Here is a 228,774-nt window from a genome sequence, read left to right as displayed (position 1 = left end):
GAAGATATTTATCTTTGTTTTTAAAAGCTTCCTTATTTGCAGCTAGTTGGCGGTCATAGTCCTAGACAAAATTCATGGAATAACCGAGTTTTGCCCTAGTAAAACATATCTAACACTTTAACATGGTTATTGCCATAATGAAAGAGAAGCTATTGTAGGTCCTGGTATCGGAGACTTCCAGAGAAGAATTTTACACATATATCTCTTTTAAAAGTAACTGAAAAATATATATTTGTGCCCATTTGGGGGGTTTGGATCCTTATAATCTATAAAGAAGATTGACAATTATTTATTTATTATTATTTTTTTAATATGGGGTTTACCTTTGGAATATTATTTTAGTCTCCCGTTATTGAAGGACTCCTAAAAGGACTAGAGAACTGGAGTGGGAGCCATCTCATCCCTCATTTCAAGAGATGGGGATATCATAGAATATCAGGGTTCAAAGGGACCTCAGGAGGTCATCTAGTCCAACCCCCTGCTCAAAGCAGGACCAATTCCCAACTAAATCATCCCAGCCAGGGCTTTGTCAAGCCGGGCCTTAAAAACCTCTAAGGAAGGAGATTCCACCACCTCCCTAGGTAACCCATTCCAGTGCTTCACCACCCTCGTAGTGAAAAAGTGTTTCCTAATATCCAGCCTAAACCTCCACCACTGCAACTTGAGACCATTGCTCCTTGTTCTGTCATCTGCTACCACTGAGAACAGCCTAGATCCATCCTCTTTGGAACCCCCTTTCAGGTAGTTGAAAGCAGCTATCAAATCCCCCCCTCATTCTTCTCATCTGCATACTAAATAATCCCAGTTCCCTCAGCCTCTCCTCATAAGTCATGTGCTCCAGCCCCCTAATCATTTTGGTTGCCCTCCGCTGGACTCTTTCCAATTTTTCCACATCCTTCTTGTAGTGTGGGGCCCAAAACTGGACACAGTACTTCAGATGAGGCCTCACCAATGCCGAATAAAGGGGAATGATCACGTCCCTTGATCTGCTGGCAATGCCCCTACTTATACAGCCCAAAATGCTGTTAGCCTTCTTGGCATCAAGGACACACTGTTGACTCATATCCAGCTTCTCGTCCACTGTAATCCTAGGTCCTTTTCTGCAGAACTGCTGCCTAGTCATTCGGTCCCTAGTCTGTAGCAGTGCGTGGGATTCTTCCATCCGAACCTTTAACAGAGAGATTATTCCCACGAGTGTCTGCTGGAAGTTTGAATGAAATAGGTGTTAACTAAAACAAAAACCAGAATTATAACAGTTTGAATAATGATGTCTTTTCCTGTCAGCTGCTCAGCTTTCTGTCTTTTACCATAATCCCCAGACGACCAGAGTGCTTTAGCCAAAACAGGGTAGACAACACGTAATATTTATAATGCAGAAACAAGCAGGAAGAAATTCAGACCTTCTTTATACATGATGATGAAAAAGAAACAGGGACAAACACACTCTTTTCTGTCAGCAGATCACACTTCAAAAAGGAAAGGAAAAATAATATACTTAAAAAAACAAAACAAAAAACACACTTTCAAAGGGCCTCAAACCAGCCTCTATATTTGGGGGGTGGGGGGTTCTGCCCATATTTTTAGACAAAGAAAAATTAACATAAAAGGTTTGATTCAATGGAAGTAGGATGAATAGAAAAGCTCCCGTTGACTTCTGTAGGACAGGATTCCCAAAAATGCATTTTTCTGTGAAAACCAGTTAGACACTCAGCATTGGTCTAGCTCTTCATCCACTGAAATCAATGGTAACACTCTCGCTCACTTCAAAGGGAGGAGAGTTAGCCTGGGACCGAGTGCTTTTTAAAATCCCACTCTTAGGCTCCATTCTTTTGTGCTTGCAAATTTTGCAGGAAAAATTGCGGCTGCCATTTTACTGGCGGCTACTAAAAATGTGTCCCTAAAAGATGAAGTAAACGGACACATCCCTGAAGTTTAATGGCTGTTCAGTGAACATTGTATGCTGAGAGCATACATTTTTGTTGCTTTGGCTGTGGCACATAGACCCTAACAACACTAGACATATCTGTCTCTTCAGTCTTCTGAGAGACCAGGTGGGTGAGGTAATATCTTTCATTGGACCAACTTCTGTTGGTGAGAGAGACATGTTTTCAAGCTACACTGAGCTCTTCTTCAGGTTACCTTGTAGCTCAAAAGCTTGTCTCTCTCACCAACAGAAGTTGTTCTAATAAAATATATCATCTCCACCACCTTGTCTCTCTAATATCCTGGGGCCGACATGGCTAAAATAACACTGCCTACTTCACTCTTCTCCAGGGCACTTTGAATTCTATGGACAAAAAAGGACAAGTTGAGTTGCTAATTATTCATTTTCCATGCAACACAGCAGTCGTGAACCATAAGGCAGATCCATATTGCACTTTACAGTTGATGGGAGTCAGCTTAAAGCCTTGACAATTTGGCTTGGCTCAGCCAGCCAGTCGTGGCTAACAAAGAATTGACATGGTTGGGTGCCCTAAAAGAGCACCTGGACTAGATGGTGGCTGTGACACAGGGAATCAAGGATGGGAGATGGACTTATGCGGGTCAAAATGATGGGAATTTTTGAAGTGGGGAGGGGAAAAGATATAGTGAAACTTTGATGGGTTCCACAGGTGGGGTTCTCTAATGCATTGTCTATAGCATGTGTGAGAGATTTATCTGAGGGTAATGGGTGTGGATTAGAGAAGCAAAAATAGCAAAAACAACGTTACTGACTCCTGCAGAAAGGTCAGCAACAAGGATTTTTCCACAGGGCCGTCGGCATTAAAGGAAACTGCATCAGTATCAGATGCTGATATCTCAGTCATCTTCATGCTACATTAAACTATCTTCATGGTGCAGGATTAACTGCTTAGAACCGACTCGAGAACAGGAAGATCCTTCCTGCGCGGATCAGCTGGGCTGTCGCAGGCACTTCAAACTGGTCCTTTAGCTCTTGTTACCCCCTTGTTTGTTTTCAGGCATGGCTGATTTGCTACTATAATCTTCCCAGAGGCTTGTGTCCCTGATTTGTATGTTGTCAGGCTGAGGTGTATGCTGTGTAACTGACTCGGTTTCCTCTCTATTCCCCTGCCCCTCAGTGGACGTGTTACAGAGATGTCAGCAGCATTCGAAAGTGAAAGGCATGGGCTGATAAGGACAATTGAACTCAGGGCCTGCAGTCTCCTACAATCAGTGAATGACAGCGAAATCGGGGGAGTTACTGGGAGCCATTAAACAATACGGCAGCAACTGTCAGAGATACTAGAGACAGTTTGATTCAGAGTCTTCCCGCTGACCCCAAGCTTGTATGCAGGGGTAACAAATCTTCCCTTCAGCTTCAACCAGCATTTAGGTTCTAACATGCTAGACATCTTGGGATGCACAGTGTTATGTCTTGTGCTTTGCTTGTCAGCCGTGCGGCATTTGCCCATCATTTACAATCAGTCAGGAAGCAAAACAGTTCTTCAGGTATTTGTTAGGGGCTCTAATGAATGTGCAGTAGGGATGTGAGTTTGCATCCCAAGTTCCTGGTTCCAGCAGGAAATGGGTATGCTGCACAGCCCCTGTCAAGCCCCATATACCCTCTACAGAGGGAGTTACATGGAAGTGTGTTGACAGGATGCAAAGCAAGCAGACTGCAGAAAGGGACCTGGGAGCCAGCTTTTGGGATCCATAAAATCCATGATTTAGGAGAGGCCTCCAGTTTATACCACAATCCTAAATCGAATGTCTGTTGTTGGCTGAATGTAGTGATCTAAGTGGGAAGGGGCAATAAGGGGGGAAAGGGCCTCCTGTCACCCTGAAGATCCTGAACTGAGCCTTGAATTTGAAGTAAGTGACCTCTCTCCTGCCATCCATCTCCACCCTCTGACAAACAGCGGCTAGGGACACCATTCCTTACCCATCCTGGCTACTAGCCATGAATGGATTTAGCCTCCATGAATTTGTCCAGCTCTCTTTTAAACGCTGTTATAGTCCCAGCCTTCACAACCTCCTCAGGCAAGGAGTTCCACAGGTTGACTGTGCGCTGTGCGAAGAAGAACTTCCTTTTATTTGTTTTAAACCTGATGCCCATTAATTTCATTTGGTGGCCCCTACAACAACATTCCTATTTGGTTTTGAGTTTTAATATCTTGTTTTCTCCAGAGCCCAGTCCCTGACTAGATCACAGCTCCAGTGCCGTCTACTCCTGCCCACGCTCCCAAAAGCAAACTCTCATCCCATTGTTACTGTAGCCACTCTCCCCTTCCTAGTCCATCCCATCAGGGCCTTTGTCATTACTCTGTGTGATCTTTCAAATTTAGGGCCCTATCCTGCATCCCTTAGTTACATGGTCCCTTAGAGGTCAGCAGAACTACACACAGGAGTGAGGGATGCAGGATTAAGAGCCCAGGATTTAAGTTCCTCAAGGCAGGGGTTAGTGTGATGCTGGCCACCTTAGCTGACGCTGGGGGCTGAATTGGGAACCTCCAGAGCTAATAGCAGGAACTAAAAAGCAAGGCTCCCATGCTGTAACGGGCCCTTCTGTGGATCAGGCACAGAGGGGGAAGCACCATTGTTCACCTGCTTTGTGCACAGAGCTATTGTGCCCAGCAATGCAATTGTAGCCATTTTGTATGGGGTTAGGCACGCAAGTCTGAAAACGGAGGCCATAAACTCGGGGATCCTTTGTGTGGAAACCGCTCTGTCAACATAAAACAAACGCATCACTATTCCTCAAACACTGCACCATTCCTGGTTTGGATTTTTAAATGGCCTTATCCCTCTGATGAACCCTCCCATGCCTATGAAGAACCTTCTTGAATGATAGTGTCTCCTGAGAGAAGGCCCCTCTCTAGATCACTGCAGTGGGAGGTTTGGATGATACAAGAACTAGGCTTATGGGGTCTTACGCACTTCAGTAAAGGGGCAGCACATTTTTAAAGAAGGGTGTGTAATGGTCCCGCTAAACTGATTTTTTTTTTGAAGGGCGTATAATTGTTTTAGGCTTGTTTTACATAGATGTTGCATTGCCAAGCAGTTTATTGTGCCAATATTTGATTATGGTGATAGCGCTAATAGACATGCTAACTTGTCCTTTCTTAACGAATTGGCTTGTGCTGCATAATAGAACGGGTAGATTTATGTTAAATTGCAGCTTTGGGAGCCATCACTGTGAGATGTTATCTTCTCTGAACTGGCTTCCTTTATCACAGGGAAGGGAATTGAATGGGTTTGCGATGGCACACTGTACGTTTATAGGTGTGCTTAGGAGATGCTCAGGATCTGAAAGCTGAAAGGCAGTGATGAGTGGCTCTCTTGCTTCAAGGATGCAAGGGAAAAGAGGCTTGTCAGTGTACGTGTGCTCCTAAACACATCAATAACCCATTAACCTACTGCATCATTAGTTGGCATGGCAAGTGGAGACAGTTAATTGTTCAAAGCTGATCGCTAAATACTCCCTCCACCCTTCTGCCAGAATGGTATGCTCCACTTGTCAACATTTACTCAGCCTCCCCCAGCAGGAGCATTTTTCACAGGTTTAGATGGTGTCTTTCATGTGCTATCAAACAAGGTTTTCTTTAGCCTCAGTTTTCCGGTTCCTTGGCCGAGATTATCAGAACATCCATGAGGAAGCTGCCAGCAGCAAATGTTGCAGACTTTAAATAACATTCCCAGGTGTGCTCTGCCCAGTCCCCATCAGACTCGTTTCCACCTGACTGAGTTCACCACCCCAAATGACACCAATTTGCCCTTTTGTCATCAGTCTTAATAGGGAAGCCGTAGGAGCCACAGAGAATGGACTCCATGTTCTGTGGTGAAAGAAGAGAACTTCATTCTCCAGGGCTAGGCCCCTGCGCATTAAACTCACACACAGAAATTAAAAGAATGTAGACATTCATAGACATGTAGGGCTAGATGGGACTTTGAGAAGTCATCATAGTCCAGCCCCTGCACTGAGGCAGGACCAAGTCAACCTAGACCTTCCCTGACAGGTGTTTGTCTAACCTGTTTTTAAAAATCTCCAGTAATGGGGCTCCCACAACTTCTCTTAGAAGTCTATTCCAGAGCTTAGCTACCCTTGTAGTTAGAAAGATTTTCCTAATATCTAACCTAAATCTTCCTTGTTGCAAATTAAGCCCATTGCTTCTTGTCCTACTTTCAGTGGACATAGAGAACAATTGATCCCCGTTCTCTTTATAACAGCCCTTAACTTATTAGAAGACTGTTATCAGCCCCCTCTCCCCCAGTCTTGTTTCCTCAAGACTAAACATACCCAGGTTTTTTAACTTTCCCTCGTAGATCAGGTTTTCTGAAACTTTTATCATTTTTGTTGCTCTCTTCTGGACTCTCTCCAATTTGCCCACATATGTCCTAAAGTGCAGCACCCAGAACTGGACACTACTCTTAGTGAGGCCTCACCCATGCTGAATAGAGTGTCTTACTGTGACAGAGAGTAGGGGGTTAACAGAACCTGCACTCTGATCACTCTGACAATCCATTAGTACCTCCAGAGAAAACTGAATGGGGTAATTAAAGGTAGTTAGCTAATCAGGTCAGGAGGCTGGGGGAGCTGACAAGCCAATTACCTATCAGTTCAAGACTGATAAAGAGGAACAGGAAGGAAGGGGTGGGGAGATGGGGAAAGGGCTAACTGAGCCCAGTCTCACAGAGGTCTTAGGGAAGGGAGATCAGCTTGTCCTAGATTTCATCCAGCAGCAGCATCCCTTCTCCCCATTCTGGTCAGCATCTCCTCTTCAGGGGAGCCTGAATGGCCCATCTATGGGGCCAGTCATATGGCGCCCCCTGAGAACATTGAAACAGGGATTGTGCTCTCCAGATTATCAGTAAAACTATACCCGCCTTAAATGTTCCTTCTGATATGGGGTTGGTGTGATGGGATCACTGAGGTCTGGAACTGTGGGATTGCTCTGCCCCGTAACTCTCCAGCCTCTGGTGTTCCTCACAATGTTCAGCCAGTGACAAACAGCAGATCCCTCCAGGTACTGTGATCACTCAACCATTAGCATCTGGAGCCCCACACCTAGCGAAATTGCATGAAGGCTCCCTGAGCCACTCATGAATCAGAGATAGGGACCCGCTCGTCACCTGAGCCTTGCACTCCAGAAAGAGACCATCTTACACTGCCCAAGCCTCCCTTTGACAGTGCTTGTTCATTAATTAGTTTGCTCCTTCTTCAAAGGAAAGTGGACATGCACCAGCCTTCGTAATCCGAGCACTTCAACCAAAAATATACTGGGCTATTAATACCTGTCTGGCCAGTGATAGCTGCTCTTCCATACCTACTGAAAGACCAGCTGTGGGCGTTTCCCAACCTCACAGCATATTTCAGCAACGCATCTAGCAATACTTCATAACTTCACATACAATGATAATATCTTGTTGAATTGTGTGTACTAACGTTCAAAAGATTGAGACTTTTAAAATGATATCTCAAAAGGCATGCATTGTGCAAAACATATCATAATTATAGAACAGTGGTGAATCTGGGGCTCCAGGATGCTACTTTGAGGTACAGAGTGTCACAATTGGATATTACCGTGTTCGCTGCAGCTACATCTGCAAATCCTAAGGGCTGACTCCAATCAACACCTCCTTTGTTAGGGAAGAAGATAGATGGTGCCACTCTACCAGCTGATCTGGTAGCATGGCCCAGTGTTCATTCTCCTCTTGACTTTACTGTTGCTTCCTGGAAAATTACACACCACTTGGGGTTCCCATTTTTGTTTTGCCTCAGCATGTGCTGTGTGACTAGGGATCCCCGGATTCATTCTGATTTCATGCTCTCTGCAGGTTCTGAGCTACAAAATACGCTCTGAGGAAGGATTAAAGAAAGAAACTTGAAAGTACCATGAAAACTGCCCCTGCAGAGAAGCTGCCAAATTATCTGCTTCCCACCACCCTCATTTTGTCGCCTTTAGCACAATGCCTTTAAGTAGGAGAGTGAACCTCTTATCATTTTCTGCACTCCTCGTGCTGTTTCTCCTACATTCACTCAGACACAGAGAAACATGTAAGTGTCCCTGAATTTTGTCCAGGCTGCAAAGCAGAATCAATAGCAGAAGATTCCAAATAAGTCAACAACTCCCAAATGACCAGAGGAAGCAGAAGATACAGTGGAACAGCCTCCTGGATGTGGAAAACATTCTGCATGCTTTCTTGGACCTCCTCAGAGGTTTGATTCTTGTGCTTGTAATGTGCAATATATATATATGTGTGTGTGTGTGTGTGTGTGTGTGTGTGTGTATAATGTTTTTTTAACAGGACAGGCTAGAGATTTGCTTAAATTACATACATGTGTTTGCACCTTCATCAGATGAAACCTTTGTGTTGCCCCATGATGCGAAATGTGCACAGTCTCATACATCGTAGCATAGCGGCAAGTTGTAGTGGCCAGCAGGGAGGAATGCTAATCAGAGGACTCCCTCCATAATCAGCCTCCAGAAGATGCATGGTTTTAAGTCCTGATTGGGACCTTGGAAGCTTCCCAATGACCAATCGCAGCAGGGACTGAAATAATATCCATGTTCCTATTCTGCAAATGTAACACCCCACTGAGAAATCACTGAAAAGGAAGATTCTGACAAATCTCAAAACTTTGCAGAACTGCAGCTAGCCAAAGAGAAGGATGCTTGAGCTTCTATTGATCTCCTGGTTCTGTGTTTATTGTGGAATGGATGTTCAGAGAACTCGGATAGCATTAACAAAGAGTTTTGCATTCATCTCTACAGCTGTTTGAAATGGTATTACACACAAAGGACTGTGCCCTCATTAAATTTCTCAGAATGTCACCATTTGGACAGCAGAAATTTTGTTTTGTTTTGATAAGCAGCATGTTAATATATTCAGTATCTATGAAGAGGATAATGGGGTGACAGATGGGAGCTGGACTCCAGCTTTCCTGGGAAAGACTCTTCCCAGCAGGAAAGCAGTAAGTTTCCCACCCAATCTTCTGCAACCTTCTGACTGCTAACAACTGTAAGTTCCCAAGTAATGGTAGTTATTAAATGAATGACTTCATCCCCAGCCAATAATAAATATTTTACAAACAGTTTTATCTCTTCACCCCATAGACTTCTCCAGGCTAAGTAGACTCTGTTTGTTAATCTAGCTACTGATTTTATGCTATTTAATTACTAAATGTGACGCTGTGGACTGTCCATCTTATTAGATGTCTAGCTGTGGGGATTCCACTAGCAAATGACAAAATATGGGGGGGGGCTGGTTCTCCACTCCCAGGAACTTAAATGGGTTTTGGATCAGGCACATCGGGAATGACTCCACTGAGACCTGTGGAATTACGCTGGTATAAACCAGTATGAATGAGTGGAGAAGGAGGCCAAGATATCTCTGACAGTTCAACAAAATGATATCACCAGGGCTTAATTTGTGCCAGCGCTAAGCCCTGGCACCTCTAGGCTTGGCAGTTGATAGGCCCGGCACTTGTGGGCTTGCTGCGTCAGTTATGAAAGTAAAAAAAAAATGGTGGGAGCCCCGGCACCTAATAGCTTGAGCCCTGGCACCTCGTTCATTACAAATTAAGCATGGGCTATCACCGTTACATAAACAGAAGGAAGCTCTAATGGCTGTTCCTATGTTTTATAATAACCCACTTCCCACTGATGGCTCTGAAAATCTGCCTCTGCACATGACATGATGGCTTGCTCAATGTCGTTTGTGAGTAGCAGACCACAAAGAAAGGAGCAAGGGCCTTTGGAATGATAAGGAATCCTGGACTGCAGAGCAGCGTTCTCTTTGTCCGTAGAGCGTCAGTCCCACAAGTCCTTCTGCATAGCACAACAGATGGTGCCTGGTTGTCGTGCTCCTGCACAACTGTGAGAGAAGGATGCAAGCAAAGTGAACTACTAGAGGAGAGAACCTTGAATCCAGCCAAGCTGTGCTTGGCACTGGACCTGGGAGAATAGGTGTCTTAATGCCACTTTTACTCTGGAGCTGTTTTATGCTACACTGGTTGGAAAAGCCCTTAGTGGCTGATATGCTGGCCCAGGAGCACGAGAGTACAGTGCACTAGAATTATAGAATCAGAGAAATGTAGGGCTGGAAGGACCTCAAGAAGTCATTAAGTCCAGACCTCTGCACTGGCAGAACCAAGTAAGCCTAGACCTTCCCTGACAGGTGTTTGTCCAACCTGCTTTGAAAAACCTCCAATGATGGGGATTCCAAAACCTCCCCTAGAAACCTATTCCAGAACTTACTTGCCATTATAGTTAGAGAGTGTTTCCTAGTATCGCCTTTGCTGCAAATTAAACCCATTACTTCTTGTCCTACCTTCAATGGACATGGAGAACAACTGATCACCATCCTCTTTATAACAGCCCTTAATATATCTGAAGACTGTGATCAGGTCTCTCCTCAGTCTTCTTTTCTCAAGACTAAACATGCCTAGTTTTTTCTACCTTTCCTCACAGGTCAGGTTTTCTAAAACGTTTATTCTTTTTAGTTGCTCTCCTCTGGACTCTCTCCAATTTGTCCACTCCATTCTTAGTGTGGCATCCAGAACTGGACACAGTACTCCAGCTGAGGCCTCACCAGTGCCAAGGAGAGCAGGACAAATGTGTCTTACTTACGATACTCCTTTTAATACACCCCAGAATTATATCACCCTTTTTTGCAACTGCGTCATATTGTTGACTTATTTTCAATTTGTGATCCACTGTAACCCCCAGATCCCTTTCGGCAGTTCTACCACCATTTTGTAGTTACACATTTGATTTTGCCTTCCTAGGTGAAGTACTTGGCACTTGTCTTTATTGAATTTTATCTTGTCAATTCAAGTCTAGATCATTTTGAATCCTAATCTTGTCCTCCAAAGTTCTTGCAACCCCTTCCATCTTGGTGTCATCAGCAGATTTTATAAGCATATTCTTCACTCCATTATCCAAGTCAGTAATGAAAATATTGACTAGTACGGGACCAGGACTGACCCTTGCAGGACCTCACTAGATATGCCCTCCCAGTTTGACTGAAAACCATTGATAACTACTCTTTGCATATTGTCTTTCAACCACTTGTACACCCACCTTAAATGAATTTAATCTGGACCATGTTTTCCTAGTTTGCTTATGAGAATTTCACGTGGGACTGTGTCAAAAGCCTTACTAAAAACAAGATCAGTCACGTCTACTGCTTTTCCCCATCAACTAGGCCAGTAACTCTGTCAATTAGGTTGGTTTGGCATAATTTATTCTTGACAAATCCATGCTGGCTATTCCATATAACCCTATTATCCTCCAGGTGCTTACAAATTGATTGCTTAATAATTTGTTCCAGTATCTTTTCAGGTATTGAAATTAGGCGGACTGGTATATAATTCCCTAGGTCTACTATATTTCCCTTTTTAAAGATAGACACTATTTTCACCTTTCTCCAGTCTTTTGGGACCTCACCCGTCCTCCAGGAGTTCTCAGAGATAATTGCTAATAGTTCTAAGATTGCTTCAGGATGAATTTCATGAGGCCCTGACAACTTGAATACATCTAATTTATCTAAATATTCTTTAAACTGTTCTTTCCCTGTTTTGGCTTGCGCCCCTTCCCCCTTGTTGTTAATATTAATTGTGTTGTGTATCTGGTCACCATTAACCTTTTTAGTGAAGACTGAAGCAAAAGTCATTGCACGTCAGCTTTCTTGATGTCATCAGTTAATAGCTCTCCTTCCCATCTAAGTAGAGGGCCTATACTTGCCTTCATGTTTTGCTTGCTCCTACTGTATTTAAAGAAACTCTTCTTATAGCTTTGCCAGGTGTAACTCATTTTGTGCCTTAGTCTTTCTGATTTTGTTCCTACATGCTTGTTCTATTCTTTTATACTCCTCCTTAGCAATTTGTCTATGTTTCTACTTAATGGATTCCTTTTTGATCTTCAGGTCAACAAAATGCTCCTGATGGAGCCACATTGGCCTCTTACTATTCTTCCTATCTTTCCTGTGCATCAGAATAGTTTGCACTTATGGCTTTAATATTATCTCCTTGAGAAACTGCCAACTCTCCTAAATTTCTTTTTCCCTTAAATTTTCTTCCTATGGGACCTTACCTACCAGTTCTCTTAGTTTGTCAAGATCTGTTTTTTTTAAGTCTGCTGCTCTCACTCCTTCCTTTTCTTAGAATCATGAAATTTATCAATTCACAATCACTTTCCCCTAAACTGCCTTCCACCTTCAGATTTGCTACCAATTCCTCCCTGTTGGTCAGAATCAAGTTTAAAATGGCTGTCACCCTGGTTACTTCCTCCAATTCCAGGCACAAAAAGGTGTCCCTAATACATTCCAAGAACTTATTGGAAAATTTGTGTTTTGCCATATTACTTTTCCAACAGATGTCTGGATAGTTAGTCACCCATTGCTACCAGGTCTTGTGTTTTTGATATTGCTGTTATTGGTACTAGAAATGCCTCACCCACCTCCTCTTCCTGATTTGGTGCTTGTAGTGAGTCGGTGTGGCTCCCCTCCTGCCCGCTGGAGGGTCGAGCCCCGACCAAACGGATTACAGTGCTCTATAGCAGACCTTTACCATGATGTCACCCCTATTTTTTTAGCTCTTGTATATTTACCCAGAGATGCTCAACTGGTTTGCCTCCCTCCTCCTTCTGGACCTCAGAACAAGGGTATATATTCTTGATGAATAATGCAACATCTCCTCCCTTTTTACCCTACCTGTCCTTCTTGAACACTCTATCCCAGTATTCCAATCAGGAGAGTTATCCCGCCGAGTCTTTGTGATGCCAATTAAGTAATCATTTAGCTTATGTAATATACTTCCAGTTCTTCCTGTTTATTCTCCATACTCCTTACATTTCTGCACAGACATCTAAGCTGTTGATCAGATTCCCCCACTGATTTCCATCTGGTTGCTGTTATGACCCTTCTGTCATTTTTCACATCCTGTCTAACATCTAACTCTCTGTTGAGGTCACCTTTTCAAAAACATTTACCTGTGGGCTTCTGTCACCTGCCCCCTTTGAACCCAGTTTAAAGCCCTCTTCACTAAGTTGACGAGTCAATGCGTGAAGATGCTCTTCCCCTTCTTGGTCAGTTGGACCTCATCTCTTCCCTGCAGACCTTCTTCCCAGAACAGCACCCCAGGGTCGAGGAAGCCAGAATCCTACAATCGACATCATCTGAGCAGTCACACATTCACCTCCAAGATGTGTGTGTCCCTGCCTGTGCCCTCACCCTGAGCTGGAAGGATGGATGAAAACACAACCTGTACCCCTGACCTCTTCACCCTTCCTCCCACATCCCTGTAGTCACAGCTGATCTGCTGAGGGTCAGGCCTGGCTGTATCATTAATGCCCACATGAATGAGCAGCATGGGATAGTGATCAGAGGGACAGATGAGCTTTGGCAACTTTTCTGTAACGTCTTGGACCCAGGCTCCAGGAAGGCAGCACACCTCCCGGGACATCAGGTCAAGGCAGCCCACCTCCCGGAACATCAGGTCAGCAGACCTGGGCCTACAGAAAGGAAATATATATATTATATTAAACTGAGCTTGCAAAGGGGCTTGGGTTCTTTAGTAATGGATGGCACTGCATACCTGATATTTTTATTGTCACAAAGAAAGAGGGGAGAAACGTTTCTGTAGGGTCTTACACCCAGCTTTCTCCCTGAGACCATCCTTCCAGTGTAGACTGTCTCTGGATATGTCTATACTACAGTCATGGGGTATGAATGCAGTGTGAGTAAACATAGCTTACTGAACTAGCTCACCCCACACAGCAGAGAAGCCACAGCAACACAGGCTTAAGTGCAAGCTAGCCCAGCAAGGAGTTACCCAGGGTTCTGGGTGGGTTTGTACTGCCTGTGCTGAAGTGCTTCCTGCTGCAGCTTCACTGCTCTGATACACAAACTAACTACATTATAGCTAGCTCTGGTATGTCTACTCAAGCTCGTCATACCACTTAATTGCAGTATAGACATACCCTCAGATTCCTCCTCTTGAACGTCAGATGCTTATTTGTCTTAATAAACTAGTACTCCTGTGTACATCTAACGAGAGTGGGGTAAGTTACAGAGGAGCTACACCAATATCATGCCATCAGATCATCTTTAATTTTACTTAATACCATCATTCAGCTCTGCTCTTATTTCTAGATGTTATCACACTCAGCCAAGAATAAGTAGAAGTTTCAGCCAGAAAAAGAACACATTGAATTCTGATTTTGTCAGCTATAATAGCATCCAGAAGATTCTTGCTAAGAAGCTGAATACCACTGAGTTGGCTGCCAAGTTCTATATTTTTTCCCCTCTCAGCTTTTAATTCAAAGTAGAATCCCGACAATGAGGAGTGCTAATAGAATTAGTCTTCTGATACAAACTGTTCATCTGGGCTTGTTAGCTCCGTAGCTGATGATACGTTCTTATCAGAACCACCTAAAAGACTATTAATCAAGAATGGCTGACTTCCCTGTATGGATTTCAGAAATGTAATTAAATTCAAGTAAAAATGGGAATTCATGTTGAAAAGAGGAAAGAATAATGCGAGATGATTCTGAACTAACAGATATTGAGCTGAATCATCAAATCCTTGCCCACTGATTCCAGAAAGAGTTTTGCCTGAGCAAGGCCTGAGTAAAAACTGAGACAGTCCTTCAAGACTTTCCCCAGTGTCTCCTTTAACACTACCGCTAATATTAAGGGCCAGATGCTCGGCTAGTGTAAACCGAGGTAGTTCTGTTGACTATAGGTTTTTTGCTGCCCTAAGCCCAACAATTTTTGGCTGCCCCCCACCCCAGCCCTGGGCTCTCTCCCCCCATCAGTGCTGACTCCGCCCACTCCCCCCTCGCCTCTGGCGCTGGCAGGGTCGGGGTAAGCAGTGGGGCTCCGAGGCCACGCCTCTGCCCAGGGTCCCTCCAGCCAGGGCTCCTGCCTCCAGGACCAGCCAGGACCTGGGAAGGCAGAGCCAGGGGACCGCCCCAGCAGGGGGCTGAGGTGCTGGTGCAGGGTAGCCCCAGGGCGAGCGGAGCCCGGGAGAGCGGGATGTGGGCCCCGCCCGGCAGCACTCTGCCCTCGATGGCCCCGTTGCTGCTGCTGTTTCTGGCCGCCCTGCCGCAGTCCCTGGGCAGCTCGGGCCGCTTTGCTCAGCCCCGGCTGCGGCGCTGGGGGGCAGCCGCCCTGCAGCACCTGCCGGCTGCTCCATGTGCCCCACGGGGTGGCTCCCAGCCCAAGTGTCCCCCGCTCGGAGCCTGCCCAGCCCAGCCACAAGGTGCGGGCATTGCTTCCCCGCGGTGCGAACCGCCGCGGCCCCAGGGCACCCCCCGCGCACGAAGCAAAAAAAAAAAGATGGCCAGAATGCCGCCCCTGAAAATGTGCCGCCCCAAGCACGTGCTTGGTTTGCTGGTGCCTACAGCCGGCCCTGTCTGTTGACTTCAATGAGCTATGCCGATTTATACAAGCTAAAGATCTGGCCCTAAATATTTAAAGGAACAGTACCATTCACCAGATAAAATAATATTGCAGTTGAAAAGACATTGTGACGCGCAATTTATGGATTTATATTTGTTTGTTCAGCACAATGCTACTCTGTTGCCATGGCTTAGATCTGTGTTTAAGCATGATTTCGTTCTTTTGGGCTCTACTTTCAAACACTTGCTGTGCTGTGATTGCTGCTTATCATGTTGTCTCATTGTTTCTTTGTGCTTCCCCCATTAGTTTGTAGCACTTGCCTGTTGCCTCTCAGCTTATACTTAGACTGTAAACTCTTTGGGACAAGGATTATCTCTCTGTTTGAATATTGCCTAGCGCAGTGGGGTTCTGGTCAATATCTAGGGCTTCAAGGCACTGTTGCAATACAAACAATAAATAATTTTTATTGCTCACAAATGAAAATGAGTTGGGAGACCGCAGAGAAGTGTAGTCCTGGAGCTGGGGCCATGGCTTGTATGTTCATACCATAGGGTCTGAATATCCTTTGCAATGTACCCTGTATAGCCATTTACCCTTCTACGAAGTGGGCATAATATGCTACCAAACAAGAATGGTTGCATTTTATGCTCCCTTTCCCAAGTGCAAATGGCTATGCCAGGTCCGAGGCAGTGAAGAATCAGATATTTCCAGTGTTCTTCCTGACCCAGTAATTATCACTGCATACACCTTGCAGATTATTGCTACTCACTGAGCCCTTTCTCCCCCCCGCCCCCACCTAAAGGAACTCCTCACCTGATTAAGAGCTGCACGATCGAATCCTTAGTAGAAACAAACTCCGGGGGAGAGGGGTATGGCAGGTGTGTCTGAGGCAATTTGCAGTCATAACATTGATGAGTACAAAGCTGTATTTCAATGTATACGTGTGCCCATCTGGGGGGTGATTAAACTACGGCACTGACTAGAATGTGGATGTTTGCACAGGATGCATGTTGCAAAATAACAAAGGAAACAGGAAAAAAACCCATCACGTGGCTTGATGATTCTGCAACCCTTATGTACTTGAATAGTCCTTACTCATAGGTACTGGAACTAGGGTGCTGGAGGTACTACCACACCCCTTGGCTTGAAGTGGTTTCCATCATATCCAGGGTTTACAGTTTGGATCAATAGTTCTCAGCACCCTTGCAATACAAATTGTTCCAACACCCCTGTGTTTACTCCCAGGAGTCGTCGTAGTGACTTCAGCAGGACTCTTTGTAGCAGTAAGGACAGGATGCAGACCACCTTGGCTGATTACAATGGAACCGCTTGTGTAAGGATTACTCACACAAGTAAAGTAAAGGGATTGGGCCCTGGTTTGTGCTTGTTCACTCCCTTAATATCAATGTCTGCACTGATGGTGACACCTTGTGGTAAATCTCCAACAAAATAAATACTCTGATTTAACAGTATCACTCGGCCATCTTCATTTAGCTCTGCACTAGCGCTTTGGAAAGACCTGTTCTTTCCAGTGTCAGAACCTGACAGGACTGTTTAAAAGCTGGGAAGAGAGGGAAGGCTTCCTGGATGCACATGCAAACAACACAGACTAAGGATTTCATGAACACTATATTGCTGACCATAACTCATGAATAACAAAGCCCCAAGTGAGCTATAAGGCTGCAGGCAAGGAGTGCATGGAAGGATGTAGCCAAAAGAATCATCAGTTTTAGACGCATGAAGTCAAAAACGTATATAAAATTCAACATTCTGGCCTCTTATGTGGCGTTTTTAAAGTGATAGTAGCAGTCTTTGCTTGCGATTATCTTTTTTCACTAACTGCATGATAAACATACTAAAGTACATATGCTGTAACCTGAGAGGAATATTTGAGAACAGGTCAAAAAGAGCCACAATTTCAAAGGGTGTAACGAGGGGACCCCAAAAATGCAGCTTTTTCACTGGGGAAAAGAACAACACATGAATGTGCAAAGCAAGTAATTGTCATAGATGATGCTTAAATTTTGATGCCGCAAAGGCTTATAACACTGCACAGACATGCAGGGCTCTTTCGTTAGCCCTGTCTGTTAGCCCCTGAGTGTGTTCTCTGAGCCAGGTTCACAGCATGGACATTGGGAGTTAATATTGCTTCATGCCTGAAGTGCAGAAACTAACGTGTTCCTTTTGGAAAGAAACTTGCTGTTCCGCCTGGCTCCTCCCCATGGCCATGCTGCCCACTCTTGCCTGCACAATCTAATGACCTTACAGCTCATCTGTAGCGGGGAAATTAGGTGATGGCCAGAAGGCAGTGAGCATCCTACTTAGTTGCCTTCACACTGCATGTTGCCCTGGATGAATTTCAGTGGTCTTGCTCATCTCCACATTGCGCAGCAACTTACCTGGCATGCTGATGAAAGGCTGAGAGAAATTGGTAAATAAACCCAGGAGTGTTCAGAATTGGGAGTTCCCAGATGGGGCCTCCAAACTCTTTCTGATTCTCCCTGTGCTGCCATCAGAAGAAGCAAACCAACCTATCAGGATGAACCCCTTTCTCTAACTCATTGAGTCATGGACCCCATTGAGGGCACAGTGGTAGGTAAATATCAATCTTTGCATGTCCACAGTGTGATGTGTCATTCCATATTCTTTATGAATATATACTTATGATATGAATATGACATAACTGAGAGATACGCTATGCAAGATGGCTCATGTGAGATATCATTGAAAAGGCTATGTTTTACTGAATGAGATTATCTTATTTGTATGCCTGTATCATTTCTGTACCTGAAATTAGGAATATTGTGTATATATATATATATATATATATATATATATATATATATATATATATATATATATATATGTATCTGTATTTCAACTATGCTTCTTTGGGTGACGCCCACTGCCAACACTTCAGGTACGACAATGGAAAAGCCAGACAGGGCGGATGGCCCATCAACAAGGACAATGGACTGCAAAAGAGTTTAGTCTTCCTGTGAACCCTGTGGGCCAACCTGTGAAGAATGGCTACAAGGGCCCTATAGGGTCAGGTGGTCGTGTCACCTGATACTAAAACATTACCTGGGACTTCTTGTAACTTTCCACTGTAAGAGAAAGGGGGTCAAACTAGGTAACGAAGGACTCCGGCCTTATGCAAATCCTATTTAAGGGTGGGGAGTGAGATAATCCAGGTCGTCAGTTCTCCCGTGTTACCCCACGCAAGATGACTGCTAGAAACAACTAAGACTGAAAGAACTGGGCCCAGGCTGGAAGGGTGTCTGGCCTGTGAAGAAGATTATTAGAATCACAATTAGGGTGAGAACTTACATGTAACCAGTTTCTTTAGTGTATTAAGCTTAGTTTGCGTGATCTGTTTTATTTTCTTAGTAATCAGACCTGTTCTGTCTGCTACCTCCTTAACTACTTAAAATACATCTGTTATAGTTAATACATTTATTTCTGGTTTATAATACAACCCCGTTGATGTGATTTCTAACTGGGAGGGCGAAAAATTGTGCATACCTTCTTTCACATTGAGGGAAGAGGCAAATATAATATATCTTTGGGTCTGTACTCCAAGGGAGGGGGACATCTGAGTGCTGGAGCAAGTCCCTTAAACTGAGTTGTCCCAGAGCTGATCTGCAGTTGGGTGTGGCCCTGCCTGTGTGTGTGTTAGAGGAGATTTTAAGAGCCTGGCTCAGCAAGAGAGGTTAAAGGGGGCCCATGCTAGCAGAACAGGTAGTGGTATCTCAGCACATCAGGTGGCTTCCCAAGGGGTCCAACCCGTCACACACATGAGTTCCATTCTGTCTACATCACAAGTTCTCAAAACCCCCAAAAGTTTTTATGAGACATTTCTACCCAAATGAAAAAAAACATTTGAAATTTCCCGCAAAAAATAATTGGCATTTTTCACCCAGCTCTAGTGGGGAGGGAAACCAAGGCTCAGAAAGGTGAAATCATTAGATCATTCATTAGCTGGTCACTAATCGCAAGTGAAAGAAGTTTAGTATCTGTTTAATGTTTGCAGGTTTCAACTGCATTGCCCCCCCTTCTTGAGAGCAGCCACTAGTAAACACAAAGAGGCAGAGCACAACCCCTGTGTCCTATTTTGGTTGAATCAGCAGCCAGGAGTTTCACTGTTCACAGTACACAAATAGCCCCATTCTCTCAGGCAGCTGTCTTCTGTGAAATGAAAGTGCAGACATCCACAGTATTACCCTGTGCATATTCACACAGGATCTGCTGTTATAATGATAATGAAGGCAGCTAGGATAATCATCTTAAAGCATAAATACATCCCAGATGCTGACTCACTTTCTCTTGTTCAAATCTCACTTTTGGGAGCTATTTCTTTTTGTATGCCCCTTCCAGTGTGGGTTTGTTGTGTCTGAAAGTAGTAATATTATTCTTTTTTGGTACAGGTCTCCAAGCTGCTTAAATCAACGTGTCTTTTCCAGACACAGTATTCCCTCTAAGTACAGATTGTAATTACTTGAAGCAGCAAATATGATCAAGGCCAGTTCAGCCAATGCTGCCACAGCTGCAGTCTCAGAGGCCGCTCAGGTCAGTTTATGCTAGTGTGATGTCAACTACTCGTGTTCCAGTATGGGTCACTTTGGGTTGACTGAGAATTGAAGGGGGATAGAGTCCCCTGGGGAATCAGGATATTTCCTAAGCAGATCACCATCCCTCACTTTTAACAGGAAACCTCTATAGTCTATTTCCTATCTAGCTCCACAAACCTGGTCTACTTATTCACTCCTCCCTTGGCTCCAAAAACCAAACGTACCCAGCCCAACCAATCTTCATTACATTGTTCATGGCAAGTGGAAAGGAAAAGGCACACATGCATTGTGAAGGCAAACAGACAACTGACAAAGGCCTATTTTCTGGAGGTTCCAGAGTAGTTTCAATTGGTCCTAAATAAGGCCATTAGCTCCAGCAGGGACGAATTTGCCCATAACATCCAGCAATGTTATGGCTTAGTCCCACTCCTATTCAGTAAGCCTCAAAAAGTCTCTTTAGGAATTCTAGATCTTCCACTATCTTTATTCTTCTTCTTTATAAAGCTGGGTTCATGGCCAAGAAACTTGAGGAGCTGAAATTGAAACTACCTGCCATTGGCTCTCACTGCAAAAGTATTCAGAGAGGGTATGCAGAAAACACACAAAACCAAGGGTGTGAAAGGTCACACACTGAAAGCCCCTATTCAGCGGCAGTACAGTGTGGGCAGAGATTAACTCCACGAAAAATGAATCACAATCAAACCATAGGGCTCCCATTAGCACCGGGTCCGCAAGCTGTCCCAGAAACACCTGGGGATAAACTTTCAGCATAGCAGGCTTGGCTCAGTTTAGCCACACAACTGTTTTTATTACCACGTTTGCTAATTGCTATAGATGGGCCCCAGTCAATGTGCACATGGGGCAGCCCCTCAGACTCAGTTGCAGCCTAGACCTGAGCAACTACCCCTCATCACGCTGGCTGGATGGCTGCCTCCAGCTTCAAGGGGGCAATGCAGTCCAGCAGCCAACACCCAGCAAGCATCACGCTAAACAGAGCCTAACTCAGGGAGCTGGGCAGGGCAGTGTGGCCAACTCTGGTGATTTTATCACGAGTCTGGTGATCTTTGATGTTTTCCTTGAAGCCTCAGCTCCTGCAATCACATGCATAGGTCGGGATCTCAAGGCTTCATTTTTTTTAACAGTAAGATTCTTTCCAGCCCTGGTCATGGCAGAGAAAAAGCTTGAACCCGTGATGTCGGTGCAGCCTAAAATCTCTAAAACCAGAGTGCAAACAAAATGAACCCCAAATGTTCTGTTTAAAAAAACCCAAAGCAACTCTTGATTTTTAAGCCACGCTTGTGCCTTTTGAGGTGTGTTGTGGTGGCAGAGTTCTGTGCCGGGGCAGCGGTTAAGAGGACCTAGCAGAGCTGGGATCTGGGTTCAGTGTTCCCTGTATTTTGGGTGGTGCAGGGAAAGGTGATGGATGAGTCGGTGTGGGGGTGTGTGGGGGGGGGGTGAGCTCTCACTAAGGCCCTGCTAGGGCCCTTTTCTACTAGTGCAGTAACCAGAGCTATTGGTCCCTCTGTCACAGGCACCTGCCCTCCCCTCTCCCCCCCGAGTGAGACACTCCCACACCGGGCTCCCCCTTTCTGGAGTGGTACATTCCCACACCTGTCACCCCACGCTGGGACCTCAGCGCTCCGTTCCCTATCGCGCTGCTACAATGGTATATCCCATTTCCCAATCCGCCGTCCCCGCGGTAGCCACGCCGTTGGTCCGCTCCGCGACTGCGCACTGGCGCTGCCCGGGGGCTCTCAGCTGGGTGAGTGTTTACAGTTGCCCGCCGGAGCCGGAGGGCTGAGGAGAGGCGGCCCGGCGGGGGGGGAACCGCTGCCCCAGCGCCCAGGTAGAGCCCCCCCGCCTGCCCCCCTGCCCTGAAACGGCCGCTCTCTCTGGGCCGAGCGCTGCAGGCCCCCAACCGCCCTGGCCTCACGGGGCCCCTCCCCCTCAGGCCCCGGGTGGGGGAGGGGAGCCCGGAGCCCCCCTCCCCCCCTCCCTTGCAGCCCCTTGCTGGGGGACCCCCAGTACTTCGCGGTTCCCTCTCAGTGGGGCAGCCCCCCCCCAGCGCCTTCTAATAACATGGCCCTGCTCACCTCGCTACCTGCTGCAGCAGCGACCCTATAATAATACGGGGGCGGCGGCTGGGGTTCCCTGCACAATGTGGGAGGCCCCCCAGGATAACCTGGCAACATCCCCCCCCCCAAAAAAAAATGGTTACCGAGGCCCCCTGTCTCTTCAGTGCTGAGTTGATCGCTGATTATTTAAATTGCCAGGAGCGATCCTGAGCTGTGGAGTAATGGCGCTGTGGGTACGAGGGAGGGCGATGCACAGCAGTATTTATGACACACACACATCAGTGACCTGCATTGGGGTCTTGTAGTGGAAGTAACAATGGGGTGCAGAGTGAGTGTTTTGGGGAGAGTTATTGGACGATCAGTGAGCGGGGAGTAACTCAGTCTCATGTGTCTGACGAAGTGGGGATTCACCCACGAAAGCTCATGCTCAAATACGTCTGTTAGTCTATAAGGTGCCACAGGACTCTTTGTCGCTTTTTACAGATCCAGACTAACACGGCTACCCCTCTGATACTCAGTACCAGTTTAGCTGCCTTTTATTATTCATTGCAAAGTGTGCTGTGGAGTCTGTGGCAGTTGTCAGAAAGCTGAGTTTACCTGTCTTGTGTTTCTTTGTGAGCTTACAAACAGTGCATTTAACTCTATTTGCTTTGTAATAAATCATGAAAATATCATTGTTTGTTCCTGGAATATGAACATAGCTTCTCACATTGTAAACTCTCCTTTTTCTCAGAAGAGGTGAGCATGGCACCATATAAATAGCGGGTGGCGTAACCATTCCTGGAGTGTACACAACTCAGTAACTACACTGTGTTCTGATAGTGATCATAATTGTGGCATGCACACTTCAGAGTAATGCCCAGACCTGTAACACTGTGATCTGTAGAGAAGTCTGTTCTCTGCACAAGAACTGCAGATGGGTGCAACTAGAGTATTAAAAGGTGTGTGTGTGTAGGGGGGGTACCTTTGATTTTAGCTAGCAGTTTAGGAAAACAGATGTGTAATTATTGGAAAAGAGAAGTTTAAATGGGGTATGTTTAAAATTCTGCATATGAAGCAGATGTTTTCCACAAAATGAAGACCAGTCTGTGCTACAGAAATAACCATTTCAAAGTCTCCTCTACCCTACCAATATAACTTAGAGGACACTGTTACAACTTGGTTGTCGCCTGACCGGGTTACAAAATTACTGTTGCTTGTAGTGTGGATGAGAACTGTTGATGTCCCCTAACTGGGCTAAAGCTTGGTCAGATTTCATGATGGTTTTTAGTGTATAATGGACCATAAAGCCACAGCTCTGAAACATGGTTGTGGTGCTCGTGTTGCACAAGAAGCAAAAAAGTTTGTTTAACTTTGTCAGGGAGCCACAGCAGAGCCCTGGTAGGGCCACAACCATACTTCACAATTGTATTCAAACATGGAGATTTTAATAGTGTAAAGAGGGCCTGAATGGAGAGAAGGAGATAAACATACTCAAGAAAATAGTGTGCACAAACAAACCTCAAGAAAAACAAGGTCTTAAGAGATGGAAGGAATTTTCTACACACAGTAATTAATCTGTGTAAAATACTACCTAAAGGCACCAGCCAAACTATAATCAAGCAGTCACAAGAAATTGATAGGTATTTAAGAAGAAAACAAAATTGCAGGATAAGACTGGCTGATGTACATATTCTAGATTCTGGGCACTCTCACTAGCAATATAGTGTAATGATTATTGTTTTTTTTGAACTGTGGTGAAAAAGGGACGGTAGACAATTCCTGTTACCTGCCAAAGGGGTGGGGGGAAATATCCAAGAAACTATTAATGGATTAGTATACTTGGAGGCATACATTTATTAAACAGGCTAAAGGTCCTTCCTAAGAACTTGAGTGAAGTTCATCATGCCTCATGTCTGTTTGCAAACAGACAGGACAGTACTCTCTGAGAGTACATGTGTTGAGATTTTCTTGCTGCAATTTCTTCTTTGTTTCTTTTGAAACTGGTAAAGTATGTAATTTTTCTCTTGCTGAATGTATAGAACAATTTAGCTGTGGGCAGATCTACTGAATCTAGAAAGCAACACTAAAGCTGCTGCTTCTGCAGTTATTGTTAGTACAGCACAGCAAAGCACTGCAAATAAAAATTTGCATTGTACTTTCTGCAATGGAACTTTTTAGTGGGTGGGAAACAACTAGATTAATTTGGAATTATAAATTAAGTGCTTTCCCTCTGTAACTCATTCTTTAAAAGATGAAGATGTACTTTATAAACTCTCTCTCCTAAATAGAGTAAGTGGTTTGCTTTCTTTTCCCAGAATGAATTGTGAGTCTGTAAAAGTGATATCAGCAGTGTCATTATTTTGTAAGGGCTGGATGGAGTTGAAATAGTTTCTAAGGGGGATGATCTCACTTAACTCTTAGAATAGACAATGAGAAATTGCACTCACTTCTGAGGAACTTTCTTTCCAACAGTTGCTCTCTATTCTATTGCATTGTCCACTGAAGGTGATGCTTGGAGCTGCAGAAGCTTGCGCCACAAGAAAGTATGTATTCTATTGAGGAGGTGGTGGATATATATTTTTTTCCCTCCACTTCTGCCTGTGCCTCTTGATTATCATCTTTTTGGTAATGTATGTCTATGGACTTAGCATCCTGTTATATTTTCTTTCACCCTTCACTGCAGGCAATTTCAGAGGGTCCCTGATTCTTTTTTCTGCCTGTTTCTTTTGAAGTCTATTAACCCCCTTCTGGTGTTATTGCAGACAGGGAATCTGGATGTTCCTTGAATTTTGGCAAACACAGGACATATTTTTATTACTTATTTTTTATTATTATTGCTTGGACTCTGTAGTGGAAAAGGGACAATGAATAAGAATGGGAACCAGAACAAGAATGGGAACCAGAACCCATAATCTTATTTAGCAATTCAAGTGGAAACGGTAACTGACATGGTGGTAAAAAGTTGGTGTCACTGGAGGAGAGTATTATATAACCAAAAATGTGAATATTATATTATGACCTTCCTACCCCTCTCCCCCAAAACATGTATGTAATTCTGAAACTCCAGGTACATGATTTTGTTTTTAATATTTGATAATTTTTATAATAAAGTCCGCTTTTGAGTATACATTCTGTTCTAGTGTTTTTACATTGATATCTTTGCAAAGGCGTTGTCTTATTTTTAGGACTTTAAGTTGTTCTATGTTCAACAGCCTTAGCGCTTATAATGATGTTAAATGTCTTCTGTTGCTCATCTTCCCCCACCCCAATTTAGTTTTAGAACTTGCTAAAAATTGTTGAAGATGGGAGGTGCAGTGAGTGCAGGAGAAGATAATGATGAATTAATCGATAATCTGAAAGAAGCACAGTATATCCGAACAGAGCTGGTGGAGCAGGCATTCCGTGCCATTGATCGAGCAGACTACTATCTTGATGATTTTAAGGACAATGCTTACAAAGACTTGGCGTGGAAACATGGAAATTTTCATCTCTCTGCACCGTGCATTTACTCTGAGGTGATGGAAGCTTTGGATCTACAGCCGGGACTGTCGTTCTTGAATCTGGGCAGTGGCACCGGTTATCTGAGTTCTATGGTTGGACTCATCTTGGGTAAATAACTTTTGTCAAGTTAATTATTGATTACATTATCTTCTATTTTCATGGTAGTAAGAAACATTCCTCTCTTTAATTTCAAGATTTTAAATTCGGTCTAAGTGCAGATAAAGAATATGTTAATCAGACTTGGCCAATTAAGCAGGATTCAGGGGAACCGAGTGATGACTCAGAACAGACAGTGATGCAGGGCACAGCTGATTGTCATGGCCTCCTACTGACGTGCGTAGGCTTGTTGGGCTCTCACTTAAGGGGAAGATCAGTGTCAGGAGTGGAGACAGAGAAGTTTGTGTGGGATGGTGACTGAGTTTGACCAGGGAGGGCCCTGAATCTTTAGATCTGTGCCCATTTATTCTTAATCCCCCACAACCAGCCTGAAATACGTTTAAAAGGTCTGATTGTGATCTCACACTGGTGTTACTGCTGATTTATACCAGTGTAAGATCAGAACCTGGTATCTAGTTCTAGTTACTTCCAGAGTGCAAGCAAGGTGATGCTTCAAAATACAATTTAATATAAGAGCAGTGGCGGTGGTTGCCCACAGTTAGCAACCTTCTTTTCCCCTTGCCTCCTCCAGACAAACACACAGGAGTAAATGTGTAAGTAGAATAGCTCTTCCAGGATGTAAACGTGTGGCTGATCATACAGAACATAAAAATGCAGCAAATCCCTCTCATTCTCATGGTGGTAATAATCACTCTGCATGGAGAACTGTCAAAATAAATTTCAGACTGCATTGATCCTAGTGAAATCCAAAGTCAGTGCTTACACACTGCTTCTGACTTCCAGTACAGCTACTAATAGCAGGAGGGGCCCCGTTACTCTCCTGCCTGTGGGTCAGAAATTTTAATTGTTTAAATGTTTGTGTCATCGGAGCTGAGTCTTAGTCCCACTTCCAGTGAGTGGGCATGAAGCTGGAACTTATTTATTGGTTTGCAGCAAGCTTTGACAAAGCTAATTAGAATATGAACACTTATAACTTTAGGTGCCTTTGAACTATTTCTTCCTTAAAATTAGCAAGCCTGTCTCAAATCAAAATAATAGAGGGGTTTGTGTAGTGTTAGTTATAATGTAAATATGGCAATTGTCTTCAGTGCCTAATAGCAGGACTCATAAACTGTGCAAAACTGCATAACTGTAATTCTGCAACAATTTCCTTTCAGATATTTGAAGGCAAATTGCCATATTATGTATTTTTCTTTGTTACGTTTAATCATGTTATGTAAAGTCACATGACATAACTGGATTGAACTTGTTATGACATTAAGCAAGGATTCAGTTTGTCAAAATATGTAGGTCACAGGGACTGTTCTGTTTCTAATTCAGAGGAGTCAAACTCTTCCAAACAAAACAAAAAATAATCAATCAAAGATTAATTCCCTAAACTATTAGAATCTTCTGAAGGCTATGGTACTTCCTCCTTTGTCCTCTGGTAGAATTTAGACTCCCAGCACTTCAGAAGAACCAGAATATTGCTAACCATTATTGCCTCTGTAGTAACTTCTGGAATGCAAAGGTGTTATAAGCCCTGTTCAGATTCCTGTAATGTTCAAGTTCTTTCAGGTGTAACACAGAATAATAAATCTTACTCATGGCATATACTAAGTAAGTGTCTTTCCCTAGTTTTCATGGAATTGAGCTGCACTCATAGTATTACTCTAATATATTAAAGTTACAGTTCAAAGAGATGTTTCCAACTTATTAAACATATTTAGTCTGAAATATTTTACCTATTGTTACTTACTAGTAACATCTAAGATTATAATAACTGAAAAATAAAACATAAACATCTTTAATTTTGTGGGAACTGTTGCATTTGGCAACACATCTCATGGTGTTTTTAAGCCAACCTGCTTTCCCTTGTTGAAAAGACCCTTATAAATATGCTAATTTGAGCAGAAAAATCATTCTAAAACATTTTAAAATTTTTTTTTTTAGGTTCAGGATATATCTTTAAAGGGTTGCTCTGTCAGAAGCTTAAACTTTTATATATTACTCAATTAAATATAATTCAAGCACTGTTCCTGTAATAGTAATGAGTCTGATTTCTAGAGCCAGCTAAAATTACCATGTGAATTGTAACTCTTGCCGATTTTTGGTCATTTCCCATAGCAATAATCTTTAGTGATTTATAGTGGATTCTTTGTGTTCTATAGCAGTGGTACATCTGAGACATCAGCATTCCCACCTTACCATTTCCTGTGTAAGTAGGAGCACACTAGTCACAAAAGGTTGCTGCACATCAAGGCCCTAGCCATCGCTAGTAGTAAATGGTCCTGCACTTCTAAGTGTAGACCTCAAAACAAAAATTTTAAATTGTAGAAACATTAAGGAGTAGTTTATCTGAAACACGTTGAGAAAGTAACAGGGACCGGTTGTGCTTGGCTTTATCCAGTTGCCCTTAAAACCATTTTGTTTGCACTCTTTAAACTTGCAGGTCCTTTTGGTGTTAACCATGGTGTGGAGCTTCACTCTGATGTTATAGAGTATGCAAAGCAGAAATTGGACTTCTTCATCAGAACAAGTGACAGCTTTGACAAGTAAGAGTAGAGAACACCTGTGGCATCCTACTTCATGATTTTGAATTTAATAATTATCGCTACAGAACTACTAGCTCTTTGGGTAGCTCCCCCTATTCCCACACACAAACTGCAGATTTAACGGTGATTTTAGGATACTGTCTCCTTAGGCTTGCTGAGCTGCAGTGTGTGACGGGTAAGTGGGAGGAGAGAGGGTAAGACATTTTTGCTATGTTGTTGTGCTCTTAGATGTTCTAATGCTCTTAGATGTTAAAAGAAGCCAAAATCGGTTATTGGCAATAAGATTTAATTACAGCCAATATATTTGAGGCTGCAAATGGTGATAGCCATCTATCTAAAAAAATATATTTGTGACCTCTCAGCCTGAATCCCACCGAAGAGTATAAAGTAATTTCCATGCTGTTCTAATATGGTTTTATTGGAAGAAAAACTTTATTGGTTAAAATGCGAAGCTATTTTTATGATGACTAAGTCAGTACTAAAGCTGCTTGGAATCTGATTTATGTTCTTCCTTGCAACTTTCACTCCGCTGCTGTCACAGCTAATAATTTTCTGCAATTTTCTATAACCAAAAGTTACCTTAGCAATACAAGTTGTAGCTCTCACATTTTTGGATTTATTTTGCAATTTGTTTGTGGGAAGAAATGCTTCTGACCACCTGGAATGGTCACAATGCTAGAATGAATAAAATGGGTACTGCAGTCTTTAAACAAGAAGAGCTGAATCATAGAATATCAGGGTTGGAAGGGACCTCAGGATGTCATCTAGTCCAACCCCCTGCTCAAAGCAAGACCAACCACCAGACAGATTTTTGCCCCAGATCCCTAAATGGTCCCCTCAGGGATTGAACTCACAACCATGGATTTAGGAGGCCAATGCTCAAACCCTGAGCTATCCCATCTCGCCCCTTGCAGCCACTTCACTAATCTTACACCGTTGTCACTACACTGAGAAGCTGATGGTTGAGTAGGGAAGAGGTAACCCCCCTTAGCATGCAATCTTTTGTTGTAAGCAGAGAGGCAAGAGTTCCTGTGAATAGGCAACCAGTCCCCTTCATTGCTAAAATAAATAAGCCTATTGTTATTGTTCTCGTGCCATCTCACTTTACAGAAATACAATTACTGTAGCTTAATGGCAAAGAGCAGCGTAATAGAAAGTTTCATATCTGGAGACCTGTTTGAAAAAAACCAATGACACTGCAGTGCAAGTACAAAAGGAGTGGGGGAACTACACTATTAAAGATGGTGTCATTTAGATGAGATCCTTGCCCATCTGTGGTATATAGAAACTGGTATATCTCACTGAAACCATATAAAAAAGAATAGGTGGTCTGTGTCTAGTGTCTGATCAAAATCTTTTTAATAAAACTGTCCTAATAGCCAAGTCTTATGTACAAACTACTGATGAGTTAACAGTGCGGTAATTATGTTGGTAAACAAATTGCCCAATAATTCATTGTTTGTAAAATGCTTTGGGGTACCTGGAGTAAGAAAAATAGTATATAAAACCACACTGCTCTACAGCTGACCAATTTGTACTTCAGAGATTAATACTGTCATAGATAAGAAGAAAGTCTTCGTCTTTTAAATGTTTTTGAGGATAAATACAGGTATGTAAGAAGAGGAAAATAGCTGATAGGATATCTGGCATAACACAGGTAAGGACTGTTAGCCAGTTGCTACAAATGTATCATGTTACTGCAGTTCTTGAAGTCTTTTGCTTTTGTAATACTAATACCATATTTTAGTAGGCTGCCTTTCTCCAAGGGCCTGAGGTGTTCTGTGGATATCTTGATACAACTGTATATTTTAATTGCAGTTAACTCACATGATTAACTTAAAAAAAAATTAATTGCGATTTAAAAAAATTACTGTGATTAATTGCAGTTTTAATTGCATTGTTAAACAATATAGAAGACCCATTGAAATGTATTAAATATTTTTGGATGTTTTTCTACAATTTAAAATATATTGATTTCAGTTACAACACAGTATACAAAGTAGACAATGCTCACTTTATATTGTTTATTACAAATATTTGCACTGTAAAAATGGCAAACAAAATAAATATTTTTCAGTTCACCTCATACAAGTACTCTAGTGCAATCTCTTTATCGTGAAAGTACAACTTACAAATGTCGATTTTTATTTTTGTTGTTACATAACTGCACTCCATAACAAAACTGTGTAAAACTTTAAAGCCTACAAGTCCACTCAATCCTACTTCTTGTTTGTCTTAGTGATGGGCTGAACAAGTTTGTTTACATTTATGGGAGATAAAGCTGCCTGCTTCTTGTTTACGATGTCACCTGAAAGTGAGAACAGGCATTCGCATGGCACTTCTGTAGCCAGCATTGCAAGGTCTTTACGTGCCAGATATGCTAAACATTCATGTGCCCCTTCATGCTTCGGTCACCATACCAGAGGACATGCTTCCATGCATTATTTTTTTTAACAAGCATAATCAGCATTAATTACATATGTGAGTTCTCTTCTTGGGGGAGAATTGTATGTCCTCTACTCTGTTTTACCCTCATTCTGCCATATATTTCATGTTATAGCAGTCTCGGATGATGACCCAGTACATGGTGTTCCTTTTTAAGAACACTTTCACTGCAGATTTGACAAAATGCAAAGAAGGTACCAATGTGAGATTCTAAAGAGAGCTATGTCACATGACCCAAGGTTTAAGAATCTGAAGTGCCTTCCAAAATCTGAGAAGGACGAGGTATAGAGCATGCTTTCAGAAGTCTTAAAAGAGCAACACTCCGATGTGGAAACTACAGAACCCGAACCACGAAAAAAGAAACTCAACCTTCTGCTGGTGGCATTGACTGACTCAGATGATAAAAATAAACATGCATCAGTCCACACTGCTTTGGATGGTTATCGAGCAGAACCCGTGATCAGCATGGACGCATGTCCTCTGGAATGGTGCTTGACGCATGAAGGGACATATGAATCTTCAGTGCATCTGGCACATAAATATCTTGTGATGCCAACTACAAAAGTGCCATGCAAACGTCTGTTCTCACTTTGAGGTGATATTGTGAATAAGAAGCGGGCAGATTATCTCCTGCAAATGTAAACAAACTTGTTTGTCTGAGCAATTGGCTGAACAAGAAATAGGACTGAGTGGACTTGTAGGCTCTAAAGTTTTACCTTTTTATTTTTGAATGCAGTTTTTTTTGGACATAATTCTACATTTGTAGGTTAAATTTTCACGATAAAGAGATTGCACTACTGTACTGGTATTAGGTGAATTGAAAAATACTATTTCATTTCTTATAGTGCAAATATTTAATCAAAAGTAAATATAAAGAACTTTGTGTTCTGTGTTGTAAGTGAAATCAATATATTTTAAAATGTAAACTATTTAAATGGCATCCTATTGTTTAACAGTGCGATTAATTTTTTTAATTGCTTGCTAGCCCTAATATTGCTGCATCAAATTTAGGGATTATTATAGTCTTTGAGAATTCTGGCCATTCTGCAAAAACAGAAATTAGCATAAAATTGTTTCTTTTCTCTTAAACTATATCAGAAGTAATGTATTGCAAGAATATTTGTCTAAACTATGAATTTGTGGTGAAATCCTGGCTCAATTGAAATTGATAGTGAAACTCCCATTGACTTCAGTGGAGGCAGCATCTCACTCTTAATGTTGAAACCCATTTAGCAGTTTATGGGAAAGGTTATGGAAAACTAAGCCAAAGATATTCTGGTTCAGACTTAAAAGACTTAAAAGAGTTCAAATTTCACTTGTAATATTTATGCACAGATATTGTAACTGGGCCCACAAATCGGGTAATTGTATGACAAATCCCAATCCTGATAATTTGCGTAAACAGTTATTTAGTGTATATATTCAGATTATGCACCTAAAATCTTTGGAAAATCTCATGTATGAGTAATTTCAGAATCACTCTAGGCCTTTCTGGTAGTCTGTAGAATGAAACTTTTTGAGATCCAGGAAATTGGGCTTGGGAAGGGAAATTGGCAATGAAATTTCTTTTCTTGTCAAGTTTGGAGTGTTATAATTGGACCTTTACTTTTTTAGATTTGAATTCTGTGAGCCATCCTTTGTTACTGGCAATTGTTTAGAGATCTCTCCAGATTCTACTCAGTATGACCGTGTTTACTGTGGTGCTGGGGTACAGAAAGAACATGAGGACTACATGAAGAGTCTGCTGAAAGTTGGGGGAATTCTCGTCATGCCACTCGAGGAAAAGGTTGAGTGCCTCTTTACCTGTGATTTTGATTTCTTTATTCTTATTTAGCCTATAGGTGCAGTTCACTACCTTCCTTATAGGCAACTATTTGGCATATCAGCTCTTACACTAAGCTTTTACTAGGAATAAAGAGAGCAGTTTCCAGAAACTGAACTATGTTACAAAGTATGCATATTTCTACCGGACAGTCCTTCTTCAGGTCTATAATACTGTATTTAATTTTGTAGTGAATTGTGAGAGGTATTCCAAGTTAGTTTCACACTTCATTGTTGTACTTCTTCAACAAACTTTGACTGAAACATTCTTGAAGTGAGGTACCATACCACACTTTGTGCTTTCCAGTGGTAAATTAGACAGTCCATAAAAAGTGTTTCATAGTAAGTACAGTATGTGGAAAAGGAAGGTAGTAGTGCAGGGTTGGGTTGAGTTGTAACTACACCTCTACCCCGTTATAACGCCACCTGATGTAACACAAATTCGGGTATAACATGGTAAAGCAGCGCTCCGGGGGGCTGCGTGGTCCGGCGGATCAAATCAAGTTTGATATAACGCAGTTTCACCTATAACGCGGTAAGATATTTTTTGGCTCCCGAGGACAGTGTTATATCGAGGTAGAGGTGTATGTGAATCTTACATCTCTTGATATCTTTCGTTTGAGGCTTGGAGAGGGAGAAAATTGATTTCAGATTAGCTTGAATTTCTGATTGTTTGTAAATTACTTCATAAATTTTTGCAAGTGTATAGTGCAGTGTCTTGTTATATTTATTGTAACTGGAAAAGAATTTTTAAATTATAAGTCAAGAATACTTAATGCTTGATCATTTCTTTAAGTGTTTAAGAGTCAACTTTGCAAACTATCCTCTAAGGGGGCATCCAAAATACCGACATTCATGAGTGCCAGTGAGCAGTTTGTGCACACAAATTGGGTAATTTCTGTGTATATGAAAATACAAATACACCTAACTTATGCATATAAATATTACAGGTATTAGGAAAGTCAGTTGAAAATTTGAACCAAGGAGTTAAAGATTAGCTAAAACTTTCTTTCACTATTAAAAAAAATATATATTTTCTGCAAGAATAAATCTGGGTTTAGTTTTGTTTTTTTTGTTTTTTTTTTTTAATTTCTTTTTCTACTTATCCCATACACTGTTGAAGTGTTCTCCAGCAGGAAATCTGTTCAGAGTTCCAGATACAGCCAGTGAAAATTGGGCAAGAAAAAGTGGCAACTTACTTTGCCAAACAGGAAGCATTCAAAATAGTTGCAAGTCATAGGTTAAATAAACAGAGTCCAACAGCCTGTAGCAAAAACTGCTACTGATATAAAAAGAGCTTTCTAGGCCTACCCTCTTTATACTGTGGAAAACTAACAAGACAGTTATTAGACTACTGTTACCTTTTCTGTGTGCTTCTGCCTTCTTTGTGGCAGCAACACCCTATGGACTCTACTTTTCCTAGGATTGTGGTGGTGTTATTTACTGGCCCAGCAGGTCAGATACCAATTTTTCTAATGATGCCATTTTTAATGGTATGCCACAGGTCACTGTTTATTTGAAACTCTGAATAACCATGCCCAAACTTTCTAAACAAATATATAATTCTGGTATCTCTTGCAAGTAAAGATGTATTGTTTCAAGGGACTGCTTGGTTTAGGATTGAAAGTGACATATGGAACCTTTCATCTCCAAAAGCAGCAAAGAATCCTGTGGCACCTTATAGACTAACAGATGTTTTGCAAGCATCCGAAGAAGTGGGTATTCACCCACGAAAGCTCATGCTGCAAAACGTCTGTTAGTCTATAAGGTGCCACAGGATTCTTTGTTGCTTTTACAGATCCAGACTAACACGGCTACCCCTCTGATACTGTACATGTTCTGTGGTTAGACAACTTGGTCCATTAGAGCTGTAAATCTGGCTCTCTTCATGAGTTCTAAATTCACTCTTTAAAGAAGGAATTATGATGAACCTGTGTGTTACTTGGCTTTTCATCTTGTCACCACTAATTCTGTGTATTTCGAACACTTTGCCTGAAATCCAAAAGGCAAACAGTAGATTGTTCATTCTCTGCATAAAAAATTAACTATAGATAACTGATTTCTACTGTTTACATAGTAGACAGCACTTTCTCTTTTTGATGCAGCTGACGAAGATAACGCGCACTGGTCCTGCTGCCTGGGAAACCAAGAAGATCCTTGCTGTTTCTTTTGCTCCTCTGATTCAACCCATTCATGCAGATTCAGGGAAATCGAGACTTGTTCACTTGCGTAAGTATAAATGTTTATAGGTACGTTTGCTCCTCTTTCTGCTTTTCCTTTGGCTGTTAGTTTCACCTTGATCCAAGCATGGTACTGATACACAGAGGAAGTGCAGCTTCCTTCTTCTGGTGAAAACTATGCAAGCTGTTTCATTCTTTTGATAGTTGTCCAATTTTGTCCATCATATGCTGGTTACCAGTTTTTCTGTATTTGAAGAGGTGTGGTATTAGGAAAGCAATTTGCAAAATAAATCCAGAAATGTTAGTGTCTGCTCTGTGAAATTGAAAGTGCATATCTTTGAATTTTAAAATAATCTGCCTGCATTTTCAGTTTCCCATTTGTCAGACTGTACTGCCTTGCCCATGTAGATTCTTACATGGCATTTTATAGTATTAAGAGAATATATTGCAAAGTGAAAAATGCACATAGCATTTGTTTTAGATGTGACATTTATCAATTTATATCAATAGCATGGCTGTGCAGAGTTTCTTTCAAACATGATACCCTTCAGGAGGGAGTTGCATTATTTTTAGTTGTATTGCAGGTAGTACCCAGTGATCCCAATCTAGATTGAGGCTCCATTATGCAAGGTCCTGTACAAACACATAAGAACACATGGTCCCTGCCCTCAAGAAATTACTACTTAATCTGTTTTTATTCGTATATGATATCTCACTGTACAGAGCATATTAACTGTCCATCTGAGCATACTTGCATATCATGTCCACTATGAGGAAGCCTGCAAGTATTTCGTACTTTATTTTTCCCCCTTCTTTGCTCAGAAGAACTTCTGTAAGTGTTTTTAATCCACAATGGAACAGAGTTTTCAATTTAATGTGATGCTTCTCAGTGCAGGGATAGATATATGCAAATACAAGTTTTATTTATATTACGTGAGAGACATGGAATTGTGCAGTAGTGTTGACTCTTGCACACCTTGGATTGGCTGAATAGTGCTGCACAAAAGAATGTAGAGTCCTCTAAACCAGTGGTCCTCAACCTTTCCAGACTACTATACCCCGTTCAGAAGTCTGATTTGTCTTGTGTGCCCCCAAGTTTCACCTCACTTAAAAACTACTTGCTTACAAAAGCAAACATAAAAATACATTTTTAACCATATCATTATAAAATCAATTGGAATATAAATATTGTACTTACATTTCAGTGTATAGGATATAGAGTAGTATAAACAAGTCATTGTCTGTATGAAACGGTGCTTTTTATGTAGCCTGTTGTAAAACTATGCAAATATCTAGATGAGTTGATGTAGCCATGGAAGTCCTCCGTGTACCCCCAGGGGTACACATACCCCTGGTTGAGAACTGCTTCTCTAAACCACTGAAGAGGGTGGGTATGTACCATATATAATACACAGTCGCATGCTTCTAACTCCTTCTATCCACAGATCTTGAAACATATTTCATATGGTAATGATGTTAGCCTACACCTTTTGAAGTAGAAAAGTATTGATGAGGAAACTGACAAAAGTTAAGTGATTTGCCCAAAGTCACGAAATTAATCCACAGCAGAGCTGGGAGTAGAATCTAGATTTACTCACTCTGTCTTGTGCATTGAGGACTGTTTCCACACTACTGAGAAGTCCGGAAACAAACTTCTCCTTGTTATTGTACAGTCTGAATTGCAAAGTCTTAAGATTTAAAACTTAAAACACGGTAGCATAAAATAGTTCCTTGATCATTTGCGTATAACATACCAAAATTCTATTTTAAATATTTCATTCAGTGTCTACTGATTTGTGTTTTGTGCAGTGTGGGTTTGTGCATTTGAACTTTTTCTCTCAACTCCTTCTCTCAGTGATCAGATTATGGGAGAAGTGCGTAACACAACATGTTTTTTGGGGAAAAACATTGTTTATCTGAGTTGACAATGACTGAAATAAAGCTGGTGGGTTTTTTTATAAACATAACAGGGAATTAAAATAGTTATCCTCACTCCGTTTCAGACAACGCTTCAGCCTGTGCTGCCAGATTTTTTGCTTCCATACCTGTTCATGTTTTCGTTCTGTGTTATAGCACCAATAACTGTCCGCAGCCTACAAGATCTGGCTCGCATTGCCATCCGAGGAACAATTAAGAGGATAATACATCAAGAAACAATGAGCAAAAATGGAAATGGTCTGAAAAACCCTCCAAGGTTTAAACGAAGACGTGTTCGCCGCCGTCGCATGGAAACCATTGTCTTCTTGGATAAAGAAGTCTTTGCCAGTCGTATCTCAAACCCCTCAGATGATAACAACAACTGTGAGGAGATTGAGGAGGAGAGGAGAGAAGAGGAGGAAAAGGGTATCTCTGAACTGAAGCCAGACCCCCCTGTAAACTTTCTGAGAGAGAAGGTCTTGAGTCTGCCTTTGCCTGATCCTCTGAAATATTACCTGCTTTATTACAGAGAAAAATAAGTTTCTTGTTCATAGAAAGCAGAAAGGTAGACATAAAAATAAAATACTTCTTAGGGCTTGACAAATGTGTACCACTTGCTTGCCTGTTAACATGACCACACATGGCAGTAGGCTGGCTAGCTGGGGAATGTGGCTGCTGTATTCTTAAACATCATAGCTTTTTTTAAGTTTCCTCTCCTTCTTGGTTGTATGCTAGAGTTTTATCCTGCAGCAGTGTTCCCTTTTAAAAAGCAAGCTGATGAAGTGCTCAGTTGCTTAGAGAGAGAAGGATATCATTCCCTGAAAACTAACTACACAGAGATGTCTATTGAAATCTCTTGGCTCCATTTTCACCAAATTGCAGTTTTAAATATTCTTAGGCAGTGCTCGAAAGACTTCATTGTGCATGCTCTCTTACTAACTTTGACACAAATAGAGTACACATTTGGTTTCATTTTTAAACAGAGATATTGGTAAAATCTGACCTGGTAAACCTTATTTGTTCCAGTAATCTGCAAAAAACACAAACATATAAAATCAGACTTTGGTAGTACTTTGAGGTATCCAGGTTTTTAACACTGAAGCAAAGCACTGGCCACCTTTTGATTGGTGGGTCTCAGGTTAGCTATAAACCTTACATTTTTTTAGATTTTGAGGGAAGAGGAATGTTTGGCAGGGAGTTGGTGTTTCCTTCAAAGAAAACAGCTTGTTCTGAAAATCCAGTCTGAGGTGAGATGCAAGCTATGTAAGGTTTAAAAAGAAATAAGGAGAGCGAATTTAATTTAGAGTTGCTAAACTGATCCGCTGAATTTCAAAGATTGCTAGAGTGATCAGGTTTGTGGCTGTTTCCTCTGGCACCACTTATAAAGTAATTCAGAAAAAAAATGGGTGAAAAAAGGACAAACCTAGCAAGGAGCTAAACTAAGACTGGTTCTGATAGCGCAATCAATAGACCTTATATGAGGTAATGTGTGACTGCTGTGCTGAACGTAGCGTAAGGCAGGTAGTCTCAGGCGTTCCTAGCCTGAACTAAAGGAAGTAGCCAGTGTCCTGGGAAATGAACCAAACTTTGTTTCTCAGAGGTTGCACGGAAAGTGGAAACAGTCTAGGAAGCCAAAGTGAGTGGTTATGCTACTGACACATAATGCTTAAGTGCCCTGTTTGGGGCTCTGCTGTAGCAAGGAGACTGCAATGCTGTTCACATATACCTTATCCTTGTAGATTAGCAGGAACTAAATTTACAGCCTTACTAGTTCATTTAATTTTTGTTTGTTTCTTTAAGTAGCTTGTGTAGAAAGACTATAACCTGCAGTTTCATGGAGTATAAATTCTAATCTTTATTCTCAAGTCTTCCTGTAATGATGGTAGGAAGAGATTTATATTCATGTTTTGAGGGGAAGATTGCTTGATTATTTTAGCCTGTTTTGAAAAAATCTGTGTACAGTATTGGGGGCTAGAAGGAAACAATTGAGGCTGCATTGGTTTGGATCACTCAAAGGCTAACTAAATAATAATCCTATCAGTAGATAATCCAGCTATGTTAGAAGGGTATTTCCTCATCAGTTGGTGGGTTTGATCTTGATCTCATTTGTATGGTCTCCTCAACTTGCTAAGAGGAGTGAATGAAGATTGTTTTGCCAAAACACATTAACCCAGACTTTGTTACATGGTACTGAATCGCACAATTTGCATTGACTGAGTTGTGTGTTTTAAATCTTGTGCAACACTTTGAAAATGTAGGAATTAGTCTAATGTGTCTAAGCAATGTTTTTATGCTCGCTCCCTTTTTAAGTCTCCAAATACCCACTCTGTAATTGTGACAATTAACATGTCTTTTTTCTATAAAATACAATGTATGGATGTCCAATAAAAATCCCTGTGAACTGCATTTGTTGTGACCTCAGAGGATATTATTTTTAACTGTTAAACATTCGTGTTCCATGTTTGTCATAGATATATGCCTTTCTCTCCAGTGGCAAGACAATTTTTCACCTTTTGAGCAGCCTCTCGATTTGGGCTGCCAATTCCCCCTCCTATTTATTAATTGCAGGCCTTTCTACAGATATCGTGTAGAAGTCTCCTATTTTTAAAATAGTCAATAACAACTTGAAGTGGATATTTATATGAATAATCCTATTTGTTGCTTCTGTTACTTTATCTTTGCATTTGGCACTGTTTGATGTTTTTTCCTATAACTATAAAAGATATTTTGTCAGATTTTCACCAGATTTGCCTTTTTTATTACATTTGCTAGATTTTGTAGGGCTCTTTAAAATGCATAGAAAAATATTTTTCCTGTGTATGCCTGAATACAGTAAATATACACACAAGCAGTTTGGGTTCTAGGTTGTCAGTGTCCCATTGTCAAAATAAAAAAACATGGTAGAAAGTCTATATGTGTAGTATAACTGTGAAATGGTGTAGTTTATAGCCTGTAAATAAAGGGGAATTGTAAATATGATTTTCCCTATGCATAAGCACTTGCACTGTAGTTTAGTGCAGTAGATTTGTGTGTTTACTAGATTAACTGTAGCAAACTGTTTTTTTTCTATAGTCTATAAATTTTATGGAAATATTACCTGCTTTTCTGATGACTGTTTGTGTTTGTTTTCCAGATAGTCTGCATTTTAAATGCAGACTGACTTCTTTGTAGATTTTGATAGAATAGTAAGTACGTAAGGAAACAAGCTTCAAACTGTTGAAATCTTAAGTATGCAAATTGAAAAATAAGTCTGTAAAGCAATTTTTGTCATTTCTAATCTCATGAGGCATGCAAAAATGTCAAGCAATTGAAAACAATTTTATTAAAATGAGTTTCTATATCAATAAATGCAGTAATGACTTTTTAGCATTGCTTCTGCATCATGTGTTAAGAATACTTTGCAAAAATAAGTATTATCAAAACTACAAGAAGAAATTTCTGTTCTTAGAAAAGACAATTCTTAATGCCAAGCAATTGTGTGGTTTACATTGATTTCATCTTAACTTGGAACATCATCTTCCAAAGGCAGCCCAATTGGTGATCGCAAATCAGTAGCTAATGGAATAGTGGAAGATATGGTTGGCAGTTAGGAGTGCACATGGAATTGGTATGGATTTAATAGTACAGCAATATACTGGCAAGCCAGTTTCCTTAGCTAGATCTTTAAAATGTGAACTTAATAGTGAGACAGAGCCCTGAATGGTAACTAGTACTGTGAAAACTCCATTTCAGCTTCAGATGAAATGGAAAACTAATCTTAATGCAGCAGGAAGAGTCAACTGCAGGTATTCTTCATTAGCAATAGATGTATCTGTTGACCCTTATGCTACAATATGATGATGTATAGATTTTCATCTTTATATCCTCTGGGTTAATCCAGACAATGTGTGTGTGGGTAACATACCCTTCTCCGAATCAAAACAGTAGGATAGTATGTAAATATACAACTAATCCCTTCCGTTTCCATCCACTGCTTCCTAGAAATACTTTTACTACTTTTGAGAAGGGATGAATGTGCCATGTTCTACCTAAGGAGACCAATGTAATTATTATTTGTGTCACTGAATTAATTAAAAAAGAAAGGGTCCTGTTTTAAGACTGTCTGTCATTAACAGGTAGGAAGAGTTTCTGAGAAGCACCTATTGGTTACAAGTAACTGATATTTGCCATTTAGCCTACTGTATGTGTATTAACTTTAAAACTAGCTATCAATAAGAGTGTTTTTATGGCAGTTGCATTTACAATACATCCCATATCTACATTTGACTAGAGCCCATGAGAAATATTTCAAAAGGCGTTGGAGGGAAGCTTTCAACAATATGCATATGCTTAACTCCACCAGGTAAAAAATGCATGCTATCACAGCTCGCCGAAAAGTGTCAGACACCACCAAGATGTTCTTAGTAAGGTGGAATTTTTGTTCCCTTCTGTTGAGTGAAATAGTCTCTAGCTTAAAAATGCTCTTTTTTTTTTTTCTTTTTCTTTTCAAAACTCTAGTGCTGTGTCATGGGATGACAATTGGATATCTATTTATTTGTGGATATTTATCTATACAAAATGTCTCAAAGCTGTTCCTTTTGGTGGTGTCTCATGTTACAAAACAAGTACAGTATTTCATAATGTCTTGTGGAGTAAGTGTATATTGTCTGAATTCAGAGTAGAGCTTCATGAACAATGTTATGTTAGAGTTTGTTGTTCTGCCATTGTATCTGTCTGGTTGCTGCGAGGCATTTGAGCGTGTGTAACAGTATACTGATTACACTGAAGTTGTGTAAGTAACTTCCATAATTAAACCAGGAAAAGCTATGTTCAAATATCTACAGAAACTACTTAACTTGCCAAGCTTTGAAGTTCATTGATAATACCTGAAAGTCCACTCAACCCAGGAAGATGCTCAGAAATGGAACATATAGAGCTCTACCATTCTCTTGTTATGTACCTGCAACTCCTCTTGATATTCATTTGAGTTGTGTTTGCTGCTCGAGGTAACCAATAGTATGTAAAATCAACCACTGTCTTGGGAATCTGATAATGCTCAGCTGGGCTAAGGTCAGAATGTTTCAGGCCCACCCTTTGATTTTTGATTTCCTTTGAGACCTTGAGGCAGACCCTTAATATCATTTGAACATACTTCTTGTGGTTTAATTTCTTCTCTTATGGTACAGTACTAATAAACACCTATAGGAAAAATATGGGCCTTTTCCCAAGGACTTGCTATGACTTGGTGGTTTGTGTGTAATATGAATTACAGTGTACCCTTTAAATGCATGTTAATAATAGTATGTGTCTGCATGCCATGGATTTATAAGAGCCAATGTTGCAGTAATTATAGTTATGAAAACTAAATGCACATGCACAGTAGCTACTCCCTTACCAGGCTTTTATAACTCTATGTAGAGGGTTGTATGTAGTGGGCCTAGTTCACACTTTCAGACTGACAGGACTGTACAATTTGTAATTAACAAAAATAAGTGTTAACTGAGGGGCGGGGGTTGTGTGTGAAATCTCTCAAAACAAGACCTCTGTGAAAACCTGATCTTAGTGATATTAATGGGTGCTAATATAATAAATAATAGTTGACAAACAAAAAGTAATGTTGTTGTTCTTATACTGTTGATAAACTTGTTTTCCTCTTCGATTTTGATTTTAATTTGTTAATATATGACAGTAGCTCACTTATATTTTAATAAGAGAGCTGGGCTCATCTCACTTGTTTAAAGATGCTGCCTATTTATTGATATCAAAACCTATTGATGGGTTGCTTTAGAATTCTCAAAGCTCTTCTTATTTCATTCCTTATTGTTTTTTGAGATGGCATAAGATTATATAGTGACTTCTAGTCACAATAACTGATTTCTTCTCTTGATACCCCCAAAATAATTTTCATTGTTTACAAGAAATAATGGAAAATATTAATTTGGAATCAGATCTTTACTGCAGAATGAACTTAACACAGGCTAGTAGGTGCCAAAAAATATTTTTTCCCTTATAACCTCTCCTGCTTTGGTCTTTATTTATAAATTGATTTCATCTACAAAGTGCCTATAAGTTTTTGGTATTTACATAATTCTTCCTTTGTTTCTTTTCCCCTCCCTGTAATTTTATTTTAAAAAAAAGAACAAGCTATTACAGGACTGATTTGTAGGTATAGTAATTATTTTTGCAATAAATATTGTTTATGAAACTAACTAATTTCACAGTTGGTTACATACAATAACAACCATGTATTGTGTCAAGACAATATGAATGGGAGCTCAGAGACATGAAAGGCCACATTTTTTTGTGCTTGTAAATTATTTTGTTGCCTAAATTGGTTGTACATTTAGGACCTGATCCTACAAACACAGCCAATGAGACAACTTGGGCATGAGTGGAATAATGCCAGTACTTTAGGCATGTGCAGAATCGAGCCCTCGTTTTACATGTACAAAAACTCCCCAGCTCTGGTAGCTGGGTGTCCAACTGCTGATTAACATGTGCAACCTATTTTGCTAGCAAAAGTGGTGATTCAAAATCTGTGCTCTTGAGACTGAATTTTCAAAGGGTGACTGAAAATGTGCCTGCACTATTTCTGGATATTCTTCTTTGTGGAGTATGCAGAAGCCAGTATTTGTGTGCCTTTTTTGGCAGACCCTTGCAATTGTAGTCCATTCAGATTGTTCAAATGCAAAGTTTAATGTCTTGTGGAAGGAGAAGAGATAGAAGTCCTCAATCTAAGCACAGTAAATTATATATACCACTGATCTCAAAATCTTTTTGTATGAAAGAGTGATGGGTTTTGGCCATTATTGGGCATAGAGTACAAGTATGTGCATTAACTCTCTTCTGTCACTCCCAACAGCTGTTAAGTTTCAAACCTTGTTTCCAGGACTGCACATTTATTTTAAATATCATTTGATGCTGATGGACAAAAAGGTAAATTAAATACATATAAACAAAAGGGAGCTATGATGGCTAGTGTTCCATAAGAAAGACCTCAACAGCAACTTCTTTTCCAAACAGAAAAGACAAAATGAGGAGAAGACACTAATTTTAAACATCAGCTTCATTTTCAAATGAAGGTTGATTTTTTTTAAAGTAACTATGAATAGACTCTTCCTATTCAGAACTGTTCTCTGTGTGTATAGTTATTAATGGTCTAGTTCTGCAGATGAAAGCAACTGGGTGGACTAGTATGTTTGCATATTATCTATTGCAGCATTAAGGCCCAAAATATGTTGTTACCCAAGCCAAGGCAACTATAGGGAAAGTGCAGTGAATTCTAGTCTGGCTTTAGCAATGGAATTCATTAAACTTTGATTGCAGTGTCTTTGGAAGATGTGTGAGCCAGGAAAATTATTCATAAATGATCTGGAAAAGGGGATAAACAGGTGGCAAAGTTTGCAGATGATCCAAAATTGACTGTGAAGAATTACAAAGAGATCTCATAAAACTGGGTGACTGGGCAACAAAATGACAGATGAACTTCAATGTTGATAAATGAGGGTTGCCAATTTTGGTTGGATGTATTCCTGGAGGTTTCATCGCATGACATAATCTTTAATTTTAGGAGACCAGGGCAAGCCTAGAGGGTTGGCAACCCTATGATAAATGCAGAGTAATACATGTTGGAATACATAATCCCAACTATACATATAAAATAACTGGGTCTAAATTAGCTGTTACCACTCAAGAAAGAGATCTTGGAGCCATCGTGGATAATTGTCTGAAAACATCTTCTCAATGTGCAGTGGTAGTCAAAAAAGCTAACAATGTTAGGAACCATGAAGAAAGATAATAAAATAGAAAATAGCATAATGCCACTCTATAAATCCGCAGTATGCCCACACCTTGAATTCTGCATGCAGTTCTGGTCACCCTATCTAAAAAAAGAGATATTAGAATTGGAAAACACAGAGAAGGGTAAGAGATGATTAAGGGTATGGAGCAGCTTCTGTGTGAGCAGAGATTTAAAAGACTAGGACTATTCATTTTAGAAAAGAGATGACTAATGGGGGGGAGGGATTATGATAGAGATCTATAAAATTATTAATGGCCTGGAGAAAGCAGAGGAAGAACTGTCATTTACCCCTTCATGTAACACAAGAACCTGATGTCACCCAGTGAAATTAATAATCAGTTGATTTAAAACAAACATAAGGAAGTACTTCACACAATGTACAATCAACCTGTGGAACTCACTGCTAGGGGATGCTGTGAAGGTCAAAAGTACAATTGAGTTAAAAAAGAATTAGATAAATTCATGGAGGATATGTCCGTCAATGGCTATTAGCCATGATTGTCAGGGATGCAACCCCATGCTCTGGTTGTCCCTAAACTCTGACTGCCAGAAGCTGGGACTGAACAACAAGGAATGGCTCATTCAATAATTACCCTGTTCTGTTCATTCCCTTTGAAGCATCTGGCACCGGCCACTGTCAGAAGACAGGATGACTAGATGGATCATTAGTTCGACCCAGTATGGCCATTCTTATTTTCTTTAAAAAAACAATCCAGTTTGACTTTAAGGTTCCAAGCTCATAGCTGATAGTTAGAAAAACCATATTGCTTTAGCACACTGAAGAAACTTGATCTGGAAGACACTGACAAATGTGGGACATTTCATGGCCTTTTTACAGTAATTTTTCAGAGCAGAACTGCACCTAAGTACTTGGTATAATGCTATACTGCTCCAACAGATTTCAGTCTGACTGGAAAGAGAGGAGGTGTGGAGCCACCACAGAAAGAGTCAGAAGAATTCATGCCATTCAGGGCCTCAGGACTTCAATCAAAATCTTGTTGCCTTATTTTATAAATTCCAGACAGGAAGGAACTGAATTTAACTTGTTTCAATTAGAAGTTCAAGCTGCCATTAATCTGAGGCTATCTGCTCTTTGGATGCCAGCAGTTTGAATTACATGAAGAAGACTGTAGTTCAGTGGTTCCCAAACTTGTTCTGCCACTTGTGCAGGGAAAGCCCCTGGCGGGCCGGGACGGTTTGTTTACCTATCGCATCTGCATGTTCGGCCGATCGCGGCTCCAGGCCAATGAGAGCTGCTGGAAGTGGCGCAGGCCGAGGGACGTACTAGCCACTGCTTCCAGCAGCTCCCATTGGCCTGGAGCACCAAAACGCAGCCAGCAGGAGCCGCGGATCTGGCAGGTAAACAAACCGGCTCGGCCCACCAGGGGCTTTCCCTGCACAAGCAGCGTCCCAAGTTTGGGAACCACTGCTGTAGTGGGTATTTTTTAGCCTTTCACAGTATGTAATCACGAGGGATTTTTGCTGGCCACTAGAGGTCACTCTGCTCATAAACAAGAATAAAGTCTACAGAGTAAAGGTGGAAGCTTTCCAGCAAATTTGCCTAGTTTTCAAACCGGTGCCAATGTAAACAGACAGAAAATTGCTTGAGGGTTAGACCAGAAACCTGGTGTACAATGTCTCCTTTTTCTGGCTGGGAAGTGAATGACTTTTAACATCAACTATAAGATTACCATCTAAAAGGTTTGGTCAGATATAATGCAGCAGCCACAGACTATTATAGTACGGTTGGTTCATTGTGCCTCCCCGAAGAGAATTACAAATAGTGTGCATGTGTCTGGGGGGAATTATTTTGGTAACATTCTGGAATATATTATCTAAACCATGATTTGGAAGGTCATTAAGTATGGGAAAATGGCTTTAAAAGGGGCGGGGGGGGGGGCAAGCCGGCAAAAAAAACCCAAACTTAAAATGTTCAAATAATATAAAAGGCTTGGGGATAGAGGGAACCACAAAATGCGAGGAAATACAGGATGAAGGCTAAAACTCCATTTACTCAGTCTGGCATGCTTGCACTCTGTAACACCTATGTCTGTAGCCTAATGGTGAGAGAATCTGTTATGGCTAGAACACAATCCTCAGTTCCTAGTTTCCTGGGTTTTGAAGGTTTAAATCAGACTCTTGTTAATTATGTTGTTGTCATTTTAATTGTATTTTACAGTTTACAAGGTGGAAACAATTACTGACTTAAAAAGAACTTTCAGTTGATCCCGCAGACAGAGAAGCCTGGAAATTTGCCATGTTCAGTGTTCCTGAAATAGCCCAATCCACTAATGAACTTTCACGCTTAATACACAAATTTAAAACTGCACATCACTTTTAAAAATCATTATGAAACTTCCAGACTCAAAGTTTAAGCTTTTTATAAAAGGCAGGATGTCCAGTATGAAGAACCATTAGGTCTTCCCTTCACTTCTGAATTTTCTCATACAATGCAAAACAGGGGTGCAGGGGGTTGAATTTCCATAATTTGGAGAGTTAGTATCACTATTTCCAACTCTGGGTTCATTGTGTTACTTTATACAATAAATAAAAGGCAATTTTAAAAAATGCCTTTATCCATAATCCATATTTTTCTACATGTAGGGCATGGCATCCCCATCAACAAAGCATTTTATTAGTTGATCAAATTAGTCTATATTGCAACAATCCTAGAATCCTAGAAATGAGAGATGGGAATTACTAGTTAGGTCATTTAGTCCATTTTACTCTTGCGTTTCTAGTCTGCTGGATTGCTCCTTACAGTACTGTTTTATCTTCAGGTTATTTATTTTAGCCACTAACCATATAGAACAAACCCACCACTATATTTAGCTGAATATTGCTGACTTATTTTGTTGTTTGTAGCACCACATGAAATTGGGGACCCATTGCACTCTACTCGTGGTGCTGTGGCTACACTTTATTTTTAGTGTGCCAGTTCAGAGGTCAGAACTAGCGTAGTCTCCTCGAGCTGGAATTTACATCTCCAGCTCAAAGTGTAGACCTACCCGAAGAGACAGAGTGACTTTCCCAAGGTCAGGTAGAATAAGTTAAACCCAGCTCCCTGGGTCAGTGCTTTAACCACAAAGCCATCCTTTCTTTCGCCTCTGCAAAGCTGACTTTTCCAATGTCAGAGAGCTGTTATGTGTGCTTTTCAACAAATGTAGAAATGTGCCAAAGAGGAATTTGAGGAGTTAATTTACTATTCCAGCTGGGAGCCAAGGCGGGAATAAGTCAAAATCAATTGTGGGTGACTGTGTACAAACTCTTAAATGAGGGTGGGGGAGCAGTGTGATCTCAAATGATGTACATTATGGCAGAGGGGGTGGAAGGTTACACTGTCAAACTGCCTTAATTTAATTGAAAACACATGCTGATGAGTCCCCTCCTCCTGGACCTCAAGGCTGGGAAACTTTTGTCAGCTCCCTGCAGTTCAGAATCAGGGAAAGTACACTCCAGCAAACATAATGCTGGTCAAGTCTGCAGTTGTTCCCGGCTTCTTGCTTTTTCTTCTCTTGCCTGATTTCTCCTGCTCCTGTCCTAGCCGCTGCTTGTGCTTTAGGACTACAGTAAGATGCATGCATCTGATGCTGGAAAACATCCCTGAAGTCCCACCTCAGACAAACATATTGTAAGTAGCCGATTTCATTTTACTGCTTATTTTGTATGATCAGCCTTTTGAGGAGAGGAAAGAAAAGCCATGCTTTCTACACCTTGCTTTTCCTGCAGGAATGCCTGTATTGCAAAAGCCTCACCTCTTCAGAGACTGTCTCACTTAGCATCAGTTAATGATATTTAACTGAACACCTACGGGAAACTAAAAAACAACTAAGATCACACGAAAACAATGACTTTTAAGTCTCCAAAGCTAATCCCTAAGCAGGGTTTGTTTAAAGAAAGATGATAGATCACCTTTTGCTATTGGAGAGAAAGCCTTGGGGTAAGGGGGGGATACTGGGTGTTCTAGTCTTGTGTATGCAAAGAGACGGTGGTTTTGTTTCTTGCTTATAAATGCAACTCCATTCCCTTATCTGCTCTTTCCTGTAGGTTCTTACTTTCCAGACCCAACTGGGGGAAGAGAGAGGGGAAGAACTGAAGGTTTATTTGGGATACCAAACAATAGTGATAAACCTTTATACATTCTTAAAAATCCACTGGGTTGGTAGTCTTCCAAAAAAAAGGGGGGGGGGTTGGAGGGGTTTACAGTGCGGCAGACTATGAATTGTTGGCTGTGCCTATTTCAATGGAAGATCTGAGTAACAAAAAGAGAGGGAATTCATTTAGCCTTTTGAGGCCAATCTGGGACTTCTGTAGAACTTCTGGTAATAGATGTGGAAGAACAAACTTCCTTTGCTTTTAAGGAATGGTAAATTATAAAACTCCAGAATGGTTTTAAGACGTATCTGGCCCATACCAAAGTATCTTTACACATGTTATCCAGATATGATTTCTTGGTCAGTGTCAAAAGCAGGCAGGAAATTGTTAAAGATGTATAAATAGTTTTGTTCTCAGTTAAGTTGCTGTTGATTATGGAATTTGTTCACAATTAACTAGCTGAGGATCACGTTCATGTGACTCAAATTGACCAAATTCTGATCTCAGCTGGGGTGTCTATCTTAGCTTTTTCTCCCTAAAATGTTTCCACTGTTGTTACTAGTGCAGCTTTACTACTGGCAACACTGGGAACACTGCAGGAGACAGTATGCCATCAGCCCCTCGCATTTTAACCACTATGGCATATTCCTGCTCTGAGTGTGATTAGACAACACAGTGGTTCAAATGCTATCAGTTCACACTGGTGCTACTGCTCGTACTTTTTGCATGTCTAAAAGTTTAGAAAATCTAGTTATTTGGGTTAATGTGACAGTCAAAGGTAGCAAACTACCGAGATCTGAATCAGATTATTCAGGCTTGGGGCCAGATGTCAAATTAAATAAGAGCCATCCCATTTTGATGTATATTCCTGCACTGCATTTAATATTTCAGATACTTTCTGAGGAAGATTCGTGGCTCAGTCTAATGTGGTCCATCTAATTAAAAACAAAGCTCATATTGATAAATCTTTATGGATCACCCAAACCAAGTTAAATATTCTCTGTTGTTCATAGATCACTGCAGAGATATACAAATAAAAAATACACTGTCTCTCTGGTTGTCCTGAGGATTTTATAATCTCATTGAAATAAATAGTCCTAAGAGGCAGCTTTCTGTTTTATCTGTTATAAAAATGTTTAATTCACATGCTGTTTAAAAGTTGTCAACGATCAAAAGGTACATCTTAAAAATGCCAACTGTTCCAGATTTTTATGACAGTCGTACTACTTCCTTTCAGGAGAAGGCACACTGCATCTGTGTGACTGTCCAGAGGTCTGGCAAAATTAACAGCCAGGTCATGAAGTTCTTATTTTGAGTAAAAAATATGGAATTATGTTCCTAAGTCATAGTTTGATATGAACAGAACGTACTGGTACGAAATACAAATACAAACACCCGGATCCTGGGCCCCAGCTCTATCTGTGCTGCTATAAAATCAAAAGCAGCTGCAAGTCCCCAGATGGGCATTCCTCTGATGGAGGCAGTGATGGGTGGTGTAGATCCAGTGTAGCTGGCTCCAGTGCCACTCTCGAGCACCCCATGTAGGGAAGTGGGAGGAATTGTGGCCAGCACAGACTGTGCTGCAGCAATCTCCTACTACAGGATGGCTCCTGGGGGGCTGTAGCCAGCTGGTGTAACTTAGAGCAGCCCTTAGCCTGATCTAGGTGATCCCGGGACTGGTTTAGAACCATCCCCAGGATTGATAAGCTGTTACTGGCTCCTTTTGATTCTCATCCCCCGCAGTTGGGTGCAGCTGAGGATCTGGCCCAGTGTCCGGTTTTAGCAATGGAATATTTATCCTTGGTAATGAAGTCTGTTCGTTTTATTCTGAGTATGGGACATGATGGCTGTAATGGCTACATGTGTACAGATAAGTAAGCTATAAAAATGCATGATGTATAACTGCAAATGTATTTTGGCTGTCATCCATTCCCCTGGAACAGGATTTGCCAGATGTGATTTGTTGGTTACCGCTGGGACTAAGGCAGTTCGTTTAGCCAACAGCCCAAAGAAGGCAACAGCTGTGAAACATACACTCCGAAAATTTCAATAGGTCTTTAACCTTCTAAGCCATTTGTTTTATAGCATGACATTTCCAACCATAAACTATGAAACATGTTGGTATGGGGAGAAGGCACCAATGGGAAGAAGTTCCCTGGAGCTGGAGGCTAGTGGATTCCAATCATATTATACATGGATTATTCTCCTTTGCATCAGATCTACTTCTGAGTTATGTGCTAACTAAACTTAACTCAGGGTAGAAGAAAAGAACATGCAGCATCTGTGACCTGAACTCAGTGCTGGCATGAACTGAAAATGACCCAGTCAGTCCACCACCCTTTCACGGAGTTTGTCACTAATTATGCATTTTCCAGTATGACAAATTTTGCCTTCCCTTGCTGTTTTGCAGCATACTGTCTCAGCTGCTCTCCTCCTCCCCAGACGTGGCTGCATTTAGTGGGCGAATCATGTATGTAGTTTGTGAAACTCTTTGGGATCACTGGGGATAAACGTTGTGATATAAAAATTTAGCATATTAGCCTGAAGAAACGATATTGAGCAAATGTGTTCTTGTTGGAAGTGCTGCTCTCTTCACGTTGTTTCTACCCTCCTGCCCAAAATTTCTGTTCCACAGGTGGACTGGGGGGAAGGTGGGGGAATTGAGCAATTAATTTCTTCTCTGCATTAAACATATATGTGTAATGTACCAAGTGTTATCTCTTTCCAGTTCATCCTCTTTATATAGGCTATGTAAATAGCCCTCAGAATGAAACCCTTTAGTGTTGATCAGAATTTTCTCTCTGAAAAACTCAGTTTATCAGAAGGAAAATAGGAAAGATTATTCAATAATCACCCTTTTCCCTATTTGGGGAGCACTTCTGCAGCTCAGTGGTTTGAGCCAATGCTAAACCTGTTAAGCCTGCTAAACCCAGGGTTGTGAGTTCAATTCTTGAGGGGGCCATTTAGGAATCTGGGGCAAAAATCTGTCTGGGGATTGGTCCTGCTTTGAGCAGGGGGTTGGACTAGATACCTCCTGAGGTCCCTTCCAACCCTGATATTCTATGATTCTATCTTTCAAATGAGATGGAAAATCTTATGGTGATGAAGATCCCAAGATGCTCTTTGTGAGGGCAGTGGTTATCAAATTCTAACTTGGGTACTTGTATTCTGCCTCACTACTCCACCTCTGCCCTGCAATTTCAGCAGAATCTTCTTTCCTCTTTCTGTCCTGAAATGAAGCATAGAATGTCTGTGTGCTGTTTATACAGCTGCCGCATTTCCTCAAAGAGGTGGCAGTGCTACAGTAGTGGGTGGGTGAAGCAAATCATCATCTTTCTCTAAGCAAGTGCCTCTACTGGAATGCATGTGCACACGCAGAGTAAAGATCTATGGGCTGTGGCTTGAAACAAGCGGAACAGATTCTACTATTGAATCAATATAAAGGCATGCAGCAGCAATTCATCTTAGACTGAGAAAGTCTGTGTCTCCTTGTTAGACCCATGGATGGGGATAAATTTACCTTTGTGCTTCTGAAACTTCCTTTTGTTGCTCCTTGATCAGATTCGGTGCATGTTTCCAGGAGCTCAGGAGGAGGGGAGAGCTGTATGTATTTGATTTGGGCAATGTCTGAACAGTCAACATATGGGCAAGATCCAGTGCATTGAGGGAGCCCTGCTGCTTGCTGACATGAATCCCAAGAAAAGGCTGATCTGGTTTGATTAGGATCAGACTGTAATCTCCTCCTTGCAAGAGAGAGCCCCCCTAGCTGCTGTTCTTACTTAATAGATCAAATTAACTGGGATCACTTGGGCCAGCAGTTGGCCGTGTAATTTGCCAATTTGAAAATCTGTCTCAGGGCCAAATATTTATTCTTCCGACATCTTTTCTCCTCCCCATTCTAGCCACCACCAATGAAATTGTGGCTCTCTTCCCAAAGGTGCAATCAACAGACGTATTGGGCAAAGAGTAGGCAAATGATGATTCACATAGTCTTCGTGCATTTAGCCATGGAAGGAGTAATGCAAAGGGAAATCCGCGCACTATCACAGATTGGAATAAACAGGGAGGCACTCAATTCACAAACCAGCAGAGGAATCAGCTGTTTTCCTTGTACATAATAGGCCTATCCTCATTCAGTGTCTGTGGCATCTGTCCACTCCAAAATAATTGGGGAGATGTCATACATTATTTGCTGCATTAGTGTTTTATGGGGATAAAATTCAGGGTGTGATGCAAATAATTTCTTCATCTGCTTCACTAGAGAGAGGACTGAACTGTAACCCCCAAATCTGATCACACGGGGGCAATTTCAAATTTGGGTCTACGCGTCATTCCTCAGGCATATCTCTACTTATCGCGTTATGGGGCAGACCCCAATCTAATTTCCATAAGCCAAAACCCCATTGAAGTTTTTGTGCCATAGCTATGTAGCAGGCCTCACAGTTAAACACATCTGTTAGTTAAAAGGCACCGGAAAATGTAGGGTTCTCCCTACCAGAACCTTCTGAATGTTCCTGACTATTGGCCTCCACTCTTAAATACTGCGTATAATGTCAAGTGTCTCCTGTGGTGCTAGGAAAGTGTATTTCCAGTAGACATGATTCAATACAAATAGCCAGATCCTCAGAGAGTGTAAATCTGTGTGATCCATTGATATCAACTTTGTACTAGAGATTTGTCCTATTAACAGTGTTAGTGCTCGACTGCAGCAGTGTAGTGAGTAGCTGAGAGGTTCTATCAAGGGTGAATTGTGCTATGGAGACACCGTGCTTTTACCCAGATTCATTATAAATCACAGAAGTAAGACAATTAAAAATATCAAATTGTCTCTATGCAAATGAACACGAGCACTCCATTATCCTTAGCAACACTAGCTGTATCTCGGTGTTTTCAGGTGCTGTAGCCAGTCTGGGGTGCTGAAGACAAAGGCAAGCCAAAGTGTTAATGGTATGAAAGGAAAGCGAAATACATTTTTAGTTACTACCAAACTAGTTCCTAGAAATTCTGTGTTGTGTGGGAAACTGAGCGAGGTGGTTATGGCCTGAAATGCCGTCTTCTGTTTAAACGGCTGCCATCTCATCACACCAACATCCGCAGAGCAGGGCTGGATTTCCAAACAAGCTCTGCATATTGGCTGCTGAGTTATGAAATTCTTGTCCTAAGTGTCACAATGGGAGCTGCTGGGAGAATCTGGCTCCAATTGTGGGTGCTGAGCACAGAAAATCTGGTGCTAAGCAATTTGAGAAGACTGGCCTCAGGAATGGCTCTGGATTTTAGTTAAAGGGTTACCAGAATTCCTCTCTCTCTCTCTGTGTAACCTTAAAGTTAAGCAGTCCAGCAGTAAATACAAAAGAGAAGAACAGCTGCCTCTATAGCGCAAGGCTCTCAACACTGGCTATATTTGATTTTTCCTGCATTTTTATCCTGAAGTGTAATCTTGTTTACTGATAGTTGCTAACTAAAAATATTTCCCCTTGTCTCACAGGCCTGGTCTACACAAGAAAGTTGCACCTGCCTAACTTCAATCTATTTTTAAACAATTTTAGATACACTGGTGCAAACCCCAGCCTGGACACTAATATTGGTGTGGGGCCCTTATTCTGGTTTGGAATAAACAGATTCCTAATGGACTTAAACTGATTCCAGAAGCCATTGATTTGGTTTGTGTGCTCTCACTGATTGCTTTGTATGTTCCCATTGTTAATGATTCAGCATAGTGATGTTGGGAAGGATTATTCTGCTAACAGCTGACAGGATCAGAAACAATACAACATAATTCCTCAGGTTGGACTGTTGCTATCTGATTTCGAATCCCTTGTTATCCTCCATCATTCTTTATGCTTCTCCTGGGTGAACTTCACTGGGGAAGGTGTGGTGGTCTTTCTATAGCAAATGCTAGATTATCTACGTATTTTTAACCCAGCCTCCCTGTCCTAACTACAGCCCTTTACAGCAGTAAAGGCAAAATTTGCCATAGCACATTGGACAATCGAAGGCGCCAAATGGATGCACGTTCCCTGTAGAATTGTTTCTACTTGTTTACTTAGCACTTACTTTATTATCTAATAAGCAGTCAGAATGTAATGTTTTAGGGTCCAAATCAGTGCAGTTACACAGAGAGCCCTTTAAGTTTGCCACAACAGACTCTGCTAGTTCTAAATGAAATGGCACTAACTGAAAAGGCAGAATGGGAGAAGCCTTTGAGTCCGGCAGCATTTTGGAGCTAATTTGAAACGCTGACTGTATGAGACTATTCAGCAAGATTTGACCATTTTAGGGCCAAAATTTTGGCCCTGAGCTTTAATAAGAGTGTCCACAAAACTGTGTGCATGTCTGTATACATCAGCATGTGCAGCTCCGTTTCAGGCAATGTGTTTGCAAAGACAGTGCACTCACACATGCAGGAGTCTGCCTGCAAATGTAGGGTTTCATATGTGCTCCTCTGTGCACTTGCCGGAAACTTGTTCAGTGCCCATTTGGCAGGGGCGGCTCTAGACATTTCACTGCCCCAAGCACGGCGGCATGCCGCGGAGGGCGCTCTGCCGGTCGCCGGGAGGGCGGCAGGCGGCTCCGGTGGATCTCCCGCAGGCGTCCCTGCGGAGGGTCCGCTGGTTCCGTGGTCCGCTGGTCCTGCGGCTTTGGAGGTCCACTGGAGCCGTGGGACCAGAGGACCCTCTGCAGGCACGCCTGCGGGAGGTCCACCGGAGCCACCTGCCGCCCTCCCGGCGACCGGCAGAGCGCCCCCCGCGGCATTCCGCCCCAAGCACGTGCTTGGTGTGCTGGGGCCTGGAGCCGCCCCTGCCATTTGGAAATACTGAATCCTTGTTATGAGTCTCTAAAAATACAGATCTACCTGCATTCTGGCAACGAGGGACAAAGTTTATGCTTTACTTAGGTTTGCCCAAGTTGCATGTGCAGTTACCACATTTTGTGCATGCAAGTTTGGTAATTGCACAAGTAATCACAGAACATTAACCACTAGCAATCAGAGCAATCCTGTGTTACAAACTAGTGCAATTGATCACCTGACTCCTTTCAAAATGTGGCAACTACGTGTCAGATTCTTAAGAAATGAAGGTGGAGCTCATAAATCTAGGGAGGTTCAGACTGCTTCGGCAAACACTGGTAGCCACTCTATCATCCCAGAAAGGATTCTGATGTTGTTTCTCAAGCTCCTTTAGGCCTGACGTGCTGAGGTCTAAAGTACCAGGACAGCTAATGATGTTTGTTGCTAATGGATAATCTCGCTCTCAGATGTACACTGACTGATATCATTTCACTTTCAGGGATTTACGCTTCAATCGCATCAAAGAGATTCAACCTGGAGCCTTCAGGCGACTGAAGAATCTCAACACACTGTAAGTTGCCCCCATCTTAAGTCACCCAATTGTAATGTCGTCGTGGTACAGAGAATGGAAGGAATCAGAAACATGAGACCCTCTTGGTTTTGCAATGTAATCTCGCTTATAGAAATTAAAGGACTTATTAGAATACTGCAAGTAACAACTCCAGTATGTGCAGTCATGACTTAATTTCCTCCTAGCCCCCATGAACCAAGATAGCAACATAATATCAAAACAAGATAACTTAGCATGAAGATAAAGATGCAGGTCCACCTGTTGGTGGAGGTGCTATCTGCACCGATCATTACAGGAACCAAATGAGTAGTTTAGTGCTAATGTGACAGGCACCATTTTCTCGGCTGAGGGAGCTTAGACATATAATGGACTAAAGATATTTGGGTTAGATAAAGAGTATGTGCCATAAGTCTAACTGCTATATGAATGCGTTGGCCACTCCCTCTAATGGCTTAGCAAAGATATCAGTCGTGTGGGTTCGTTCAGCTGTGCCCAGAGCTGTGGGATGCAGCTAAATTCTCTGCATAAAATTTTTCCCCCAGTCAAACACAGGAAAATTTCTTACCATTTTCAGTGAAAGCTGGAGTTCAATGACTTCCATCTGAGCAGTGAAACTGTCTTTTCTCGTGGTGCATCCTGACAGCTGCCTAGGACGCGTACAGCCAGTAGATCTTAGAGAAGCCCCTAAGGACAGTTTTGGCCTTGGCTGACCGAGGAGCAGACGAACAGAGCAATGGCTTAAAGCTGTCTTTCTTCCCCTTGCCTGCCTCAGCTACCCAGCTGAAGACCAGGACACCTTGTGCACATACCACTCTTGGGTGGTTACCCGCTGGTTACTCTGTGATATTCTGTAACCCTAGTGTGAGATGAAGAACCAATATCCACACACTCTTTGCCTTCACTAGCTGCACTAAAGTAAGTGTGTTCTGCCGAGCTGCTGGTGCTCACTCCAACTCCAGCATTCCCCTTTGCTCATCCTAGTGCCGGTGGGAATTCGAGCAGACCACAATCCCTTCACTATATTCCTACCTCTGAGCCAGAATAGACCTTGCTACTTGTTCCACTGGGTAGGACTGACCTTAGTTTGGTTTGGGGGGCCTTTATTGTAACAGCGCATGTTTTGCGTTGTAGAGATCTCTGCTTCCTATTAATGTTTGATCTTTTGTACTTGAAGCGTCGTTCTGGGGCTTGTTAGTTATAACATTCAGGAACGGGGACTCCGTATTCTTTGGCCTCTGACAACGCCCATCGGTTTATTAGAGCCTGCGGCAAGATTTGCTACTGAACCATCCATTAACAACCTTCCCCCACCCCCCCATACTTGAATTAAAGGAAATTATAGAAGCCTTTGTTGTAGTTGTAATGAATACCAGGAGGAAAGCTCCAAGTACGTTTTTCAGAATGACTTTGTGGCCAGGTTTTTGTGTTCTTGGACCTAAACTTAAAAAGAAAACCTCAATCAGTTTCCCACTCTGGCCTCTTGAGAAGCCTAAACTCTCCAGTCTAGAGAACCAGGGTAGTGAAAGGACTGTGGCAGGAAGATCCATGCGATAAGGATTTCAGTCTAGTTTGTGAGTGGAGGCTGCCTGTGTTCTTAGTGTCTGGTGTCTTTATCAGAAAGAACCACTTCATTATTGACTGACTAAAAAAACAGGGTTTACCTTGGTTTGTTCCTCTCATTGGAGCCAGTTGGCCAAACCACATGCATCCCGCAGAAACCTTCTTCTAGAGGTTCTGAGCAGGAGCAAACCAGGTGGAAAGGAAAGAGGTTTTCAGCCAGCCTTGGATTACGGACATCAACCAACTCTCATGATTTTTATTGTGAGTCTCGCAACTGGTACTTGCATCTTTCCCACAGCCCCATCTCGTAGAGTCAAGGGATTGCCTGAGAATCCAGGCCCCACATTTCTAGGATTCTATGAATCTCTTTTTTAAAGATTCTAGTTCTCATGGTTGAATGAAAAATCTGGAACCCATGAAGAAAATGTATTGTAAAGGCTAAGAAACTAGCATACAAATAAAATGAATCTGAAATGTATTATTTTAAAACAATCTCATGATTGGCTGGGGATTTTTGCTTGGTTAGTAGCCATTTGCCAGACATGGGTAATCACGCAACCCCAGACTTTTGTTTGGCATTTGCATAGCTGGGCCCTCAGTGCCCATTTTGCGAGATGGCTTTTGCAGATGCAATCAGTTGAGCAAACACAATCAGAGTATGGGGCAGGTGGTGTCCACAGCAGGTCCTGCATAAGGAGTGAAGTCAACACTGAACTCCTTGTTCTTATTGCCTGTGGTGTAACAAGAGGCTATTGGTACAGGTTTGGGAGTTAGAACTCTCTATTTCTGGCTGTGCCACTGATTTGTAGTATGGCCTTTGGAAAATCCCTTAACCTCTCTTCCTTAGTTTCCTCATTTGCAAAATGGGGGCAGGAATCGCCATTTAAGTACTGCACTGTTGTGGAGGGTTCATAAAGGTGAAGTGCCCTACAAGTGCTCTAGGAAGCTTTTAGGGTGGGCAGTCATGGCTAGAAACAAGTCCTCAAATCCTTCATCCAACCCCTCCTCCCACAGAGAGTAACATGTACCACTGGGAGGATCCTGAGAGGATTTCAATCGAGGGGTGGCAGCAGGAGTGTGTGTGTGGTTGTATAAGGACGTGGGATGTGGCTGCAGGCAGCAACGGTCACCCTCCACCTTGGAAGGTGAGATGACCGCACTGCAGAGGATGAACTGCAGCCTGCACCTTACAGCAGGTCCTGGGTTCACTTGTTGGCATGCTATGGAAAGTTTTAAATAAAAATCTGAGTTGTTTCATACAAGCTCTCATTGCTGTAATGCAACGAACATCCCAGTGTCTGGCTATCATTTCACCCTGAGGAGGAAACGGCAGATTTTGATTAACTAAGCCTTATGTATATTACTTAGAAGACATAGGTCGGACCAAACACCTGGGATCCCAGCACTTGGACAAAGTTTGTATCAAGGTCCAGGTTTTCCAGCCGAGCTTTAACGCTCTAATGAGCCAAACCAAAAGCCCTGGATTCAAACAGCCCCTTCAAACGTCCTCCAAAATTTGGCTATTATAGTTGGGGCTTTCTTCCATCTTTACGGTAAATAAATCGTTACGTTACTGGACTGGGACTCGGTCTGGTAGCAGAGGCCCCAATGTGCAGTGTACTGTATAAACGCGCCCTGAGAGACAGTCCCTGCCCCAAAGAGCGTAGCCTATACAGACAAGGAATGGGAAGAGGCGCAGAGATTTCACCAAGGACAACAAGGCAGGTCGCTAGCAGAACCAGGAATACTCCCAGTTCAGTCTCCTAGCCAATGGACCACCGAGCTCAGTTCTCTTGGGGTGACGTTGACTTCAATGGAGCCAAGATTTCACTATTAATCTCTCTCTGCCGCAATCCCTAATCTGATTCCTTTCTCTGGCCCTTTGTCTTATCTATACAGATGGTAAACTTTTGGGGCCAGGGACTGCATCTGCACTGCAGCCAGCACAGTGGGGCCCCAGTCTGGGTTGGACTCTGTAGGCACTGCTGTAAAACAAATACAAAATAACGAGAGAGTGTGAATTTGTATTCCCGTGTGCTAACTGCTCTGTGCTAAGCAAGAGAAGTTGTTCGTTCGTTCTCATTCCAGTTCAATTGCACTCAGTGGAAAGTATTGTCTAGAGGCTGCTTTCGCTTAATTGAGCCATCTTGTTTATACTTTAAGATCTTTTGTTATCTAGCCCAGCCAAGAAGCCTGTTGTACATTGGATGAGGGAGATCCTGGCAAGATAAGACAGTGTTACGTAGCGTGTGTTTGCCTCGTTCAGAAAAATCAAGCAATCTGCCACATGCTTCCCCCTTTGTGGAGCATTGGGAGCCAGTATGTTTGGAATTAACACGATGCCATCATTAAATATTTATGTATCCTAGGACCTTATCAAAAGGCCAGTGGAGTCAATGGATAGACTCCTGTTCATGCTGGTACCATGTAGCTGTTTACCCAGGCCTGTTCCTAATGGGAACTAGAGCTGAGTAGCAGGCTCAGGTTTCTGGGCTCTTAATAGTCCTGGATGGGTGGATCAATTGTGTGAATGACAGGGTTGGAGGAAGTGAGCTCTGATAGCCAGAGCCAAATGCAGTGCAAGGTCACGTCCCACCTTGCGCAGAGCTTGGTTGTCCTGAGTTCTGACCTGCGTTGTTCCAGTCCTTGGCCTCACCAAGAGCCTGCATTGCTTGGAGCCAGCATAGGTACTTTGGAAGCTTCTTCTATTCAGCTCTACCAGTGCGCCAGATTTAAGTGCTGCATGGAGAGTACTGGTAATCCAGCCCTGTGCTTGAGGACCTGTAATCGGGCACCGATTAATTTCACACCCGTCACATGCCACTACTTGTGAGATACCCACAATAGCTCTCAATGCTATACTATTATTCGTTGGAGCATCTAGAACCCCAATTAATGTCTGGGGCTCCCATTGTAGAGACACCTAATGAAATGGCAGTCCCTGGTCCAAAGAGCTTCTAGTCTGGCAAAAGACAATGGCTGGTTACAGCAAACAGGTGTGGGAAGGACAAGGTGGCAGTGGGACAATTATAATTAAAGTAGTGACCAGTCGTCACAGGAGGCTTTATGGTGACATGCGATATTGCAACAATAAGTTGTCCTGACGGGTTGGGGAACAGAGCTGTGTGCCACCCCTCGGCGGTGGAATTGGCCATACTGCAGGTCTTCATGGGGAGCACGTGGTAAAATAAATCAGAGGCTTCAGCACAGCAACAGGAGTTCTCAGGCACATGTGGTGATAGAACGGGCACGTTTCCCTGGTCCCACCTTCCCAAAACCTCTAAATCAGGATTTCTTTCCCTCTCCTGATTGCAGCAGCTTTGCACAGCCTATGCCGTCAGTCTGCTGTGTGTTGAACCCTGGCAGCAGAGCTGGGTTGAGTCAAGTGGACTGGAAGAGAACTCGTGTTGTACGTGCCCATCTAGCTCAGGCACATTATACATTCCAACAAGTCTGTCTGCTCTGCTCCCAGGCCAACTAAAACTTCAACCCCCTAGGCATGGCTTTGGGTCACTCTCTCGCTTCCCCCCTTTCCCAGAGTTAAAATTAAATTGCAGCTGAATTTAATCCTGGAAGCGAGGGACTTGTAATGCTAGCTGGAAATCAGGCAATGGGTGGGCAGGTGCTATTAGGATGATGTATTGATTTTATATAGCACCTTTCAGAAGGTCATATACAATGTGCTTGCGGATCCCATGCAATAATCACTGCACTTTCCGTACTGCTGAAATTCAGCTACATCTGTGCTGGTAAGGGGCAGCTGTGATTCTAGGCCAGCAGTAAAATGCAGCAATGAAAAGGACACAAAACAAAGAGGCAATATCTATCCAATTAAAGTGACTGGTAAATTAAGGTAGGTGAAATGTAATTGCTGAAGCTATTACTTGTCTAGAACACCAGGACCAATATTCCTAATCTTGTAAATTGCACCATGGGATATGTAACTACCAAGAGCAATCAGGAGAAAAGGGCAACGTAGATGTACATGGTGGATTCGTGTCATTCTTCAAGGGGCTCAGTTGGGGGGAGGAGTGTGGAATGAATGCCTAGGTAGAGACAGAGAGACCTTAGACAGGTGTGCATCTTATCACAAAGCTATGCAGACTTTTTCCACACAGTCCTGCCAAATCGCCTCAATCTAGGTGCGATGAGCTCCCTGCTCTTCCAGCCCTGGAGCTGTCCTGAGTAAAGAAAACAACTCATTCCAAATTAGGTCATGGCTTTGCGATGTGGACAGATGTTTGGCAGGAAGCAAAATGAGACAGCCAAGCTACTTTCAGAGGGACAATCTGCAGGCTGGCAGGCCTAACATTGGAAAGACACACCTCACCTTTACTTTGGTAGGCTCGCGTGCAGATCTCCTCTACCTGCCTGACCAGCTACTTGTGACTAGACAGGGCAGTGAAATGTACAAGAGTTCTGCCTTTCCAGTCCCCAATTCCTTGGGTTCTTCTTCAAGCTCCAATAAATGAGGGCATGTGGTCCAGGCCAGCTGGAGAGGGCTAGGATGGCTGAACTGCCCTTCTTATCTTTTTGATTGGTAGCAGCCTCTCATCTACCACCTACCAAGAAAAGGCCGCTCGGCGGGGCAAACGTTTTAGAAATATGTTAGGATTAAAATATCAGGCATTAAGTGAAAGTGCTGCTAGGTAGTCTCTCAAATGAATTTTCCTTGGCTTAGGGAAAGAAGGTAAGGATTTCTCTGCCCTCTAGGCAGCACGGCTCTGCGTGCAGGTCCGTGTCTGTGTACACACAAACTTTTGCATTGGGGTGCCAATGTAACCGGTTGCCAGAGTTGGGCAAAGCTGCTATAGCTGAAAGAAATATGAGCAAACCCTGGAACTACACATGCAAGTTTCTCTCTGGGGCAACCTTACAGCTCACTGCTTCCTATCAAACAGAGGAAGGAGCTTGCAAATTTTGCCCAGAAAACACACTGTGGCCATCTGAAGCAGCAGAAAATGACTAACCAGACTGTGTGGAGAGTAGCTGACAAGCAACTTCACCAGCATCCAGGCAGCACTAAGGGGGAAAGCATTCAGATGGGAAAAATAAACCCAGGCCAGCAACAAATCCAACGACTTGCCGAGGAAGGGGTCCATCTATGTATCAGCTGCTTCCAGCGTCTTCCTCTGTCTGCCCAATCGCTTGGAACAAGTTGCAAGCTTAAAAGGGCTTTGATTTCTCCTGGCTGAAGTGCAGGAGGTTCAAACATTTCTTGAATCCAATAGCTGGTTTTCAGGTTATGCACACAACACAGGAGCACAGTGTGTGTCATGTCTCCCTCTAGTGGCTGTTCCGCCTGAGTGGTTTAAGAGTAGTATTGCTACCAAAGAAAGGCATTATTCCTTTAGTTCAAGTGGCAGAGACCCCTACTTTTAGTGCTGCTAGCATAGGTGCTCCGGAGCTGGTTAGCATGCTCCAGGAGGTGGGCGGGGGGGAGCGGGAACGTGGCGTGCTATGGGGAGGAGGTGGGGCTGGGGCGAGGATTTGGGGAAGGAGTTGGAATGGAGGTGGGGAAGGGGGGGCAGGGGCAGGGTCTCATGGAAGGGGTGGGGGCAGAGGCAGGGTTGAGCACCCACGGAAAGAGGGGAAGTCGGCGCCTATGGCTGCTAGTCTGAGGTTCAGAGTCTGCTGGCATCCCACACGGATGGTGCAGAGGAGTGACTGACTTTGCGAACGGATAGTGGCCTTTTACCAAATCACCCACGATATGGCTGTTTTTCCCATCAAGCTGCAACAGCCATGCTTTCCTCTGGCTGCAATGGAATTTCCCAGGTTTATATAAGTCAACTGGAAACAGGCTTCTTAAAACAAAGAAACGAACAAAGTCAGGGTGGAAGTTTAGTAGATCAGAACTCTTACACCTATGCACCCTTACAAAAGTATGTCTTAAAAGTATACGGCAACATTTGACAGGAGGTTTTCAGGAAAGCATTAAGCACATGCTTTAAACCAATTGAAGTTCTGTGCTGGGGCTTTAAGCAGGAAGAATGGCATACATGCGGTAAAATCAAGGTGTAGCAATTACGTTATTGATTCAGATATTGCATCCTGGGACTACGGGATAAGAATTCTGGTGGAGGCTTACAAAGGGCAGTTAGGTTTCTGATTCCCTTTGAAAGCCAGTGGGAGTTGGGTGACTAACTCCTGTTTCAGCTCCTTCATGACACCAAAGCATTTGGGATTTCCATCATTCCAAATTGGTATGAACAGGCCTGATATTTAACCAGACTGTGACTTGTCCTACTATAGGGCTAGCCTGATAGTAAAGCAGAGTGAGAATCTTTTGGGGTTGACGTTAAACTAGAACTGGGTGCAATTTTTCATACAAAACTTTTTTTTGGGGGTGTGGGGACAAAATGCAGATTTGGTGACACAGAAATGTTTCACATATTTGTGTCGGTTTCACTGGATTGTTCAGCTTGAAAAAAGTGCGAATTGAAAATTCAGAAAAGAATTGAAAAGTGTTGACGTTTTTGAAACAATGTTTTGATTTTTCAGATTGTTTCAACACGTCTTTTTGCTTCAATCCCATTTTTAAAAAATCAAAAACGTTTAAAAATGGTTGTAATGAGAACACATTTCCGTTTTTGTTGAATTGAAACATTTTGTTCAACCCGAAATGAGAAAATGGGTTTCCTTTTCGATTTTTTTTCAGAATTGCCAGTGAAGAGAAAAATCAAATATTTGCACAGTTCTAACTGTAACATCCTGTAGTGGTGGTGGTCACGTTGCAATGTGCCACAGAGAATGGGAGACAGCAGCCTTACACGGTGTGGGTGTTTGTCATTTATTTAGTCTGTTTCCTGCAGCGAAACTGAAAGAAGCTGTGGAATTTGGCTTGTTACAGGGCAAATTTTTGCCCCATGCATCTTTATGGGTTATGAAATCACAAAGAAAATGACTTTTTTTTAAAAAAAAAAACAACCCCCCCCTGTGAGATTTGTTCTGGATTTTTGTTTCTTGCTAATGTGCTTGATGCAAACATTCTGAAGGGTTTGAGGATGGGTCAGGGTCCATGTGCAGGAGTCCTGAGCATGGCACTGTGAGGCCCAGAGGCAATGTGAGCTGGAGAATTAAATGCTGCTCCCCCGCTGTTAAATAAATAAATACATAAAAACGTTCTTCCTGTAGGCTGGCAGAGGAAGGGCAGCAGATTGTGTGGCGAAGTCTCTGCTTTGCATCTCTTTCCAGGCAGGGTGGCTGTAGAATATCCGAGCTGACATCTGTAAACCCCCTTGCTAAGGAAACCTTTGTCCTCAGAATCTAACAGGGAGTGAGACAAGGAGGTGGGCTTTGAAACTGCCATGAAAGGAGCACACTGCAAACATACTGAGGGTCTCTTGGGGCTTCGAAACAGCCTGGGCTGGAGTAAGATTTCCCTGCTGGCTCCAGCCCCTTGCTTTCTTTCCCTGAAGCAGGAGGTTTGATAAATTGCAATGCTTTAAAAGAAACAAATCCAAGTTAGACTATTGAAAGGCTGCAAGCATAATATGCTCCTCGATAGACCTTGTCTAGTATTCTCGGTAGGGTCCTGCAGCGGCAATGAAAGATTATCCCAAGTTTTCCACCTTGGTGAGCTTTTAGGTCCTGTCGGCTGCCTGTCAGCTAGCTGGAACTCTCCCAGCCCCTGTTACACGGCCCATGCTGATCGTTAACGAAGTTGGGCAAATACAGAGCCATTCAGCCTCGCGATCTCTGCCTGGCGGTTATGAGCTTGTGAACGGAGCTCTCCTTAACACAGCACAATGAGTCTTGAGGGTCCCCCCCCCTTTTCTTGTGCCTCTTTCCGTGACCAATGCCAGTATCGGGAAGACAAGTGCTTTGGTGGCATGGAAGCTGGCACAGCCCCTTACTTGTACTAGTCTTTCACCACAGAAGATCCGGGACTGCGTTGCAGTTGCGTTCAAAGTTAATGCGTTTGATCCCATCTTAGCTCTGAGGCTCTGGACCTGTCGGTGTCAACCCTCCCTTATATCCTTAACCCTCCCGCTTCAACAAGCCGCTACGTGCTGCATCTAGGATGACTCAGAATTCAAAGGATTGGGTTGCAGACTTAGCTCTGCTGTGCTGGTTCTGCAACTCTCCCATGCCCTCAGCCTTCCTTCCTCCCACTCGCTTCACCCAGCCGCCCCAGCCAGCTGGCACGCCGCTCCTCTGGTGCGTGCGGCCGACACACCTCCTCCCCTCGGCCGAGGCAGCTGCAGCTGCTAGACAGATGCCGGGCAGCCATTCATCTGGGACCCCCTGAACACTCAGGCCTGCTCAGTCTGCCACTACAAACAGGCACCTGGAAAAGCCCTGCACCCTAAGCCCAGGTCTGCCTCATGGGCCTGCTGGATATAATAGTCATGGCTGGGAAGCCTCAGAAGAAGCCGGAAGTAGAATCATCGCCATGTTTGCAGCTCAAGGCTGAGGTGCATTGTCAGCTGTTGCCTTGAGCGGGAATCATAGGGAAGCTGGAGATGAGGCAACAGAGAGCTGTATGTGAGAGGTTTCTGCAGTTCCCACCGGCCGTGCCCATGGGTATGTCTGTACTTCAGGCTTAGCCCAGGTGAGCAGCACCCAGGTCTGAGCACCTGGCTTAGCCTAGCACGGGTGTGAGAAAAGCCCTACCCAAGTTTTTTTGTCCACAGTGGTGGTGCGCTCACTTGTGTGTGTTGCTGGGACGTCTGGGGGCATCTCTCAGGGTTCTTTGCATTGCAAGTCAACTGGGCCTCTCTGAGTCTTTCCCAGTGAATTGTGTGAGAACTTGTCTGTTTTTCTAGGCACACGGTGGATTGGGGGAGGGCACTGGAGGACAATCAGCATTTGAGAGGTAGGTGCGTTACCAGCCACAGTGAAAGTGGCCCTGGGGTCTAACCCTCTCCCTGGCCGGGCCAGCTAGCCCACATTGAAAGCACCTCCAAACATGGGTGAGGGATTTTGTGTGTGAATGGGAGTGGGGGGTTAGGGACAACACCCAAATAATAGCCTGGGCTAGCTGTGCAGTAACAGCACACCCTGTAATGGCTGGGAGTTTGCCAATAGAAGGAATGTGGGGTATGTAGTCAGTGCTTAGATGCTATGGTCATGGATGCTACAGAGAAACCTAGGGTAGATGCACAGATAGGAATGAGAAGTGGGCAAACACCTCCGGGCAAATGGCAAACTTTTGCTTTTTGCCAATTTTTCGAACAGGCCAATAAAAATATTTCCCATTTTGCCGAAGCGTGTTTGGAAGCGGTGGTGACTCTGGACCAGTGTCCCGGCATAGTGTCACAGGGCTCTGTGCTACTGGCAGTGCCATCTGCTGGATGACGTGCAAAGCTGAAGACTTGTGCTCATCAGAGTGGGGTGTAAGAGCTTGCATTGCAGAAGGGTTCATCTCGGATCATGGATTTATTCTCCCTAGGAGGATCATGCTCTGCCTGACTCAACCCCTTTGCTCTTTCAGTTGCACATGTGCTGCTTCCTGCACATGCTTCCTGCTCCAAACTGTTGCATTGAGTTTCTGCAAGCAGATAACGGTAGTTCATTTCCTTTCACTCCAGAGATGGTTGTGTTTCCAAAGTGAGCAAAATCTAGTGTTTGCGTCCGTTTACAAATTTAGAACTCGCTTGTGCATTTCATCAAGAAAGATTGCTGCTCTAATGAGAGCTCATATGCTTATATAAATGTAAGATATAGTATGTCATTTCATACCCATATATTCACCTATACATTTTGGGGAGAACGTGCTTTATTCTTCATATGTAACAAAGCATTTGAATCCCTGTTTTAAGGGCTGAACTCAGGGCATCCTTAACTATATGCCACAGCTGGCACTTCCATAATCATCATTTGAATGCCAACAGTGCGCTTGGTTCTGCACAAAACTCAGAAGCAGACACTGGTCCTGCCCCAATCCTGGAAGTGACTCCATCCCGATGGACCCTTTCACCTGTGTGGAACCCGTTGAAGCCTTCCTGCGTATAGGCCATGAGTGAGCAAAGCACCAAGGCATTTAGCTTAAAGTTAAGTGCATATTTAAATCCCATTGAAGTCAATGGGACAGAAGCATGTGTCTAACTTTAAGCATATTCTGTGCTTTGTGGAATTGGGGCTAAAGTCACATGCAAGATTGGAGCCCTCCTGTATAGACATTACGGCGGGGGGGGCGGGGAGTCGAAAGGCAGAGATGGGCGTTAAGTGCCCAATTCTCATTGACTGCCAATGAAAATTGGGTGCCGTTGTGCCTTTGACTGTCTCTCTCTATGTTCTCAGCTCCCCAGCCATCTAGCTAACCTTTGCTGTTAGGCTTCTGGTCCGTTAAATTAACTAAACGTGATGTGCCAGACACACCACTCCCCACACACACATTCCAGCTAGCAGGCGTGTGCCAGTTCTTCCTTGCTCAGCTGTCTAAAGCTACACCTGGCGAGCCCCCCATCACTGCTCTCCTAATTCATATCAGAGCTTAATTCTCTGGAGCTCTCAACAAGAAACCAAGCCATGATGTGTGTCAAATGCTCCAGCAAGGTTGGTCCTGTCACTTCTCCATGACACACTCCCCCCCCCTTCCCCGGTGGGACGCGAGATGGCTCGGGTTGTGTTTACCTATTTCCCATTATGGAGTCACAAGGTTGGGAGGAAAATCTTACGTCAATGGAATGTCATTGCCAATGCAGCTTTTATTCCTGGGGGAGGCGGGGAGAGAAAACAATTCTTCTTCTCTTCCACAAAATACAGGCGATTAATCAGGAGTTGTTTAGATGGGAATTCACTGAAGTCAGCCGGAGATCTACCGCAGCGTGAGGTCACGAGAGGTGGTGTGGAGACTAACAAGTCCCAAACATTTTAGGATGCCTGATGGAAAGTCTGTATTTGCACATATGAGAGGTTAATTTCCCTGCTTTTGCACCTCTCAATCCTGTTTTGGTGAAATGTGTTTGTCACAGCCCTAGCTGAGGATGGTCACCAGCCGGTTGTATTGGGCTCAACCTTTAGATCCTTGCGGTGTCAAGACAATTGGCACATTCCTGGGGTGTGAACTTCCTGTCTGGCTCTCCTCCTTGGGATGTGGGGTCCTCAGTCCAAATGCCTTCTGGCCGCAGACCATGCTGAGCGTTCCCAGCCACCCACCCAGTTTGTGTGCTCTCCCCAGAGTCCACACAGTGGGCACTCTGTATTATAGTCTAACGCTTTGGGGGCCGTGTGACAGCATTATTTGTACAGTAGCAGGCATTTGTGAAGGGCATGGACTCCACTGCTTTAAAATAGGCCTTTGTCTGAGAAATAAAATTCCAGCAAGCTTCACAGGAAGGTGGTATGGTCCAGAGCTAGGCTAGGAATCCGGCATTATCAGTTCTATTCCTGGCTCAGCCACTGGCATGGAGTTTGACCTTGGGCATTGCACCTCTTTGTATCTCAGTTTCCCTGTCCGAAAAATGGGGGTGATGCTACTTGTCTTTCCTTGTGAAGTGCTTTGAAATCTTTGGATACAATGCACTAGATAAAAGCAAAATACTATTATGGGGACCTCTGTGGCCTTCCTTTGGATTTCAGAATGAAAGGTGTTTGGAGGATGGGTTAGAGGAACCAGAGGGTTCTGTGCTGAATTATCCAGCCATTTGAGGTACTACATAGTGCTAGTCCTGTAACCAAAGAATGTTGGTCTACTGAGAGCTGATTAACTCAATCCCCAGAATGTTTGTTTCTTTCTTTCTTGTTTGGAAACTCTCAATTCCAGACCATTTTATCAGCAAGAAGGAATTTCTGGCAACACATCGAAATAACTTTTAAATGCTGTTGTAACTTCTCCAACTTTCTCACAAGTACGTACAACAATTGAGGCTGTTCTGGGGTGATGCTTTTTATATTATTATTTTAAATTGATTTCCGCCCTCCAGTATGCCCACAGCTTATTTACTATAAAGGAGAGGGGGGAAAAAGAATGAAAAAGGCAAGTAATATTGAGTGTAGCCCTGGGCTTGCCAAATGGGAAGAGAGAAGTATCCACGTTAAATTCACTATTTTCCCATCATCGAATAGCGATAATATTGTAAATTCTACAAAACAGAAAGAAAAGAATCATTTAAAGTAACTTTTCAGCTGTGCTCAGCAAATGAGAACAGAATTTCAGATGCAAAGCATAAAAGAAATTTGATTTTGAATATTCTTGTTAACAGTTATGGGCCTGATTGGTTGTTCCTTGTGCACCCAAAACCCCCAAAGCAATTTTGCAGGAATACAACCTGTGTCACTGAGGATCCGATTTAGATATTTTGGGCCAGATCCTCAGCTGGTGCAAATGGGCATAGGGCCAGATACTCAATGGTGCTTTCTCAATAAGGTATCAAACTTTTTGATACTTTTTATTTCCTTTCATTTCCTTTCCCACAGGGGGTCACTGAGACACACACAGTTATCTATTTTCCTTTGATCCAATCCTAGCTCCTCTAGAACATTTACTTACATATGCTTGTCTGCAAACTTTAGTTACAGCTTGTTCGTATGAGATTCCTGCCCCCATGGAAATTGGTGGGAGTTTGAGAGTTTTGTCATTGACTTCAGTGGGAAACCAGGATTGAGCCTTTAGGTTCCATCTTGGCAAACCATCAATGGCCCGGATCTTGCAAGCTCTTCTACATAGATGGACTCCCACAGGGGTCTCTTCATAGGGAACAGCTGTGGGATCGGGACCTAAATTCTTGGCAGGACACTCAATCGTTGTCTTGTCTATTGATCTCTGTGAGAGCAGCTTTCTTGGTTAGGAGGTCCACTGCCTTGCAGCACGCTGCCCTGCTTGGAAACAGCTGTATCTTTTGGATCTGAAATTAACAAAACAAACCCAAAAATCCTGGCCTTTCTCCATCCAGTTTGTATTTTCAGGGGGTATTGCAATGTGTAACCAACTAAGGACCAATAGAACTGTTGTTATTTTTATTCCCTGTCTAATGTGCTTGGATCAGCATTGGCTGCTCAGCAGATTACATTGTACTTTATAAATTGTCTGCAAAAACCCTAACTTTTGAGTACATTCCAGGGCGCGTTGGAAGTGTGAGAGTTGGGGTCAGGCCCCTCCATGCATTAGGGGGGCCTGTGGCAGGAATCCGATATTTCTGCTGCTAATTGCTTTTTAAACTCTCCACAGATTTTTGTGCATTAAACAATGGGGTAACAGAAACACAAAGACATTGGTGCTGTGTGTACAGTTTGCATTTACAGAGGGGGTTATTTTGCTTTGATCGAGGCAAAGGACTGGATCAGTACAGTCAGCCAAATAGCTGTCTGGCTGAAATGGGCTGGGCTGAGGTTTTAAACAGCAGCAGAGTTTGGAAATCCAGAGGGTTTCACTCTGAAATCACCTGCTGAAGTCACTCCAGTTCCAAACACATGGTTATTACATTTGTGCCTAGAGACCCCAGCGAAGATCAGGGTCCCATGGTGCTAGGGGTTGTACAAAACACAGCACAAGATAGGCCCTGCCCCTGCTACCTGGTGGTTACCTGGCAGCCTGCATGAAATGACTTGTTGATGTCCGTTGTAGTGGACAGGTGTCCACCTCCCTAGCAATGACATCACAGCTGTTCCTAGCTGGCCACCTGTCTGGCTTTCTCTGAACTGAGGCTGAGGATTGAATAGCCACGGGGACCGACTTGCCTTCTTCCCATCGGAGCTGATCCCTCCAGTTCAGGATTAACCCCACTGGCAGGGAAAGATTATGAAGATGCACTGCTGCTGTCTTGTGCTGTACTTATTCTGTGGGTAAATAGACAACATTATTCTGCTGGGCTCCTTGGACACCTTGTGCTGGCACTCAAGTGTTCAATCAGCAGAGAAGCTAATTGCTCTGTGTTTAGGAGCTGTTTCCTCTTTCAGCGTGGCTGGCTGTTGGAGCGGAGTAGGCTGGTCCGAGACTTTGCCCTCGCCCAGCATCCTTATGGGGGAATGCAGGCTGCGCAGCCTAGGCCACGTCTATGGAGCCATTGCTTCCGTCTATGGAGCCATTGCTTCCGTCTATGGAGCCATTGCTTCCAGCTGTGGAGATCTCTCTTGCAGTATCTGTCTGTATTAAGCTTTTCTATCTGTCTGTCCATCCCCCTAGCTGCCTGCCTATTTATCTGTTGATGTTTTTATAATGTAATATCTGGGCAGCTCCCAAGAGACAACAGGCCGGATTTCCAAAAGCACCCATGTAACGTAGGGGTGCAAGTCCATTGACTGTCAATGATATTTGTGCTCCGAAGTCATAGGTGTAACTGTGTCAGTTAGGGGAGTGGGTTTTGTTTTTGTTTTCACCAATACAGCTAGGCCGGTACAAGCGTGGATGCAGTTATACAGTATAAAGGTATACTTACACTGCTATGGCGATTCCCTTTCCTCTATGGGACTAGCTAGAGTAGCATAAAGCATATTTATACCAATATAATTGCATCTAGAGGGGAAGTACTGGTCTAATTATACAGCCATAACTACTTTATAATATAGACAGGGCCTCAGTTACTATATTTTACAGCAGCGTTTCTCAAACTGGGGTTGCCACTTGTGTAGGGAAAGCCCCTGGCAGGCCGGGCCGGTTTGTTTACCTGCCCCATCTGCAGGTCCGGCCGATCACGGCTCCCACTGGCCATGTTTCGCCGCTGCAGGCCAATGGGGGCCGCTGGAAGCAGCGGCCAGCACGTTCCTCGGCCTGCGCCGCTTCCAGCAGCTCCCATTGGCCTGGAGCAGCGAACCGCGGCCAGTGGGAGCTGTGATCGGCTGGACCTGTGGAGAGGGCAGGTAAACAAACCAACCTGGCCCACCAGGGGCTTTCCCTGCACAAGCGGCGACCCCAGTTTGAGAAACACTGCTTTATAGTAACAGATATCTATGCTGCTGTCAGAAACTTTACGAGTCTCAGGCATATTGCATTCATGTGTGTTTCTTTTTTTTTTTCCTTCTGGTTTTGAACAGGCTGCTGAACAATAATTTGATCAAACAGATTGCAAGAAGGTCCTTTGAAGCTCTGCAGAACTTGAAATATCTGTGAGTTGGCACCTCTAAATCCCATAAAATCCAATAGCTTCTATAACTCTGCCAGCCAAGTGCATACTCTGTATGGCCAGATCTTCTAGATGGCATTGACATAAGTATATCCCAGCTCATATCCAATGAGAACACTCCAGCTGGGTCCAGCTTTATAGCTCTTTTCTGTGTATCTTGAACACAGCAATGTCCAATTATCCTAATGCTTCACATTTCTCTGTTCTCCTCTCTCCCCAAAGCTACCTGTACAAAAATGAAATTCAGAGTATCCAGCAACATGCCTTCAAAGGGCTCCATTCTCTGGAACAGCTGTAAGTACACAAGAGCTCTGTTTGCTGCTTGGGAATATGATTCACTTTAGAAACCCTCACCGAGACACCTCTGAACTGCTACACATGGCACTTAAGACTGATGACAGGACTTCAAGAAGGGCTGGTCCTTTCACACTGACAGGTCAATACTGAAGACTGTTCATATTTTCATTCAGTTGGCCATGGCCCCAAGGGATATTCCAGCAGCTGGAGATCCCTGTAGTGTAGGAATGCTCTGGCCATGCTCCCCTTTCCCTCCTTTTCCCTAGACCAGTGGTCCCCAAACTTTTTTTCGTCTGGCGAGCGCCAGACTGCGAGCCATAGAGGACCGTGGCGGTGGACGAGCATCCACCGAAATGCCGCTGACAAGTGGCAACGTCAATAGACGTCACCGCCGAAATACCGCCAACAAGCAGCAGCATCCAGAGGCGTCGCCGCCGAAATGCCGCCTCTCGATGACACTGCATGTCGGCGGCATTTCGGTGGATGCTTATCCACTGGATCATACGTGGGTGCACTTAGACGCCCTAGTGGGCACCATGGCACCTGCAGGCACCACTTTGGGGACCCCTGCTCTAGACAGTTTCCTTGTGCTGGGAGGTGATGGGGAAGTGTGGGAGCCACTAGAAGATTTTTATCCTAAGTGGGGCAGACCTTTACAGAGCAGGGCCCAGTATCTGGCCCTTTGTTTGAATTTTGGGGATAGGCTCAGTTTTTCTTTTATCCAATCCAGCTCCTCTGTTGCTGGAAGCGAATGGGCGAAGCGAATAGGCAGCTGGGAAAGTTGAGTATTTATAGCGACTGTCAGTATTGTGGTGTTTGCATGCATTAAAATTGCTGCTGAAGTCCAACTTTGAGGTACCAAACAATAGAAAGACTTTCAGACCATGCCTCCTGGGATGCCCCGGGCTGACGGGACCCTACACTCTGTCTAGCCACTGGATCCTGTAACCATGATGTTTCAGCATTCTGTAATGGTGCCCTCTCTGGCCATAGCTAATTGCTCTGTTTGTCAGTTAGAGCCATTTTTCTTTCCAACTGTCAGCACTTCACGGCCAAAGTGGTATAAGAAAATCAAGGGATAAATCTTCCAAAGCATCCTCGCAAGTTGGGATGGCTTTGTGCATGCGCAGGGTGGGGGTGGGGGTGGGAGTGGTTCATGAGAGATCCCTGGTGTGGGTGCGCGTGTGCCCATGCACAGTGAGGGGTTGTGAGCATAGCGGGCAGGAGGACAAAAACTATTTGAACATGTTGGTGGATGCAGTCAACGGTGAGTCCTTTCTGCCTTGTGCATCATCACCAGCAACCAAGGTTCTGGAGCTGGAACATAACTGGCTACTTTGCTGTATGAGAAACAATAGGATTCATCTTGCTCTCTGCAGTGCTGACAGTACTAAATGTATCTAATACCTTTTCCTCCTCAATAAGCTCAGCAGAAAGGTTGAGAAGACTCCTGGGGAGCAGATACTGTATGTGCTGTAGCGTAGGGGCTCTTTTTAGAGATGCACTTCTGGCCACAACCACATTTTAACAATGAACAAACCAGATTTGGTGTCGGGGATAAAATCTCCCATCTGTTTCCAATCCCTGAAACAGGCTTTTCTCCAAGCAAATTGGCCTTGCTCAAATCCATCCCATAAGCCAACTTTTCAAGTAAAACTAAAACCTGTTTGACGGACAGTATCAGCTGCTTTCCTTCAGAGGAATGAAAGCATGCAACTGAGACTTATTAAAACACACTCCAGGCTATAGAATCTGAGTCACAATGGTTTGGTCTTTATTCTGATAGCCAATCTTCTATCAAGATTCATTCCATTATGAACGGAACAGCTGCACGCTGGCTTTTGCAATCATTTCTCAAACCAGTTGGATGCAACTGGTAGAACATAGACTTGTAGAGTTATCAGGGGTCACCACTGGAGCTATACTTGGGTGACATAAGGGGAGGAGGCTACTTCTGCCACTTTGATATTTAGGTATTTTTCCTAATCATTTCAGAGCAGTGCTAATGTTGTGGGTTGATGTAACAGCTAGTTGTGGGGGGGGAGGGGGAGAGTGGAACCTTGGTTATCCCTGTCTCTGTATGTTTGTTGCCATGCACTCCTTCATCCCATCCATCCAAAAGTTTCCACTAGAACCCTGTACCATTGGATGGCAGGCATGGCTTGGAATGTTAGTGGAGCCGAGAACATCAGCCCGAATTAATAAGTTTTTTGGCAGAGCTGGGTTGCTCATGTTAAGCACAGGTCAAACTTTTGCCACTCCATTGGACCATCCCCCCCTAGGGAACCCCTTCCTCAGTGCCACATGAGGGTGGGTTGTCTCCACTTCTACTGTCATTGTTTGACAGGTTTAAACTAGAGTCAGTGGTGGATTCTCTGTAACTTGAAGTCTTTAAACTTTGAGTTACTGAAGGTAACATATCAGCCGGAGGTCATGAGTCTGTTACAGGAGTTGGGTGGGTGAGGTTCTGTGGCCTGTGATGTGCAGGAGGGCAGACTAGAGGATCCCTTCTGGCCTTAAAGTCTATGCGATGGCTATCCTGACTATGGCGGGGTGTATAAACCCTCACCAGCAGGGAAAGGGTTAAGGAACTGCTTGGGCTGGAGGCGCTGCAAGTCATGCCAGGAATGCAGGAGGAGTTTAAAAGGCAGACGCTCCTCTCAATAAGAGGCAGCCCAGGAAGGGGGCAGGCTGTTAAGTTTCCCAGCTCTCCAGAAGATGCCTGAGAGAGTGGAACCTCTGCCCTCATAAATGGGGAGCACAGATCCCCTGAGCTAGAAGGATGAAGAGATTGTATCTTGTGACTTGCACTGGAGACCCAGCGGACTCCGGGGTGGACTGTGGCCCATCCAGGGCCCCTTTGAGGAGAGAGGCCGATATCCTGGCTAGCATTGCCCCTGGGTTTTCTTTTTTCTTTGCCCCTTTGTTTAACTTCTTTTGCTGACTTTGGGTTGTTTGTTCGTTTCACTTGAGACCCCACAAAGGGGAGAAATAGCCAGAAAGGCTCAGCTGGTTCGCTGAGAGCCCACTGAACCCTTCCACTAGGCAGGCTGGGCTTATGCGAGTGCACTTTCCAAGGACCATCCAGATGGGGTGCTCTGATGAGGACAGATCCTTGACACCGACCTTGTGTCTTCAGGGTGTTGGGGGGGGGCCCGTATGTAAGGCTACGTCTCCCCTTCCCCCAGGGTTGCAAAGGACCACCCTATCCAGATGCCAGGGAATGCTTTAGGAGGGAGGAGGGGAAAGCCCTGTACTGTTGCAGCCACTAGCGCCAATGACAGCAGCTTCAGAAGAACCACATAAAGTTCAGCCCAGGTTAATAGAGTCTATAGTACAGTAAGTTGTTGGTGGCATTTCTAAGGCTAAGGGGAGAGCTTTGAAAGTCTGGCCTGTGGGGGGTTTTATGGTTCAGTAAGGTAGAATTGTTGACAACTGACAGAAGTTTCTTGGAACAGATAGATAGGGCATGATTTCCCAACCCGGGCTGGTTTTGCACATGCAAATTTCAGATATAAATGTGAAGACCGTCTTCTGAAAATTTGCCTTTGACTGTGCAGTGGCTGATTGACTGACTGGTGAACGTTTGTCTGAACCACTCTCCAGTGGTGAGCTATTGTCCAGTCTCGTAAGTCAGTTTTTATAACACCATCCCTTGTGCTTTCTCTTTTTGTGCCAGTTACCTTCATTTCAACAACCTGGAAACCTTGGAGCCAGAAACCTTTAGCGACCTGCCCAAACTGGAAAGACTGTAAGTGAAGAGAAAGGGGGACTCCCTTGCTCACAACACTCTTGACTTCTCATCATGTGGCCCATGGGAAGAGTTTCCATCTTGCGTGATGGGCAGGAAAGTTTCTGAAGCTTTAATTTCAGGATCTGATTTCTTCTGCTTCATTTCCATGGAGCAAAGCCAGGCCTCTAAAATTAAGGGAGACCTGGACATGAATTTCCTCAAATCAGAAGACCTTAGGTCCTTGCAAAACAGAAAGGTGGGTGAGAATATAAGGGGCTCGTCCCAGGATGTATTCTGTGCATTCTGACACACACAACGGGGTGAATCCACTGCTAGCCCCGTAACTGGTCAAGCTGTATTAGAATGCTATGATTTACACTTCTTTTCAGGTCAGCATTAGTCAACTCTTGGCACCAATGCCAGAACAGGGTGGGAGGAGGGCAAGGGGCTGTGCCCCCCCACACACTTTTTAACACGGGCATAGTTTGGAGGGGCAGGGGGGCTTTGCCCTGAAAACTGCAAGCCTTGGGCAGGCTCGGAGCAGTCCCGGCAGGGGCTGCGCTTCCCGGTGGGGGAGTTGATCACAGTGCTGCAGGTGCCAGACTGTGGCTGGTGGGAAGGGCAGGAGGAGGACAGGCTGTATGGCTGGTTCCCAGTGAGCTATGTGCAGCTGCTGGAGGTAGGAGATGGGCTGCACCAAGTGCTGGGGAGAGAGGGGTGCAGGGGGCTAGGCCCATGAGGGAGTGCAGGTTAGGAGAAAAGGGCGCTCAGGAGAGATTAGGGGAAGGGGTGCAGAAATCCACCTCCCCCCCCACACACACACTTATACAAAGATTCTGGCGTCCTTGACTCTTGGGCAGTTTGCATGAGAAAATGAGGGGGAAATGCAATCGGAGAAAAAGATAACAAGAAAAATGTGTGTAATGCCCTAGAATGGCTAGCGAACTAAAGCTTTCCTTTCCTACTCCCCAGTACTACTTAAAGGAACAACATCGCAGCCAGAACAAGTCAAGTGAAGGTTCACATTCAATTCAGCAAGCCCTCTCTACATTGGCAAACAAATGTGCTTTACATCCATAAACACTAGAAAGAGGCCCAGAGAAAAAGCCAGGATTCAAACATCCCTGAACTTTAGGATAATCAGGACCTGGATCAAGAGGTTCTAGCTGATCTTTGTAACTTAACAAACTAAAACCCTGGATCTAAATTTCAGGGAAGTTAAAACTCTGAATTTAAACCTCAAATCCAAATTGTGAGGCATGGCTGAACCCTAGGGCACCCATGCACGCATTTCACACACATGGCTGCCTGTGTATTCCTTTCCTGTTCCATTGTTTAATACAGTGAGTTACTCACTAGCATCTGTCAATTTTCCTTTGTTCTGAATTTTAGATATGGCTGCAGACTTCCTCGCAGTAATCATAGACTAATTATTCCATCTTGCTCCCCACCTATGCATACTGGTGTAACTAACTTCCTGTTCTTCTAAGAACCAGGAGTCTTGAACCATATGTCTCAGAACCTGGAGCTGAACTTTGGTTTTATCTAGAAATAGGCCAAGGGGCTGGTGTTGGATCTGTACTAGATTTAGGATAGGGTTTGGGTTCAAGGTCCGGTTGATTCTAGGATCAGGTTTGGGTTTAGATTTTTTAAGGGCACTGGGCTAACATGAGATGTTCTCATAAGATCTCTGCCTCCTTGAGTTGACATCTTATAGTAATGGCTGCTCTCGCAAAATTTCAGCAGTGTCGGAATCCATGCTCAAAATAGGTCCCTTCTGGTTTTGGATCTAAGCTAGAACCAAAATGCTTGGGATGGGTCCAATCGTAGAGATTCAACCTCTTCCTCCCTGCCCCTTGCAGAATTTGAAGTGGTTTTGATTTAAGAATCTGGTTTGGGGACTTTTTTATTTCAAATCCCGAGTCACCATTTCCAGTACACATTCAGCATTTGATGTTGCATATTGCATTGTGTTCACAAGCAAATTAATAATATCCCTATAGCCCCTAGAGAGTATCAAAGTATCATATATATACACACACACAATAAATTTGCACATCAGCAAGGTTCTGGTGACCAATCTTAAGGTTTAAACTGAGCCTTGACCTGGGATGTTATCATCTGTACAGTGTAGAATTCTGCATAACGTTTTGGCACTCTTGATATCCCCATTGCAGATTCTTGCACAACAACAAAATTTCCAGAATTCAGCCAGGAACCTTCTCTCAACTGGAATCCCTCAAACGGCTGTAAGTGGACGACACTGCCTGCAAAGAACAATTGTTTTGTCTTTTATCACATGGCCAGGACCTAGAGACCAATTTGACTGGCTGACAAAGGTTCCAGTTAATGTAATTCTGGGACAACTGTTATGTCTAGTACACTGTTGTGGTAGCCGTGCACAAGAGGAGACTTAACCAGTTAGTGGGTTCTTCACTTTTCTGACTCAAATTGCTGTAGTGCCTTCTGCACAATGCTGCAGCTGAGGGTCCCTCTTAGGGCTCAAGCCTACAAGGTGCTCAGTACCCTCCACTCCTATAGCATGGTTGAGCTCATCCAAAGCTTATTGAAGTCAATGAAATGACTGTGCTTGTTAGCCATCCTGGGTTCCTTAGATCGATACACCCAGTGAAAGGAGAAGTATAGCTATAAGAGAAGTCTTTTAGTATTTTTATAGGCACTTGGGATATACCCTTGTGCTTCACTATACAGCCAAGGAGCATGGTTATCTTGCAACAAACACAAAGCTTACCATGTGCTGTTCTTCACTTAATTTGATTTTCTCCTGGTTTTCTCTTTCTTTCTCTTAAAAATCCCTCAGACCTTAGAGTTGTTTGTTATGTTGATCTTAGGAAATGAACAGGGTGAAAAGTTTTGTGCACAAATCATGGGGTTCTGCCATAATTGAAAAATCCACAGTAGGATCATGCTTCCCTGTTCTGCTGCAGCCTTCTCTACATTTGCTGCACACAGAAAAAACTCCTTTTCATGTTGCATCATCATAATCAAAATAATAATTTATAAAAAGTTGTAAAATGTTGCCCAAGTGTCAAGGATGAGTGAGATGTTTGCAAAATATGGTTACATGGCATGAATTTTTGTACTACCAAATATTTGTTTAATGAAGCATTGTACCCTTTTTCATTTTTTTTTTACACAATTTTCATAAAGTGAAACCCAAGAACCTTCCACAGCTGAACTTCCAAAAGGAAATGTGGTATAGTCTAAAGTTTTCTTTGGTCTCCTTTAGCCCTGCACCTAGAGTTGACCCTAGTAATGAGATCTGCAGGGAAGAAAGGACAGAATGAACTGAAATACCATTATTCCCATCTCCCAAGGTGGGGAATGGGTTACAGAGATGAAAACTCCTCTTTAGTCATGGCAGCATATACAGCATCCAGCATTGGGCGTACCAAGCAACTGATCCAAAGCACATTAAAATCAATGAGAATCTTTCCACTGGCTTCAGTGGGCACTGGATTAGACCTAAGAATTGGGACATTAGATTGGTGGTGTTATTCCTTATATAGTCATCTGAAATTTTATACCGCTGTGCTCCTTTGTATGGGCACAATACGAACCCACAAACTGTGTAGATGTAAAAATGTGTCCATAACTTTTGCACTTGTATTGGTGGTCCCACAAATGAATTGTGGACACCAATACTGGTAGCTGGACAGTTAGTGAACTGATTTTCTAGTTTCAGGCCAGATTAAATATCTGTGTAATGGGCAGAGGGGCGTATTCTAACTATCCAGGTATAATTTGAAACAAACAAGCATGGGGAACTAAAACAGGATTTCTACCTTCAGCAGTTAGTAGCAGAGCTGAACAAAAACTGGAATTTCCATCCTGCATGAAATTTTGATATTTCAACATTTGTTTTTATCCCAAATCAAGACAAAAAATTAAAATTAGATCTGGTTGGAAAAACTTCAAGGGAACCATTTTTCATTAGAAAATGCAGTTCAGTCAAACTCAAAATGCTTCAAGAAATCATGTCAATTTTGCTGATGTTTCATTTCAGGGAAGAAAACAGGAGGGAAAGTCATAAAATGTCGAAACGTCCCATTTTGACATTTTGGAATGAAACGTTTTAATTTTTTATTTTAAATATAAAGATACATTTGAGTAAAGTTTTGAATCAACTTTTGATTTTGAATTTTGTTTATTTTATATTATATATAAAATAAAGTAGAAATCTTAACTAATTACTTAGATCTATCCAAAACATTTTTAAGAGTTTTCTTTTTGCAGAGAATTTCTAGATTTTTGGCTTAATTGGAATGAAAACAAATTTTGACATCACAAAATCCAGAATGAAACAAAATTTCCATCATCTGCATAGCTCTAGGTGAAATATCAAAAATTTTCATGGAATAAGAAGTTCTGAAATATTTAGATTTGAAAATGCCAAAATGAAATATTTTGGCATTTCTAATCAAAATGAAACAGTTTGACACTTCAACTTTCATTTTGGTTTGTTTTGGGTCACCTCAACATTAAACTGTATTTCCCTATGGTTGTGCATTGCCTCATAGGGATTGTAGTTTAATTTGCTTGATGACCCATTCTCCCCTATGGGTCAAGTACCCTGGCTGGACTACATCTGCCATGATGCACCACACTATTCAGTTAGAGGGGACCCTGGATTGCATCATGGGAGATGGAATCTGGTCAGGGAGTCCAGCCCATAGGACAGAATGAGGATCTGAACTACAACTCCCATGAGGCAATGTGCCACAATAAGGATCCAGTTTAGTGTTCAATTGACCTGAAATGAAACATTTTGGTCGGTACAACAAACTGAAACATTTTGATTTGGATCAAACCAGCTCTAATTCATGGTGTCATTGAACCGATATGTATTTCTGAGAAAGTGGGGGCAGAAGCACTGATAAATTGAGGACCAGATTTCTAAAAGAGATCAGCACTCAACAGCTGCCATTTTAGGCACCTATACAATAGGAGCTGTTGGATGCTGATAACTTCTGAAAATCTGCCCACTTCAGTTAGGTTCCTGGGTGGGAGCTCAGAGCTCTTTTCAGAATCTGGCCCTGAGTCTATTTCCTAATGTAGCCCAAACCATTGTGTATGTTTGGGGAGGGCGATTGGGAAGTGGCTGGGGGATTAAATAACTTTTCTTTGATCTACATCTCATAGACGGCTGGACTCCAATGCCTTGCTCTGTGACTGTGACTTGATGTGGCTGGCCAAACTGCTGAAGAAATATTCTGAACAGGGCAATATTCAGACAGCTGCCACCTGTGAGAATCCAAGGGAATTGCAGGGCCGGTCCATCACCACCTTGACAACCCAAGAATTTAACTGTGGTGAGCGTGCTTTTATTATTAAATCTATTCACCCAGTGATGCTCAGTTCTGAAGTCAGTGAGATTGCACTGGTGTAAACAAGAAAAGGGGTTGGCCCAGCATCTGTGGGGTTTCCCCCCTATGGTCCTGCTTTGCATTCACTTCCACTGCTGAAATGAGAGATGATTAATGAGGTCAAATGACTTGATCAAAGTAACATACTGGGAGTCGACAGCACACCTAGAATTTATGCCCAGGACCCTTCCAACTATTACTCCTTTTCTCTAGCCACTAGACAACACTGCCTATTTCAGTTACTTTTCAGCACCAGTGCTGCAAGTAGGAAGATGGAGACTGGTGCTGTCAGCTTCCCAGGTGAATAGACCATACACTTAAGCTAAAAGAGCGCTTTGGCTGCAGTCATTTTTTCTTTGCATATGAGCATCAGTACAGGTGTCCATAACCTTAGTTAAATACTCTGTCATAGGTACCGTAGCAACGGAGCAATAAGATACGACATGAGTGCCCCATCAGTGCATGGCTCTTTCACTGTGATAGTGATAGGCCCCAATTCAGCAAGGTACTTAAGCACATGAGCAGCCCCATTTGTTTCATTGGGACTCCTCATGGGCTTAAACTTGGACACAAGCTTATGTACTTTCCTGGATCAGGGTCAAAGGCTCCAGAGCACGTGCTTAAATTCATCTCTATTCAGCAAAACCAGCACTGAAGCATGTTTAACTCCCACTGAAGCCCACAAGACGTAAGCGTGTGTTTTGCTGAGTAGGGATGGACTGCTGCATTGGGGTCACAGTGTGTAATATAAGTGGGAAGGCTTAGAATATTGTACCCATATTTTAAGTCATTGGGTCAGAATTGGCCCAGGATTGCTTGGCGTGTGGGGTGACTTATTCATCTCTAGGCTTGGTCTAATTAGGCTTTAACTTCATCCTACCCTGGAGTTCCCCAGCACCTGTATGTTAGGATAGTATATAGCACCTTATACAAATGCCTGGCAGTTATAAGAGCTGAATTGGCCTATGGTTTTCCCGGAATTCTGTTCACTCATGCTAGGCTGCATCTCGCAATACCCTCCCGTAGTACCACCCAGCATTTGGCATAAGCAGATAGGAAACTTGTCAAAGTCAAGTTTGTTCTCTGACTTAGTACAAGCTGGGAAGGTACCTTCACAGACCGATACCTGCAATTCTAGCATCCAAAACAAAAATAAGGAAGGGGCAGAGCAGCCAGTTAAGGAACTGAGACAAACTGAGGGGTTGGATTTTAGTGACCTGTAAAGAGTTTTGTAACTTTGTTAAATCATCCTATAAATGCTCCTAGCTGAAATGTGTAACTGTGGGGCCACACCTTCTGCATAAGGTGAATGTAACCGTGCTGCGTAAGACCGCTTCCTGGAGACTGGTATCATATAGAATCTTTTCCCTGTACTATGTGCTTACTGGCTTTTAGCAATAAACCTAACTGATACCGGTTATGAGATTTCATAGTGAGCCAATGTGTGGTCACGCAATTGACTATACAATTTATCAACACTAGAGTGGGTTTTGTTAAATGGTGTTTTTCAGAGAGGCCTCGCATCACCACCGAGCCCCATGATGCTGATGTCAAGTTGGGAAACACTGTTTATTTCACCTGCAGGGCAGAAGGCAACCCAAAGCCAGAGATCATCTGGCTACACAACAAGTGAGTCGCACACATAGGCCCTGTGAGGGTGGCCGCTTCCATCGAGTTACTGCCTTTGATTACAGGAGTCATTTCACACAAATTAGAAATGCATGTTTCATTAATTGTATTTACCTTCATTTTAGTAGCACTCTCCAGTGACCCTGTCAATAAAGTGCTGACTTCATCTCCATCTGAAATGTTTTCCCAGGGTTTATACTTGCCTATAAATGTACTCTGCAGGCTGAAAGAAGTTGTCTCTGAAAACATTTTATTAGCCTTTTGGCGTGCTTGGAGCCACCGTGTTTGTGAAATATTAACCACTAAAATGGTGCCTCCTGTACTTGGTTTGCCCATGGAAATGTCAGCACTTCAAAGGGAAATTATTGTATTCCATTGCGGTGCAGATGCTGCAATGGAATGTGGCAGGGAAGCTCTCCTGCCAGTGCAGACACCGCTGCTGCACAATGACACTAGGTGCTGAAAAGTCACAGGGAAATGCCTGACAACAAAATGTTTTGGGCTTGAGCAGTTGTCCATTCTGCATGTTAAAGTATTCCTTGGTTTCCCTTGCTTCTGTGTCATGGGAATGGGGGCGGGTGAATAGGACGATTTTAAAAATAAAACCAAAAGGATGAATGTTAGCATCCCTGCTGACACCCTGCAGGCAGAGTTTCACTCCAGTGCAAATTTTTGTGGCTGAGTTATATTGCTCTCGAAAGAGGGTTTTGTGATGGAAATGCTGGCAAGCTCCCACTCAGAGCAGTGCGAATGGGATCACACTAATATATGTTCACCACACTGGAAACCACTATAACCGGCAGGAGGGGGAATTAATAAATGCTCACCAGGCATGTTGTTCTGCCTGGTGGATCCAGCTATATTCTGGGGGGAGAAATTTCCTCTCCTTCTTTAGTCTTCTGCAGCCCTCCAATGTTCCATCATGCTAGGACAAATGATATCCAACAGGGTGACCTTCTAACGCTGGCTGGGCTCCAGGAGTTGCAGCTGAATGTGGGGAGAGAAAAATACTTCACAGCTCTCAGGTCCTGGAATGGAATTCCCACATTTATTAGGACTCCACAGTGAATTTACACCTAGCTTTTCTCCTAACGAAGAACCTCCAGCCCTGCTGAAATAAAGTTGGCTTCTCATAAAGCTTTAGGGATGATTTCATCACGGCTTCTGCTTGCATTACTTGATGCTATTTTATATGTGCTTTCACTGATTTTTTTTTTTTATCTCTTAGCTATAAAAAGATTCCTACCCTTACACTAAACATCTTAAAAAACAAAGTTAATACTACAGCTGGGTGAAGTTTACTAAAGTGCTATTTTTAATATATTTTTTCAAAACTTTGAACCTTGTGAAAAAATACTTTTTCATAATCATTTTCACATTTTCCCTGTTTCTCAACAGCTTATAGCGCCGATAAACATTTTTTTTCCAAATTTTGAAATTTCAATGAACATTTTTTTTAATTTTACATTTTGAAAAAAGGAAGTTTCACAAAATGTTTTCCATTTTTTTTTTTTTGAGCAGCTCAGTCTAATGTATTGAATACCATAAAATCTGTCACTTCTCCCTAAGCAAGCAGGGTTTCTGATGGGATTGCTACTAAGGGTTAGCATTAAGTTAAATGTTGTTCTAGCTGCCTAATTGCTATGCTGCATGTTTACATTTTCAAGGACATTCCTGTCTACAGAGACAGGCAACCATTAAGTAGTCCTTTTAGGGCAGACTGTCAGGAGAGACTTTTCCTTTTGTTCTTTCTTCCTTTATAGTTCTCTTTGCCTGCAATATAGGTTCCTGTGACTGAAAGTATCAGTGTATATCGGGGTGGAGAAGCAGTGCTAAAAATTGTTTAGGTGGTTTTATTGGATCCATTGGTATAATGATATATTTACTTGCAGTGTAGTATTCACCTGCTGAATAAATCTGTTTTGAGTTCCAGAGAGGGTGTGGTCCTTAGTGAACAAGGGAGAGAAAGCTGGAACTCAAGCTGAGACAAAACTTGGATGTTTCTGCCTGTAGTTGTTTTCTGTATAAAAGGAATGCTAGCTGTGATTCCATATAATATGACAGTTGGTGGGGAAAAAATTGCTGTCAATTATGGGGAGCTAAAAAATAATTTGCAGCGAGACAAACCTAATATTATGCATGCAATAAATACGTAAATAGTTTGACGATGATGAATGGGGGAAATGGTAGTGTTTTTCCTCTGTCCCTCCAAACTCAGCCTCTTTGTGCCTGGCTCTGCTTTTCAGTAATGAAATTGACATGAAAGACGATGGGCGCCTTAACTTGCTGCAGGATGGAACCCTGATGATCCAAAACACCAAAGAATCTGACAAAGGCGTCTACCAGTGCATGGCCAAGAACATAGCCGGAGAGGTCAAGACACAGGAAGTAGTTCTGCGCTACTTTGGCACTCCATGTAATTGAGCCTTAAACACTTCTTGACGGTCTGGATTATGGAAGGGAGTCAGTCAGATTAAGCCCTTCCTTTATTTATGTACACTTTGGCAAGTGTCTTCACACGTGTGGTGCTTTGAAAGTTCCTAGCTGGTTGGAGGGGTGTTATGGAGCAAAGGGAGGGATAGTACTAGTGAAGCGATTATTGTATGAATCCACCAGCCATTCCAACCCCTCAGAAAATTAACATAGCACACATGAAGGCTACTGCTGTTCTGCTCCTACTCCAGAACCTTCAGAAAGAAGGGCCTCCTCTCTGTAACTCTAATACAGCACCCTGGAGCCTGGATTGTTTCCTCAGGCTGTGCAGGAATGAGGATTTTCCCCAAGGACTCAGCTTGTGTAGCAGAGAGGGTCAGAAGGCCCCTGTGATTCAGAAGGCCCCTTGTGTTGTTACATTCATTATCCACTGATGTTTATTTCTAGTGGCCCCCATGTGTGCTAGGCACTTCAAGACAGGAGTCAGGGCTGACGTACGTCTTCTGGAGGCAGGGTCCTGAGTCCAGGGAGAGAAGGGGACTGGAGGAGGGGAGGTTTGAGGGGAGGGAATCGAAGGTGGTAAATAGGTGTTGTGGATTGCAGGCCTAAGAATATCAGAGAACAGAAGGAGAGGACAAACATCCCAGTAAAGAGGATCTGCACAGCCCTGAGGCTTTCTCCAGGGACAGGCAGAGCATGGGAGCAGAAGCACAAGAATTGTAGGTTCGGAGTAAGCCAGGGTGGGGAGATTTGTGGGGCAACCTTTATGGCCATGGATGACGAGAGCAAAGGGGAAAGGGAGAGCGGAGTAGAGCGATATCGCAGCCGAGTCAGTGGAGATGCAGAGTGGTAGAGGAGTCATTTGTCTTGTCGGTTTGGAGGTCATGGAAGGGTTGGGTGGAGGGAGGCGTGATGAGACCCAGCAGACTCTGAACACATTTGAAATGCATTCTGGGTCAAGCCCCACTTTTCTGTGGAAGATTTGTTCTAATTTACCAGTGAAGTTTGATTTGCCCCGTTCTCGAGGGGCCTGCACAGGAGAGGGCAGTAAGGCCGCTTGTGTCTGAAATGTGTCCCTTGCTTTCAGCCAAGCCCAGCTTCGTGATCCAACCCCAGAACACAGAAGTGCTGGTTGGGCAAAGCGTCACCTTGGAGTGTGGGGTCTCTGGGCACCCACCGCCTCACGTCATCTGGACTCTGGGCACAGGCTCACCACTCCCGAGCGATTCCCGCTTTGCCATCACCGGCTCGGGAGGGCTGTACATCCAAAACGTCACCTTCTTGGACCAGGGCCAGTACAACTGCAATGCCAGCAACTCAGAAGGCTCCATCCAGGCTACGGCAAACATTCTAGTGCAAGGTGAGGGACTCAGTGACACTGGCTGGTGTTAAGCACTCAACTGCTGGTCAGGCCGCTAAACCCAGAGTACGGGGCCCTGTTCTGCTCTCAGTGGCTATTCCTGTGTGGCTGGGTTTGGTTTTTTCCTACTGCTCTGCCATTGTCTTCTCCCCTCAGATACTCCCAGGTTCCTGGTATTTCCCATTGATCAGACGGTGACCGAGGGGCAAAGCGTGGATTTCTCCTGCACTGCTGAAGGCCATCCTCCACCTGTTATCACCTGGACAAGGGCAGGTACTCCCCCCCCCCCCCCCGTGTTACCTTCTCCTGTAAATACCCACCAGGCCTGGACGATGATGGCTAGGCTACTGCTCTGGGGCATTCTGCAGCCGATGGTGAGTTATCACCCAGCTGAGCTGAAGGTTTATCAGCCTGGTGAGATGTCGGATCTCATGACATCCTTTGGGCTGGTGGTGGGCCGGAGGTTGAGGTGGATGGATAATGCGTGGCTGTTCCCACCACTTACTCTGTTCTCATACTTACTCAGTTCAACTCTAAAAAATGTTCATTATACTACATGAAATACCCAGCTTCTGAGTCACCCTCCCAGCTGCTTCAGGAGTGGCGTTAACGTGGTTCCCCTTCGTCCCTCCAGCGATTGGAAGGTGGTGTCGGGAGGCCATGGCACCGTCCTATCGTCACTGGCAGGGACGTGGAGGATTCTGGTGGGAAAGGGGCAGGCTGATGTGAGAGTACAGGGAGCCTAAGGCAGTCACTGAAACTCTTCCTAGGGGTCAAAAGAGGCAATTTGGCTTCTGTAGCCTGTAGGTACCAGTGAGGTCAGTCACTTCACTTCGATTGAATTTCCTTTACCTTTGATGGATTAACTGCTGGCCTCAGGGCTGTAGCCTGGACTCCATTCTCTAAAGAGTGATTGTTCTGGCCTGAGCCTACAGGGCTGGTAGCTAGCGGGCATTCGGGGGTGGGTGAGTGGCTACCGTGGCGGGTGGGCTGTGCCAGGCAGCCGGGGGTGAGTGCAGGAGGCACTGGTCAGAAGCGGCTCTCCCCCGGCAGTCTTCATCCAGCCCAGCATGGATCAGCGCATGGCACAGCCCTGGGGGCAAGGCCAGCCTGCAGGGTGCTCCCCTGGGCCCTCCAGGGCTCTCACAGCTCACCCTTGGGGCAGACCCTCTCCAGTCGCAAGTTACCCCCACAGCTCCAGCCCCTTCCCTGGCTGGGAGCTGGCCTGACCCACCCGTCCCCTCCACCAAGCTGGGACACCACACCGGCCAACGAAGCCACGAGCAGGGAGCAGAGCCCACCTGGCAGGTGCCTGCCTCTTACCTGCCCAGGCACCAGCACCCTCTTGACCACGACACCCCAGAGCAGTCGCCCACGTTGCCCGCCCGTAAGGCTGGCCCTGATTACGTTGCACATCCAGGGTACCGTTAAGAACCAGGAAAAGAACAGAGACTCTTAAGCCCGTACGCATTCCTAAGTAGGACTGTCGGAAGGAAGGAGGGATTTGGAGACTGCATTTCCTTCACTCCCTTTTCATCATGAAGTCCTTGGCAACGCTGAACCGTAGCCTGTTCCAGTCAGTCACCTGTTTGAGAGAGCTGGGGGCTGGATAGCCGTGGCTGACTGGTGTCACCGCACTCCAGCTTTCGGTCATCACCGGGTTCTTTCTAATGGGAGAGGGTGCTAGACTTGCCACTGACGCCTCCCTGGGGTTTCTTTTTTTGCTTTTGAAAACTGACCTTTGAAGTTCTGGGATGGTTCTCAGCATAGCTCCTCGGCGCTGACCCCATGTCACAGTCTCTGGGCCAGGAGCCAGTTATCCCTGGCCCAGGGGCCCTCCAGCTTTCCTGACGCTCCACAAGCCATAATTAATTGTTTCAAGCTGCTGACACTGTGGCTTCCAAAGCAGCAGACCAGCCATCCAGCTCAGAAGGGCCAGCTGAGATCTTAACCAGCATGTTCTCCATTTCCTTTAATCCTTTCCCTATTGCTGCCGGTGTTCCAGGAGCAGCTTTCCAGTAGGATGGACATTGAATGGGGTGCCATGACAGACTGTGGAGTTAGCAAGGCTGTGGCATGAATGGCCTTGGTAGGCTGTCCAGCAATGAAAAGGTTAAATAAATACCACTTTAGTGTCTGACCTCCTGCATAACACAGGCCACAGGACTTCCCCGAATTAACTCCTGTTTGAACTACTGCCGACCCCTTTCAAAAACATCCCATCTTGATTGTGGGGAGTCCACCACATCTCTGGGTAAGTTGTTCCCATGGTTAATAGAGGACATGCAAATTGCAGCCCAGGATAAAGAGGTCTGGTGGAGTCTTGTTCGTGCCCTAAATGACACCTGACCACACAGGAAGTGTTCACATGCAGACTGAGTTCATAATCAGCCATAAAGCAAATTAGGGATGACACCGAGGTAGGAGCAGCAGCTCTTCTTGTCCTTGGCTGGAGAGGTGATGATTGTGCTTCAGGGCATCAATAGCAGGGGGCCGGGGGTTGTAGAGTGCGAATGGGCCGATTCCAGACGCACTCTCAACCACCCTCGGTGAATGGAATAGTAACACACAGCTTCACTAACACATCATTCTGCTGTCGCAATCAGGTGGGCCATTGCCAAATGACCGGAGGCACAGTATCCTCTCCACCGGCACCCTGCGTGTCACAAGGGTTGCCCTGCATGACCAAGGCCAGTATGAATGCCATGCTATCAGTGCCATCGGAGTCAAGAGCCTCCCGGTGCAGCTTTGGGTGACGCCTCGAGGTACACCAATGCAGGCCAGCGTGTGTGGAAAATACTAGCTGGCAAATGGATTGCATTCGCTTTACAGTATGTTGAGTTTGACACTATCTGGTGAGGAAGGCAATTTTCTGAATTCCTGGGCGATGGATTTCTCTTTGCCTTGGGGAGCAGAGGGACCATAGTAAAGTTCCTTTAGAGGATGGGGGAAATGCACAAGTCCAGGTTCTCAGCCAGTGTAAATCAGCATTGTTCCGTTGAAGTCAATGAAGCTGCCCAGTTTACATCAGCTCAAAACTCACCTGACATGGACAGTGACTGGGACTACACCAGTGCTCATCTAGTTGGTGAGTGTTAGTTTTAGTGCTCCTCATGGATCTTTCACTGAGTGGTGCCCTTCCAAAACCTACATTTAAATGCTGAAAAATACATTCAGGCTGGGACGTTGTCAAAGCAGCATAATGGAATGAGAATTGGGCATCAAACTGCTTTAGACTCCTTTTGGAAATCCCAGCAGAAACATTTCATTTGGCTTGACGTTTCCTGGTATTTCAACAACCACCAAACCTGAAACATTGCATTGTTTAGTTTAAGAAAATTAGCTTTGGGTTAATTTTTTGGTAAAAGTTTTCAGTTTTTGAAAACAAACTTTTTTTAACCAAAAATGGTTTTCCATTTTTTTTCCTCTTTTTATGATTTTGTTTTTTTCCACTGGGGGGGAAATAGTATTTTTTGTAGGATACTTTGAAAAATGCCAATTTTGATATTTTCTGTGAAAAATAATTGTCTTTTTTCCTAGCAATGCTGGTTCTGGCACTCTGTATAAGTGGTAAATCTTACTGAGAGATCATTATTCTGAACACTAACTGCCAGGCCAAATTTCACCCCAAATATAGATTTTCCTGAAATTGAGCTTTTGCAAAAGACAAGAACAACAGAAGTATTTCCATGATTTTTTTTAAATTCCTATGGAAACAATCTTCTTAAACAAAAAACATCACCCACAGGGTTTTCCCACCAAACACTGCAGCATTGTGCCCCTGGTGAGACTGGGGGCAGGTCTACACTATAGGGTTAAGTCAACCTAAGTTATGCAACTCCAGCAATGTGAATAATGTAGCTGGAGTCGACGTACCATAGGTCGACTTGTTGCGGTGTCTACACCACGCTGGGTCGACGGGAGAAACTGTCCCATCGATTTACCTTACGCTTCTCGTTCCGGTGGAGTACCAGAGTCAACGGGAGAGCGATCTGTGGTCAATTTAGCGGGTCTTCGCTAGACCCGCTAAATCAACCCCGGTGGATCGATCGCCACAGCCTTGATCCAGGGTAAGTGTAGACATACCCTGGGGAAATGAAACTGACTAAAATCACATGAGAAACTGACTAGCTGCTGTAAAATCATAGATTCATCGAGTTTCTCTTCTGCGTAACACGGTCCAGAGAACCTCACTCAGTAATTTCTGAATCAAGCCCATAATTACTGATTGAGCTAGAGGCTAGAGCAGATCATTTAGAAAGAGATTTGGTCTTGATTTAAAAACTCCAGGTGATGGGGAAATCCATCGTGTAATTGTCCGAGCTGAGAGAAATACAAACAGCAGCAGAAGACAAACAGTGAAATTTAAATGAGAAAGGGTTTTAGTAACAGAGACAAGGAAAACAGATGATGTTTTAACTTGACAGCGTCCCTTTAAATGTTGTTTGAGACAGGAGTCTGGGAGCCTTATCACTCTTTGGTGAGATGTTACTAACTCAAACCTTCTCACAGTTGCTCCTAACAAAGAAATTTCTTGTATTTATTCCTCTGTTTCTTCACACTGAACAGTGATCCCTGTGTTTCTTCACCCTCCGCAAGATGTGGTAGCTGAGACTGGGCAGGATGTTGTGATCACTTGTGCTGTCCAAGGAGATCCACGACCCACCATCACCTGGGCCAAAGTAAGAGAATTACAATTCCATAGTCACCCTGTACCCAGCTGATAATCCCCACGCTGCAGTGTTCCTGCTACTGTGTCATTACTAGAGCAGAGTGAATCATTGATTTTCCGGTTCACTGGCTGAGCCAAAAATATCTGAAACAAATTTGGTTAGTTTCAAACCGAAACTGAATTTGTTGTTGTTTTTTCTTGCTGAAACAAAAAAATGAAAAACTTGCATTTGGGTAGAAAAGAAACGTTTCTGATGTTGATTCGAATCAATGTTTCAAAACTAAATGTTGAGTCAAAATGACATTTTTTAAATAGTTTTTTTTATTTTTGTCAAAACGAACTATTTCGACACTTCCCAAATTTTTGTTTTCAGTTGGCTGGGGGGGGGGGGGTTATCGGCCGACTTTCTTCACCAAATTTGACTGGAATTCATGAATAATTTCAGTGCCCCCCAAAATGCATTTTTCAGCGAATTTACTATTAACCAAAAAAAATTCAGTCAGCTCTAGTCATTACTAGTGCTGTCACGGTTTTAAATAAGCTTGCATAGTAAATATGGGAGAAGAAACACTTGATGGAAAACAATAAGGTTTTGAGGAGAGAAAAAGAAGGGATAGCAGTAGCAGTTCAGTTCAAATAGGAACTGAAACGTTGTTATTTTTATTATTGTTGTTTGTTTTATTTTATTCCTGTTATTATTGCTGTTTATTATTTGTATTACCGTAGGACTTGGGATCCACAATAAAGATTAGTACCCATAGTGTTAGGCCCTGTACCGAATTCTATTGGCCTGACTCTTCTCATTTAGGGCTTGTCTTCATATGGAGCTATACAGGAGCAGTTATTTCTGAATAACTCCATGTGTGGACCCTCTTACTCTGGAATAAGGGCGCCTTGTTCTTGTTTAGCTTAATGCACATGAAACTAGGGGCTGGTCTACACTAAGGGGAAAAATCGATATAAGATACGCAACTTCAGCTATGTGAATAACGTAGCTGAAACTTATATCTTATCTCATATCGCGCGATCGATGTCGCGGCGGGATCGATCGGCGGGCGCCGCGCCACCGCGCCGCCGTGGAGTTGGGGAATCGATAGAGCGGCGAGGGGGGGATCGATATATCGCGTCTAGATGAGACGCGATATATCGATCCCTGAAAAATCGATCGCTACCCGCCGATACGGCGGGTAGTGTAGACGTAGTCTATGTTGACTTCAGTGTGGTTAGTCCAGAGTTACATCAGTGTAAATGAGAGAAGAACCAGGTCTTACATATCTCTTGGCTTCAGCTGGAAAGCAAGAAGAGACACCACAATCCAAAGAGAAGGACTGCTCCAACTTCTGTGATTCTTTTGCTTGTCTCTCAATATTTGACATTTTACTTCTTTGTAAACTACTTTTAGATTGGCTGATGAAAAGCACTATACAACAGCTATGTATTTATTTATTTATTACCCAAAGCCCCAACTCCTGGAGACAAGCAACTGCATGACACTCTCATTTTCATTTATTTTTTAAAATAAGTTGCTAGCTAGCCTTTATGGTTACAAAGAAAAGATTGAAAATGTGACCTGAGTTTGGCCTGAAGGCTCAAAACTCAGAAGGCAAAGAACAAAACACCTGAATTTATTTCTTTTGGATCTCATGATTTTATCCCAGTCTCGTGATTTCTGGGGGCCTGACTCAAGATGTTTGACTGTTTGTTTGAGGTTCTTAATACTGGATATGTCTGACCCACCCAAGGCCACGACGGTCTGAGATCTCATGAGAGAGCCTGGTCCTCTAGAGGTTCAGAAAAGCCTCTAAATTTTGATTCCTCATCTGAACCAAACCTGTTGATACTTATCCCTTGCTCTTCTCAAATTTTAATGTCTGTATTGCAGCAAAACGATCCCAGCTTCCTTCCTCTAAGCCAGTATAGAATATGGAGGAAAGAGTAATACATGAAATGAATGAATATATATGGATTATAAGAACAGCCAGACTGGGTCAGGTGAGATCCATCTGGTCCAGTATCCTGTCTTCCAACAGTGACCAGTGCCAGGTGCCCCAGAGGGAATGAACAGAACTGATAATCATCAAGTGATCCATCCTGTGTCATCCAGTCCCAGCTTCTGGCATCAGAGGCTTAGGGACACCCAGAGGATGGGTTGCGTCCCTGCCATCTTAGCTAATAGCCATTGATGGACCTGTTCTCTATGAACTTATCTAATTTTTATCTGAACCCAGTTATACTTTTGGCCTTCACAACATCCCTGGCAGTGATTTCCACAAGTTGACAGTGCACTGTGTGAAGATGTACTTCCTTAGTTATGTTTGTTTTAAATCTGCTGCCTAGTAATTTCATTGAGTGACTCCTGGTTTGCGTGTTATATGAAGAGGTAAATAACACTTCCTAATGCACTTCCTCTACACCAGTCATGATTTTATAGACCTCTATCTTCTCCCCCCTCAGTTGTCTCTTTTGCAAGCTGAACAATCCCAGCCTTTTTCATCTCTTCTCAGGTGGAAGCTGTTCCATCCCCCTAATCATTTTTGTTGCCCTTCTGTGTACCTTGTCCAACTCTAATATTAACTTTTTTGAGATGAGGCAACCAGAACTGCGCACGGTATTCAAGGTGTGGGCGTCCCATGGATTTATATATTGGCAGTGTGACATTTTGTATTTTATTATCTATCTCTTTCCTAATGGTTCCTAACATTCTCTTAGCTTTTTTGACTGCCGCTGCACATTGAGTGGAGGTTTTCAGACAACTATCCACGATGACTCCAGAATCTTTTTTTTTTTTTTGAGTGGAAGCAACTAATTTAGACCACATAATTTTGTGTGTATAATTAGGGTTGTTTTCCAATGTGCATTACTTTGCATTTATCAACATTGAATTTCATCTGCCATTTTGTTGCCCAGTCACCCAGTTTTGTGAAATCCCTTTGTAGCTCTTTGCAGTCAGCTTTGGACTTAAATATCTGGAGTAGTTTTGTATCATCTGCAAATTTTACCACCTCACTGCTTACCCTGTTTTCCAGATGATTTATGAATATGTTAAACAGTACTGGCCCCAGTACAGAGCCCTGGTGGACACCGCTGTTTACCTCTCTCCAGTCTGAAAGCTGACCATTTATTCCTACCCTCGGTTTTCTATTCTTTGACCAGTTACTGACCCATAAGAGGACCTTCCCTCCACCCGATGACGACTTACTTTGCTTAAGAGCCCATGGTGTGGGACTTTGTCAAAGGCTTTCTGAAAGTCCAGCCAAACTCGATCCCCTGGATCACTCTTGTCCACATGCTTGTTGATCCCCCAAACAATTCTAATAGATTGGTGAGGCGTGATTTCCCCTTATAAAAGCCATGTCACCATATCACGTTCATCTATGTATTTGAGAATTCTGTTTATTACTACAGTTTCCACCATTTTACCTGGTGCTGAAGTTAGGCCTGTAATTGCCAGGATTGCCTCTGGAATCTTTTTTTAATAATTGGCGTTAGATTAGCTACCCTCTGGTCATCCAGTACCTAGGCTGATTTAAGTGATAGGTTGCATGCCACAGTTAGTAGTTTTGCAGTTTCCTTTCGGAGTTCCTTCAGAACTATACAATGTAGGTTTGGCAGCAGAGGGAGGTGGGAAGCTGGACAAGAGTGAAACCAGTCAAAACAATTGCTGGGGGTAGGGTGAGGGGTGAAAAGGACTGATGTCCTTTTTTTTTGCTTTCAGATACTTTTCTGTGTTGCACAGAGATCTCCTGACATCTGCTGGCCATGCCGATCAATGACAGCTGTGTGTGTGTTTTTCCTAGATAGAGCAGAGTCTAGGCTGAGGGATTCTCTCTGAAACGTCTTCCTGTCTTTTGATCATGCCACAGGAGGGTATTCAGATCACAGACAGCGGCAAGTTCCATGTAAGTCAAGATGGGACCCTATCCATTCGAGACCTGGGAGTGGCTGATCAGGGCAGATATGAGTGCATAGCCAGGAATACCTTTGGATTCACGTCCAGCACCATGCAGCTGACAATCACTGGTACAGTCTCCCTTGGCTTTATCGCGACAAGGTTCTCTCTTTCTCTTGCTCTGCTTACATATTTCCTGTGTGGATGCCTGTACTTTTAGAGAACAAGTATCAGAGGGGTAGCCGTGTTAGTCTGGATCTGTAAAAGCAGCAAAGAGTCCTGTGGCACCTTATAGACTAACAGACGTATTGGAGCATGAGCTTTCGTGGGTGAATACCCACTTCATCGGATGCGCAGTTATGTTACTCCTTTTGCTTCCTTACGGGCAGGTCATTCAGACACCCAGGCTTGTGAAGGGTGGGAGAATGAGAACAGCTCTACCAATACAATGACAAGCTTTTAAATGCTTGCTTATAACCCTAATCCATTGGGGGAAGGGAGGTGTTCTCCATTTTTCACACTACTGCTCTGTGTAAGAAGGTAGGAGAAGCAGAGATTGTAACGAATATCAGCCAGAGAGGTAACATCACGATGGTAACCCTTGGAGGGAAGGGAAGAATCGAGGAGGAAAAAATTGGAAGAAAAACAAGGGCGGTTTAAAAGCATTTTTCAAGTACACAGGGGTGAATAGCGTGCATAGCACATCATTTATTAGATTAATTTCGTCTCCTTCTCTGTGCGTGAATTGACCGTGAGGCGTTTAGGATGTTGTCTAACTTCTTTGTTGTTTGAAATTACTCACAGTATAATTCATGTGATTTGTTCGTGGTGGTTAGCTTGTTTTCCAACAGCACACGTTGCATGTCAGTTCCCACTGTCAATATCCACATTTGAGCTGGGCTGATTACCTTTGGTGTGATGTGCTGGCCACAAGGTATTGTCTGGCTCTTGAGTGGGCAAGGGGAACATGTAGGGTTTGTCTGATTCTGCCCAGCAATCAGGAGGTGCTTTGATCTAGCTAGTGCCACTAAAAACAGCACTGAAGTGGTGGCAGCATGGGCTAGCCGTTCGAATACATATCCAGGGTTGTACACGGGCAGCGAGCCTGTGCCACTGCCCATGCTGCTGCTTCACTGCTATTTTTGAGCAAGCTAACTAGATTGAAGCTAGCTCAGGTGTGTCTACACGTAATACAATCACACCTCCCAATTGAAGTGTAGACATACCCTTAGAATCAGGTTTCTGAAGTGCCTACTCCTGCATACGGCTCATGTTAAAAAAACTCGCTCTTGCCATGAACGTACCTGTCAGTTAACATGTTCTTTAGAAGATCTGTGAACATGACAGCGGGGCAACTATAGCTGAAGCAAATTCAGATACCTTATGCAAGCGAATGTTCACAGACCAAATCTTGGGGTGCTCCCTAGGTCTAAGCTGGCATAATGTCATCCTGCGCTGTGGTCTCTTGTATGCTGGGGCAGTGATTTCAGTACTTAACTATCCTGCAGACTGAGACACAAACCTACCCCAGCTTGTTTCTGATGACACACGGCAATGAAGTTCTATTTTGTAGTGGACACTGATGCACAAAAGCCTCGCCAAGTTCTCTCAGGGTTGGAAAACCAAAGTAAAATGAAGTCATTTAATTTCCTCATTCTCTCTTGATTCCTTGAAAGCCACGGACGTTGGTCGGAGTGGCGACACCTTTGTAGCCACGTCAATACAGGAAGCCATCAGCAGTGTGGACCATGCTATCAATTCAACGCGCACTGAGCTGTTTAGCAAGTAAGCCTGCTTGGGGATAAGATCTGAGCTGCAGAAGTGACAGCCGATGGAGATCAGAAATACATTGGGTGGAGATGCTCTGAAAGCATGTATTATACCTCACTGCTATAATTCCATCTCAGGTTTCTGGTGATCCAAGTTAGTAAACATAGGCTCGATAGCAGGGTAAAAAAATTCATAACGGGGAGACCCGTTTGACTGTAGAATTGTCTTACAAAGGAATCCCATCTCTCAAGTCCCTTGAGACTGTTTTGTAGGAGACAATACAGCTGGAAGGAGGAATGGGATTGTAATTTTGAGCTGTTCAAAGAGACCGAGCACACAAAGAAATAAAGGATCAGCACAGTCAGTATATAAATGCAGGTGACTTCATTCATTGTGGGGCAGTGGAGCAGGCCAAAAAATATGTATTTGAACTTTTTTCTTGACAAAAAGTAGCGAAGGATTAAATGGAAATTTCATAAAAGATGTATTTTAATTGAACATTTGGGGGTTTTCATAAGAAAACCAAAAAAAATTGGCCTTCAACCAAAATGTTATGGTATTCGGGTTCCAAAAACTGAAACATTTTTGAAATTATGAATAATTATGAAAATATTCATTAATTTTTTTTCATTGGGGTGGGGGTGGAATCCTTTCCTAATCAGGTCTAGCAAGCAGACTAGTTGAATACTTGTTGGGATATCTCTCTTGAATAGGTCTAAACCAGGGGTGGGCAACCTCTGGCACGCGGCTCGCCAGGGTAAGCCCCCTGGTGGGCCGGGCCAGTTTGTTTACCTGCCGCATCCGCAGGTTCGGCCGATCGTGGCTCCCACTGGCCACAGTTCACCGCTCCAGGCCAATGGGGGCTGCAGGCCGAGGGATGTGTTGGCCACCGCTGCCCACATTGGCCTGGAGCGGTGAACCGTGGCCAGTGGGAGCCGCGATGAGCTGAACCTGTGGACGCCGCAGGTAAACAAACTGGCCCGGCTTACCAGGGTGCTTACCCTGGCGAGCCGCGTGCCAGAGGTTGCCGACCCCTGGTCTAGACTGTGACTCAGGGTTCCTGAAACATCTTGTTAACATCAGGGAAATAGTCATTTCAGTAATCAAGAATCCCTTGTAGCCCACTTTTAATTTTCTGAAATAGGCGACCCAAAACTCCCAATGACTTGCTGGCACTCTTCCGTTACCCCCGGGATCCTTACACCATCGAAACAGCCCGGGCTGGCGAGATCTTTGAAAGAACCTTGCAACTGATCCAAGACCATGTCCAGCAGGGATTGATCGTGGACATGAATGGCACAGGTATGACAGGTTATTTCTGATCCAACAGTGGAACATCAGGAAATTCAGAGGAGAATAAAGTTTTAAAACAGCAACGCCAGACTGTTGCAAGGTGGGAAGTCAGAACATTGTATTAAAAGTTCAAAACACTTAAATATCAGTAAGTAGAGACATAGACTGTCCAGGATCCAACACCAGTGATTAACTCTGCCCCTTATCCTGACCATCATCTTCCATCCAACTTTCAACTATAGGCATGAAGAGCATAGAATGCCCTGTAAAGTGGAAAGCATAGCCCAGTGATTAAGGCCTGGGTTCACTTCCACACTCTACCACAGGCTTCTCGAGTGACCTAGGGCAAGTCACTTACGCTTGGTCTACAGCTCAAACTTAGGTTGGCCTAGTTACATGTCTCAGGGCTGTGAAAAATTCACGCTCCTGAGAGACGTAGTTAAGTTGACCTAAGCCCCAGTGTAGACACTGCTAGATGAATGAAAGAATTCTTCCATCAACCTAGCTACCGTCTAAGAAGGGGGTGGATTTACTACAGTGATGGGAAAAACCCCTTCCATTGCTGGAGCAAGTGTTTAGACAAAACCAGAGTAGCTGCAGTTATGCTGCTGTAGCACTTGTAGTGTAGCCACAGCTCTGGTCTGTCTCTGTGTCTCAGTTCCTCATTTGTCAAGTGGGGATAATGCCTTCCCACTCAACAAGGCTGCTCTGAGGATACCTACATTAAAGATTGTGAGGTGCTCAGATGGCAGCCATCTTATGACTATAAAGACATAAAAACAAAACAAATGTACTAATTAGGGACTGGAAACCAGGCCCACCCGCATGGCATGGCCCGGCCCAGACACCATAACATCGTACATTACCCTCTCTGTAATGTTTATACCAAACCCTGCTTCCATCCACCACTCCATGATGGAGCCAGTACCTCACTATTCTTCCTTCACCCTCCCACAATCAGTCACAGGCTCTACACTCCACATACCGGCCAACGATCAAATTGGCCTTGTCCACCCTCAGGATACTGATGACAGACCCCAACTAGCCCTCGTGTGGGGTGGCACGGTGTGTGTCTCCGATGGCCATGCTCTAATGTGTTGTTTTGGAGTTCCCTCACAGGCTACCGTTACAATGACCTGGTCTCCCCTCACTACCTGAACGTGATCGCCAACCTGTCGGGCTGCTCCGCCCACCGCCGCACGCCCAACTGCTCTGACATCTGTTTTCACAAGCAGTACAGGACCCACGATGGCTCCTGTAACAATCTCCAGCACCCGATGTGGGGTGCGTCCCTCACAGCCTTCCAGCGCCTCCTCAAGCCGGCCTACCAGAATGGCTTTAACCTGCCGCGGGGCTTCTCTTTGGCGGAAGACTCCAGGGAGCTGCCCCTGCCGCTGCCTCGTCTCGTCTCGACAGCCATGATAGGGACAGAAACCATCACCTCTGATGACCAGTTCACTCACATGCTCATGCAGTGGGGCCAGTTTCTGGACCATGACATGGACCAGACGGTGGCAGCCATTAGCATGTCGCGGTTCTCGGACGGGGCACCCTGCAGCGAGGTGTGCACCAATGACCCACCATGCTTCTCAGTCATGATCCCGGAGAACGACCCCCGGGTGAGGAATGGGCGCTGCATGTTCTTTGTCCGCTCTAGCCCCGTGTGCGGCAGCGGGATGACCTCCCTGCTGATGAACTCCGTCTACCCCAGGGAACAGATCAACCACCTGACCTCTTACATCGATGCCTCCAACGTCTACGGCAGCACGGAGCAGGAATCTCAGGAGCTGAGGGACCTGAGCAGCCAGAGAGGGCTGCTGAAACAAGGGCAAGTGGTGCCCAGCTCAGGGAAACACCTCCTCCCATTTGCAGTGGGGCCGCCCACCGAGTGTATGCGAGACGAGAACGAGAGCCCCGTGCTGTGCTTCCTGGCAGGAGATCACCGGGCCAACGAGCAGCTGGGCCTCACAGCCATGCACACCCTCTGGTTCCGGGAGCACAACCGCCTTGCTGCCGAGCTGCGGACCCTGAATCCCCACTGGGATGGGGACACACTCTACCACGAGGCGCGCAAAATGGTGGGCGCCCAGATGCAGCATATCACCTATGCACACTGGCTCCCCAAGATCCTCGGGGAAGCTGGCGTGAAGGTGCTGGGTGAATACAAAGGCTATGACCCCAACGTCAACGCTGGGATCCTCAATGCCTTCGCCACCGCGGCCTTCCGGTTCGGACACACACTGATCAACCCCGTCCTGTATCGGCTGAATGAAACCTTTCAGCCCATTCGCCAAGGCCACGTCCCTCTACACAAGGCCTTCTTCTCCCCTTTCAGGATCACCCAGGAAGGAGGGATTGATCCTCTCCTCCGTGGTCTCTTCGGGGTCCCTGGGAAAATGCGGGTCCCCTCTGAGCTCTTGAACATGGAACTGACCGAGAAGCTCTTTTCCATGGCGCACTCTGTCTCACTGGATCTGGCAGCAATCAACATCCAGCGAGGGAGGGACCATGGCATCCCCCCATACAATGACTTCAGGGTCTTCTGCAACTTCACGTCGGCACAGGAGTTTGAAGACCTCCGGAACGAGATCAAAAACCTGGAGATCAGGGAAAAGCTCAGGAGGTACTGTGGTTTGGACCATGAATTAATTTTAATTTTTAAATTTTAAAATTTTAAAATTTAAAGATCAGTCTACCAATGATATTGCCCTCCCCTAGCACCTATCAACTGATCTGCTCTACTGCGATGGGGTTCAGAAGCCAAGGTGATGGCCATGGTATAACAACTAGAATATCTGGAGATTTCCAAGCAATCCCTTACTTCTCAACCTCTAGTACTGATCAGGGGATTGGTATGTTACTCTTTGGGTTTCAACCCGAGTCCCTGGTAGCTATTTTCCAAGAGGACTAAATTGCCTGTTGTCTGTCTGGGTTGCTACTCCTTATTGTGCAGTTAGGCCCTCCCTTCTGTCATCTAGGTAGCTCACAGTAGTTACTGTCCAAATGTTGCCCGGATGAACTCCTTGTACCCAGATTCCTATTCAACTGAAGCAATACGCCAGCCGAGATCGCTTTCCACCCTCTGATAATCTTTTCCTTTTTGCCTCTCACTGTGCAGTTTATATGGGACTACCAAAAACATTGACCTGTTTCCAGCACTGATGGTGGAAGATCTTGTCCCTGGGACCAGAGTTGGACCAACACTGATGTGCCTGCTAGCAACGCAGTTCCGAAGACTCAGAGATGGGGATAGGTACCATCATCTCTGGTCAAACCAACCCCCCCAGTATTCTGCTTGGGGAGATCACTCCTCTTGGGGAGACACGAAAGGAGCAATTCCTGATTTCCCCTGGGTTCCAAGGCTGTGATGGTTCTTTGGGTAGGGGAATAAGGATGTAGGGCAGGCTGTGTTCTCCTCCCTTCTGTGGATCTGCTCAAGGACTTATGGCAGTTCAGGCATCTTATCTTGTTCTTAGTTAAAGATTAATTCACTTGGGCTTCATTGTTACTTTCAAGGTTCTTAAGTTGTCATCTGCTGTGCGAATGCTAGAAAAGTATGGGTGCGGGGACAGGGTGGGGAGCTTAATTCGGGGCGAATTTGGTGCATGTGATATCAGTAGTGCCACTGATCGCTCTGATTACCTGCAGAAAGAATGCAGGCAGGAGCTGTGTGAGCCAGGGCGTCACAATCCTAACCCACTACACTTTAGCTATTGCCATTCTGAGCTTGTCTTGGGATGGAACTGGTTCTACTAGGTATCCCCCAGGGAGGGGAAGGGTCGGACTTGAGTAGTCGCCCCTTACGGCCTGTGAGACCCTCAGACTCAAGGCCACTTAAGCCACAAATTAAACTCAGGTCCTGAAATGTAAATACTGGTGCCCTACCCTATTGCACATCCCCCGCCCTGCCTGGCCTTTCCCCACATCGTGGCCTCTCCTCGCTCGGCATTACTGTTTGTTAGCCTCAGTGACACCATGGCTTGCAATCCCCTGTAGGTTTTGGTATGAGAATCCTGGAGTCTTCACCCCAGCCCAGGTGACTCAGATAAGGCAGACGTCGCTCGCTCGCATCATCTGTGACAACAGCGACCACGTCCGACAGCTCCAGAGGGATGTGTTCCAGGTGGCATCCTACCCCCAAGGCCTGGTCAACTGTGAGGAGATCCCAGCGGTCGATCTCTGCATGTGGCAGGACTGCTGCGAAGGTGGGCGCAGTGCCGCTGCTGTGCCGATCGGCACGTGGGTTCAGGTTGGGATGAGTCCTTTTATGCTCTCTCTCTAAAAGAGATACAAGGGATGGTTTTATTATGTACGTAACTCCTCTGCAGGCAGGAAGTCGCAGCTCATTCTTGTTCCATATCATTGGTATTTCTGTTGCGCTTACGAGCCCCTGTCATGAACCGGGACCTCGCTGTGCCAGACCCTGTACAAACACACAAGAAATATCTGTATATCTGTGCAGGCAGTGTGGCCTGCACTGGCACCCAGGAGACCTGAGTTCTAGTCCCAGCTCTGTCACTGCCCTGCTGGGTGGCCTTAGACAAGCCACTTCCCCTTTCAGTGCCTCAGTTTCACCATCTGTAAAATGGGATAACGACACTCACCTGTGGAAAATGCTTTGAGATCTACTGATGAAAAGCACTGTCTAAGAGCAAGCTGGTATTATTACTATTAAATACAGATGCACGCTGTGTATTTAACAACCTGCTTATATTTAGGCAGGGGTCTCAAAATATGATGGGTTCCTCCTTCCCCCTGATGCTAGCACTTCGGGTCCTGTGGCCAGTCAATCCTCAATAGCCTCCAGTATTCTACCCCTTGGGTCAAGTGGAGCATTAGCATGATTGCACCCCCCAAAGCGTGATTGCACCCCCAAAAACAGTGGGCAACTGTAGAAGGGACTGGCTGGAAGGCAGATGCTGCTGCTGCCTTTTGCCCTGGGCAAGAGGGGCTGTTGGTAGGCAGAGCTGGAGAGAGAGATTGGCTCGTGCCAAGCCCTGGGAATTAGCGAAGAGGGGAAGAAGACAAGAGGGAAGAGAATCCAGAAATTCTCGGAATTGGCATCTTATTATTCCCGGCTCCTCTGAGCTTCAAGATCTCCCCCCCGCCCCCGGTTTCCCTTCCTCACTTTCGCCCTGAAGGCACCATGTCCCAAACGCTGCCCTTCCAGCCAAGAAGGGCCGGACGGATCTCACTCCAGAAACCGTCAGTGCCACTCCCTCCTTCCCCCTCCACACACTGCCACCATCCCCGAGAGCAAGTGACCAGGCATGGGACTCAAACCCTGCGCCCCAGGTCAGTCCTGGAGGAGTCGGCTTTGATCTTGAAAGGTCAGGTACTGACGTACCAATGCTATAACGGGCACTAATTTCTGGGGGCGTGGAAGCAGCGCAGCCCCTCACAGGGTCAGGCCTTTGGGTCCCTTTTGAATCAGCGTAACTCAGCCTGGAGCGGCCCAGAGAAGGCTGGGTCTCCTGATGTTGGCGTGATCACCAGGGACCTTTTGAAGGAGCAAACTTGGGTCTGTTGTCTCCATAGGGAAGGATGCTGACGCCCTGAATAAATTGTATGTCCTGAAAAATCAATTGGCTGGATGCAACCTGGGCACCCCTCCTTGCTGGTGCAGCTGTGGCCCTGCCAAGCCCTGTACCCCAGCAGGCCCACCTCCCTCCAGCATGTCCTCCACTGGCACCAGTGGCTGCAGTTCTAAGTGGCAGTGGGGGCCGGCACTCAGAATCGGGGCGTGGAGCTGGCTCCCTGGTGCTCTCACCCCTACGTCGAATGGTGCTCCAGCCCGGGAGAGGTTCTTGCTCCATGTGCTTGTGCAGTGGAACGCAGCAGCTCAGAACCGCTTGATGTAATTGTTCTAGCTGCATATCGGATGATGAAGGCTTATGCTGAGTGGGGAGATTGGAGGGAGGGGAAATTCAAACAAAAGAGCAGGACTTCCAGGCTAAGCATCACTCCAGGGTCTCCTTTCCCTTCCTCCAGACTGCAGAACAAGAGGGCAGTTCAATGCTCTTTCTCAGCAGTTCCGGGGCAAGAGGTCTCCCGGCTTCAGCTACCCAGAAGAAAACCCTTCTAAGCACAACCCTGCTGTCCCAAGGTGCGGTACCTCTGCATCTTTCACCTTCCCTTTCTCTACTGTCACAATGGTTTTCAGTTTGTGTGTGCGCGTGCATGTGATCATTTGAAATCTGCCAACCTGAGCTGAGGACTAGACTGCAGGGATATTTGCAAAACTAAAGATATCAAATTATACATGACTGAATAAGCTGTTGTGTCTAGAGAGAGTGCTGGATTCTGCTAAGATCCGAGCTCTGGTGCTGTTTAGGGAACTATGATATCACACAAATACAAGCTTCAGCCTGCTCCAAAGCCCACTGGAGATGGTAGGAGTCTTTCTGTTGAGTTTAATGAGCACTGGCTCGGGGTCCTGTATTATTGACAGTACATATGCAGGTATTGTGTGCTGCTCTTTCCCTGTGAAGTGTCATCGCCAGGTGAGAGCACATGAAAACAAGAGAAAATGAACATTGTAGGGCAGGTTTTCAAACTCTCAGGAGCCTAAGGCCACACACAAAAACAAACCTGCAATTTCACATCTAATCAGTATGTAGATTCACCAAAGTGTAAATTTGGGGTTTGCACTCAGTCATGGTATTTGCTTGTGCAAATTAGGCAAACAGTTGTACGGGCATTTCCCCGGTGACTCTTGGCTCTTGAACCCTTGAGAATCTGGCCCTTAAACTCCTTTTGATTTAGAAAAGCAGGAACATCAAACACAGAACCTGAGTGTACAGCCAGGGTCACACTTTTAAATACCCGTGCAGCCAGGAAATTCACGAGTGAACGTTTTCACAACAGCCTTCACTTTCTCTGTCCCACCATCCCTTACAGAAACGAAGAGTCTTCCCACGACCAGTCTTCCCAGCAGGACCTTGAGTCCTTTGTGGCTGACCTAGAAAAGACCGTCTCTTTCCTACGGAAACAGGTAGGACTTATATGGCACCGGGGCTCGTCCCCTCACCCACCCATGAACAGGATGAAGTGCCCTGTATAAAGCTGCCAAGTGTAGTGGGTGTGGCTTGTTCCCTCCCTCAGAAGTGGGAGTGGCTGAGCAGAGGGAACTAGGGGTAGCCCCAGGAGCCGGAGGGGAAGGGCAGGGCTGGTAGGAGACTCTTGCTGGCTAAGGATTACTGTTGGGGGTTCACCTTTCTCAGACTCCGTCCCAGAGCCCTGAGGTCCAGCCTCGCATCTTCCACGAGGCTGCCTGGCCTTCTGAAGTGCCTCCAGAATGGGACTCATTCTCAGCATCCCTCTGCATTTGCTCCAGCAGTGCAGAGGCATGTACACATTGCACTTGGCAGTGGGAACGAAACATTAACCAGCCTCCTCCTAATCTGAGGGCGCACTCAAGTTTGGGGAGTGCAGGCTGCAGAATTTTGGGTGGGGAGAGGAACTTGGCGAATTCCCCACCTGGCAGCTGGTGTTATCTTTGTCTTGATGTCTCAGGTCAACGCATTAGAAGGTCAGCTGAGGTGGTGGCGTAGAAGCACTAATGAATATAGACGGTGGAAGACGACTGGAGAGAAACGGAGAAAAAGATGATGACCCCATCTGCTAATGTGAGCTCAGAGCACGTCGGCTGGGCCACCAGCATGGGAGAGGGTGCAGGGAAGGCTAGATTGGTGCCAGATGGCTGATTATTATTACTACTATTTATTATTTGTATTATCATAGCACCTGGGAGCCCTAGACATGGCCCGGGACCCCACTGTGGTAGGCAGAACAAAGAGACAGTCACTTCCCTAAAGAAATTACAATCCAAGTACTGTACGTGGATTTACTTTATCCACAAATGATGCCCCCAAATCTCACAGCCCAAAAGGGTCTCTAGAAGGCCATGTAGGGAGCTCAGATCACAACCAGGGTGGATGGAGGGACTCTCCTATATATACTTTGTACAGCTGTGTTCCCCTGTAACTCAGCAATAGCTGTACATAGCCTGTGGACTGCTGCTCCTTCTCGTGTTAGCAGCCTCGAGAGCTATCCGTGCTGTCCCCCAAAGCCACGGGCCCTCCAGCCAGTGCGCTAGGTTCATGGGGAGTGGTGCCTGGTGGGAAGCAGGAGGAGCCCACTTAACAGTTATTTGCCTTAGGAAAGCACCATGGAGATTCTCACACCCCTGAAGGAGATTAAAAATGGCCTGGCTGGCAGTACACCCAGTTTAAGACGGGGGGACCTGTAACCAAACCAAACCAATCCACTAAGCAGGTATCACAAACAGGAAGCCCCTGCTCTGTGTGGTGGTGATGCCCATCAACCACGCTAGGACCAAGGGCAGACAGATTGCACAGCTGTGCAGCACGTCCCCAGGAGCCGTCCTCTGCAGAGAGTAAATGTTTGGGAAGCCTATTTGGAAAGAATGAGTTTGAAAGTAGCTCAGTTTGCTTACAGCAGAGGCTGGACAGCTAGGTTCCCGAAGAGTGATGGTGGAGGACAGAAGGGGAAGCTTTAGGGTGAGAGGGATAGCTCAGTGGTTTGCATATTGGCCTGCTAAACCCAGCGTTGTGAGCTCAATTCTTGAGGGGGACACTTAGAGGATCTGGGGCAAAATCAGTACTTGGTCCTGCTAGTGAAGGCAGGGGCTGGATTCAATGATCGTTCAGGGTCCCTTCCAGCTCTCTGAGATAGGTATAGCTCCATATATTATTGTTTATACATTAGAGGGCTCTGGAGCCTCTTGATTTTATTTGATAGGAGCTGTTATGCTGCTGTTTGCACTGCAGTAACATCCAGAGGCCCCAGCCCCTTGGTGCTGGGTGCTGTACAAAGACGTAACAAGGAGATGATTCCTGCCCCAAAGTGCTTACAGTCCACTTGGTCTCTTTTCCTTCTCCCTAGGTTTTCAGGTGATCTGTACACCTCACACTGCTCCGCCTCTCAGCCAATCTCCTCCATCCAACATGACGGCCAGTGAGAACAACGTTCCATCCAGTCTGACACCTCCTGTACCACTCCACCCCAGGGCAACTGTGTTTTCCCTGGTACCTGACTCTCTGCACTGACAGCTTAGAGCCCCTGAACCGTCTCTGCCCCCCTCCGCTGCAGGGGAAAGGTTCCTCCCAGCCTGCAAACCTCTGCATTGCCCTGGTTTAGGCAAGCATACCTGCAGTCTGCCACGTGCCTCTAGGATCTCGCTTTTCACCAGCAGAGCCCTCGCTCAGAAAGCAGAGACAAGTTAAAACTGCTTTGATGCCATCATCCTGTAGGCTTTCCTCCTCCAACTGCTGATCACATCCGCTTAGCTTTTGCAGCAGGTATTCCTAGGGCACCCAACCCCATTGGGAAGATAGCGTACCTAGCAACACTTCTCCCAGACGAGCCGTCTCAGACAGCAGGGTCAGCAAGGATTTGGAAAATCTGATCTCGCATGTTTAAATTTAAAAAAATCTTCTTACGTAATTGAGCGAATGAGAGCTTCAGGGACTGTGAAGCACTACTGGCATGGCCTGCAGTTAACGCAAGCAGTGACAAGAAAACCCCTCATCCATTGGAAATATTCCTCCCATCCTGGGCCTAGAATGCGATACTGGAAACAGAAAGGAGGTCAGCTTACCCTGGATGCTTTACTTCCTCAGTCATGTTAAAACTAGTGGAATCTCCCCAATTAAATCTCAGCAAGTGAATCTACCTTTTGCTGCCCCGTGGTCACAAACGTTTCTTTCGCTCTGGACTGCGCTCCCCACACTTCGACCTTTATGCGTTTTAGCTGGGTGTGTGTTTCCATCCATCTTTCCCCTCCTAAGGCTTTCAGCTGGAAGCTGTATTTACAGTGTAAATACAACAGGACCTGACGCACAACCTCAGATAATTAAATGTAATAGCCCTCTAGTTAATAGCCAGGAGCGGCTGTGTTCCATCAGTTAGCTACGTGGAGAATACCGGGTGCTGTATTTGACACATTAATGAATGTAAAGTGTTGCTTGTATTTATTATTCCCAGGTGCTCCACAGCTAAACAAGAAACATGTAACCAGCTTTTGGGGGCTACTTTGGAGGTGCTTTTCAGTGGTGCTATAATTTATACCCCTGGGACTCCACGGTAGCTGAAAACTTGTGTCAGTCACGGGCAGATAGTTATGTTCTTAGAAAAAACTGAGTCCTTAGTTATCTCTGTTCCTCCCATCATCCCTTTCTTTTTCCCAGCCTGTATCCTCCCTTTCCCACAGTACAAGGGTCATAAACTTTTCCAAATATGCTTGTTCTTTTTTTCTTCTTTTTAGGCCTGTTACTGAATCGAAGGGACCCAAAGCCTGTGATGCCCCTGCTAGGACTTGGAAGTTGTTATAGGGAAATAAAATAATGCTAGAAAAGGGGTGTGGCTAATGAGATTTTATCAACTATTTCTTGGTGTGCCAAGGTGGATGAGGTAATGTCTGTTATTGGACCAGAAGATGGGCCAATAAAAGAGATTGGCTCGCACACCTTGTGTGTCTCATATCCTGGGACCCTGTATACATACTTCCGTGGGACGGGGTGTGTAATGCAAGTGCCAGCTTGTAGGGATGGTAGAAGCTACACTTGGATGGTTAGCTCAGCTCAGATGTGGTGTCTGGTTCTAAGTGGCATTTCTACTTTTCTAGCTATGGTAGAAATGAAGAATCAGGAGGAAATGCTCAGCTGCTGTAAATCGGCTACTGTTGGCTTTTACTTTACACTGTCTGAGGGTCTGGCCCCGTGGGACTGGACAGAGGTCAGAGGGAGTGAGTCCAATATTCCAGGTCTCTTTCAGCACTCGACATCAATGGAGTTACAATTTTCATAAAGGGGGGTGGGTGAGTGTGTGTGTGAGAGAGAGAGGGGGGGGGGTGTTCGTTCAGTGCTCATGAGCATTTATCCTGAGGAGAGCCGATAGTGCTCTACTCCAACCCCATCCCAGGTCACTCGGGAACCCGGTGGCCCCACTCTGAGCAGCCCTGTGGACTCTGGAACAACAGTCCATAGATTCCAAGGCCAGAAGGCACCATTGTGATCAATGTAGAAGACAGGCCAGAGACCTGCCCCAAAGCAATTCCCAGAGCAGATTTTAGAAAAACGTCCAAGCGAGCACTTGGCGCGCGCGTGTGTGTGTGTGTGTGTGTGTGTGTGTGTGGCTGGTCCTATGAGCCATACCCTCAGCTGCTGTAAATCCTCATAGCTCCACTGCCTGAGGAGCTAACCCTATGCCTTTTGCCCCTCACGTTTGCTACGTCAGCGAGTGGGCGGGGGATTTACTGCATCAGGGAATGGAGGATTGGCTACCTAAGGGGTGTGAAGTTTAAGGAATGTAACTTTATAATGTATCCAGGTGAGCAGACGGCTCTTATGACCACAGTATCTAAAGGCTCCTGTGAGTTAAAAGATGCAAAACCATGACAAATGCAATTCCTAGAGCCAAACTCAAATGAAAAGAAAAATTGAGATCCAGATAAGAGAGGTTTTCAGCTAAATTTATAACGGTCTGAATTTTGCTACTGAAGTGGCCTTAAGTTGACCACTTAAGTGATCTAGCTTTGCCACTTCACTGAAAATTGCAACTTCAGCTGTCCGGATTCACCACTTAGGCGCTGTGGTCCTCTTAAGTAGAACTCTTAAGTAGCTGAGACCACTTAAATGGCATAATTATTCACTAAACCTCCATTCAAACCATTATAATAGATCTCTTCCTCTCTCTCTTTTTTTAAACCACTTCTTTCAAACAAACAGTTTGCATCCTGAAAATGAACCAGAGTCAGCAATGGAATTCCAGACAATTATAACTAGTTTTCAATTCAATTTTTATTTTTTATAATTTCTATGGATAATTTCGATGTTTATTTTTAAACAATTTTCTGATTTTTATCAATTTAAATTTTCACAGTTGTGGGAAATTATGGAAGGACAGACAAATTATTTAATTGACAGTAGACCTTGAGATTCAAAAAGTTACAGCTTTATAACCGTTCAAACACAAGATTAACATCACACATCAAAATATACAAAGTAAATATCTTTAAATCAAGCTCTAAGTTCTCAAGCAGTGTTTTTCTTACTTTGCCTAGCAGTGAATTTCAGTCATCGGTGGAAATACTCGTGTGCTGGTTTGTGTGTGTTCGGTGAAATTGACATCTACCAGCACTGACTAGTCCAATCCCTCCCACCCTCACTATGGCAGCCGAGGAAAAATAAGAGGCACAAGAGCTAGAGTTCAGGGAGAGCAGATCACCTGGTGAGAGATGCAAATCTCGCTAACATGGAAACTCCATGCAAACTTCAGACCATTTCAACTGGGATTTTTCACATTACATAGCAAACCTGAGGCCACATAAACGGGAAACTCCAGACAAGAAATGCAATAAACCTCTCCCTTTTATTCAACAGTCTGTTTTATACAGATTGCATCCACTAAAGAGCTCCAGTTTAAAAAAAAAAAAGCAAGGCTGTTGCAATGGAGGGGGAGTTAGAGTGATCCAGACAGGTAGAGCCGGATGTCAGAACCTGCCCAGGAGGAGGCTGTACCTGGCAAGCAAAAAAATATTTGAGGCAAAAATCCAGACCACTCCAGCTGAAAACCTCCCCCTCTTACATTCTCTCACTTGCTGTCTCTGTAACTCGTTTTTTTTAACTCTAGCACATTTGAGGAGATAATTTATATGAAAGATCCTGCACAAAGTAGAGGGAAATTATTATTTAACTGAGATGTACCACTTGTACGTCCGAGTCCCTTCTACCTACCGGTAACTGGTAAGTACCAGAACGTATTTTTGGTTAAGTTCTAGTTCAAAAGACTCCCTTCATTCTTCAAGTGTAAACAGAGTTGACTAATAAAGCACACTCCAGCTGTGATTGTCAGGCCAGATGAGTGTGCAGGTCTGAGCCTATGGCTCCAGCCCGCAACGAGTTACACCTGATCTTCTAGTTTCACTTTCAGAAGTAGGAAGTTCTCAGTTAAAGGCAGCACAGGCAGTACTTCCAGCACTGAGCTAGCATCACACGCCCCTGAGCGTTGATTCGAACAGATGATGTGCAGGGCTCGGGACTGAAGACATGGGCCTGAAAGTCCCTGCTCTGCGGTGGAGAAATTCTGTGGCATAGCAGCCCCACGCTTGGACACAGCTTTGTTTGGAACAGGGATGGAACAACATGTCAGGAAGCCCTTGGCCTTCCTGACCTCCTTCTGGAACAAACTCTGGCCAAACACCGTCTCTGCCGACAGGCCCTCGCAGGGGCATTTTGATCCTGATCCTGTCGCCCTGCGGCCAGACCTAGAGCCGGATCCTGTCCTCCCCAGCTCCTCTCTCTTTAGTGCGCTGTATGATTTCAGAGCCAGGAGTGCAGAGGAGCTGAGCGTCAGCCGAGGAGACAAACTCTGCGTCCTCAAAGAAGAGGGGGAATATGTCTTAGCCAGGCGGCTTAAGGGGGAACCAGCGCTGGGCTACATCCCTGCTAATTACGTGGCAAGGATCAACGAGGAAACCTCCCACCAGCCGTAAGTATCTGAATCCCAGCTCTTCACTGTGGCTTGTGTGGGGATAATCTCTTGTAAGTGGAGCACAAAGCGGGGGGAGCTACTGCAAGCTGGATCTTACGGCACCAGTGCTCTATATTGGTCTAAGGCCCTGCAGAACTGGGCACCGAGAGCTCCCCTCCCAGCTAGGGACAAAGGCCAAAGGCCGGGCCTGCTGCCTCTACGCTGAGGCTGTTCCCGGTCAGCTCGAATGGTAGCATTGTCTTGTGTGTCTTTTCTTTGTCATTTGCATTTGGTGTTGTCGGCAGTCGGCACACCGCAATGATTGGGCTGGGGGTGCACCCGGTGCATCGCACGGTTCTGGGCCAGGGCACAGAGATGTCTGAGCTGTTTGCTCTGTTTTGTAGAGCAGCTCCCACAACGGGGTCCTGCTCCAAGCCGGGGGCTCCCAGGCGCTCCAGTAAATACAAGTAATTATGATCCCTGGCAGGTGGCAGCCAATGGCCTGCTCCACTCACAGGTCCTGTACGGGTGTTGCTGTTTCAGTTAGGGTGTGATTATTTTTTTTAACTGAAATAGTGATGGTGGTAAAACCCCCTGCCTGGACACGCAGATACCGGTCTGAAGGGGTCTTGTCCCAGGTATCGCTATTCCCCTTCCTGTTGGAGAAGACACTGTCCCAGGATACATCACCTTTCGAGGGGTAGAGCTGCCCTTTAGATGAGGGGGCTTAGACCGGGTTGATGAAAGCAATGCCACGTGTGTGTGTGTAGCCAAGGCTTTTAATCCCTCTGTGTGCTGCATCAGTCCCCAAAACCGCTGCTCGTCCTCTTCTCCCAGACTGGGGGGAGCAGGCCGAGGGGGCTGTGGCAAGCGTGAGCCCCCCTCTGCCATGCTGAACCCCCGAGCCCCACCAGACAAAACCCCTGTTTCGGCACAGTCATGGGCCAGTCGAGTTCTCCAGCTCAGGGGCTGGCACAAGGGGCTCCAGCAGCGGCAGTCTACTCCTGCACCCCGCTCCCCCCACAACAACTCCCCTTCGATACCTTCACAGCAGCTGGTTTTAAATTTAGAACATTAACCTCTTCCTGCCCAGTGGGCGAGTGAGTTTACTAGCCTATAAGGCAGCGTTTCTTTCCCCACTCACAATAATCCAGTTCCAACATGCTTTGTGAAGCACACCTGAGACACTTCCGTTCTCCCAGTATCAGGCCCGTGAGTCACTCAGTATCATTAGCATATTACACACATGCTGGAAGAAAGCATTGTGAAAACTCCTAGTGAACTCCCAGTAAAAGTTTCTCCTCTGGTCTTTCAAGTCTATTCAGGTGGCATCTGAGCTCTTACTTATCTTCCTGAACAGGGACTCAAAGGGGTGGAGGATGGAATGGGGATGACAGCATCCAGTACACACCACAGTCAGTTTTCAAAGTGAAATCACTTTGCATTTTAAAATAAATAGGTTTCCATTTCATTTCTCCATCTCACTGAGATCAAATGGACAGGACGCCGACAAACACATGGTTGTGTAGTACAGCCAGAGTATATGTTTTTCAGCACCGATAAAATAGTTTGACTTAATCAAGCTACGGGTAGGGCTGAGCAAGCAGTTTGGGGGCTGAACTGAGAAATACAAGGAAAAATTGATTTTTTGGGAGGATTTTTATCAAAATAAAAAAAAATTGCAGGGTGGAGGGATCAACATTTTCTAAACAATTTGCCATTTGTTAATTTTTTCCCCCCAATTTTTTTCCAGCCCAAACTGTTCACCAGATTCAATCTGAATTCACAGGTAGGGTTGGTCACCGCAAAACTGCATTTTTCAGTTAATTTAGTAATTGCCAAAAAATAAAAATTCCCCCAACTCTCCACACAACCCCCTGCAAGCCCTAGTATCAGTGACAGGGTGGGCATTGTACTAGTAGTCACCAGTGTATACCCGTGCCTGTCATATGCCAGGGGTATGACACTTGTGTAGTCCTGACCCTCAGCCACTGATTGGGGCTGGGTCAGTCTCTTCCCAGCACACCTGTGTTTCACACCTGTATTACAGGTGGCACAGGGGGTAAAGGAAACCCGCCTTTTCTTGCTGGTGGTATCAAACCACAGTTTCGATCCGGAGTGACAATGTTTGGTGGTAGTGCTCGTGTAGAGCATAAACCCACAGTGCAGTTTAGCTGTTACGATTGGCAACGCACCAGGACAGCAGAAGGCAAGTTCAGGCAAAGCTTCATTGACAAATTCATTCATGGGCCTCATGAATGAGAGTAGCTGCTTTAGAATAATTCCAGGAGAGGAGTGAATGTCACTAGTACGCCTGTGTGGAAGAAATTGATCCTGAACCCGTGGAGTGTTCTTGGCTCCATTGATGCTATCCATTCCTCACCGTCATGTCTCACCAATTCATAGTCCCTTTTAATAATCTACAGCCAGCCATAATCTGTGTGGCAGAGACACATTAGTGGGGCGTACGCACCAGGGTCCCAATTTCTGAAAAGCGGCTTCTGAGTTTGTTACCGAATAGTATCGTGAGTGCAGTTTTGCAGGAGCAAAGAATCTGATCTCACTGAGTCGTCCAACTCGCTGGCTGCACCCACACAGCACCTGGTAAAGTGGGAATTTCAGAAGCAGTAACCTAGCTCGCTGAAATCCAGCAGCAAAACTCACTGGCGCCTCCGTGGCAGAAGCCTTGTGCCGCCGCTGAATGTTTTTTGGGACTCCCACCTACGTATCCAAGTATTTTCAAATACACCTGCAATTGTTTGCACCCCATCACCTGCCCCTAGTTATCTGGGGGCGCAAGATTGATGGCTGAGTTGAGGCCCATATATAGGGCCCTACCAAATTCACAGTCCATTTTGATCAATTTCAGTCATAGGATTTTAAAAATCATAAATGTTATGATCTCAGCTATTTCAATCTGAAATTGCACAGTGTCATAATTGTAGGGGTCCTGACCCAGAAGGGAGTTGTGAGGGGGGGAGGGTTTCAAGGTTATTGGGGGGGTACAGCTACCCTTACTTCTGCGCTGCTGCTGGCAGTAGCGCTGCCTTCAGAGCTGGGCACCTGGCTACTAGCCGCTGCTCTCTGGCCTCCCAGCTCTGAAGGCAGCACAGAAGTAAGGGAGGCAATACCACGACTCCTCTAAAATAACCTTGTGACCCCCCTGCAACTCCCTTTTGGGTCAGGACCCCCAATTTGAGCAATGCTGGTCTCCCCTGTGAAACCTGTAAGTGCACAAAAGACTAGATTTCGTGGTGGGAGACCAGATTTCACGGTCTGTGACGTGTTTTTCATGGCCATGAATTTAGTAGGGCCCTACCCATACGCCAGTCAAGGCCAAAGAGTCTTTTCAAATTCAGTCACTGTATTTTCAGGAACGGCAGCGATGCATTGCTAGGCACAGGGCAGTAGCTTCTTGCTGCCCTCGCCTGTGGGCCGGTCCCCCTTGTGCGAGGGGGTGTCCCTGCACGCAGGCATGACGCAGTCCCTCTCTGCAGCTTGCAAGCTAACTACAGGCGAAAGATAAATTGTGGGAGGGAAAACTGAAGGGAAGCGACTAGCCCAACCGGTAGAGCCAGGAATTGGGCCCGGGCTAGTGCCCCAGCTCGTTGCCCACATCGCCTGCTATTTTGGAAAATAAAAGTCAGAGGCTTATCCAGAGGGGTGGGTCTGTGGAACGGAAACACCGAGCTGGCTGTAAGGGCAACTGTAGACAAACCGGGTTCCGTCCCAGCCGGGAGGTCCCCAGGATTCCCCCGGCTGGCTGGAACGCTGAGGGCACGACTGCGGCCCGAGGGGGAGAGGGAGCCTTTCTCCCAGGTGTACCACAGCGGCTGGAAGGCCAGGGTCTGCGGCCGAGCTGCCTGCTCACAGCCGGGTGTGCACTTCGCTCCTCCCATGCAGCCGGGCAGTGGTTGTCTTCGCCTGCGGCCTGCCAGTGATGCTGTGAGTCTGCCCCCATCGCAGGCGGGGGTCTTGATGGCTCTGCCTGGCCCCGGGCCTGGCAACCGAGATTCATTTTTCGTCGATGGGGGTGAACGTGCACTTGCAGCTTCCCCCGAACCTTCACGCTAGGTGGAGAGACGGGCGGGGGGACGGTGCTAACAGCCTGGGAGGAAGCAGCTAGCCGGGGTTTATTGCAAGTGAGCCTGTTGCTGGGGCGCGAGACCAAGAGCCTGTCAGCTCCACACCCCATCAGCACTTGTGGCTGAGGCAAATACTCCCTTTCCTGCTCCCTTCTGTGCAGATGCACCAACCCCGGGCCCCAGGACAGGCCCAACCTGTCTTCCCCCCTGCCCCTCCCAGCAAGAACAAACAAGCGAGGTACACACACAGAACAGGACATGCCAGCTGTGCCTTGGGCCGAGTATATGACACTGCTGGATGGATCAAGTCACTGGTAAATGCAGGCTATGGGGCGCCATTCACCCAGCACCCTTTGGGAGCCTCTCCCGGTGCATGCGTGGGGTGTGCGGGGAGACTAACAGACCCTTTGACTGCTCATCCTTTGTAACAAACACCAATGCAGCTTTCTGCAGCAATGGCCCTGGCATCTGCCTTTATGCATGTAGTGGCTGGGAAGCGATGACCTCAGACCCTTTCCCAGGTGATTTTTAAATAGATTTGCACAAATGATAGGACTAGAGGAGTTGGAGAGGGAGGACAGAGCCGGATCCACTTGCATCCAACAGAATTCCGCACCAGCAGGATTTTAGGAGCAGTGCAGTTTAGGTTAGTACTTGTATTGTAAGCTTCTTGGGGGCAGGGACCGTCTCTTTCTGGGTTTGTACAGCCCCTAGCACAGTGGAGTCCTGCTTCACAACTAGGGTTCCTAGGCGCTATGATCATACAAATAAATAATGTAATAATCAGAAGAGTGGTGAGAAGAGACATAATAGTGTCCCTGGCCCCCTGCACCTTTACACACATGCAGTGGCCACGTATACATTTGAGCATACAAATTCTAGTACCCAGGCGTGTTAAGATGGGATAGGCCTGATCGGAGACAAGGCTGGTTCTGGGCAGGGACTGGTGTGGTGGTTAGTGAGCCCCAATAGCACATTTTGCACAGCTCTGCCCAGAGCTCCTCACACCTGACCTGCAGCCCTGCCTTGCTACTCCAATCTTAGACCTCCTTTGGTCAGACAGCATTTTGCCCAGCGCGGGGTAGTTTTGTGACAGGGCAAATAGAAGAAAGGCCACCAGCACATTTTTACTTGTGACCTAATCCATATTTGAACCTGGATTTTCTAGAACCGAAGGGCAAATAAGTGCCTTGTTTTAAGTGCTACCAAACCCTTCTCATTCTTCCTGCTTCCTTAACTGCTGAATTAAGATCAACATGGCCGGTGTCTTTGGAGTTAAGGCAACATGCCCTTGGTTCTAAAGATCTGCTTTTATCTGGGGCAAAGTGCTGGGCTTTCCTGTACTCTCCTCTGGAGTCCAAAGAATGAAGGAAATAGTCTGACATTAACAAACTGGGATACCAGATAACAAAAGGCCTGGGTGAAACAGCTAATCAGTCAACAGCCTCTGAGCCCAAAGGTTAGCAATGACATCAGAAGGTGCGATTGTTTACGGGTGCTCCTGTCTCTGCACTGTAAATCAGCTGTTCTGCTGCTCATTAGGCAGTTGCACAAACACAAATAGTGATAACCACAGGTACTATCGGCTGGAACTCAAGAACCAGCATCTCTGCTATTCCAGCTCGGTGGGGACATGGTAGGGGGATGGACATCTGGCATCCTGATCTTCTGTCCTGCCCTGCCACTGCGGGTTTCTGGCCACCCCCCAGCACTGGGACTGAGGTTTCTGCTCCCTTTGTGCCACAGGAGACAGTTCAAAGACGCTGCAGAGGGCAGGGAATGAATGTAACATGGTTCATACCCAAGGGGAAGGAAGCTGTGTGGGAGACATCAGAAAACAGCGTGTGTGTCTGATGTGACTAGTCCAGGGAGCGACATTCTACATTAAGGAACAGAAATCAACATCAAAGGGCAGCGCCTTCAGTCCTGGGGCGCATGCCCCCGCAGTGGGTGTGGGTGAAGCTAGCAAACTGTGCTGCTGGCTTGTACATGTGCAGCCCCAATATACATTACTGAACTGAAATCCACATCAAAGGGCAACTCCTTGCATACTGGTGAGCACGGGAAACTAGCAAACCTTTTCTCGGGCGTTTGCCTGGGCATCCCTGGCACCAGGTGTTCGGTGGGCTAAGCAGGGCTGGGTTACAGATGACGAAGCCTTTTCAAAACAAAGGAAATGATTGGTTGGACTCTGCATCCAGCCCCACGTCCTGGCTCACATGAGCAAACACGGTTATGCACCAATAGAACCCACTAAACGCCATTCCTAAGAAATGCCAGATCATACAACTTCAGCAACACCCAAGCAAGTGAGAAATATGCAAATTAAACCTGCCGGCAGGTGGGGGATAGTTGCTTTCCCCTCTTCACATACAGGGGGCGCTGGAGACCTGCAGGTCTCCTAGTGCCTGGGCTGATAGGTGCAAACGCTGATCTGTGCCTGTGCATTACCCCAGCCCATGCAGGTTGTTCCTGCTGCAGCAGGTAGCTCTTTTTCTAGGAAAAGGCACATTTCTCTCTTGTGCACCCGGGGCACTGGCCAACCCATTTTTACTTGCTAGTTATCGGGGAGGCTGGAGGTTTTTTTCACCAAGTCTTTTTTTTTTTTTTACCTGCCTTAGGAGGTTTTACTGGTGCCCATCACTCCCATATCACGCCACCTGTTGCATAAAACAGAGTCGTGCCTGTGAGCCCACCTGGGACAGATTCTCAGCTGGCATCGATCAGCATAGCTCTGTTGAAGTCAGTGCAGTGCTGCTGATTGACCCCAGCTGAGGACCTGACCCTCTGTCACTTATCCCCTGGCGCATGCTATGGCTAAACGTAGCCAGCCGCACGGTGCAGAGCCCAGCACAGTCAACACTGCCCATTTAGAGGCATTATTGGACTTTATTCTGACTCGCCTCGTCTCAATGCCTCTCGGGGCCCGGGAGCAGCGAGGGTCTGTCCTGGGGGCTCTGCCGCTCTGATCGGCCATTTGTCTTTCTTGCAGCTGGTACTTCAGAGGAGTCAGTCGAAACGAGGCCCAGCAGCTCCTTCTTTCTCCACCCAATCAACATGGCTCCTTCCTCATCCGCGACAGTGAGAGTAGCCGGGGGGAGTATTCTCTGTCAGGTAACCCCGAGCACTCCGTGGCGTCCAGCCCTGCTGCTCTGCAGCTGTCTCTGGTTCATTTCTGCCTTCGTGCCACAAATGGGGCTCAGCGCTGCCCAGGAGCAGCTGTTGGGGTGGGGAAGGGAAGATGGTTGTGAGCTACCTTGCCACCTACCTCCATCCTGGGGCTGGCCAGAGGCCAAACTGATCCCTGGCACAATTTAGAGCAGCCCCAAGGCACTTCTTGGCAGGGTCAGTTTTACGTTCTCTCTTGGTCGCCCTTCCCTGGGCTGTGCCAGGCCCTGCTATAGATTCGGTAAGATGAGGGGAAAGGGAAGCGATCAGCATGTACCACGTGCAAGTGGGAGAAGCCCCTGGGCAAAGGAACATTCTGCCTGAGGACCCGGGCTCACCAACATGCAGGAAAGAGCAGGGATGTGTTTAAAGCGGTTTATAGCATCCTGTTAAGATGGATTCATTTCAGCTCTGAAAAGGGACAGAAAGCCACTCCAATGGCCACTGCGTGCCCAGCGTATCTATGCAAATATTGATCGCTGATTTCCTTCATTGTGGGGAAGGAAAGTACAGTGCTCTCATTCAGGCATATGAAAGCCATAAACAATTTACAGCTTCATAAAATGGCTTCATAGTCCTTAGCCACAGGGTTTATTTCCAGTGGCTTGTTCTATTGTTCCGCAGATTATATAAAAAGAGAAATTCCAGCTTTAAGCTATCGGGGCCTGATTCAGATCTCATTTACAGTGATGTAAATTCATAGATTTTAACACCAGAAGAGCCCATTTTAATCACTTAGTCTTTAGTCTGACCTTTGGCATGACACAAGATAAAGACCCTCACCCAATAATTTCTGCATCACGCCCATAAACTCTGTTTGCAAATTAGCATACTGTGATATTCAGTCTTGACTTAGACTTCAAGTGATTGGAGATTGCATCATGTCCCTGGGTAAATTGTTACAATGGTTAATTACCCTCACTGTTAAAAATTTACCTCTCCAGTCTGAATTTGTCCAGCGTTACCTATCAACCATTGGCCTTGGTCTGCTAGATAAAGAGCTGTCTACTATCTCATCTCTGCTGTCTGTTAGTATTTAGAGACCATTTATAGACCAAGTCATCTGTTAACAACCTCTTGGATAAACTATCTCGATAGAGCTTAGTTAGTGTGGAAGTCAGTGTTGTTACATTGGTGTAAATGGGAGCAGAACTGAGGCCAGAACCAGCAACGCTCAAGGGAGGGGACTAGTGCTGGTTGCATGGGTGACTGAACTGTTTCAATTTCTCCTTTGTTTTTTCCCTCGCAGTCCGTAATCATGCTAAAGTCAGTCATTTCCGGATCTGCAAGGGGCCCGACGGAGGGCTGTACATACAGAAGGGATGCCCTTTTCCCAACCTGGATGAGCTGCTCACCTATTACACAGTACATTGGAAAGTTGTACAGAGCCCCTTGTTACAACCCTGCATCCCTAAGGTCTGTGTACACAACACTAGTGTCAGCTAGTTTCTTTCACTCTTACCCTCATCTTAACCCTGATGCTCACCATTTAGTTGCTGGCCTGGGCTGTTCTCTTTCTTCATTATTTCATTTTAGTCTTGTGATTTAGGGTACGTCTACACTACCCACCGGATCGGCGGGTAGCAATCGATTTATCGGGGATCGATATATCGTGTCTCATCTAGATGCGATATATCAATCCCCGAACGCACTCCCATCGACTCCGGAACTCCTCCAGGGTGAGTGGCAGTAGCGGAGTCGACGGGGGAGCCGCGGCCGTCAATCCTGCGCTGTGAAGGCGGGAGGGAAGTCGAAATATGATATGTCGACGTCAGCTACGCTATTCCTGTAGCTGAAGTTGCGTATCTTACATCGACCTCACCCCATACTGTAGACCAGGCGTTATTCTGTGGTTGTGCTGGGGTAGGAAGCAGGTGATTTGCTGGGGGACATGCTGCCATTAGAACAGAGGCATTCTGAAGGACCACGCAGGCAGTTTCCTATAGAACTGCTTGCATTTTTTATTTTATTTTTTGGTCAAAACTTTTTTTTTTTTTGGCACCAAAACAAAAATTAATCAGAAAACCGTAAAAATTCTCCAGTGGGAGAAATGGGGCCAGAATGAAAAAAATTCTGCCTTCATTCTGTCAAAAAAAAAAATCAGTGAAAAAATGTTGAAAATGAAAATGTTTTATTCAGCATTTTTTCACAGAAATGTGTTCATAATTTTTTGAGCAGCTCAATTTTTGACGCTTTATTAAATGAAAAGTTTGTGTCCTTTAATATAGCTGCCCTCTTATCCGTCCATCAGCCTCTTTGCTTTCAGGCTCTGCTGTTAATTATAAGGTTAAGGAGTCTCTCTTGTTCTGGGGCTTTTATCTGGTTTCCCTTTCTTCAAGTTGAATTGCACGGGGCTTTCTCAAATGCTTACTCATACTCAAGGCCAGCTTTAAGGTCATTGGTTCGAGTTCAGAGTGAAAAAGAATTTGAAATGTAGGAATTTTCCCTGGAACAGAAACTCCAAGTTTCAACCAGCTCTACTGAGAAATTTAATTTGCAGGGAACAGAGACCAATTTCCTATATCTTCACTGAGCACCCTCTTAACATACAAATTAATATTAATGGTGCAGGTGGAATGGTCTCTCCCAGGGATCTGAGTGGTTGCTGCCTGCTACATACCCCTTCCAGCAGCTTCTCTGCCTTCACGCTTCCTGCGAGACCTAACTGCCTCCTGAGAGAGACCAGAGCCCTCAGTATCCCTTGCGGCTTTGTAGTTCCTGGTCCTAAAATGGTGACAGATTCCTGCAGTCTCAAAGTTCTGTTCTCATGGGCATCTCTGGCTCCCAAATGTACCCAGTGCTCCAAAGGCAGCAGCCACTGCAAAGGATTCTGGGACACATCTGAGGGTCAGAAGTGCACACGGAGAATCAGGATGAAGAGGTGCTGTTTGGGACTGGCCTGGATGCTGACTTCGGTTGCTTTCTCAGCCTATGCCCAAGTCTGCCCTGGCTCATAAAGCTGCCTCTACCTGACGGCACAGGCCTGAAATGAAATGGTCTATGTGTCTATACATTTAATACAGACCCCTCCGGTGAGAGATGCATGGGAACGGCCCCGTTCAGAATTCATCCTCGGGAGGAAACTGGGGGAAGGATACTTCGGAGAGGTGTGGGAAGGATTGTGGAAGAACATGGTGCCAGTTGCCATCAAAATCATAAAACAAGGTGCGTGGACATGAAGGCAGGGAACATTAACCATGCGCCATCTCGTCTCTTTCACTCACTGCCATGAAAGATCTCTCCAGTCTGTTTCATTTCCCCCTTGATCACCCAACCTCTCATGTAAACAATCAGACTGAATAAACTAACTGTATATAGGACCTCCTGCCTGGTATAGTCAGGCAACCCTAATTTATCAGGCTACTTGCCTGTAACACATCTTCACACACCCATTTGAAAATCCGGTCTGATCTACGCTGAGGCCTTTACAACATGGCTCCTCTCCCACCCAGTCCCTCATCACTCTGGAGGCTTCATGGTAAGACACTGCACTGTTGTGTGGAACAGGGGCTCTCAACCTTTCCAGACGACTGTCCCCCTTTCAGGAGTCTGATTTGTCTTGTGTACACTTAAGTTTCACCTCACTTAACAACTCCTTGCTTACAAAATCAGACATAGAAACACAGAAGTGTCACAGCTCACTAGTACTGAACAATTGCCGACTTCTCATTTTTACCAGATAATTATCAAATAAACCAATTGGAATATAAACATGGTGCTTACATTTCAGTGTGTCGTATATAGAGCAGTACAAACAACTCATTGTCTGTATGGAATTTTAGTTCGTACAGACTTCGCTAGTGCTGTTTATGTAGCCTCTTGTAAAACTAGGCAAATATCTAGATGTGTTGATGTGCCCCCTGGGAGATCTCTGCGTCCCCCCCAGGGGTAGGCTTACCCCAGGTTGAGAACCACTAGTGTGGAAGTCCCTGCTGCACTCAGCCAGCTACCTGAAAATGGCATCTCAAGCCTAACGAGAACAACCTCAATAAATGTTACTATTAATGAGCTGTGAGGGAATGGGGTGCGTGAGTGCCGAGGGGTGGGGCTGGGGCTGGAAAGCTCCCGCAGTCACGTGGAGAAAGCCAAGATATGAATGGTAGGATGAACTTAGCAAGAAACTTACCCCAGCAATGTCTCGGCTTCCTCCGCAGCTGACATGAAGGCGGAAGATTTCACCAAAGAGATTCAGAATCTGAAGCGGCTGAAGCACGAGAGGTTGATCCAGCTCCATGCCGTCTGCTCTGTGGGCGAGCCCCTGTACATCGTCACCGAGCTCATGAGGAAAGGCAATCTGCAGAGCTTCCTCAGCAGTCAGTACCGCCCTGCCCTTACTGCCTAGCGCCGCCTGGGGAGCCACCCGGGTGGCACTGCCGCTCTTGGTACTCGAGTATCCCGGCACTCGAGAGCACCTCGAAGGGTCTGCAAGGCCCAGCCGGGTGCCTCTGCCTTGCCCAAATTAAAACGGCAACAACGCACTAATGTCAAAAGAGGCAGCCCGCCAAGCTCTGCGCTCACTTACACTGGGGCGAAGGCAGGACAGCTCCACCCCAATCGATGGAGCAATTCCATGCTTGCCCCAGTATAAGGGAAAGCAGAATTTGGCCCTGGGTACATTCTAATTCACTCTACATGGGCCAGGGACAATTCGCCATTTTAAATTTTAAACCTGTTCTAGAAGCCTTCGCCCCTACCACCGGTAACCACGCAACAGGCCTCGTTGCAGAAAAGCTTCAGTTGTCCTGAGCACCCAGATCTGAATGTAAGGCCTGGTCTTCGCACTGTTTTTGGCACTGGTATAACTCACTCGGTTGGGGGTGATTGTTTTACTGAAATAGATATACCAGAATAATACCTCATGTGGGTTATAGCAGTATAAAGCTGTCTTATTCCAGTACCGTTTATTCCCCCTTTATGGAGGGTGGTACTGCTCAGCCTATACCAGTGTAGTGAAAGCGGCACAACTTGTGTATGTCGACAAGGCATAGGCTTCTTCAAAGCTCCTGCAGGTTTGACCTCCTGCCGTCGCTTGACGCCTCTCTAAGAAGAGCTGCTGTGGTGTGTTGAGACATTTGCGCAATCCGAATGGCATGCAGCTTTGTTGTTCACCCACTCCAAAGGCGGTTGTTTCACCGGGGGACTGGGAGAGGGAGTTTTCAGCTCCCCAGCCTGCTCGGCCACAACCTCTGTTGGAAGCGAATTGCCAAAATTTGCGCATCTGAAACTGATAAAAGGGCAAGTCTCCTGTCGCCATCTTGATGAGTCAGCCCTGAAACTGCCCGAAGAGCATGCCTGTGGTGTTATTTCTCTCGTTCTTTTCTTTCACTCCCCCAACCAGGAAATAGTCGTTAGGGACACAAGTCACACAGCCCCCAGCTGGGGCCTGTTCTTTCCTAGGTAACGTCCTCCATTGACTAATGGGACCTCCTTTGGGGCTATGGGTCCAGCAGGGCTCATTATCCAAGGAGCAGCGACTCCCAAGGAGGATGGGTTCTGAAACACAACTCCCAGCCAAGAGTTAGACTCTGTGGCTCTTACTCCTAACAGTGAACTACTTATGAGGAGCATCTTCCTCACTGCAACAGAGGCCACAGGGGTCCAGTGCCTGCCAAGCTCTGAAACATGCGCTTAACTTTACAGACGTGGAAGTCAAGGGGAACCTGCACATGCTCAAAGTTAAGCATATGAGTGAGTGCTTTGCAGAGGTGGTGGCAGAACAACGAAGGCTACACACATTCATAACACGAGTGTTTATTTTGTCAGTTCCTAGAGCTGGGTCTCTTTCCCAACAAGGATGTACTGATTCCATAATGTGCTCTGTGAGGGTTTTAATGGATCAGCCTAAAACAGAAAGTGATTTTGGTCCTTCGATCACTGGTTTAACAGGTCTGGAAGGGAGGGCTCTGAGCACGCTCCACCTGATCAGCATTGCTTGCCAGGTCGCCGATGGGATGACGTACCTTGAAGAACAGCACATCGTTCACAGGGACTTGGCCGCTAGGAACATCCTTGTGGGAGACAACCTCACCTGCAAAATCGCTGATTTTGGACTCGCCAGGCTCCTCAAGGTCAGTCTGCCAAGGGACTCCCAGTTTCAAAGCCGCCATTCACACTGGAACCTGCTAGCCCCACCCTTGAGGCTTCTACAAGGTGGCACCATCCTACCAGCTGGTTAAACCTAGAGACAGCGGATTAACTGGCTCGGGGGTTGGGTTTGAATGCCACAGAACAGACAGCTCCACCTCTCCCCAAACAGTGACTCTCCTACCTCCGCTCAGTCCCTGCCTGCCTAGAGGATGAGAAACTAGCGCCCGGGATCCAGCCTTGGCTGACCGGGGTTGACAATACCCAGAGCGACCAGACCGAGGGACTGAATCGTGGTGTCTAGTTGCGTCGCGTGTGGCAGGACACAATTGGATACGTGCTCTGCTCAGCTGTCCCGGGTCTCTGCCAAATCCGCGTCAGCCCTGAAACCAGTGCACTGTTGGAGAGAGAGAGCTGTGGGGCTAGTAGGGGTTACTTGAGAGAGCAGTTTAGGCCTCTCCTGCCCCCGAGCCTTTGAGAGGGGGGATATTGTGTTTGTTATTTTCCCTTTGCTCATGGCCTATCTCCTGCCGCTTTTTAGGACGATATTTATTCCACCAGCGGCAGCACCAAAATCCCAGTGAAGTGGACGGCCCCAGAAGTAGCAAACTACCGCACCTACTCGCTGAAGTCCGATGTTTGGTCCTATGGGATCCTGCTCTATGAAGTCTTCACGTACGGGCAGACCCCGTATGAAGGTATGGTGCCCCCCCTTCCTCCTCCTCTTTGTCCGGCCGTGCTGCCTTCGGGGGATACGGTGCCACGCTCTGTCCCAGAACACCCTTCGCGGTGCGTCTACACAAGAAACGCGCCTGCGGTCGCAACGCTCGGAGCCCAGGTCAACTGACCCGGGCTCGCACTGCGGGGCCAAGCGTAGATATTCGGGCTCAGGCTCTGAAACCTGGCGAGGCGGGAGAGTCTCGCAGCTCCAACCTGAGCCTAGGGTGACCAGACAGCGAGTGTGAAAAATCGGGACAGGAGGTGGGGGGTAATAGGAGCCTGTATAAGAAAAAGACCCAAACCTCAGGACTGTCCCTATAAAATCAGAACATCTGGTCACCTCACCTGAGCCCTAATATCTCCCCAGCTATTTTCAGCCCCCTGGCACAAGCCCTGCCAGCCCAAGTCAATTGCCCCAGACTGAGACTCGGCGCCACGGATTGGTTTGGTTTTTTGCAGTGTAGATGTACCCTCATTGTGCTCCCCTTACACAAGGCTGCTGTCCTCTGGCTCCCCACCTCACCGACACCCAGCAGACCTCCCTGATGAAACGTGCTCCCCTCCCCTGCCCCGCCATCCAGCCTTGCTGCCGGGAAAGGAGGCTTTCAGCACAGTGCGTGGAGCAGCTACTGCACCGCCAGGAGGCAGCCTTGAGAGTTGCTTGACACAGGCTTCACTACACATGGGAGGTGCACTTGAGGAGGGATCGAATGGTGCTGGAGGAGCCGTTCCATACTGGCAGTTGCTCAGCCTGGCTAGACTCCTCACAGCCACCCTGAGCCATTTTGGGGGATAAACTCCACAACGTGATGGTGAATAGGGTCATTGGACTTTCTTGTTTCCTGACAGGAATGACAAACCAAGAAACCATACAGCAAATCAGCATGGGTTACCGCCTCCCCCGGACAAGCACTTGCCCTCCTGAGATCTATGGCGTCATGCTGGAGTGCTGGAAGGCTAACGCTGAGGAGCGGCCCTCCTTTCTCGCTCTGAGAGAGAAACTCTGCTCCATTTACAGACGGGTGCACAATTCACTCTCCTGATGGAAATGGCCTTACACCCCACCCCCATGATTATTTGGGGTTCCATTCCCATGCCCACCAAGTGTAGCAGCACTGCTGGGAGTACCCATGCCATTGGCTACCCGTGCAGGACTCGAGTCCAGCGGGCATTCTTGTGTTGCACATTTCAGATGAAGACACACAAGGCCTTTTCCTTAGGAGGGACAGAAAACCATGCTCCATTTTGGAGAAGTTTAGCCTCCTTGCTATGGTCTGGCTGCTCCCTCCACAAGAGGACTATTCCTTGTAGATGTGGTACAGCAAAGATGTCACCCTGGGTATAAGAAGTTCTTAATCTAAACTGTACGGCAGGGTTTCACAAGCTACCCACTGCGTTGAAAGTGAAGTTTTCTGTTTACTTTGTCTGTGTAAACTACTGATTGCTATGGATTTATTCATGACGTGTGTCTGATTTATTTATTGATCAATGCATGTAAACCCACCCAGTTTTCACAGCATGTGCGGACAATGTAACTCTTCAGTGTACTTGCTAATATCAGTGGCAGGACCGTGTTGTAGTTCACAGCAAGAAAAAGCCGTGTAAATCCCTGCTTCCTCATAGGGGTTTGGAGACATCCAGGCATCCCACATATGAGCAGAATTTGAGTCTCAGAGCTGCCTGGACTTTTCCCTCTATGCCTGGAACTGTCAATTACCACTCCCCCCATTCCCCACAATTTGGGGATTTTATTCCTCTAACCATCATCCTTCCTGCCCCCTCCTGGTGTATATTATTAAGCTCTCATTTGTCTCTCACGTTCCTCATTTAGACTGTAAGCTCTGCAGCAGAGGAACCTGGCTTCTCCGTGTTCCCCAATTGTGAAACAATAAATCATCATCATTAATTCATACTCCAGGGAGAGCCGAGCCTGATCTCCCTGTCTTTTAGCACCACTTAGTGGCTGCCTGAAGTATGACATTCTTTTTATTTGTTAATTGCACATGTTAACTGTACATTTTCTGCCTCTTTAAATACAAGTATTTTAATCAACTTTCTCTGTTTTTCTCATCGAAGTATTGGAGGAGGATCTGTGAAGCTATTGGAAGGTTCTCAACAGAATCTAGGGAGCGTCCTCTTAAAAAATAAAAACACATCAACTATGTGTATATCCATCTCTTACCATACTTCCTATCTTTCTTATGCATCGGGATAGTTTACACTTGTGCCTTTGATAACGATGCTTTAAAAAACTGCCAAACGTCTTGAACTCTCTTTCCCCTTAGACTTGCTCCCCATGGGATCGTACCTACCAATTCCCTGGGTTTGCTAAACTCTGCCGTCTAGAAGTCCATTGTCATTACTCTGCTGTTTTCCCTCCTACCATTCCCTAGAATCAAAAACTCTATCAACTTCATGGTCACTTTCCTCCAAGCCTCAACTTCTCAACCACTTCCCCCCTATTTGTCAGAATCCAGTATAGAACAACCTCTCCCCTAGCTGCTTCCTCCACCTTCTGTAATAAAAAGTTGTCTCCAACGCATTCGAAGAACTTGTTGGATAATCTCCGGCCCTGCTGTATTATTTTCCCAACAGATGTCTGAGTAGCTGAAGTTTCCCATCACCACCAAGTGTTCTGCTTTGGATAATTTTGTTAGTTGTTTTAAAAAAGCCACATTTACTTCTTCTTCCTGGTTGGGTGGTCTATAGTAGACACCTACCATGACATCAACCTTGTTCTAACCCCATTTAGCCTTTCCTATCCATAGCCTTTCGACAGGTCTGCCTCCCATTTCTATCTTGATCTCAGTAGGAAAGATAGTAAGTATGGTACAAGCCCACCATGGCTTAACTAGGAGATCGTCAACGACCTGAAACTCATACAAAAAGTGGAAACCAGGTCAAATTACTCAAGATGAATATAAAAAGACAACAACGCCAGCATGTAGGGACAAAAATTAAAAGGCCAAGGTACACAATACGCTAGGGATATAAAGGGTAACAAGAAAACGTTTTACAAATACATTAGAAGCAGGAGGAGGACTAAGGACAGAATAGGGCCATTACTCAATGAGGAGGAAAAGACAATAACAGAAAATACAGCAACGGCCAAAGTGTTAAGTGCCTTTTTTGTTTGTTTTCACCAAAATAAATTTAGCAGTGATTGGACCACTAACATAGTGAATACGAGTGTAAATGGGGTAGGATCCAAATAGGGAAAGAACATATTAAGAATTACTTAGACGTGTTAGATGTCTTCAAGTGGGCAGGGCCAGACAAAATACATCCTACAAGACTTACAGCACTGGCTGAAGAATCTCTGATCCATTAGTGATGATATCTGAGAACTCATGAAGAGCGGAAGAGGTCCCAGAGGACTGGAAAAGGGCAAATATAGCCCCGATCTATAAAAAGGGGAATAAGGACAGCCTGGGGAATTACAAATCAGTCCGTTTTTAACTTCGGTGCCCAGAAAGATAATGGGAGCAAATCATCAAACACGTTGTAAGCACCTAGAAGATAATAAGGTGATCGTAACAGTCAACATGGATTTGTCGAGAACAAATCATGTCAAACCAACCTAATACCCTTCTTTGGCAGGATAACAAGCCTTGTGAATAGGGGGAAGCAGTGGCTGTGATATACCTCAACTTTAGTAAGGCTTTGGATACTGTCTCTCATGACCATCTCATAAGCAAACCAAGGAAATATAGCCTAGACAAACCTACTATAGGATGGTTGCACAACTGGCTGGAAAATCATACTCAACAAGTCGTTCTCAATGGTTCACAGTCCAGCTGGAAGGCCAAATCAATGGGGGTCCCTCAGGGATTTGTCTGGAGCCTGGTTCTATTCAATATCTTCATAAATGATTTGGATAATGGGATAGAGAATACACTTATAAAATTGGTGGAGAATACCACCCTAGGAGGAGTTGCAAGTGCTTTGCTTTGGAGGCCAAGATTAGAATTAAAAAATGGCTTCCTTTTGCCTCAGTTTCCCCTAATGCTGGACTGTGAACCATTGATCCCTCCTCGTTGAGTATGATTTTCCAGCCAGCTGTGCGCACACCTTATGGTAGGTTTGTCTAGGCTACATGTTGTGAGATCTACAGGTGAAAAACCCTGTATGGACCCCATCCAGCACAGTCAACAAGAAATATTCCATTGACCAATGAGAATTGGATCAGGTCCCATAAGAGGCACAGGGGAGTGGGATCCCATGAAAGTGGGACTGCACATACAGCTGAGTGGCTTTTGTGGAGCAGTTATTACATACGGCAGATAACGATGCAAGGCAAGAGCCTCCTGGCCTCTGTTTTGGGGCACGGGAGAGACATTGACCATAGCTCCTTGCCCCAAAACGGAGGACAGGATATTGCCTTTACACCCCGATGTGTCACATGCAATAACTGCCTTTTTAACATGCCTGAAATCCTCAGGCTGACTCAAGAATCGCCACTAACCCTCTAAAATTCCATTTCATTCTCTATTCCCCTCCCCTTCGCCTCTTTCCCCGTTTTCTCTCTTCCCTTCCTCCCTTTTTAACCTCCTTGACCCTTGTCTTTCTCTATAAATTCGTCTCCCTCTCTTCTCTCCTAGCATCGCTGTTTTCCCCCTTTCCCTCCCCTTCCCCTCTCCCACGTAGCAGTCTACAGCTGGGTGAAATTCACCCAGGGGACGGCTACACTGCAATCGGGGTGTGCTTGCAATCTAGCTAGCTTGGAGACCACTAGCAATGAAGCCATGACAACACAGCTAGCCATCCAAATGGTACCTCAGGTCCAGGGTGGGCTTGCAGAGCCCGAGATGAAGTCCATCCTGCCACAGCATCACTGCTATTAGTATGTGAGCTAGTTAAAGGTAGGTCTTGTATGTCTGCACATGCGTCAATCACACCTCCTGATTGCAGTGCAGATTTTAGGTACCCAAAAGTGAACCCTCTTCGTGTCACCCATGGCCCCTCCACCTCTGGCCTTTAGCTAGGCAGCCCTGCTTGCTTCACGGGGTTGGTCCCCTGCACCCATCTGAGACCTGACAGCAATTCACTTGGCTTCCTTCTGTCCTTTTGTTGCCAACAGAGGTGTGGCTTAAGGGCAGGGCTGCAATTTAGCTATAAAGAAGATGATGTGCAGAGGGCGTTATTGCAAAGTCTGCTCCTGGCAGATACCATCTGACCTGCCTCCAATGAGATACGTTGGCAGAGTTACACAGACACCTTTGGAAGGCAGCCGGAGACAAGCATTCCAGGGCTGCTCGGCACAGCTCTTTAAAGAGCTCATGGCTGGAAAACTATGAGAACCTCGTTGACGTTGGCTCTGCTGCGGGGAGACCTAACTCCTGCCATCATTCAGCTCCTCTACCCAGCAGCATGAATTCCAGGCTTGCAACCAGTCCTCTGTACACCAGTCTCTGGGACTTTGATGCCAGAACACAGACAGAAATCAGCTTCCGGGCAGGAGACCTCTTCCAGGTCACCAGGCAAGAAGGAGAATGGTGGTGGGCCAGGAAAGTCGACGGCTCGAACAGGATCCTAGCCGAAGGTTATGTTCCTTACAATTACTTAGCTGAGCAGGAGACAATGGAGGCAGAACCGTAAGTAAAACCCTGCTGGGGTCAGGAATCTTAACCCCTGTTTAATGCTGGAAGATAAGAGGGCTTTGCATTTGCTAGCCAAATGGCAGTTTAGTCAAGCCAAGCACTTTGGTGTCAGTCTCTGAGCCTGATAGTGGCTTGGTTCTGTATAGGAAACTACAGCCCTTTTACAAAGGTTTGGGTTACAATGAAATGCCGGGGCAGCATCCCACCAGGCAAGGCCAAAGAGAACCTGTGTCTGACGCCCATATGCCCAGCACTGGATGGCAAGGACAGCCTCTGGAAAGGGAAGTAGGGAGGGCTAGGTATCTAGGGCCTGAGTCATCGGCATGCTCTGGCTGCCTTCTTTGTGCCGTGCCAGTGACCCAGACCAGGCATAACCTCAGGTCAACACGCTTCATTTATGGCTGTTTTGCCTCACCAAGGTGGTGCAAAGTAGGCGAAGGGTCCTGGGAAGCCTAGTCCCCTGCTCTTTGGCTGTGAATCCCAGAGAGACATTGCAGGTGTGTATGAAAAGCGGGTGGGGACGCCACTTCCCACCAGTGACTGGCTGATGCTCTTTGTTAACCAACTTCTGTAACTTAACTAGCTTGTAAAGCGAACTCATCCGTAGGGTTAATGGGGCCGATTAACCAGTGGCTAGGGCAGCCAGGACCCCTGTGATGAACTAGTGGGGTCCTGTGGAATATGATTAGCCAGCAGGTCAGCCAGCATGAGGAAGCTCTCCACCCTGGTGCTAAACCTCATGGCATGAATTTATGTCCAGGGAGCTGGGATCTGGTGCATCACAAAGACAATGCAGCAACCCCAAAAGAAGTCAGATGCAGAAAGAGATTGAACCTCCCTTAGCTTGAGGGATGTGTTGATGGAGCGGGGGAGCAGAGTCCTGTCCCCTGAAGCAGGTTCTTTGTGATTGGAGGATGCAGAACAGCAACACACCGAAGTCTCTAGCTGGCCATGGAGTTGTTACAGTAGGTTGATGCAGAGATCCCCGGGTGTGCTGACACTCTAGGGAGACTCCATCTCAACACACGTTTATTTTCTCTCCTCCTCCAGCTGGTTTTTTGGGCAGATCTCGCGTTCCGAGGCCTTACACAGGCTGCTGTCGGAAGAGAACAAGACCGGGGCCTTTCTAATCCGAATCAGTGAGAAAAAAGATACTGACTACGTGCTTTCAGGTAAGTCTAACTATTTCTCTCCCTCCTTCTGACCCACCCTCGGTAACAAAACACCAGCCCTTTTGCTTAGACCTCTGAATATGGAATTTCCTTTTCTGGACTATTTAGCAACTTCACAGGAGCCAGCCATCCTAAAGAGACACTATCCATTTTTTTGAATTGGCTAAATTGGAAGAACCTTCCCCTTTCAGATAGAGTGCCCTTGCATTCAGTGGTATGTCTTGATTTCTTTTTTAAATTCCTTTGTAAGAAGGAAGGAGTTTTTCTGCTCCACCTGTTGCTATTAATAAGGCATTTTCCTGTTAAATTGTTTAGCTTGTTACTCCAGGGAATTGGTGAAATTGACCATAAACAAAGCTCTGTCAGGTGCTGAAGATACCCCAATACCTCTTCCACCCATTTCTTTCATAGATAGTGATCTGGGTAGGTACAAACATTTTGGAAAGAAATGTGCTCAGCAGGCTGGCATATCTCTTTAAGAAACCATATGTGATCACGCTCCGTTCCATAGTACAGAAATCCCATACTACTTCCCCTCCTCCATCCCAGATCAAACACATTGAAAGTTGTTCCTTGGACAGCTGCTAGAAATGGGGATTCTGAGCCTCTCTGTTACAGGAAGACAGCCGTGAAGTTTGCAGTCTGCAGTTCCAGTGGTTAATCTCCTGCGGCTGCATGAAGTCTCAGGACAATACCTACCAGGAAACAGAGCAAAAATAACTTGGATGTTTGCCAGTAATGAGTGATTCAAGTAAAGGTCAGGGCCTTAAATGTAAACATATTTAAACCTTTTAAAAAAAAAAACCCATAGTTCCAGCTGAAACCAGGGCTTGTGAGTTCCAGGAAGACTTCTTGGAGGGCATGTGTCTAACAGAGGTGTGCCCTGAGTCAATGTGCAGCAGGGAACAAGGATCAGAAACACAAGATAAGAGGACACTGGATTCTTCTCTGCAAGCATTGGCAGTGTTTGAAGGGAACTGACTAAAATTCCTGAATGCATTGCTAGTCATCACTAAGACACATTCTAGCTGGTTACATATTTGGTTTATTTCAGTGAGCAAGATGCTTTATAGACACTTTTAAGTTAGACATGTTCTCTGTCTCCAGAGATTCCAATCACCATTACACCAAGGGCCTTATTTCCCAAGGTGCTGAGCACCCACAACTCTGCAGTCAGTGAGAGTGACAGATTGTTCAGCACCTCTGACAGCCAGGCCTTACGTTAAAGCAAATTGGTGATTTTAGTGAGGGATCACCACATTCGATTCTGAAACCCAGGCGCAGGCGGCAGGCAGACCCTGTAGAGATCCAAACCTTTCCCCCCACCCATGACAGGTGTGTGAGGAATGACTTCTTGCCTCCTGGCATGTTGTCAGTTACTGGAATGGGAAGGTAGCAACACATTTAATGACTGTTTTGCATTGTGTGCTCCTCCCGCCATTCCTCCTTGATTTCACAGTTCGGGATGACTCAATTGTGAGGCACTACAAGATCTGGCGGAACTCCCAGGGGAACGTCTACATGAACGCTGCACTCTCCTTCCCGGATCTGCTCAGCCTAGTGGAGCATTACAAAGTGAAGAACCTCTCCCACGGCCTGAGACTGACAATCCCCTGCTGGAAGGTAAATCTGAGCCAGCCAAGAACTGCCAGGATGATGCTTGTGGTGGAAGCGTTAGTTGGTGAGTGAGTCAGGAGATGGCAGGGCAAGCTTGACGTCTTCTTGCATGCAGGCTTGGCGGTCAGATGGGCTCAGTACAGGGGTGACGGGGTGAAATTTTATGGCCTGTGTTATACAGGAGGTCGTCAGATGGGCTCGATCACAGGGTGAAATTCTCTGGTTTGTGTTCTACCGGAGATCTTAAAATCTATCCGTTAGACCAGGGGACTTGAAATCAGAAGACGTAGATGCTATTCCTGACTCTGTCACCAACTCTCTGACTTTGGGCACGTCCTGAAACCTACCTGTGCCTCAGTTTCCCAATCTGTAACATGAGGAGAATAATACCCACTTTTGTAAAGTCATTAGGAGGTAGATGCCATATAAGCACTGAGGGCCAGATTTCAAAGGTATTTAAGTGCCTGGAGATGCAGATAAGCACATAGTAGCGTTTTCAAGAGCTGTTAAACAGGTTAAGCCCCTAACACTCACTGAAATCAATAGACGTTAGATGCCTAATCTGTTTAGGCATTTTTTAAAATCCCTCTAGGCATTTACCTGCATCTTCAGGTGAGTAAATATCTTTGCATATCTGGCCCTACGTATTCCTATTGTTAGGTGATACATGAGTTGGCACACTTATACCATGAGAGAGATACCATGGTCTAGATAATACCTAGTCCTGCCATGAGTGCAGGGAACTGGACTAGATGACCTCTCGAGGTCCTTCCAGTGGTATGATTCTATGACTTCAGGAACTCAGCCAGAGGTTATGCGTCTATTATAGGAATGAGTGGGTGAGGTTCTGTGGCTTGCAATGTGCAAGAGGTCAGACTAGATGATCACAATGGTCCCGTCTGGCCTTAAAGTCTGAGTCTACAAGATCCACGAGAATGATTAACGAATTGGATAACATGGCTTATAGTGACAGACTCTAGGAGCTCAGTCTGTTTAGCTTAACAAAGAGACGGCTAAGGGGTGGCTTGATCACCCTCTGTACGTACCTGCATGGGGAACAAAACTTTGATAATGGGCTCTTCAGTCTAGCAGACGAAGGTATAACAAGAGCTAATGGCTGGACGATGAAGTTAGACAAATTCAGACTGTAAATAAAGCACCGTTGTTTTTTTTACCAGTGGAACACCTTACCAAGGGCTGTGGTGGAGTCCCCATCACTGGCCATTTTAAAATCGAGATTGGATGTTTTTTCTAAAAAATATGCTCTCGTTCAAACAGAAATTAATTCAGGGAAGACCCATGGCCTGTCTTATCCAGGAGATCACGCTTGTTAGTCACAATGGTCCTTTCCAGCCTTATAAATCTGCAAATGAGTAACTAAATCAGCCCCCGACACAGAAATGCACACTTAGTGTCAACCGAACACTGCCATCCAGTGATTGCACGTATATTATATACTCCTGGGGGAATTCTGCCCCACTGCATGCATACAGAATTCATATCATCTGCAGATTTCTTTGCTCCTCACAGAAAAATGGGGAAGCAAAGAAATCTGTGGGGGACACACACCCCTTCCCAGGCAGCCTAGACATCTCTCTTTGAGCACCTGGAGTAACCGGTGGAGATGTAAATCACTGCGGGGGGTGCAGGGCTGGGCCTGTGTGGGGAGACATCAATCACTGCCAGGCGGCTGGGGCTGGGCGTGCATGTGACTGAATGAGCGAGAGAGGCTATTGCCACACACCTGGCATGGAGGGCTAGAGCTTCAGGTTGTTTGGAGGTCGGCTCAAGGCACCCTCTATCCCCTCAAGAAGGCTAATGGCATTTTGGGCTGTATAAGTAGGGGCATTGCCAGCAGATCGAGGGACGTGATCATTCCCCTCTATTCGGCATTGGTGAGGCCTCATCTGGAGTACTGTGTCCAGTTTTGGGCCCCACACTACGAGAAGGATGTGGAAAAACTGGAAAGAGTCCAGCGGAGGGCAACCAAAATGATTAGGGGGCTGCAGCACATGACTTATGAGGAGAGGCTGAGGGAACTGGGATTGTTTAGTCTGCAGAAGAGAAGAATGAGGGGGGATTTGATAACTGGTTTCAACTACCTGAAAGGGGGTTCCAAAAAGGATGGATCTAGGCTGTTCTCAGTGGTAGCAGATGACAGAACAAGGAGTAATGGTCTCAAGTTGCAGTGGGGGAGGTTTAGGCTGCGTATTAGGAAAAACTTTTTCACTAGGAGGGTGGTGAAGCACTGGAATGGGTTACCTAGGGAGGTGGTGGAATCTCCTTCCTTAGAGGTTTTTAAGGCCCGGCTTGACAAAGCCCTGGCTGGGATGATTTAGTTGGGGATTGGTCCTGCTTTGAGCAGGGGTTGGACTAGATGACCTCCTGGGGTCCCTTTCAACCCTGATATTCTATTCTATGATTCTATTTTATTCTAAGAAGAGCAGAAAATGTAGCAGCCTGCCTGCTTAGTTATTACTGTTCCTACTGTTATTGAATTGTTCCCATTCTTAATCAATTCCCCCAGCAGCATAAAACAGGTGTAAAAGTTTTAAGGCTCCTTTACACTGCCAAGGGGGTGTAAAGGCGCCTTATTGTAAATGACAGGAAGGGAATCCTCAGCTAGGAAGAGCTATGTGGTTTCTTGCTTTTTTCCTCTGCCCAAGTGGCACAATGGAGTTAGATTGCAGCTCAGGATCTATTTTACTTACCCATTAAAAAAAAAAAAAAGACTTTGACGGCAAATAAAACATTTGTCAAGCAGACAAGAAAATGTCAGGACAGTCAGAACCAAGCATTGCACGGAGTAGCCAGCCAGGTCGAGATGAAGTTACCAAAGGAATATTCATTCTTGTGCATGACGTGAATGGCTTTCACATCCTGCACTGAAAACGGCCACGCCAGCTTCTCATGCTTGACAATTCCCTGCAACACTGCACGTGGAGGGGGACAAATTATTTTGCGCATCCTGCAATGTTGTTCTCAATCATGACCAATGGTCTGTAATTTGTTGCTCATTTTGCCTTAAAAAAACCCCCAAACTGAAGGAAGATATGGTTCAAGAGGAAGGCAGAAACACGTACACGGAAAAACAAAACACAGGAGGAGAAAGAACGTGTGCAGGTGAGTGGAAATATCAGAAAATCTTATAATATAGAAAAATAAGATAAGTAGCTTAGAAGAGCTATAGCGATGGGGTCTCTTGACTTGCTCGGAGATCTTGAATAGGCAGCTCTGTTTTTAAACTTTTTTTAAGTGAGAACTATGGTCAGTTTTCTGTTGATGATAATACACTCTGCACTGTCACTTTTGCACTTTCACGTGATGTTCTACAGTCGATTGTAATTTAATAATGCACTTTTGTTATCTCCTTGAATAGAGACATAAGCCAAATAACTAAATATTACAATATATATGGAATCATGTGATCATTTACTATACTATAAATCTAAATTAAAATCTAGACATTCGGAACTAAATATAATGTGAATAAATGTATTAATCTAAGATGAAAGATGTTACATGGATAGTAAACATTGGTGCTTACTCAAGACTTACCTAACTTCTCTACTTTCAGATTTGTACAACATGAGTGAAGACACTAGCGGGTGCCAACATCCCTATGTCGAAGACTGACTGCCCACTTGTGCAAGATTTTCTTGACAGCAGGGTCCGGAATGGTGGTGCGATTCCTGATAGGACACAACTGACTGAGACACTCACCCAAAGTGTACCTCAAAGAAAAGGAAAACTTAAAACTGAAGCATAAAGACAAGAAAATCGCTGTTATCTTTGATGACTCTACTGTTTGCACCATTAGAACCTGCTTGCCATGGGCATGTTAACACTTTTTTGGAGGATAAAGTGTTTTTAGATGTTGTTAATCAGTCAGCTGTTTCACAGGCTGTAGTCAAAGCAGGAAATGAGTACCAGCTTGATTATGAAAATGTTTTAGTAATCGATAGTGACAATGTTAGTTGCATGAAAAAGGCATTTAATTCTGTGTTTTCTACACTGTTTCCAAATTCTGTGCATATCACCTGTTTAGCACGTATTGTTAATTTAATTGGTGAATCATTTCGAAAGCCTTTTCAGCTGGTTGATACACATGTAAAGTGCTTCAAAAACATGTTCTATAATTCTGGTAGTAGGAAAGTGAGGTACTGCCATTTCATTAACCAGAAACTACAAGAGGAGTCTCCAGATGCAAAAGCATCCATGCCTTCCAGCCCAGGTAGAACACGCGGGAACATCTGGGTCCATGATATTCAGTATCACTCTAAGAACTTTCAGTTCTACAAAGAGTTCTTCAGTGACGAGAGCAACAGCAACTCCTCAGTTTCTGTGCAAACTATTCAGAAAATGCTGAATGACCCAAAGTACAGATCACTTTTGTACAGATCGCTTTTGTACAGATCACTTTTGTACAGATCGCTTTTCTAGCACAGAAAGGCGAACAAATTCTCAGTTTAAATCTGGCATTTGAGAGCAGGAAGCCTTGCACTGTTAAAGCATTTGACCTTCTGGAAGAACGGCAGATATATTGCAGTTCACATCTAGAGCTCCCTTCAGAAAGCACCTCAGAGTTTTTCAAATTTAGGGAAAACTTATCTCCTGTTGAAAGACTTGCCTTTCTAGCTCTCTTTAAAGAGGCATTCCATGAAGCTTGACAAATATTTGTCCTTTGGACAACCAGGTCTGACTTTTCTGAAGGCTTGTAGGTTATTTGATCCTCATTATGTTTCTATCTTGTCAGTACACTGTGTGAGTATTTTCAAGCAATACCTGGTTTTTCTGATACCTGAACAGGAGCTAAAACTGTACAGGGAAAAGATTGTGCTTGAAGCTATTCAAAGTAAACCTATTTTTGTAGACCTCCAAGTGTTTGGCTTTCGGTGAAAGAGAAGATTCCAAATATCGCCAAATTGGCCTTGAATTGCATAAATGCTGTCTCAAACCCTGCAGATGGAAAGAGAAGTTTACTACTGTACAATTTGATCCTTTCTGCAAGAAGGAAATCACTAAATGAGAAAAACATGAAGGCTCTTTGTTTTCTGTACTATAATTTAAATAAAAATACTGGATTGTATTGAAATGCAGGACAACAATTAGCAAAAATCAATGACTTTCATGTGTGAAAGTCTGAGCAAGTTAAAGTGATATTCCACTTTATTTTTATTTTCCTGTTTGGTGTTCTGTAATGTAATTTCAATGAAAATCCAGATTATAACTGGAATGCAGGGTATTGGTTACCAAGTATTTGCAGTGTAACTTTCATGTGTTTAGGAAATGCTGCATTGTTGTTGTGATTTTTTTCTATATTGCAGTTTAAATAAATTACTAAAATAATTGAAACTGTCATGATTATACTGTGTTATTTTGACAAAATAAGGAGAATTTTGCAGAATTTTTAATTTTTTGGTGCAGAATTCCCCAGGAGTATTATACAAGTTCTTTCAATGTTGTATATACACCCTATTAGTCACTGCCCATTCTGTAAGATCAGCAACTATAGAAATTAAATTTGCTTGGAAAAAAATCAATCCCTGGTGTAAATATTGAAGTCAGGGGAGTTACCCTCAGGATGATGGCAAATTAATGCATAAGCATATCAAGAAATGGCAAGGGAGACTGAAAGAGCAAGGTATCAGGATCGCATTTCAGATTGGCAGGTGGTTTGGGTGTATATCAGAACTGTGTGTGAGTGGAAGATTGAGTGTTATCTGGGGGGTCTGCATCTATGTCATTTGACTAAGGAAGCATGTAGCGTCTCTTATGCTCACCCAGTGACATGGAAATAGCAGCTGATACGTAGACCATTCCTTAACCTCTTCACTGCTGCCTGTGCACACATGCCTCACTGCAGCAGAAAGAGGATGCAATGAAGAAGCCTTCTCTCACAAATAGGACATCTGCAGAGAAGTCAGCCAAGCCACCAGCTTTTGCTTCATGGATATTCATGTTGGAAACCTGAGATTTGGCAACAAAAAATCATAGATTTCACCCTAGGGGAAAAATCATTTCCAATTGTGACTATTTCACCCAGGCTGCAGTTAGGAACTTGGCCTGGGGTGCAGCTTTGCTCTCTAGATAGTGAAGTCTCATTTGTTTTTGATAGAAAAAACACTTTTCCTTGGTGAAGTGGCATGGGGTTTATGCTTGTGGATGCTGCCTTTGATGTTGCAAAAGAGAAAGTAAAGAAAGAAAAGGTGGCATTTTTGCAAGTGGAAAAACATGTGTTGTCCTGCCCCAAATGGTCTAATTATCTAGGTCCTTACATGGCTTCCCTCAATGTGGTCTGCAAACATCTCCATGGTATCTGAGTACTTCCATGGTAGTGACACACTGGAGGAGCACATATCCTGGAAATCTTGTTGTCACCGACTGGTGTAGAGCGAATATAACACCCTTTCTCTGGAGGTATAATCACATCGATCACCCTGATCGATTGGTCCATCAGCCCTCGCAGAGAGCACTGATCACAACACATCATTCATGTTGTTCTAGCCAGTCCTCAAGCCACCTGCTGGCCCGGCTGTCAGTGGTGGACATAGATCTCCGTTATTTCCCCCGATGGACTTTCTCAGGCTGAAACATTATAAAGTTGTTTTGTTGTTGTTTAATCTAGCAAGAACAAGAGCCTCTGCCTCACTGGGATGACTGGGAAAGACCCAGAGAAGAATTCAGTCTGGTCAAGAAGCTGGGAGCTGGATACTTTGGAGACGTCTATGAAGGATACTGGAAAAACAAGGTCAAAGTTGCAATTAAAACTATCCCCAAAGGTGAGAGCTTTTATTCTGGGGGGATGCTTGCGCTCTTTATCTAGAGAGTGTAGCAGTGGCTTGTCTTCTCTTTGCAGCTTCAGCTTCCCCCACTGTCTGGCTACTCTCAAGCACTGGCCAAACCAAAACTCTCCCCTTTTCAGGATAACGAGAGTCCATTGTCAACAAACAGCTGTTCCAACCCAAGTCTAAGCCTTCACCCCTGAGTCCAGTGCTTCTCACACAGCCTGCTCCCAAACAAAGAACATACCCCACCGTTCCAGAGTCCTGCCTGCTTCTTTGGCCTTTTCCCTGGATCTTTCTCAGAGCGCTTCCCACAGCCCCTTCTAGCCTCCTTCCCTGATTTCCTCTCAGCAAAGACCCCAGTCACTGCAGCAGCAGGCCTCTCCTACCTGTCAACAGAAGATTATTATAGGCAGGATATGGAAATGGAGAGAAATTCTATTCCTGCTCCATTTCCCAGCATTCTTTTCTCTGACTTATGATTGCAAGAGTGCCACTGGGAACTACAACTCCCAGGATGCCTTGCTGCATGGGTAGGGTAGTGTCACTGTAGACCTGCTTTCAGCTCTGTGGTAGAGGGTCATCAGTCATTGTTGTGGGTTTTTTTTGTTTTGTTTTGTTTTAAAGTGTCGTGAAGAAATGCAAAGTATTTGTAACCACAGTGGTTATGGTGCAAACTCATCACTAAGACAGGCCTGTATCTACAACATGAACTGTAGCCCCAACTCCGAGCAGGCTGTTCCTAGGGTTTCTCTCTGAAAGGTCTTCCTCCTGCTTTCTCTGGCTCCAGAAAGGCTATCCTAGGTTAAAACCCAGCCAGTTCTATGGATTTAAGTGTATTAGCCTACATCTTAATGAGTATTGAGAGAGCTTTTCGCTTGTGTGAAGCTAATTGAGCCAACGTGGTTGAAAAACACTTCCTTTGTGCCCATCAGGGCATGGCTTTGTAGTCCTGAGATGGAGATAATAAGTCCCACTTGGTCCAGCTGCCAAAATGAGTCACTAAAGTCCCGTGACTCCATGCAAGGTCCTAAAGCTGATACCCAGTGTGGTAAAATGGCCAATGTTGGTATGGTGGGGCCCACACTTTTCTTGGCGGAGGGTGCTAGGACACCGTCCCTTACCCCTGCTCTTGGGGCACTGAGGGCCGCGCTAATGGCTTGAGAAGGTGGTAGAGGAGAGAAGCAGGGAAGGGGTCTGGGTTTGCTCCTCACTCTGAGCCCCAGCCCCTCTCAACCCCTGTGGGTTTCTTACCCTCTTCCCCCTTGGGTAGGGTTACCCTCAGTCCTTGACACTGGGGCAGGGAGTCTCCCTGCCCTACTGGGGCAGGATATCCCTTCCTCCCATTCTCTGGTCTTTTAATTCTCAGCAACACACCTCCAAACTCCAGTCCTCTCTCTCCTTCCTCACACCACCCTGTCTGCCTGAAGCAGGGTTTTTTATTAGGCTCCTGACAGGGCCTTAATTTAATACAGGTGCTCCAATTAACCTGTAGTAACCTTCCCTACTATACAAGGAGCCATGGCTTAATTAGCCTAGGGCTTATGCCCACCCACTTCCCAGCACCCAATAAAATCACTCTCCCACTGCTCCCTGGCCCTGCTGTGTCTCACCAGTCACAATATTGGTATGCTGAGAGGTAGGAGTGACTGAATGGGTCACAAACCTCTTTGAGATGGGGTGCGAATGCACCCTTCAATTAGCACAACTCTCAGGATAAGTTAAGCACAAGTGCCTCCCCTAAGACAACAGGGGTTGTGAACCCACCCAGGAGTTTTAAACTGGTTGGACAGAGCAGAGGGGCTTTTGACTGAGGTGAGCACGATGTGGCCCTGGAAAAGCTAGAGCGAGCGCTTTTGAGTCTGGTGTTGGCTGAAAAGGCTTGGGGCTGTAAGCTAAGACACTGCTCCTTTGGTTCTTGACTCCTCCTGCATTCGGAGAAGCAGGACTTTGGACTATTTCCATGTAAATAAACAAGATTGCATCAAAGAAAATGCCAGACTCCATCGATTTCTGCTTCCAACTGGAACATCCACGTGGCCCCGAAATTTGCTTAGGTCAAAAAGTGGCAACAGTATTAATATTGTCACCTCAAGAATAACACCAGAGACTAGCTCTGTGAAATGCTCCTCTTTAGGATTCCGCATTTCTTATCTACGAAGGGGTGTTAGTGGGATAATTTCTTTGTCCAAGTATTCTTAGTTGCTTTGGGATGGACATGAATGCCCGTGTCTCCATACCGCTTAGGTTTCTGCCAATAGCCTCTTGGACTTGGAAGAGGTAATTCAATGTAAAGATCTCTATTAAAGCACCTCCTTCCTTTCCATTCTCTTTTCTTACATGGGTCCTTTGCAGCTGACCTGACGTACCAGGCCACTTTCAAGAACGAAACCGAGGTAATGAAGAATCTGAGGCACAAGCACATCCTCTCCCTCTATGCCATCTCTTCTGTTGGAGATCCTGTCTACATCATCACCGAGCTCATGCTCAAAGGAAACCTGCTAGATTTTCTCCGAGGTAAGGCAGAATAGTGGTGCTCCCTGGTGACTTCAAGCTATGGTGAGTGGAGAAAGAGGTTTGATCTTCAAGCCACCCTCCTCCCTAACTTACAGCGATGATACAAGCTTAGGTTAAAAAGAGGGCACTGGAGGATGGATCATAAAAACTAGAGGATAATCTCCAGGAAGGAGCTGTCTCTGGAACAAGTATGACTGATCTAGTAGGAGGTGAAGCAATGGCAACTGTGGTAGTTCAGGCAGAAGCTACCTCATGTAGGGCACCCAACAGCTGAGGCCTCCAAAATAATTGATGGACATTTTTTTAATGGCTACCCCTCTGATTTTTTTAAATGATGGTCTAGTCTTTAGGAACCACAGGTACTTCAAGGTTCTGGGATTAAGCAGGTGGAAAGTGACCCAGGGTTCACTTTTTGAAACCACCTAAGTGTCTTAAGAAGCTACGTCTCTCATTGGACTCCTAAGGTCCAGATTTTCAAAGGTATTTTAGGTCCCTATACCTATGGGAGTTAAGCACCTAAATACCTTTGAAGCTTGGGGCCCAAGTCACTTTTTAAAAAGAAATTTAGGGTCCTAAGTGACTCAGTTGCTTTTGAAAATTTTGAACATTTTAGCCCAAGACAATTGTGGCGGGAAGATAATAAACCCATGTCAGTGGTTACCTGATACTTTTCAATGGCGGAGATAATTTAATTGTGGGGAAAAGTCAGAGGCACAATTTCATCCTTGCTGTTCATCCATCATTGGTTTTAAGAACAGCAGGGATGGAATTGATTCAATAAGTTCAGTGATGTCAGCTTTTGTCATCCAAAGAAGTGCAATACAGAGATTTATTGTGTTGGGGTAGGGGGTGTTTCCAGAGATGTTTTGTTTTCCCCCCCCCCCCCCCCAATCTTTGGATACATTTACATTGTTGGGAGAAAAAATGGTTAAAATTTACGCTGGTAGAAAAAAACATGGTAAAAATTTGCTGATTTTTTTCAATATTTTTCCTATTGTTTTTATCAAAGCTGGAAATTTTGTCTAAATTTCAAAATTTGAAAAATATTCAGTTAAAATCTCTGAAAATTGGATACGTTTATGCCTTTGGAATTCTTCTATCTTTCTTTCTCACATGCTTCAACTTGTCAAATACAAAACCAAGCCTATTTTATCAGATGATGGAAGAGATGCTCTACCTCTGGAACTCTCTGAAACTTTTTGACTGAAATTAAATTTAACATATGAGCATGCTCTTACCCCTATGTGACATCTACACAGACTTCCATGACCAGCTAAGATCTTGCTTTGCCTTTTCACCACAGTGTGCCATCCACCACCCAGAGCTATTTTCCTGTCTTTGATCCACATAGCCATTGGAGCTAGATAATAATAGAAGGATCTTTTGTTCACTTTTTGTCAGAGTCAGAAGGGGAGCATCTGGAAATGACCGATCTGGTTGACATGGCATCCCAGGTGGCTGATGGGATGTGCTACTTAGAGTCTCAGAATTTTGTTCACCGAGATTTAGCTGCGAGAAATATTCTTGTTGGAGAAAACAACATCTGCAAAGTGGGTGACTTTGGCCTGGCCAGGCTTATCAAGGTATTGTAAATCAATTCAGGGCTGATAACAGTTGGTTTGGAAGGGGGAAATAAGGAAATGTGATTGCTGGACCCTGATGAATCCCTCAATGAGCTTATGATAACATAACTGAGGCCCACTGATGGTTAATAACCATGAGCCATAATCTGCTCACAGTTACCCCCATGCAACCATGAATTTACTCCATGGCGCTCTGAATACATTCCCCTCTGAGTAATGTTAAAATGTGGCTAACTTTGGACACACAAATTAATGGAGCAACAGGCGTATTTGCAAAGGAATTGTCTCAGGGCCTGATTCTGCAACCCATTCTCATGCAGGATAGTGTTTACTCATGTGAGTAACTCCATTCAACTCAGCGGGCGACAAGAGGTGAAGAAGAATTGTAGAATAAGGTGGATTGGAATGGATCCAATGATCAGTAGATGGGAGAAGCTTTCCACAGCAGGTGCTTCTCAACCCCGAAACAACATCAATGCCAAATACACTAATAATCTCTTACGGCCACATCCCTCCCAGTTTTCTATGGTTGCAGAAGGCCTGGGAGCTTCGGAACCAGTGGGGTTGCACTGACCAAGGGTTGGGGGGCAGGATATGGAGACAATATGGGATGTGAAGCCATCCCGTCGAGGGTCCCTGCCCAGTAGCACGTAGGGAGAAGGCCAGGGATGGGATCTCTGTGGGGATTGCAAGAGCATGGAAGAGTCATGGAATATTATTCTGGGCTAATGTGAACTGCACAGAGGAGCTCCACAGCTAGTGTGGGAGGGTAATTCCTCTCTCTCTACTTTGCCCAGTTTTTCAGACTGGTCTCATGCCTGATCCTTGGAGAGCAATTAGCCAGTCTCACCTGCTGTAAAATCCCAGTTTTGTTTTCTTCAGTCCAAACTGAATAGCACCGATTTTTGACATCTGGAGGAATCAGAGCCCTGCTTCCAGGAGCTGTATCTACCTCTCCTTTTAATCACAAATCCTTTGTGTTTGCAGGATGATGTGTACTTGTCTTACTCTCGCAATATCCCCTATAAATGGACAGCCCCTGAGGCCATTTCCCATGGACGCTATTCCACCAAGTCCGATGTTTGGTCTTTTGGGATCCTTCTGTATGAAATTATCACCTATGGACAGATTCCATACCCAGGTATTGTGCCTGAATAGCGAGGAGTTGCACACAGCATAAGTTTAATTTCACAAGGTATCATGGAAAGCACCAGCTTTGTGTTTAGTTTGGAGCCCAAGGTAGAGGCATTGGCAAGAAGCCATGATGACTAGAGCTGTGCAAATAATGGATTTTTAGCTATTCCGAAAAAGGGAAGAAAATTGTTTTGATTTTGAGCATTTTGGAAACGTTTTTAATTTTTTTTAAAATAGGATAAACAAAGGAAATTTTGAACAAAATGTCTCTTCAAAGGGGAAGATTGAGACATTTCATGTGTGATTTTTTAAATGAAACATTTTGGTTCTTTTGGCATTTTTTAAAAGTTGTTTTTGAACAGAAACTATTTGATGAAACTGACCAGAATGCATGTTTCGATGTTACCAAATCTGCATTCTTCACTGAAAATAAATGTCAAAAATTTTCACCCAGCTCTTGTGCTGACAAGATACACATGTTACAGGTATCAAAGCTTGGGAAAACACTCTCCTTCTGATGAACCTTGCTTTATACTGCGGGTGCAAAGTCTCCTTTCTGCCCACAGTTACACCAGCATATTTCCTGCTGACTTCCACGAGTGTAACTCAGGGCAGAATTGAGCATGGCAATTCATATCCCAGCCACTTTCCCCAGTGCATACAAATATGCTTCAAGAAGGAATAATGGCACTTGCCCCCAAAGATACTGGATTCCAGTTGTTGTTCTGGCTGCACTTGGGTTATGCGATGATGCTTCTAACACACTTTTTCTTCCTTATTTGTAGGTATGAGTAACGGTGAGGTTTGCCAAAAAGTCCAAACGGGTTTCCAGATGTCCTGCCCGCCAAACTGCCCATCCATGCTCTATGAAATCATGCGCAGGTGCTGGCACCTCAGTCCAGATCAGAGGCCTGACTTCCAGCACCTCAAAGGGAAACTCCACAGTTTCACACACTACGAGAACCCAGGGTGATAGCTGCACCAGGAGCCCTTCTCTTACTGTTTCCTTTCACCTCTTTTTAAGTCTGACATTTCTGTTATAAAGACCTCTGGGACGTGAAACCAATATCTCTCTGGCTTGGATATCTGCAGGCTTTTCCTAGATCATTTTCTGAAGAATAGGGATTCTGATATACTAAGGGTACATGCTTAAAGAACAGCTGTTTCCAGAAACGATGAATCTATTTCAGGAGCAAGGACTCATGTTAGTTGTCATCAATCATTTCACACACACAAATCTGAAGCAACACAAGAAAAACCATTTGGGGTTGATTCTCTCCCGATAAGGCACTATATTCCTTCTGTCCGCCTTGCAAATTCATTTCGAGATTTCCTGCTCACTAGACCATTTTATAATTATGCCTGCTCCATAGACGTGATGGGGTTCTGTAAGACTTAATTTTTGCCATAATGTTAGAATGTGTAAATGATGATTAGCAAAATATATGACAATAATCTATATGTCCCTGGGGAGCCTTTATTGGACTCCACTGTGAGGAATAACAGAATGTTCAGCTGTGCAAGACTCCAGGGTCTTGGAAAGGGAGCAATGGGAATCTATTGGGCAAGGTGGGTGGATCAGTATAAAGAGAGAACACCTTATTCCATTCAAAATTGTGCGGTAGGGGGCCCATGCATTGAACTGCATCTTTGGATTCTGTTGCTTTGCTTCAATACAAATTGTTATACACTGACTGCTGTGCTAGATGGGGTCACTGGATGCTACCACTGTTCAAAAAGTGCATTGTCATGATCATTAATGTATCATTCATTGTGCCTCCAATTCTGCACCACACATTGGGTGCAATCCAGGATATATTTTTAGAATGATGAGTTTTGGCCCCAACTCCATTATGTTCCTTTTCAATCCATCTTTTTTTTTTATTTGCTCCACTCCCCATTATACAACATAATAACTGTCCCTGTATTTTAACAATGTCAAATCACCAGCTGGGCGGGAGAGGGGAACTCCATTGTCCTAGCCCAAAGTCCAGGTAAACGCTTGCCCGAAAAGCTCCCAAGCATCAAACTCAGACTGTGGTGAACCAGCAGAAGAAAAGTTCTGCATCCAGAAATCTTCCACCAGGAGTGCCCAGCCCTGCTCTCAGTTCTCCAGCTTCTGAAGGGGGAGGATTGTCACCCTGAACAGCTCTGCTGGCCTGTGCAGGATTCCAAGTGCAGACTATGGAGAGGAGAATGAACGGTCAAGGTGGAGGATGCTGGGATGTAACGCTCCACCCTGAATAGCGAAGAGTCAGGGCTAGACTTTCTAGGGCTAGCTAAAATAATGACATTCGGGTTTATTAGGAAGGAGCGGATATAAGGCATTGGAAGGGATATAAACCCTCATGTCCTAGGGCATAACCCCACCTCTAATTAGCGGTGGAGGAGGACTGCTCATTGCAGGGTACCTTACACACTGAGACAGCTGGTGCTGGCTGCTGTCAGACACAGGATACTGGACTAGATGGCTCTTGGACCTGGTCCCAGCTGGCAGTTTCTATGTTCCCATGGAAGGCTAATGGGGAAAATACCATCCCCTGCTTAACGTATAAAGCAATCCGGGTGACCTCTGTGAGGAGCACTAAGCATGGAGGGAAAATCATTCCAAAGTCAGCGCCCGTAGGGAGGGAAGGAGCGGAATTAGGTTGATAAGATGTTGGCAGGGGAGTCCACAGAACCAGTTCCAGGCCTTGGTCACCTATGGAAATAAGAATCGTCTGGAGTCGGAGTTTATTCCTGGCCTAGCAGGGCTGCCCCTCCCCTGCAGGAATAAGTGATGTGGGTGAGGTTTGAGTATCACATCTGCTGCAATGACTGCAGAGGCAATCGTTAGAGGGTTGCACACATCATTGCCTCTGTAAGCCAAGGGCACGGCATCCACCCAGGGCTCCTTATTCCCCCGCCCCTCCCACCAAGATCTGTGTGCGCCACCCAGGGGTGGCTCTAGGTATTTTGTCGCCCCAAGCATGGCAGCCAGGCTGCCTTCGGCGGCTTGCCTGCGGGGGGTCCGCTGGTCCCGCGGCTTCAGCAGTCCCTCCGCAGGCATGCCACCAAAGGCAGCCTGCCTGCCGCCCTCGTGGCGACCGGCAGAGCGCCCCCCATGGCTTGCCGCTCCAAGCACGCGCTTGGCGTGCTGGTGCCTGGAGCCGCCCCAGTGCCGCCACCCCATCCCCCTTTATTTCAGGGAATAACTGTAATCTCCCCCCCCACCCTCCCTCATTCCAGAGGCTCTGTGTGCTCCCTGTTCTCCCCACCCCCATATCAGGATCCCCTGCTATCCCCACTTTCACCCATTCCCTCCTCTCTCCTATGCCAGGGGTTCTGTGTCCCACCTATTCCCTTCTACCCCCTGCCAGAGGCTCTGAGGGGGGGGGGTCCCATACCACCCCTTGAGTCCTGGGGTTCTATGTCCCACTACCCCCCCAACTACCCCAATTCCAGGTGTTCTGCATGCCCCACCCTTGCTAGAGGGTCTCCATGCCCCACCCATTCCTGGGGTTCTGTGTCCCTCCATTCCCTGCCTCCCTGCAGTTCAGGGCCTCTGTGTGCTCCCCTTCCTCCAAGAGGCTCTATGGGGCCCCATTCCTGGGGTTCTGTGTCTCCCCTGCATTCTGGGGGCTTTTCGGGGGTCCCCCCATTCCCTGCATTCCTTCAGCTGTATGTCCCCTGCCCCCATTGCCCTGTATGCTAGGGGCACACTGTGCCCTCCATTGCCTGTGGCTCTGTGCACCCTCATTCCCTCCTCCTTCCCCCCATTGTTAATGGCTCTGTGTGGCTCTCCCGTACCCCTCATGGACCAGGCTTTGGGGAGGCAGCTGGAAGGAGCTCCTCACCCTCTGACTCCCCTTGCTGGCCGAGCATCTGACCCACAGCTCTGAGGCAGCTCAGCCTAGCGAGCAAGGGCCAACCAACTTTTCTGGCGCTGCAATTCTCACCAAAAATCCAGCCCATTCACCCACTGACGGCTAGAACGTTCCTGGAAATTTTGAAATTAATTAGCTGTGGTGTTCAAAAGTGATTGTGTCACATCTGGACAAACCTAGAAATACTGTCACGTTACATAAAGAGCTTCTCTGATCTCGGCCAAGCATCAGAGCTGATTGGCAAATAGTAACTGTTTCACCATCCAGAATGTCACAATACAGTTTAGGCAACAGCAATGACGGTGAATTGTGGGGCTCGGTTTCCTCTGGTTCCCCCTCCATCCCAGTTGTCTGGCACATTATTTGCAAGTTCAAGGTCTAGGTCTTAGTCCTTACCTTCAACGATCTGGGCCCCAGCATACCTAAAAGAGCCTAAAACACCGGGATGAGGACTGTGCTCAAAAACCCTGCTCCTTACGCACAAAGGATCTTTCTATCACAAGGGTCCAGCTTGTCTGTTCAGGAGATGGAGCTTTCTTGAGGGCTCAGATCTCACCACCTTCCATGGCACATGCAAGGCATGCTTCTTTGACCTGGACACATGGAACAGCATGTACAGATACACAAACAAGCCACCCTACTGACCCACCCAGTTCTCCCCAGGGCGAGATGACACAATACCACCCAGGGACAGATGTGTAGGCATGTTGCTTAATGCCCAACTAGCAAGTGCTCAGCTGCTCTGACACAGAAAAAGAAGAGAAATCAATGGACAGAAAACTCACAATTCTTTCTGCCACCAGATGGTGGTAAAAACCTAGAGGGCTGCAGACTGCACTGTACAAAGATTGTCTGGGCGTGACGAGCTTTGTCTGTCTGGCTCAGGAACAAAGAAATATGTCTGCACAGTCGCTACTATGAAAAAAGGCAACCGTGGCAGTTTGTAATTTGAGCCACCGGGATCCTGGTGACTGAGGCGGCTCTGGCCGGCCAGCTGGCTTGCTCGTTGGCGGGAGCATTAGTGCTATTCCTGTTTAATGTAAATGATATGTAGGTTGCCAGGCCAGTTCCCCTTGTTTTCTCGGTTGCTGTGCACCCAGGCAAACAGTTCTAACGCATCACATGCAAAAAGAAATACAACAAGGCAAGCACTGGCGAGGCGAAGTGGAAAAGCAGCGTCATGAACGATCGCTCTGAGCGTAGCATGGGCTGCAGAGAGTTCAGCTGAGGTCTTTGCACACCAGCTGACCCAGAGAACAGTGGGTCAGTCCACAGGGGAATGTCTCTACGAAGTATGAAAGCTTGCACTACGCTAACAGCTGTGGGCCTGTCGGTCTGGACCTCATTTTCCATTCATTTGTATTGCCAACACTAAGCATTCAAAAACCATGAGCCACCCCCACCCCCCACAAAAAACCATGTGATTGACTTAAAAATCATGAGATCTTAAAGCAAGGGTGCCAGAATGGTGGGAGAGGGGGGGAAGCAAGGGTCTATGTCCCTCCTACTTTTGAAAGTGGACAGCCCTGCCTCATCCACTTTTCACCATGGGCCAGGCTCTCTGCCCATCCTCGTCCCACCGAGCCTCCCCCTGCCCCCCCACCACACTCCAACCAGGCTGGAAGCTGGAGCCTGGCCCAGGAAAGAGCAGCTTGGGGAGCCCCGGTAGCTGTGGAGGGCCCTGAACCCTCCACCTGCCCTGGGCAGGAGGTCTGGGAGGGACACAGGTCAGGGGCTGCTCTTGCCCCCCCCCCGCCTCCCCAGCAGGTGGAGGGGGCCCCAGTTAGGGTTGCCAACTTTCTAATTGCACAAAACCAAACACCGTTGACCTGCCCCCGGCCCCGCCCCTGCTCACTCCATTCCCCCTTGCCCCATTGCTCGCTCTCCTCCAAACTTTCACCCTGCTGGGGCAGAGGGTTGGGGTGCAGGAGGGGGTGAGGGCTCCGGCTGGGGCCAGGGATGAGGGGTTTGAGGTGCAGGAGGGGGCTCAGGGCTGTGGCAGTGATTGGGGTGCAGGGGGGATGTGGGCTCCAGGAGGGTGTTTGGGTGTGGGAGGGGGCTCAGGACTGGGGCAGGGGTACGAGGGCGGGGACGGGGTGCAGGCTGAGGCCAGGCTCTGTTAACAGGAAAGCAGACTAACGATGCAGGCCGGGCATATCAGGGCGTGTTTCTGTGACGAACAGTGGGAATGGAAATACAGTCACTTTAAATGAGCGTTTGTGTATTTTTCTTTGAAGGTTTGCTTCTATTTAGTAGTGGCGGCGTGCGCCGGGTCAGCCAGGCCCCTGCCACGTCATCTAGTCTGACCTGTGTCTCACAGGCCCCCAACAGCACCCGCACACCAAGCCCAACAGTGGAGGGGGAGCCCCCTGGAAGGGAAAAGCAAATGAAAGGCATCAGTGCACTTTCCTAGCAAATGTGAAGCGAGCGAGAGACTAAGCCAGAGAAACAGAGCGTGAGATTCAGCGAGAGCCCTGCAGAATCCCCCTGCCTTCTCCTTGGGCATTGTTGACACACAGTTTTCATAATCATTGCTATGACAGGCGGCCCTCGTTCCCTTAGCAACCATTCCCGAGCAAGCGCCGTATCAGAGTGCGAATTTAGAGCCACAGGACCGACTGCGTCCAAGTTGTCCTGAAGGGACCTTTATTTGAGGGTTTGGGGTTTTGTACACTGTGGTTTGGAGAAGGAGGGTTGAGCTGCTGCAGCTGAAAAGCAGTAGGTGTACAATGCAGCCTTGCTTCATGGGCGGGGGCGGGGGGAAAGTTTTAATTCTGTGATGATCTGTGGTTTTGGAACAGAAAGGATCACTGCTCCTCTCCCAGCAGGGTGACCAGCCAGCAAGTGTGAAAAACCAGGAGGGAGGATGGGGGGTAATAGGCACCTATATAAGACACAGCCCCAAATATGGGGCCTGTCCCTATAAAATTGGCCTGGTCACCCAATCCCCCAGGCCCTTCACCTGTGCATTTCGAGTGCTGAGAAGTGACACTAAATGAGTTTGGCAGCATGGCCGCATCCTCTGCCAGCCAGTCTCCTGATTCCCTTTATGCTGACTGCCTGGAGTAGCGGCAGCTGAAGTGCAGCATCAGCATCTCTTGGCAGAGAACAGTAGGTGCCAGGGGCATGAGCGGGGGGTGGGGTCTTGAATGGAATGTGTTTTAATACGACTAAATGGAAATGCCTACATCTAGGAACAAAGCATGCAGGCCATGCTTACAGGAGCGGGGGCTCCAGCCTGGGAGGCAGTGATGATGCTGAGAAAGATTTCGGGGGTGTTGCGGGTAATCAGCTGAATATGAGCTCCCAGTGCGATGCTGTAGCCAAAAGCGCGAATGCGCTCCTGGGATGCACAAACGGGGGCTCTTGAATAGGAGTCGAGAGGTTATTAGGCATTATTTGGGGGCAGGTCTCTGGCCTGTGTTATAGAGGAGGCCAGATGCGAGCCTCGCACTAGTCCCTTGCTGGCCTTGCAATCCATGAAGCCCGGACTCATTAACCCAAAGCCACGTTAGCCAGCCCAGACACCAAACACAAAGGGGCTCCATGTTTATTGAGTCCTGGCCTGTGGTTCAGCTTTCAAACCCAACAGACCCAGTAGGGGGACTCTGGCCATTGTACCACACTGCCCTAGGGGCACACTAAATTGACTCTGGCCATTAGGCCATGCTACCCCACACAGGAAGAGACAGTGCATAGGCCCTGGTCAGTGGGCCACACCATGTGGTCTACTAGAGGGGGCATAGAAAACAGACCGAAGCATAGATAGGCGGGATACCTCCTACTCAGGGAGTTGAGGGGGTACAAACCCTGCCACAATGCGACTCAAGTGTTTCCTGTTGTGAAAGCATCATTTGAATCAACCTCGGAGGACACCGCGCCACATGCAGGCTGTAAGGAGTGCTGCATGTGGGCTGCGGATGGGAGAGAACAGAAAGGGTTATTTGGAAACAACATGGGCTCTGCCTCTAAAGACTGCTGTGGAACAAGCTAGACAAGCATTTCCTGTTGCCTAAGACGTGTATTCAACAACCCAAAGCTGAAAGAAGAGCACATGAGGCCAGTTTTGAGGGATTTCACTGTCACATTGCAGATCAGAAGAGCAGAGCCCATGCTCAAAGGTAGATCTTTGCTTCCTGTTTAGGTTGTCCTGGAGAGGTCTCATCTACACTGACAGACACAATCAATCTGGCGACGACAAGCAGAAGTGCATCCAAGAGCGATATTCTGTGTTTAGTCTGAAATTTATTCAGAGCCACAGAGTTCAAAATTGCTTTAGAAAGGTGGGCAAGCCTTAGCATCCAGATTGTACTGATGGGGAAACTGAGGCACAGAGCCGTTAAAGTGAGTGTTCCCGTTATATGCAGTGGGATTGAGAACACTGCCTTAAAGACTGGTTATTCTTCTTCTTCTCCCAGGACACTAGAACTTGTATTCAGCATCCAGTTTTTCCATATAACTGTGATATATCCCATTTTCTAATTAGGTGCAAAGTGAAACAGTAAATCAGTGGCTCTTCCAGAAATAGGACCCAGAAATCTTCTGGCTCCTTGGAGAAAAGTCCTAGAGAATATAACTTTTCTTGAGAATTGTTTAAGCCATCCAATAGAATACTATAATTCTCTGAGATTTTTAAGGCTTTCGCAATAATTACTATCAAATTCTATTAGTTTCATACCCATTAAACTCAAAGGATGTTTTCCATAAGAGTTTGCTCTAACCATTAGATTACAGAGCCTCATAGGGTACATCTACACTGCAAGAAACCCTCCCCAGTGGCGGTAAGCCCAGGTCAACTGACTCAGGCTGATGCTATGGGGCTAAACCCAGCAATGTAGATACGCTGCTTTAGCCACAAGGCCAGGCTTCCCCTCTGCTAAGCGAAAGAGGGTTGGAGTTTTCTTTCCTGACGAATGATATTCCCGGTTATTTCAGCTGGTTAGCATGCTTTTGACAAAATGGATTTTGGCTGAAATACGCTGTTTTGTCATAACTGAAACATTTCATGGAGGTGGATCAATTTCAGCAGCATTTTTGATGGGAAGATTTCTGAGGTTCAGGGTGGACTCTGGGGTCACGTCTCAGCAGACAGAGTAAGAACCCGAATTGAATACCTGACTGCTCTGATCCCCAAATGGACATTTCGACACAAATCTGTTTCACAAAAACGGTTGAGAGGTTGGTTTTTTTCATTCCAGGGAGGAACAAACCCAAATTTTGAAACCTTGAAAGTCCTTGCAAAATGGATTGTTGTCTTGAGGCCAGTTCTACTGGTTATTTTGGCTTCCTTTCCAGGAAAACTCCTTATTTATTCAGTAACAGTTTGGGTTACTGGTCAATGAAGAGAAACAACCAAGAGGGGAAAGATTGCAGGCAGATTGCATCAGGGTTTTGCTGTGCATAAGCACAGCCTCCCTGCACGGTCTTGGACTCGCTCTCCATCCCCTCCAGACAGGGCTGGCTCCAGGCCCCAGCACGCCAAGTGTGCGCTTGGGGCGGCATGCCGCAGGGGGCGCTCTGCCTGTCTCCGGGAGGGCGGCAGGCGGCTCCGGTGGACCTCCCGCAGGCGTGCCTGTGAATGCTCCACCGGAGCTGTGGGACCAGCGGACCCTCCGCAGGCACATCTGCAGGAGGTCCACTGGACTGGCGACCGCCAGAGCGCGCCCCCCCCCTCCCCCCGTGGCGTGCTGCCGTGCTTGGGGCGGTGAAATTGCTAGAGCCGCCCCTGCCTCCAGAAGTGGGTCTGCTCTACAGCCCCCTTATTAAAACAACCACATCAACACGGAGACACTCAGTCCGTGCAGTGTAAGCAGATCCCTGCAAGTCATTCCCCTTTCCCCACAGCAGCTGTTGCCCTGACATCCCAAAGGCTTAATCCCCGTACAGAGGATCCCAGCAATCCTTGCCTGTCTCTCTCCCCCGACCCGGCCTCCCTGCCTTGCTGGAGAGCAGAGGTAGTGGCGAGACGCATGCGCCCCAAGGAAGCCAGCTGCTCGTCCACATGGAAAAGTGGGATAAAGGTCAGCCAAGCAGGCAGGGAAGAGGGGTCAGGCCAGGTTTCATTTGGTTTGCATTTCTCTCTGCATTAGGAGTCTGGATTGCCATTTGGGGGGGGGTGCGGGGAGAGGGAGGGTGTCTTTTATCATCTATTGCTAGGAACCTGCTATAAACACCCCCAGGAATATCAACATCTGGAGGCTTCCTTACGGCCCCGTCCGTGCAAACAAGAAACCTCGGCAGAGCTGCTGGGAGCCTGGCACACAGGGAGAGGAAAGCTGGGGTTGATGTTCTGGCCCCTCCCTGGGAGAGGGAAGGATTTTGGTGCGTGTGTTTCAGCAAGATGCCTACGGCCTGGCTCATCGTTGCCACAAATGTCCCTCGTTCCCTTTGCCGCAGCGAGGGAGAGCCCCGGCCGCAGTCTCAGCTTGCCCGGAGGAGCTAGGGCAGGGACAGACAAACTTTTTGGCCTGAGGGCCACATCAGGGTTCCGAAATTGTATGGCGGGCCGGGTAGGGGAGACTGTGCCTCCCCCGACAGCCAGGCGTGGCCCGGCCTCTAGCTGACCCCTCCTGCTTCTCGCCCCCTGTCGTTTCCACCCCCCACACCCGGGACTCCTGCCCTATCCAATCCTCCCCCCTGTTCTGACCCCTGATGGTCCCCCCAGGCCTCCTGCCCCATCCACCCCTCCCTGTCCCCTGACCACCCCCCCCCAACTGTCCCCCACTGCCCCATCCAACCCGTCGTCTCATTCCTGACAGCCCCACCCCGGTGACCCCTGCCCCATCCAACCACCCCTTCTCCCTGGCCCCTGACTGCCCCCAGAACCCCTGCCCCTGACTGCCCCCTGGTGCCCCATCCAACCCCCCTCCTTCCTGACTGCCTCCCCGGGACCTCTGCCCCCATTCAACCCCCTTGTTCCCTGCCCTCTGACCACCCCCACCCCAATCCACACCCCACCCCCTGACCACCAGCCCAAACTCCCCTGCCCTCTATCCAACCCCCCCTCTAAGCTTTGGGCGGACTGGGCGCTGCTGTAGCTTGCACCAGCCGCCGATGGCTCAGGGGGCTGTTACAGTAGCACAGGCAGCTCTAGCCATGTCCCCCGGCCTCTTGTCCAGCTGCCTACAGCTGCCACAGGGAGGTAGATGCTTTAGGCGCTAGCGCCTGGCCTGCTCCCTTCACTGGACGAGAGACTCAGGCCTGCTTTGTGCCGGAGGGGAGGCTTGAAGTGGCCAGAAGAAAATCTCCAGGCCCCCTGTGCAAGCTGCAGGGAGAGAACATGCAGGGTTTCTGGTTTAAAAGCTCAGTTATCACGTGTGGGACTCGCTTCACTGAGCCCTTTCCCGAGGGAGCAAAACCAACATGGAACAAGGTTACAATGGTAGAAACTCAGCCCTCACCCCATTGCCTTGGCACAAGGCTCTGGGGAAACGAACACAGGGAACGCATACAACCATATTGACCCAGGTTGAGATTACGAGCCACCGCCCATCGGGGTGCTGTCAGTACTGGCACTGGGTCTCAAAGCTGAGAACCACAAATACAATGGTCTGAACTGCCCTTAATTCAAGTTACCTGTGCTCTGGACGTATAATTTTCACACAGGTCAGGGGCTCAGTCTTTGCCAGCTGGGAACCCTTCACAGAAGGTTTTGGGGTTTTTTTTAGAGCACATCTGCCAGCCAGCCACTCCAAGAGGGCTTAGACAGTCAGCAGAATCCCTCAGCCATGGTTTGATACAAGTGATCAGCTTCTCCAAGGTGCTCAGCGCCTTTAGCTCCTATTATTTCTGATCCCAGGAGATGCTGAACACCTGCTGCTCCTACTAGCCCCAAGGGGAGCTGCAAGGGGTCAGCTCCTCACAGGATCAGGCCCGTAGTGGCTGGACTTGTGCGGCAGGGGACATAAAATCGTGGTGGTGTATATCAGCTGTTTCCTGGGGCTAAAGGGAAACGTTCTCCTATAGGTGGTATAGGGCACGGTATAATCACTGCCACTTCCTCTGCCCACTCTGAACAGGGATAACTCTTTTGCTAGACTTGGTTTCAACCCAAACTGGAAATCAATTCCATTCTGCATGTTTCATACGTTAGGCACAGCCGTCTTGCAGGTAAAACTGCTGTCTTCCATAACCGGATCGGACTCTGCAAGGAAGTTAGGGCATCACCCAAACTCCCCCTAAATGACTTGGGAGCGGGGGGAGAGAAAAGAGTTAATTTGAATGGCTAGTTCGTCAGCAGCTGCAGACACGCCACTTAAATTTGGACATAATGAAGGCTACGTCCGTGTAATACTGTAAACTGATCTAGTCCGAGCAGGGATAGCCTGCTGTTCGCCCCCATAACAACGAAGCCAGCACTCAGTACCACACAGGCAAGAGGGAAAAGTGGCTGGCACTCAACGGCTTTTTCAATTTGCTTCACAGCTCAGGCACAGCAAATGTATGAACTGGCTGACATGATGGGTTGGACTCAATGACTCAGGAGGTTCCTTCCAGTCCTGTGTTCCTACAGGCTGAATGTGCAGGGCTGGCAATTACCAAGTTACAGCCCCTCCCTCAGCTTATTTGGAATGGAGAAACACCGATGGGAAATTATTAAGGCACAGCACATATGGAACCCCCACAAATTCACTACTCAGAACCGAACTCCACTTTGGCCCAGATCCCCAGCTGTGCGCAGTATTTGCTAGCAACAGCTGGGGGTAGGAGGAAAAGAAGAGCAGGGGAGAGGGCTGCAAAGGAGCCATTTGTGGCTCCTTGATCCTGCTCCTGAATTTATACTGGCCCTGGGCATACGTGGCTCAGTGCAGCCTCAGGTGCTGTGAAAGTCCGTGGCGAGAATGGTCGGTCGGGTGTTGCTCTGGCCACCGTTTCCCGACTGATTGAGGCAGTGATTTTATTTTTCCCTCAAACACTTTAAGAACATCTGGAGCCCATTAAATGCAGAGTGAATCGGCCAAGGCAGCAGTTACACACTCAGTGTCATACACTCTTGTGAAACACACACCTGAGTGCCTTCCACTTTACACTGAATTTTCACTCCCTCCTAGCCCAACAGAATATTGATTTATTAGGTTAAGTCACTAGCACTCACATCACAAGAGGCTCTGACTCAATGTCCTTTTTAATAAAGGAGAAGAGTTTCATGTCCTTCCACAAAGAGCAGTATTCCCCCTATGAAAAATACGCCTGAATAGTAAGATATGAGAATAAACCCTGTTGAATATGCCAGCTTCCAATTTTATGCATCTCTTTCCAACCCCTCAGCCTTTCTGTAACTAAGCACCTGTGGGATTGTCTAGGATTAGCCACATTAAAAGGTCTTTTTTTTCCCCCTCTTGTTGAAAATGCAAAACCAGGAGGAGTCAGACCAGATTTAGTTACAAGGCACAAGAGAAAAGTGTCATCCCTTTATGTTTGGACTGGGTCATGATAATGAGTATGTCATTTTTAAGGAAAGATTTGTGTGTTCCAAAACAGAGATTAAAAAACCACAATTATTGTTGGTAACTGTTCTAGGAGTACTCTGGGTTACACAATGGTTCTAGTGCAAAACAAGCCCTTTTGGACACCTTATCACATGTGTTAGTGAATCAGTAATCAGCTGTTTTCATACACAAGTGAGGCGAAGATCTGATTGCTGGGTTCTCTTATTTTCTCCATTTGCTTACAGTAGTTGAGATTTTGGCTTTTACTCACACATTTTGCACTAGCCCCAAAGAGACTGTTGCCATACAGACTAAGGCATCACGGAACTGTTCTGAAGTCATTTACAGCAAGGACCTGAGCAAAGACATTTCCCCGTAAACTTTGAGCGTCATGGCATTAGTCATAGATGAGTTTAAGATTTGTTTATAACCTACATTTTGCTTTGACTGAAGACCAGTTAATCCGGTCTCAGCAGGAGGGGTGCACTAGCCCTGCCTTCCTTACGGCTGCTTACAGCCCTAACTTTCTGTGATTCTAAGAAAGTGGGAAATGTTTATTTGGGGGAGGCCGGTTGAGCAAGATGTTTTCCACAGCTTGTATTTTTCCAAAAAAGTCATTGAGCTGTGACTTTTTGGCCCATCAACAAGATGATTGTTTTCACTTAGAACACTATGAGCTGGTTGGCTCAAAATTGTGGGAGAGGTTGCCAAGTTAATTTAAAAATCTGCCTGTAAGCCTTTATAGCTCAGAATGCCTTCCTGTTCTAACTAGGGATAAAAATAACTGCTTGCAGAGAAAAGCGGTGCCATTAGAACTTCGTTATTCAGTCACAAAAGGGCCTGCACGAACCTGGCTTTCAAAGCTGTGCACCTAATCTGCATGCAGACTTGACTGACACATATAGATGCAGCCAAACGATTGGTTATGTTGCACAGGAATAGTGACATTAGCTATCTAACAAGAGCAGACAGAAGTATTTGAATCAGGGCACTTTTAAAAGTTAAGTCTTAAGCTTTTTTTTAAAATCTATCTTGGTTTAGATTTTACAGAAAAATAAATTGATTGTTTCCAACCATGGAGCTGGATAAAATTGGTCTGTGCTATACCACCTTAAGGTTTGTACTTGAGAGAGTAAGGCCATGCAATGCATGGGCCACATTGCTGTAGCCCCCAGCCCCTCATTTGCTCTGAAAACAATGTACTAGACAATTAGGGAATGCTGCAGTAAGATCAACTTCCATGCTCCTTGCCAGCTGGAACCCTTATGATAAAGGCCGACTAAGCAGGACAGCTGTTAAACATTATCTGAAGACACAACAGCCACGATAGTGGTCTTAGAAAAGTTTACTACAGCAATTTCAAAAGCAACAAGAGATTCCTATTAATGTAGATCAAGTGCTTTGGTTCCACGGCATTCGTAACATACAATTTTTACTTTCTAGGCAAGTGCTAACATTTCTCACTGGAGCAGTGGCATGCACAGCTGCTGATGGAACAAACCTTTTGTGCAGACAGGCACTGTTATTTGTCTGGCAGGTAGTAACTAAAAGAAAAAGGCCATTTTAAGAAAATATGGGCTTATGGTTCCATGCATGTAGGGTATGACAGATGCAGCCTGTCAAGCAACCTTTCGTTGCATTTCAGCCTGCATCTATGCATCGATACACGCATACATAACTGCAGAGGTCGCTCTTTGTTTTAATTGTTGAAGAATGTGTAGTTTCCTTTTTGAAGTGCTTGTTTACCTAGATCCTCCTGTACCTACATTAAGAACCGGGTGCTTGAAAGCCAGAAAGGCGACTTGGTCTCCAGCCTTGCAGCTGACACTCAAAAAGGTGGCAGCTGATAACTGAAGTGAATTTTACGACAGGGCTTTAACCTTTTTTTTATTAGCAATGGGTCAGATGCTGAGCATTTAAAAGGCTGCTTAAGTTTATTAGTTTCCATTGAACAAGTAAACAAAGTGTTACCAAGGCTGTATGGAAAGAATACAGTCAAATTAATGAAACAGTACAAAGGTGGTGTAAATTTTTTTTGTTTGTTTGTTTTTTTTAAAAAACCTACATCTAAATACTTAACGCAGCCTGTCTACTCTACGGGGAAGGGGAGTGGAAAATGGGCTCTGACTCCTAGCGTTTGGATCAGAAGCAGCAACCAGGCGGGCAGCAGGAAGATGTGCCAGCCTGTTCACGCAGACGGCCCAGCACTCGGTTTGCTGGGCTCACTGGCGTGGCGCTTCCTCATTACTTCCTGAGCCAGGCCACAAGTGATCACGCCGTTGGCCACCTGGAAAGTTCCTGAACTGAAAGACAAGAGAGACACGGGGTGAGGGAAAACGAGAGACGCAAACCATCTTTGCCACAGCTGCCTCGGACACAAGGCTGGTGAACTGCAGCTCCCTGCTCTCATTAGAGCTCCTCATATGTTCCCACTGCAGTGATTCCAGGACAGACTTCTAGTGAGTCCAGAGAGACGGTGGAAACACCCAAACTCAGCCATCACTGCTCCAGATTGGGCAGCACTTCCTGGCTGCAGTGAGCAACATCTGCAACAAAAAGCTGTGCTACTCGACAACAGGGTCTTATTGGCAGCAACAGCTCCATTGTTTACTGGCTAAGGCAGCTGGAGCTATTCTCCCGCCCCCTTGACTTGCTGCATCCACAGGGCTGCATGCAACCATGTGTGCACACAAACTAGTTAATCCACATCTGCACCTGCAGTTTCTACCGCTGCTGCCTGTGCAAGCTGGGCCTGGAATCACCACCCCTAGCATTTAATCTCTGGCTCTTTTCCTGCACTTCTTGGGTCTAACCACTAAGCTTTGAGGACACTTTCCTTGAGGGCCACTACATTTGGTCCTTTTATTATACCAATTTTCAATGGCTACAAAAGAAAAATAAATCCTCTCCTCCTCTGGAACTTGTAGTAGAATACAGCAGAGAGAAGGACTTTCTGTTCGTGACATGCAGTGTTGGTGTAGCTGGGTCAATCCCAGGATATTAGTGAAATTAGCTTCTCTCTCTACCAACAGAAGTTGGTCCCTAACCCACCCTGTCATTCGGTTCATGATAGCTTTTGCACAAAAAACACTTCAAACAAACCATTAGCTTCCCCGATTCCACAGTAAAACAGATGTTCCATCTTCCACAACATCTGAAGAGACAGGCCCAGATCCTCAAAGGTATTTAGGTGCTTAACTTCCATGGGAGTTAGGCAGCTGAGGAGGAGATGGGCCTCAGAGTTTTAGGTCTAGTATCGCCTCATAATAATGAGTGACAGTGCTCCTATTCCCAGGCTACAGTGATTCCTTTTGCCTCCATTAGCCCTTTGCTGCTGGGTGGATCGTTAAGATTCAAAGCACTTCAGGAGAGACCATCTGGAAAGTATGCTAGATATGCAGTGCAAAATGCAACTAAGCAGAATTATAAGAAGTTACAGTTTGCATTCCTATAGACCTCCCTTGTCCTTGCCATGCCAATATTCCAAGCCACCCTTCAAGCTTCTTAGTTTATCTCCATTACCATTTTCTGAATGAGCTAAAACAAACGTCCACTTACTTCTCTGGGGATTCCGACACAGTTGTCATGACGGGATGGGTTGGCTTTCCAAAGAAGAAGCTAGCCCACCAGTGACCAGGGTCAGACTTGGGAAGACCTGAAAAGCAAACACTTATGAAATATGACCGCTGGGTACAGGCAGCTTGATTAGGAGATACAGCAGAAATAGGTACTCCCCTGATTACCACGGTGGTCTTGCTACACGTGCAAGCAAGAGGGCAAATTAAGAAACTGGCACTCTGAAGTGGTGCCTCATGAAGGAGTAGATGCCAGCTACAACAACTTCAGCTCTCTTCTATGCAGTTTCTCTCTATAGGGATTTTTCTGCCATTATAAATGGTTCTGTATAACCCATGGATAATGTACTTAGTTAGTTAGCACTGAGAATGTTTTTGAAGCTACACTGATCCTCTGAAGAGCCATGGAGAAGGTAGCTTGTTTTGTATTAAAATTAAGGAGATGGTACAAGAGCGTTTTGACCACAAGAGCTCCCCTCCGTAAGAGGCTGGGCCAGAGAGCCCAGGCTGTAGGAAAGGTGCTTACCCGGATGGTGAGGAATAACCTCCCCAGAGTATTCAGCACTTCCACAGGAGCTGTTGCTGGAAGTGGAACCCAGACGCCCTGTGAACGAGATTGCATCTCATCAGACCAACGTTCTCCTCTGCCAATATTAGATCTACTGCTGTAATGAACATCCTCATTGCAGTTAGTACATGGTTTGCCATTAAAGTATTCGCCACATTACTGCTTCTTAGGCTCAGGTACCAGTTTCCACACCAGCTAATGTCCTGTTCTGAGTATCGGCGGGTATGTGCCAGCCTTTTAATGGTATCCACCCTACACAGCAAGCATTAGAGCATGTTTGAAGGACGCGTTAGCCTGCCATCACACATTTGTAGATATTTTTAAGTGCTCCTTTACAAGATTTCCTGGCACAGTGTTTTAAGAATAGATTCTTTCACACCCAAAGGACAAAGAATAACCTCAAAATAGCTTTCCCGGCAAACTAGGTAATTACAAGCAGCAGCAGGTTAATGCCACAGGTTGGAACACAGGTGGTGCTACACGGACATAACGCCTTACAAAACTGTTTGGAAAAAGTCTTTATGGAACATCTCACTCAGCAAGTGGATACAAGTAACTAACCCACACTCCATATCTTGCAAGACACAAGTATAATTTTTATGTAGGATTCTAGGTCATGGAGGGAGGGGGAAGGTTTTGGTTTCATGCACATTGGGAGTCTCCCCTTCTACTGTGGGGAAGACAGAGGCCTGGTCTATGCCTAAAATTTAGGTTGACCCAACTAAGTTGCTCAGAGCTGTGAAAAATGTTGCCATCTGAGCACCCTAATCCCCAGCATAGACACAGTTAGGTCAATGGATGGATTTGTCCATCACCCGAGCTACTGCCTCCTGGAGAGGGATTACCTACATGGAAGGGTTTTTTCCCCTCAGTTAATGCAGGAAGCGTCTCTCCTACAGCACTACAGCTGATGTGCCACTGTAGCAGAGACATTCCTGCATGGAGGGACTTGCCTGACATGTGGCAACTACTGAGATTTACCTTTGGCCAAAAGGATCTTGCTGGAGAGCAACAACGATCTGAACGTAGACGGTGCTTTATGAAACAAGGTCCCACAATATCAATTTCCCCCCTCCATCCTGCAGTGGCCAGGCCACTCTGAGTTGGGGCCAGGAGAGGGGCACCCCTCCCCCAGCCCGTCCCCAGGCAGGTCCCCTAAGTGCCTGCGAGGCACTAAATAGGCTGCTGCATGGCCGGTGTGGCTTACAGGGAAACTTAGAGGCTTGGGACACCACCCCTGCCCATCCTGGCATGTTTGCTAGAAGCTGGGAATGGGCGACAGGGGATGGATCACTTGATGATTCCCTGTTCTGTTCATTCCCTCTGGGGCACCTGGCATTGGCCACATCAGAGGACAGGATACTGGGCTAGACTGACCTTTGGTCTGACCCAATATGGCCAGTCTTGTGTTCTTAATCCTCAGCTGGTGCTATTTGGTAAAGCTTTATGGACAGTGGAGCTACGTTAGCTCAGACCACCTGAGGATCTGGCCCTGTACTCTAGGCTCATGTGGCCATGCTGTATTTTTCTGTTTACTTTGCCTTTTGCAGAAGTATTTGTTCTACACAATGTTTAGCTAAGTCACCTCCCACCCTATGCTCTCAGGAGCTTTAAGGTAACTCTAGAAGCAGAGGCTTTCAAGAAAAGGAAAACAGCCGTTAACCCCCCCAGAAATCATTGTTCCTTTGTTTGTATGGTAGCTCATATGGTTGAGGAGAGAGAATGCTGGCACAATTAAGGGAGTGTGGATCATTATCTCCCTGCTGAATGCTAAATAAGACTCACTCCCATTCTTGGCTCCTAGCCTCCTTTTTCAACAACAACAAAAAAAAAAAAATACTGCAGTGTCAGGCATTTGTTTTGCCTGAACAAGAAGTGGTCTTTGTTTAAAGAGGGCCTAGCGCCTGGCCGGATCACATTTATTTCAGAAATGCCATGACATTGCCATCAGCAGATCCTTCAAGTTAATCCACACTTCAGGTCCTAGAAGGAGTTCTGTTGGTGATTCTTTGAAAGGAACAATCAAGAGAGAAACGGTACATTGGCTATGCATTGAGAAAGGATGCAGAAGCCGATGGCTTTGGCACAGGCACACAGTAAGCCAGAATAGGAGATTATCTAAAGCCCAGATCTTTCAAACTGGCATTTCCAAAGGCATTTAAGGGAGTTGGGGTGCTCAAATCCCATTGAAATTCAGTGAGGGATGAGCACCCAACTTCTCTAGGCTCCTTGGAAATGGAAGTTAAAGAGGAACCTATAAATACATTGTGGTTGGGAAGCAAATTTGACTGTTTTTGAGCAGTTCTACATGGGCATTACAAACTTCTACCAAGGTAGGAGAGTTCAGCGACTTTTCTTAGCAAGACCCACTCCACAGAAAGGTGTGAGCTAGATAGATATATTCCCCACCCACCCACACGAGCGGCTGCCGTGCAGTTTGTGAGCACCTCCATTTTGCACCAATTAAAGGACAGCGTAGCAGTTCTTACTTCTGTAGTAGTCATGGGTTGCCACAAGTGAGCCGCTTGATGGGATTGCTGCCATGTTACTTGATCTTAGTTCTTGTACAGATATCAACCCTGCAAGACAAAGGAGTGAGCCTTCAGAATATGGGGAGTGTCCAAGACCACATACCACCACACATGCCAAACCCACAAAAAAAAAGTGCAGAAATTGGGCTTGTTTTTTCGCTTAATTGGCTTGTGAGTTGCTTGTTGCCTAGCTTGGCTTAGCTTGTTGCCTTTAGGGGAGGGAGGGGAAGGGCTGCCTTGGCAGGAAGAGAGTCAGGAGGGCCCACCACAGGCCCAGACTGCACACCAGGCGGGGAATCTAGTCACATAGTGTTTGGGATTGGCTTGGTCTGGCCCTGTTTTGAAATGGAATTAGCTTGATTTTTGGCTTATTGTGAAAGTCAGGGAGCTTATTTACCACGTGAAAGTTGGCAACTGAGCATATCACAGAGAGCAACTAAATGTGGCACAAGACTCAAAGTATCTTCTATTACCATTCTTATAAAGCCTAAACCATGGGATAACCCAACGTTCAAACGAGGGGGGGAAGCATGCTACACCAGACATCATTCAGGGTGTTCCTTGATTACTGAACTAGATTCAGGATCTCAACTTTCACTTAAAGTAACAATTCCTAATGCGCAGGATGGATTTGAGTAAGTTTATCTTGCAACATTTCTGACAGTGTGCTAGTTAAAATTCAGTGTTGATGTTCTACCTTCTTGGGTCTTCAGATTGTATTAAGGGTAATTGTTTTCCTCTGTATGCAGTACATACCGATAGTCCATACCACTTCCATGGACTAATACTTTAGTAGTTAAAAGTACTGTATTAAACAAAAGCTAATCAGGAAGTCACAGGAGGAACCATCATGAGCACAACTTTTCCATTCAAAATGAGACCATCCTCGCTAGTACATATTACCATTACTGTGAATAGGTGCTGGAACTAGGGATGATCACACACACACACACACACACACACACACACACACACACACACCATGAAGAGCTAACAAAGTATGTGTGAATGACACAAGAGGGAGGTTGATGAACACAACAATAGTGTCATGATCTGTTTTGTTTTCATCCCTTTGCTTTGTATATTAGCAGCAGAAATGCTTGTGCACTCATTCACCTAGACTCCATGTGACTCCCAGAAAATCACAATTAGACACCACTGGTCTAACAGCGGACATTTGCAGACTGCAGAGTTGTTTGATCAGCCCATTGTTTAACCAAAAACCCCAACATCCAACTTCTCTAACATGTGAGGAAACTGCCGTACACAAGATGTCCTTTAACAGAAAGAGGCTAAGCTCATGGATAAATTACTTGTTGATAGTTCTCACCCCTACAAATTAGTGGATAGGACTTTCCAATAATCACTTTAAAAAAAAAAAAAGTAATTTTAATGTTGGAACAACCTGTGAAAGCAAGCTACAGTCACATCTTCAGAGCAGTCACCACCGGACAAATTTCATACACCATACGGCCATCTGTTCTGTAGGTCTGTCTCATCAGCCAAGTAGAAGTGTTTACAAACACTTACAGAAACAGATGCAGGAAAAATGGTTCACTTGAAATCACTCCCATCCTTCCAGATCAGTACACACCATGCAATACTTACGGAGGATGGATGCTACAGAGATAAAGCATTGGAACTGGACTCACGGGATCTTGGTTCAGTTCCTAGTTCTACCACAGACTTCCTGGGTAACCTTGGGTGAGTCAATGTGCCTCAGTTCCTCAGCTGTAAAATGGGGACGGTATTTCCTTTATCCCACCCTTTGTCCCATTTACTTACATTGCAAGCTCTCTGAGGCAGGGACATGTGCAGCATCCAGCATAGTGGGGCTCCCACGCCCTGTTGTAACTGGGAGGGTGCTACTTTGATATTAAAGAAGAAGAATTGTATGGTGCTCGGTTTCCACTGCTCTTCCTCATCCGACACACACAGCCGGGCTATCATAAGTAGAAATAATGAAGGAAACAAACATGCCCATTTACTTCATCCACTCAGAGTTCTCTGCTATCTTCCAAGCACACAGCCAAGTAACACTTTACTCCCTCCTGTCAACAGAACAGTCAGCTAATTATGAAGCAGCACCTCTTAAAACAGCCCATTATTCACCATTAGCTGTGAAAAACAGGGTATGAAATATTAAGTATTAATGTAGCTGGACTACAGGCGCATACTCAGCCCTGCTGGCATCTGACACGTCTGCTGACCGGCGAGTGAAGTACAACTGGCTGGGGAAAAGAAGGTTTTTTTGCCAAAGCTCCAGCCAGCTCTACCAAAAAAAAACAAACCACAATTCTAGATTTAGTGGTAAAAAGTTAGAGCCCAAAGCAGCCCATAGCCCTCAGAGCACTGGGTAGTTATCAAAACATCCTGTATGTGCTGATGAGTGGTATGTAGAAAAGACAAAGCTGCCAGCTAACATTACCTAGGGTGTGGCAGCCTTTCCTTCCTGATGTGCACTTTGGAAGTAACATCTGGCAAACCAGGCCACTGCGGCAGTGCCACTTGTAAGCCACAGGTCGGTCTGTTTCCAGGCAAAATTCAAGAAGTTTTTCCAATCTGGCTGCCTAAGGAACTGCAGCTTCCGATTTGTCATCATGGCTGCTAAGCTGCAGTCCCCAGACACTGGAAAACTGGAGGCAAAATGTTCCCAGATGGTCCCCCACTGTGGAATCCCTCGCTGCTCAGGCAAGCCAGAGGCAGAGTTTGTTGTTTTCAGAGCAGAGTACAAGACTCGCCTTCCTCTGGCCAACACACTGTCTGTTCACTTTTCTGTTTAATAAATTGTTATTTGTTTGCATGTGACAAGCCCGTAGCCACAGCACCTAACTACAGCATGATGCAGTGAAAACACTATCTTCAGCATTCTCCTATTTAAAAGCCAACTTCATGCTAGTCTTAGCACAGATAATAATTTGTTACTATGAAACGTTTACAAAATGATTAGTTAAGGAAACCAATTCAGGGAAGTACAGTTGATCCAAGAAGCTTCTCCAGACACATTAACATGCAGGGATTTAAATCTGAATCCTGTAACACTGCCTGTGGGAAACATCCCAGAAGGTGGATCGCACCTTTGCTGCTACTTATCGGACAGATGCTCTGTCAGACACAGGAAACAAGGTGTGTTTAGGATAGTGATACTCAGACCTCAGTGGTTCAGGAGCCAAATTAGTGACCAACATTAGCTAAAGGAGCCATAGTAGTGTAAATTCATTGTTTCATTTACTATAATACTATATATTCATATTTAAATAGTAGGACAGGGAAAATATTTAGTTTTTATATGTATGATTCTCACAGCAAAATGACCAAGTATTAATTTATCCACTACAAGGAGTAAACATAGTAAAGCATCCAAATTTAATTATTAACCAGTCACACTGTGTTTTAATATCATGTGCTGCAGAGACACACGATACACATTAAAGAGCTGCTTACAGCTCCCGAGCCTCAGTCTGAGTATCACTGGTTTAGCATATGCCCAGGCCCAGCCATCCCCTGCTGCTGCAGATTACTGGGGAAGCACAGAGTGAATACCTCTCTAGGTGTTAAGGTGAGCATGTAGAATACAGAAGAGAGGAAGACTAGGGGGACAGGTTATGATCTAGTAAGTTGGACTTGCCTAGTAACAGCTCTCGGACAAACTCAGTACCCTTCATGGCAATAGAGCTACAGGAGCAGGGAGCCTTGGGAGAAATTCCTCATATCCTAATAACCAGCACCACTGACAAGATCAACCCAACTATTCCCAACCAAGGAGAGTGTCTACAACTCATCACCTTTCAATGGAAGGAAGAATGATTAAGGGGCAGGGCTTTAATTTGAAGTTCAGCTACCAAAGGAAGAAACTACTGAAACGGTAGCTGTATATTACATAAAACTGGTCATGCTCCATCTTGCTACTAAATGCATATCTTGGGTATTGCCATGTCCCTCACCTTACTATAGTATCTAAACACCTCATGGTCTTCAGTGTGTTTACCCTCACAATACCTCTGTGAAACAAGAAGCATTACCCCCTATGTACAGATGGGAAACTGAAGCACAGATTAAGTGACTTGCCCAAGGTCTCAGAAAATCAGCAGCAGAACAGGTAGGTTAGCCTGGGGCTTGGGAGACCCATGTTCATGCGCTCTCTCAGCATCTTGAGCTCTCTTCTCATCCCCTTTCAGCATCTTATTTATGTAGCAAAGGACTCGCCTGATCACTATGGATGTAACAGCAAATGGCTTTTCACATTCTTCAGCATGTGAAAAGACAGATATATGCCAATCTCAATTTTGAAAAACAAACACCAAATAAATGTACAGACATGATCAGTATGAAAGAACCAACTGGAACCTCAACTGCCAATGAAGGCTGCAGCCTCAAGTTTGAGGTTAAAGTTTATTTCATTTCCCATTCTGCTTTTAATAGACTCCATTAAAAACAAATCATATTCCACTTTCAGCCAGATGCATGTCACTCCATGTCCCATGTTTTAAGCTACACACATTATATGATGAAGGCACAGGGTCATCAAGTCAGAGTTTATTGAGAGAAAAAAACAATTCTAGTTTGTCCTTGTCTGCTAAATTCTTATCATAGTGTAAAGCCACTCAAACCTCTGATGAGCAGAGTAACAGAGACAGATTTATTTCACATGTAAACATTTCTGTGTCAGTGGCACGAGTACTTAGAACTTGTCCTTAATCTCTAGTCTTTGAAAAGCCTCTCTGTAGTCACTCCACTTAAACCAATACTTCCCAAACTGTGGTACATCAGCTTGATATTTTCTATCAATTCATTTCACAATAATATTTTAAGACGATGGTGTGTGAACCATAAAGTTAAGTTAAAACGAAGCTCCATTACCAGCTTATAAAACAATACACCTTTGTAAAGTTATCAGCGTTCAAGCATGTTGCTGTATGAAAGAGGTTCTGCTGACGGATGTGATCAATTTTCTCTGGTGTATCCAGTGCACTTTTCCTTAAAGTATCAGACTATGGATAGTAAGCGCCTCATCAGATTGCACTTTCATTTTGTGATCAAGAATGACTGAAATTCCTCTGAAATTGTTTGATGGAAAAGGTAAACAGCTGCATATTAACTGGCAAATAAACCTCTACTACACATTTGTGGGCCTAACAAATGTGGTCTCCTTACAGATTTTAGTGCTCAAGGAAATCAAATGCAGATGAATGTACAACATGGTCCATTCAGTACAAGATTCTGCTAGTCAAAAATGACCAAGGTAATGTAGCCATAAGCAGTGTGTGTTGGCAGAGGCAGTTGGCACATCTAATAAAACCTTCACAAACTGCCTAGAAGAACCGAGTTTGAATGAAATCTGGTTCAGACCAGTTTGATCAGAATCCTCACACACAGGACATGTCCTTTCCTCCAGAGCATGTTTGATGAGGGAATACAATTAATGCAGAAGAAATAGAACAGCAACAGATTCACACTGCTTAGCTGGATGAAAAAAAAATAGTCTGCACTTCTACACTGGGGGCTTTAACATTTTTAGAAAACTGTGGGGGTTGTGGGGGGAAGGGAGTCAGTGACTAGGAGTATGTAAACTGAAGGGAAATCATGAAAACATGTTTGATTTACAGGGTGGGAGGAAGTGGCCGTTTCCCCTGTCTCTCGTCTCTTTTGGAGAATTCTTTACTTGCCTGCAGCTGGGGGTGGGGAACTCTGCTAGAGCACACAAGCTGAAAAAACCGGACTGAACTGGCTCGCAGCAACCTACAGAGAGCCCCATCCCATCCCCCTAGCCTAGCTTCCTTCCAGTTCTGTACTTCGCTACAAGCATGATCCAGCTCGCTCAGCACGGCTCAAGTAATTGCAGGGGAAGGAGAGAGGCAGAGAGGGAAAAAAGCATGTCAAGGATTTGGGGGGCAGATTTGGAGGTGTCCGGATGTTCAGTCTCATATCCTAGGAAAACAAAAAAAGCCCGGCACAGAAAGCAATGCCCCCTCTCAGCTCTACGATCAGCACAGGGGGGCTGCGGTAACCCCACCACAGCAACGCTGTGTCTAGAGGCTGCACGGCAACGGGCCTGGGTTACAAGATCCCCTGAGACGCGTGCGAGGAAAATAAAAAACAAGACAAAGACAGAGCAGCGGACCCTGCACATGGGGGGAGCGGCCTCTCCGGAAAGGAAACAGCTGCCAACATCCCGAACGAACTCAGCGCAGTTCTCCCAGGGTGCCCGCAGCTCTGACCGACTGGTGCCAGCCCAGGTGGGCCACGGAACGTCGGGACACGGGCCACGGAACGTCGGGACACGGGCCCCGATAACGAGTGAAACCCCCATCCATGTCGCTTGCAATGCAACTGACAAAGCCACCGGTGGCCCGTTTCACTCCTGTTTCGGGGGGACACGGGGAAACCCTATTTTCCTTCCGCTTCAAATCTTCACCCACATCCCTTATTTGCCCCGTACCTAAGGGGGTCGGGGGGGGGGTGAGCTAGAAAGGCCCTGTCAACTCTGGGACAGTTTCACCGACGCAGAGCTGGGGGGGGGAGAAATCCCCCCAAATGAGAGGAAAACATTTAAAAGAGCCTTTAAAGGCGAGATCTGGGGCCAGTCCATCCTCCCCACACCAGCAAGGCTTGGCAGCGTGTCTGGAAACAGAGAACACACCCCGATCAGCCCTTCCCCAAATCGACACAAGACACTCGGTTTAACAAAGCTGCGGGCGCACAGCTCGCTGGATCTGCGGTCACCCGCCACCCCTCTCTGGCACCCCCAGTTCACCCCACCACCAGTTGCTCAAAGTTTCCCTTCGCGCAGCTATTCTCGGAATCCCCAGCCCGACTGGGTTTGGGGGGAGTGTGTGTGTGTGTGGGGAAGGGGGGACGTGTTACCTTGTTTCTTTTCAGCGCTGCTGCCAGCAGCACCCTCACGGCTTGAGATCACAGGTGGCGAGGCTCAGGGGAGTAAACGCTAGGCCACAGAGCCCATTTGCAAAGGAGATACTGGGAGTGCACTCCACGTCCACGAAACACAGCCAAGGTCTAAGGGGTTTCAGAGGCGGCGGCGCCGCAGCATGGCTTTATATAAACCGGAGCCCAAAGCTCGTCACAGCTCGTGTGCACGCTGGGGACGCCCCCAGTAGGAGGGGAGAGAGGAGGTTTCTTGTCCGCGCTGGGATCGGAGCGTGTCAGCCCCACGGGTGATTGCACCGACTCTCTGTGGTGTTGTGTATTGCTAATCCGGAGTTCACACATTCAGCAAGCAGGAAACGGGAGTGAAATGATTCGGAGGGGGTCACCTTGCAGATCAATACAAAACCTGCCTCCCGTTGGGAAAAAAAAACAGGCAACATTTTGCAAACAGCCATGCCCCTGCCCCTTGGGGGAAATATTACTAATGATTAAATTAATAGGGCAAAATCACCCTTGATGCAACTTTGTTTAGGTCAAGGGTGTTGCACCCAGGGATGAATCTGGTTTATTGATGTAATTAGAAGTGTAATATTTTGTTTTGTTCTGGCATTTACACTCATCCGTGTAAATAAATTAATACAAAATGTAAAGATTAGAATGGGAAATTGAGGTCCTTGCAATGAGCTCAGGGGTTCACCTGCCCAGAGCTCCTTGCAGGATTGGGAGCATATGCCTCAATCCTACAAATGCTTCTGTCAGTGTAGTCTCTTATATGACCCCTTATCACCATAGTATCTGAGGACCTCAGGATCGTTCGTGGATTTATTCCCACAACATCCCTTGAGTGACAGGCTGAGTTACACAGGAAGGCTATGGCTGACGGCGACCCAAGAAATGAATGGGGCTGCTAGTCTGGTTCCCTATTCCCCCAGGCCACACTTATGTGTACTTAAGCCACTGCATAACTTTACTCAGCTGACTAGTTCCATAGCTGTAAGTGGGACTACTCACGTGGTTAAAGCAGCAAAGAGTGTTGTGGCACCTTATAGACTAACAGACGTTTTGGAGCATGAGCTTTCGTGGGTGAATACCCACTACATGCATCCGACGAAGTGGGTATTCACCCACGAAAGCTCATGCTCCAAAACGTCTGTTAGTCTATAAGGTGCCACAACACTCTTTGCTGCTTTTACAGATCCAGACTAACACGGCTACCCCTCTGATACTGATCACCTGGTTTAAGTTATTAATGTTCTTCAGTCTTTGCAGGTTCGAGTCCATATACAGTACGGCATAAATGCAATTCCATACTATGACATAAATCAACACAGCAAAGCAATTGCTTACTTCAAGTCTCTGATCCTGCAGCCCTCACAGAATATTCCCATTCGGTGGGAGTTTGGGTTATGGAAAGACAGCAAGATATGAACGCCCATCAACTGTTTCTTACAAGGAAGCATCTGGGATTAGGTATACATTTCTTTCTCACTTTAGTGTTGTTGAGCCAAGGGTGCAGAAGTGCTTGAAGCACAGTACAGGATGTTCCCGGGCAAAAAGTAAGCAAAGCACCTTTCTCTGGCAATTTAAACTCCCTTTTAAACAAAGATTCAGTCCATCACAATAACAACATCTGGGTAAATTCAACAAACCAGCACAAGCTGTGCTTAAAGGCCCAGATTTTGCACTCCTATCTTCATGCACTCACCTGTGTGGATCTAATTGCAGTATCAGTAACAAGGGAAGCAAACTTTCAGTTTGTCATCTCTCTGTATGCAGCAACTAATTATTTTTAAAGGACACTTTCTAAGGGACTTATCCTGTCATTGATTTTTAAGCAAAACTCCCCACTCAAATCAGTGGGGAATTCTGCCTAGACGTCAGTGACAATACATGAATTTGGGTCTTTTTCATATTTTCAGTGCGAGGTGGCAGAATCAGCAAGGGATTAGGATTAGGCAAATTACTTCACCCCCTTCCTGTGCCTTGGTTTACCCATCTTTTCAATGGGGATAATAAAACTGACCTACCTTCCGGGGATGTTGTGCAGGATTAGTTAATTACTGTAATGGACTTTGAATATAGAAATGCTAAACAAATGACTGTTTAAATAATCCTTTGGTAGCTTTAGATGCAAATCTATTTTTAGCCAGTGATGTTTTGTTTTTCTGCATCACATACGCTCATGGGTTTGTTATAGGAGGGTTCCTCATAAGCATTTGACTCGTATTAATTATATAGCTTTGAAACATTTTTTAAAAAACACCAGGACCCTTTAAATGCATGTGTAACGCATACACCTTCTGGGTGTGGTCTCCCACAGAGAGAGAGATAAAATGAGTCTGCTCGACAGCTTTAGCTAACAGCCAATTGGCTTTTAGCTCATGCGGTAGAGGCTCATGCACTAAGCTCCAGAGGTCCCCCGTTGGATCCTGCCCACCAACGACCGGGGTCTGTCGGCGTTACACATGCACAGCATTAATCAATGTGTAGCAAGATAATTATATGGTTCATGAAGTAACCAGAATTAGCAAATATGTAAAAGAATAAAATATATACATAAAATAAAATATATACACACTAAATTTTGGACTTCCCAACCATTTTGCCTTAGTAAAGTCAAGCGTGTGTCCCAAATTCCTCTTCAGATCTATCCTGATGTATACCGTGTGTCCTTTCTAATTACTCCTAATGATACCTAATGGCACCTTCCCACAAAGGATATAGAATTGCTTTATATACTATAGTGTCTGAGTTGAGCTAATTGCTTTTATAAGTGATGGAGCCTAGAATAAAACATATCGTGTGTATGTGATGGCTCCATACATGTTCACATTCAACACTGCTTTTCAAAGTTACTTAAATGAATAGTGTTGTGGTTAAGATAATCACTCCGTCATGGCAATTGGCGATGAATCAAGGCTCTATAGCATGTTGATTCAGAAAGGATCAGGTCTCCACCCTATGTCAGTTACTATCTACACTGTAATATGTATGTTTGCCAAAAGGAAAAAGAGTTAAGGTAAAATACCTATTGATACAGTGTTTTCCCAGCCCATATGCCAACACACAAGCAAATATATCTCCTACTGCTCTCCTATTGGTTTTTGAATGTTACAGTTCTTGATGTTTGATTTGTGTCCAGTAGGAGAGCACTTCAATTAAAAAAACTTCAAAAACAGACTTCAACGAGAAACTGCAGAACTGGAATTAATTTGCAAACTTGACTCCATCAAATTAGGCCTGAATAAAGGCTGGGAATGGGTGGGTCACTAAAAAAAATAATCTTCTCTCTGTTGATACTCACACCTCCTTGTCAACTGCTGGGAATGGGCCACATCCATCTTGATTGAATTGGCCTTGTTAGCACTATAAAAAGTAATTTTCCTTATGTTAAAAGAACAGGAGTACTTGTGGCACCTTAGAGACTAACAAATTTATTTCAGCATGAGCTTTCGTGAGCTACGGCTCACTTCTTCGGATGCATAGAATGGAACAAACAGACAGGAGATAGTTATACATACAGAGAACATGAAAAGGTGGAAGTATGCATACCAACAGGAAGAGTCTAAGCAATTGAGATGAGCTATTTTCTCCTGCTGATGATAGCTCATCTCAATTGATTAGACTCTTCCTATTGGTATGCATACTTCCACCTTTTCATGTTCTCTGTATGTATAACTATCTCCTGTCTGTGTGTTCCATTCTATGCATCCGAAGAAGTGAGCCGTAGCTCACGAAAGCTCATGCTGAAATAAATTTGTTAGTCTCTAAGGTGCCACAAGGACTCATTGTTTTTACTGATACAGACTAACATGGCTACCCCTCTGAAACCTGGTTCCACCTAGTTTTTATGCCAGTGCTGTCCTGGCTGTACAAACCAAGCCAGTAACTATAAAAAGGCAGTGTGTCCTGGGATTACGTTGCTTCAGGCTCAGGAAGAGTCACTTGCGGTGAAATTCATGCAGCAGAGGAGCCATACTATGAGGCCACGAGATCGTGGAACTGCCATGGTTTTGCTGCTTGGGGAGTGGGTGGCTGCAGCTCTGGTGCACAGGAGAGCTCCACACACTTGCACACAGTAGAGCAGGGCTCCGAGTAGGGGGGATACAGGGGGCTCGGAGGCAGGCCGTGGGAGAGGTATAGGAAAGCCAGTGGGTCCTCCATTACACAGCCCTAGTGGGCGCTTCCAGATGAGGGGTTAAAGTAGCAGTAATAGAGGGCTAATGGGATTGGGGGTGAGACCCCTATGCAGTTTCCCATCACAAGGCTTCTCTATGCAAGCTGAGTGTGTTGGGGGTGGAGAAAGGGAATTTTACTGGTTACTAGGAGTGAAACTCGGCCGTTTTAAATCCAGAACAGAAGTCAGGAGTTGGCTGGGGGTTTCTCTCCGATTCCCATCTACTTCTCTTCTTCTCCTGCAGCTGTTTTCATTCAGCGCCGTGCTTTTCACCCAGGCCGTCTCCGGATTCCATATTGGGTGTGAAAGGCAATGTTGAATCTGGCAGCTGGCTTTTGTCCTTACTGGGCGTTGTGAACATTCGAGAGATAAAGCCTTTCATGCAATGTAATGTACTTGGCAAAAACATCAGGAATAAACCAACTCTGCAGAGCTGGCTGAAGCAGCTGGCCTCTGGTCTCTGTCATAGTCACCAGGACCTGAAGCCGTACATTAATAAAGCTGTAACTGAATTATAAAGGAACACCACCTGCTTCCCCTCCTGCCACTCAAAATACAGTGTACCATTCCCTTTTCCCCTAACTTCTTACAAACCTAAAAATGGATATATTTCCTCTTCTGAGTTTTACCTTTACTATCTGGCACACCTTGTTATTTGCCAAACAGGAAAGTTACACACAACCACTGAACTGTGTGGATGCTTGAAAACGGAGTAACTCTTTGCTTCCTTGTGTTTGCACCAGCATCTCTGATGATTAGGTTGCAGGAGAACTCGGGGAATCGTTTTGATTGGGCTGTGGCTGCTGCAGAGCTAGGGGATCATAAGAGCACCAAACTTTGTTTTTGTGTAGGGCCTACAAGAACTATGACTGTTGTTTCTTTATGGGAGTTGGAGGAAGGGAGTTGTTTGTTGTTAAAGTAGTGATTTAAAAAAAACAACAACAGGGCTGGATACTGGCCACAGGCAGCAAATGGAGAAATCTCTTGGTGAAAGGGAACATCCCACTGGCATAAAGCTGGTAGAGCAGGCTTCTGCACCAGCCAAACTCATCCTGGCACTGGAACATATCGGAGAAGGGAAAGGCTCTGATCTCCTGCACTGATCATTTATTGGACTACGGTCCTATATAGACTATACACCTGTGGCCTAGGTTTCAGCAGTCCCTAGGCTGCTCTAACTAACTGGGTCTGGGGCCCACAAGATCAGAGAGCCAGAGGCAGCTCCCTAACGTTCTCTCCACTTGAGTGCCATGAACAGAGCTCAGGTGCAGGGGAAAATCTGGCCCATAATATTTAGAAACTGGAGATCACTTCTGATCAGTGCACAGGCCACGTAACTGGGGTGCATGGCAGGGAGAATTGCATCAATGGGTCGGGTCAGAATCTCCTGCCATGTCTCCTCTACTGCTGCTACTTCAACCTTAGGGACAGCAATATGAGTTTACAGTGTTGCCCCACTAGCAGCTGCACGACATTTCACACTGCCTGCAGCTTACAGTGTAAAACAGAATATACACGGCTACCATGTCACGTCTGATATGTTGGGCTTGTGTGACTCATACATGAACAGTAACAAAACCAACTCCTTTCCCATGTTACATTCCATGCACATATGAAGCACATCCAAAAATCTCTCTTCCTTACAAAACAATGTTGCCAACTCTTGCCGTATCATCACGAGTCTGGCAATAGAACATAAACACATAAGAACGGCCACACTGGGTCAGATCAATGGTCCATCTATCCCAGTATCCTGTCTTCCAACCGTGGCCAATGCCCAGATACTTCAGAGGGAATGAATAGAACAGGTAATCAAGTGATCCATCCACTGGTGCTTCTCTTAAAGCCTTAGCTCCTGGAGTCATAAGCTTATGTGAGACTCTCCGCTTTCATTAAGACAACAACAACAACAACAAAGGTTCTAGTCCTCCTGGTTGCAAAGAAAACCTGGGAAACATGCCCAAAGCACATCCTAAAAGCTCCGAAACCTTAAGGCAGTGTTTCTCAACCTGGGGTCGCCACGTGTGTAGGGAAAGCCCCTGGCAGGTCAGGCCAGTTTGTTTACCTGCCCCGTCCGCAGGTCTGGCCGATCGCGGCTCCCACTGGCCACGGTTCGCTGCTCCGGGCCAATGGGAGCTGCTGAAAGCGGCGCGGGCTGAGGGACATACTGGCTGCCCAATGAACACAATTTGCTGGGAGTGCCACTAAAGAAGTCAACATTTCCCAACAGCTCGTGCACTCTAGAGTCTGAGCTTAGACCAGGAAATAACTAATACAAAGCATCTGTGCCAAAGAGCAATGGGCCTTTTCACTGGTAGCAGCATTATCCCATCTCTGTAACGGACGTATTGCCTTCAGAGAGTTGCTGCACACAAATATGTATGTTACCAGTTTGGTGCCTAAGCCCGTTTGCACACATAATAATGGAGGCCAGTGCCCGGAAATATGGCCCAAACAGAGCAGTAACAAAGCAAGAGGCTTCTTCCTCCAGTCCAGAATATTTATCCAAACGTCCAGTGAACTTATAAGGCCAGACTGTCCATGGTCACCATTGTGCCATTGCACAGGGGGAAGAGTGCACAGGAAGCTTCTTGCCTGCATTTCCCCATGTTTCCAGAGCAAGGGACCAGAGACAATTGCACCACCTGTGCTTTGGAGAGTGCAGGGACTGCCCCCTTCCATGTGCCCCCCACCCCCCAGGGGCAGGCATGATCTCCAAGGTGATGGATAGGTGGATAAGGGGATGTAAGGTCATGGCCCCACCGATGCTCACTGTCGCTGACCCTAAATGTTCAAAAATCACGAGTCAGCCCTCCCCCACAATCATGAGAGCAGCTTAAACATCATGAGACTTTTACAACCTCCCTCTCAGTATATTGATTCTTTTTGTTTCCTTTCTGGTTTCTGAGCCTTTGGAAGGCATTTGGGCCACGTTTTCGAGTGTCCCTCTGCAACCACAAGGGCTAGAGACTTACTCTTCTAAAAAAAAAAGAGAGAAAGAAGAAAGAAAGCTGAGAGTCCCATTGGAATCGCTTGGGTCCAGCGCTTTAAATAACGCATTAAGTATTGAGAGATCGGCAATGAAATCCCAAGAGTTGGCAGCAGTGTATTCTCTGCACTGACCCACAGGGTGGGAGAGTGAGGGTGAGGGGGGCAAGGCCCAAAAAGGCCCAAGGATTTCGGGGAGGGACAGTGCTTCCCTGAGGGACAACCTTTTCCTGAGCTGCTGCAAGGCAGTGTGGATTTCAGGGCTGTGACATACGAGGCCCTTTCAGCATTTCCTATAGATACTGCCTTTTAGAGAGCTCAGTAGACACTGGAATGGTGTCAGCTCTTTGCTGGCCAGGGCCAGGGATACCCTGGGCAGTACGAGCGGCCTTTAGCCCAGACAACAGTCACATGACAACCTGAGATGCAGCTCGTTTCAGGATGCTGCCCTGTATCCAGGAGCCCGGTGCTCTGTGCAGAGAATGGTAATGCAGAGCCCACTCCTACTAGTACTAAACAGGTGATAGGAGGAAGGGAAATGAACCTTATGGGGTCCATTTTCAGCCAGGTCTCCGCCCAGCTCGCCCTTGTGCAGGTGCAATATTGAGTGGGTGGCGGGAGGGAGGGGAATAGCGGCCATGCAGCACCCACTGATTGCTGTGCACCTGGGACCCAAGGCTGCGGAAGTCACACAGGTCCATAATGGCCAGGGCAGCGTGTACGTGCACCCCGATGGCCCAAAGCACTCTCCAGCCCGTCGCCCCAAGACATTGCCAGAACTTGGTTTTACCACTCAAAATAGGTCGGCTAGAGAAGCGGCTGCTTTTCCTTTAAGGAGATGACACCCCCTGGTGGAGCAGGAGTGGAATGTTCCACACAGAGAACAATAACCGAGCTCCTCCTCCCCAGCCAGCTGAGGTGTGGCCAGTCCTGTTGGGATCAGGTTGCTCCAGAGCACTAAGCAATAGAGGCAACTGGAGGAGGTAGCACTGGCTATTGATTAACCTTTCAGTGCAGGGGAAACTCATAATTAGTTGCTCTACTAAAGCTATAGGGCCTGATGCTGCGCTGTTAAACCCAATGGGACCAAGTCACGGCCTTAGTGAACTCAAGAGGCCCGATTCTGGCACCTTTACACACTCTGACTAGTACCTTTCATTGCAAGGAAGGGTAGCAGACAACCTCCAATGACCATACTTCACAGATTCTACTCCAGAGAGCTAGATTTCTGCCTCTCTTCCTCGCGACTAAGTAGGACCATGCTCGGAGCACAGAGCCATTGCACTTGACTTGCCAGTGACTTCAGTAAAGTTACACTAGGGAGGACTTTGTCCATAAGTCTTTTGTCTTATTCATAAAAATAATCAATGAAACATCCAATGAAAGAGAACCTCATTGTGAGGATAATAATGAGTTTGAAGGGAGAAGGGGTGTCAGGCCTTGTGGTGTCAAACCTAAAGATTGTCCAAATGCCCAGGAGAAGGAATTGGAATGGTTTGATATTTGTGTTTGAGAAGCAAAAACAATGGCGTGAGTTGGTTCATGTTCCAGGTAAGTACCTAGAGTTGAGCAGTGGGAAAAACTATCTGGGGCGGATCTTCATCTGGTCTGACTTGGTGCTTCGCTGAGATTCAAGCTCTGCCAATTCACATCAGCTGAGGATCTACCCCCAAGTCTCTGCAATTTCCCCCATTTCAGACAGAGCAGCTCAGTGACAGGCTCAAATGTCAATCAGCTGTAGCCCACTGTGGGGAGCTGCTGCCACCTATGGATAAGAATTAGCCTTAACCTTCTTTCCCAGATGCCATTCTAGCTCTATTACTACTAGCAAGACCCCTTCTAGTATCAGGGGGATCACAGCAGGAATCACCATAGGCCTGAAAACAAGCAGATCTTCACGTCGCTGGAAGCAGAAGCAGACAGGGTGTAAAAATGCAAGAGAAGAAGAATTTGTAATGGCCAGTTCATTAAAGCAGCTTCCAACATGTCAAGCCTAAAAATATACCTCTAAGGAAAATGACACCAACAGACACTAATAGACTTAGTCTGACAAATGTAGCTGTAATGTTGCAAACCCTCAAAAACGGAATGTAAAACATAATTGAATATTATAGCCATTGACTCTTTCACTGCTGCTAGGACATGGGCGAACAATGTTTAATCATGTGAGTAGAGCGTTAGCATGAGGAAGGAAGCCCTGCTGAGTATTTCCAGGACGCTGGCAGCAAACGGCCATCCTAAAACCATTTGAAGAGGGGCATCTAGATAGAAGTGGTCAGGATTTTGGAGAGGTTATGTTGCTACTACACCTTTGCAAGCTCCTCCAATTCACACCGTTTAATTGTGGAAGTGGTGAGTCACAAGAACACTTTTCACAGTTTATGCACATCAAAAGCAGGCTGCATAGTGCTCTTCATGGAAAACTTCCCAGGAAAAGGTATTAACAATTAACCACACCTCATGGGACCTATGGATGGGACCTTAATCTAAGGGCTACATGTGCCTTTAGGCACAACCCTAAGCAATAAACTGGACCACCCCAGAAGGTGAGATAACCCTACAAAGAGGTGAGATATAAAAAATAGCAAAACCCCTCAAAGAGGTAAACCTGTTGTCTACACAGATTTGTGTTGTTCCTGCACCGAAACCTGTCTCATTCCTGCACTGGAATTGTCTTAAATGTGTCCTCCTTGACAGAGGAATATGGGACAGATAATCAGAATAGTGCCCTGCAGAATATGCATGCAGAATTAATGTGATTGCATGCTCTGTCATTGTAATATACAGCACAAAGCTTTTACCAGAGCCATTTTCACTGCCCCTTTCAGGAGGTCATGAGTGGCTCTGTGAATCCCACGTGTATTTTTCATTTGCAGTTCTAGTCTAGAAATCTAACTTTCAGGGCCAAATTTTCAACAGGTTTGTTTAAATTTCATCTGCAACAATTGCATGTGTATCTTTAGTGAAGGCAAGAGCCTGATTTGCATAGGCAAATAAGCACAGGTATGTGTAAAGAAGATAAAGATCATTATATACCTAACTACTTGATTTCAATATACACGATGTTCCTTTAATTTTGGGGCTGCAGTTAAGAGAGACAGTGTGTTCTGGAACTGGGAATCAGCACCCTGAGTTCTGGTCCTTACTCAGCCAGTGGCTCAGTGTGTGACTTGGTCAGGTTACTTAATGAATCTGAGACATAATGGGAATAATAATATGTAGCCAGCTTTGTAAAGTTCTTTGAGCTGTATGGATGAATACAAGTGCTATGTATAATAATGAGGCTGAGTAGTAATACTAGTTATAACTAAGGAAGCTTTATGTAAATTAGGTCTGAAGAGTTAGCTCGTCGTTTTGCCAGCCATAACTTTGATCTGTCTATTCCTTAGACAGCCTTCATTTCAAAGTCTTTTGTAAAGGAAAATGCAGAGACAGGAATTGCTTGTCGCACATCTTTAATCAGCAAAGCACTGTGTTCCTCTTGGCAAACTTGCAAATGGTCTTGCAGAGGCAGGATGCGCTCAGGACATCTCTTGTCTCAGCAAACCGCTGACCATATTGACTAACACACCTGGCCCGATGGCAGGATCGGTGGTCACCAAATAGAATTTTAACACCTATGGATGAATAGAAAACATAGTGCATCAAATTAATCGCTAGTGTGACACCATTGGCTTTACTAGGGATTACTCAGGGATGAATTATGGCTTATCCATTTCACTGACCTGTACGTCTAACAGATCAGTATTGTAGTAATCTCCCTTTGAATGCCCTAAAAGTTTATTCTTTTTTTTAACTCAGTCGTTCCTTTAATGCGTCTTCAGTTAAGGTGGTTAGAAGATGTGTCCAGCCAGAGTCCTTTTAACTCAGCACCCACACATTCATAAACAAAGCCTTGGCTTTTGCCAACTCACATATGTGCACAGCTGCCAAATAAAATCTGATGCAGTTTCCCGATGGTACTGGACATTTATTGTTGTATAAACAATCCAGCCAGATAGATGTCCAACATGCTGCGAACAGCATTAAGGCAGTACTGTGTGCATATCTCCCATTCTCTCTCCAACCTGACCTACACCAGGAATCAAGAGGGGACTCTATCCTGTTCTGAGTGTATGGTAAGAGTTATCTGAGCAGCTTGTGTTGGCATTAGCGGGCATTATGCACACAGCTCCCTAACTAAATGAATTTTAACATCTCTCTGTTCTCCTTCTCTCCTTGAATTAAAAAGACTGCATTGGATATAGAAACATCAGCACTGGCTGCTTCTTGGATTGATACCGCATCCGATTGTACCATGCAATTTTATTCTGTATGGCCTCTTTCATATCAAGTGTATCTCAAAAGGCTTTAGGGAGTTAAGGAATAAGGTAGCAATATAGTAATAGCAAAGGAAGCGAGAAATTAAGGAGACAACATTAGACTTTCAGAGGAGATCTGAATATAGGTGAAGAGTTGCTGTATTTTGCTATGGGAAGTCTGCTCTGAATGGCAGAAGCTGCAGAGGAGAAGGTACTTGGCACCAGCAGAGTTGTGAGTATCTGATAATCTAGCCAGTGCTAGATGAGCAAAAGGAGCAGGGAGGGGAGTAGGGAGAAAGACAGAGGCAAGCACCATTAGGTGGGGAGGCTAAAGGTTAGAAGGGAAATTTTGAATTGCATCTTGAAATGATGGGAGAGTCAATGGAGTTGTTTCAAGACAGGAGTATTATGGTTATGTTTTAAGGGGGCTGTGGTAGAGATAGTCATTTGGTCAATTGCAAAGCCATGGGGAAATCCGGGAGCCATCTGTCAAACTCAACTCATCCATGACACAGTTTTTACCACCTCACTTGCACTCTGTCCACCATCCCCATTGTTTTCCCTGGGATTTAGTCTAATATCCCAAACCCCTTAAACCTTACACAAAACCCTGCTACTAAAAAAAGAGTCTTTCTTCCCCCCGCCCCATGTGAATTTTCCCACTTTTCCCTCCCCACTCCCTGGAAAAAAAATGCTGGCCTGAGGTTCAAGATGGGCAATATTCAGCCCTACGCCCATGTCTTTTTAAGGCCTGATATCACACAGCTTTCTGGGCTCTGGAGTTTTATACCACTGGGAAGGGAAGATTCCCAATGGACCACACAACATTTCTGTCTAGGCCTCAAAGGGCCCAAGCGATTCAAAAATGTGACATTTTAATGTCTGAAAAAGCTATTTTTGGTCATTTTTAGAGATGTTCACATCCACTGGTTTTAATTTCTCCCTCCCTGTTGGCTGACTTTGCAGGCAGAGGAGTATGAGAAATATACCCAATGCATTTGTTACAAACCCATTCCCTAAAGAGATAGCAAACACAGGTTTCTATAAGCATGTGGTGCTGAGAGTATGCAGTGGCCTGGGGTGGTATAAAGCTGTGTATAAAGGTGAGCTCTGTAATGCAGCCATCACAAATATTGCCCCAGCATGGGGAAACTATTGGCCAGCACAGAGCTAATATAGCTACCTGTTGAGCCACCACCATCCCTGCAGCTCCAGCACAGTAGGCATATCATTGTTGAGAGGGGACATATCTGGAACATGCTATGCTCTGGTTATGCCCAGCTGGCATACGGGGACTGTTGCCAGCTGATGTAATATAGAGCAGACCCCAGGCTGCTCCACCTACAGGGCGCTCCTGAATGCTGCAGATCTAGACTGAGAATCGGGGAGCTGGCTCCCTGACAGCCCCCACTCCCTGCAGTGCTGAATTTGGGCCTATCCATTTATCCATGGATTGATAATACACACAGACGTTGTACTCCTCCCCCCCCATAGATTCTTTAACAGCAATGGCCGATTAAAGCAGGATCTTCTAGGTCACGTAACCAGATGCTGGCATCTTTAGGGGGTTTTCCCAGCGCCCCCATAGCTGAGGAGTTCACTCTCCAGGTTTCAGGCAGCACTATCCCAACAGTGTTCTCATGGAATATTTTCCTCCCCCTCAAGCCCTTCATCCATTCCAGCATAAGCCCTCCCCCAGGGAGTCTCGCCATCCATCAGTGGAAGATGTTTAGCCATCATCCCTCCCTGTTTCTGAGCATTACAGGACTTCCTCAGAAGCACAGCTCAATTCCCTGCAGTGGCCTCATATCCTTCAGGGGCTGCACAGGTGAATTCTCTACCCAGATGCTGCTTTGCTCTTCAGATACACAGAGCTCTATTTTTACACAGTCAAAGAAAAGCCTTCCTCTCTGCCGTCCGCAGTCACAAAGGGAAGGATGGGCACTTGGGCAAGTGGAATTTAAACATGGAAAGCCCCCCCGACGCACACACCTAGTGTGTTGGAGCTGCAGGTCGGGGATCCACACCTCCCCACAGTCTATAAGAGCTGCTGATGTAAAACGCAGGTGCATCCGTTCCATGAATGTAGCCCTTGGCATGGATGCTGATTGTTGATGCTACACAGCATCACCATGGCAACCAGCTTCCACCTTTGCTGCTCTCTCTTCTCTATGAGCTGCCTGTGGGAAGCTGGATTGAAGTTGCATGGTCCCCTGGTTGTCTCAGGTGGCTGCTGACATCTTGGCCCAAAAGACGTTTGCTTGCTGGGGGCTTTTGAGTGTCGTAAATTGCCAGCTTTTCATGAGAGCAGCGCAGGCATCACTCACCCTTCATGTCTGCCCTTGGGGTGGCAATTTGGTGTCTAGAGCCAGATTTTTTTCCCCTTCCCTCTGGAAGGGGGACGGAGTAAACCCAGGCTCCTGCTGTGCTAGGATGATGATGATAATGACAAATAGTAGGTTAAAGAGTCAATGAGTCTCTCTGGCAAAGCTGTTTCAGGGAAGTCAGGGATCTGTCTCCTACCGACTCTCTCCCATTAACGAATTCCTCTATTTTCTGTGCCTTGTGCTACAGGAGCATGTCTCCTGTCTGCATACAGAGGAGCAGTCTATTGACGAGAGATCAGAACCAGTCCCACCAGTGAATCTCCATCCTTAAAACTCCCAGCATGGACCTGATTATCTACCCTACTGTCCTGAAGCTCATTCTGATTTTACAAACCTTTGCATTACTTTGCTGCCAAGGCCTACAGAATTTTGGGCCCTGAGGGATGGAAGAGGTTTAGAAAGATCTGCTAAAGCTCCCAAAGGCTTCGATTCTCTTTGGATGATACAGAACCAATTTACTCATGTCTCTCTCCCTTTCCCAAGGGGATTCATTGAGTCAGTGTACAAATTGCATCATCTTCACTGCCTTTTAAACCATATGTTCCTGCTGCTGGCGGCGAGGGTGCTCAATGCCCCGTCCTCCCTAGAAACATTTGTTTAATGACACCAAATGCTAAGTCCTCGAAATACCACCTCTTCCCCCAGATGTGATCTTTGTGTGTTAAATGATGAAGAGATTATTCAAGCCACCCAGCTTCCACTGAAAGAAGAGAAAATAATTCCCAGAAACACACTGGCTGCCTGGCGCATTCAACTTGTTATTAGAAAATGGAAGTTATTAAAATGAAAAGGTCATTACTTCTACATACACACAGAGATGACCTCCTCAGCAGCCAACGAGAGAGCAGCATTCGCATCCAGGGTTTTGGAGACATTTCATGATAAAATTTAATTTTAGCTGGATGTGCCTGTAGATTACATTGTGCCATGAAAGCACAAGCATTGCCTGGAGACAGGAGATGATATTCTTGCTGCGCCTTCCTCCTCTCCTCTGACTGAAGTAGGGAAGACAGTTCCAAAGGACTGAGAACATATGGAGTGATAGACAATACTTCAAATCATCTGGTGGGATTTTATGTCTACTTTATCCTGGATGATTAAACCTGCTTGCTGTGCATACACTGAATATCCCCTCTCACCCCAACCCTTCTCTCTGTCTCCTGTCCACCTATCCTTTGCATTCACTTCTCTTCTGCCCTTAAGGGCCAGGTTATAGTCATAGAATCATAGAAGATTAGGGTTGGAAGGGACCTCAGAAAGTCATCTAGTCCAATCCTCTGCTCAAAGCAGGACCAATCCCCAGACAGATTTTTACCCCGTTCCCTAAATGGCCCCCTTGAGGATTGAACTCACAACCCTGGGTTTAGCAGACCAATGCTCAAACCACTGAGCTATCCCTCCTTCCCTGAGTCAACCCCTGTCTTGCTGTATAAGGAGGAAGGGGACTCCCTGTCCTTGCGCTGCTGCAGCCACTAGCCTCCCCAAAAAGGCCAGAGGAGGTAGGGCCATGTCCTTGCCCCTTCTCAGCATCATCAGCAGAGCTGGTGAGCTCTGGAAGTTAGCATGAGTTACACAGTCCTATGGCGTTGCATAACAGCTGCACTGACTTGAGTTCTCCCTGGGGTGGGGCTGCTCTACAGTGCCCTCTACAGGCCTTAATGGCATGAGATGTGATGGTCCAAGCTCAGGAACTGGACTCTGAGCTCATGTTCCCGCTAGACTGATCTCTGGGGAAATAATATTTGCAGTGAGTGTTTCCCAACTTGATCTGTTTAGGAAGAGAAATGTTCCCCCTCTTTGCTTCTCAGCAATGGTGTTACTCCTTTCACGCCTTCTTGGGCAGTGGGTTCTATGTCTCCACCAGCATAAATTTAGCACCAATAAACCTAGTGGAACAGTTTGGTGGAACAGAGAAGAATTTCCAGAAGGGCTGCTCCATGACATGAATGAAAGCACGTTGAGTGGTAAACCTGCATGAGGCCTGCACCGAGCATTGAATATTGTCTCCGCGGGAGGAATCACACACTGTGCTTTCACAGAGATGTCATTACCCTCGCTTGTGTCACGTGCTCTTCGCTTTGTCGATGACCGGCCTGCATGCCTCTCAGAAGCAAGGAATGGGGGATGGGGTATTAGCTAATGGAGCACCGTAGTACCCAGTCTATGTTCCTGGCATCACAGCAGTACCTCTACACTGAACAGAGATGGTATGTGCTGAAGTGCACAGGAATTAAAGCAACCTTCATAACTGACAGTATAACTGTCGGCGAAGAAGAGCTGGCATTGCATATAGAGTCCAGCTGGCTGGGCTGCTGGCATTTTTTTAAGAACTTGTTTTCACGTCAGAAGTTTATTTTTAAATTCCTGGCTCCAGTTTGCTGGTATCAACAGCATGCAATGATTTCAGCCATTCAAAATATTCCTTAATTCTCCCCTCCTTTTCTCCCTTTCTCTGTTTGCCCCTCATTTCACAGCCCCCTCCCTCAATACTGAAATGCCTGTACACACTGAAATGGTTTGGCAGAGCTGTTGGACTAGCTTCTTAAAGGGCTTTATGAACCCTCCACCTGTTTGGTAGGAATTGGACACTCCCATCCGTTTAACACACAGCACTATTTCCATTTGCTGGATTATTGATGAGCCATCATTATTCATTTAGCTCTAATACATTTATTATTTACTACTTGTTCAGTGCAGCACAAGACACAAAATAAAGGCAGTCCTTGCCCCAAAGAGCTTATAATCTAAAAGACAGACCATAAGAAGGACATGCACTGGGAAATCAAAAGAAAGGAGTAGCCGAGATTATCTTCATCATTATTATGATAATTATTTAATTATAAATTCACTTCGTGTGGGCATCATTGAAGGCACACAGCTACTACAGTGAGAAAGATGGCATAGGGGCCTGGGTAGAATAGAGTAGAATGAAGAACTGAGCTTTTAGGAGAGAATTTTCGTGAGGAGGATGTAGTGGGTTGGAGCACTGGTGTAGGGATTTGTTATATTCTGTAACCTGTACCTTAAACACACAGAGCATTTATCTACAGCAAACAATAAATGCTGGTGTTTTAATGGTGTCCATTAAGGAATTCCTTCTGGAGCCTGTCTGTGTCCAGTTGGGTTTTCCACAACTGAGCTCAAGATTTCTTCCCTCCCAGTTCTTTTGCTACAGGTGATCAAAGATCCATGGACACTGGACCCACTCACCCTTCTGAGCTCCGGTGTTGCCAGGGAAGATGAATCTATTAACAAACTTCAGATCCTGTCCCATTTAGGGTTATTCCCTGGTTAGCTGGCACAAAGGAGTAAAAGAGGGCGCAGACTATTTCCCTGCAATACACAGGCAGTAAGGCACAGATGGTGGGAACAAGGGGGCTTCACGTACACAGAACATACTGCTACTCAGACGAGAAAGTACACCTGACGTTTAGTGTATTCTTCCAGCTACTGCACACAATGGCAGAAATTCTGGTTCCATTTAAGTCAATAGTTTTGCCATTGACTTAAGTGGGGTCAGGATTTCACCCAATGGGCCAAATTCATCACTAGCACTAAAGTCTATGGTGTTGTGTCCTCTTTACTCAGTTGTGTCTATATTATAATCCCCTATGAACAATCTATATAATTTACCCTCACTGGGCCTAATTCAGACGGGATGTAACTCCATCAGGCGAACACTGGTCTGAATTGGGCCTTTTAAATCTTGCCTTAAAGCCATCTTTTTCAGTTTACATTTGAGTTTCACTGCATTATATTTTATACAGGGAATGCTATGTAAAAATAAATGGCCCCATCTCATATATAATTTTATGTAATATAGTGCTAAAGTATTAATGGAATACCAGCTAAAATATAATAGAAACATAATATAACTCCAAATCAATAAATAATTGTCCGTTAGGACTACTGTAAGTTACCTGATACAGATATTATTTAGCCCTTTAATGACACAGATAAAAGTGTCAGGTTCAGCTGGTAAAATGTGGTATATAAGTTGTTCGTTGTTATGTATTTATTCAATTAATTTATTATTATTTATTGTGCTAGCACCTAGGAGCTCCAGTCCTGGAGCAGGACCCCACTGTGCTAGGTGCTATACAAACACAGAACAAAAAGATGGGTCCATATCCTAAAAATCCTGCTTGGCTAGTGTTTTGTTTAGGTCAAAACTAATGATCTTTTAACCTGTCCTCTAGCTTTAGAAGATAGAAATCTCCTACATTAGTCTTACAATTGCATGGCTCACACAGTCTGTAAATATTCTGGCAACCACATGGTATTTCTCATGCAAGTACAATATCAAGTTACTGCACAAGAAGAGAGTACTTACAAGATATTTGTGCCATCAGAGCCTCAACCACTTCTCATAGATTTATCATATCAAACAAAATGATGTTAATAAGCCTTTTATTCTTGGTAAATCAATATGCACATCAACTGAATCAGCATATTTTGTTTTATTTGTTCATTTGTATATTTGTTGATAAACCCTGGTGTTTCCTGCTGTAATAATGTATGTTGATGTCATTTTTAAATGACCGGTGTTGAATCTAATAATTAGACTTTTCACCTGAAGGTCTGGGAAAGCGGTAGGATTTAATTATTCCCAAAGAAGTTTTGTGAGCTAGATAATCATTAGCCCCATTTTAAGGATTGGCAAACTGAGACACAGGGAAGTTCAATGACTTGCCCAAGGTCACACAGCTAATCAATAGCAGAGATTGGGATAGCCTCCAAGAGTCCTAACTCACAGTCCCCTGCTTTAAATATCAGACACACTGATATTTGATGAATCCAAAATCTTATCCGCGCTGCCTGGGTAAGTTACCTAGGTCTCTCTGTGTCTCAGTTCCCCATCTGTACAATGGGGACAATAGCACTTCCCTACCTCCCGGGGCTGTTCTGAGGATAAATACACTAAAGATTGTGAATTGCTTTGAGATCTACTGGTGAAAAAGCGCTATATAAAAGAGCTAGGTATGATTATTATTACTTATAAGCCATGGTGAAACCTTGTTGGGCAAATCTAGAAAGAAGCCTTTTTTTTCCACTTCCAAACAGGTCAGACAGACCTGAACATGACTTTCCCTCTGTGAACATGCATCAGAACTCTGAACGCCTCTCTATGCTAGTAGTTACAATTCTAGCTTTCCCTCCCGCTGAAGTATTCCATTGTAAAAGTCTCCCTATCCTATAGCATTTATTTGCTGGTACACCTCTCCCTTGATATAACGCTGTCCTCGGGAGCCAAAAAATCTTACCCTGTTATAGGTGAAACCGTGTTATATCAAACTTGCTTTGATCCACCGGAGTGCACAGCCCCGCCCCCTTGGAGCCCTGCTTTATCGCGTTATATCCAAATTCGTGTTATATCGGGTCGCGTTATATCGGGGTAGAGGTGTATCTCCTGTCCCTCTCCTGCACACACTTCCTTCCACCACTAACAAAATGTGGAGTGGTAGCTTTTAAGCCTACATCCTAGCCCTTGAGGTGGATTTGCAATCTAATCAGATCAGGCCAGCCTTGGTGTCTTCTCCAAAGTAATGGATGGGCTAAAATGAGTTGGAAGAGAGACTGAATTGATAGCCTTGTGATTACTGCCAGAATTCAATTTGTAATGGCAATAGCCTCTCCTAGGTGGTGAATATCAATCACTGCTAATGCTTCAGTAGGCCTTCAGCTCTCACATAGGCAGTCTGCTATGTCCTGCAGGCTTTGGGCAGCCCAGGGACATCTGTGTTTCAGCAACCCAGCCTGCAGTTACACTGGGGAATGACAAGTGAAGCCACACAAGAGCAACTCTCTCTTTCTTTGGGGAATTTCAGGTTTGCAAAGTGAGTCACGTTCAGAGCCAGAGAACAGGCCCAGCACAGGGCCTGGAAGTGAAAGCTTCCTTACATGGCCTCGCCACGTGCCTCAATCCTGACTGGGAGGCTGGGGAGAAGTTCTCTCTCCAGAGCCCACTCCGCCCTCAGCAGCACGTCATGGCTGGTTCCCTACAATGTTCTGAGCCCACCAGCTCGTCTCACACGGGACACCCCGCAGCCTTTGGATGGTAGCAGAGGCCTGTCACGGCTGACCTCAGCCAGCTGCCTAGTGTTGATGGTGCCACATGGTGCAAATATCCCCGCTAGGCCTGACTGGACAGGACCTCGAGCCTCACCTCCTGCCCACCTCCCTCTGCTGCCCTATTGCAAGGGGCTTCCCTTGGTTCCCCAGCCCTTCCTCTGACCCCCATTCTCCTGCCATCCACATCTATCTCCCCTTCCTCTCCCCACTCCCCCAGCTCCTCACTCCCCACCCCCCAGCTCCTTATTCCCTTCCCCATCTCCCCCTGCATTCCCCCTATCTCCCCTCCCCCATCTCCTCATTCCTGCTTCCATCTCCCCATTCCTCCCCCATTCCCGCATCTCCTCATTCCTCCTCCATCTCCCCCTCCTCATTCCCCATCCCCCAATCTCCCCCTCCCCACACCTCTTCATTTCCCCTCCATCTCCCCACTCCCCCAGCTCCTCATTCCCCCTATCTCCCCTCCCCCATCTCCTCATTCCTGCTTCCATCTCCCCCCATTCCCGCATCTCCTCATTCCTCCTCCATCTCCCCTCCTCATTCCCCATCCCCAATCTCCCCCTCCCACACCTCTTCATTTCCTCCATCTCCCACTCCCCAAGCTCCACATTCCTCTATCTCCCTCCCCATCTCCTCATTCCTGCTTCCATCTCCCCATCCTGCCCCCATTCCTGCTTCCCCTATCTCCCCTCCCAATCTCCTCATTCCCCTCCATCTCCCCATTCCTGCTTCCCTCCATCCCCACTCCTCCCCATCTCCTCATTCCTCCTCCATCTCCCCTCCTCATTCCCGCTCCCTCAGCTCCTCATTCCCCATCCCCAACCTCCCCTCCCCACCACACTCCTCATTCCCCCTCCATGTCCCCACTCCCCAGCTCCTCATTCCCCAATCTCCCCACTCCCCCAGCTCCTCATTCCCCCTCCATCTCCCCAATCTTCCCCTCCTCCCCACCCTCGATTTTTCTCTTCCTCTCCCATCCTCTGCCCCCCGCCCCTCGCTGCTCCCAGGCGCCCTCCCCCTCCGCCGGCTCCGCCCCGCTCGGTACCGCATTGCTGTAGCGCAGGGGGTCACTGCATTGCGCCGGCACCGGCAATAGGGGGACCCCCCCTCCCAGGGAGATAAAGCCGCCGGAGCCGAAGCTGGCAGCCTCTGCTGTGTGAGCCCGGCGCCGCCACCGGTAAGAGCGCCCGGCCGCCGCCGCCGCTTGCCGCGGGAACGGGGGGCACGGAGCCGGGGGTGCGGGGTCGGGGGTCCGGGGCCGGGGCCGCCTGCAGAGCGGGGGGCTGCAGCCGGGGCCGGGAGGAGGCGCGGCCGCGGATGATGCCCGGGCAGCGAGGACGGGCGAGCCGTGGCTGCCGGCGATGCCGGATCAAAGGGGCTCAGAAAGCGGGGCGAAGGCGGCCCCGGAGCCGAGCGCAGGAGCTGGTCCTGGCTGCTTACGCCGCTCTTCAGCTGCGAGGTCAGGGCAGTGTCATTGCGGCGGCGGCGGCGGGCGAGTGCGTCTCCTCCGAGCTCGCCACGCCGGGGGCTTTGCAGCGCCCGGGAACGGCTCCCAGGCGGGGCTGGGGGTGAAGTGGGGAGAGAAGGAGATCGGGCCGGGGGGGCAGCGGCTGGGTTTGACCTTGTGGTGACACCCCCCGAGGAAAGGGAGGGGAGAGATGCAAACATTTGGGATTTGCAGATCGCTCGGAAAAGGGGGCTGGATTTGAAAATTTGGGGTAGAACTCAGCATGTCAGGTGCTAGGGAAGGCTTAAGAAATGGAATATTAGCCCATAACTGCTTTGAACTAGCCCAGTCCGGGTTTAAAAATAACCCAGAGGGAGGGGCAGAGAAGGGGAGGCTGTGTCACCAGACTCCATCAGGTGCTGTATGGGGGGGGTTTTGGCCGTTGGCAGAGCTTGCACAGAACTAGATTTTCCAGCCCAAGATGCCTGACCCTCCTACCCGCTTGTAAATAAAGGCACTTAGCATCTTTAACCCTGAAAAAAAATACGGTCGAGAGGTTTCTGAAACCATTGGAGGTTGCTTATCTTGAATGTATTGCAGCTGGAGGATGTGGGATGCACCCACTTGAAAGAGCTGCATTCGTTTTTGTTGGCGTATAATGTGCGTTAGCATAACTGATTTAATGATACCAGCCAGGTCCATGAAGGGTAAAAAAGGTGGAGGGGTTTGCTCCTGTCCTGGAAGGCTGCTCTCAGGGGATATAACCGAGTGCATGATGGAATCTGTATTACACCAGCAAACTTTCCCTGACCTCTTTTAACTTTAAGGGTGGATAAAAGAAATTAGTTTTTATTAGGCAATGGACTAGGCTCCTATTCTGCACAGTTACTATAGCAGGTGCAGTGCTGCAGGGTCCTGTGAGAGGCTGCAGCAGATAGCTGGATGTATTGCTTTTATACCTTCTTGCTATACCTCTTCTTCAATTTTATCTTGATGTGTGGAAGAAAACTCGCTACTGCGTGCTCTGATGGCATTGCTGAGTTTTCTGCAAGCTTCCGGGCTGCTTCCATTTCACCTTCAGGGGGAGAGGACTGAGCATGGGTTATTTTTGTCCGTTCCCTTTTGTGGGCACCATATTGTCATCCTAACCATGAGCTCCTTGGGAGATTTCAGTCCATGGGGAACCAGAAAGGAATTGAGTATCTTTCTGTTGAGACAAGCCTAGACAAGAATGGATGCCTGAGAGCTCCTCGGAGAGCAGAGCAGTGCGTGAAATGGAGGCAGTGCTTAGAAATCACTGGAATTTTTAACACAGAAGCACCAAGAATAAATCAGTAACAACCCCCTGTAAGTGAGGCTGTCAGTCTGGCAGGGGTTCAAGGGCTAACTAGGATAATATGTTTGGGGCCCTATGATGTGTCACTTTGAACGAGCAGTCTCATCACCTATCTTTGGCTTGCTTGCAAAGGCTGAAAAGATGGTGACTTGCATGGGGCTTGGAAGGGTTTACACAGCATACAGAAATAGAAAATGAGTGGAGTTAGCATCAGCCACAGCAACTCCCGAGTCAGGCAGGCTCCATCACTGCTACAGAAAAGGGAGGTGGACAGACTAACCTGACTACGTCTGGCCTACATCTAGCTTGCTGGTATCTGGGGAGAGTGTGCCTTAATTCAGGAGGCAGAAGGTAAAAATATGTCTAAATAGCTACAGAGTGTTGTCATTGTGGCCGTCAGGCTCGGCCTGGGTGAAGCTGCTGGGAAGGTCTGGTTGCCCCGGGTCTTGTTGCTGTTAGACTCTTTTGATGTTCTTGTTTCTCTCTCCCCAGTCTCCACAAAAAACCACAGCTGTTCGTCTGCTCCTTTGCTTAGCGTCGGCCCTTTCCAACATAACCCAAGAGGATGGGGAAGGAGAAGACACATATCAACATTGTCGTCATTGGACATGTGGACTCTGGGAAATCCACCACCACTGGGCACCTCATCTACAAATGCGGGGGCATTGACAAAAGGACCATTGAGAAATTTGAGAAGGAAGCTGCTGAGGTGAGGCCTCTGACCCTTCCCGTGCCTTCCCCTTTGTCCTCGCCTCAGCAAATGAGGGATGGACAAGCCCCGTAGATCATCCAATCCACCCCCTGCCAGTGCAGGATTGTTCCCTACGTTTCCTCCCTTCTTCCTGTGCCCCTCCTCAACCTTCCCTCTACTCCTCTGCCGTCCTTTGCTCCTATTCTCTCAATATCCCTTTGCCTCTGGGCCTTTACAACTCTTCTGGCCTTGGTAAAAGAGGACATTTTGGCATTGGCATTTTGCACCCTTTTCTCTGGGTCTTCCAGTTGGCTGTGGAACTCATTGCCATGTTATATCAATGCGGATAAGAGTTGGGCATGATTTGAAAGATGTATGGGAGATTTACAGGGATAACAGATTATACCTTTAAAAGAATAAAGATTCTGGGAGATAAATGCTTGTACTTTAGGGCATAAGCCAATATCTAAATATTGGGAGCTAGAAGGAAGATTTCCCTAGGAAGAGGTTATTCCATTATTGCCTGCTCTAGGATTTCTTGCATTGTACTCTGAATCAGCTGGTCTTGGCCATTGTTGGAGACTAGATACTGGGTAGATGGTCTGATCCAGTCTGGTAAAACTGATTTACATTCTTGGGTTTGGGATCTTGTGTGTAGTTTTGACAGTAGCTGTCAAAGTAGAAAATCTGGTCTGAAATATGTGTTACTTCATTTAATTTTATGATTTCTCTTTTATAAAGACAATAATAATAGCAGCATAATAATAAATGCATTTATCTGGCTTTCACCATAGAACATACAAAGCCAAAGCATATATCAAGGGAAGATTCGTATAGTAAAAGGGAAGGAATAACTTTGCAGAATGACATTTTTAAATTAAAACAGCTCAGAACATGGCAATGGTAAATTCTAGTGAAATGAACCATTAGGAGCCTTGATGCATTTTCAAAAGGTCTGTGGCCATCATAAATCTGTGTCTTTGATGCATATATGCTTTGATTTTTCTTTATACAATTCAATATGTGTAATATACAAAAACGGCAGCATTTTTAGAGCTGCCAGTCTTGAATAGACATTTTGCTGATTGTCTCTTAACCCTTTGCATTTACGGAATAACATCCAGGATAAACCACCTTTTCTCTACCTTGTCATCAATTCCCTTTGCAACTCTCTCAGCAAGAGCTGCATCGTGTATCTAAACTCTGTTTTAAAATGGCCTGTGCTGTTCTCGTAGATATTTTTGTCCTGTACCGATGGGTGAGATGCAGTATAATTAGGTTGTTCTAGATGTGACTGCAGCCACTTGAATTGAACGGACACTTTCACTGACTTGCCAGAATATGCAGGGGCTAGAAGCTGCTATTAATAGCCTATTGACTGAGCTTCCAGACTCCATTTTCTGATGCAGGGCTGTGGAGGGGTTTTTCTTTCACTAAGTTGCATTCGGAGGAAATGGAGGCCTGCATGAATAAAAAAAAACAAAACAAAATGACAACCACCACTGCTCCCCCCCCCTCCCGGTACTATTTGATCTTTTCTCCTTTTTTTTTTAAAGAGAGAATTATTTCACTGGAGAACAGAGGTTGTAGTAGCTTAGAAGGTTTCTTTATTCATTATTTTTTATCTCAGAACGTAACTGTCCTTGATGCTTAGCTTAACTGAAAAATATCAGGCAGTTTCTGGTATTTAACAGTGGACTTATTGTGCAAAGCTAGATAATACAGTTTTTTTTTTTCTGCACCAGTTCTGGGTAATTGAATATACCCAGTGAAAGGGACCTGGGGGATGGCGGGGGATCTGTTTGTTAAATAAAGGCTCACATTTGTCTTCAATGCATGACATTGTAAGTTTTAGTGTGATTCAGCACTTATCTTCCCCCCCCCCCCTTGTGTGTGTGTGGATAAGCAAAATAACCCTCTCTCTTTGATAATTCTCAATCATCTGTTTTTTTTCTGAGTGAGGAGGAACGTTGTGAGGTATCAAATAAGAAGGCACAGTTGTATGTTGAAGGTATGGTCTATAGAGATGAGGGTATGAACCATCCCAAATACGTTCAGACTAGATTCAAATCCCAGTCTGCTCTTCTGGGAGGATACAGTTTGACAGGCAGTATGGTTAAGCAAGCAGAACAGTGGTCTGTGAGCCCAGAGGCCTGGGGTCTCTTCTCAGCTCTATCTGTGACCTTCCTCACACTATGCCTCAGTTTGTTCATCTATGAAATGGGGTTGTTGATACCGTCTCTTGCAAAGCACTTTGTATGAAAAGTGCTATATGAGATCTATGTATTGTTAATAAATTCCACTAGCTAAAGCAGTTTCTCTGGTACTTTTCTCTGATGTAGCCACACTATTTCAAACTGTAATTATTTGCAGTAAGAATAACGCCTGTCCTTTTCCAATTCTAATAATGTGCTAGACAAATAAGTATGCAAGCTTGGAAGGAGTTAAACTGTTAGCATGTGCTCAGATCCCGATTATAATCTGAATCCCTTGTACATTCTCTGTAAGGACACAGGGACTGCTTGGGACCTTCCTTTCTTTGTATAGCTTTTTCCAGTGCCACCAACATATAGCTAAGGACATGTGAAGATGCACCTTTAGAAATACATGGAAACTCATCCCTACCGATTCAGAAGAGGTAGGCTTTCTGTTTGCTCGGTGTGGTAGTTTATTTCCATGTAGCAAGGAGTAGATTTTTCAACTATTTTAGGACTATGCCCATCACCCTCTGTAGCCAGATGCAAAGTCATTCCCAAGATAAATCTGTGTAAGCAGTCTGCACTCCATTAATAATTTATACTCCACAAATCGTGCCCAGGGGAATCACGGCTCTATCTCTGGGATGGAACATGGCAGCTGTCTAAGGGCTTGATCCAGTGTTCACTGAAGTTAATGGGAGTCTTTCCACTGACTCTGATGGCAATGGACCTAACAGAACACAGTAGCAGAACATCCACAGTTAAGTTAGGGAGGATGAACTTTTATGCAGCGATATTAACTCTCATATCTCAGCGCACGAGCAACAACTAACAGCCTGTGGTTAGGAAGAAACTTCCACTGTGGGTGGATGATCCATAATTACCCAATATGAAGTTTGTTGCGCCTATCTTTGAAGCATCTAGTGCTGATTACTACTGTAGACAGGATATTGGACTAGATGCATCTGCTATGGCATTTGCTATGCTCTTGAGAACTACATAGGAAGTGGCGAAGCATGCCATGGCAAATGACCTAATTCTCTAGATAAGGTCTATTTTTTTCGATTTCGAATATTTCAGGTGTTTTTAAAGACCGGAATATCCATGAGCATTAACACCTTTATTTCTGCAAGCACTGCCAGGCAACAGCCAAGTAACTACAGTGCATGTCAGTCGAGAGCCTATTGCAGGCTAGATCTCCGCGCCCCACCCCTCTCTCTGAGACTTCATTTTCATTGGTAGAAGGTTCACACTTGGGGAGGGATGCACACAACTCCAATCCAGGTGGGGAAAGGGCAGCTCCCCCTACTGGTGTGATTTCAGAAGGCTCTGTTCAAGATTTGGCATCAGAAAAGGCCAGAGGGAGGAAGATGGACCCAACACATGGCAAAACCTAATTTAGTGGCTTCCTCAGCTATATGAATATATGTAGATTGAGACGTAAGGGGGAGACACGGGTAGTGAACTAATATGTGGGCATAATGCTAAATTGAAAAGCAGTACAACAAAGAAAACATGATTTTACTCATTAGCTAAAAAATCACAGCATGACTTTACCTATGAGCAAGGCCTGTCACACCATGATGGTATTTACTTTGATTAGCCCCACACAGCATGGTTTTATGCATTGGATACCTCTGGCCACGATTTCATCCATTAGTCAGCAATATCACAGCATAAGTTTGCCCGTGAATTCATCCACCGCTTAGCAACATCACTTTGCTCTTTTATGCAGCAGCCAACAATATCCCATCATCATCTCATTGATTTAATCTATCAGGCATTATACTGTGGTGGTGTTCATTTCAACTATTGGCTGACTACACCGACACCTGGACTTCTGGATTGAGAAACAGCGTTTTCTGTTAGCCAGCAATGTTGCACAATTTCACCTAATAGCCGGCAATATTGGGTCAGGGATTTTTCCAGTATTGCACCATAATTCTTTACTATCATGTCCTGTTTGCCTGAAAGAAGAGCATATTTCCTTCAATACAGATTAAGGACCTGAGCCTGCTGCCATTGAATTCAGTAGGGTTTTGTCTTTAATGTTTGCAACTTTGCTCCCTAGTTGGGTATCTGAGCTCGTGAAGGCAGGTTACTGGGATGCGGCATCATCAGCTGACCCTGTTTCTGGGCTCAGGTTTCTTCTCATCAGGTGCTCTCTTTTTTTTTTTTTTTTTAATCACTTGCTAGATGGGGAAAGGTTCCTTTAAATACGCCTGGGTGCTGGACAAGCTGAAGGCTGAGCGCGAGCGTGGGATCACCATTGACATCTCCCTGTGGAAGTTTGAGACCACCAAATACTACATCACCATCATTGATGCCCCAGGCCACAGAGACTTCATCAAGAACATGATCACAGGGACCTCACAGGTGAGAACAATGAGAGGAGGAGCAGAAGGATTGTAGGACTTAAAAGTGAAAATGTGCTGTGCTGGTGGGTGGCACCCGGGAAGGGAACAGGGTAGCTGGGTGACACCCTGGGGTGAGGGTGGATGGGGGTGCCCATGCATATTTTTGAAACCCTAACTTGCGGGGGAGGGGTTCTGTCTACCAGACTTCATTTCAGAATCCAGCAGATGCAGACTGAAACAAACTGGAAGCTCTTTCATCTGCACATCATGCTGCACCATTTAAAAAAAAAAAAATCCAGAAATGCCAAACCCACAACCTTCTGTATTTGGAATGTATAGTGGTGCAACCCCAGCTGCAACTTAATGTTTCATACAGTTTAAGGTCAGAAGGCCCATTAGAGCTGACCTCCTGTATAGCAGAGGCCATTACATTTCACTCCATTACCCCAGTACTGAGCCCAGTAACTTCCTTCCCATGGTGGCAGTACAGTGTGCCGTAGAAACACCCACTGATAACCAATGTGCATGGGGCCTTTCTGTGTCTGGCAAGGCCCACCCACTAATCTCAAAGCCCCTCCCCCCCTTAGATTTCCTCCCAGTTTCAGCTAACTGTCCCTCCATGGCCAGCAGCAGTTACAGAACTCTCAGCAGCCAGAGGGTGGGAAGGGGCAAGGGGAGAGGGAATCCCATAGTAATAATTCAGGCCAGTAAAGTGCTTTAAAATCCTTGGGTGAAGGTGCTAACGAAACGCAGAGTGTTATTAATTAACTGACCCTCACAATGCTGCCAAGCGACGCATAATGTCATTAGACTCATTTCAGAGGCAGATACGCTGGTAACCTAGAGTGACCAAGCATCAGCAACAGAGCAAAGGGCAGAACCCAGGAGTCCTGGCTCCCAATCCCCTGCTCAAGTCACCCCCTCTATAATCAAATGGCCGATGGCACTGGAGAACATAGCGTGGCAGTCTGGCATAGCACAATTAGCACACAAGTTATATGGGTTGGAGTTTCCGTAGCACCTGCTCAGACAATGCCTGTCTCGAGAGACTCGGGAGTACTCATTTTGGACCTATTAAAATCCCTGGCAATACTCCCACTGACGAGCACTGCAGAGAGAAGTGTTGGATAGGAGCAGGCTCACCCTATTCCGGGGTGCACTGGGCAGCCACCCACAAGCAAGGAGAGATTGAAAGGATCAATAGGGTCTGAGAAACTGTTTTGGTTTCTAGGTGGCCCCCAGTCACTCGCAGGTGAGCGCTGCGCATGCATTAATGAAATTGCCCTTACAACACCTTTGTGAGGTAGGAAAGTATCATTAGCCCCATTTTACACATAGGGAACTGAGGAACAACAGAATAAATGATTTGCTGAAGATCACCTGTGGCAACAGCAGGACCATAACCTAGAAGTCCCAAGTACCAGGCTATGGCCTTCACCGCAAGACCATCCTCTCTCCCTAGTACAATAGCAAATAATTTCCTAATAGGGGAGAGCTGGCTTGGCAGGATGTGAAAGAGGAGGCTTGCTTTCAAGATGAGGATGCTGTTACTTATCATGTAGGCTAGTGGGAGTAGTCAGGTCAGAGAGGGAACCTGCATGGAGAGGTTATTATGAACCTTCTCACGCAAGAGGAACCAAGGACAAAGCAGATCTCCTTTGGGTTGGCAGCAACACCTAATTTGCTTTATGCCTCTCTTGCTCCCAGGCTGACTGTGCCGTGCTGATTGTTGCCGCTGGCGTCGGTGAATTTGAAGCTGGCATCTCCAAGAACGGGCAGACCCGAGAGCATGCCCTTCTGGCCTACACGCTGGGTGTCAAGCAGCTCATTGTGGGCATCAACAAGATGGATTCCACAGAGCCGCCGTACAGCGAGAAGCGTTACGATGAGATCGTCAAGGAGGTCAGCGCCTACATCAAGAAGATCGGCTACAACCCTGCCACAGTCCCCTTCGTGCCCATCTCCGGGTGGCATGGGGACAACATGCTGGAGCCATCTCCCAATGTAAGTGTGTGTGGGTGCGGTGCTAGACTTGCCTCCTCAAAGCTGCTCAAGTCCAGGCTGAGGTTGACTGTTGTGCTGTGCAAAATGAATGCAAATTGCATGCACCCCTGTGATGCAAAACGGCCTGTGTTGCAAAAATAGATCTTTGTCCCACAGCTTTAATCAAGCTGACCAAATGTAAGTGGGCCTAGTGTTCAGGGCCCTGATTATCATCCTGCGTTGGACTAATACCAAGGCAGATAAGTGTAAACAGCTGCAGGAGTTGATTTGAGTGACTTCTCCTTAGGGATTTAATTTGAAGGCCTTTGGTTCCTAGCAACCAGCTCCATCCAAAGCGGTTGTCAAACCCAGGGGGAGCATAACACGTTTTCGTGCACTGTTTGTTCAGTGAAATAACACAAACTAGGTCATGCCCTTGGAATGGTTCCCTTTATTCAGTTTAGTTTCTGCCTATCAAGCACAGGGAAATTCTCCCAGATGTGTCTGTGTCAATACACACACACGCACGTGTGTGTGTGTGTGTGTGTGAGAGAGAGAGAGAGAGAGAGAGACATTGATTCAGAGAGTGTGTGTGTGTGTGTGTCACTGAAGTCTCTTTACTCAGGCAACCCAAGACTCTCCAAGAAGTTAGTCATGAAAGTGATGGTCCATCAGATCATCCAGGATTGTTCCCTACAGGACATTAGCTAGGGTTATGCCTACCCTAGTTTTACATGACCCAAGCAGTGGAGCTTCACTGCTCCCCTTTGGAAACCATTTAGAGACCAACTGAGGAAGAATTTCCTGACACTAATTCTAAATGTCCCTTTCTGTCTAAATTTGTTCCCATTCCTCCTAGTTATATGCCATGTACTATGCTAGAGAAGCCCTCTCCTTCCTCATCAGGTACATCCTGGACATACTGCTGCATTGTTTCCTATTCCCCCTTAGCTCTCACTTCCCCAAGCTGTGCATATGTAGCTCATTCACTCTTCCTTCCTAAATCAGTCCTTCATCCCACTGATCTCCTTCGACCTGCTTTCTCCAGACCTTTCTGATGACGTGGTACCTAGAATGTAAGGAGCTATTTCAGGGACGGTTTATTGTACTAGAAGCAGCTCCTTCCCCTATAAGGCATATGACGTAGTGGTGAGCCTGTTCTGTACACTGCCACATGGCAGGACCACTGCTTGGCTTCCCCAGATGCACCCTATGGCATGTCTTGGGGGGGCCACAGTTTTTTGTTTTTTGTTTTTTTTTTGCATGGCAAAATCAAAATATGAAAATTAACTTCACCCCCTCCTCTGCTCAGCCAAGATGGGAGGAGAAGAGAAGCTGCTGTTCCCCCTGATAAAGAGAAACGTCTAAGCTCTTAATCTTGCAGCAGCTGTTCCCTGGCGGGTGTGACAATAGGGCTTTGCAGGGGCCTCCTGCAGTTGTCAGCACACCTTTGCCAGACAGCCTGTCTCCTAGGATAGTGACGCTCCCATAGTGAAGTTTTTTTGGTGGGGAAAAAACTAACTGCTGCCCAAGGGGAAGAAGGGTCTGGTGGTTGGGCTTGTGACCTGGCACCTGTGAGATCTCGGTTCAATTCCCTGGTCTGGCACAGACTCCCCAGGTTATCTTGGCCATGTCATTTAGCCTCCCTGGTGCAACTGTTCCCCACCTATAAGAAGGTGGATAATAGCACTGTCGTTACAAACAGGGCTGTTGTGAAAATAAGGACTGTGAGGTGCTCAGGTACATTATCCTAAGTACATCGGTTAAAGACGGGATGTGCTGTAATTACACCTATAACGATGAAATGTTATTCAAACATCATTGAACCCCGAGAGGACAAAGTGGACAGAAGAGGACCAGGTTTAACTTAGAAGAGAATATTTGTTCCCTTGGACTTTAGAGAGTCTCTTCCTCTCCCCGTGAAGCTGGGGTATGGTCCGTCTTGGTCACTACAAGGAAAGTACCAGGGGTTCTTGACTAGACTCAAGTTAGACAGGCTTCCAAATGTCACCAGTTGCTGGTTGGGAAGATGATACTGAGCAACCCTCCTATTAATAGGTTGGGTGGTGGAGATGCGGAGTGAGGCTGTGGCATGCAGGACTACTTTTTTTTATACTTACTTGAGAGTGGGCTGGTCCCATTCATCCAAATAGCATTTTCTAATCTAAACGCTACTCCTTGGTTGTGCCAAGCTTATGTGCAGAAATAGCTTTCCCGTGCCAGACAGGGGCAGCTGCCTCTGGGGTGGGTGGCCAGCAGCTGTTTGAACAGCACATTAGAACGCCCCTGTCCACTGAAATTGCAGCGGGAGCTTGGGTGGGTAGAATTTTAACACTCTTAGGCTCATGAACGCACCACAAGATCCTTAGCATTGGCTCAGTCAGGCTGAGTGATGAGCTGTTGCAAGGTGCTGAGCGCTCTGGTCCCAATCTAGCAAAGCACTTAAGCCCATGCTTAATTTCAAGTGTGTGAATAATGCCACTGACTTCAGTCTTGCTTGCTGACTTCGTTGGATTGCAGCCAGTGACCACAGCAATTTGCAGGACCAGGCTCTGCAAATAACCAGGACCTAAATCTTATCTCTTACCCAAAAGATCAGACTAGCACCCCATACCGCCACTTCTCCTAGGAGGGTTCTAGTGAGAAGCAGCATCTGGGTTTTCCCCCCTTACAGTAAAGGCTTGATTTTTTTTTTCCACCTCCATTTCCTGGCTGGGTTCCATTAAAGCACAAGGCAGTCACATGCTCTCAAGTCACATGCACTGAGTGTGCAGCTCCTGTGGGAGGAGAATCCATGAAACCGCTAGAACCCCTGGCAGCTTCATTCTCTTCCATGCCATGGAGTGGCCTCATCCAAATAAAATAGGACACAGCCTGGCTGCATTTGCTGCAGGAGATCTTCGTGAGACCGTCGTTTTGGACCAGTCCCCAGTTCCTACTTTGGAAGCAGTGAGGAGATCGAAAGTAACATACGCTGTCCAGCAGAAGGTTCTGTGCTACGCTCTCAGCCGTCTTGGCACCCCGCTTCCATTCCGAGCTTGTTTCACTGCTCGTGCTGTCAGACCAACGCTTCTGGAACGGGCCAGTGGAGTGCTTGATTCAGCATGTGCCCAGCAGTTTATGGGTTAAATATAATACATTCCACTGAACATCAATTCCTGGGCCTCTGTTGGTTCTACACAGCGGGGGCAGATCTGCAGCTCACTGAAGTTAGTAGAGAAATGGATTTCAGTGGGCATGCGAACTTGGCTTTTCCCTTCCCCTTGCAGCTTTCTGGCTCTCAGAAGCCTATTTCAGGGCAGGTGTCTCGAGCAGAGGACATTCACCCCTGTGGCTGGCAATCCGGGATCAGGCTCTTTTGGTCGCAGCTGATGAGCAACACGCCCCTTTAAAGATCGGTTCCCTGATACAGCCCCGAAGGCAGTGTTTAATTTGTAATGAAAGAGGCGCTGGGTCAGGCAGTGTCTCCACACTCCCCTGCCCACCCCCAGGGTCCTCTCCTTTAGAAATACTTGCCGAGCAGTTCTGCAGAATGAGCTGCTAAAGGATCTGGGGCTTCTTCCCTGAATTTCCGGGTGGGAGTGAGTGGCTCCTGGGAAGGGCCCGTGATCACACCGAGTCCTGCGACTGGAGGCTGTTGGGCTATCGCTCTCTACATCCCAGCCAGTAGTTTGGACAAAGGCATGAAACTCAATCTGGAAACTGATGCTCGTTCTCTCTTGGAGGAGGAGGCAGGTGCAGGGCTGGCTGCCAACCACTGTGGTTTCGACCTTTCCTGCTGCACAGAAGCAGAGGCTCCTCCAGGCACTGTCACTTGCCAGAGCAGAGGGGCCTTGGGAGCGGTGCAGTTTCCTGGAGAGGCTGAGCCATTTTAATCAACAGTAGCAGTCCTCTGCCTTTTCCTTAGTGTGGTTATTGTAGCCACAAGCCCCTGCAGCCAGGAGGTCAGGTCTACCAGCCCCTTCTGGCCCTATAGGCCCAGGCCACAAAGGGTGCAGCACAGAGAAATGCAGCTCGGCCGGTCTTGATTTCAGCTGGTCAGTCCTCTCCCCGACAAATTAAACTCCAGCCTGGCCATAGTCTCCAGTTAGCAGCTTTGCACCTGCATAGGCTCTCGCCTCCACATTCTGTAGTTTTTAACCCATCCCTGCCTGGACATTGACCACCAGGAGTGGATTCCAGTCTCACCAGCCAACCTTGGCCCTCAGATTAGGTCACCGCTCCCAAGCCCCCTCATGGAAAGCAGTCACTGCTCCTTGCTGGTTCCTCAGTGGGGGATAGGTACCTGGAAGCAAGCACAGGGACGTGGTGGAGCAGCGAGAGGCCCTCCAAGTAGAGATGGTGGGAGTCCTCATGCTGCATCAGAAGGCAGTGGAGGACTTGCTAGAGTGTGAGCATTCCAGGATGACTCACCCAAATTTCTGGGTCACCCAAGTTCTTCCCAGGGTCCCTCCCACGGTATAGCTCCTCCCATCCCATGCCTCCGCCCTGCCTGAATACACCTGTCTCAGTAGAAAGCCCCACAGCAGAGACTATTCACAAGGAGATCGGGGATAGCTGACTTCAGAGCCAGGCCTGGATTGCGAGTGTTGCCCTGCCTGAAGGCGCCAGGTGGGAAGCATAAATAAATTTGTTAGTCTTTAAGGTGCCACAAGTACTCCTGTTTTTTTTGCGGATACAGACTAACAGGGCTGCTACTCTGAAACCATGGAGAGACAGTTTCTCTGCTGCTTCGCACTTGTGTTGCCATTGACACCTGTGCGAAGTGGGTGTGAAGTGGTACCAGATCAGAGGGGCAGCCCTGCATACTCCCAGCTGTAGGTGACGGTGCCTGATGATATAGGGGACAAGCAACGTCCATAGTATGTAGAGACAAGTGTGTCTGTGCTGGGAAGTGGACATGGGTGAAGATTGGGGAAAACAGGAGAGTTTAAGTCCATCTTTGTTGGCTAAAGGGACATTTTGCTTGCTGATGGCTCCCAATCCTACCCCCTAGGGGAGTAGCTAATGGATTCTGATACTGAACTGCCTCCTAAATCCCAGAAATGTTCTGGGCAGGAAACTGCAGAGGAGCTAGCAATGAAGGGCTCAGGCAGAAATGTCACTGTAGACAGTTCTGTGCTTTCTGGTGTCCCATGATCTATGGGGTGTTGTCACTGTCAGGGAGGAATGCCAGAGAGAATGTCAGTGATGGCAATGAAGGAGACTTTCCACCAGAGGGCACCGTTGCCTCACATAGTCTCAGCCAAAGGTTTCTGTAGCCTGGGAGGTGCAAAGTCCTGAGCTTTGATGCGGAGGAAGGTTCACTCATTTATCGGCCCTGAGGTGCTGAAAGGGCAGACGTGCCGAGGAAAACCCACCTGCCTCCAGCAACCCTAGCAGGGCTCCAAGGCGGCTCCGCCAACCCTCAGGGCGCAAAACTCACCAGGCAGCTCTCCCAAAACCGTGCGATTGGCTTGGAAATAATAATCCCTTTTTTATTTGCGTCTTGGTTTTGAGCCTTGAGGAGTCACATTTTCAGGCTTTTCTGTGGAACAACCAGGGCTGGAACGTATCAGAGGGGTAGCTGTGTTAGTCTGTATCCACAAAAACAACCAGGAGTCCAGTGGCACCTTAAAGACTAACAGATTTATTGGGGCCTAAGCTTTCGTGGGTAAAAACCTCACTTCTTCAGATGCATGGAGTGAAAATTACAGATGCAGGCGTAAATATACTGACACATGGAGAGAAGGGAGTTACCTTACATGTGGAGAACCAGTGTGGACAGGGCCAATTCAGTCAGGGTGGATGTACTCCACTCCCAATAGCTGATGAGGAGGTGTCAATACCAAGAGAGGGAAAATTGCTTTTGTAGTGAGACAACCACCCCCAGTCCCTATTCAAGCCCAAAGTAATGGTGTTAAGTTTGCAAATGAATTGTTGCTCTGCATTTTCTCTTTGAAGTCTGTTTTTGAAGGTTTTTTTGTTGAAGGATGGCTACTTTTAAATCTGCTATTGAGTGTCCAGGGAGACTGAAGTGTTTCTTCTACTGGCTTTTGTATGTTACCATTCCTGATGTCTGATTTGTGTCCATTTATCCTTCTATGTAGAGACTGTCCGGTTTGGCCGATGTACATGGCAGAGGGGCATTGCTGGCACGTGATGGCATGTATCACATTGGTAGATGTGCAGCTGAATGAGCCCCTGATGCTGTGGCTCATGTGGTTGGGTCCTCTGATGGTGTCGCTAGAGTAGATACGGGGACAGAGGAGGCAACAAGGTTTGTTACAGGGATTGGTTCCTGGGTTCGTGTTTCTGTGGTGTGAGCTAAAGCAGCCCAGGAATGGCTCCAGTTCACATCCCCGGCATGGCCTGCACTGAACTCTGTGACGGGGCAGCGGAGGGCTGTTCCACCCACCCGAAGCCATCAGGGAAGCGAGAGGTGGAAGCTCCCAGAGACCTCCCAAGTGACAGGGGAAGCGGACTGGCACGGCTCGGACATTCACGGGGGTGAACACCCATCTAGAGTGGCCATTGGCTCCGAATCAGGAGCCTGTCCGTAGACACCTCTCCAGAGGGGGGTGGATGAGGTCCTGGTAACTCAACGCTGTGACTCCTTGTCTCCTGCTTCTCCTGTCTCTTTCCTTTGTGACTCCCAGCTGAGGGCATGGGCTGTTTTCTGAGGGCACTGGGCTCAGCATCAGCAGGCCTGGGTCTCTGCCACTGAGCGGCTGGGTGACCTTGGGCAAATCACTTCCCCTCTTCGTGCCTCTGTTTCTCCTCTTGCCTGCTGTCCCTTCAGAGGGTAAGCTGTTCGGGGCAGGGGCTGCCTCTCCCAGTGTTTGTACAGCACCTGGCACAGTGGGGCTGATCTTGTTCGCTCTTGTAATGCAAGTAATAAAATAACAACCCTCTGCCTGCTACGCTAAAAAGTCCACTCTGTGGGCTCTTTTCCTTAGGTGGCCAGTGGGAGATGCAGGGCTGTGCATCACCTCTGCAGCCGCTCTGGAGGGTAGGAAGTCCAGCACTTAGAATGCACTGGGAGACCTGGGCTCCCCTCGCTGGGTTTTCCCGGTTACCCCTAACGTCAGGGTTAAAGGAACCTGATGGTATGTGTCCCTGCGTCACCGCCGTCTATTGGATGGACGGTGTCACGCCTGTGTGAAGGTTCAGCTCCCTCTGCTGGCTGAGCTGAGGTGTTGCTGCTGCAGCTCTCCTGGAAGAGTTTTCTTTTCGAGAGCTGACGGTTGGGAATTCTGTCCTGCACGGTTGGCAGGTGGCCGCGCTGTCTTTGTGTCAGTGGCCACGGAGCCAAACGCGAAGGGAGGTCCGGGAATGTGCCGCTTGCTGCCAGAAGCTAGCCACAGTCTCGATTTGCATTGGAGCTGGAGTTTCTTGGCATGGTGCCCCGCAAGGGTTGCTAGGATTTGGCATTCAGGGGGGAGCTTAGCTTCAGTGCCCGGAGCAAGCTGCCAATTAAATCAGGCAGTTAAACAGTCACTGACACCTGCTGCTTTGAGTGGACTCGTGTACCTGAGAGACTGGCAAGACTAGAAGGCATCTTGCACATTCACCTCCGTGTCAGCGCTCCCTGCCCTGCCCTGCCCTGCCCTGAGGTCGCCTGTCTTGCTTTTCCTCCTCTTTAGCGCTCCCTTCCATCCGTCTTTGTTTCTCCCTCCAACTTGAGAAACTTTCCTCTCAATGGCCCATCTCACCATTTTCTTCATCTTCTCCCTCTTTCCTCCCATGCACGCCCCTCTCTGACCTTCTCTACACACTGGACTTGCATGTGTTTCACTTGGTTTTAATCCAGTTCGGTGAAACCGAGCAAACCCCTGTGTGGATGCCTTTTATTTCAGTTTAAGAGTGACTTAGCTTAACCCTGTTCCTGATCCGCAGACTTCAGGCTGAGACCAGTTTTCAGAGGATCCACGCAGACTTTTGCCTTGGTTTAATGATGTCAGTTTTAAGTTGCACCCGAAGTTTAAGCCACTGTAACGCTGCCCGTAGATGAGCCCGCTGTGTTTGTCGCAAAATAGGGGGCATCCCCTCCCTAGAGCATCCAGCAGTCTTGCGGCTTGGATCTGCCCCTAGCTGAGGTTTAGTGAGTCATCAGGGCAAAGGTGAATAGGGACAGATTTGGGGGTGGAGGGAACAGTCTATCCATGCATACCCAGCATGCAAAGGGAATTAAAAGACCAACATGTCCACTGTCCTTCCCTCCCAGAAGGCTGTCACTGGATTACTTGTGCTACCATATGGTGTGTGCTGCTCCTAATGAGAGGAGAGAATGGGGGATGGAAGGCCTTGCTGGAGCAGCTGGTGAGTTAAGGCAGGCAGATCTAGATTAACACACGGGATGATATAGCAGAAGGATTGCTCCTTGCTAAATGGTCGAGCAGATTAAGACAGGTCAGCAGGTGACTGCCACCCGAGATCATATGAAGAGTTTTCTGTTCTCCTGGAGAGAAATGAGCCTCTCTGGAGACGGGGTTCAGATTCAGTGGCTGAATGGCTGTCCCAGAATCATACGTGGATACGGGGCTTCTAGCATGCTCATCTCCTGCTGGAACGTTTCTATGGGACTTTGGGTCTGAAGGTTTCTGCCGCAGAGAACTGGCCCGCTCAGTGCATGCTTCTGCCCTTTTGTTCTCCAGATGCCGTGGTTCAAAGGGTGGAAGGTAGAACGTAAGGAAGGAAATGCTAGTGGAGTGTCGCTGCTGGAAGCTCTGGATACCATCCTGCCTCCCACCCGCCCTACAGACAAACCTCTGCGTCTGCCCCTTCAGGACGTCTACAAGATCGGCGGTGAGCAAAGCTGTTGCTGTCTTCTCTCCCTAATTACAGCACCCTCTGGTGGTTGGACCAGAGATTTCCCCCCACAGTTATTGTCCACATTTTCCAGGTCTAATTGGGCTGATTTATTTGGACTTTGCAAACTCCACCCAAAATCAAACCTATAAGGGTTGGAAGAAGCTAAAGGGAACATTGAGTTAGGACCATTGCAAAGAGACCCATCAGTGGCTAGTTTTACAAGGCTGGAGATTTAGGGAGGCATTTGCAGAATGTTTCTTTTGGGGGCACAACGTGCACCCAAAATTAATTTTCTGAGCATGAATGTTGTGGGTGCAAGATTATGCCTGGAAACAAGGGTCTGCTGAAATCTGGTCTAAGGCCCAAAAGGAAATGCATGTTAATGATTCCTTGCTAGGAACACGTGTCTGCCTCATAAAATGGCCAGCGACCTTTGCACAGCTGTCAGTCTGTGCTTAACAGGAGCTGCAGGCCAGAATGGCAGTGGGCACTGCACGGCCCGGTCGGAGGTGCCCTGGCAAAACTGTGCTAGAGGCCAGGATCGGGACAGCAAGGAGACTCTGAGGTAGGTGCTGTGGCTGAGCTCCCTGGGAGAAGGAAGTTTGCCCAGTGCCCGCTGGCGCTATGCCCCGGTGTCACCAATGCTGTCTGTCGCACAAGCACTAAAATTCACTGAAGAAAAAGTCAGATCAGCAAGCCAATAGCCTGTGCCCTTGAGAGATCCTTCTCTGCCCTGTTGGCACCTGGTCCCCCCCCCAGAGTCGGGTGCCTTCCAGTTGCCGGTGTCAATCAGTAACACCGCGTTAGCTAACCTGCCCTGCAAGCTGTGTCTGGGATATTTAAGCCAGACTGTCTCCTTTGCCCTGGTGAACTGATGTCTCAGTGGATATAAATACCTTGCAGGAATCCCTCCTGCTTAGGGCACAAGGCAATGTCTGCTGAATCTCTCACAATCAGTTTGCAGCCCCTCCCCTAACCCTAGTTAGGACTTGCTCAGTGTGGAAGTCAGGCATGAATTGAATTTTGCTCCCCTAAAGTGCATTGTTGCGGCCTGGGCTTTTAGTCGTTAGCCGGCCGCAGCAGATCACATGGTCATTAGTTAGTGGGTCCCAGTCAAGGGCATGAGCAACAGATACAGAGGGTTTTCCCATGGAGTAAGATGAGTGTTTGGAGGAAAACAATACCGTGGAGGTACGAGAACTGACTCCAAGGAGGGGACGGATCCAGCCAGGCTTCCTGGCCTCTTTGCAAGGTCATTTCTCTTGGTGTTTCTTACGTAACTCGTGGAATTTTCCAAACTCTTGAGATGGAGGAAGTTGGTAAAAGGCCCCCCTTTGGTTAATACCCTCTCTCGTTCTGTTGCTAATTCTGAGCAAGTATCAGGTGCGTTGTCAGGTCCGGTGTCAAAGCACTTAGCAATATTCAGGCCAGGAGATTGCTTTCCTGTCCCTATGAATTTGAAGCAAGAGGCTTTACATGGGTAGAATGGAACCTCTTTCAGATGACCAGGGCCATACAGCTAGTCCTGGCTATGAGGTCCCTTCTTTAAGCTATAGAGGGTTTCTCAACGCACTGAATGGGTATCATTTATCAGGCACAGAGCAAGGCATTGCTAGCGGCCGTGGTAGCTGATCTTGCCCCCTTGATTCTAGATTAGGCCATAAATAAGCAAATAGTCCCACATCTTCTGCTGGTGTAAACTGACATAGCTTCACTGACTTCAGTGCTTTCCACCAGCTGATAGTCTGTCCCACAGTCTCTGGGAATATGATAAGCTGATTGCTTTCAGCTCTGCTGTCTTCATGTCGCCTCCTCTCTCCTCCCTCGCAGGTATCGGTACTGTCCCAGTGGGCCGTGTGGAGACGGGGATCCTCCGGCCTGGCATGGTGGTGACTTTTGCCCCAGTGAACATCACCACTGAGGTGAAGTCTGTGGAGATGCACCACGAGGCTCTGAGCGAGGCGCTGCCAGGAGACAACGTTGGCTTCAACGTGAAGAATGTTTCCGTCAAAGATATCCGCCGCGGGAACGTCTGCGGGGACAGCAAGTCGGATCCGCCCCAGGAGGCAGCGCAGTTCACGTCTCAGGTCAGCAGCACTGAACAGTGACCAGGTAACAGGGGTCTGTGGGAGTTACATCCATTAGTGCATGCATGGACAAGCTGGGGACTTTCTGGTCACAGGTATGGAACAAACCCAAGGCCTGCCTATTGGTACATCAGGGTGCCGGGATGGATAAGATCATCTCAAGAAGGGCTGCCCCAGGCAGCAGCACTTCTGAAAGACTGGTAGAGACTATCACAGCCAGCTTGAGATGAAGCCTTTATGTAGTGCCTTTCTCCCAGAAAGATTCCAGAGCTCTTAACTACCTGGTGTTCAAGCTATGTACATGCATATATAAGAATCACTTTCACCACTACTGAAATGTAGCCACCTCTGGGGTGGAACACAGCAGCTGTAGAACAGTGCACAGCAACATTACTCGGCACGTTAGGGACAGCAAGCATAGCGGATTCCATGTATGCAGCTGAAACTTCGGGGATTTTTATGTACCCGTGTATACCAGCCTTTCAGGTCATTTATGCCATGTTTCTACTTTCCTGGTTTAAACCCAAACTGGGCATGGTTGGCTTTTCATGGGCCCTAGTCCCCACTGCTGCTTGTTAGAACTGTCATTTTTTCCCCTTCAGCGTTTCTCCACCAAGGCGGGGGAGCTGAGGCGAGGTTCTATGGGTCTCTATGACGGCTGGGCCGGGAGAGGGCTTGTAACAAACGGATGTTCTCCAGCGATGAGACAATTACCAGATGAATCTCTCGCTCACACGCAGCCCAGGGAGCTGGGACTAGAACGCTGGCCCGTCAGCATCCAAAATACAGGCCTCCTAGTGCTTAAGCTAAGGAAGAACTCTGAGAGCTGTTAATGAGTCTGTCTTATTGTCATTGAGTGTGAGCCACTAGATGGCAGTATCTTCTCACTCCCTGCCCCCACAACATATTGTGTACTTGGGCTGCATGGGAGCGGCAAGGGGTTTTCTTCACTGTTTTTGCCTCAGTGTACCCTGGTGAGCTCCATTTTGTTCTGTGTTCCAGGTGATCATTCTGAACCATCCTGGCCAGATCAGCGCTGGCTACTCCCCTGTCATCGACTGCCACACCGCGCATATCGCTTGCAAGTTCGCTGAGCTGAAGGAGAAGATCGACCGACGCTCCGGCAAGAAGCTGGAGGACAACCCCAAATCCTTGAAATCCGGAGATGCCGCCATTGTGGAGATGATCCCTGGGAAGCCGATGTGTGTGGAGAGCTTCTCCCAGTACCCACCCCTTGGTGAGACAACAGGTTCATTGTTTACCTCCCGCTCCTACTCTACACACCCACAAAAGGGGGGCTCAGGGCTGGTTATTTCCCAGGCCGTGGTCAGTTGTTACCTCCCGGAAACCACGTGTCACATCAGGGTGAAGGGGTCCCTAACTGGAAAGACACTTGAGCTACTTAGAGTCTCTCTGAGTCTGATGACGTAGCGTTTATGATGCGGGCCGTGAATTATGGGGGTTCTCTGGTCTAAATCAAATCCTGGCAGCTAACAAAGTGTGTCATCTGCAAACAGGCTACTGCACTCAGCGGGATGGATCCTTCTGGGGCAAGGAGTCCCAGCTCCTGCAAAGGGGGATGTGTTAAAGCAGATCCGTTTGGATGCTGTCATGCAGCAGGATGTATTTATGTGGTAATGCTTTAACTTGCACAGCACAAATCTCTAGTGACACTTTAATAACGGGGTGATTACAGAATCTTCACATCACTGAGCCACAGTGCGAAGGCTAGCTTGATAATAACCATAAGTTTAGATTACTTAGCCCAGCAACAATTCCCATATAACCTTCACTCCTTGCTTAGAGGACAGAAGTACCAATAACAGGGTACGTGTTCAGTGAAGTGGTATCTATGTACCTTTCCCAATTGAGAGCCTGATTGGCAGCTCTGTAGCAACTTGCAGGCCTTGCTTATTTGCCTAGAGCAGAGTTTAGTGCACCTGCTCATACAGCTAATAGCAAGGTGTAATCTGTGCACACCTCACACAGCCCCACTAGGGTGTAGAGGAAGAATTGCATGCTGGGATCTGTAGTCTCAGCCTAATTGCATGCTGGGATCTGTAGTCTCAGCCTAATTGCATACTGGGATCTGTAGTCTCAGCTAAATCTAAGAGGAGAGCAGCCCTGGGATCGCATTGCAGGGCTCATGTGGCCCACGTGGGTGGTGCTTAGTATCTGGAACTGGTTGTAGAATGGACAAGAATATCAGCTGTTTTTCTCAATTTCATTGACGTTTGTTTGTCCGGTTCTCAATCAGCCACACTAAACCCTAAGGAAATAGGGTTACATGGAGCAAAGGAGGAACTGCATGAGGTCTGCGATAGGCACCTGCACCAAGGTCATGCTGTCCTTGAATTGCCGTTCCTTATACTATATTGGCTCAGGAGATGCCTTAAGCTTTGAAGGGGCCTGAATCAGCCAGGCCTGGGGGGTTGACTGACAACGTCACCGAATGGCCCCTTCACTGAGTGAGAGGGAGGAGCTGGCAACCAAATCTCAGAGCACCGGGGGCATTCCTGTGCAGCGCAGGGCTCCTTGGGAGGTGCAGGGCTCTGAATGAGGCATTAGCCTGGAGCTGCCGTCCGTAACTGTGAGGACTCTTCATCGCCTCCCCGGGGGGCAGTGTGCAACACGCCCAGCTCTTGCTGATTGGTGGGACAAGATGCCTTGTCCCTCTAGGGCAGCCCACTGTACCTCCTTACTGCAGGTCTGTTTGTCTTAGGTACTTACCAGGCCCCCATTATGTGCTATCTGAGCACCTCAGACTTGTTAACAGACCATACTCCCTGTGAGACAAGCAGGACTATTGTCCCCATTTTACAGAGAGAAACTGAGGCCCGGAGACGTTTAGTGACTTGATCGTACACACAATCTGTTGGAGCAGGGAATCGAATGTAGGTCTCCCCTGCCCTGGGGTGGTGCCGTAACCACTGAGCCATCCTTCCTCCTCTGTTCTAGTCTGACCACCGTCTGCCTGCTCTGGGCATGGACTGGTCAGAAGGGGTCTCTAGTTCTAATCTGAAATGGGGATCTCCACGTGTTAAAGAGACAGCAACATGCTCCTGTTGTTCTCATGCCACCTCCTTCCTCTCCCTCCCCCCACCCCGCAGGACGCTTTGCCGTGCGCGACATGCGGCAGACCGTGGCCGTCGGCGTCATCAAGAACGTGGAGAAGAAGAGCGGTGGTGCCGGCAAGGTCACCAAGTCAGCCCAGAAGGCCCAAAAGGCTGGCAAATGAATTGTAGGCTCCCAGTGCATCGCGCAGAAACCATCCCCGTCACCAGGATGCTGCCATCTTCTCCCTGAGGCGCATGTCTGCACATCAGCTTGTAAGAGTTTATATGTCAACGACTGGATGCTAACCATTAAGGTCCAGTGGAAATTCTTTAAAAGGAAAAGCATGTTCCAGCGTTTGTGAGGCTTCATGTTAATTTTACCAATAAACTGGTGCAACATCCACAGTGACAGTGTGTGTGTGTGTGCACGTGTGTCTGTTATCCCCATTGTATGGCTGGGCAACTGAGATCCCATTTCCAGAGCCTCAAAGGTATTTAGGAACCTAATGCCCATTGATTTCAAATAATTGATTGTGACTTGCCCCGGGTCCCACGGAAAATCTGTAGCAGAGCAGGGATTTGAGCCCAGGGCTCCCAAGGCCTAAGCAAGTCTCCTAACCACTAGACAAGCTTTGTTCTCCATCTTGAAAGGCACAGCATCTGTGACACTGGCAATTCAGGCCCCCAGTGTGGCAAGCCCTGACCCAGCTCCCAGTCTGCTTTACGAGCAGAAGCACTTTATTTAAACCAAGGCTGCATTTTTAAGAAGCCACCGGACTGGTATTTGCATGCACACAACCCTGCACTTGTGCCTGCAGACAGGAGATTGCTCATGGAAAGTGGCCAGCTGTATCCACACAACTGCAAAATCAATGCTCCAAAGGACAAGGGATGCTTGAATCCAGGGAACTGGTTAAGCCCAGCCCCTAGATCGATCATGGCTCGACAGGCATGTGCAGTGCAGGGGGACTCAGAATAGCAAGAACATTAGGTGCATGCGGGGCCGGCTCCAGGCACCAGCGCAGGTGATTGGGGTGGCACGTCTGGCTCTTTGGTGGCAATTTGGCGGCGGGTCCCTCTCGGAAGGAAGGACCTGCCGCTGAAGAATGAAGCAGCAGTGGTAGAGCTGCCGCCAATCGTGGCTTTTTTCTTCTTTTCTTATTTATTTATTTATTTATTTATTGCCACTTGGGGCGGCAAAAACGCTGGAGCCGGCCCTGGGTGCATGTGAGTGGCACATTTATAAACGTGACACAGCGTCACTGAGGCCCTAAAATAAAAAGGGAGCTGTTCTGGTGCAGGCAATAAGACCGGCTGGTGCTCTCCTGGACAAAGTATGAATCAGAACTGGTCTGAGGCCTTGTCAGAGTTAGGAAACCTCTACAGAGAAGCAGTTGGCACTGGCAGGAAAATGTGCTCATGGCTATTTTGGAGCGAGCCTCCGATTGACACCAACAAATGCGCCCCTTTGGCTTGCCAGGGCTGACGCTCGCCTGGGGTGAACAAAGCAAGAGGCAAGCTGGAGAAACTGAATTCCAGCAGGGATTCTGGGAATCAGGTGCTCAGGGCTGCACAGGCTGGGAACTAATTTAATAATGGGCCCTAAAATGGCACAGCTGCATGGGGAAGCTTGCAAATCACCCACTAATATATCACTTGACTTCAGCCAGTGCTTGTGAAAGAGCGTGACTGAGAACACTGGCTGAAGTCAACTAATATATTAGTGGGTGATTTCCAAGCTTCCCCATGCAGATGTGCCAGTGCACCTCCAACCTGACCTGCAACCCCCTCCGCTACCCTGGTCAGTACCAGCTTGTACGTAAAGGTAATGTGGGCTTTCCAACTCCCTGTTTCTTAAAAGGGGGGCTAATCTATTCTCTGATTGGCTGGAATATGCAATGAGCCAGATTTCTAAAAGGCCTCCAAAATGACACTCTCCATATTAGCAGGCACACCCATGAATATGTACGAAAACCCAAATACGGAGGGATGCACTTGCAAGCCGCTGCTGAGAATGCATTTTCAGAGGCTTTGAAAACATAGGCCAAATAATGCAGTCAGACTATAGCTATGCCATAACACTGTGCTTCTCTCTGAGACAGCACTGCCATCTGATCTATCAGAAATCAACCCACCAAAGCAGAACATCACAGGATCAGTGTCTCCTGGCTTTAAAAAGAAACATCAGTTTTCAGTCTATTCCATACAGTGAGAAAAGGTACCGATCTAGCAAAGAGTGACTGCCTGTGTATCCAGTTTGTTTCCTCAGCAATTGCTAGTGCAGCAAACTTTTCTCTCCTGAGGTTAATTGTGCTACTAAATTCCCTCTGGAGAATCTCACTAGACGGATTTTATTCTTGTTACCAAGGCCCCATCAGCTATGTTTTAATGAGCAAGAATGTTGCTTTGTTGCAAAGTGTCACTCGGGGAAGCTCCGCCCACTGCAAGCCGAAGTGTGAGGAAGTGTGTCAGCGTTGCAGAAGTGGGGCCTAAGGATTACAGTCGATCACGGTGTCAGACACACAGCAATGTGTGGAGGAAGCAGAATGCTGTCCAGGGCCATAGCATCACACCTGCCACCACCGGGAGCAAACAGGAGCTGGTTTCCAATACACCTGCTGATGCTGTAGTGTCCGTGTGTGGGCACCAGGCCACTATGGGAGGTGAGTTTGAAGAGCCACTCCAGACTCCAGCCGCTGAGAGTAGGGACAGTGGATGGAAGCAAGACCTCCCTTTTTGTGGTCTAACCCCTCCCCGGCACACGTGAGTGGGAAGCCAAATCTGGCACAGAGATGCCCACCCTGTATCCTGCAAGGGCCAATCCTTGATGCTCTGCCTGAGTTTTCACTCAGGCAAAATCCTCCCCAACATTAACAAAAGCTTTGCCTTGAGGGAGGACTCCCAGTAGCATCACCCATTGAATTAGCTCCTCAGCACCGTCAAGATGACCATGCTCCACCTTGTGGCTGTGTAGGCTTTACTTAAATTGAACTGTAAAAAGCGACAAAGAGTCCTGTGGCACCTTATAGACTAACAGTTGTATTGGAGCATAAGCTTTCGTGGGTGAATACCCACTTCGTCACCCACAAAAGCTCATGCTCCAATACTTCTGTTAGTCTGTAAGGTGCCACCGGACTCTTTGTCGCTTTTTACAGATCCAGACTAACCCGGCTCCCCCTCTGATCCTTAAATTGAACTGATAGTTCTGTGTTAAAGCCCCCTGTGCCTGGTGAGGGAGTCCAGTCTGTGTTGCCAGAGTTGTAAGATCAGCAGGCTGAGAGGCAGCCAGGGCGACTCTAGGCGTTCACAAAGAATGAATACAGCGACCACACACACAGCCACAAGAAAGTTAGTTTGTCAGATAACCAGTATTACAATCACAAATACATACACAAACCCTGAGAGAGCCCATGTGACAGACTCTCATACCCAAGTGATCATAGTGTTGGATGGTTCTCTCAACAGGCTGTCGCCGATAGAGGGGGTGTTTCCTGATGGAGTCTTCCTGATTTGCTTGTTCCCTCCATAACATTACCGGAGAACCCCTTTCAGCCTGTGTCGTGACTGTATCTACCGCCTTATGCATATGCATGAGGGTTCCAACCCCCGTTTCCTCATCTGTATTTCCATACCCCATAAAGGTTGGGGCGCCCTCCTTTTCATAGGTTGTTCTCTTAGTTCCCTTTATTTCTTATTAGCATCTCATTACCATCTACGGAAACATGTTCCCATGGTAACCTGCAGTAAGAGCAAAACTTTCCACGATGTTACAGTTGGGTGTCGCAAGGGCTAGACAGGCATTGTGGCATATTTTCCCAAACCTCACCTATTGGCACAGGCACATTCTTTCCAGTAATCTTGTAACTTTACTGGTACAGGGTGATTCCTGGGTCACCTACTTCTGTCAAGCCTCCTTAGACCTGAGGCCTATATGGCTAAGCTGAAATATTACAGGCCTTAGCCTGTAGGCCTTGCTTCTATATCTAAAACACACTCATCACTTATAAATACTTGTCAATCTTATACTCAGATGGTCTGAGCGTAATTATAGCTATTCCTATACCTACAACGTAAATCTATTCATCACACGTTAATTATATATGAAATAACATGAGTTAATCACAACAATAACGCAATGAAATGATTAAAATGAACTAATTGGCTACAGCTGGAAGGGGTGAATGCTGTTTGCTTTCTGATAACGAGGCTTCAGACGCCAGCAAACTTTCCAGGCATAGTTCTCTAATCTAGGCAATCAGCAGGCAGTGGTTATAGGGAGGTTTCTGTTGCCTTGCGTATGTTCATTCAGAGGCCTGGAGCTTAATGCTAAGCACCATAATCTCCCTGAGTGCCGGCAGAGAAAACACGCCCAGCCTGTCCATGGGTGAAAGTGCCCCCCGCAGCTCTAGCGTGCCTCCCCTGGCAGAGTCAGGTGCAGCACCCATGAACTCCCATCCCGTCTTCCTGGGCTAAGGAATATTGCTGTGACATGAGCCCAAGGAAAGTCAAAGAGGATGTTCACCCCACGTTCCCAGCACACAGACGTTAGCCAGGCCTGGGGAAAAGGAGTTCGGGCACACTTCAGATGTCCATTTCCTGGGAGATGGAGGAGATGTGGATAGCATCTTGTCCCACCAGCCACACAGCTGTGGGGCTGGAGGAGCCATTCCTGGTTAAAGACAGATTGCACAGCCAGTCGGAATGGCGTTCATGAGTGCTATTTTTGTCCTGAGAACCCGAGCCTTACTCGAAAGGATGTGATCCCCAAAGCTGACATGCATAGGTGCTTGTGCCCTGCCTTCATCCGAACAGCTGATCAGGACTGTTTGAGTCCTCCAAGAGAGACAGAGACAGCTAATACTGTATTACAGGCGCTCCTACCCCGGTTCTGCGCCCCAGTGTGCTAAGTGCTATCCATGCACAGACAGTCCCTGCTCCTAAGAGCTTACCATAAGCTTAATTATAGTAAGAGACGTTCTTACCATCCACACGTGTCCCCTGCCCTTTTCTCCTTTGCACCAGATATAATTGCTTACTTACAAGAAAAGTCATTCCCCGCCTCCCAGGGGCTTACCATCTAACCAAACAACACAGGCCAAAGGCCCCACAGGAATAGAACCGGTGCCCAGTCTTGTTCCCAGACCACGCTGCCTCCCATGCAGTGAATAAACAACAGGGAACCGCCTAGCGCAGCCCGTAAGGACACAGCATGGTGCTCCACCTCCAGATACGAAACAGCTCCACGGCTCAGCTTTTTTTCCCCTTCCTTTTGCCTTCTAGTTTTTAACTTGTGAGTGTGCTGTGGATAACAAAGCTGCAAGTCCAGTCGGGGTCTTAAGTGATTTTATAAACCACAAGAGTGAAGCTTGAGATGCCAGAGCCTCCACATGGAATTAATGCCTCCGTTTCAGTTATGCAGAGCTTGAAATGCTATTTCCCCATCTGCATGTTTCTCTTGTCTCCGCATTCTTGTATTTCTCTCCCCCCTCCTGCCATCTTTCTGCTTCTCTTCTCTCCCCGCAGCCTGGCATTTCATCTCCAAAGTCCTGTACATCCCCAAACCCTGCCGAAGAACATGGTTACTGTGTACCTGCCAGGCGTCCCTGGCCCAGCATCGACATCAGTCACTGAACAAGAATGGGAACTGGAAAATAGGCACTTTTTCATAATCGCATCACAAGCTTTGCGCTCCTAGCTTATGAAGGCACCAAAATCCCCTCTGTGCAATTAGAGCTGCAACACGGCCAAACGGGAGAGTGTTATTCCAACTGATTCAAATACATTGTAAAGTAGGGAAGATACATCACAAAGTTAATCAGCCCCAGAGGCATGGATGCCCCTCAGGGGAAGAGAATTGCACAGAATGACAAACAAGGCATGTTAAAATGAACAAACAGCAGTATCTGTGGATCGTCCCAGTGCTTTCCGATGATGGGGGAATAATATTATCCCCATTTTACATCTGGAGAAACTGAGGCACAGAGCATTTAAGGGCCTGATTTTCAGTGCTTCTGAGCATTCACGACTCCCAAGATCGGCCAGCAAGTCAGTGGCTCAGCTGGAAATGGAACAGGCCAGGGCAGAGTCTGTCTTACAATGCAAAGCAAAATGGAGCACCATCCTGGGAGTCTGGAGTCCTGCCTTCTAACTACTAGACAACACTATCTCCCACGGAACTCCCACATGTAATGATACTTCCTAGTAACAACTAATCATGATAAGCAAACGATGCCCCCTAGTAAGTGGTGGGTGCTTGGTGTGTCTTTGTATGTGTTCACACAGGGAAAACAAATCTGCAGCAGTGAATCGCAGAGCCTGGGTCACCTGACTGGGGCTAAAATAGCTGTGTAGATGTTCTGGCTTGGGCTGAAGCCTGGGCTCTGAAATCCAGCAAGCGGGGAGGGAATCAGATTCCAAGCTCCAGCCGGAGTCCAGACAGCTACACGGCTATTTTTAGCCCCATAGTGCGAGCCCCGTGAACCCAAGTCAGTTGACCCAGGCTCTGAGACTTGCTGTGTAAACCTATATAAGTGCCGACTTTCCAGATTGCTATTCACTTGCCATATTCTGCTCTGAGATGTAGGTGGAAGCAGAACTCAAAGCAGGACAATCGCTGCAGACCAGGTCCCCGCTCTTGCAAACTCTGTAGGTGGAATGCTGGCTAGATGAGCACAGGCCATAGGCAGCTCACTGCAGAGAGCTCACCAGGCAGGACTGAACCCAGGGAAGGCTGCCAAAGACCAGGTGCCTGGCTGGCTGGATAGAATAGCAGCAGGGCCATGAAAAGGTCAGTGCGGGCGGCTGAGGCCTGGGGACTGAGCCTGGACTTGGCCAGACCAGGCGAGGTACCGAGATGGGCCCTGCTGGTCTGGTTGCAGACTGAGCCCAGGGAGAGCTGCTGAAAAGGACCCCAGGTACCGAGATGGGCCCCGGCTGGGTGGCTGAAGAAGGCAGGCCCGCGGGGAAGAAGCCTGTATACCCCGGAAGGGGGGACAGCACGTGCGGCTCGGATGGAGGGCTGAGCTGCCGAAGACCAGTGACCGGGGGTGCTCACGAGAGTCAGGTGCCGCCCTGTGAAAAGAACTGTGTTTGCAGGCAGTATCGGCCAGAGAAAAGGGGCACGCATGAGAGGCAGGTGCTGACCCCGTTACAGGCCTCGATTCAGTCTCTGATTTTGCTGCAACAATTAAGTAACTGGGTGCATTTACCACAGTCACCGGTGCCTGTAAAACTACCTGGAAAACTGGAAGCTGTTTAAAAGTCAGGCCCATGATATTCCAGACATATATAAATTAAAGCATCTCTTCATGGTACAGTGCTCAGATCTCAAGCTTAACTCTTGTGGTTTGCAGGATCCATGAGAACCTCTGGATGGAACGACAGCTCTTTTGACGTGTGCACCATTTCCAAATGAGATAAAAAGCCCCACTGGCCCACAGCTGAGATTTAAAGTGGCTGAATGTGCAAAGCTGGCAGATATTAGTGTGTGCATCTCCTCTTCATTCATCCATATTTGGATTTAGCAGCCTGTTGCATTGTGGGTCTTATCACCGTATTGGCGTGTCTCAGCGCTGTGCGTCCAAGGGCAGAATTTTGCCCTTGCTTTTGAATGTTCAGTTTTCATTTTCTACCCACTATTTTTCCTTATAAGTGACCTGAGAAAAGGGGAAAAGTACGTTTATGGCCCTGTTTTGTTTCTTTATGATCATTAAAGAATGTTTAACAGGGCTGACTATTTTTTCAATCAGTCTTTTTCTGCTGGCAATTTTCAGTTGAGATGCAGTGCTTGTTTGCCCTGTTTGATATCACAAGTACCCAGGAAGTGAAATTGGAGCAGTTGAAAGAGGAAAAGGATTTTTGGCAGACTATTGTTTTGTTTTGTTTTTTTGGTTAATGCCCATTTAATTCAAATGCTGAATAAACAGTTGAGAGAAAAATAATGATTTAATTAAGAGCTGAGAAGGCTCCAACTCCACTTTACTGGTACTCCAGTGAGAACTCCAGCAAAATCAAGGAAGAACCAAAAGATTTTCTTAAATCAAAACTTCTCAGACCTTCTTTACAGATTAGAAAGAAACTAAACAAGGCACAAACTCAGCGCCCCCTTTGAAGGTCACTGTTTAAGTTCTTAAGCAAAGGCAAGTTTGACAATCCCAACTATGTTTCCACAGAAAGCTGCTAGAGAAACCGCAGATGATGTATTGGGAGCATTCTACACGTGGTGCAGTAATTAACAATGTGGTTTCAGAGAAAGGGAAATTAAAAACTCTAAGGATTTGATTCAGAAGCGCTCATGACTCATAGCTGGTTCTGTGTACTCAGCATGATTCTAATGCAACCTGTGCCTTAGAATTCGAGATGGGGCCTACATTGTGAATTTTTGATCTGGAATCAGAACTTCCCCAAAGTTCAGGGGTTCTTTGGTTTGGCCCAGCATAGGGACATGATAAGTGGAGAAATTCAGATCTGGATCCACTTGGGATTCACATCCCATTAGTGTTGGTTTGTCACGTTGAGTGAATTTCATGCCGAGTTCTTCGTTTTGTTTGCATCTCAAACTCAATTTTGCAGGGTTTCACATCAAAATCACATGGACGCATGGACTGTTCCCAGACCAGAACCCTGGATCTGAACATCCTGAAATATAGTTCTCACCCAACTAGCAAGGTGTCTGTAAATCCAGATTTGGATCCACATTTTATGGCTTGGACCCTTTCCTGCAAAACCATAAATGGATCCATTCCAAGGTCACTCCAGACTGGGCCCGGGTTTGTTGTAAACCTTTCAGTGAACTGGGGCCAAGCTGAAAACTGGGGGACAAACTGTGAAAACTGGGACGGTGCTCTGTGGCAAACATTGCACTTGGCACTGCTGATTCTCTTCGGAATCTCCTTCCTTAGACGTTTTTACGATCAGGCTTGACAAAGCCCTGGCTGGGATGATTTAGTTGGGTTTGGTCCTGCTTTGAGCAGGGGGTTGGACTAGATGACCTCCTGAGGTCCCTTCCAACCCTGAGATTCTATGATTCTATGATTACAATTAAGGACACACACATTTGAAAATTCCCAGATCTCTGCAGAATCCTCTCCTTGAAATGGAAGGGTACTCTGGAGTCTCGGCTTTCTTTTTTTTAAAATATGTTTTTACCCCTCATGCTATATAACTTAGGTGCAGCTTCCCACATAACATGCAGGGCCTTATTATATAGTAGGCTTGCTTTGATTCTGAAGGCTGGAGCTTACTATTAGAGTTAGAAGGCTGGGATGATTTGAGCAAAGGAGAGAAGGAAATATGCTCTCATTGCACGATTGAACATCCGCAGTGGCGTGGGATGTTCCTAGGACAGTTATATGTTTCTGGCACAGCACAGCCAAGCTCTCACTGATCTTTTTTGGAGCTATTCAGGATGGATGTGGCTGTGTGCATCCTGCTGTCTTCTTTTCCCACCCTGCATAATGCATAGACGTCTGTTTCCTGTCTCAGATGCAAATTCGGTCACTATAGCAATTCTCAGCATTAATCTCAGTGTGGCCACCTCCAACTCACTTGCTGATCACAGCCAGGTGACAGGGATTCTAGATGAATGTACAGCAAAGTACAACAACCCTCTCCAGTTTATATGGCATCCAGGATAGGCAGCTGCTCTGCATCTGTGACTGTAGAGAAGTGATTCCAAGAAGTGTAGTAGGGCTGCTTCTTACTGTGCCAGCAGTGAATGCTGGAAATGACTCATCCTCAACTCCACCGTCTCTGGAGTTCTTCTTTCATGCGCCTGGACAAACGAACTGCAGATTAGTTGGAACGACAGAGCTGTCTACATTTTAAGATCCCCGAACAAAACCCTGGCTGCATGCCACCTGATCTGTAACTGCTTGTCTATGGTTCTGGGCATCAGCAAGGAAAAAAAGTGAATTAAATTAAAATATACCCAACCATATGTAACCCTTCTGCCCCTCTGAGTTGGTAGCAACAAGGGCCGAGTTCAGAATCCAGGGGTTCCGTTTCAATAACGCAATGCAAAACCGTCTGTTTGCTAAGGCATCAGGCCCAGGTCAAGATGACCAGCTTCCGAATGAACACTACCAAGAGGACAGCAGCTGTGATGAAGAAGAGCAAAGCCTGACTGCCAGGTGCCATGAGATTGCCTGCAGCTGCTCCAGTCCTGTGTGTTCCGTGCAGGTGATGATTGCTAAAGGACACAAGGACGTGAGTGAAACAAACAGCACAAATTTCTCTCTGTGTCAATCTCTCTAGACAGCGATGGAGAGGGAGTGCATAGACAGACAGACACGTGGATGGACAATATGGATATGTGGAGATCAATACATTCATCTATAGCGCTTTTGAGTTGTAGATCTCAAAGGGCTTTACAAAGAAGGTCAGTTTCATTATTCCCTTTTTACAGATAGACGAATCTCTAACCCGGCTCTTGTTCTGCAAAGTGCATGTGCACAGCCTCTGGATAATATGCGATCTGTGGAGTCCTTCGAGCTTCTACCCAGCAAGACAACTGAGCAGGTGCCAAGCAGTAAGTAGGAGGGTTGGTCATTCCCCTAATGCATCAGATAATCTCTTCCCAGAAGGCTCTCTGACCTGGGGCCTGACCTATGGCAATGTGTTCTGCCTTGGGCGCTTGGTATTTAATTCTTTCAGTTTTATAAGGGAAATTGGCAACTCCCACTCTCCACTGCCCCTCCCCCCGCCCCCCACCTCAGCCTAATACCCGGCTGTGCTTTAATAATTTAAACTAACTTTCATTAATCTACCGTAGCTGATTGGCAGACTCAGCAGGCACTTTGGGCTTCTCTAAAAAATTCATAAGGAGTTTGAATGGCTGCGAATGGTATCTGTGCTGCAAACGCTGAGTCGGGTGAATCTGATCCACCTGCTGCCCTTCTCTGGGTGGAGGCAGGTTAATGCAGCAGCAAGAGCAGAGAAATCCCCACCGGACCCCAGTCCGTCTCAGCAGAAAGCAGCCGTGTAAGTCCCTGCAGCTCTTCCCTCTGAAGGAGGTGGGTTACATTACCAGGGTGGCCGTTTCTCTGAGTAAAGGTCGAGCAGTGGCTCTGAAGTGCTGGCTAGAGGAACTGCCTCCTTTGAAGACAAGGGTTGCAGGAGGGGCTCTGTGCCACAGTCCCAGAAATGATCTCGGTCCAGTGGGGAGAAGGCAGATGTGCTGGGGATGGAGATGAAAGTGCTCTGGGGTGGGTGAGGACGAGGGAGCCGGGTGACTTCCGCTATATGTGTCTCGTATCATTCCCCCACTGCAGGCTGAGCTGAGAGCCCCACAGGCAGCCGACAGATTCCAGTCGCAGGGAGGTTCCCCAGACCTGCCCG

At 46.1% G+C, this 228,774-nt stretch overlaps 6 protein-coding genes and 1 pseudogene across 12 annotated transcripts; 6 read left to right on the top strand and 1 right to left on the bottom strand.

Moving 5' to 3' along the window:
- Positions 1–20,880: 20,880 nt before the first annotated feature.
- On the top strand, positions 20,881–39,229 carry PCMTD2 (protein-L-isoaspartate (D-aspartate) O-methyltransferase domain containing 2). Of its 4 annotated transcripts, none has more exons than XM_039498349.1 (6): positions 20,881–21,025; positions 25,248–25,582; positions 28,023–28,125; positions 32,185–32,356; positions 34,497–34,620; positions 36,645–39,229. In XM_039498349.1, the coding sequence occupies exons 2-6, from the start codon at positions 25,276–25,278 to the stop codon at positions 37,025–37,027; spliced, it is 1,089 nt and encodes a 362-aa protein (XP_039354283.1). In that variant the 5' UTR covers positions 20,881–21,025; positions 25,248–25,275; the 3' UTR covers positions 37,028–39,229. The 4 variants fall into 4 exon arrangements, with proteins under 4 accessions (XP_039354283.1, XP_039354280.1, XP_039354282.1 ...); XM_039498346.1 differs by lacking the exon at positions 20,881–21,025 and adding an exon at positions 21,566–21,678; XM_039498348.1 differs by lacking the exon at positions 20,881–21,025 and adding an exon at positions 21,680–21,762.
- Positions 39,230–47,638: 8,409 nt separating this feature from the next.
- Positions 47,639–109,284, top strand: LOC120379701 (peroxidasin homolog). The gene is given in 24 exon segments (XM_039497179.1): positions 47,639–47,679; positions 47,681–47,899; positions 55,650–55,721; positions 72,201–72,272; positions 72,512–72,583; positions 76,266–76,337; positions 78,497–78,568; positions 81,483–81,652; positions 83,218–83,335; positions 85,582–85,751; positions 86,856–87,128; positions 87,285–87,401; positions 89,735–89,893; positions 91,698–91,810; positions 95,664–95,820; positions 97,366–97,474; positions 98,604–98,761; positions 99,872–101,375; positions 101,871–102,005; positions 102,749–102,957; positions 104,744–104,858; positions 105,653–105,746; positions 106,268–106,380; positions 107,660–109,284. Coding segments are annotated over 23 exon segments (4,317 nt in total). The 3' UTR covers positions 106,364–106,380; positions 107,660–109,284.
- Positions 109,285–111,629: 2,345 nt separating this feature from the next.
- Positions 111,630–128,320, top strand: SRMS (src-related kinase lacking C-terminal regulatory tyrosine and N-terminal myristylation sites). Its single transcript, XM_039499529.1, has 8 exons — positions 111,630–112,264; positions 119,324–119,445; positions 120,749–120,915; positions 122,523–122,664; positions 123,654–123,812; positions 125,386–125,567; positions 126,125–126,281; positions 127,153–128,320. Exons 1-8 carry the CDS (start codon positions 111,909–111,911, stop codon positions 127,344–127,346), a joined length of 1,479 nt encoding a protein of 492 aa, XP_039355463.1. The 5' UTR covers positions 111,630–111,908; the 3' UTR covers positions 127,347–128,320.
- A 3,159-nt stretch (positions 128,321–131,479) lies between these two features.
- PTK6 (protein tyrosine kinase 6) lies at positions 131,480–148,051 on the top strand. 2 transcript variants are annotated; one of them, XM_039499530.1, is made up of 8 exons: positions 131,480–131,897; positions 132,954–133,075; positions 134,535–134,698; positions 141,321–141,474; positions 143,833–143,994; positions 145,396–145,577; positions 146,565–146,718; positions 147,497–148,051. In XM_039499530.1, exons 1-8 carry the CDS (start codon positions 131,674–131,676, stop codon positions 147,682–147,684), a joined length of 1,350 nt encoding a protein of 449 aa, XP_039355464.1. In that variant the 5' UTR covers positions 131,480–131,673; the 3' UTR covers positions 147,685–148,051. The 2 variants fall into 2 exon arrangements, with proteins under 2 accessions (XP_039355464.1, XP_039355465.1); XM_039499531.1 differs by lacking the exon at positions 131,480–131,897 and adding an exon at positions 132,853–132,868.
- Positions 137,465–138,462, top strand: LOC120381327 (annotated as a pseudogene).
- Positions 148,052–161,879: 13,828 nt separating the features above from the next.
- PPDPF (pancreatic progenitor cell differentiation and proliferation factor) lies at positions 161,880–173,723 on the bottom strand. The gene is made up of 5 exons (XM_039498726.1): positions 173,544–173,723; positions 166,638–166,727; positions 164,107–164,184; positions 163,564–163,660; positions 161,880–162,308 (listed from the first exon to the last, which is right to left on the bottom strand). The coding sequence occupies exons 2-5, from the start codon at positions 166,690–166,692 to the stop codon at positions 162,194–162,196; spliced, it is 345 nt and encodes a 114-aa protein (XP_039354660.1). The 5' UTR covers positions 166,693–166,727; positions 173,544–173,723; the 3' UTR covers positions 161,880–162,193.
- Positions 173,724–194,513: 20,790 nt separating this feature from the next.
- EEF1A2 (eukaryotic translation elongation factor 1 alpha 2) lies at positions 194,514–217,851 on the top strand. 3 transcript variants are annotated; one of them, XM_039498813.1, is made up of 8 exons: positions 194,514–194,666; positions 196,765–196,981; positions 201,358–201,537; positions 203,226–203,522; positions 212,138–212,288; positions 214,125–214,381; positions 215,384–215,618; positions 217,492–217,851. In XM_039498813.1, exons 2-8 carry the CDS (start codon positions 196,838–196,840, stop codon positions 217,617–217,619), a joined length of 1,392 nt encoding a protein of 463 aa, XP_039354747.1. In that variant the 5' UTR covers positions 194,514–194,666; positions 196,765–196,837; the 3' UTR covers positions 217,620–217,851. The 3 variants fall into 3 exon arrangements, with proteins under 3 accessions (XP_039354747.1, XP_039354749.1, XP_039354748.1); XM_039498815.1 differs by lacking the exon at positions 194,514–194,666 and adding an exon at positions 196,159–196,283; XM_039498814.1 differs by lacking the exon at positions 194,514–194,666 and adding an exon at positions 196,514–196,623.
- The last annotated feature ends 10,923 nt before the right edge of the window (positions 217,852–228,774 follow it).

Source organism: Mauremys reevesii, linkage group 13 (assembly GCF_016161935.1).
Source record: "Mauremys reevesii isolate NIE-2019 linkage group 13, ASM1616193v1, whole genome shotgun sequence".
NCBI lineage: Eukaryota > Metazoa > Chordata > Testudines > Geoemydidae > Mauremys > Mauremys reevesii.
This window is presented reverse-complemented; position numbering and strand designations above follow the sequence as displayed.

What these genes read in the sequence shown, in the direction of transcription:
- SRMS (XM_039499529.1), top strand. Translation starts at nt 111,909, where the DNA reads ATGGAACAACATGTCAGGAAGCCCTTGGCCTTCCTGACCTCCTTCTGG. An exon ending in GGGGGAGTATTCTCTGTCAG is followed by an intron (nt 119,446 to 120,748) that starts GTAACCCCGAGC and finishes TTTCCCTCGCAG; the next exon opens with TCCGTAATCATGCTAAAGTC. An exon ending in TACAACCCTGCATCCCTAAG is followed by an intron (nt 120,916 to 122,522) that starts GTCTGTGTACAC and finishes CATTTAATACAG; the next exon opens with ACCCCTCCGGTGAGAGATGC.
- EEF1A2 (XM_039498813.1), top strand. Translation starts at nt 196,838, where the DNA reads ATGGGGAAGGAGAAGACACATATCAACATTGTCGTCATTGGACATGTG. An exon ending in TGCTGGAGCCATCTCCCAAT is followed by an intron (nt 203,523 to 212,137) that starts GTAAGTGTGTGT and finishes TTTGTTCTCCAG; the next exon opens with ATGCCGTGGTTCAAAGGGTG. An exon ending in GGACGTCTACAAGATCGGCG is followed by an intron (nt 212,289 to 214,124) that starts GTGAGCAAAGCT and finishes CCTCCCTCGCAG; the next exon opens with GTATCGGTACTGTCCCAGTG.
- PCMTD2 (XM_039498349.1), top strand. Translation starts at nt 25,276, where the DNA reads ATGGGAGGTGCAGTGAGTGCAGGAGAAGATAATGATGAATTAATCGAT. An exon ending in TATGGTTGGACTCATCTTGG is followed by an intron (nt 25,583 to 28,022) that starts GTAAATAACTTT and finishes TTAAACTTGCAG; the next exon opens with GTCCTTTTGGTGTTAACCAT. An exon ending in ATCGAGACTTGTTCACTTGC is followed by an intron (nt 34,621 to 36,644) that starts GTAAGTATAAAT and finishes TCTGTGTTATAG; the next exon opens with CACCAATAACTGTCCGCAGC.
- PPDPF (XM_039498726.1), bottom strand. Translation starts at nt 166,692, where the DNA reads ATGGCAGCAATCCCATCAAGCGGCTCACTTGTGGCAACCCATGACTAC. An exon ending in AACCCATGACTACTACAGAA is followed by an intron (nt 164,185 to 166,637) that starts GTAAGAACTGCT and finishes TCTCGTTCACAG; the next exon opens with GGCGTCTGGGTTCCACTTCC. An exon ending in GTGTCGGAATCCCCAGAGAA is followed by an intron (nt 162,309 to 163,563) that starts GTAAGTGGACGT and finishes CTTGTCTTTCAG; the next exon opens with TTCAGGAACTTTCCAGGTGG.
- PTK6 (XM_039499530.1), top strand. Translation starts at nt 131,674, where the DNA reads ATGAATTCCAGGCTTGCAACCAGTCCTCTGTACACCAGTCTCTGGGAC. An exon ending in AATTAAAACTATCCCCAAAG is followed by an intron (nt 141,475 to 143,832) that starts GTGAGAGCTTTT and finishes GGTCCTTTGCAG; the next exon opens with CTGACCTGACGTACCAGGCC. An exon ending in CCTGCTAGATTTTCTCCGAG is followed by an intron (nt 143,995 to 145,395) that starts GTAAGGCAGAAT and finishes ACTTTTTGTCAG; the next exon opens with AGTCAGAAGGGGAGCATCTG.